Consider the following 284,160-nt stretch of genomic DNA (forward strand, 5'->3'; position numbering starts at 1 on the left):
GGTGTTGCAGTATGTTTGCAGGTCCTGATTGTACAAACCAAGAACGGTGGTCTCAGCACTTGCTCCCTTCAGCTAATCCCCTCCCGTTGACATTGTCTTTCTTGCCGTCTTATTTTAACACACTATCTGGTAAGCTCCTTGTGGCAGTAACCTTCTCTCACTACCTGCAAAGACCCACACACACCGGTTGCCCTCTCCTCACCCAGACGCAGGCTGTGTGAGTGCATGGTCCTACACTTGTTAGTTCATCTCCCTCTGCTCATTCATAGCGCTTACAGGCCAGGGCTGCCCTGCTTTTTGGGGGCCAGCTGCTTTGAGACAATTTGATCTACCGGCGTCTGCCTGCCTGATGTCGCCGAGGCAACTCGGTCCCCGGGGAAGTGGGATGTGTTGCCACAGCAACGCGATGCTCTCGGCTGCAGCCGCTGCCTCCTTCCATTGACACCAGGGAGGAAGAATCCGGGGTTGCTGCAAGCACCGAGACCTATCAGGGATGAAAAGTTGGGGTGGATGAAAGATCACGTCAAGGACAGATATGAATGTATTATTTGTAACCCTAATTATAAAGCAGTTGCATATTAAGGGCTTTGGCTGCTGCTGCAGCAGCTTTGCCAGTGCCCGCACTAATGCACTGCTCTGAATGAAATTATTTATGTCACATTCCTTTATTGCTCACGATCACATGTTTTGCTTTATAGTTAAATTATGAATAATCTAAGCAGGGTATATTTTAACGATGCTTTCACTCCTATTCTGGATGTATTGATTCAGCAGGTTCTTTCAATACAGACTCTCTGACGGTTGTGCTAATGTAACGAGTATTTTTAAATAACAGAACAGTAAAAGGAGAAAGAGGGAAAATATTTGACTGTCCATAGAAACTGATGACAGCTACTTTTCCAGAAAGTGTGGGAAAGATTGTATCACCCTCCTCTGACCTTCACAGAAAAAAAGTTAAAGGCTCTTCTAGCTCTTTTTCAGCAGAAGTTTCCTACTGCTCCAAGGCAATGATTTATTATTTGTACATTAGTAGTTTCCACTAGCTAGCAAGGACAGGACCCTGCTATGTCAGGTATCACCAAACCAAAAGAGAGCTCTTCTAGAGCTTGTGAGATGCTGAGGAAAGGCTGGAAAGGGACGGATCATAAAACACTGCCAAGAACTGATGGAATCCACAAGCCCCTTGGAGCCAGAGAGTCATGCCTGGACTGTGACCGGTGTGTATCCTTGGACCCGTCCTACTCTTCCCCTGAAGCTGTAACACACAAATATTAGGGCAACAAACATTGTTAAGCTTTCATAACATTTTATTTTTAATAACTGCCTTTGAAAACAGATTCTATGAATGGAAATGCTACAAATGTGAACCTACAGGGAGTTTTCTGAGTAGGGAGGGACTTTTCCACATCAGCCTCGGACCAAGCACGGTGGAGCTGTGCTTCTAGCATAGCTCCTGCGTGCACTACCCCAACATAAGCATTTCAGTCTGACTGAAGGCTGTGCTGTGCAGGGGGAGTTGCTTACGGAGCAAAGTGTACAGTAACGACATGATTAATTGCTCGCTGCCACCGTCCAAGATTTTGCAAAAGCAGAACAACAAATCCTTTTGTATAAACTTGGAATTTCTACAGTATAAATAAATAAACATGAAAGTAACTCTTGTCATCGTTGTAAAGATAGATAAGGACAGTTCTTTATTAAATAGCTTTTAGTGATATAATGGAGTGTAATAAAGAGGTTTCTATACTTGAAAAAGACTATTGTTTAATTATAGAAAATTAGAATAATGCCTGACCACAAAGTACAAGACTTTGTAAAATCTATATTGAATATTTATTTGTTTACAATTGCTTGGCTTGCTCTGAGGAAAGAGACAGAGATTGAAAGCATTTTGCCAGTATTTACAGGATAACTTAAAAAAGGGTAATATTTTTGAACTGCAAGGCATTGAAAGGGTTCTGGAGCCATTCAGAACATAGACATCTATGGATGTCACTGATGCCGCAAAATATTATGTGTAGGGAGATTCCTGTGTTTTCACCACCAGTCTCACCAACTGGCTGACCTGGTATTATCAATAAGAGTTCTTAATAACTACGCAAGGAAAAAATCTTTAAAGATGTAGATATAAATATTGCCGGCACGGCTGAGGAATCTGAAGATCTTTCTGTATGGACACTAGATGTCAATGGAGAGACACTTCAAACCGGCTGCAACAAAAGGCTGTGCCGCTGCATTCTCTAAAACAAGATTTTTCTTTTCCTCTTTTTCTAATATAACTCTTTTGGGCTGATAGCCTTGTAAATTAAAGTCACAAAAAACCCTCAGGAGAGGCACTGTACATGGAACACCCATCCAATTAGTTTCTGATACAGGCATGATTTAAGTGGTAGTTGAAGGCAGCAAGCATTTTTCAGCCCTTCAAACCAATCATTTTTTTGCTGAGACTGACAATGAGGGATCTAAACATGGTGATGTGGCCTTATAATCCCCTGCCTTGGATGCTGAGACCACCTGCTTCCTTGAATGAAGACATCCGAGCTGCAATCAAACATCAAATACTTTTATAAGACTTAAGAACCTAAACTGGGTTGGAAAAAATAGCCTGGAAGTAAGAAGTTTCACGGCCCCATTATCCTCCCCTGAGACATATAATCCTCTATCAACACTTTGATAATGTATGCTAAAGCACAGCATGTGAAGACTGACAGAAAAATGCAATTGGAACTGCTTACTGATTTTCTCTGAAAACCAGTCAACTGAGCTGCATGCCGTGCTATAAGTTTAATTAAAACAAGTGCTAACCACTGTAATAGAGCTCATAAAAGGGGTTTTAGAGCAAAATATAAAATGTTGGGGATTTGGTGGATAAAGCTCCTTTATTACTGTTGTAATTTACATTTAATACTGCAATTTTAGTACTTGGAATTAGTCAACACATTGTGCTGAGCTAGGAAAACAAACCCCTCATGGACTGTCCATCGTAGCACTGCCCTGTGTCCATGTACAGCAGTTCCGTCCGTGGGGTGGATCTGTGGGCATCAAAGGGCAGGAGCAGGGACATAAACACTGGGAACAGTGAAATGTGTTAATGACTTGCTTCTTGCAGTTACCATAAAACGAGGCCAAAGAGCAAAGACGCCGAGACTCCTGATGCGGCTGCAAGGAGGGGCAGAGAGACAGGCTCAGTCTGGAAGGAGGCTCAAGGTGCCCCACAGGGGGAGATAAGCAAGATGGGGCAAGGGATAGATTATGGATTTATAGTAAACCTCAGGGGTGAAGCTTTGTGAATGGCAACAGTTATTTGACAAGAAGCTAGTGAAGATATATGACAAACAGGGTTTTGAGTAATCTGGTCTAGTGGGAGGTGTCCCTGGGTTGGAACTAGATCATCTTTAAGGTCCTTTCCAACCCAAACCGTTCTATGATTCTATGAAATGGGAAATCGCCAAGGTGTGAGAAATGGTTAATAACATTCAACGGACAAAGGTGACAACGGAAGATGTAAAAACAGGAGCTGCAGCAATAGTGATAGTGCAATACATGCCTGAAGTGCTCCATGGGACGGGTAGTGGCAGGTTGGGACCACATACGGAAATGCTGATAACCCGAACTGCGTCAGGCAGAAATGTGAGAAGATAGGGAGGGAAGGGACAAGTGTGTACACACAGTAAAAGACAATTGCAGATTTGCAAGCAAAGGATCAAGGAAGAAATGAATTTCAGAGCCCTTTGTGGGACACACCCCTTAACTCCAACAATTTTGTTTGAACAGGGTCTGCTGGAAAACGTAGACAGAAATTGATACTTTGGATTCAGATTAGTCTTTGAACAATGTACAGGCAAGTTAGTTTACTGTCTTCTCTTGAAAGAAAACAATCTACAAAACTTCTATCTTTATTTTGTAGCAATGCCTGTGTGCTGTAACCCCGACAGCCATTCCAGTAGGGTCAGCGCTATCTGGTGAGTGACTGGCTGCCATGGGACATGCACAATGCTCTATTCCCACCAGCTCCCTCTGCCCAGAATTCATCCAACCTCACCAGAGAGGTTCTTCATGTAATATTTTCAGTGCTGGGAACAGAAAATAAAATACAACCAAAGCAGGTATGGTTTTCACTTTGTATTCAAAAGAATCAAATGATTATCTAAGTTAAGTTCTTATTTGAATATCCCCTGCTTACACATTGGAGTGCAGGTGCTTAGGGCTTCTCTGATGTGGAAACCATAAACTTTACATCTGCTATGTAGTGTTGCTTGGGGTAGTTCAAACAATACGGTCATCTCACATGCCTTACGTCACAAAGATTACTTCTATCTAGACTCATACACATAGCATTTTACATCATAAGTATGACACAACTGATATTCAGAGACACTTCTTTTTACATTTAGGTAATGGTTAGGAATGTTTTACAAAATCAGGTATTTTAAAACTGATGTCTTCTACTGACTGAAAAATTGTAATTGCTACCAACAAAATCAGTGCTATCTGTGTTCATAAACCAAATTATGCCACAAAAATCTGGACATCTACACAGATGTTTCTCCTAGCTTGATACTTTGAGATTTATCAACGAATGCAGCCAAGTATCTTTCCAAGAATTATCCAAAAAATGTTTCATGGACTAAGGGTAGCAGCAAAGTAATATTTTCAACTGACACAACTATTTATGTACATTTATTCAAAAGGTTGTTTTTTTCTCCTGTCTTTGTACTAGTGACAGACAGTCCTGTATCATTTATTGAAATACCCAGTATACAAGCTACTCACTCTAGAAGTTATCAAGAAAAATATATACTGAATCTTGCTTATTGCCATAAGCAAACTGGCTCATTAGAATACCAAAGCTTTGGTTTCTGAGGTTTAGTACTTTCCTAAGAAGAAAACCAAACAGAAGCAGGAGAAGCATTTTTATCCTGTGCGCTGTGTTGAAGGATCTTTGCATCCTGGTAGCTAAACCCTGGATCACTCTGTCTTTTGTTAGCATTACTTCCTCTGCTAAAATTGAAACTCAGAAGTTTTGTGTACATTATGCACAAAGTTATATGATGTACCTGCACATTTACAGCAACAGGAGAAAGCAGTAGGTAGAAAAATAAAACCCGCTAAAATCTGAACCTTAAACAGAAAATTTCAAATATGAAACTCAGCATACGTTTCTTACAATGAGGGTGATCAATCACTGGAGGAACAGACCAAGGGAAGTGGGAATTTTTCCATCTTTTTATGTCTTAAAAGGAAGACTGGATACTTTCAGTTCATTGTGATGTGGCAGCCAAAAAAACCCAAGGAAACGTGTTAGAGAACAAAACAGACAGTGTCGTTTTTCTGATGTGTAAAACTGTGGTGAGCCCGCATTTTGGGATGTGGAGACCAGACCTGCACACAGTGCTCACGAAAGGCATAGTAAAGTTGAGCAGGTACAGTGAAAAGCATTTAATGTGATCCTGAGGATGAAGCAGCTGCCTTTGGAGGAGAGACTGGTAAGACCATGAGGCCTTAATTTGGAGAAGGCCGAAGGAAAATCAAAGTTTACAAAACCAGAAAGAATCAAATAAAACACATGCAGAACCATCATTCACCAAATCCAGCAATACCAGAAGTAGGGGGCATTTCATAGATCTGGGAAAAGTGTTTCAAAACTAAGTAAAGAGAAGTGCTGCTTTATCTAACGGGTATTTGACTTTTGGAACTTGCTGCCATAAGACACCATGGAAGCACATTGCACTTGCAGGTCCAAAACCAGGTGAGAGATAAGCAGCAGTCCTTGAACTGGAAACAGAGAGAAATAGCCACGGATGTACGCTCTGACATCCCTAATGGAACAACTGGAGGTGCTAGAGGACTACATGGGGACCAGGCTGCAGACAGTAGCCAGGCTTATTTGCTCGCCCTGAGCAGAATCTCCTCCTGTCCTGCATGAGACAGGAGACAGGAACAAACCCTGGTCGCTGGCTTCAGCACACAGGGGATGTGGAAAATCTAACATCCTGAGATTTACAACATTTTGCATAAGATTATCAAACAGTTCTGTTTGTCCTCAGATCCGTGGCTCCATGATCCTGGATGGAGGGCTTTAAAAATCTGCTGTGAACTAAAGTAGTTACCAGCCAGGAAATGCAGGAAAATGTCTAGAACTGACAAATAATTCAAAACTAAAGCAACCACTGAATTTCTAAGACACTGGCAAATCTACTCCTCAACAGTTCATGCTTTTTGCACCAAAAGCATCCCCCACTGCTGAATTCCACAACTCAGCATGGCAAGGGCAGGATTCCACTTTGTTTGCAGAAGGCCCAAACCTGGCTCGTAGGGAAGGCTGCTCTGGGACATGCCCCACAGGACAGGGCTTGCTAGTGTGTCACCTGCAACAACATGCAAAAGCTATACTCGTGGTAATTAATCTAACTTCCCTTAAACAAGAGATTGTGTTTTCTAATACCAACCATCAGAATATTTAGTGTTCTCTTGCATTATCCTTGTACTGAATTACTTGGGAGCGAATTTGAAGGCAAGGGTAATTAATCCAAGATGTACGTATGTTTATACAGTGTCTGAGCTCTGGCTGGTGCTGACAGGTTTATGAGAAGTAAATTATTACTTGTTATAAAAGGATTTATTTTACTTTTTAAAGAGCCAGTCTGGATGTTTAATCTGATTATTTTTCCCCAGTGCAAGACTACACAGACTATTTTGCCTTTTTGCTTGCAACTTCACTGCTCCTGCTAGTAGGACAAACACAGAAGCTCCATCAGTTTCATCAAGGGTGCATCAAAGTCACATAGCACCAGGTAGGACAGGCAAGTGAAGGGAAGAGACCTCAACGTTTGAGAGCTCAAACACATGATAAATATGGGAACAGCTTTCAGATGCTAAGAAAGTATTAGGAGAAAATATAATTCTGAAGAATATACATATTTTGACAGGAATACTGTGGCGACCAGCTTCATCAGTTACACAAGTCTTATCTAATTCCATACAGGGTGCTGAATACGCCATGAAGCCAGCAGAAATAAACTGCATTGGTCATGCTGCATGAACTAAAAACGTTATTATAAAGAGGATCAAATTAAGGCTGCAAGTGCATTTCCTAATTTCTCTTCTACCATTCTTTTAATGTGGATGCTTATTATAGTAATAATTTAAAAAGTTATGCAAATTTAGGGTGAAAGAAAGCATATGATGAGCTATATGTATGCACAGCAGGCAGTATTACAATTAACTTGATCACAGACAAGTCTCTTCCATGTATGTGCCATCATTTCTGATGATCACAAAATAAAAAGGTATATAAAGAAACGGTGCTGTAAATTAGCTTGAAAATGTGCTTCATGTGACCTTGGATGCTTTTTATTTTGTCCGTTGACCTTCAGAAAGAGGCTAAACAGACCTCTGCTGTTTGCTTTCCTCTGAAGCTGATTAGTTATATGTAGACATATAAATATCAGAAGGCTAACACAATGTAGCTCTTCAGAGACTTAACAATATTTACTACTAACACATTTTTTCATATAAATAACCAGATTTATATCCACAGGCACAAATGAGAGAAAATTATCAACAAACGTTAAAAGCTAATACAAGAGCTGACTACTGCCAAGAGCAGGCAATTGTCAGGTGGCTGGCTGTTGTGCAAGAGAACGGGAAAGAAAAATAAGTGTATTCCCTTGGAATTAGACTTTCTCTTTCTTCCTCTGATCCTACTCGCCAATGTTTTTCATTCTTTACAGTATTTTTTCATTTTTACAGCATTTTTAAAATTTCATTTTGACCTTTTCACCACCTGTAGTATCTTCAGCACCCAACTGGGCAAAGGAAGATCTCATCAGAAATCTTAATTTTGTGGGGGACCAACCAAAGACAGTTTTCTCATTGATCAGAACCATTTCCCTGTACCAGTTCTACCAGTCGTGTAAGTATGTACACTGAACAGTGAAATGTGCTCTTGTATTGTTTCCGACCATCAGAAAGATAATATGGTAGGAGTGGCAAATGAAAAGTCAGGAGAAAAGGGATACTGCAATTGTTGTGCCTGCTGTAAAAAAGAATAAAAATTAAGAGAAACGGCTTCATATGAAATCTCCAGATAAACTGATTAGATATGGCAAATCTACCTCCTGTGCTTATTTTTAATTTGCTCATTTTGTATAGATGCAAAACATAATCTTACCCTGCATAAAAAAATACGGGAGACGTATTACAAAGAACACCTTTTACCAGAGAGGCTGGGAGCTGTAGTAAGTGCCACGAGGTTTCCAACTGGCCCTCCCTCACCAAGAATAAAGTCAGTAAAAGCACTGGATTGGGTGCTCCGGGATCTGCAGTTGTGCTCTCCGTGCAGCGGCCATGAACAGATGATCTTTGCATGGGAGTGTGGCGAGAACCATCTGGATAAGCGATGGGACATTTTGGCACACAAGGAAACCAAAACAAAACACACAACGAATTGCCTCAGCCAATCCTGGGCTTCTAAGTGAAATTTTGTGTTTTGAGGACAAGTTGATTTCTGCCCTTTTATTTTTGAAACAAAATAATTAAATAAAAACATTTACACCGACAACACGCAGCAGCGTCACTAAGCCAACATCCTCGATTTTCCTCGACTCTTGTTTGCACAGTCCTGTTTTCTTCCAAGATGTCGTGGTTTAGGCCAGCTTAATTGAAAAGATACTGAATGGAAACTCAGTTCTGTTTTACCTCAAACCAGAACATGATATGAGCTTTACAGCAATGTCAAACCTTAAGGGCCCCTGGGCGTCTGTCAGGCCTTTGTGGCACCAACACAAGGCCTTGGGCAAGGAATACAATCAAAAATCTGAATAAAATGCACTTAACATACAAAGTTATGAAGTATGAAGAGGTATCTCCAAAGCTCACACATACAAGCAGTCGATGAGGTGCTTAAGTCCTTCACCCATCATGTTTTCAGGTGCTCGACATTACACGGACCGATCCCGCTGCCACCACTCCACAGCCGCCGCTCCGGCTTCGCACGGCCGCCGCCACGAGGCGCCGAGGCCTGCAGGTTGCTTCAGCTCGCGAGGTTCAAGAATACTGACTTAATGACTTAATTGTGACACGAAACCAGCGCGGTCTGAGGGCCCCGATCTAACGCCAACCGAGACCTGCCTCTGCCCCCCCCCCCCGGCCTCGTGCCCGGCTCCCCCGCTCGCGCCGCGCCTCTCAGTGACGCACGCGCCCCCCCCGCTCGGCGCCTGCGCGGCCGTTGGCCCCGCGCCCGTTGCGGCGCCTGCGCACTCGGGGCCGCTCCCGTCCCGCCTCCTCCCCCCCCGCCCCCCCCCGGCCCCGGCGCGGCTCGTGTGACCGGAGCGGCGGGAGTCAGTCGGCGCCTGCGGAGGGAGGCCCCGAGCCCACCACCGCCACAGCCGGCCGCGGAGGGTGGGAGGCGGTGGCCTCCTCCTCGGTCCCCGGCGCCATGAGCATCGAGATCCCGCCGGGCCTCACCGAGTTGCTGCAGGGCTACACGGTGGAGGTGCTGCGGCACCGGCCGCCCGACCTGCTGGGCTTCGCCGCCGACTACTTCGCCCGCCTGCGGGATGCCCGCGACCAGGAGGCGGCCGGCGGCGGCCGCAGGGTGGTCAGCTTCGATGGGGAGCCCATGCAGACCGAGTCCAACGGCGAGGAGGAGCCCGACCGCGGCGACGAGGACTCTGACTCCGACTTCGAGCGTAAGTGCCGGCGGTGAGGGGCGGCTGTGAGGGGCTGCCCCCGGGGCCGTGAGGGGCAGCTGTGAGGGGGAGCTATGAGGGAGGCTGCCCGTGGCCCTGAGGGGCGGCGGCGTGAGGAGACTGAGGGGCAGCTGTGACGGCGGGCGGTGAGGGGTGGCTGCCCGTGGCACTGAGGGGCGCTGGTGACGGGGGCCGCCCGAGCCTGTGAGGGGAGGCTGTGAAGGACTGCCCGTGTCGGCGGCGGGGGGCGAGGACGGGCCGGGAGCGGCGGGGTCCTGCCCCCGGGGGTAGGAAGCAGCCCGGAAGGCCGGCCCGCAGCCTGCGCCGCTGCCCCGGCCGCTGGCGCTCGGGTCTGCGGGGCGGGATGGATTGGATGGGGGACAGGCTCCGGCTGCCGCCTCTTGCAGCGTCGCGGCGGGTGCTGCTGGGCGCCTTCAGCCGGCTCCTTCCCTCCGCGGCTCTGCAGGGTGTCGGCTGCGCCCCGGGCAAGCTGTACGCCTGCAGGAGAACTGCCCTCTCGGGGGCAAGCCGTGCTCGCCTTGACATTAGGCCCGTAGGCTCCAGTGGGAGACTCGTTCCCTGGGCGGGGTGTCAGAAAGCAGATGTACAGACCTGCCGTATAACGGCCAAAATTGTGCCTGGGGTCTGACTAGAGTTATCGGAGTGAATTGAGCATACAGCCAAGCATGTGATAGGAAAGATCATGTGTTATTGTGCAATCTCTTCTGTACTTATCTTTACATTTCTGCCTTTAAATCATTGCCGACGACTGTTTTTTTTTTTTTTCCTCTGAAGCTGGGGATGTTTGTTGCCACTGTTGTGCGTTTAAAGTGGTTATTATAAAGCATTGACATAACTTTTTAATATGTTACTAAGTAGCAAAAATGCGAAGCCACTTGTATACTCCTGTTTATACTGTAGGTCTCCAAGAGAAAAGATAACTTAGGTGATCTGGACAATGAAACGCCACTTGTGATACTTCAGTTTTTATTCTGTCAAAATGTGCTGTGTGCCTTGTGCAGTGTTTATAATTTGGACTGTAATTGAGCTTCAATGCAAAAAGTTATTGAAAATGTTTGTGAATGGTGGTACTTGGCACACCCAGAATTTTGGAGCTGAAATTGCTGAATACTGTCTCATTATTAGAAGTTAATTTAAGTGGAGAGGGAAAGGTAAGAAAAGGCGTGCTTTCCCTAAACTTTCAGTGCCCTCAGTTTTGCGGTCTTATGCCCTTGACCTATAACATGAACAAAGGTTCCTGACTTTTATTGACAGAGGATTTTCTCTTAGACAAATTACTATATGTCACCTTGAGGATGAAGTGTGTTCTTGCATCTGTGCTCTGGCTAACAGTTTTAAAGAAACAAGAAGAAATTAAACTGGAACAAACAATTGTTTTTGTTAAGAAAGCATTGGGAGACCAGCTATTTTTGCAGCCCTTTTAGGCTGGGAACTTTACAAAGTAAAACACAGCTTCTGCTCTTGAAAATATACAATCTAAACGGGAAATGCAAGTGTATGAGAGGGCAAGAATAAAATGTACAGTCGGAATGAATTAAAAAGCAGTTTGCAATTGCTGTCTAGATTTGAGTGTGTTTTTTTTTTTTTTCTAATGAGAGAGAGGTTCTGTTTAGGGCATGAAGAAGAAAAGATGAATGGTAAAGGATAAAGAGGTGGGCACTGGTAGTGACTGGATTGTAGTTAAGGGGATGTGCAAGTGTGAGCACAGATTTATGACAGCAATTTCAAGTGATTTTGTTTGTCCTGCAACTCAAGTCAGCAATATTTTCAAGCATCTCTAAATATAAAAGAAGCTATAGTTTCTTGTAAAATGTATTATTTTAAAATAAAGTTCTAGATTGGAAAAATTGCAGTAAACAGTTGTGTATGATTTTTTTAAAATGTGCAACATTTCTGTATATAATGTTTTCCTTTTTTAAAAAATACAGCCAACCAAACAAAAAAACATACACAAAACCCCGCACTCCACCAGAGCTTTTAATGTCATTGAAAGCATCTCTTCTATTTCTTGATCAGTTTATCTTATTTTAGGGTTTGAAAGATCTTCTCCAGGGAAGTAAGTGTAAAGTTTTCCTGTGAATGTTGGCAACTGCAGCTGAAGGGATACTCTGAAGTTGAATATTTTCAGATAAAAATCTACAAACTTGATGGTGGCAAGCAACTTTTCAAATACAGCTTTATGTGCTGAGGGTGTCCAACGCAGAAAGGTGGTTCCTTTGCTTCAAGTTTCTGCTCATCATCTTTCTGTCTTAGTCAGAGAGAAAATTCAATTAACATAGGCAAGTAGCACTGTCAGTAGTGCTGTCTTGCTGCTTTTCTGAAAATCTGTGCTATTTCCTCTTTACAGTTTCAAAGACCTGGGGGAGGAAGAGAGCTGTGTTCTATTTATCAGCAGGTGAGGATCTCTACAGGGTCAGGGAAACGATTCTTTCTTACGTTGTTTAACATTGTGGGGGGCAGTTGCCCATAGCTACCTGTTTTTTAGATTTCTGTTGTAGCTGTTGTCATAGAAGGCTTTATTAATGGGAAAATGTTAAGTCAGAGATTCTGATATCTCCATCCTCTATGAATTTTATAGGTAGGATGATACTTCTACCTTGTTGTGGAAGACCATATCCTGTGTCCTTATACACTGCTCAGTGTTTAAAGGACATTTAAAGGTAGAGAAAACCCACAAAATGAGTCTCAGATAATCTCACTGGACAGGCCCTAGTACTGTTTACTAAGATTGCATTTTTTCATCTTGGACAATTTTAGAAAGACTAAAATTAATTTCACTTTGTTTTCCTAGGTTAACATGTGTTTACCTTTGAGTTTCAAAGACAGGTCAAAAGGATGTTTTAAATATGTTTCCATGGCTGTTTTTAAATATAAAGATGAAATTGAGCAATGGTAGTTTAGTAAAGTATTAAGTTAAGAAAATTTAAAGCTAGTTTAAATAAGTGACCTGGTTGTGTATTTTGGGCGTATGAAAGATGTCTGCATAAATAATGTGGTTGTCTTCATGTTTCTACTTCTGGCACAATATTAAATTTGTGTATCTCACTAGGCTGCATCAGCATACTATGAGCTAGAGACTACTTCAGATAACTTACTCGTTGGGTTTTTTTTGTATGCTTTGAGGGCACATGGTAATAGAAGGGAGAAATAACTTAAAATCAGAATAAGTTCTTGGCCTTTGGTGTAAACTGTGTGGCAAATGTCTTCATGTAGTCATAGTGACACCAGTGGTTCCTTTTCTGCCATAACAGCACTCAATCAACATGGTAAAAGTCACTGAAACTAACTAGATGACAAAAAAGACTTCTATTCTCTTATGACACTTCAGTAATTACTTCTAGGTTTACATTTATTCTCTGAACTTCTGGGAGTTTGATCTCTGATTTTGATCATTTTTGTGTATGCTATCAAAGGATATCAGGATGTGGCTGTTAACAGACAGTGGAGTGTAAGGAATGTGTGGAAAGAAAATAGTGACAATAGGGGGGAGAACCTCCAGAAACATCTATCCAGTGGGCTGTGGCAGAGAATTTATACATAGGAAGCTTTCCTCAGAGCCTTTATTTGATTGGTGTAACTGCAAAGTTGACAAGTTGATAGAGTTGGGAAAAGATGCAAAGTGACAACTTAAAAAAATCAGGCTGAGGACATAACCAAGGATGTATATGTATTCTAAAAGTGTGTCCTTGACCATGGCACTTGTAATTTTAACAAGGAAGCTCTGAATAGTTGTGTTAAGGGTGTGAAATTAAAGCAACAGAAATGGTCTGTCCGCTGTTTAGACTGAGTCATGACTTTGGGAAACCTTCTATTGTGAGTAGCCCATCTGAAGGAAGGCAGGCGGCTTTCCTTCCCTGTCAGTTGTGGCAATTGCACAAAGGTGCAAGGTACCGCACTGTTAACTTTCCATTTTTGTGTCTCCTTGTTTGTAATAGTAATCAGTTATAGAAGGAAAAAAAAAAATATAAGAATAAAGCCACCTGTGTTTATTGTTGGAGATATTAAATATAACAAACAGTAGAACTAAAATATTTTTCGGATTATATACTAACTTGAGCAACTCAGATGTTTTACCTAATGACAAGTATTTTAGTGAAAGTAAAATTTTTCCTTCCCAGGGTTTCACCTTGATATTGAAGGAAAGATTGTGCACTTTTCAGCTGCTCCCTGACCAAAAGAAAACGCTTTTTAATATATTGCTTTCAAAATAATCCTTTTCAGCATGCTCTATTGTTATGAAGGAAAATGGTGCATATGAATCTGGATTAACAGGTGAAAAGATCCAGTTTAGTGTCTGCACTGAGCTCTCAATTAAAATTCAAGGATTTGCTAAATGTCATCTAAAACATCAATAGGATATCTCAGCAGAAGGGAGTAGGGAAATGTACTTTTACATCATTAGATCTTGGATGTGATACCAAATAAGAGTTCAGTCCATCTTTGAAATCTTTATCTTCTTAATTGTTAACAGAAGTGCTTACTATTAAATTAAAACTGTTCTTACTCTTAAGCATCATTTGCTTATGCATTCTTATTCTGTACTTATTCTGTACTACATCAATTTACAGGTCAGGCGTAACTCCTTGCTGTTTTCCTGAAATAATTCAAGGAAATATATTGAATGATAGAAGTCAGATGATTGAAGACTTTTGAAGAAGACCTTTGAAGGATGGAGTAAGGAGAATAGTGGTCCTTCTGAAGAACACAGTTCAAGTTTTCAGATGTAATTCAGATTTGTTATTGCAAGTGTTCCTGCGAGACAGTCACCTTTAAAATGAAAGTACTCTTAACTTTCTAGTAGTACGTTCACCTGCTTCCTCCATAATTGTTAATTTACTGGGAATAAAGCACAGTAGCACTCTCCTCGCTCTTTTTCTTTTTTTTTCCTGTCCTTAACATGAAAAGAGCTTCTCTCTGCAGTACAGTACTTTTTTTTACAGTACTATTGCATTGTATGATGCAAATTCAGTCCAAAGAATAGCTACTCTATTTAAAATATAGGTAGCACAGTGGGCACTTTCGTAATCTGATAATTATTAGTGCTACTTCTTTTTTTCTTTGAAATTTGTTTGACTGACTCATGTTGCTTAATAGTGATTATAACAAAGGTGTTTTGCGCTCTACTTAAGTAGTCTCTAGATTTTTCCTCTAGATGGAGGAAGAAGCTCTAGATTATGATCTAACCATAAGCCTTTGAGGTTAGTATACAAAGAAAGAAGTACACATACTTTCTAATATGTTTGAAAAGAGTGTACGTGTAAGCAAGCCTAGCAACCTGAAGGTGTAGAATAAGCTTTAGTTTTATTTATTCTTCGGTCTCTATCAATAACATGGAATCAATTACAAAGCAAAGTATTAGTGATACATGCATGTTGATAATGTTTTAAGAGGAATATATATTTCTACATTTGATTTTCTGATTTTGGTAGGTCTTGGCAGCATAATATCTTGAATGTGTTTAACATAAAAAATACCAAGTGAAAGATTACCATTGTGCAGCTGCTATACTTGCGCGTGTCTTTGCTTTTGCAGAGACAGTTCTCACTGACTTAAATCTGAAGGATTAAATAGAGTAGCTGCTGTTAGTACTAATGGAACTTCACTCCCTATATTTATCTTGTTCACACAGGGGAACTTTGAACATAAACTAAGTATAAAGGAGGACTGAATTTACTTCTCTTTAGTTACTTGGACAAAATTTCTAAAGTTTTTTTCTGGAGATCTTTTTGCTTCTGTATTTGCTTATCACAAAAGACATGCTTTTCAGCATTTGTTCTTAAGATTGTACTTACTCTGTTACAAGATTTGACTAGGACTTTTTCTAGTCAAGTGATGTAGCTCTAAGGAGGTCACCGTTTGTATCTCAATGGAGTCTGAAGGAAGGTTTCATCAGTAGTCTTCAGTACAAATGAAAATTTAATTAAAATACAGGTGTAATACATCATTCTTACCTGAGATAATAAAATAACAAAGTATGAAGTGAAGGGATAAAAGCTGCTGGATGGCTGAGAAACAGAACTGTAGATGAGTTGACTGAAATTTGCAAACATCACTGGATATTGCTAAATGTATATTGATTTACATCAGGAAGGAGAAACTTCTATGTTAATTTTGAAAGATAAGTTTCTTGCAATTTTGACGTGGTATACTTACATTGTTATTTGTAACATCCTGTCATCAGCACTGTTCTTATTCCTATAGCTTCTATTAGACAGTCCTTAAAATCTCTCGAGAAAGATATCTTCTTATTCCAGTTTGCTCTCAGTTGCTTGACGTGATCATTCTGCTTTTCTTAAATCATCTGTGTATCGCAGAATGTGAGGAAGCAAGCAGTACCTTTAAAAATTCCGGTAACTTTTCACTTAGCTGTTAAGCTTGGTATTTCCTGAAAGAGCTTTTGGCACTAGCTATAACTGCATAGATAAATTAAATTCTAGACTCAGTTTGTGCTCTTTTAGTATCCTGCTGTTAGTTTGGGCAAATAGAAACTGCGTTACTTTGTGTACTAGCCTCTAAAAAGAACGTAACTAACTATAAAGGAAGGGGATAATTAGCCTTTGGAAATTATTGCTTAATTCTTAAAAGCTTGGTTTTTCCGCATTGAAAAAGTTTATTGTAAGAAAAATTGTATGAAACTTCTAAAATGGGATTCTTCTAGCTGGTTCTAAAATTAAGCTAAAGGAAATTGTTGTAGTGAATATTATCTTTTTTTAACTATGTTATTTTTTCATTTAATAATCTAATATTAGAGTGCTGAGACAATTCTGCCAGTGTTGCCAAGTGCCATCTTCCCCTTTTGCTGATACTGAAGTTTAGTTGTACCCTCTTATCTAAAATAGAACAATGGAGATCTCGGGGAAGAGGAGGAGACAACAGAGAAGAAGCTCACTTCAAATTATTCACCAGTCAGTCATTAAAAAGCATTAATGTTTAACAAAGAGCAGTTGCTCATTATGCAAATGAAGACTCGAAGTGTAGCCAAGATGAGTTATGCATGTTTCTCACTGGCTTTACCAACATTTTCAACTTCATGAATGATCATTCATATTTTTTTTTGAAAGAAGAGGGAGATAATGACAAATACAATTGTAACAAACGTACTGGTTCCTCTTTTAGAGGGATATTATTCTTGTCTCTGTAACAGTCCTTTAGATTCCTTAGATATGCTACTGCACTTGCATCTTTGTAATCCATGTCTGGCTTTGCATCAGTACTTCTTTGGTATGTAATAATTTTTTTGATACATCAAGATTCTTTGATTCACATAGGTTTCTGTTTGTTTGTTTTTTTCCCCCTGAGGTGTCATTAATTGCATGGCGTGTACTCTTCTGCACTCTGCATTTTCAGTATCTTGATGCATCACTGTAATATGAAACAGACAAAGTAAATCAAGAATCGTAAGAACATTGGTTGGAAAAGTTACTAGTGGGTAATTTGATAAATCTGAGTGTGGGTGAAACACTGTTATATAAAAGACTCTTGAACCAAAATACTAATTCCATGAAAGGATGTATGCTTAAGAGATCCTTTAATGCAAACTTTTCTTTTGAAAGTACAGATCTGAAAAAGGGACTATCAGGAGGAGACTCCAGAAATGTTACCCAGAACAAGCAGCTGCTTTGTGGTTGTTTGTGTTTCGTCTGTGAGGTAGTGAAAATTGTGGTGATTGTGGATGGCAGTGTTCTCTGTGTGCTTTAATAGATATGATACCTAGAAGAGAGAGGAGATTTAGAGGAAAGCAAGCCTGTCATACAGTTATCGTACTGCTAGGATTTGGCCTCTGTTTCATAAATATACAATAAGTTGTGTATAATAAAGCCCAGCATTGTATTAGTAGCAGTTTTGCTACTAGCCCTTTCCATACTGAGGCATTTCTTTTCTATGTAGAAATTGCAGACGATGAATAGCGACGATTCTGCTCTGAGCATGGACTTGGAAATTCCCTTTAGGGGAGAACACATCTCTAGGAACAGCCTGCCTTCAAGGCATGTGGGAGGGACTGCAGGTATCATTTCTGTAGCACCGCTTTTATGATAATTTAAAAACAACAACAAAACCAAACAAACCTGTTTTTTATTTTTCTAAAAAAATTTAAGCCACTTTCTGTTCCCTCCTTCTATTTCCTGTTAACTTTCTGAGGGCGGCTTGACGAACAGCTTTGCTTCTTCTCAGAAACTGTATACATCCTGGAGGAACTCAGTTTCCAACTGGCATGATGTCATGTTTCGTTCTGAGGTCATCTTGCAAAAGTCTGGAACCCTGCACTCCTTTTTGGGTGTCGGTGAAGTCCAAACCAAGATGGTCCATGATCATCCAGCAAAATTGTCACAAAAATCTCTCTCTAAACTGTTGTGTGAACAAGGATTAGGGCTGCAAATTGGAGATGAAGTGGTGATTTTGGTAAAAAGTTGTTCTTCCATTGGTAACTGTTTCTGTCCTTCTCTGAATCTCAGTGGTACACAAAGGACGGAAAAGCTTAAAGTACTGCTTCTCTGGTTGTGGAGCATTCTAATAACATGTGTGAAGTTTGTGTGGGGAGTGAACTGTGTGTGTTTTAGATGAGGGTTGAGAAACTACTCTCTAGTTTTCCTATGTAAATATTGTAGTGCCAAGTTCCTTGTTCTTGGTGATTGTATATTGACAGACTGTTACAAAGCAGGATGTCACAATGGCCCTCCATTTCCATTTTGGTTCTTCCTCCCTTGGGATAGCATATTGTTTTCTGCTTCCTATTGAGAAACCTGTATTCCATAGAAGAGATTTTAAGAAAAGAAAAATACAAATATTTGTTTTCTTTTTTTCCTGTTGGGGCTCCAGTAAACACTGCCATTTCTGTGGCAACACTTGTGCTAATCTTGATCATTCAGGAAGAATTGCTTCCTCAAGGAAATGCTGTAGTGTAAGGAACTGGTCCATCTCAGGTTATCATGGATATGGGGAATACCTCTCTATGAAAGATGTCTCTTGGATAGCCCTGGAGTGAAAATTCAAAGATGGTGGAGTTCCCTTTTTTTTTTTTTTTTAAAAAAAAGTAATTGTTCTGAAATGGTTAAGTTTTTTTAACATTGATAATATTAAATGTTTCTGATTAAAATTCATAAGTATTTGTAGGACTCAAAGCCTTCTCAGGGATAAATTATGAAAGATGGCTCATTAAAGTAGATAAACATTCAGTCTTCTGTCTCTCACACCTTTGGGGAGGCTGGCGGAAGATTCCACAATATTCTTGTTCTAAAATGATAAAACTTAGTACTATTCAGAGTGGCGATGTTACTTTAAATACTCCGGTTTCTCAAGCATATTGAAATTAAACATCACTTGATGCAATTTGTATAATGATTTTTATTCTAATCTTGAGATTGTGTAACTTTATGGCTGTTTATCATAAACTAGGCTTCAATTTATCTTGTATTCTGTATGCGCACCTCTTAGATCCTTGTGAAGTAATTTTAATTTCTTGCTGCTGAAACTGTTTAGTAATTAGGTGTTGTGCCTTGTGTCTTTTTTTTCATAACGCTGTCAAACAATGTAACTTTGTGTGATGTGCGTTGGTTTTGGTAGTGTTTTTCTTTTTAACTTCTCATAGATTTTATATGCAGACACTTAACTTTTCCTAGTTAAAAGAGTTGCAATGTGTAGCACTTGTTTTGAAGTAGTATGTAACAGGGACTGTTGTGAGCTTTATACTAGAAGTTCTGCTACTAAAAGTCAGTTCATCTGGAAGCTGAACCATGTAGTACTTGCTGCACCTCACTTTGGTCAGGGAATTTCTTTTTATTGTTACTGACATATTTATGTTGGGATGAATGCTAACGTGTGCCCTCTTTCAGGGACTCTAGACATATGTGAGCATAAAAGGGGATTTTCCATGGTCTGGGGAGAATGCACTGTTTGGTTTTTTTTTTACTATTATCCCTTCTTAGGAAACAGGGCGAATCTGCCTGTCTTCACTCTTCCTCTTTCCCCTAAATCCTCTCCCTGTGAAAGTGCACAGGATGCAGTTACTGGAAGTGTGTGTTTTGTTGTCTATCAAAATACTTTTTTACATGGATATTATTCTTTTTACAGCTATATGTTTTAATTAAGCTTTCTGAATGCTGACTTAATATTGTTAGAAGTGTAAATCTGAAGGAAGAAAAGCTATAAAATACGTTATTCTGAGATGTGGTACGCCAGTTATTTTTGCTCATAATTTTGTTGTGTATCACAAACTGAAGATTGCCCAGATAAGAAACTTTAAGTTTTCTAAATTTCAAAATGTATTTGGAATCTACTCAAATTTATTTATACTTCGCTAAAAGAAACTGTTACCAAATTATATCTGAATGGAACAAGATCAGCTTATGAATTATTGATTAATATAATTGTACTGATAATGAAATAGCACTTAATGTTGTATACATGTAGAATCACAGAATTGCCAGAGATGTTGCTAATACTTCTGCAGAATCCATGGTACTTCTCATCACTTTCTGCCACCCCTCAGCTTGCTAGCTGTCATCCTCCCTCAGAGCTGAGGCTGTGCTACCTGCTACGGTGGTGTGGAAGGGCTGGGTGTGATTCACATTTTGTTATCTCTGTAGTAAAGCATCAGACAAGAAAATTAACATGAATTGTGAAGTCAGTTGTGCTCATATAGAGGATCCTGCGTCCTAGAGATGAGGGGAAGCAAGGTAGAAAACCTGGTGTCCAGCACTGATTCTGAAGCTACTGCTACAGGATTAAATCCTGTAAATCCTGTGCACCTCTTCTATTACTGCTGTAGATATCTCTATATATAGGACACAAATCGTGGGTTGGTTTGGGATTTTTTGTGTGTTTGTTTTTGTTTTGCTTTTTTTTTTTGTAACTGGAAAACCAATAACTTCAGTTGTGAGTATATCTAGAAATTCTTATAAACAACTGACCAAGGTTTTCTGGCTTTGGTTATTAAAAAATGTGATATGATGCATGATACATTTTTTTTCTCTAAATGTATTTTTTAAACATATCACATACGGGGATGCTAGTTCTTTGAATACGCTTTTTTTTATTTCACAAATCAACAACACATCTTCAGTCTTTTTTAAGCACCTAATTAAAAAAAAGTCAAAATCAGACCTCAAGAAGAATTGAGCCAGCTCTTTAAATTTTTGATCTTTTGAGAATGACAGGTTTGAGAAAGGTCATTCACGAATTGTTCAGGCAAGAGTGAGTCTTCAGCGGTGATTATGTATACAGGATGGAGTGCTAAATCCTAGGAAACAGTGAGGTGGGGAAGGATGCAGAAGTTATTGGAGATGATCAACTGATAATAGTTGCCTTTTGTGTCAGTGGCTAAGAGGGCTGATACATATGTTGAGGTTTGTCCAGGATGTGGATGCTTGTTGGCTTTTATGTGGCATTAATAGAATAAGAACTTGTTTAGCATGTTGCAGTAGGGGTCATTGCTGAAAATTTTTTAAAATGCCCGAGAAATGCTCAGTTTGCAAATATGGAGAATGTGTCCCTCATAAGAAATTGCAGAAGCCCCGGCCTCTTCTTTTCCTCCCTTTCTCCCCATCTCCCTTTACAAAAACAGCCAAACAAACTAAACCCCAACAGCCCAAAACCTGTATCATGGCTCTGTCAAAATTTATAGTTACCTACCTGGAAAAAAGATGTCTGGAACTAGAGGATCCATTAATGTATCTGTCTGCAAAGGATGTTTACTTCTATCGTCTCGTGCCATTGGAACTTAAACTGGAGGCAAAGTGTGAGTTTTAATGAGCTGTTAGAGTATCTTTAGGGAATCACAGAATGGTTGAGGTCGGAAGACAGCTCTGGAGGTTATCTTATCCAACCCCTCTGGTTAAGCAGGACTACCTAGAGTGGTTGCCCAGGACTATGTCTAGATGGCTTTTAAGTATCCTGAAGGATAGAGATTGCAGAACCTCTCCGGGCAACATGTGCTAGTGCTGGGTCACCCTCACAGTAAAAAAAGTGTTTCTTGGTGTTCAGACAGACTCTCTTGTGTCTCGGTTTGCGCCCATTGGCTCTTGTCCTGTCCCGGAACTGGACACAGTACTCCTCCAGGTGTGGCCTTACCAAGGCTGAGGTAGAAGTGAAGGACCACCTCCCTTGACCTGCTGGCAATACTGCTCATAACGCATCCCAGGATACCATTAATCTGGTGTGTCTTGCCTGCCATATACAAGTGTACTTATGCCCTGATTTAAATGTGGATGTGTGACATTAGGCTCTGAATCAGCTTGAAGTGACACTTGATGCTGATGTTTCTAATTGAAATTCCTCTTGCTCTTTTATACAGATAAATCAGATGACAGCACAACCCATTCCAGCTTTGTCTTATGTAAAAACATGCTAAGTTTCATCATCCAAATCAGTACTGGCAGTAGGAATTAGTAACTGACATTAGAAGTGACCCAGCCAAAGAACTATGGGCTCTTACATGCTTCCTGTTTTAGCTGTAGGATGCTATTCTTAAATCCTACCTATGTACAACACCTATATACGTTCCTGAGCTCAGGTTGGTCTGGCAGGTATAGCTGTGTAGCTGAGTATATAAAACACCATGCCCTGCCAGTGTCACTGGTGGTTTCTACTGAGCTTCAGATCTTCTGTATTTTTCTTCTAAGTTGCTCTCTTTTGTATAACTAGTTCAGTTACAGTTGTTTCTTACTGTCTATCACATGAGATACAGTACCTGACTGTGAGAGTGACTCCAATCTGTTTTATCCGAGACTGTAAATAGCTAAGAGGCAAAGGAAAAGCTTCTTACACTGCGTATCATCTGTAACTGCCCACATTAATTCTTCTTTTCTGTTCTAGTGCAAACTTGAGCAGGCCAGCTGTATACCACTGATGAAAAGCTAAGACCAACCCTTTTTTCCTTTGCATTGAAACAGATTGGAAGTGCTGCTGCAATCAGTGGTCATTGATAGCCTTGTTGTGTGCTCAGATTTGGGACTGAAGCCTTGCTCTGTCCTCTGAGCATTTTTGTTCTTTGCTGCCCTTCCACCATAAAGTGTTCTAAAATGGTGGTGGATGTGCAAGTACAGGCTTGAGACTGGCCATGTAAGTATGCCCTGAGCGCAAACAATTGCGTCTTCCCCTTCTGTGTAATTCACTTATTTGTGTTGGAAGCTGTACTGAAGCTAAGCAGTATCTGTTAAGCCAATTAGTCTATCGGAGAAGGGCACTAGAGTTAGAACAGTTGGATCACGATGACTTTCTGTTCTTATGTTTCCTCTACATGTGTAATTATTTTTGTGGCAACATATCTATATCTTAACGAGCTATGGTCTTGGAAGTTTCATGAGATTTTCGAAAAAATGTTTGTTATGATGCTATGGCAAAGATAGTGGAAGACAGATTCCCTAAAATGTGTATTTCATAACAAGAAAGTGTTGCTGTTCTAAGAGTTCCTGTGTCTCTATTAGTTACTGGTAAGATTTAAATAACTTGTGACATGTATAAGATCAGCTTGATGGTATAACAAGTAGTTGCTTGCATTGGACAGGTAACTGTTGCTTTTCTGTGTGTGTATGTACACACACTCACACACTCATAGGCTTTTCTCTGTATAAGTTGCTGATCAGTGCCCCATTTGTCAGAAACTTACAGAAGAGTACAAGCTGAAAATACCTAGATGATTGGGCAAATATAATTTTATGTTACCATGGTTTGGCAAGGATTTGAAGCAAATGATGATGCTCTTAATTAGGTGTTGTTTTTTTTCCTTAAAAAAAAAAAAGGGAACTATATTATTCACTCTAGAATAATTAGTCTGACATTGTAGGAAAGTGTCTTAAATCACTGAGCACACCTGTTAATTGAATTCTTTTATTCATGTGCTCTTACATGGTTAGCAGTGCTTGAGTTTTAGATTTTTATAAATGCTTCGAGCTTCACTACACAATTTCAGTTGCACTGAAGTTCAGTTTTCTTTGTCCTCTTTTGTGTACAAGTTACATCTGCTTAAATATCTGTCATAATGAAAAATATGAGTGTTCCGTTTATCAATTTGTTGTCTCTCTGAAAATTATGTCTGAATATAAACAATATTTTGCTTATAAGTAGTTTAAGGTGCTAGTAAACTATATTAGATATGGATGGCATTGTAAAACTGTTTTGTGATAGTAAATATTTGATTTTTCAAGATACCTTTTATGTCCTGATACAGCATTATTTAAAGACACTATCAGTCTCACTAGGACTTTATAATAAGCCTGCCAAGCAGCTGCCAAGTGCAGATAGCCAACATTTACATTCAGTGTTGTGGAATGGTAGCTGTGACATGATTCCAATTAAAAGCTTGGTTTGCACACTGCAGATGTCGTCTGAATATTAATGTGTACTACAGACAGAGCAGATGGATCTCTTTAAAATACAATACAGTGAATGTAAAATTAAGGTTGGGTTTCTGGTGGAAACTGAGAGGCAGTCAAAATCATTCTTTTTTTCTTTGTTTTTCATTGCTGAACCACAATAATATCTGTGCATTGTCATCATCATCTTTACATATAGGAGGAAATAAACTCTTCATTATACATCCAAATAAAAATACAGCATTATGCCTTTTTGAAGTTGTCTTAAATGCCAGATGTACCTAGGAAAGTATTGAGAACGTATATATTTGCTGTGCTTTAAAATATGCTCCTGCCTAAAGGACAGATATGAGGCAACAGATAATAGTTAAAATGTAGGATGCCTATGAGTTGTTTGAGGAGTTTTTCATTGAAAAAGGTGTGTGTATTTAAAGGGGATTTGAATATGTTATGTGAGGTGTGTAGGAAAAGTTCATCCTGAATAGGAGGGGTAGTATGAAACTGGAAATGAAGAAAGTGACAAGGACATCGGTGGTGTGCTGCCATGTAGTGTGTTGCAAACCCAAATATAGCTTTCAAAAAACAGCAGCAATCCAGCTGTGCAAGTGTGTGGATTAATTACTTAATATTTACTATGCTTCTGTGGCAGTCCTTGAGATATAGAGTAAAGCCTTGGTAGTAGGAATATATTAAAAATCTTGGAAATAGCAGGGTAACTGTGGGATTGAAACAGAGAGTAGAAGGGTTTCTATGTGAGTGGGAATTGTTACTTTCTTCTTTTCTGCTGCAGTTGTGTTATCCTCTCGGGCAGAATGCAGGTGTGTGAGAAGGCAGCGAGTGGTTGAGTACAGGGGGAAGAGGTTATAGAAAAGGCAGGGACAGGAGGCATGAAATATGTAAATCCAGTACATTGTTTAACTCTCTAGTGTTGTTGCCATAGCTGTGGTTGGTGTGCTTGTCTTCTACCCTTTTTATACTTGATTTTACAATAGCATGTACCTGAGGCTGTGTAAACACTAAAGTCAGTGCCAGCATTTTCCACTTCATCCATGTTACTTTAACGAAGGTTTCCCCCCAGATCTACGTTTGCATTATGTTTGGCTATTGTAGTTATATTTCCTTGCTAATATTTCTCTCAAAGTTCCTGGCCTAGCTGTAAAGAAGAGGTTCCTGGCTTCAGCAAGGGTACTTATTTAAGTGATATATTCATACTTTCAAAGAAATTGGTTGTGTGCTATTTCTGACAATAATGCTCATTTTCTAAGAATTTTTTTTTTTTTTTTTTTTAAATCTAGACCACATTGAGACTGAGTAGAATTGCCCATGAGGTTTGGGAGAGGACAGCAGTGACTGGGTACTGTCAGAGTGAGGAAGGGCTGTGTCTAGACCTGACTCAAGCTGGTTTTGATGGTTTTGTCCCAGACCACATTGTAGGTGCCATTTCTGTTACGGAGGAGTGTAGACATTGCCTGATGAATCTGACTTACCTGTCATGAGAGGCCTTCAGTGAGTTGTTGCTTTCATTAAAGTTTCCTTGCTACTGTTTAATGCATTCAGTTGTTCGGGATAATGGTGTGACTTTTAATTAGGCTTGTGAAAATAGAAAAACAAGTGATCTTGGCTGATAGCAGTGGCAGATCAGGAGTGATTGAGACTATGCTCTTTGGGGCAATGACTTAAGTATCTTATGTTTAGCAGTGTCTCTGTGCTGTGGTAAAATGAAAAATTTAATGATAATGAAATGTATAAAAATTTGTGTCAGGTCTATGTGGATTTTGTTTGTTTGTTTTTAGCTTTGTTTACATTGCATTCATCTGTATACAGTTTGTTAATCTGTGGAAAGAGATTTCTGAAAGAACTGCAGTGGAAAATAATCAAAATGGAGTGGCTTACTAGACATAATTTCTAAATGAGTCACAAAAGTGTCATTTAACTATCTCCACGGTTTCCAAGTGTGCTTGGTGAAACTCATCTTTCTAAGTAAGCCAAAAGATGTTTAAGTGTTGTGAATTTGTAACATAGAGCAATGACTTTGCACCTTACAACCAATCAAAGGATAAAAATCTGGTCAAAAGTCTTTTAGCGTTTGATGTTTTAAAAAATATGGAGATGTGAAGTTAAGTCTTGTAAGTGTCTTAGAAATCAAAGCCATAGTAAAAAAACCAGTTGAAATGCAAAAGTATTGCTTTAAAAGAACTGTACTTGTCGGAGTCAAATGTTGCTTTTCAGAAGTCAGCTGACTTTCAGAAGTCAGCACTTCTGAAGTTTCTACCAAAAAGATTTCAGACATAATTTGTCTTCATTACATTTCAAAGATCTTAAATACCCTGAAGTATTAATCCTCCTGCCTAATATATCTGATTTCTGGCGGGATGGGAGTCTGGTAAATAAAGAGGTGAAGTGTGAAAGCAGGACTGCTGAGATAGAAGGCAAACGTCAAGAGACTTGGAAAAGGAAGAGTCTGTACTTGCTTTGCCACTGCACCTAGACATGAGGCTGAGTTGCCCATCTTTCTTGCTGATGAGGAAATGCCTTGTGCTTCCCTACGTAAGATGCAACTATCTTTTTTTGTATGAAGCATTTGTTTTAAGGGAACTTGCAGTTATTTCTCCTTGATGTGATGTTTCTGATGCTCTGTAGTCTCATACTCATCTTTGACCCTTTCTTTTTTCATTGTCAGAGAATCCCTATGAAAGTCACTTATGAATATGTTCAGGATCTTTACTTTTTATCATCTGCTTAGTGTTCAGTTTGTAAGCCTAATGTCATTCTTGCTCTTAAAACTTTTGTGATATTACTAATGTGGCTCCTTTGCTTCCCTATCTCTGAAATGCCTTCCTCTTTAAGCTTGCTCCTAAAGCCCAAGCAAATTTCCCCTTTTCACTTATTATTTCTTGCTTTGCTGTACCCTCCAGTGTCTTGCCTATTCTGACAACACTTGGAAGATTTGTCAGTTGCTTCTTAACTCTCCTAGTTCTTTGCAGCATCCTTCCTTTTCTGTGCAGTGTATAATTTCGTCTTTCTAATCTTGAAAAAATTCCAAAGTCTTTCATTTCAGTCCCTGACAATCTCCGCTGTAGTATCAGCATACAGTTATGTCTTTAATCACTGTGAAATGTGTTTTTTCAGCTGAGATTGTACCTTAGCACTGGCAATTTGTCTAATTCCATGTCTGTAAAGCAAGTGCATGCCTTCTTGCTATCTCTTTGATCTTCGTAATATAGATTACTCTCATAAAAAGTCAACGCCAAAAAAAAAGTGCTGTGTTTGGCTAGATCTCTGAAACGTGTCAGCAAGAAATAGGAGAGGGTTATGTGGGTCGTGCCATTGCAATGTCAGATAATATGGAGTGCTGCTTGATAGGTATTCATTCTCCTGTACTTAGGCTTCACTCTGGCTGTATTAACTCCTGAATTTTCAGAGCAGAGTTCAGTGCATAACAGGGTTGTGGTCCTTTTTTGGTACTGAATTAATATCTGCTGAGAAACATAATAAAAATTGTACCATGCCTGAGTGTTCAAATTCAGCTGTGGAATGAAAATATTGAAATAGTGATTCCTTTTCATAAAGCGTCTTCAATTATTTTTTTAAAAAAACAACAACCAAACCAATGTACAAAACCCCTCCTCTTTTAACATCTTAGTGAAGAAATGCTATTCTCACTGGAGGTTCCCCCAAATTTCTTTGTGAGTCAAGTAAAGATTTATCTTTCTTGAATTTATCAGCTGTTTAAAGTTTGTCCATTCCAGAGTGCGTATTAATTTTTCTTCTGTCTTGGAAAAAAGAAGAGCCAACCCAAAATATCACAACAGCTTTAATAACTTTGTAAAACATCTTTTTTTAACTAACATAGATGCCTTGCTTGTTGACTCAACTTTTTCCTTCAGAAGTAGTTATTACATTCTTTCTATCAGAGGGGTTCTAAAATCTCTGAAAGCAAGGATCGGGCTCCTTTAAGGTGAGGCTTCCAGACAGTGTTTTTCCATTTTGTGTCAGTAATTTTTAAATCCAAATAAAAAAATCAATTAAATTGAAGACCAGGATGTGTTGCTACTTTGTTTTTATATTTTATTATCTCTTGCTACTGCTGAGAGCTATTTTTAAATACTGGGAATGAAAAGGTATCTATGCCTCTATTATTTCTCCTGTAGCAGAGGGGAAAACAGTGTTTAACATTAATGTAATTTTTCTTGTTGTTTTCCAGATTAATGGATGTAAAAAGTCTCTTATAGAAAAGTAAGGAGTGTGTGTGTATGCAGACAATCCTACACCATGGTTTCCATTTTTCTACCTTTTTTTTTTTTTTAACGTTTCATGTTCCCTCTCTTCCTCCTCTGAAAGAACTCGCTTCCTCCCTAGGGTTCCCTGACCTTTTGTCTTTCTCTGAATATCTGGCATGCTTCAACTGACACCATCAGAATCTCTCCCGCCTGTCTGTAGACAGGTTCTGAGTTTCCATCCTCTTCTGGGGGGAAGGAAATAGAAGGAAAAGAAAATTGGCACCTGTTAAACTCTTGGCCATTTTTGTCTGTTTTGCTCTTCTGAAAGAAATGTTGACGTGTGGATGGTTAGGTTCCAGAACTGCCTCTGAAAAAATTGTAGTAGTTTGTACCCCCACTCACACTCCCCCACCTTATCAAGCAGAGAAATCATGGATACATAACCGTTGTATTAGTAATAGTCACAGGGAACACCATTATTTTACTTACTAGTTGAAAAACAAGTTCAGATATGCATTTATTAAAGTATGATTGCATATCTGATGATGACAGTCTTGTTTCTGCTGTAGCATTACTTTTTAATTAATAGGAATCCTAAAAAGTTCATACTTGAATCTTTAAATGGTTCATATTCGTGTAAGTCCATTAGCATCTTGCTGTGTAGAAAAACAGTTTGACAGCTGTAGTCTAGCACTTCCTTATCGTAACTTGATATAACATTCCATAGAGACAGTCACGCCTCAGATTTATACTCCACTCTGCTTCTGGTATTTCAGCTTTAATAGTTTATAGTGTCAGCTCACATGTTGTTTGGATAATCTTAATTGACTTGTTAAATAAGAACAGTTTACATTCTGTTTCTCTTTTTTTTTTTCTCTGTTCACATAGGATGGTTTTGTACCATGATTCGATGGGAAGGGACTGTAGAAATCACTGATTTCTGCTAATTTGTTATAATAAAGCTGGTATTTTGTGCCTATGCTCCATGAACTCCGAGTACTATACTACCAAATTTATGCAACCTGTTATAAACTTCACTCTTATCTTTCATCAGGAAACCTTCAAAGAATTTTTGAGTTGATTAGAACATTAACACGAAAGATCTGTATTAAATTTTTGTGTGCACACTAGCTTAACTTAGTCTGCTGCTATAAATTGTATCCAGTATCAGAAACAATCAGCATGTTTTCCCCCCCCCGCCCCCCCCCCCCTCTTTTGTAATTAAGAAGTGTTCGCAGGTCCTAGTAAAAATCAGAGTACCTGTGGAGGAAGAGAAAGAAAGTTTTCAAGGTATCTAGTACAGAGTGGTAACATCTAGTACTCTAAGCTCATGCCTGGAATTCCAGTTCTTCGTTTGTCCCTGAATTTTTCCTGTGACCCTGAACTGATCTTTTGGGTTTTATTTATCCTTTCTGTAAGAATTTAATGTTCTCAGTATATGTAAGAAGAGGATAGCAATAGGTAGGAGAAAGATTGTTGTAATTTTTCTGTTCATTTCAAGCTTTAGTGTTTTCTGTAACCGTACAATACTTATGAGTAGTAGAGAGAAATGACTTACACTATTATGGTAGTAGTGTAACTTTTAAAAAGCCTGCTGGTGTTTTTTACTAGTCACTTTTCAGTACACTGACAAAGAAAGTGATCCCACGCACTGTAGGAAAAGCATTCTTTAGATATGATTTGTAAAGTTGGAGAATGATTTTTACTGTCTCACTTGTTTGGCTTAAATACTTTAATTGTTTGTTTGGTTTCGAAAGCAGGGGTAAAAAATGGTAATATCTATGTCCTTGTTTTTTTTTTTACTTTTTCACCTGTGGGGCTGAGTTTTAACACTGGCCTATAACCATAGCTAGAACTCTCGTAAGTTAAGCATGCTGAGCTGAAATCCAGCATCAGATATTTCAAAGAAAACCTCCATGCCAAAGCAAACTGAAGAATATTGGAGAAATTCCTGTTTTTTCACTTTTCAAAAGTATTTAAAAATAATTAAAAAAATTATAATCTATGTTTGAGGTTAGTCGTTCCCAGCATTATCACATACCAGTCTCTGTTTCTGAAATTTATATCCCTAATTTTTCAAGTGAGAAAATGAAATTGAGTGGAGCCACTAACAAGTAGTAGGATGCATGGCAGTAGGGCTGTTTGATATAAGGTACATTTGTCAATTTAACTAACATAATGTACAGTATTGATTCATTTATACAAATGATTCAAATAATTTTTATTAAATAAATGGAATGACATACCTTTACTTTGAGGAAGAAAGGTTGTGCAGTCTTTTATTAGCAAATATGTACGTGACTAATTTTTGCTGAGTTAGCTGATTGAGGGTAGTATAAAATGGTTTTGAAATTGGGAAGCTTTTGAAATTGAGCACCTTTATAACACTGTTTCTTCTTTGAGTGTTTGTGGTACATGTGTGTTGTTCATATATATATGAATGAATGACCACTATTTTGTTGTTGGGTTTTTTTTTCTTTTTCCCCAGTACACGAAAAGGGAAATGATAAGTGAGGTTAAGTGATACTGACATGAAGTTGATAACTACTTATTTAATAAGTATTTGATTTTAAACTAGAGAACTGGCTCGTTCTAGAAACTGCAATTGTAAATAAAAAATAATCCTACAGCCAGAAACCTGTAATTTTTGTAATCTGAATCAGCCCCTGTTAAGTGTTCCTATCTAGTGCTTAATTCAGGCTGTGCCTCAGGACGCTATGGAAAACATGCACATGCTCAGCAGACGTTTCTGACTTTTCTTAAAACAGTGGAGTAGGATTGCTGTCCTGAGTTAGTTCTGGCAAAACTTGCCAACGTGATCTTCCTTTCCACTGCCGGTGTCACTTGCCTTTGGCTGCCAGGGAGGAAATTGGGCTGTTTTGGTCTCTTCTGGTACAATGGTTTAATTTACCTCAGTTTCTGTTGTGTTTACCCAATTACTGGGTCTTGGCTCCCACAAGCCAAGTAAAAGCAGGGACTGTGCCAAAGGTATGAGACATTTTGAACTTGAATATTGCTGCACCTGAGGTTTTTACATAATGGAGAGTTTGCAATACAATCATCTCACAGCAAAACCTTTTAATCTCATTACATTTTCAGCAATTAACATATAACTGACCTGAGACACGGCCCATTGTTGTGCTGGAGGAAAATTCTAAATGTGGGTCCAAAAAAAAATGATTTGCTTCCTGTTTCAAAGCAGCAATTTCTTTATATAGATGAAAATACCAGCTCTTCTGAGTGATACCAGGTTGGTGTGCTGGTATCTGTGAAGTTCTTATTACAATGTAGGCAGAGATGTGCTCTGATGGCTCTGCTGGTGTAAGAGGTTGCTGTTAGTGCACCTAACGCTATTGCTTTAAATTAGACGCCCTTTAGTGTTCAGTCTAGAAAATAGTCTGGGTTAACAGTAAATGTGTTATTCCCTTCTACCCAATCTAATTTTTTGGAATCTGTCTGCAGGCTGATCTATGTGTATGTAGGACCTTCATGAGTTGTTCTCTCGGCAGTGCTTGATGCCAGGCTTTTGTCCGTGTACTTCTCATGACAAAACGCAAGGGTGCCATAGGAGTGGATATACTGTCTGTGCAATACTGAAAATGGTCATAAACAAAGAGAGCTTTTCATTGGTAAGCCAGAACAAAAGAAAATGCTAATCATCTGTAGTAGGAAATGTCAGGTTGTATCTCTTTAGCATAAAAATAGTCATCTTCTGACAACATATAAAAGTGAACCTGAAATTTTATACATGTTAAAACTGTCACTGGTGTAAGAAAAGCAAACTATCATTTTAATCTTAAAAGCTTTGTGGAGGCAGAATAATAGTGCTCTCTTAACTGTCCTTAAAAGGTTATGGTTTTTTTCCTCATTTTTAACACTGTGGAAAACTTGATGCTGTTTTGATGACACTGAACCCTGCTATGGGATAAAATAATCAAGATTCTAAAAGAAGCCATAGTCTTTGAAAAGTGGATTTTTTCCTATGGTACCCAAAGTATGTCAGAGTTTTACGTAGTACATTAGTTGTGTTCAAAGACGTTAAAATGTTATTCTTAAACATGAGTAAGAAATGGATGTGGTAGTCAAAAAGTGGAGAAGAAAGTCTGCACGGGCAAGACAGTGCCTGAAACAAAATCATGTATTTACTAATGGTGCTGATTAAAAGTATATAAGACTAGTTAATCATTTAATTGAAACTGTTATGACCTAGATGAGGTGCTTTTACTGCAAACTTATCATATTATTTATTTCTCTTATAATAAATCACTTTGTAGAGGGAATCAATTGCATTGGTTTTGGTCCCCTTATTCTTCAGTATCTTAGAACTGGTAGACATTTGTCTATGTCTCTAGATAAGTAGTATTGAGTTTTCCTGTTTCTTAAGATCCAAATTTGATTCCCAACTTTGAGTAGTTACCCAGTAAACTAGCTCAATAAGCTAAAGGTAAGAATGAATGTACTGTTGCAGGGCGATTAATGTCTAGAGCAGTATTCTGTTGCCACTGGTGGCCACAGGCAGGCCCACAAGGAAAAGTTAAGAACAAAGCAAAATGTATGAACATTTTCGTTTCAGGGAGTTGCATGGGTTTGTTGTTTGTTTAATAAACCAGAATGGATCTCTGTTCCAAATGCCTGTCTTCCCTTAAGGTGATATAAACTTCTTGCATCCATGGTGTCCTTTGACAAGTGAAATACATGCTGCCCGTATTTGCAGGAAGGGTTGCTGCTGTCAAAAATTGCTTAAGGGTTTGAAAAGGCTTAAAAAAATATCTTGCTTTTAATCCTTAGCTTCCTTTTGAGCTGAGTATTGTCTCCTTGTTGATAGATTTGGCTGAAAACTGTGGAGTTAGCCTGATTGTTTTCCCCTACAACTTCTTCTTTCTTGTTATTTCCTTTATCATCATAAAATAGTACACAATAATAATTTTTATATTTTTTTCCCTGGTATTATTCTGTTATGTGTTTTAATATAGACACAGGGTAGTTGTAAATGCTCAAAAGAAGCTGAGTTCTTGTGTATTTGCTTAAGAAAGCATTGTTCTTCATATTCTGGTGGTGCTGAGATACTTGCGAGTTTCTAACTTCTAAGAAATTATGGGATCATTAAGATTTTGGTAGCATGTGTTTAATAAATCTGGCTCTGTGATGCACATGCTTTGATGTGGTATAAAGGCTCATCTAATTAAGTTTAAAGAATGGAATAGAAAGGTCACTGGTTGTATCAGGAAAAGTGCAATTATCTGTTGAGGGGAAGAGGAATGGGAAAGCATGAAGCATTCAGAATAAAATTATTTTGGCTGTTAGTGGTGAAGGGGAGCATGGTGTTTTGGTTTTGATCTGGGTGAAGTTTTACAGGTTGATTGTTTTTTGTGTTGAGACCGAAGCAACTCACAAAGGCAGTAGCCGGAATACAGTGAAAGGAGGACAGAATACTGCTTACTAAAGGTTGGCTTAATGTCAAAATGTATATGAATAGTGAAATTTCATCCCAAATTAGAGATAAAGTTTAAATACCTTGTATACCTAACAGCATGAACAAAGAAGCAATGAAACACGGGACCCTCCATCTCAGAATTTTTCAATTTAAATCGGTGCCCTTATGGGAGATAGTCTTGGTCAAGGACAGATGAGTGGAGGGAGTTACGGGAGCACTGCCTGAACAGTTACATGGCTTGTGTTGTGTAGGAGTGTAGAATGGTTTAGTTACTAAATTCCATCAGCTTTTGATCCGTGTTACGTAGCTATACCTAACTTAAAGTGCTTGAATGTTCTGTAATAATGCTAAGTAAAGTGGGCTGGGAATTGATGGTAGGTTAAGATTGGGTAACCTCTGTAGAGGTATATTTTTTTCAGAATTGGTTACAAAAAAAACCCCAAAGCTACTTACTCTCCATCTTAGCATGTAAGCACCTTCCGAAATACCAAATTTTAACTTTGAATAAACACTTATGGGTTGGCAAGTAAGTGGATGAAACCTTTATATTGAAGCTTCTTTTTAAAAAAGAGATTTGAATGGGATTTGTGTAGTAAAAATATAATGATTATTCAAGGTGATTGATTTGAATTTGTAATAATAAATAACATTTGTAATTTTGATTTGTTTATTTTGCAGCTCCAGTTGTTAACCGATACAACAGAAGAGTATCAGGTATGATTTCCTTTTAAGAATTTAATGTTTCTGAAAAAGTTTTGAAATGTATACTTGACTAAAGGAATTACATTAAATTGCAGCCCTTACTCTTTATCACTGCCTTATTTCTCATAATTCTTGCAGGTTTGGGTTGGTTTGTTGTTTGTTTTCTTTTTTTTAATATAAAGAGAATTGTTTCTTAATTCACTGTAGAAACCAATGGGCAACTCATTGAGAATAGTTTAGGAAACAGTTCTGTGGGTGATCACAGACTGTTAAAGCAACTTCAGCAATAGTAATGATTCTGTCCAGAAAAACTTCCCAGAACTTTTATGCAACATAATAATTATGGCAAAGGCTTGCTTTACGGTGAATTGAAAAAGTGGCAGCTTCTTTCTGCTGGAACACATCTCCTAATCATCCATGTTGCTAAGAAGTGTCTCTCTAGTTAGAATACAGAAATATGGGGGTGGACGGTGTCTCCTCTTTTTGTTGTTTTTAGCCCCTTGCTTGTGCAACTGGTATTTAAAGTTGTAGGATTTGTGGCTGTTCTGGAGACACAGATCATACTTTTTGTTTGTTTGTTTTTCTATCTTAACCAATATTAAATGCTTTAATAAGTAGCTGTTATTCCCAACAAATTATTTTTAAAGTTGTTTTTGAACAGTATCACGTGCACAAAATGTTACGTGTAGATGAGAAGGTATTGTGTTATTTTTTCATTTGAGGTGCAATGTGGATTGCTTTGCATAGGTTACCTTTTTTCTTCAAATATTTAATTGTGACATTTAGCTGGTCTAGAAAGTTACTATGGTTCTGATTTGAAAAATTTCTTTGTAAAAATGCCAGCTTGTCAGTGTTTTCTCTCTAGTTTTCAGTTCAAGTCTACTCAGTTTGTAGCTTGTGTATATTATCTGATATGTTATTCGGTATAGTTATGGTGAGGCACTGTTGATAATATCTATAGTATATAAATATATATGAGATAAATACATATTTAATTTTATGTGCAAAATGTCCTTATATCCATGCAGTTCAGTTACTTGACTACTAGTTGCTTGGGTATGATTAAGGGTATTTATGCATACATATAAAAATTGTGAGTCTAATGAGAAGTTCATAACTCTTAAAAATTGGCAGTGCTGTTAGTTTTGGTATATTATTACAGGAGAAACTTAGGCAAGACAGAACTACCTTGAATGATCAAGTTTGATAGTAAACATTGGAAGTCATACGTTGTAGAGTATCTTAATGTGGAGAGTCCCAAGACATTTTCATTTCTCTGCTAATTAAACTAATCCAACCTGGAACCTGCTGACAGAGTAAAACCTTACAAATGAGAAGTGAATACATCTCAGATTTAATTTTAAATAAAGGCTAAATTTTTCCCGACATTAAAAAGTTGAGCCTTAATCAGAGAGTAGTTGTAATCTTTTTGAATCTTTAATACTGAAATATAATATTGGTGCACTCATAGTACTGAGCAACTTTTAGTTAAACAACAGGTTCCTTCATTGGAGGGGTCTAAAGGTTAATGTGAACAACTAGACGGCAAACGTAAAATTGAATTGCGAACTTATGCAATTAGATTAAGGAGGACTGTTTAGATGCTTAATAGCACTGTTGCTCCAGGAAGAGCTAGAATAATTCAGAGTTTACAGTATATGTTAGAATTCTCATGGAGACAAAAATTAATAGAATATGTATATTTTACTATTGTGTGTTAACTATTGTGGAAGGTATTTTTTCTCCACTTCATATATATACACTGTACAGGTCATGATCAGTGTGGAATTTGTAAAAATGTGAAAGAGATGCAAACAGTGTCTATGCATATACAAGGAGACTCCGTTTTCCTTCTCTTGGCAGGAAAAGTACAGGAAACCTACTGGTTTGGGGCGAGGGGATTGTTTGGTTAGGTTTTTTTCACTCTCTACCTGCTGTGTCTGTCAAGAATTTACCCAAATAGGAATGAGCCTGGCAGGGTTCTCCGAGGTTGTTGAACTCAGCTCCCTGCTATCACAGGCGACCACATTTTATAATCCTTTGCATAAAACGAATGGCTGATTTGTTGGTTTTGGTGCTCTGGATTTGATTGGGTTTCCTTGTTAGATGCGTTAGGTTTTAAAAAACCTCTTCATTCTGCAATTTTTATAGGATTTCTTTTTTCTTTATAAAACAAACCAACATTGCATTATGTATTACTCAGAACAGTACTGAAGTATATCTGTTTTTAACTTATTAAGTGAAGCAGAGCAAACCACGGAGAAGAAAAGCTGACAGACAATTTTTTTGTAATTGCATTTAGTGTATTCTTTTCGGGTTTTCTATTCAGAAGAACTTCCTGGTAGTCTGTGTTGAACACTGTCAGTCCTACCAGCTATTGTCATGTTTCCAGTGCAGTGTATGTTGTTGTAAGGGGAGTAAAGAGCAGAGCTAAATTGTTTGCTGGTATCAAGATTTACATGCACAAAATTGTAGTTTTACAGTATTCTGTAAGAACCAAATAGGAGAAGAATGTAAAAACTAACTGGACATGCTGAAGAAAAGACTTAAAATTCAAGCAAGAATTTTTCTTATAAGCATTTGGCTGTCGAAGGAATTGTGGCATTGCTCTCATTGTTCAGGAGGTCAAGAATGACAGTGAGAAAAAAATACTATTCTAATTAAGGGAAAAGATGATAATTATCTACATTATACATACAGTTTAGGACTGGCTAATAATTGTTCTGGTAAGCGATTCAACTGGGTACATGTTCTTGGAGACTAACAATTGTTTATGACTCTCTAACACATAGCAGTTACAGAATCTCTCTTATTAATGTCCTCAATATTTGGAGTGTTTACTCCTGGTCAGTTGGGCTTAGCTGCCTAAAGATAACAGGATGATCATGATTCCCTTGGTGCATTAATGCGAATTCTGAGGATACATAAACCCCTAGAAAAAACCTGTTGTAATGACTACTGAATTTTCATTTAGGTGTTTATTTTTAGTTATGAAACATCTAAACCTGGGGCTCTTGACTGTACTGGCAAATATTGCTTTAACGATTGTAAATATTTAGCTGTCATTCTTTAAGACTTACTCAAAATATGAGATTTCTGACACATGGCAAGAATTGGTCAGGAAGTTTATTTTTGTGCTTTTTGAAAACTTGGAGCGAATTAGTTTACTTCTAGCTTATCCAGTAGCTCAGTAAAATACTTCAACAAATCAGGATTTAAGAAAACTGCTTGACAAATGGTAATCTATTAGAAAGGTCAAGCTGACCTTGTACATTAAAACATATCTTGTTTATGTTCTTTTTGTCCAGAAGAACAAATTTTGTTTCTACATTTCTCAAATCATTGACTAAAAGTGATGATGCCGCTTTCATACCCTGTAAGTGATAGTAGCACATTCTCACATACTATTCCATCTTTCTTGTTACTGCGATCACGGGCATTCACTCTGCTCACTTATGCTCCCCATTTCTGCAACATTTGCTACTTATTCATCTCCGAGGCTGATGTGTTACCCGAGGGGGAAGGGACAGTGTTGGTTTGCTTGGCATTAAACTCTTCCAGGCGGTTCAACAGTCAGAAAGGCTCTGCAGGGAATCCCATTTGCTTCTTGACCAGAGAAACATGGCTTTGTGTGCTGGTCAGAGATCCAGGCAGCAAAGCAGGGGTCTGTGGGTGGGATGACGAGAAACTCCATAGACTGTGCAGGAGGGTCATCCTGGAAAAGGAGGACTTATCTAATCGTGTTCACAGAATTATTTATAGAAGTGCAGAGTGGTAAAGTAGTGTTCTCATGAAGAGAAACAGCCTTTTCCAGGAAATGCTGGGAGGGAGAAAGAGAAATGAGAGCTTAATGTTCCCCCAGAAATGTATCTAATGAATAGATTACTTGTGTATAGCATGTTTGGCCATGTAACATGTTGGGGTTCCATGGCGTGTACACAAAGCATTGTGTCAGTTCTAATTTGTATACAAACTGGTGGCTGACTTGATTAAAATAATCCTCTGTTTGCAAAATCATAACTATTGCTATGTAGAAACTAAAAAGAAAGAGAACAGCAAACAACCCACTAATTTTAAAAATCTCCTAGCCATAGGCTGTGGTGCCATGGGCAATGTCAGTGCTAATTACCCAGTAGAACAGTCGTCTTGCTGCCGCATTAAGCGAATTAGCAATGTCTGAGCCTTCTGCTAGTGTAACTCACAGTACAGGGCTTGCTGACTGACTCGCTCTGCCCAGGCTTGGTTTGTGTGGCCTGAAAACCATACAGATTCCTTCTTCCCAAGAGCTGGACTGTGCTGAAATTCATACTTGATTATGTTTCGTGATCTTCCTGCAAGGATAGGGGGTCCTGACAAGCTTTTTGTTAGTCACTTATTTTTCTGTAGTGAAAGAGACTCCGGAGAATACAGGTGAGTATCTTGGCCCTTGGTTAGTGACTACAGGGTGCAGGGAGGTGGGAGAAATCAGTGATACCTCCTTTCTTAGGTGATAATGTCAAAGCTATTTTAAAACTTAGAGGGAACAAAGCATTGATATTTGTCCCACTATAACAACTGATACGTAACATTGAAGAGAATTTTGCTCCTGGCAGTATATGAATGAAAGTTAATTGTGGTTTTGGAATGAAGAGTGTGACACCTACTACAGTCTCACTTGGGCATAGTTTCTCCTCTTTTAGTTTTAGCGTGTTTCAGAAAAGTAAAGTTTTTTGCGAGATTCTGTATTGCCATTTCTAGACACCTTTGATTCATTCTAGAGAACACCCACTCTCCAGCAGACTTGCTGACTTCTTCATGGGATAGAAAAAAATCTGACAAAATATGACACCCATACCATACACATGTGACAGAAGGTTTCCATCTTTTTTTCTCCAATTACTTCTGTTTATGTGAGTGACCTGGTATAATTTATCTCTTGCATATGCCTGTACTCCCTCCTCAGTCTTTTGGTCTCTGTGGGATAGGAATGGGATTACAGTTTTCACATTCAACAACTATATGAGCAGGATAATTGAATTATATAATCTGGGGAAGCAATACATGATAGCTACTTCCCTAATATTTTTATACCAGCCAAGTAACGTGACTGTCAGGATCTGTGACTATTTTCATGTTAATATAAAAAGTAATCAAATGAACAAGACTTGCTTCAGTTAGTCCCTTTGGTAGGGCAGCTTTCAGCAGAGACTCGGTGAAGTGAGAAGGATCAAATCTGCTGTCCCTGGAATCAGGTGCTGAGCCCTCTCCTGCTGAATAGATGTTTACATATGTAGAGGATAATTTTGTTTGAATGTTACTGAATCCTGTTTTCCTGTGTGTGGTGAACGTTAACATTGTTGGGGGCACTGGCATTTAACATTGTCAGTGTCCCCAACAAATGTTTGGTTTGGAATGAGTATATTTGAAGTTTCTCTTCTCTCTAGCAATCTGATATGACAGTATGGGTTTTTGTTTGGTTATTTTTTTCCATCTTCATGCAACATTTTAACATGCTATTCTTAGAGGATGTAGGTATAGAATTTTGTATTTCAATAACGTGTAAATCAATGTTCCCTGACAGTTTCTGGCTTTTTCTTTCCTCATAAGATAAACTTCCATAAGAGGCTTGTATGACAGTTGGTTTTTCAAACTCACTGGTGGCTCTCCATTTTGGTAATGAGGGCTTCTACCACAGATGAACAGTCATCTCATAAAGTAGATATGTTGTTTAATCTGATATCTCCCTGGGCTTTCTATTGAAAGTAGAGATACAGCATTTTCTTCACACTCTGGCAAGCTCAGATACCAGAATATGATAATATTACACATAGTAAAATCTTTCTAGTAGCTTTTCACCTTTTAAAATTACAACTTTAAAAGAAAAAAGTCATCTTCTAAAAAAGCTTTTATATTAATTGTTGCCGTGAAGCATGTTAGTATTTGGTAAAGAATACTGTTTTGGGATCCTGTTAAATTAGGACATCTAAATAGTAGCAATGAAGCAAGAGGCAACACTTCCTTTGGGAAGTTGTTCTGAGTTTTTTCTCTTGCAGGATACTATCTACTACTTTAGTGATTAAAATCTCATCACTTCAAATTATCAAGGGAGGAAGACTGAGTGACTGACTTTCTCTGTGCTATTCTCTTTGCTTTGTACTTACCAGACTATCTGATAATCAGAGGATGACTTGAAAGTCATGATCTGGTATCTTCTCTTGCAGGTATTTAATGAATTTCTACATTGATTATTCACCATCTTACAAAACTGATGGCATAATAACTTCTGATGAAAGGTTTTCAGGCAGATGATAAATTGTAAGAGACTTTTGAGTTCAAAAATTCACATTTTTACTAATGGCACAAGCAGCTTTCCTATTTCAACAACCTGATGCTTCTATCATTTTTTGCTAGCCCTAATGATTGCAAAACTGATATCATAACTAGAGTGAAAATAATTCATTTTGAAAAATGTTGATATGAGCAAAAGCCAAGTGTGTGGGATGACAGATGAAAGTGGTGATAAATTGTGTGGGTGCTCTCCTGTAAGAAAGTGCCTGAATCATTACTCGTTAAACAAAAAAAAAAAGCTTGTTTTCTCTGTTTGCAATATTGGGACTTATTTAAAAATTCTTGGCATGTAATTGGCATTCAGTGAATAATGAAAAGCTTATTTTTGGAAATTAACAGTCGTGACTTCACAATTACTTGGATTTCACACTGTTGTGAATAATTCTGCTTCTAATTGCTAGATATTTTTTATGACATAAAGAGAAATACAATACTCAATGAGCATCCTTATTTAAAAAGTCAATGCAATACCTGGTCAGATGAGATCTGATTCAATCTACTCAGTGCAAATATAAGTGAATATAAGTGCTGCAGTGGAGTGGAATTCATTGTTTTCCTCTTTATTTCTTTCTAAATATTTGTTCATGCTTATAGTGTTACATAGCGATTAAAACTTGTTAATCTGAAGTCAAATATTTTAACTCAAATTAGTCCTTCTTATTAACTGGGAGAATAAGGTATAGCTATGCACATTTCTTAAGCAATTAATGTGGTAAGGACCAGTTTTTTGAAAGTATCCAGGTGGCAAAAGCTGCAGGTGATTAACTTTCATGAATTCTTTTACATTAAAGATCTTTAAAACACGTACATATATGCTACTCCATATCTCTAGATAAATAAATACTTTTGAAAATATCAGCCTTTGTCTGATATTTTTAAATAAAGTCTTATTCTCTCACTTTTTGATGGGTTAAAACTTAAATTTTCTTTTTTTTTTGAGGTGAGATGGAAAGGAGGAGAACTGCTTTTTTTGTTTGTTTGTTCCCCCCCTTTTGTTTTGAACCCAAGCTGGTTTTTAACATGTGAATTGAAGCCCAAATGAAAATATTCCCACATGATTTGTTGTGCACAAGAAATTGACAGCAAACACAGTGGAGGAAATCTCAAAATGCATGTCACGATACAGGCTAAAATGGTAGTTTTATACTTTGGGCAAAACGTGGTGCTGTGATGTATATACGTGGAGTGACCTAAGGACTTAGATGCACTTTGCTTTTTTCTTGTGAATAAACAAGGCAGCACTTTATCCCTTTCTTAATATAAAGTTTTAGACAAAGTCACAGATGTTATGCTCTTATACTGATTGATACACTCATGGAAAGTTTAAGTTGCTGTAACTTCAAATTAAATGTGAAATGGATTGAATAGTCCATGTAGAACAGAGAAGTTTCAAAATACCTGATTTAAATATGAAAGGATATCCCATGTATTTTCAGAAACTCCACTCAGTCATTTGAAACACCAGAACATCTTGATGAGAGTGTATCTACTCTAAATAATACAAAGTTTTAGTCAGCATACGAAAAAAAACTAGCTACAGGGAATATAATGGGTTTAAAGCAGTCTCGGTTAGGAATTGCTGTGAGCACTTTTGTAGTGCTCTCATTTAAAGAGAGACTTACATCAAGGTTTGACTTTGGGAGATGGCTTGTGCATGGGTACTTTGCTGCCTGAAGCACTCACCTGATTCAGATTAGTGTGGCTGAATGTATGTTTCTCCCATGTCTCCAAAATTTGGGATAGGAAGGAGTGTAATCTCCTTAAACTCACTAATCTTCTGTGATGGAAAAACACAGAACTAAGTGTTTATAAATAAAGCACGCAACTTCTAACTGATCAAGTTCTGCCTAATATTAGTCTTTTGCCAGACTACTTCAACTGTGTATTTTCTGTAAATGGAATCCAGTTGTTCAGTGAGCCACTGAAGTCAAGAGTTGACTCATCCTGAAGGTGACTTGGATCAAGTCACATAGTTATGCCTTCCCCATTATTAGTAATCACCAGGGCGTCCGAGTTGCTCAGCAGATGCACAGAAATGGGGGTAGCTGCTGTGTTTTTCTTCAAGGGATTGGACAGTAGGTTTCCGCATTCCCTGCTTTGCCTGTGTGCCAGGACGGGAAGCAGTTGTTTCAAAGCATGTGGACCTGGGGGCTTCCACATCATTGCCCTGGACACAATCCTTTTCTGTCAAAACCATGATGGTTTTATATTGTTCTCTGCAGCTCCAGTTAAATAGGCAATACTTGTTCCATTAGGGATAATGTGATTTTTAATCTATTTGGACATTCGCTAGAAATCTTTAAAAAATGTATCTAAATTGCCTAACCATTAATTTCAGAAATGCCTTCTAACACTTTGACATCCTTCAATTCTTTGTCACAATAGATCACAGAAAGATGTGGGTAATTTTTGTTGCTAAATATCTTCTTTGCTCTAACACACAAGTGCTTCAGTGCAGTTTTCCCAAGATGCTGGTGGGTTTTTTAAAATACTGTCTGCCTTATTGCGGGTTTAGCAATTCACATATCAGAATTGCAAGTATAAAAACAAAAAATGCCTTCACCTGGAAACTGAAAGAGAATTCTTATTTCTAGATTGGAAAAACATTTCTGTTTTATTCCTCATCTAGATTATCTTTCATACCTGCTATTTACAACTAAAAGCCTGTAAAATACATGCTTTTTTTTTTTTTGAAGGCATGTATTTGAGCCATTCTTGGAACTTGTGGTATTGTGATGTAAATTGAATGTAAAATTAACATTTTCCATGCTTTTTAGCTGAAATAAAGTATCATAGCGTTTATCAGGCACATAAACATTTTTGGTGCTTAATTTCTGGTGTTATCTGCCTTGGTTACGTGACCATTTAGAAATATGGTAAGATTTCTGTGATGGGCTAAACCATAAGATCATTAAAGCAGAAGGCTTACTTCTACAATTGTGAATCTGGGTGCTCTGAAATAGTAGTAGCATCATGTTTTCCAGGAGACCTTTTTTATGGCTGACTTATCTCATCGGTAAGGCTCTCTTAGAAGGCTTGAACAAGGTCAGCAGCGTGTTTATCCATTTCAGTCTTCCGATTTCTTAACTTGCAGGAATAAAGCTTGCTTCATTTGAATTTCTCAGACTGCACCAAAAGGAATAATCATGTATTAACTCCAAAATACTCTGCTGTTTTAAGTTTGGTTGTTTTTTTTTTTGTTTAAATGTAGTAAACAGAGTTGGAAACAAGTAGCAAATTTTAAATTACTGTTTAAGATCTGAGGGGCAATATTTTGGATTTGGTTGTTACTATGTCAGAGCTGTGAACTCCTTTAATACTGCCACATGGAAAGCTTTCTTATTTTTAATTATTCCTCTACCATGATGGAAAGCTTCTTGTTGTTTTTTAGTTTTCATGCAGACTTGCCTCTTACTGCAAGGTCCAGAGCACACTAGTGTCTGATGGGATACTGGGCTCTACTGTCATGAATGGGGACATGGAAGCCAGAAGTGCAGGACCCCTGGTTGTGGCTTAGTTAGCAGATGATTTCTGTGAAATCTGGTAGTCTTGTCCCTTGGTTTCTCCAACTGTACAGGAGAGAGGCAACTTGCAGAGTGGTGTATTTTGTCTACAGAGTGCTTCTATGATAATTCTGCTGTAAATTGTAGGATTTCAAATTATCAAAAAATTAGTTTAGGAATTAAGTAGAATTATTAGAGTGTATGCACAAATGCGTATTTAGATGATCTAGAAGCATTTTATTCAGTTATCTTTGCCAGTGTTTTATTCTATGAAATGAAGTAGCCTCATGACTTTGTTGTTATTGCACCTGGCTTCTGTGAGGTGGGAGGGTATGACCTTTTAACCACTTGTGAGCGTGTAACGTGGAAGGACAAGTTAAAGCACTTTGCATAACTCATACATATAATTCAACAGGCGACTACATAAGGCAGATACAATGATACACAGCTGTTGGTTTAATTGAAAGGGGAAAAAAAAAGAAAGAAAAAGAAAAGAAAAAGGCAAATGTTATGTTCATCTGGTTATACCAAAGAGGTAGGAGAAGAGATGAAGAGAATTCTGTCCCCAGTCCTGCATTGGCACCATTTTTTTGTTTTAGTTGCTCCTGAGCAGGAGGAGGATTTAAAGTTATACTGGCTGAGGATTCCCTTTTGAAGTTTCCTTGCAGTTCAGTAGGATGCCTTCCCCTCCCAATTTGCCTCTTACTTTGACAGGAAATGTCTTTGCATGCTGGGTCCCAGGAGCAGGTTCTCCAGTGTGCTAAGGAGCCTTTGGTCTATTCTGTGTCTAGTGCTGTGTGTCCCTGCGATGTGTGGGATGGCTGTGGTAAAGCAAGGCCTGTCAGTTAACTTGGGGCAGTTCCCAGACCAAATGCTGTATGTTGCAGAAGGAGTTAAGCAAAACAAAACAAAAAACCCAAACCCTCAGCAAAGCTTACATAGAAATAATAATCAAGTAGGAATGCATTGTCTCATAAAAGTGCTTTATGTTTGTCTTTAAAATGTAGTTGAAGCAGTGTTGTCTGTGTGTAATGCTTTTATGTATGTAAAGATATAAATCTAAAAGAGGCTGTGATTATTTACTTTCTGTTTGTTCTAGGTCTTTCATCTTGAAAGGTCTCATTTACCCCTAGGGAAATGTAGTTTTAAATACTTTGCCAAATCTTTCTGTAGTGGAAAAAAAATTTTAATTTGTGGTTGCATCATTTAATGGTTGTTCTGCTGTAATGCATTGTCTAAATTGCTTTACTCTATATCTGATGATAAAGCCTTTTAGATAAACACTTAAACCCAGATTTTTATCAATCTGTATGAATTTAGTAAAAATATTTGGAAAATGCATTCAGAATATATAAAACAAATGTACATGTGGAAATAGTTGTCAACCAATTGTCGTAATTTTAAAGGGCTTTATTATATTGCCTGTACTTACGCATCTTGGGAGAAAAGATGTCTGTGCATGTAGAGTTGGAAAGAAAGCAAAGGAAAAAAACATTATCATAAAACGTGGCATTTGTAATTGATTATGTAGTCTGTTCTGAACTCATGACTGAAATGTAATATGAAGTAGGAGTGTGTGACACTGGCATTACAGTTTTATCACAAGCCATTGTCACTGGCACTGTTGCATTTCTGTCTTGATGGAAAGAAAACAGGCTGGAGAAATCTGATTTAGGTAATGCTACTGAAGAGTATGTAATCTTACTGAGGGAATGGTTATCAAAGGTTTCTAAAGGCAAGGATAGCAAGCACTGTAATACATCATCCAGTTCTCTTACATGGGCAAAAACATCTATCCAGAATTGTGCCTTGGGGTAGCTGTCAACTAGAGTGGGTCCTTTCAAGCTCTGCCTGTGACCTCAGTTTTACCACTCTATTAAAGTAGTGGGCCTTGTGAAATATCAATAATGTCCACACCAGAGATGGGCATTTTCAAGTTGAATTAGGGGTATAAGCAAAACTTTGGGTAAGCCAGGTGAATATTTTCACCTTTTTGCCCCTCAATTACCTGTTGCTGTGTATGTACAACAGTACAGAGAGGTAAGGCTGGCAGAGCTGGGTGAGCCAGAGCAGGATTTTAGTGCTTTACAGGCTTATCAGTGTCTCATAGGCTTCTTTGCCTGACAAAATGATCTGTGCAGCTTCCCAACCTGAGCAGGCTTTGGGACCATGTGCGGAGCTACGTCTGAACCTGTAATCCTTGCTGGACTGAGTGGGTTTGGCACAGCCCTGCTGAGTGACTTTGTAGCTAATCTGTAATGCAGGATAATGCTACCTGTGAAGAACCGACTTTATATTATTTTAATTTCCTTTGACCTTTAAATGAAATTTGAAGCTGTTTCCAGAACTGAAAATCCATTCTTTTCCCTTGCCACCTAAATTCATTATTTCTAAATATTTTTCAACTGAAAAATCTTCCACTTGATTTGACATATGTGGCCATGCAAGGGGTTGTGTGTTTGAATATTCTGCATTGGTATTTGACAAAGATTTGAGGGGGCGTTGTTTGCTCGAGTCCCAGTCATTGTAAGTTGTGTCTCACTTCTGCCTCTTTGAGAATTAAGAATGAAGTGACAAGGTGGTACTGATGTGGGTACTCCTGCATCTGGGAATTTTCTTGTGGCACATAAAGTAAGAGAGAAAGACCAGTCTTTTAAGACCCGAGATCTGAGTTTCGGGCTGGTGCAATGACATTCTTTTTAACTAAAAAATTTACACTTGATTTCAGTTGGTTCTAATTAGTGAATTGAAGGCTGAAGCAGCTGATTTTCCTGCATATGGCTTAACTGTTTTTCAGATTTCAGTGTTGCTTTTCATTCTAACTGTCATAAATGTGAAAATTGTTCAGGTAGTGCAAATGAGTGCAGGTTCTGTTTCCCACTTGCTGGATCGAGGTATGAATCTGTCGTCTGCTTTGAAATGGTGAGATCTTTAACTCAGGAAACAAAGTGCAATTTCTAAACTAAAAAGTTCTGAGCTATCCAGTAACAGAAGTGAGAGGAAACTTCAAGTTGTTTCCAAAGTGCAGAAAATCACATTCAGCTGTGCCAGCAAAGACCTATGTATAAGCTCTCTTTAAGCTTCCTAACTTCATCTCAATCGTTTTGGAAGTGCCTGCTTTAGCAACTCAGCTGTCAAAGAGGGAATGACAAGCCACTGAAGTGGTCACCTATCCAGCTGGCATAGTGGTCCCAGAAGAGGCTATGCATATCTCCCTTGAGAGACACTTGCAAAATGTTTGAAGCTTTGGCAAACTCAAAAGCAAAGAACATCGCCTTAAACGTAGTGCAAGGTAACTGATCTGGATAAATAACTGGAAAAGTTGTTCTGCATGTACTACTCTAGGTGAATTTTCACTAATGGGTCTCATAGGATCAATTGGAGGTAATGCATCCTCATAAGTAAAGATAATTGAATAGGATTTCACTCTGTTGTACCAAAGGTGCTATCCAAAATTGCAAAGAGACTATGGCAGAGCATGTCTTTGCTACTTCTTTCAATAACAACAGAAATATTAACAATGCATTCACCTTACCTAAACCGTAGAATTTTCATGTCCAGTATGAAAATTTTTCCTCCTCTTGTGTGTGTCCGAAGGTCTACTATTTTGAAAAAAAAGTAACAGTGATCTCTCAACTACTGGGAAGGTATGCCTATCACACAAAGGCTTTATTTGCTTATGGGAGCTAAATACTGAACTATTATGCAGATTTGCATAGAGCACAAGGTCTTTGATCTTGACAAAACACATATTTTGCAGAACAATATTATCTTGGGAGCGGTTAAAACTTGCATAAACAAAGGTAGTGTTTGTACTGGCAAACTTTTCTTGCTACTTCATTCTCTCCCCATCCCTTGCTTCCCCCTCAGCCATCCACTGCTTATGTCATTGCTGCAGCTAGAAATATCTTTGTTGCTCTGAAGATGCTGTCACCTGCATAACAAAGCAGTGATCAAGTTGTATCATTTCTGAGCCTTCAGAAGTGTTAACAGATGTGCCTGTTCTTGAAAGCCAAAGAAGGTGCTGTATGAGGAGAAAGCTAAACTAGCTGTAGAAGCTGCAGAAGCTAGGAGAGCCTGAATGTAGATGATAGGATAAAAGCCTGATTTAATATTTTTTTTATCTTAAAGCTTCTTAAAATTGAAAACTGTTTTATATGTTCCAAAGCTGTTTGAACTATGTGGGTAGATTTGGAAGGAAGCTTGGTCTACGTGACATATACTGATACAGCTGTAGTATTGGAAATACGTAATTGGGGTGTGTGTCACACTTGCATGTAACTTTCACTGATGCATTCATGCTTAGCATTTGCTCAAGGGCAGAGTTGTGCTGAAAATCTCACATAGGAAAGGTGTGAATTCAGAAGTCACTTCAAGTTATATCAACATATTTGTGAGCTTTAGGTTGCACACCAAGAAAAACTTCTTCCCCAGGAGGGCAGTGGAACAGGTTACCCAGAGATGGGCATCCCTCCCCCAGCCCCGGAAGGTTTCCAGGTCAGCCCCAATCTAGCATTGCAAACAGCTCCCTTTTTAAGCAGTAGGTTGGACTGGATGACCTTCAGAGAGAGATCCCTTCCAACTGCTCTTCCAGTGAGTCTGAAAAGATGCTACCAACACATTTTTTTCAGGATAATCTTGTGAGAATAAGCTTTGTCTTGGAGTACCTGTTTTACTGGGACACTGAAATAGTTAATATGTGAATTCAGTCATGTATAAAACAGTGGGGCAAGTATGTTTTCATTCTGTAAAGATGAAAGATCAAATGGTTTTTCATTGGGAGTGGCTGTACTGTAACCTGCAAATGACTAACCTTCAGGAGTCCTGCAATTAACTTCCACAGATTCCTGACAGGGGTTGACAGAGTTTAGGGTAGTTTCAGGGGGTTCTTTTCAGTCAGAATAATAGAGAAGCAACACTGTTTGAGCACAGATAATGTGAAACATAGTGAAGGTAAGACTGACACACAGATCTTGACAGGTAATATGTTTACCAGTGCAGACTTCCACAAGAAATTTACCAATTAAAAATAGTGGAAAGAAAAATTGGATGTATTGTAACATAAACCATGGGATGGTGTTTGACATAATGTTCTCCTTTTCTTTGCATTAGTCATGTTTTAAAATATTTGGAAAATGCTGTTGGTTGTTATAATATGAGTAGGATGAAGAGCTTTCTGTGGGCTTTCCAGCCTATCACAACATTAATTTAAGCTTGAGGTCAGAATTAATCATTTTCCCTTTTTTTAACTATCTCCCCTTTTTTTAACTATCCCACAACAGATATGTTACATTAACTGTTACAGTTCTGCCTGCAAATAAATAAAAGTCCTGTCAATCAGAGCTGTCAGTCGAAGTCCAAAATGCCTGCCCTACTGCTTCTAAATGAAAAAAGAAATCCCAGCAGGAGGCTGAAGAACGAGAAGTATAATGGGAAGGCTTTCTACATGACAGCATGGGAAGAAGTAGTATTTTTGCAACATTTTTGTTGTATTTCCGTGGTGCCATTCATAGGCACTGCAGAAGTGATTTCCATATGTAAGGGAAGGGCCCTGAGACCTGGTCTGTATCCTGAGTGGGCTTTATGAAGCTGTGTTCACCCTTACTGGGTAAGATAAAATAGGGGATACTTACATGTACAAATCCCAATCAAAGCTGCTTGATACTAAAGTTGCAGAGAACTGTGTTGTTTTGATTGCGGCGTGTTTTAAGATAAGGGTTTGCTCTAATGCTGTAATATTAGCCGTGGTAATTAAACTTGTTTTCCCAAGGAAATCTTGAAGAGAATTTCCTCAGTTCCAAAGCATATTCTTAGCAATAGCTTCCCTGCAATTGAGGTGGGAACAAAATCTAATTTGCAGCTTAATATTGGGAATGTAAATGATGAACGATATAATGAAGTACATTGATCTCTGAATTCATAGATACACAGCTTCAATGTGCTTATGTGCCAGGTACTTTTCAGAAACGCACAGAAGCGCATATGTACTATATTGCATAATAAAGACTTGAACGCTGGTTACTGGTAAGATATGCTGGTTGTAAAGAAAAAGGATACTTTTTATCTCCAGTTCCACCATACTGTTTGAACCAAGCAGCCTTTCTTTAAAGAAAATGTTCCTTATTAGAAAATCCGAAGCTTTCACAATAGACTTTGATCCTTACTGTAAAATGAAAGGAGGAGGAAAGCTTTCACACCAAAATGCTAATAATGTTCTCTTTGTTAGTGCTTTTGTATTGCATATTAAGTGGATCTTTGCCTATCAGTCCAAGTTCTGCAGCTTTAGAGGCATCTATTTTCCCATAATACAGTCATCTGTTGCACTGTGTGGTGGACTATACTCTTTTTTTTTTCAGCCAGGGAAGAATGCTGTTTATCCTTTGCAAACTATCTGCTCTAAATGTGGGTGGACCACTCTGTTAAACTAAAAGCATGTGTTTGTTGTAGGTGCACTGTTAATACAGTGTTTCTATATTGTTAAAAAGTGCAAACCAGAAGAGACAGTGTGACACTGGGTTTATTGTATGAGCAGTAACTACTCTTTAAATGCCTAATGACTACATGATTGCGTTTTTACATTGTGGTTTGATAAATGGAATGCTTGTGTTGTATTCCAGTCTCTTCAACCTCTCCAGGAAAAAAAAAGGAATTAAAATCTAATTTGCTGGGAAAGACCTGTACCTTTTAGCCGGGGGGAAAAAAAAAGCAAGTCTTTCCTAGCAAATTGTGCTGGACTTGTGCATTTTTATAGTGCTTTTGAAAGCATGATGATAAGGTCAATAGTTCTGTATGCATTTTCAAATTATTTGCAAGTTGCTGAATGCTAGGCCGTCTAGATTTTATTTTTTTTTCTTTAAATCTGCTCATTTTTATTTATACTTTCTAAGTCCATTCAGTGGTTAGATGTCATTGCAGTGAGCTTCTGGGCATTCTGCCAAGTCTTCAGTATTGTCAGGATGCTGGATAAAGTACAAAGAAAAATGCTTGTCTGTGTTTCTTTGTAAAATTTTACAAGAAGCATATAGCCTAAGAAGTAAGACCACCCTATTAAAGTAAGAGCAGACCTAGAGGAAAACAGGACTGACTCTCACTTTCTCTGACTATCTGTACAGCTAGTTGGAATGTAGAGTTCACCTTGACATGTAAGAACTGCAAATATCCACGAATTAATAAGAAAGTCTGAGCTAGAGGCGTAGGCTTTTGAGAGCCAAAGGTGTCTGTCTTTCATATTGTAAAATTGTGTAACAGCGTAACTGTTAAGATAAGTGAAGATAAGCCTTTTCTGAAGTATTAAAACCAAACAAAAATGGTTTGAAATTTTAGAAGCTTACCGTTATCATTGCCTCTCTTGATTGCCTCTCTTGATCCTATAGTTTGGCAGAGCCTTGTTCCTGTGCACTACAGTGTATGATTTCTACACACGTTCTCATGCTCTTTTAAAAAAAAACAAAACAACAAAACTTTGTGTATTTTTTAAAGTTGTTTTCCTATCACAACTTGACATTAATCTGATTCAAATGTAGTAAGATGTAGGAGCATACAGGGGAAGGGACTATCCATCATTTTTTGTCACAGAATATACTATGGTCAAGCTGCTTGTTCATTTCCCAGGTTAATTTCTGCATAAACATAATTTCTCTGTATTGAAAAAACCTCAACATGTAGATACTCGCTTGCAAATCTGATTTGAGGTGGAGTGAGTGCCACATGCTCCCCTGTACTTTTTTTTTTTTAATGTGTGTTTTACTATATACATTACATTGCAAAGAGCAAAGCAATGTAGCTGCGGTGTTTTTCCACTGCATTTTCGAGATGATGTGTGTAAATGAGCCTGAGATTGTTATGCTTTGATAAGGATTGAAAGGCAATTGGCGTGCATGCTTTTGGAGTACTTGCTAGGGAAGATTACTTTCTATTGTAAGTTACAGACCTTTTACACGAGAGTTTGAGAACAACCATGCTGTGCCTGCTCAGAGAATGAATAGGATTTGAGCCTCTGACACTATAATGACATAAAAACAAAAGTGCTTTTGTTTTTCCTGTAGGAAAATAAAATATAGAAGAAAGGAATTTAAACTTGATTTGTTTGATGTTCTTATGTAATTGCTTCTTTTTACTAATTTCCTCTCTCATTTTCTTCCAAGTATGTGCCGAAGCTTTCAATCCAGATGAAGAGGAAGAAGATACAGAACAAAGGGTAAGAATGAGTGAATTGCATCATGCATGGTTCTCTCTGCAGTTTGACAGGCAGATGTCTGTATGTCACCTTTTCCTTAGCACTTGTGCATTTCGTTCTGAGAGGCTGTGTGGCATGCTGACATTGACAAAGTGACATTGCTCTGAAATTTAGGGCTGCTTAGTCTCATGCACTTTTTTAGTCACTATAGCTTTAACATAATTTTACTTCAAAGGACCTGAGAGCTGTACTTAAGTCTACCATCTATAAAAGTTTGGGTATTTTCCTTTCTTAATTATCTTAAAGGCTTGTTGAGGCAATTCCTAGAGCATCAATGCTGTTGTGAAGAATTAGTTAAGCTTTACCACAGCTGTTTCTTCATGGGTGCTTAAAATTCCTGACATGCTTTTTACTGCCTTTCTTGTCAAAGCAGTTCTGCTTGGGTAAAAGGAATACTTTGTTGAAATATTTTGAGACTGTGGCCACCTGTTGTTCTGTTGTTTTTGAAAGCTGGGAATTTCTAGGAATTGCAAGTCCAGATACTGTAATTGTATTTCTTTAGACGTGCTTTTATGTGATAAAATCCCATAGGCTGGCTAGTGAGGGTCCGTGTTTTCTCTCTGGACTTCTGGTATTCCATTTCCAGATTCCATCTCAAGGATGCTTACACTTCTGCAATGAAAATCTAAGTCTAATTTAATTTCTCTTAAAGAAGATGCTTCATAAATAAGATTCTATAAAAAGAAAAAAAGACTATGAGCGTGTCTGATTATCCAAATGTTTGTAAACTGGATACACTTATTCCATCAAAGTCTTAGTTTTCCTGACTGCTGATTCAATATTAAATTTTCTTTTAAAACAAGGATCTGAGATCTGCTCAACTTTGGACAATGAGTTTTTAGAAAAGCCTACTAATGTTACTGGTTTTTGAAATCTTTGTTATTCCAGAAATATAATTAATGTGGTGAATGTGAGGTAATTAATATTTTTGTACATGCTTTCATAATTGGCCCCCAACAAGCACATATCCATGTTTTTATGAGTGTTGGTTCCTTTAACTTGATAAAATGCTTATAATTGGAAAGAAGTAACAAAAACATTATCTCTCAAACAGCAAAGCTTTTATTTAGGTACTTTTGTTGGGGAAAAAAAATACACTTCTTGAATAACTTCTGTTATTAGATGGGCTGAGATACATATGTATCATAAATCTACCTGTATGCCAACAGTAAGTGTATTGGGACTAATGTAGACAGAGTTTAGAAAGAAAACTGTTCACTTTTTCCTCTGTTCCAAATGCTCAAGCCTTGACTGTATGTGTGGCTGGGTTAGAAGGGAAAGGAAAGGAAAGGAAAATACATCCTCTTCTTTCTTGTTTTGCTTGACTGTTATTTTGTATGTGCTAATTGTCAACATAATATACTTCTTATGTCTCTTTCTTCCTGTCTTGCATCGTATGTTTATATATAAATACTGTTTATGCAAACAACAAAAAAGAACTGTATACTTTGACACTTTTAAATTGTGTTGTGCTTTTTTACTCGGAAGTGAAGGTTCAGTCTATAATCATATTTTTTTGTTGTCATGACAGTTTTATTTTACTTTGTTTTAAAGGTAGTTCATCCAAAAACTGATGAACAGCGATGCAGACTGCAAGAAGCATGTAAAGATATCCTGCTCTTCAAAAACCTAGATCAGGTAATAACGTTTTAAGGAAATCTCAACTGGAGTTGATGGCTTGTAGGTACAGGTAATAACTTGATCTAACAGTCCAGACACTTGTTTGCATTGTGATAGTTCATGAAGTATTAATTGTACGCAGGCTGGATTGGGACATGTGTTTGGAGATCAACAATCAATGAACAATATAAACAAACATGTCAAATTGTCAGTTACCATGATTGTGAGATCCCTCTCCCTGCAAATTCAATTTTTTTTCTGTTAGAGAAAAGTGTGTTGTTGTTTTGTTATGTTTTGGGTGGTTTTTTTTTAAATTTTTTTGCTTATCTTTCAGTATTTGTTGTGGAGTACCATTGCACCTATTTCCTTTTCCCTAGGAAACAGTTCATAATTTTATGGGCAATTTAAAAAGGAAATTACTTACACAATTGTGATATTGAACACTGCCCACATTTTGCATGATTTCGGGCTGCGGCGCCATTTTCTTAAATGCCAATGTGTCAGTAAATTTTCTGTAAATGAATGTAATCTTTTTAGGTTGTTCCTATTCTTACTCATTTTTATTGCTGAAGTTGGTTATTAATTACTCATTGCTTCAGCATTGAGTTTTAATGATGAGCACTTCGTAATCTAAATTGGTATGAATGTTTTTAATGACGATCATAGGATGGTTCAGGAACAGACCTTTGGAGATCCTCTAATCCAGCCTCTGAGGGGCCATAGAATAAATGTATCTCCCCTCTGGTCTGGTGTCTCCATGAAAACAGAATTGGCATCTCTGCTACAGGTTGTGGCAGAATGAAAGCTGTTACACCAGTGATGGTCCCTGCAGCTTCCTGGTTTGAATCATTGAGCTTTGCCTGAGATATGAAAGGATGGATGTGGTAGCTTATGGTTTCAGAAACGCTGCTCAGCTTTCCTTGAAAACCAGGAAGTTCTCCCAGTTCTTGGTTGCTGTACAAACCCCAGGAGTCATTGAAATGCATTCTCAAAATAATTGTTGAAAACTTTTGATTGCAGCAGGCTTGAGGAATTGACCTTCTGTCAAAAAGTTTCCTTGAAAGCTGTTCTTTTCAAGGCTGGCCTTTCACTGTTCTGGGATTCTTGTTGTTCTTATGCCTATTTACTTAAGCAAAAATGAATAACCAGTTTATATTCAAAGATGACTTTGAAAAACAAATTTGAGTTGAGAAGGTGGGCTTGGAAAAATACTGCTTCCTGGGAAAAGCTTTCTAAGCAGCTGAGGAGACAAGCAATGGAAATGATCTTAACTGCAACTGTTAGACAAAACAAAACAGACAAAACGACAATAGTACATGGCTGAAAAAGATGGCTGCAGTCCCTACACTGATTATAGTATGATAAAGGGCACTTAGCAGAGAGCGGAGACCTTTCCTACCAATGGGTATAAAGGGAATATGGAACTTGCATCCTTTCACCCTTCTTCCCAATAATTTCTTTTTAACGCCCTCTGTGTAATGTTGACTGGTTTGGAAGGTTGGCTGTAGAATACCCACTGAAAGGCAGAATGCATGGCTGCTGCTTTTGCTCAGTTGTCCTTTAATAATTGTGAGGAACACTTTCAAATTAAGGCTCAAAATATGTTCTTTTGGCTCTTATCCTCTAAAGAGTGTCATGTAAAACTGTTAGATACAAGCAAACAAACCCAACAACAAAATTGCATAAAATCCTTTTAGGAGGAAGTATGATTCTGTGACTCAAATGTCCTGGACAAATTCATCCCTTTTCCACTGGTTGCATTTAGGCGAACTGTGCTGAATTTAGTCGCAGTGACTCAACAGCCCTTTTAAATGTCTTCACTTGCACGAACAGTTGCTCTAATACTTGGTAACAAATACAAGGGAGCCAGTGTCCAGTGGGTCACTTCCAGCAAGGTTCACATTGGACTTTGGACTAAAGTCAATTCAGATTGTTATAGAGTTTAACCCTGAGATTTTGAGCGTCCCCTATGATAAACCTGATTTATGTTTCAGTATAAAGTTCTGTATGATGTATCATGTGTAAGGTCCACAGTGCCTTATAAGTGAGTTTGTAGAATCCTAGTTAGAATTGAATTTTGTACTGAGTGAGAGCAATGGCTGTTATCTTTACCAGCAAGTCCCCTGAGCGTGCTGAGTGCCCATATTTAAACCAAGAGGGTTTTTGTACAGTTCAGAAATCTGATGAAGCTTGTCCTTTTATTGACATAATAGCTCAGTGTTTTACTTAGTTAAAATGATAAGTCTTTGCCTGTTTATCCTCCAAATAAAGAATTGTTGAGTTACAGTATTTTTAAAAAGCTTTTAAATCTTTTTTAAATGCTGGTTTTCTGACAACTGTTACTTAAATGCATGCTGTGAAATATGTGGTTAAAATAAATGGCTTTCCTAAAACGATTGTTTGTTTAGTTTAAACATCAGGACAGTTTTTAAAGATAAGAAAATAGGATTCTAGTGAAAAGATACACAATATTTTCAATATAGTGGTGCCTACAGACACTGCAATGATTACTTCCAACTTAAGGAGTGCAGTAAATATTTCAAGTGTATCTAGCAGCATAAAGAGTAGTTTGTGTGTTCATACAGTATATTTTTAGAAACTCAGCTGTGATCTACATCTTCTAACTTTGAACATCTGGTCATTGAAAATGCAATGAAATTCTGTTATTAATGGACTTCAGAATAACAAAGATGGTAGAGCAGCTCAGCATTGAGGCAGGGCGTTTATATGGCACCATCTCTCTTGGCTTTCACAGCTTCCTTGGCTGCACTGCCTACAAAAAAAGTTTAGTCGCAGCTCATCAGAGAAACCCAGCTTGAGTCTGCTGTGCAGACCACTATTACCCCATTTTCCATATGTGCTCCCCATCCTTACCTAGCTGATCTCACCTTGTGCTGGAATTGCAGGTTCTCTAAGACCCAGCCTATCCAAGGAAATAACTCCATCTGTATAGAGTCTTGTTCAGTAAAGTCCTGATCATGACCAGGGCTCTTAGATGATGACAGTATAAATAAGTTACTAATAAATAGTGGTGCGGTTTCTAGGCACACATACATATAAAGAATTATGTGTACTGTTGACATAAATCAATAGATATCCATTGCAGCAAAGCTGTGTCAGATTATACTAAGTGAGAGCTTGCTATGCAGGTGCGCTTTGGCACTGAAATGGTATGCATAAGTTAAGGTATTTGGACATAAATTTCTATAACAGAAGTATCTATGTTTGTCTGCATTATTGAACTTATATTAATAAGCTGTAAACAAGTGAGATACAAGTGGAAATCAACATTCATACCTGTATTACCTGTATTTGCGTACAGTAAAAATAATGCAATGCGTGTTGCACTTCACTTTCCAGATTAAGTCAAATAACGCTAAAGTGTATCTTCTGAGAGTTTTTTTTATTTTTTGATTATTTTTTTTTGTTCATTTTATAGGAGCAGCTGTCTCAGGTCCTTGATGCCATGTTTGAGAGGAAGGTGAAACCTCAGGAACATGTGATTGACCAAGGTGATGATGGAGACAACTTCTATGTTGTTGAGCGGTAAGCAGCTGTGCCTTTGAAATGTAGAGTATATTTTTTTTCAGTCTGATAATTTTGTAGATCATATATATGTGCAACAGGCATATAATAGATGTGTGTACGCACCTTTTGAGTATCTTTTACCTTTTTGGAAGAAATTCTGGCTAATGTTATTTTTAATCACTTTATTTGAAGAAGAATTAAGGGCACAGATTTATTTTCTTCCTGTAAAACTGTAATATTAAACAGAATATTACTGATGAATTACAGATGTCTGTTGGAACACGATCTTCGCAAACTACTTTTTGATGCACTGTTATCTTCCTTATCACTGAAATAATGGCACCATTAATATTGTATTAAATGCTTTCAAAGCAGTTCTTCAAGAAAATGTGTTGCCTTTTGAATTGTCATGCTGCGCTTAGGGAATTTGCAAAAGAATTTCTAGGTTAGAAACTGTTCATTTTAAATAATCCTTGTTCATTATACGGACATTGTGCTTTCTGATTAGCGGAATTACAGAACATAAGGCTACCTCAAATATATTCTCACCATATGCCCATTCCTCTGTCCTCTCCCATACCATCCCATTAGCCTCAACCAGCACTCCATTTCTACACTCAGTTATCTCCCTCAGCTGCTCTGCCTCAAAGCAATCCTGTGTCTTTGGCTAGACAGGACAAGTTCCTTCTCTTTCCACGTTCAGGTCAGGTTGGATGGGGCTCCAAGCAACCTGGTCTCGTTGAAGATATCCCTGCTCATTGCAGGGGGGTTGGTTTAGAGGGTCTTTAAAGGTCCCTTCCAACCCAAACCATTCTGTGATTCTATGAAAGATGAGATGTAGGCAGAACAGTGAATCCTAATCTTGAGGAAACTTAAATTCAGTTTGGGAGTCTCTCAAAAATGTTAGATACCATCAGCCTATTTTAATTTGTTTCTGTGTATGGCTCTTAACCTGTTGGTTACCAAAAAGCTTTTCCTGCTACAAGTTTTAACCTAAAATCAAGAAGTGAAACAGAACCTTATCTTTGATATGCAGGTAAATGTTCTGTGGTCTCTGTTCTACAGATACAATGCTACTCCACAATGTTGGTTTTTTTTTCTATCAAGAGATAGTCAGGTTGGAAGATTTCAGGTTTTTAAGTTTTTTTTTGTTTTGTTTTGCTCTTAAGGTATAACACACTGGTCACATAAATACGTTGCCAAAAGTATGTGGCAGAAAGGCTAGAGAGTTATTAAATATTAATACAGTTATTAAACTCAGTGTTGTCTAGCAATAGAGCATAGCAGCCTGTGCTGTAAACACCAACTCGGCTGCAACTCCTATGTCAGCTGTTGAGTTATTAAAAAGAATTCTACAGTTATGAATTTTCTGTCCCACTCTCCCCTTTTCCAGTCCTCCTCCACCTCCCACCCCCTCATTTTTTTCATGCAGAAGAATAGCAGAATACTGGTGTTTATGCAAAGCTACAATATTTCCAGTTGCCTATAAGTGCAAATTCAGAGGACTCTGGCTCTTCCAAGGCATCAGTAGGAATGTCTTGTTACTCTAAGATAATCATTAATGCCTAAATATCCCTGAGGATTCGTTTCTTCCTGTCAGAATGAACAGTGACTTTGTGTTGCAGAGCTAACTCTTTAGCTTCTTGTCTGCATAGAAAAACAGGCTTTCTGGCACAGGCCCTTTTTTTCTTCCCCCCCACCAAAGTCTTCTGTTTGTAATACTTCCTCACCAGATCACTTTCGTCTGAGCGTCTTTTACTGTGAACAGAGGGACGGCAGGCAGGACAGATGCAACTTGAGGATGCAGTAGCTATTTAGTGCTTACTGCATGGAAGGGAGAGCTAGATCGAATGTGTCGTGTGGCTAACCATCAGTGTGCTCATCCCTGCTGAGGAGGCACCTGACGAGTCTGTGCTGATTGAGCAATCATCAGTCAGGAGGGGCAGCACTGGCCTCTGCCTCTTGGAACAGGCTGATCCACAATCTTGCTGAGTTGCCCTCTTCTGCTTTTCTGCTCTTTTTCCTTGGGGTTTTGTATTTTTTCATGTCAGTATTTTTCTTTTGAGTCCTTGAGTTCCTAACGATTACTATCTCAACAATTACACTTCGGTCTGTGTTTTTATTCTTCTTATCTTGCAGGGCTTTAGCTCACAGATTGTCTCGCAGCTCAGCAACAGTTTTCTCAATAAATCTGAGCCAAGGTCACCCAGTGGTGTCTCACCAATTTAGTGCTTGGGCCACAGGCAGCTGAATGCTTGGCTAAAGGTTATGTGGCTATAGCTATTTGGAAATAAATGGCACTAGTAAGTGACTTTCAGGCTGAGGGATGGGAAGAAGTTATTGTATTTCGCTTAAGGTGCTCACAGTTGTCTCTTCAGATCAAAAGACCTCTGAAGGCTGTTGCTTCTGGTGCCTCTCAGAGAATCATTAAGTAGGTATTGGACATTACAAGAATTAGTGAGACTTTCCATCAACACTAATCCTTATTTAGTTTACTGTTGGTATGCTGTTGGTTTCTTTCTCTGTCTTCTAGATGTGAGTAAGCAGTAGAGTGTAAAATGTCTAGTAAGGATGTTATGTAGTCCTCATGCGCCTAGTTTCCTCCTTCAGCTTTTCAGGTGACAGAGACTAAATTTCTTGGATCTTCTGACATCTCTGAATCTGGCCCATCTACTGTTGATCCAGTAGCCAAACTTTATCTCTGTGTCTGAAAGGCTTTAATGCAGTAGATCCCGAAGTCGCTGTGCAAAGCTTCCTCACTTTGATGTATTTTAATTGTTTGTTTGATGCATGTAATGTCCACTTTGTGGAATCTCCTACAAATGAAGCTGGCATAAAGCTGTCTTATAGTACCTTTTTTTTTTTAGATGCAGCAGTGTTCAAAGATAACTAAGAAACCCAGGGCTGTCCATCAGCAATCCTGAAAGACCTTCTGCTGTTAATACTAGGCAGGTCTCACTGATGAGTCTGTTCCCATACTTGTTTACCATGAGAAGTTTCACCTACTGCCATTTCTGTTGATTCTTTTTTTTTTTTTTAATGTGCCTAATGATGTTCTGGGAAATAATACCATTCCTTCTGACAAAGCTCTAAACTCCTGGTGAAAATTATGTGCATGCTGTAACCTGTGTTCTTCAGTAGCCACACCTCCATGAAAATGGTGATAAAATTGCTTGGTTCAACTGTCAGTGTGCTCGGATTTGCAGCATGGTGTGAAGTTGAACTGAGTGATAAAAGTTTTGGTCATAAGGGATCTATTAGACAAATACCAGGTGAGAAATTGTTGCCTCTGGAGATTCTGTGCTATAGCGTAAAGATGTGTCATGTATAACATTCCTGAACTAGCTTTAAATCCTCCAGCTTGAAGATCAGTATGTGCTGCTCATATTAAGACTGGTTCGTTAGCTGGGTAAGAGCTGGATGGATAGTTTGAGTCTAGCCCGGGCATATGCCGATACAAGCTACCATTGCATCTTGGGGTTATGATACAGACATGGCCTTAAGCTGGAGTTGAGGCAAAACCATAGGAGTGGGTGAGCAGTTGGATTGAGTTTACCCCAAAGGTACTGCAGCAGTGCTGTCACTGAGAAAAACGGGTAATAGAGGCTATAGGTGGATCCAAGTCACTCTAAAGAGGCCTCACTGGATAACACGCGTGCTGTGAAAAGACAAATACTGTTAAAGACGATGAAACTACCTAACACTCTGGCCAGAATACTTACAATAGCAATGTCAAAATACTATGCAGAGGAAACCAAGTAGATCCTGCCCAGATCTATCATGAGTTAAATGCTTTATTAAGAGAGAATTATTGTGAAAATAGTGTAAATAGAAGCAGCTTAGTATCAATTGGAAAGCTCAATAAAGCATGTTCCATCTCACCCAGCAATAAGAGGACTATTTGTATAACACCAAAAAGCTGTTTTCATGATCTCTACTGGAATGTTGTCTAATAAAAAGCATCTATTCCATTGTTTTCCAGGGGGTTGTATGATATTGTTGTAGCAAAAGACAACCAGTCACGCTGTGTGGGCCGCTATGATAATCACGGCAGTTTTGGGGAACTGGCATTGATGTACAACACTCCTAGAGCTGCCACCATTGTTGCCACAACAGAAGGAGCCCTTTGGGGACTGGTAAGGAAAGGAAGTTGCTCTCATCTGCATAATATTTTAAACACTAACACACCGTGTCCAGTGCTTCTCTTGGTATGACTCTTTGTTCCAATAGCTGTTTTATCATGATCTGCTATCTTACCTTCTGGCATAAGAGATCCATTGTGCAAATCTTTTTGGCTGCCTTTCTAGAACAACTTGTCTGTAAAAACTGTATCACTCATTTTATCTGTCCCTTTATTATTTTGCATTTGCTGTAATTGTGGCTTTTGTTAAAGAAAAAAAAACCCTGGTTTTGTTTTCATCCTGCAGAGGACAGGGGAGGCATTAATGCATGTATTTTCTGGGAGGGGAAAACAGTATGTAAATGATGTTCTCTATTTTCAACTCACCTTCTTGTCTTCTTTAAGGGGAATGGAAAGGTGTTAAATATCTTCTTGAGGATGTCAGTAATTTGAAGAGCTAGGAAAACTGCCCAAAGCTTTGTTACCCTTCAAAATAAATTGTCATGATGTTTCTGGTCCCTTTGTGTTACCCTGGAAGAGGTTCTCAGGTCAGCATGACCTACGAGATACCAAGCTAAATGATGGTGTTGCATTGTTTCTAGCCCAGCAATGTTGAATGTGAAGCTGTAGACATTAGTTTCCTTTTTTAGTTCTTTTCTCTGTACTATTTGGACAGGGTTATTTTCACAGTGCTCTCTTACTCATCTGTGAGGGCTCACATAATAAGTGGATTGTGCGATCAACAAAGCCTTTGAAGCCAGAAGTGTTGTATGCTTTCTGTGTGCGCTGGGCTCCTCGGCAACTATCGCTGGGGGTTGACCATGTGTTGTGACCTTGATTATAGGACTGATAAGCTGCTACACCGCGTGCTTATGCAATCGCAGCGCTTGCTGAGGGATCTGACTTCCCTTTTCTTTGTGAGCTGACAGAAAAGATTTTTGGTAAATCAACCAGGGAGTAATGTCAGAATCTAATTTCTTGAACAAGACGGAACAAAGCAGCTACCTACAAACTGAGCTCATTCATAAAAGGAAGAAAAATGAGAGGATGATTCTTTGTTTCAGTTTGCCTTTGAAAAGAAGTGCACAAATTGGGTTAATTTTTGGTTCATTTTTTCTGTGATTACATTCACTTAATTAGCAAGGTGTAGTTGAAGGGGAACCTCTCGATAGTCATCTGTCCTCTGGATATTTTATTAACTAAGGCTGCATTTGCCTGTCTGAAATGTCAGTTATTTCTTCCAGTTATTCTGTCGTTGCCATGTTATATTGTACTATTTTGTGCCTGATGTAATTTAAACATATTTTTATTAGTCTGCAGAAGTCATTGCTAAAGCTCATGGGTTATCTGCCGTTTAGGAAATGTGGATTACTCCTGCTGCATTACAGACTTAGGCCAACAAAAGCCTGGAAGACTCAGGCACAAAGCAGTTATCAAATGTGGGTCTCTTGTGGAACAGAGAAATATCCTCAGCCTTTGCTACTGAATGTGTCTGGGGAAAACCTCATGATCACATGTGCTTCCTTCACTGCGCTGCCTTTTTTGTTCAAGTACTGCTGCTTCTCCTCCCTCACTGATACTCTCAAACAAATTAATCCTGAATTTTTTATGCTTTTGTAATTCCCTTGACCATTTGAAGAGACTTCAACCACTGAAGAATTTCTTTAAAAAAAAAAAAAAAATATTCCTCATGCTTTATCATCTCTTGTTCTTCTTTGGATGACAGTAATACCATTCTTCCCTTCATCTCTCACCGCCTTCAACTCCTGTATTCTACTAGTGTCACCTGTATCAGTCATTGTTTCAAGTATTTGCAGCCTGCATCCCATAAAACTGTTCTCTTAGTTGAAAATACTTCTTCACCTCAAAATGTCTCTGCTAAGTATCAGTTGATGTTTTCAGAAAATGAGATTCAGAGGAATGTCTTTCAGGACTTCAGATGTTTCTAATTGCAGTATATGTAAACTTAAAAGATTTTTTGGTACCATTTTCCTAACCAAATTTCTGCTCCTTTCCTCTGACTTTTTGTTTTTTATTTTTACCCTTGTGGCCTCATGCTGTTTAAGGTGAACTCTGCAACTGTCACTTTGTTCGTAATTTAGTGCTAATCTTAACAGGGACAGAGGGCATTATTTCAATGCAAACACCAACAAAAATACTTGGTGGGCAAGTGCCCTTCCCCTTAGCCTGGGCGTGCTCTTCAGTTTCAGCTCTCTTGTGGCCTTTCTCATCGGTGTTTGCAGTCGTTTGCCTTTTTTTGTGTGGAAATAAAAAGCATTTTGTTAAGATCTCTGACAATAAACTCGCAAATATGTCTGCCGCTGCAGGTGCTGAGACAGGAGCTGTGGTTAACTGGGCGAGCTTGCCTTCACTCGGGCACCTAGTGCCGCCCAGTGGCCACGCAGCCTGCACATCCCTAGCTGCTGCCTGGGGAAGATGCCTGGGATGGCAGGGGTGGGTGGGAATCTTGACCAATATTTGGGCTTCAAAAGCAAACCAAACAATTTTTCCATCAGGAAGATGCTTGTGTTACATGTGGACAGCTGGCAATTAGGAAGTAGTTGTTGCAAAAAGCTGCCTCTTGGATCCTAGAAGGTGGAGGACTGAATCAAAACCAGCCTGTGGCTGTTTGATACTGTGTTCCTGATCTATTTGAGACCAGTATAAATCTCCAACTTACTTTTGAAATCTGTGACTCAAGTAGAGAAGAATCCTATTCGGACTTAATCTGCAGTTGCCTTAACAAAAAAGTGTCGGAAATGCCAATTTCCAATGGCTTCAATAAGAAGAGCATAACTCTTCATTGTATGAGGAAGCATGAAAGATATAGTAACAAACAGCCAAGCAAACCCCAAAACCTTAACTCTGAAAAACAGTACAAGATAGACTCAAAATGGATTTCTTAAATGCTTATCTGAGAAGGACTGGGTCTTACAGCTCCCTGTTTTTCAATTTGTTATTGCAACAAGTACTCTCACAAGAGTTGTTACGATCACCATTATGATGGATATGGTATCGTTTTAACAGCTGGCTTCTCTAACCCAGTGTTTATTGCAAATAGTAGTTCATATTTGTCAGTTCTTTAGACAGGGAGCATTTCAGTCAAAAGGAATAATGTATTTCTCTGTGCTGTTTCTTTGCAGGATCGAGTGACATTCAGAAGAATTATATTGAAAAATAATGCAAAGAAGAGGAAGACGTATGAATTATTTATTGAGTCTGTGCCCCTTCTTAAATCCTTGGAGGTAACGCCTCTCAGACATCTGCATCAAATTCTTGCATTAGCATTAGCTCCACAGTCAGTGTTTCTGCTATATCAAAAATCTGCGTCATTTTTGCTTAGAACAAAATTTTAAGAGCTGCTTTGGTATCACATTTACTGTACAACTTAATTTGCATTGTTGTACACTGTTTTTTTTCATATCCTTTGTTCACAGTAAGTGATTTGCTGATTTTTATCTCAGTCTGTGTAAAGATTTAAAAAAAACAAATCGCAAAACACCACAAAACAAAAAGCATCTATAAAGATGTCAGAGAACAGATATTAAAATGAAAATTGGAACTCAGGGCTGTGGTTCCCTTTGAGGGTGTGATATTGAAGTAATGATACAATCACTGGGATGGCCTTTATCAGCCATGAATGATTTTAAATTTGAGACAATGATGTGGGCCATACTAGGCCCTGCTTTAGTCTTAGCCGATATTCAGGAGGCAGACTAAGAATAGGCTAACGGGAAGCTCTGCTAGCTGGGAACAAAATGACCAGGCAGAGCAGGCAGATGTCATGTTGATGGTGCAGGGACATTTTTTGGACATATGTTGGTAGCTATAGAATGTGTAAATTGCACAACACCTTCTCCCTCAGTGCCTGGCTTAAACTAGTTCCATTAATGTGACTTTTTTTAAGCATAAAAATGACTCATATTTAAAAATATAGAAAAATAACTTGTTAGCACTGGATGGCTTTTTGCATGACGTGCTGTAGTTGAATCATGTGTGGATCAGAATTAAGTTTCTCAAACATGGGCTAGATTGAGGTGCATTTGTGGAATGAATGGATTACAACTGAATCATCTGTTGAGATATTCATTTTAACTGTAGAATTTTCTTCCTTCCTTAAAATGTTTTATATATTGCTCTGAAGCAATAAAATTGTTTCGTGGTGTTCTAGATGGGCAGCGGGTAACATTGGAGATAAATTTAAGTGTTCTTTCTCCCTTCCTGTTTCTGAAGACTCAGCCATGCTTCATTGCATGTCAGACTAGTACCTCTTGCCCTTGCTGCCGGGCGTCCTGTTGCAGTGCCTGCTTACAACTTAGAGCTGGTATCCTTTTTGTAGTCCAGTTCCTCTCTACTCTAGGAATGAGTTCTGGGACGCACAAAAAATCCCCATATTCAAGTGTATGGTGATTAAAATGTTTTGAAATTGTGTTGCTGGTGTTTCTCATTGAAGTTTGTTGTTAGGAAGTCTATGACATTTTTCTGAGTGTTTTCTTCAAATTTCAACTAAATCTTAGAGGAAGTGATTCTGTGTTGTGTTTTTGAGGTTTGGTTGTTTTTTTAGTTTTTTTTTTTCTTTGCTCTAAACCAGCCAAATCAGTTATTGTTAACTTTGTGGGTAAGAAAAGTGCATGGATGGGACACCAGACAACTTTCTTTCCCTATTGATTATGGCAGCCTTGAAAACTGTGGTGCGGTACGACAATGCCATTGTAGGGGCTCTGTTTTCAGCACCCAGATACTGTGTGTTTGTGTCTAGCAAATGCCTCTTCATTTCAGGGCTACAAAGTTTACAAGAGCTGTACTATAATAGATTATTATGTTTAATTTTCCTCTGTTCCAGGCATCAGAACGAATGAAGATAGTGGATGTTATAGGGGAGAAAGTGTATCAAGATGGGGAACGTATAATTTCTCAGGTATTTGAACTCTACATTTCTCTCTTATCCATTCTCCTTTCTCTGCTTCTTTTTTCCTCTTTGGAATTGACTTATAGAATCCTACTACTTGGACTACCTTGGCATCGCTTATTCTTTTAATGCTTTCAATTTATTTAACCACTTCTTGAAAGTTTGGGGAACAGCCATTATGTCTTTTGCTAAAAAAATTATTCTATTACTTTAGCTTCTGGGTTTTTCTTCTCTCATCTGTTTGTTTTTTATAAACGGTCTTTGCAAGGTTTCAAGAGGAATATGCCTTAAGAGGCTGAAAATAAATGTCTGTCTATTTAATTTTCCATGACAGCCCCCAGCTATGCTTCTCACAGGCATCTATGACCAGATTAAACAAGGAGTCACAAGCGTGTCGTAAAGGCATTTCTAATTCCCAGGTCTGACTAAACAACAAAAACAAACATGAAACTCAATGATGTCATTGGGAATATTATACTAATTGGACCCAACTCAGTTAACTATTCTGAGACACTATCAGGGTTAATTAAAAAGATTGTTTTTCTTGATACTCTTAAAAAGAGTATTTCAGTGGTGGAGTAGTCTAGCTTCAATCAACAGTCTTTGGTTCTTGGTATATATTTTATATGCTGTAATAGGTCAAGGCCAGAGTTGGGTGACCATGAAGCTGGACAAACTCAAGCTAAAGCTGTGGGATTTTTTTATCTGTGACACAAATAACTCCTTGGAACACTGTTACTGATGAAACACAGGAATTTTGCATCAAGTTTAGCTTGCAGTTGCTCTGTTTGTCACAAAAATGCTCTAGTTCAAGTTAATGCAAGAAAGTCCTGGGCTTACCTGAAATTGCAGGTTTTTGATCACAACCATTGTCTTGTTTTATAAACAGAATATGACTCCGTGATAACACCTTGAATAATTAATCTTAGTTACCTTGAATGCCAGATAACTCTGAATGCGGGAAACCTGAGTTTGCTGATAACCAAATACTGCCAAATTACTTCTCTCCAAAAATACCCTCAATTTTGTAAGTTGAAGATCTTGTTGCTTAAGACCCTGAGAAAACCGAACTGTCAGCAAAATCAAAGCTTATAAATCAGTCTCAAAACTGGGAACCCACGCAATCGGTGATCCAATTACGCAGTTGGTTTTAATCTTTTGTAATAACTGAATTAAGGACAAGGATATAATTACCCTTAAAAGGAGGATTAATCGTCTGGATAGGTCTGGGTGATGGTAATACACTACTAAAGACGATGAAATTTTATGCTTGGAAAAGATGTGATAGCTCTTCCATTACAGCAGTTGCATCAATACCATGAACCCCTTTTCTCTCGTGGATAATTTTACATTTTAATTACTTTTCTGGAGTTTGACCCTTCAGTTAAGGGCAGTATGCTTTAAAGCACTTGAAAATTGTTAGTGCCTGCTGGTGTTACGAGGATGTCTCCCACTCTGTTTTCATTCTTTTAAAGAAATAAGTAAGTGCTCTTTCAGTACTTACTCTCAGAAGTGTGCTGAGAATATTGGTTCATGTTGTGACAGATGGCAACAGTGAATGAAAAGCTTTGTGCTGTATGGTTTACGACTATCCCCAGGAAGCTTAGCTGACGGCCTAATTTCTTCTGTTAACTCAGTGTTTAAATCTTGCATCATCTTGTCCCAGCCCACGTTTCATACTGAAGTCGTAATCATCTCTCTCCATCCTTCCCATCACATTTGTAGTCTCCTTGCCCACTTAATGTCATCTGACATCTTGCCCATCTGACTTAATGTCAGATGTATCTCTCTCCTCACATTGTTTCACAGTTTTTTTGGGTTTTTTTGCTGAGCTGCTCCCATTCCCTTATCAGTTCCTTACCCAGCCTCTGTCTCTGTGAAGCCTTTACTCCCTTTGCTTCTGGTTCATAGCAGCAGGCATGTGCTGGCTCTCCACTCTGACCTCCAGTCCTATACCAAGCATTGGTATAGTGAGGGAAAGTTCTCTCTGTCACAGCTAAAACTTTCAAAATGTTAAGTCCTGGCAAAGCTCTACAGAGCAGATGTAAAATACAATCTGTTGAAGGTCTGCAACCTGATATGGTTTAGATAGATGTGATAAAGGTTCTAGAAACTCTTACAGAATGGCTGAGGTTGGAAGGGACCTCTGAAGGTCATTTTGTCCAACGCGCCTGTTCACGCAGGGCCACCTACAGCCTGTTGCCCAGGACCGTGTCCAGGTGGCTTTTGAATATCTTAAAGGATGGAGACTTCAGAACCTCTCCGGGTAACCTGTGCCAGTGCTTGGTCACCCTCACAGTGACTTTTTTGTAGAAACAGCTGAATTTGACTAAATGAAATTTTTTTTATTTCACCCTCAGTTATTCAACAACACCTTGTGATATCTTTCTAGAACTTGATATAAAATGGCTATTAATTTTTATTTTCTCCCACTTGCCCTATGTGACTTATTTTCCTTTAATTGCATGATGCTATTGAGTGCTTCGTTATTGCTTACCATTCTTACTACCTTTATACAGCCATTGCATCATTCCTCATGTAGGTGGCTTGCATTGTGAACTTGTTTTTCTATAAACTATCCTTCTCTTACTTTCTATGTTCATGCTCCTGAAATACAGCTATTCTGGGTTCTGGTGATCTCTCACTATTTTACCTGGGATTGGCTGAGCTCATGCTTAGTTTAATGGATCCTTCTTCCTACTGACATCTAGAAATGCAGTCACTAAATTCGTGTTTTATTAAAACTTGCTTCTGGAAATTTTAGGCCCTGCTTAGTTTCATTAACTATTGGATACTTCCATCAGGATCAGAAGATTTGCACTAAAGTGGTTTTGCTATATATCGTCAATGTCCTTTGCTTTTTCCTTTCCACCTGCCCTCTCACTGAATGACGTGTACTAATAGTTCCTTCTCTTGCAGCTTCCTCTGGTATATTACCTTACTGCTAACCTTTTAATGTTAAGAATTTGAGTATATGTGAATTGTAGCAATTTTCTGCACAAAGCCTAGTTCAGAGTGAATGCTTTAATACCATTTACACAGTAAACTAACAAATAATTTGTTTTACCTTTTCTTCCTCGCAGGGCGATAAAGCAGATTGTTTTTACATTGTAGAATCTGGTGAAGTAAAAATCTTGATTAAAAGCAAGGTGAGTTCAAATTGGGTGATTAGGCTGTAGGTCAATCCCTGATTCAATCGATTAATACAAGTGGTGGGAAAAAGTCTACCCTGACTTACTTTATTGTATTATTTTATGATATTTATTATCGTCATTCATGTGATGTAGGTTTTAAATCTCTATACCTGTTCTGAAGGGGCCAGAAGTCACTTTAGCGAAGTTAGAAACTCTTTTGCTTTTATCTGCTTCTCTGCAAACTAATGTGATATACTCTCCCTGGCCTTAAGAGTGGAGATGAAACTTTTCTTCTAGGATTATAGAAAACTGCAACTTACAAACCTGGGTTCAGTTATCTCTAGTGACATACTAGACATTGGCATTTGAACGTATTGCTGTGCAGTGGGAAGCAGCCTTAGGGAACAACATGTTGTGCATGATAAAACCTGTTAGGCTGATGTCATAGCAGTTCCGAAAGCTGTAAGGGTAAATACCTGCCAATATCAAAACTTGTGGACTGGCATACACTCTTCTTAGCAAACTTCTAACGGAAGATGCTGTTAAGGTGTTCTACCAGTACAGAGCATGACTTGGGACTTGCTAGTTTAAAAGCCCTAAACCAATGAGCTGTTGCACATCTGTAAGATATCTGGGATTAACTGCAGCCTGGTACAATGACAGAACTGTATGCAAATAATTAAAATGTAATGTTTAACAGACTATGACGAGTAAAGAAGCTAATCAAGAAGTGGAGATTGCCCGGTGTCACAGAGGGCAGTATTTTGGAGAGCTTGCACTTGTTACCAACAAACCCAGAGCAGCCTCTGCCTATGCTGTTGGGGAGGTCAAATGTTTAGGTAAGCAGATGTTCTGTGTTTCTAGCTACCCTTTTCGGGTTTTTGCTTTTTTTGTGGACCATGTCTGAGTGAGCAGCTATTCAAAACCTAGCAGCATTTTGGTAACTGGTGGTCAGACACAAGAAGCTAGGAGCATGGTGTAGAGCAGATCTCCACGTAGAAGTTTGAGAAGCACCATTGCTTCCTTCCAGCAGATTCTGTTTTTTCTGCTTGTGTGGTCTGTACTCTTTGAAGGGGTAAGTAGCATCAGCTTCTTGTCTACAGCCTGTTTGTCACACGCAGCTTTCAGGTGATCTTTTAATGCCAGTGTGGTGTGTATTTGGCTTCTGTATTTATCCGTGGGTCAGGCGTGCATTTCATTAATCATGTTTCTCCAAATCACAGTACAGAGAGAAATCAGAAGTACGATTTTTGTTTCTTTGGCTTCTATTGAAGCCTCAAACCTGAATGGGTTGGACTGGAGATCTGTGTTCTGAGTTAAAAAAATAGATTGGTATGTGGTGTCCTTTTTGACAAACAATCTTGTTTTCACTTCTGTTCCTTTGCAGTCATGGATGTGCAAGCATTTGAGAGGTTGCTTGGACCCTGCATGGACATTATGAAGAGGAATATAACACACTATGAGGAGCAGCTGGTGGCATTGTTTGGCTCTAGCATGGACCTGTTGGATCCAGGGAATTAGGCACAGGGTACCTCAATGCCTTCTTAGATCAAGACACAGAAAAGCCTCCTATCAGCAACACAACTCACAAGGAAAACGGACACTACGGAACAGTTACAGCTGCTGTCTTCTTGGGCATTTTAGAAACCATAAACAAGTCTCAGCACAGATGGATTGCTCACTCCCTGCCTCCACTTTGCTGCTGATACTTCATTATTAGACCTAGATTAAAGATGATTCTAACCCTATGTTCACTTACTTGGTTCAGAATGGCATCTGTCCAACAGTTCAAGTGCCTGATATGAAACCCAAAGTGTGCAAGATATAGAAGCCTCCTTCCTTCTCGTGTTACTGTTGGGATAAATTCTCAGATCAGATTCTGTAGTGGGAGGTTGCCTGTTCTGCAGAGGCAACCTGTGGAATATGAGCCTTTCACGGGCTTACTACCTTCATCTGATGCTTTCCTTGCAAAATGACAAATTTGGTTTTAATTGTAGCATCTGGGTTTGAAGTTAAAATATCAATGGAGCCAATTAGTAAGGTGGCACTGAAGTTTTCTTCCACCTGCTGAAAGGTGCGGGTACTATATAGCTCTTTAAACCAAGTAAACCGAGCTGGGGACATGGGAGAGTCAGCCTAGCAACAAAATGCAGAAAATCAAGCATTACTATATTTTAAGTGTTTCCTGAGCAGCAAACAAAATTGTTTTACTCTATGCTGCCCAAAAAGGTGCAGTGGTTCAGATCAAATGGCCTGAAGGTGTCATAATTGTCATCTCCCCAAATTTGATCCTTGTTCTTGACACTGAGTACATTTTATTGGGGTGAGATCACAATATATGACCTTCTCTTGCTTACATAGATCCTTTATATACTGCTAGATTTCCCAGGGCACTGTTGTTGACTGGGTCAGTTTTAAAGCTTTTTAAGGAGGTGAATGTTTTGTAATTTAAATGAAGACTACTTCTGTACTTGTTTACAGGAGCTCCCCCCCAGTCCTAACATTTCACAGTATTCTAACTTCATTAGACACTTGGATGCTTCCAAATACCATGGTGATTTGCTAAACTTTTCAAAAGTTGGCAACATTTGACTTTGTGAAGCAAATGTCTTTGCTGACTACACAGTTGGTGTGTTTGAGGAGTCTTTTTGGATTAGGTGATAACTAAGCTAATGATGTTTATCTAAAATACCTGTTAAATTTGCAGCATTTATTAGGTAGATTCTATTTCTATAGCTTTAATGACCTTAATTGGCATACTGCTGAGATTTTATCAAGAGTATTATCTAAATAAGAATCAGACCATAAGAAGGACGTTTTTATGGTGTACAAACAGAATATTTATATTAAGACATTGAATTTGTAGGTAATAAATCTAGTGACCCTTTGAATTTGCATTCTTCTGCAGCTCATGCAAAACTTACTGGTGTTTTATGGGGTTATAAAATTTTAATTGTGGATGCTAGCATAACAGAACCTGCTCTTTTTATTCATGGCCACGTGAGCAAGATTAGGAGGATGCTAATGCTGAATTCCTGCTTCTAGTTATCACAGCGGACATTTCTCTAAGGCACGAGATGCTTAGCTGCAACTCTTAGTTGATTTCTGGACATTTTTTTTCCCTAAATGAATGAGCTCCTCCCAGTTCCTGCAATATGAGTAAGATGGAAACTTGATAAGTTTGAATGGCTGTTGTCCAGTTACTGTAATTGGAGTCATATTTTTATATAATGCAAATGATTTGTAATGGACACCACTGAACTAGGTGTTTCCATATTATTAAAGTCCTGATTGTGATGTCTAGTGGCTGTTCTAACTGCATGTATTTTAGAACAGTGAATTTCCCTGGCTTTATTGGGCTGTTTTTTTGTTGTAAATTACAGCCAAAGAAGCAGCAGGTACTTCATTCATGCTTCCAACGTTTAACACCAAAGACAAAAATCATTCTTTTGATTACAGAATTTAAAAAAACCAAACCAACAAACAAACAAAAAAAAACAAGGAAAAAAAAAAAACCCCAACCAACCACCATCAGGTCCTCACATTGATAACAGATAAAACTTTAAGATACTTCGGGCTCCAAGACAAGAGTCTGAAGCCAGCTCGTGACTGTCCTGCGAACCAGACATAAACTGGTCTCCAAAACAGCCTGAGTTTCTGTGCTGCCTAAACTGTCATGGGAACTAAAAAGAAACTTGCTGTGAATAACCATCAGCTGGCCGGTGTTGCTCCCAGGCAGAATATCCTCTCCTTTATCCAGAGGAGCCTGGCAGGTTGGGCTGCCTCAGATGGATTCTGGTTCTTACGGCCTTTGGTTCTCTGCAGGACAGGATTGTATACCTCGGCAAATGCAAACATTGGCAATTGTTCTGAAGCTTAACCAAAAGAACAGGCAAGTCTGATTCTTAAGGTAATTCTGCCTGTAAGGGAGGATTTGATGGCTTTTGGAAGTCAAAGGAAAGGATGGGAACGTAAAGTCAAAAGACTGGGATCCCATGCCAGCAAGAAGCTTTGAAGTTTTACCTTTCTCTAGACTCCCCGAAGGAAGGGTGTGCTGGGCAATGCCGTACTGCATCCAGGATCCCTGTGACATCATTCTGTGCTGTAAAGAGGCAACCTGACCTTGAGCCGAAAGAGAATGAGCCTGTAAAAAGGCTCGCACGTTTAAAAGCTATAATTTGCAATGTGCCTGATTGGTTTGGTCCAGTTCAAACAGCCTGTTCTGTACAATTTTGGAGCATGAAGATAGTGAGAGAAGCTTGTAGTAAGATACTCAATGTTGCCAGGTATCTGCTTAGAGCACCAGCAGCGAGCCAAGTTGGAAAGTGTGTGAGTGGCGATATCAAGACCAGAGAGTGAAGTGAGGCGCCTGTTCGTAAAGATCTGCCGCATCACTGTATCTCAGCTCATCCCTTTCCACTATGACTGTTCGTCGCAATTGTTGTGGAGAACGAGCCCAGGTGTTTTGTTGTTACTGCTCAATGTTCAGTAGATCTGCTGTGGAGTCTCTGAAATTGGCAGTAGAGACACATCTAGTTTTTAATAAAAGAACTCAGCAGCAAAGTGGGCAAAGACGATAGTGTCTTCGAGACTTGGGGGGTGGGGGAAGTCTCTTTTTTTTTTTTTTTTTTTTTGTGTGTGTGTGATTCCCTTGTGGTTGTTGTGAAGTCAGTGAGAGGAGCTTCCAGTGGTCAAATATCCTGGCATAAGGTATTTCTGTTCAATGTCACAGCGCAGGTTTCACAATGTAAAAAGAAAAATAAGGGCAAAAGTGCTCTCTTTTTAGAAACAAAAGTGCAAAACTTAAAACTTTAAAACAAAACTGTAAAAACAAAGTGCAATTTTGCACAGAGGGCAAAAAACTGAAACCCCTTTGAATGTCATTTCCATTCTTTCTTTTCCGTTGGCTGAAAGCAGACTCTTGTTCATGACATGTATTTGTAAACTAGTCTTGCCAAAATACAAACACTTGTTGTTTTTTTTTTTTTTTTTCACTCCAGGTAATTTTTGTTGTTACAGTTATTGCTGATTACTTTCACTTTTTCCAAACCATATATTTTATTTCAAGAGGCCTTCCTTGTGGATTTCCTCCTGATGGTCTGCAGCTCTACACTGCTCTTTCAAGATGCAAGAGAAAGCCACTAACCTCATAGGAGAACGCTCAACTCCGCTTAGCTGGCTGGAGCTAATAATGCGCTACTAATTTTCCTCTGCTCTGTGGGGCAGGTGGGGAATTAAATTCTGCATAAAGTTGCTACCTCAAGGCTCCAAGTGCTTTTAAAGGTCTTTCACTTGGGAGAATTTCATAAGACAGTTTCTAAAATTGGTCTGTTCTTTTGAGTTAAATGTTTTTTCTTTAACTGATTTATTGAGGGACCCTTATTGAATTCATTTTATGTTTAGTACTTGATTCTCAAAGGATGAACAGCTGCGAAGTTTGGTTCTTGCACTATAGTGTTGAACATGAAAGAAAAATATCTGCCATATAAACATATGGTTTTAACCAGTTAAACCACTCTGGGGTTCAGCTTCACTTTTGGTTAATAAAAAACTGACATGTTGTGTCCAGCATTCCTGTACAATCCTGTGTGTGCTCTTTATTGACTCACTGCAGCTGACACAAGCCCCCCCCCCTCCGCTTTGGGCAGGAGCGGACTTCCCAGCAGCTCCCTGGATTTACTGGGAGTGCCCGAGCCACCGTTGCTTGTGTTATCAGAGCCTTGCAGAGAACAGCACTCGCCCTGTGGCAGTAACCAAAAGAGATTTATGCGTTACCTGACCACCACCTTTTTGCTGTTTGGTGATTAAAATTTTACTAATATCTTCAAAATAATACCCATTTCTGTAGATATCATTGCTCCCAATAAAACTGGCTGCTCTGACCTGTCTGCCAAATTATCGTAGAACTGATTTATTGTTCGAGCGCTGTGCTGACTGGTTCTAGGAGAAACACGATCTTCCTGAAGGTCTCTTGCTGGCCTATGCTTGCAGCAAGCTTTATGGGGCAAGCTGCCTTTTTTTCTAACCTAACTAACAATTTGAAAAGAAAATTACTTGGGTACATGTGAAATTGCCTGTTCAGATAATCAATATTTGCTTTTGCTGAAGTTCTGTTTCTAAACACTTAGTATTTTCTGTACAGCTTTAAAATGAGTCTGGGAGAGTAGTTCAGAGGGAGTGTGGTGCTCAGCATGAGGAAGCCTCTGCCAGAATACAGTACTTCAGCTTTGGGCGCTTTAACTGGAGGAACATATTGACACCTGATGGGGTCAGAGGGCAGCAGCATGATAAACAAATACCTAGAAAATGTTACATTTTACAGAAGGGTAAGGAAAAACTGGGATTTTCTTCCTATGGAAAGAAGGATTGGGGGAAAAGTGGGCAGGGAATATTCAAACAAGGAGGAATTAACCTATATTGATTAGGACAGGCCTGTTAATATGGGGCATAAACTACACCAGGGAAGCTGTTGATTAAGCCTTGAAAAGGTCTGTCTGGAAGACAGCTAGAACAGACCGCTTGGGGGAGCGTGAAGTCTTCCAGCACTACCTCCTTAATTTTTTTTTTCTTTCCCCCTGAACAGTTGTAAACTAGCTCTGCTGAATACTTAGAATATCTGTCTGAGGCAGGGGTGGATTAGATAACCTCTTGGGGCTGCTTTTGTGAGATGTGTCGCTGTTTTCTTATGAATACCTCTTTAAAATCACCAAGGGTTGTAGCTGACACAAACACGCTGTCTCCAGGCTTTGTGCCACGTCAGCAGTAGGAAGATGAAAGCGGCTGGGTGCCTGGAAAAGAGAGGGAGATGTGCCCTTTACAGCCCGGCACGTGAGCAGGCTGGTGGCGTGCTGGGGCCAAAAGCTTGCCAAGCACCTGGGAGAGGAGGCCGGGCTCCCCCCCGGCACGGAGAGAAAACCCCGAATCCAAATAAAGAAAACATCTTGAACCCCCAAATGACACAGACTGAGCTGCTTGGTGGCAAAGGCAACCGGTGTCCTGTAAGTGCGGCCCTAGCTCAGGTGCATCAGATGGGTGTTAGGCTACTGGAATGAATATTAATTCCTTTTTTTTTTAAAGAAGTAAGATTCTGTAAAGTTCTTATGCTGAGAATGATGCTTCATCGTTTTGGCAGAGTCAAGATACTTCTGTCCTTTCTGCCGTTTCTCTCTGAAGGACGTTATTTCACACCAATCTTCATCAGCTGCAAGGGTTTGTGCTGGCACTGTGTTATCTCCTCAACCGCGTGTGACCAGCGAGATGCCAAAACATGCTGCCAGCCTCCTCCTGTGTGCTCTTCCAGTCATGTGTCCTGCAAACCGGAGGCTGGGATAACATGGGGCCCACGGTGTTACCGTGCCAGACAAGACATTCCACCGGGAATCCATCGGGACGAAGACAATTTGTTTAACGGGGAAGTGAAGGAGCACCTCTGCCAGCCCCTCTCCAGCAGCATGTTTATTGCGAAAAGCTCCCGTGCGGCGCTCGGAAGCACCATCTGCTGCCGCAGCTTCCCCGGGACTCATTGCAGACCCGTGGCCTCCCTCGATCGGAAGAGGCCGCGCTCCGTTCCACGCACGGCCGGTTCCGGGCCTCGGCACGCTGCTCTGCCCGGGCACGGCGGCTCCCCCGGGGCCTCCCCTCGGCCCCGGCTGCAGCGGCGGGACCCTTCCCCACCAGCCGCCCGGTCCTTATCGGAGAGGCCTCGGTCCGGGCCTGAGGCCTCGCGTTGGCGCCGCCCGGTCGCCATGGCGAGGAGGAGGCGGGGCGCGGCGAGCTGGGCCCGCGGGGCCGCCGTAGGAGGGAGACGGTGCGCAGCCTGCAGGGAGCATGGAGACCCCGGAGGTGCCGGCCGCCACCTACGAGCGGCGGGTGGTGCGGAGCGGCGCGGAGCACCATTACCTGCGGGTCCGCCTGTGAGTGAGCGTGTGTGTGTCTGTGTGTGAGAGACACCCCCCCGCCGCCGGGGAGCCCCCCACAGCCCGCCCTCTGCTCTGCTTCCCCCGCAGGGAGCTGCCGGACGGCGGGGCCCGGCCGAGCGTCGCGCAGTTCAAGCAGCTGGTGGTGTCGGCGCTGAGGGAGCTGCACGGAGAGGTGGGCCGGGCGCTGAGGGAGCTGCATGGAGAGGGCGGCCGGGGCCGGAGCCGGGGCCGGGCCGCCTTCCCTCGGCCGGCGGCTTGGGGCTGGGTCCGGGAGAGCCGTGCGGGAGCCGGCGGCCCGCCCCTGCCTCCCGCGGTGGGTTTTGAAGCGGCGGGCGGGAGCCTGGGGCCTGCGGGGCGGGAGCAGCCTCTGCGGCTCGACTCAACGCTCCCCCGCGCTGTAACGGGGCTGGGGGGTTGTGCGTTTCGTCTTAGCGGCTGCAGCGTACCGCCCTCGGGAATTGGGGGTGCGGATGGAGGCTGTGGTGAGGCTTTAGAGGCAGAACTGTGGGAAGGGAACAGCTTCTCGGCTGGGGAAGCCCACAGGGCTGTTCTTGCTCTGTTCACGGTATGGCTGGGTGACTTCGGGCAAGCCGCATCCCCCCATGGCCCCTGTTTCCCCAGCTGTAATGTGGAACTAGAAGTGGCTTCCGTCTGCAGAGCTCCGAGGGGAAGGGTGCTGTGTGAAATCTAGTGGTGGTGTAGCCAAAACACTCGTGTGGGACTTGCGCGTAGCTATAACACCTTTAGTCATGTCACATGCTGGCAGTGAATCCCCTTGCTTATAAACTATTACAAGAGCATAAGATGGTACTTATTTAATAATGTGTTTTTTCGTAGGTTGGAGCAGCTTTGCCTGTTGATGTCTTAACATATGAGGAAAAAACTCTGTCTGCCATATTAAGAGTTATTAGCAGGTAAGGTGCGGTAGGTACGCACTTCAGACACTGCCACGAAAATACTTTTAGTAAGAAAACAGGACTCTTAACCTAAGAATAGTCTTTGAAGAACTAAGCCTAACTTGCAGATGTCCGCATAGAGTATAAAGAAAATAGAAATTCACTAAGATTTGGTAACCTACACGCATCAGTATGTTATTCCTCTTTTAAAACAGAATGGTCTGGCAGAACCATTGGAATATGTGGCTTTAAATCCCCTTCTGTAGTAAAGTTGAGAATGCTTATCAGATTTAAATGGTGAAGACAACTGCAGGTGATTTAGGGGAAGGAGGAGGTTAAAGGCACAGAAAGAACAAGGCTAGTAAAGTGAACTTGAAAAGGTTACAGTACATATCTCTGTGTATCAAGGACAAGAGACTGCAGTGACTGCAATAGCGCTCTAGGGCATGGTGTTGCTACCAGAACTCACTGGTGAAATCACCTGTGGTTAAACTCCGTTAAGGTTTCATTAATCTTTATAACATGCGTTGATTTAAGATATTTATGCTGCAGGAAAACTGAGAAAAACAAATTTTATTAATAAATTTTATTTTTCTTTTTATGTAGTGGCCTTGTCAAGCTGTGGAGTGCTCTAACGTTGCTGGGCTTCTACCAGAACAGAAGGTGTGCCTTTCGAGTGCTGCAGGTAAAGCCCTGCGGGGGCTGGATGGCTTCCCCCACACGTCAGTTCTCACTGTAAGGTGGTCTGGCTAGCTGAGCACGCTGCCTCTTCAGAGAAAGACGGCCTAGATGCATAAACGTCTTGGTTTGGGAGTGAAACGCTTTTCAGTGCAGGTGTGTAGGCCTGCATTTAAGTACTTCCCATCCTATAATGAATGTTGTAAAATGTGGCAGTAGTGGCTGTCCTATTACTTTATGGTTCCATTCCAATGAGAAGTCCTGCTCTCATTAATACACCTGCAAGAAAATAATTTCTGGAAAGTTTTGTTCTTAGCCCACACCTTAGTCCAATCTTCTATTTCCCCTACCCCATTTCTTCCCTCTCCTATAGTCACTGTCGACTGACCTCACTTAAAAATGCATGCATAAACATGCACTTCCAGAGCTCATTTTTTTCCTGAAGGTGCTGCTTAATAAAATGAGTTCCAAGAATTCTTTGTTTCCGAAGCGATGGCTAAACGAAAATCTGCTCAGGCATAGCTCTAAGTTTTTAATTTTTTCTGTAAAAGGGAAATTGAAGTATTTTCAACTTCGAGTGCGTTTGATGTGGTTTTGTTGTTTGTTTTTTTTTTTAAATGCTTTAGTTGGTTTCTTGTTTTGTTTTTGTTTCCCTCCACAAACTAGACATCTCCATTTCTTCTTGCGTTATCTGGGAACAGCAGAGAACTAGTCTTGGACTGAGTGCAGTTGTTGGTTTGGTTGTACAAAGCAGAAGTTGCTTGAGATGTTGCAGCCCTTCAGGTATGGAATTTCTGGAGGGGATTTCCGACAAAGAACCTTGACAAAGCTAACAGTTATCAACTCACTGCTCGGACGTGCTGTGCTTCAGAGTTTACACATAAAAGTTGGAGACAAAGCTGAACTTACCAAAGCTTTCACACAGAATGATATTATTACTTTCTCTGATTTAACAGGTGACACAAATCCTTTGCATTTAAATGAAGATTTTGCAAAGAAATCTAGGTTTGGGAGAACTATTGTGCACGGAGTTTTGATCAATGGACTTATTTCTGCAGTTCTGGGTACTAAAATGCCCGGTCAAGGTTGTGTATTTCTTTCTCAGGAGATCCGATTTCCAGCTCCTTTGTATACTGGAGAAGAAGTCACAGCTGCAGCGGAAGTTAAACGACTGAAGGGTTCTATTGCGCACATTTCAGTGTCGTGTAAAGTCAAAGAAAGTGGAAAGACTGTTATGGAAGGGCTGGTGAAAGTCATGGTGTCAGACAGTTAGAGCTGTTAATCCTCTGTTGCTTTGCTATAAAGGTCAGAAATGTACACTTGGTTTTGACTCTGTCCTTTTATGTGACATCACTTAATCCAGTAAACTTGCAACAAAAAACCCCTTCAAAATGCTTCAAATACAGTGCGCAAACTCAATCCGCGTAGCAGCTGTGTTGAGAAACTTAGAGCTTTTAATTTTTGCCTGCATCCTGCCAAGGTGAAGCCAATGGAACTAGGCACTTGCTGTGACAGAAGTGGCACGTTTAAGATGAGCTGCTGCTCTGCTGCAGTGGGAAGTCTGCGGTGTCGGGGCTTGTGGTGCGGCTGTTCTTTTCAGCAAAATCACAGTCCGCACTACCTATGTTCAAACTTGTTCACTCTTTACAAAGTCGTTCTGTTGCTAACAAGCACCGGTGGGAAGGGATGATGCTGTGTGTTTAACGAGAGAACAGAAGGGGAGGTATCGACACACGTGTACTGCAAGATCGGTTGTCATCTCCATGGCAGCTCTAGCTGATGTTGGTGCAGTGGGCTCTTTTGCAATATTCCTTAGCCTTCCTTAGATCTGCAGATTAGTAGTAGTCAGCCTTCACATAAACAAGATACTCTGCCTGATACAGCTGGCGATGTGGCTCTCATAATACTTTCGAATTCTTGAGATACCTTACAAAACCTGATTATAAGCAAACAAAAATTTACCTTTAATGACAAACGCCTCTGAAACTTGCTTCCCAGAAGCAGAGTGAAGGAGGCTTTTAAAAAGCCCAATTGTCACCGCTCGTACTTATTGCCTCCTTGTGCTCCTGGGGGCAAGACAAGCAGGGGCAGTTTTGTTGAGTACAACCTAAATGGCTTCTCTCTGCTTATTCGTCTGCGTGAACATGTATTCCCCTTTGCCCACTGGAAGTACCTTGGTTGCTGGTAAAGTAGGCGTTTGGTAAATTCATTAGTAAATCACCTGGGTTAAATTATTTTAGTACCAGCATAAAATTATTAGACACTAAGAAACTTTTTTTCAGGAATGATGGGGACCATCAGGAGTAAAAGTACAGGATGTCTTCAGTTGGTGGTTCCTACCATTTTCTGGCAAAACATCTGTTACCCCCCCACCACGTTCTCTGCAGCAGAAGTGCACCCGTAACTTTTCCTGGCTGCAAATCACCTGAAAAGTTGTTTGCTGTGAGAAGAGAGTTTGTCCTCAAACTGTGATGAAAGCTACTGGTAAAACAGTTAACGCTGTCCGGCTGTGACATCTGGTTCTTAAATGCAACTGCACCAAAACAACAAACCCCAGGTGTTCAGTCAGGCTGGATCAGAGGGAGGAGTAATGTTTGAGCTGTTTGGCTTCAACATGCCCTCTATTTTGAATGCACTGGGTTTGGCCTGTTCACAACAAGTACTTAGCGAGAGCTTTCCTTATCTCCAGTCTGTAGGAATTCTTCACTTCCCGTTTCATTCTGCCCGGGGTCACTTCATTGCCTGATCGCTGGCTTCTGCCGTACCAAACTCTGTTTTTCAAAGCAGGCCTGTGCCTTCCCTAGTTCCTTGTTCACCTGCCTCTCTAGATGGGAAGCTGTCACGGTAATGCCTATTAACAAAAGCAATCAGACCTGTACCTGACCTGCTGGGTGATGAGGAGGAGTAGTGTGGAGGGATTGCTGTGCCAGCCTGAGATTTAGCTGTTTAACCACAGCGCGCAGCCCGTTCTCCTCTTGGTGTGGAGCTGCGAGAGGGAGGGATGAGGCTATTTACGATAACTGACGCGTTCGACAAACTCGAGCTCTGCGGTCTTACAGCATCCTCAGTGAGGTTAATTCCTGAATACGGTGTAAAAAGACAAAAGGAAATGCAGACAAGTGTTCAGAAGGCAGTAGGTTCCCGAGTGCTAAGTAGTATTGAAAGAAAGAGTTTTCCGCGCTGCTACAATGAAAGCTACGGTGTGGAACTCAATTTAACAACTTAAAATCGGTGGTTTTTAAAAGAAAGAATCTACAAATTGAGTAGAAGATACTGGGTGCTGTTTTATTTTTTTGTGGTCGTTTAACTACAACAACAACAAAAAACCACCCCAAAAGGGAAAGAGCAGCAAGTGCACCAGCCCCTTTCAGTTTCCTCCTCTCTCTGGGAGGACCGGAGCTCTCCCGGGCTCTATCCCCCTCCCGCAACCCCCCCTGAAGCCACCGCAGCCGTTGGCGCCACCGGGGCGGCGCGGAGCAGCGGGGCGACTTACCGAGAGCGTGTCCCCGGGCGGCCGTGTGTCCCCGTCCGTTCCCCCGTTACCCTCCCTCCCCGCGCAGCTCCATCCCCCTCCCGCCGTTACCGACCCCGGGGTTCGGACCGCGCCGGGCCCGCCCCGCCCCGCGGCGCCCCCTGGCGGTCGGTGGGGCCGGGCGGGCGGCGCTAAGGCCCGGCGGCGGCGGCGTCGCGGCGCTGCCGTGTTGACAGCGGCGCCCCCCCCCCTCCCTCCCACCCCGCCGCCTCCCGCCTCCTCTCCCCGCCGCCTTCCCCACCGGGAAGCAGGTTGGCGGCGGCACCCGGGGCTGCCCCCTCCCCGCCCCGCTATGGCGTTCATGGAGAAGCCGCCGGCCGGTAAGGTGCTGCTGGACGACACGGTGCCGCTGACAGCGCAGATCGAGGCGAGCCAGAGCCTGCACTCCCACACGGTGAGCGGGGCAGGCCGGGGGGGGGGATGAGGCGAGGGAACGGGAGGGAGTCCGGGTTACGTGGGCCCGCGCCCCGGCCCGGCCCCGCGGCCTGCGTCTCATCCCGGCGGGAGCTGGGGCGGTGCGGGGCCTGGGCAGCCGGTGTGGTGCCGGGGGAGGGTGGCGTGAGGGAGCCGGGAGCGCGGGTTTCACCTCTCGGGGCTGCGACGGTTGCCGCCGTTGCCCGGTTCCCCTGCGGGCAGCCGGGAGTTGTTGGACTCCTTCGCCTTCTCCCAGCGATGGGGCTGCGGGTTCGGGGCTCGCCCCGGCGCCCCAGGGAGGCCTTGCGCCCGCTGGCTGAGGGAGCGGGTGTCGTCTCGGGGCGGGGGGGGTGGTTCTCGGGGTGTGTTACAGCCTTTTGGGGCAAAAGTGGGCTCCGGTCCCCTCGTTTGGGCTGCTGAGGTGAAGTTAGGTGTGAGGGGGCCGCCACGGCTGTACGGCTGCGGAGACAGAAGTGGGGGTACGGCCCCACGCTCTCCGCTGTGGGGAGCGGTGACACCCAGCAGGATGAGTCCTACCGCGACTTTTCATGTCACAGATTAATTCTCCTGGCATGTCTAGTACACACGCACGCTGCCTCCGTGAGAAATGTACCATTTTCGAGCATGCAGTGACACTCTGCATTTCATAACCTCCTGTTTGCAGTTATTTTCCACTTTAAAAACTAGGTTTACTTATGGTATGACAAAGCAGCGCTGTGAATCATGGAGAGAGAGAGAGATAGAACTGGCTGTCGCTTCTGACTCCTGCTTTGGCCGAGAGCAGGGATGCTGGGCTGTATTGCAGGCCAGGGGTGCTCCAGCAGCAGGTACATACAGCAGCAGGTACAGCAGCGGGCAGCGTGTCTGGCATGGTGAGAGGGAGCTCCTGCTGCCCCACACACAGCTGCCATGCCTGCCTTGATGGTCTCCCTTCCTCGTTCCTTGCGTCTGGTGACTACTGCTATTAACCCGAATTACAATAATTGTAGGTTCACCACAGGATGCACAACTAATCTGTAGCCTCTCTTATTAAATACTCTTCCTATAAGTAATCCACGCTTCAGAAGCGTTGTTTTTTTGTGTGAGGAACGTGCATTAACCGATGTTCCAGGCTTCCTCTGAACAGAAGTTATATGTGAGAAATTGCCCAGAAGATCTTGTGGATCAGCAGGCTCTGGCTCTCCATTGTTGCAACTCCTCTGGTAAATCAGAGAATGGTTCAGGTTGGAAGGGACCTTCAAGACCATCTAGTTCCAACCCCCCTGCTGTGGGCAGGGACACCTCCCACCAGACCAGGTTGCTCGAAGCCCCATCCAGCCTGGCCTTGAACAATTCCGGGTTTATAAAGCTGATGAGGTTTATTTTCTGGCAAGCCTGATACTTTTTACCTGTTTCAATAGCTGAGGGGTGTATGTGCCAAGTCCTACGTGAAGCTGTGTAATTTCTAGCACTCCCCGGTTAAAAGTCCAGATTACAGTTTCACTGTTAATTTGTTTCCATTGTGCCTTATTACACTATTTTTTTGCTAGTGCAAATGACAGTAGCTTTTTGTGTTCTTTTCTTTGGTTTGTATGATTCTGGTTAGGGGGAAAAAAAAAGTCATAAAATTCTTTTAGAATGAGCACTTGGAAGTAGTTTTTCAATCCAGACTCTGTGTGTGTGTTGTCTTGTCTGGGTGAGTGTGATAGCAAATGTTGCTCCCCCCTCTGTCTTTCATCTCTGTATTCTGTTACTAACGGATGTTCAGAAAAAATTCTCTACTGATTTGTTCTGATCTTTTGTTAATAACAGAATGCTGGAGCACTGTGCCTTTTGATTTAAAATCTGTCTCTAAGATACATCTATTAGTAATTGTTTGTTTTACTGCAGAAGCCCTGTTGATAGTTGAAAGATGGCTTGAAGTGTGCGTAGCACAGATGGTTTATATAGAGGCAGTGTGGGGTATCAAAATACAGGAAGCCATAACACAGACTCGGTTTTTTATTTGATGTAAGTCAACTATTTTGTCATTTTGGACACTTCATCTTTTGTCCCTGGTATCCGAATAATTTGTTTGTTGATGGGTGGTGCTGTCCCTGATTTGAACTTTCCTGGTTCAAATCAGCCACGCAAATAGATCCTTGTGTTTAAATGGAGGCGTGTAAATGAAGCCCCTCTGAGAAACAAGGGTTGAAGTGCTTTTGTGGGGCGTTAAGACTGTATTTTACTTTATTATATTATAGACGTAAGGAAGTAGGTTGTCATTAACTGAATGCTTTTAGGGTTTGTTCCTCATCCCACCTCAAAGCGACGCCTTCAAAAGATGTAGATCTATGCAGTTCTTCATCCCAATCTAGTGTTTGGAGAAGTAGGTCTCCACATGCTAGACTTGTTCTAAAGCTGAAATACAAAGGCATCCTGGAATAAATTTTCTATTCTTTTGTCAGCAGTATGTATTAAGATTTTATAATGCTGCTTAGTGTTGCAAGAATTGCTTTAAACTTGTATATATAATTCTTTTCCTGTAGATCATTGCTTAAAAAATTGCTGATATGAAGATGATCTAGGCCCAGGTTAGATGCAACTTTAACGTGGTGACTGAGCTAGTAATAATGTAAACCTTCTGTAGGTGCTGAAAATAGCCAGTCTTCTGAATAGCCAGTTGAGGAAAAGGTGAAGAATTTCAGGAAAAGCTTTGTGGACATGGTGAAATACCAAGCAGAAGACTAAGCTTGTGTCAATTGTTCTGAGCGGCTTCTGTTGATTTAGATTTAATACAACAGACTGGGTAAGTGTAGACTTAACAGCATTGAATCAAGGGCTGTACTTGGCAGAGGCTGAGTTTCTGTTTCCTGGGGATGAAGGTGAAACTAAAAGAAGCAAAACTGAAAACAAAACCCGAAACTGCTACTTACTTACCTGAATTCTCCAGAAACCTAAGAAGGGATAAAGCTAGTATTTAAAATGTTCTTTTGAGGGTTTGCACTTTTTGCTTAGTAAGAGCATGTAAACCATCTAGTAAATGTAGTTTGTAGATTGTTAGGAAATCAACTGCAAAATCTTCTGGTACGCTCACAAGCTTTTTATGTTTCTTTCAAGTCAGAAATGCTCAGAAGTTCTTTCTTGAGTTAGTGCATCTCAGCTGGTACACAATCTCCATGCTCTTGTGTTGCAACAAAGAAATTGCCAGCTGAGGTTTTCTTTCTGCGTATTTATTTCCAATGATAATTGAAGATGAAAATGATGCCTTTTCTTTTTTTATAAAAGTTGTTTCCCTGGTTAAGTGTGTTACAAGCAGCCTGAGATCTGTTGAAGTGTGCACTTTCACGCAAATCACGGAATCACGGAATCTTCAGAGTTGGAAGGGACCTCTAGAGATCATCTAGTCCAACTCCCCTGCTAAAGCAGGATTGCCTAAAGCACATCCCTCAGGGCTGCATCCAGGCGGGTCTTGAAAATCTCCAGAGAAGGGGACTCCACCACCTGCCTGGGCAGCCTGTTCCAGTGCTCTGTCACCCTCACTGTAAAGAAGTTTTTCCGTGTATTTGAACGGAACTTCCTATGTTCTAGCTTGTGCCCATTGCCCCTCGTCCTGTCACTGGGAACCATTGAAAAGAGCCTGGCTCTGTCCTCCTTAAACCCACCCTTTAGATACTTGTAAACATTAATTAGTTCTATAGTGCAGTGTTTATGGAGTCCTTTTCATTTGGAAAGCCAAATATACTTACATCGCAGGCCCATTCCAATAGTACCTGACTTAATAGATTTGAAATTGCACGAGGAAACTCTGTCAGCTTCGTTTTGTCTCCTGCCATGTGCTTCAGTTACTGGCACTGCACAGGAAGAGAGAGTAACTGTATAACTTCCAGGAGTGCGTTGGGCGCCTTCTCCTAGGCATGGTTTGGTGCTCGTGGCAGGTATCTGTACCAGCCGTTTTGCAGAAAATGAATCCGTTTTGTTGCCATTGCGTTCCTTGAATTCAACCGGAGTGGAATTGCATCCAGTGTATTAAGCCATTTGCACGTGTCTCATCTTAATGCCAAATGTTGTGCAACGGAGGCATTTTCTGCACTAAAGCTTTAATAAATTTTGGCTGTTGAACTTGCTTCATATTGGAACATCTCATCTGTATATTCACTATTTAAAAGTGGCTTTCTTTCTAAGCCTTAAAATAGGATGCTATTTGCTTCCGCAATAATCTAAACATATTCCTTAATAAGAACTGCACAACTGTACATACAAGTTTTAGGGCACTTCAAAGCAGTGAAACCACTATCAAGTTATATGTATACTTCTGAACATTCCTTAATTCTTTTCTGAAGTGATTTTCCTTTTTCATGCGTTTCATGTTGAAATTGAAGCAGTGAAACAGCCAATTTTGCTACAGTACATTGTTGTCTTAAAGGCATTTGGAAATGAACAGCTGAAATAAATCCCTCTTGTAACATACTTTCAGAGTTTTTCGTTTTCCTTAAGCAATGATGCATGTTGACACTCATAGCTTTTAGATTAGAAAAATCTTGAAAAAGCATTTATATTTTCCCTATATTGTTCTATGATACAAAAATGGAGCCATATGTTTCTAGAACTGTAGGATTTATTTTAAGAGCTTGTAAAGGACTTTGCACGTCTGCTTTATAAGGAATTCAGCCTCTCCAGTGAAGGTTGCCTTCACTTTGGGGGAAAAAAAAAATCATGAAGTTCCTTTTAGAGGTGGCCTTAGAGAGGGAACTATTAGGGTTCGCTTGTTTGACGTTTTGGAAATGCAGTTCCTCCACTGCACTTAGTAAGTAAGCTTGACCACCTCCCACCTCCACCCCCAGCTTGGGCTCAAAAAAGATAGCTGCTTCATCACACCTAATTTTAGCTGTCCCAGCCTTACGGTTTCCACTGGTGAACTTAACTAAATTAGTATTGTGTTTGTAGCTCCTGCAAAGATTGCAGTCAGAATACTAGTTGCCGTATCATACCTTAGAGAATCCATTGCCTTAGAGATCTTGCAGTGGACTTGGAATATTTTTATCAGCTACTGAGTATTTTCTGAAAGATACTGAGTATTCTGCTTTTCTGGTGAAGGCCACGATGATGCTGTTATTTCTCTTGTCTCTCTCTGGAGCTTTTCTTGTTCAGAACATTTCATTACACGTAAACGCGTGTCCTATTTTTTCCTCTGCAGTTGTCCTACTTCATAGCTTTCACTTGTTGAATGGCTTACTCATTACTACACCAGCAATACAGGGTGTGTGGAGCTAGAGAATGTCCCCAGACAAACACGTGCGTTGTTTAAAACGCAGGTAAACACCGCTGTTGCTGCTCGTACCTCAGATGGGTTTAATGGCAGGTTGTGCAATAGCAAATAAGTTCTGTGCCTTGTAGCGAAGAGGTCCCCGCTTCTGAGCAGCTTTCCTGGTTTTTGTTGCTACTTTTCACATGGGAGATTTTCTAAATAAACATTTAAAAGAGCTTCTTACGAGAAATTGTTCCAATCCAGCCTACTTAAGCGGGGATTGCATTCATGCTTAATTAGGCTTTCCTCTCTTTAATGCTTATAAAATAAAGCCCTTTCAAACTTTTAGTTGATGTGACCTGAAGGTGACCTGGATCTTTATAATGGTTGGCTTTTCAAGCCTGTTGGATTAAACAGATGTACAGCAGAAATCTGTGAAAAACAGACTGACTATCCTGAGCCAGAAATTTAGAGACTATTTTCTTGGGAAAACAGAATGTATTACCCAATATTGGCGAGACTCTCTACGTTTTATTATATGAATCTCTAAATTCACCGCTTGTTCTTTCCTATTTTGTCTCTGCAAAAGCCTTTCTTTCCTGTTTGCTTTCTGTTTCAAAAACCAGGAAAGATGATAAACAGAAATTGTTAAATGTTTGGACATACTTTGCTGTGTAACTTTCACCTAGGAATGGTAACAAAATTATCTGCGCAGCTCTGATGCTGATGTTTTAACAAGTGCTGGAATACCAGGGAACAATCTTGGTGCATCTGGGGCGGAAAAAAACACCTAAGTGGGTAAATTCAGGATAACGTTAATCCCAGGCAGTGATTGTGAAACTGTTATTGGCAAAGGATGCAGAAATGCAGTGTGGTTGTCCCTGATCCATGTGGATGTTTGGAAGATACTCTTTTTCAGAAACTCTATCCAGCGCTCTGTAGTGGTAGGAAGAAGATTTTTAGGAAATGACAGTGCGCATCCAGGGTCATACAGCTTTCCCTGCTCCTGACCTCCTCCTCCCAGCACTGGTTTCCGCTTCTTTGACTGATGGGAGCAGCCAGGAAATGATCCCATAGGTAAAACCGCTTTGCTTGGCGTCTTTAAAAATCTATACTGAACTGCTGCTGCTGGAATGTGAAGGTTGTGGCAGGATCTGGCTTGGCAGTAGTTGTAGGAAGCGCAGCGGACGTACAAACCTTCCCTGTGTGGAGGTCTGGAGGGGCTCAGGGAGGTGGTCTCGGGGAAGGGTTTTATGGCCTGTCTGGTTGGTGGCTCTTATGTAGTTGCTGCCAGGGAGCTCTCTGCCGGCAGCCAAAATCAGTAGCGTGAGGTTGTCCTGCAAGCTGAGGCCTTTCTTTGCCAGCTAGCAGCTGTTAGGGCTCCTTTGAAGTTGTTCGGTAAACTGAGTCATGGGGAAGATTTTTGAGCCATTTGTGTAGGAGTGAGAAATGCCATGGGAATTTCTGCATGAATGTAGCTAACCTAGACCTCGCTGAGCTTGGTTGTTGATCCCTAAAATTGTCGGCAGGAGTAAATTCTAGTAATTACTAGCTATTTCTGAAGCCATCATATTTTCCTGTGTTAGATGATGCAGCTAAACAGAAATGATTCTGAGTGTGCCGATCTGCTTTCCTTACGCTGCCATTTATTTCCTATGGGCCCAGTCTCAGTCCCACTATCAATCCCACTATCGTAATTCAGATTTTTTTTCCTAAACAAAACAGAATTTGGCAGAGTTATAATGGCTTTTGTGCATTTAGGCTTTTTCCTTGCAGAGTTGAAAGCTCTTCTTTGGTCCTATGGGAAGCATATATCAGTGGTGCTAATTATAATCCCAAGACAAGCTTGTTGCCGTGCGGAGGCAATAGGAAGTATCAGTTTCTCACTGAAACTCGGCATACTGTGGTCTGGTGGTGTATTTCTTATTGTGGCTTTTCTACTATAGCTATTCTTTGACTTTCAATCTCATTATCAACTTTGCGGGGGGGGAGCGGAACGAACCAAGAGAAGGGCATTTAGGCTTTTTCATTATTTGTATTGACAAGGTAGTGCTGAAGCAGCCAATTCTTTATTACGGTCAGCACTGATGGAGAGAGTGTGGTGGGGACTTCATTTTTCCATACAGACAGAATTACAGACCACATCTGGAATCTGGAGAGTGATGCTCTCTTGTTTCAGGTTGTGAACCTGTGGTGTAAAGAGGGGGCTCAATTAGTGCTTTTGGGTGCCAAAGCAGAACTAACTGGATAGGAAAATACTCGAGTCTGTGTGGAAAAAATAGTTGTGGCGCAAATCTAGTTTTGTAATATAATCTTACTGTGAGAATGGGCTCTGAGCCCTGGGTTGTTTGTCCTTAGGCTCTCCAGAAGAGACGACTGTTGTCCTGATCAGAGTGGTTGTATGCAATAAGATGCTTTGACGGTTGTCTAATGAATTTGTGCGTTCTGTCTGCCCGAGGGCCTTTTCTGGGGCTACAACAGAAAAGGTTAATCGCTGGATAAAGAGTAAGTGCTACAAGGGGTTGAGTAATAACTCTGCTTCTTTCAAAATCCTAGAAAAGATGAATGACCGAACACAGTGAATCATCACTGACGTGGCTTCTCAGAGAAACGGCCAACGTTCCTTTGAGACTTGCTGAATAAGCAGTTGCTGCAATCTTTTGGCTGTGTATGAAGTGGCCTCTTCCTACTTCCCAAAATGCAGCGACGATCACAAAACAGGAAAAGCCACGTTTTCATGGTGACTCTGGGTCTCCAGGTGTCCCTTTAATCGGGTTCTGTTGCACAGTTTCCAAGCATAATTATGCTGGTTGAATTGCAGTCAGCTCCGTGGAATTTTGTTACTATTTATGAGGGTTTGGGCTTCTTGTTTTGCAAGAAAATACCTTAATTATATTTTCAAATAGGTAGAAGAAGAGAATATGGAGAGAGCATGTCAGGCTGACTTTCTGAAAAGAGATACTTTAATTCCGCTGTGGTCGTTATGTGTTTTGGTTTGTGACATCTTGGATTTCTGTCATTTCCACCTAAGCTGCTAGGACATTAAGTATTTTAAATCACTTTGGTTTTCATGCTTACTAGTCTTGAATTTGTTCTTGAGTCTAGATGGTTCAAAATTGCTACAGATATTTGATAGCTGTTGATGATCAAGGATATTTTAAGTAGTGAATTTTAAAAAATGGAATAGCATTTTTGTCTGAGCAGCATTGTGCTTTGGAAGGGAACTCCAGTAAATAAATAATGGATTAGTTAAGGTTGGCCACACAAGGTAAAGCCATCTGATAAGTGTTGCCTTTGCCTCTTGTGTGGAATAGTCATAATTCTTGATCTACGCTACCTACTATTCATGGTGGTAAATGTTAAAGGAGAATTCAATTCTACAAAGGGATTCTATGATGTGCCCCACTTTGTTTGCATCCAATGGTCCATTTGTGCTTTTCAGGTACAAGCTTTTAATTTCATTTCATTTGAAAGTGCAGTATTAGTTCTGTGTGGTTCTGAAGGCAACTTCCAAAACCAGAAGACGCTTCACAGTCCCTGAAAGAAGTTACTAATAACTGCCTGTAGTGGATTTTTAACTGGGAAGCTGAATTTATAATACTTCATAGATCAAACACTTAATTAATTGAATTATCTAGTTGGTATGCAGGTACATGCCAGACAGAGTTATTGTTACAGAATGAACGAATTTGGTATATAAACTCAAGGTGCTGGAAATGCCTTTGTTGTTATTTCATTATTGTCTATTCATGATAATTTGGAATGCAGCATTAATTTTAATATCTGAAGAAAACGTGCATAATGCTCTGATCTCTCCTTTTTGTTTGTGTAATAACCCTATTGATGTAAGCAGTTCAGCAAAACTGGGTGGCATTTGAAATCGAAAAATTATTCAGCACTTTACATAAAATGCCTTTGAAAGTTTGTACCAGGGTGAATGAAGTCATCTGAGCCAAATAACAAATGATTTGCCATGTGATGCCTGCTGCACTGCAGGCGATGGCTGGGTGGGTGCTCACGCCTCGCTTGGCACAAGTGCAAAGAGCTTTTTTGCACGTTCCGGCTTAGAAAGACTGTGAGCCGTGGCTTGAATTTCTATTTGTTTTAGAATTTCTAGTTCTCGCTTTGGATTTTGCAGCTGCAGGTGTGCGGTGGTCGGTGAGGCAGCCTGGGGGATTCAGTGGTGCTTCGAGCACCGGCGGTGGGTCCTGCCACCCCTGGCCAAACACAGCAGAGAAGATGAACGTGCTTAAAAGGCGTTGGGGACATAAACTATCCTGCAGTGTCAGACTGATATGGTTGGAGGGAAAGTGTAAAAACATGGGTACCTGCACGGCTTCTTCCCCCTCTTCTGACTCTGCATAGTCTCCAGCTCTCTTCCGTGCTGAGAGTTGCATTTGCTCAGGCAGCACCTTACTTTTTGGCTCTCCATTTTCATGTTTTTCAATGTAAACTATATGGCCGTGGGATTATCTGCATAATAAGACTTGTAAAATAGCTGCATTTATAGAGCTTTGTGTATGCAAGTGATAAAGGAAGTATCTGTTACTACACTTAGCCCGGATTAATTTTATTTCCTTGCTAATTAAACAATATCTAAAATGGAGATTATAGGCTTTCTAGGAAAAGGACTTGCCTCATTTATAATCTTTGAAATGTCAAAAGTGTTTTTAGAGCTGTTTTCAAACTTAAACAGAGTAGGGGTAAACAAAATCACGGCTTCCTTGAAGAATATCTAAGTAGGTGTACAAAATACTTGGTATCTTCTATTCTTGAGATATAAGATAAATCTGAAATAATGATCTTCTTGTATTGACCAGGTAAAAGGTTCAGTGGAGCTTGAAATGAAGAGACTGAAAAGGATTGTGCTTTATTAATGTAATTGTGGTGGGAGAATTATTAATTCTTAAAGTTTAAAAGCGGTTCACTGAGATTTAGATATATCTGCATAGTTAATATATAAATGATTAACTTTAAGCATGCATTATAAATGAAGAATTATCATAATGAGAGACCGATACGTTCTAGTTACTCAAGCACACCCCAAAGCTTTTGTGGTAACCTTTCTTGTACAAAAATAATTAGAGGTTGGGCAGCTGTGGGTATTTACTGGCATTTTATTCTGTTACGATGGCAGCAGTAATTCCTGGGGGCTACTGGTTAGATATTGGAGGTGAGGTGAGGAGAGGTTTCTTCAGCTGTTGTCAGTCGAGATGTGTGGTGAGTATGCTCTTGCCATCTTTTCCCATAACTACATGAAACTGTTTGAGTGCTTTACAGGTCTGCAAGCTCTTGGACCTCTCTTTGTCTTCTACTCCATGAAGCAGAGGGAGACAGCTGCTAGTGATGGGTCTGGGCAAACCCAGCCCTGACCTTCACCTCGGCACTTAACATCTGGATCTGAATTTTCTGGTTCTGAACGTTTCCTAATTGAATGGTGGTCACAATTGGAGAAGTACCTAAAAACTTTCTTCAGCTCATTAGTTCTCATTTCTAATAACTCTTTCCTTTTATTAGGAATACATAATCCGTGTTCAGAGAGGAGTTTCAGCAGAAAACAGTTGGCAGGTAATTTCTTAAATTGTGGATTTCTTTAAACCAGGATGCCTTTTTAGGAAGAATTTGAAAATTGACTCTTCCTAGATATTAAATTTGAGCTAGAGAGGGAAATGTTGGTTTAGAATTGAGAACGTGAAGTGCTTGAATACTTTTGGTCAAAAACTAAGAGAAAAACAGTATTGCTGCCAGCTACAGAAGGCATGTTGTCTGCTGCTATTGTGGAAATTCCAGGGAAAAAGCCTGTGATGTGTTACTACTTGTGTTGGTACAACCATAAGTTAAATCTCAAATGCCAGTTTGCCTTCCTTAGTGCTAAAATCACAGCCTTGCTGATACACGGCCAACGAAACCTGGAAGTAATAATGAAGATGACTATGAAAAGTTGATATATCTAATATGGCAACAATGCTTTGTTTGCAGACAACTTTGCTTGCAAATTTTTTTTTTAGCTGTTTTAAGATAATGTTTAGAAATGCATTTTTGATCTGAAAGGATTAAAAACTTTTCTTTGCTCTCTGGCAACGCGACATAAATCTGGCAGCTACACATTTGTACAAAAATGCTTAAAAGAACAAGATTATAAATGGGAATTACTTTTCTCCGATGGGATTTTGAAGAGTAAAATGCTAATGGGAAAAGTAATATGTTTCCTGAACTTTGTCTTTATATTTTGCAGATTGTGAGGCGATACAGTGACTTTGACTTGCTTAATAATAGCTTGCAGGTAACTTTCACCCTTGATATATAAATTTAAAATGTAATTTAGAAGGATATATTTAAAATGGCTTGTGACATTTTTATATACTGCAGTGAAGAAAAACCACAAATTTGCATAGCTGTAGGAGAAACTTGTGACTTTAAATGCAACTTGAATGTATACTACTTCACTCTTATGTTTTCTCTTGTAAAATTTTAATTTTAGCATCAACAGGACCAATTTATATAGAAGTGGAGGAAATTGGCAGATACTGAATCTTTTCCTTCAGTACTGTGACTTGTTCCGGTTTTATGTATTATTTGTTCCCCCTTTGATTCGAAGAAAGCCAAGGCACATACCAACCTTATAAATCCAGCATTGAAGCACTACGTGTCTCATTATTTATATTGGTCTAAAAGCACTACCAGATGCTGCTTATCATGTGATGGTTCTCTGTATCACTGGAAAGCATTCCTTAGTTAAACACTGGACTTACTGTGCGTTTTCTTTTGCTTTTTCGGACAATTATTTCTTTTTAGTTTGTGTGGGAAAAAGCAGGGCATATGAGTGTGTTTGGGAAGGAGGGGGACACAGCAGTGGCTAGCATCTACAGGAGTGAAACCTGTTACACAGGATTTCCATGCAAGCAAGATAAAAAGGGAACGCTTTTGCAATTTGAGGAGAGATTTTTGTGATTTTGAAATTTTTTTTCCTCTGTTAAATGTTGTGTGAATTCAAGAGCTTAATACTGCTTCCTCTCCCTCCCCCCTCGCCCCAATCAAATCAGCTATCTGCTTGATGAACCGCAGTGGGCAAAAACATCTAAGGATGTTGAATTGTCCACTCTGATAGTCTGCTATAATTGATTCCTATCCTAGAAGGTGGATAAATTAGTCATAATTCAACAGAGGCAACGTGGTTGCATTGTGGAATTACTTTATTGAATGTGCAGTGGCACGTAGGAACTTGATTTTCGTGACCTAGAAACCTCTTGTGTGATGTGCTGAATAAATGCAATACAAAGATGCCTCCTGCACCAGAGAAATCCAAGATTTAAGATTAGATAAGCACCCATGGGAAAACAGGGAAATGAGATGGTACGTGTCCGTCACAGTACATAGTGGTCATTGTAGTCTTAACCACAGTCAAGTTTTGATAGAGATGGGACAGAGAATTTTGAGAAAGTTTTAAAAAGAAGAAAGATTTCACTTTTGTAGCCACCTATAACAAGCTCCTCTTAACCGTGGGGAATAGAATGTGTTAAGGCATGAAAAAGCTTTGTTGCCTTCTCATTTAACTTTCAAATGAAACAGCTTTAGTAGAATAGGCAATGGACCTTTAAGACTTAAAATTTAGAAATGGCAGGTACTGAAAGGTTAGGTCTATGTGGAAGGTCTAGAAAGTGAAGGTAAATAGGCTATGTATGATGTAGGACAGAAAGAAAAGGCCTTTGTATCTGAGGCAGAGGTGAATGATAAAAGTGGAGGGTTCAGGAATTTATTTGACAGCAACTTGCAGGGTGGGACAAGGAGGAATTTGAAACAAGAGAGAGATTTTTCAGCTGTAAGATACTAAAATCTGGGACAAAAATGTCAGCTCCTTGGGTGGATAGAAAAGATCAAACAGAATCATCAAAACATCCCTCTAACTTGGATAGGAGGGTATGCAGAGGGCGGCTAAATTAACAGGAGGAGTTCATTAGCACTTGGTCTCCTTCAGTGAAAATGACTGCTCACCCCTTGATGTTCAGAGTCCTGTTTCTGCTTTCCACAGTCTGGAAAGGCAAATATGGATCTCAGCTTGGAGACAGCCTTTTCTGGCTAGTACGGAGAGCTGCCCTAGGAGGTGAAATTCTTCATAATATGCCCAGGAGAAGGGCAGGAAGAGAGTTTTAAGCCTTTACCAGAGATGCACAACTCTGCTTTTGACAAACAGCACTGCTCCTCCATCCTAGTTCCACATGCCTGGGCTTGAGAGACAGCAGACAGTAGCTGGCGCGAAGGATGTTAAAATTGGTCTTTTCTCCTACTGTTTTGGAGTTTTTTCATAAAATACACTTTGTGATGCTGGAGTTGAAGCTTGACATGCAACACTCCTCAGTTCTTTCCATCCAGAACTCTAAGCAACAATATTTCATCACGCTATTCAGGTCCCACGACTTGTTTTTAAACTCTTTAAACTCTCATCATTTGTATATTGAAATTAGACTAAATAAACAAGTAAACAAAACTCCAAGCAAATAATACACCACCACCCCCCCCAAAAAAAACCCCTAAACCAAAACAATAGTGTAAAGCAATGAGCACTCAGAAAATAGCAAAACCCAATTTCCTTTCTTCAAAACCAAAATGTTGCTAGAAAAACTGCTGGAGCTTCTTTTGGGTGTAAAGCCCCAAGTTCTTCCAGTTCTTGTGGCGTACTTGAGCTCTCTGTAGGTTTGGGTGGTTGTGTTTCAACACACAGCTGCAGATGAGTGGGAATGCAATTTTTCTGCTGTTAATCTGGTGCTACCTACGCAATAATCGTAAGGACTGAGCATTTCCAAATGGGCTAGGCTAGGGGATGCAGTCCTACCAAACACGGTGGAAATAACGAGAGGTGTATACCTGTGAGCCTGATCTGCGTCAGAAAGTTTCAAGCCAGGTGCCCTGAACTCTCAGCTATCTCCTGGGTTGAAAAGCTCCTTCCAGGCTGTCCTGGATTTCTTCCCCTTCACTTCTTTGACAGAGATGTGTGGAGATCGTTGGCTGCTCATCTATTTTGTTAAGTGAACTACTTACTGGTACAGTATTCACAGCAAGGTATCTGGCTTTTGTGAAGCATTTTATTGCAGCTTTTGAACAGACATTCCTGAGCGGGCTGTGGTTTGAAGATAAGAACGTTAATTCCCAGGTTCTTCTCTGGCGAAGCCCATCCTGGCTCCAGCGCTGAGCTGGGGCCACCGAGAAGTACCACTGGTGTTTGAAAGCATGCAAGGTCTTTGCAAGGTCAGAACCTCAGTGAGGTGTTCTTCTGTGGCAGACAGTGCTCTTGCTGTGCTCTGTGGTTTGGCAGAGAGCTACAAAAACCTGGGGGTGAACGTTACTTTCTGCTGAAAAATAGCAGATGTGTGGTTTATTGAAGTAAATTTTAAAACAAATAATAGTGGTTTTGAAAACGTCTGAACTAGAGTCCTGTTCTCCCTGATGGTAGCTGGCTGTCGGGTCAAGAAGGTAAAGGTGATTGTGAATTGATACGCTTTTCAAGTGAGTAATACCAGAAATGGATTTAGGTTTTGTTTAGAAAATTGTTTTTTAATTGAAGTAAGAGTGGTCTGCCAAATGAAAGTTCTGTGTGCCTCTGGTGTTACAGCCAGTAATCCACCACATTAGTTTTAAGTGGTATATTGTTGCTTTTGGGTTTCTTCCTGAATATACTTTTTTCCCCCTTTGGGTATAAAAGAGCATTAAAAAAATGCTCGGTGGATTGGATGATTTTTATTAACATTGGTAATTCAGGCGTAGTTAGAGGTCTTTTTTAGCCCATAATTTGCAGTCAGAAACAGAAGTAGAAGTGCTAAGGTGGGGGGGACACACAACTCCTGTGTTCCAGAGAAGGAGGAAAAAAGGAGAGGGATTGCTACTTCTGCCCCAGTTTGTTGAACTAATCCTTTACTTTTTCCAGTAGTTAAAATGAAAGTTGTTCAAACACCAGAAGCCACTGTCTTCTCCCCGGTGGACTGTTTGCTTTAGAAATGAGGTTATTGCATCTGGTGTAATTGATTCCTGCGAGACATATTTCTTAAAGATAACTCCCATGGAGACTCAGCGTACCCAAGGCAGGCGCTTTGATCTGCAGGACAACGATGTGTTAACAACATGAAAAAATCATCCTGGCAATTCACATGACGTAATTGAATGTGCAACCTAGTTTTGTTTTCTAAAGCTGATCTCTTTGATCTGACTTACATAAGTCTTTGAATTTCTATACATTTTTTTCGTCGTCCCATTTCGAAATATATCTCTGATTTTTATCTGAAGTTTTGGATCACTGATGTCAACATAAAACAACTGCTGCACATCCGCTGGTAGACTGCAGCTATTTCTAGGTTGAAAGATGTATAGCTGTTTAAAAACTGTATAGCAATAAATTCGGAAGAGAAAATGGAAAAGTTGCACCATATTTGAAATTATAGATTTAAAATACTGACAGTAAGGGCTTTAAATTACTGATAAAGGCAGTAAAGACAAAGGAAAGTTATTAATCTGCACCTCATGAAATAAGAAGGCATAAATATTATCTGGAGAAAATGGTAAAGTGTGAATTGTTTTGTGCTGTGGTGGAGGTATGTCATAAAAAGGATTTTGCTGAAAACTGTAGCCATTTAGTATCTGAAAGTTTTGTGTAGTGATCTTAAATGCATGACTCACTAGCAAAAAATTATCTTCTCGCATTTTCAGTGTCGTTCCACTTACTAATCTCTTCACAGTGGGATGCGAGCTGTTGTCTGACGAGCTCACCCTGACAACAGTACTTAGAAAAAACATAAAAGCTTGTATATACACAGTACAAAAAGAGTTATCCAGTAGTTAGCTTGCTGCTAAGATTCTTTTACTTTTTGGGTTGCTAGTTTATGTCCCTGAGGCATTTTGAAAGCAAGGTTAGTAATTTTTCTTCTCTTTTTAAGATCTCGACTCTAAGTCTACCTCTTCCTCCAAAAAAATTGATTGGAAATATGGAGCGTGAATTCATAGCTGAAAGACAGAAGGGACTCCAGGCCTATCTCGATGTAATTACTACCCATCACATCCTGTCTAACTGTGAATTGGTAAAAAAATTCTTGGACCCAAACAGCTACTCTGTAAACTACACTGGTAAGTGAGGAATTGCAAAACTGCGTTACAGTTTCGCTTTAGCATGGCTGTATATCTGCCATTAACGCTGGCAAGGATTTACATTGAAGCACGGGGGGGCGGGTGGGGGGAGTAACCTTCAAAACTATCACTCTGTGCATGTGATTATTTATGATAATGTTTCCCCAACTCTGCATGAATCAAGCTGCGATTGTCAAGTCTAAGTATTTGAATTATTTTACAGAGGAGTGATGGGGGTCAGATCTATGTAAGCAGAACTTGGGGGAGGGGGTTTGGTGAGAGTGACATCTACTTTTTCACAGTTTGTGATAAATGGGGGGGGTTGGTGTTTGGAAATTATTTGTCTACCAGAGTGTAAGGTGGAGTTAAGTTTCAGCTCCGCGTTCTGTTAAAACAGCCGATCTTCTGAACACTGAAACTTGTATTCGTCATGGTTCTGAGGTTTTTCAAATCAACAGGAACAATTGTGGTCATCTTGTCTGGCTCCCGCTGTCAGTTTGGGTTGTGAGACTTCCTGGACCTCGTTGTTTGAGCTAGGTTGAGTACTTCTTCAAGGCTTAAATAAGTCACACACCCTCTGCCCCCAAGTACTGGAAAATCACTGCATCCCTTAAAATGATATCCCAGTGATCAGTTCTCTTCGTTATTAAATGTTTCTTCTTTGAATTTCTCTGACTTCAGCTTCAGCCACTGGAAATTGTTAAATATTTGTCTTACAGACTGAAAAAAACGTTTCCTCTTAGTGATGAAACCCACTCTGCAGATTTAGTTCATGGGCAAACTGACTCTTCGCAAAATGCAAAGCTTGTTTTTATAAAAGCAGAGCCTACTGAAGCAGGAACTTACTGCTTCCTTTTCAGTTGTCTTTTTGCTCTCCCTTTATGTAACATTCTTGTATCTCCAGCTTCAAAGTGCAAAGAACATTTCCCGGATGTTTATGATAAGCTGTGGAGGAGTTGTAAATTATTAGTAACTCTTTAAGGATGCAGTTTGTCGGGCTAATGCTGAGCAAGCAATTTAAATCCTCTAGGAGACACCGTGACTTCTGTGTTAATTCTGAGCGCTTTCATCACGATTGTTTTTCCAGCAAGTTGCAGGGAAGTTAGTAGCAGTCGTCATTGCCTATGGTCTTTGCAAACACCATCAGTTTGTCATTTTTAAAATAACGGAGCAGTGAGCTGATATTTATTGCACTGTTCTCTCTTTTTTCCTAGCTTGTTTTTGGAGAGAGAAGATCCAGTGCAGAAAGATCAGTGCATCCTTACCTTTTTGCTGTGTTTCTATGCCAAGATAAGCCACGTTAGAGAAAACTCCGTGTTGGTGTGATTCCCTTTCTCCCCCTGCCGTCACCACTTCTCACTGAGATTTCCCCTCAAATCGCTTCATGAATAAACCAGTTGTGTTCCCAGCTGCGGGAGGATTCAGTAACCAGAAGGGCGACCTCCCCCTCTCCCCTGAAATATGTGCTGGGTCATGATAGCTAGCAAAATACCTTTGCCTGCACAGAAGGACAGCTTAACACCTAGTGAAACAGAACTGATTGGTTTACATGTAGTCATGGAAATGTAGATGCACATTAAAGAGATGTAAAAGTTAGCACTCTACAGGTATAGCAGAAACATTTCATGATCTAATGTAGTGTGGGAAATCTTCGCTGGGAGCATTGGATTTGGACTTGGAAATGTAGATCTAGTACAGGTAGAATGCAAACTCAAAAAGCTAACTTTTTTGAAGGCAGCGCTTTCTCTGTTTTCTCTGTGGATTTGTGTTTACAGGTTAAAAATGCAAACGTCCTTTAACTGTGTTTTTTATCTGATTTCCTTTTAAAGTGATTTTGCTGACTTTCAGCCTGAATCCCTGCAGGCTTCCTTCTGGCATTGAACCTTACCTAGCATGTGGGTTATCATCTTAAATAGTCTCTTCAAAACTGTTTTTTTTTTTCCTTTCCAGAAATTGCCTTACAGCACGTTTCAATGTTCTTCCGATCAGAGCCAAAGTGGGAAGTGGTAGAACCATTAAAAGATATAGGTAAGAAGAGTATGTATGCATGAAAACTTGTCTGATGTTTTTTTCCAACTATGGGAGTTGTCCTAAGATTACAATACTATCTTTGCTTACAGACCTTGTCCTCCCTGTAAGCCATGTGATTTAATCGTGTTTTAATTAAAGCTGTTGATGACTCTTCTTTTGTAGGTTGGCGAATACGTAAGAAATATTTCTTGATGAAGATTAAGAATCAACCAAAGGAACGGCTAATGCTAAGCTGGGTATGTATACTTTCATCTCGTACTTAGGTCTTTCTTAATGAACCTGGCTGGTTTCATTTATCTTGACTACCATGCGTGAGTGACAGTGACATAGACTTAAGAGCTCCATCTTTTAAAAAGCCTTGAAAGCCCTTAGGTGGCTGCGTAGTGTGGGAACTTCTTATGTTTCTTTCCGCTGGTGGCAAATCCAGTTTGCAGGTTTCTGTGCCTGGTCATTTGTTCCTATTCCTGCACCTCTGTTTCTTCGGTTGTAATGATGCTGACCGTAGTATAAATTTGCTCACTGAAAGTAACAAGGTGACCCTTTTTAAACTGGTGGGTTTGCTTACTCGGATCTTTAGTTTTACTGACCAATAGGCGAGAGAAGCATGAACTGCTCCTTTAAGGTAGACATGTATTGACACCAAATAGTTTGTTGTTGCTAAACACTTGCTTGTGTTCCTGTGCTGAAATGTGCTGCCCTCTTAATTATATCAGCGTAGCTGTTTGTGAGACTTCACTGGCGAGCAGATATCACTAAAGCCTGCAGGAGGAAGGAAGGTTTTTTTGCTGGAGAGGAAGCAGGTGGGGGTTTAAGCCTTATCGGTTCACAATGTGCACAGTTGCCAAGTTTGGGGTTGGCAGGGTTCATTCGGTGGTAATAATGCACGTCAGATACTGAGGGAGGAAGGAGGCAATAATACTTATTTACTGTCAGACACTTTGCATTGTGAAACCATGGCCTTATTCAGCCTCTTCAAGTTTCATTCTGTATGTGTGATTTCCTTGCTTGTGCTTCAAAATATACCTTCAAGCAGCTGCCCTAATTTGTGAGAGCAGAATATAGATCACGCTTTCTTTATGGAATGCAACATCTATTATGATGCCATTCTTTCCCTATTTATTTCCAGGCTGATCTTGGCCCTGATAAATACTTGTCTGACAAAGACTTACAGTATGCTGTGAAACTTCTTTCTTCCTGTTCTGTGAGTATTACTTGAAGACTTCTAAATTGTGCCAGTACTAAAGTGCTTGTCAAGGACTGATCTTGCAAAAGCACATGTAGCCTAGCAGACATAGTTTATAATTTTAGAGTTGCTTTCATTTAAAGATGTGTGAACCTTTTAATTACATTTCCCACACAGTATGAGGTAACGTGTTCTCAGCACAAATAGTAATCCTGCAGGGTTATTACAGGAGATTCAGAGTTGACGTTAATTGTATTTTTTTTCCTGTTGTGCAGTAGTGTGAGATCACGAGCTTTTATTTCAGCTCCTGAACACTTTTTGGCTGTTAGGATAGTGCTGTCTAGGTGTAATTGCTAACCCGTGTGCTGGGATTATTCTCAGGCAGCGGTGGATAAGGCAGTGCAACGAGTGTCTTTATTTTTTCAGTTCTTTGAACTTAAGACAGGAATATCTTAGTAGAGGTAGAGCAGAGGCTGTACAATTTAAGCTTCTGTGCAATGCCACGTTATAAATCCAATAGGTATCTCTGTCTGAAAAACTGGTGTTTGACTCGAAAAGGAGTTTCTCTTTAAGGATGTTAAGCGTGCGAGAGACTGGCTGAAGAGGATGGTGTCTAAACCTCTGGTAACCCTCTGTGCAGTCTCAGAGCTCAGCAGATGCACACAACAGAAGAGGCTGAAAACTAGGCTTTTCAACCCTCAAACCACACTGAAACCGATGTATTAAAACAGGACGTGAACAAGGGGTCTTTTCCTAACTTGCAATTCCAATGAAAGCATGTGTTACATGTGTAATTTATTTCCAACTGTGCTGTCTCATTTGGTTTCACAGAGTTGCAGGAAGTCATTATAATAATTTCTGAAGACATAAAACTGTTATGACAGCTCGTAATGCCGAGTTCCCTTATGTGCCATAGTTGTATAAAACCATGAATGAATTTATTAGCTTAGCATGACTTAAACCTGCAGTAAAGCTGCTCATGTATAAGTATTAATGGGGCTGGATTCTTCATTTGTCTTAGCTGCCAGTATGTTTTGGTAAAAAAAGTTGATGGATTTTTTAAAAAAAATTACTTATATGGAAATTGAACAATGTTCTTGTGAAGTTTTCTTTGCATTTACTTCAGGTTAAGACTGATGAACTTGAGCAAATGTCACTGACGGAATCCAATTTATTACTTTAAATATACAATTGAGGCAGATCTTTTCTTACTTGTGAATCAAGCAAAAATGAATTACAGAATCTGTCATCTAAAACTTACTTACAGTTTCTTCTTTTGGTAGCATCCTTATATTTACAAAATCACTTTTGCCACTGCCAATGAATCTTCAGCGCTGGTTATTAGACCGTTCAGTGAAAAAGGGACACTAAAGGACCTTATTTATAAGGTAAGGTCTCCCTCCCTGCCCCCAACTCAAACGGTAGAATATTTCCTGGAATGACCACAGGATGTCTTTTATAAAACTGTTTGCCATCTATTGCAAACTAAGACAATTACTGGCTTTTCTGAGCATGATACTTGATATGTGTGTTTCTTTTAAAGGCAAAGCCAAAAGACCCATTCCTGAAGAAGTATTGCAATCCTAAAAAAATTCAAGGTCTTGAACTTCAGCAAATAAAAACATATGGAAGGCAAATATTAGAGGTATTTTTTTTTGCTTTATTTACCAGCCTTTATGATTTAGGCTTTTTTAGGCCAACTGATTTTACTAGAAAAAGTACACAAACTTTTGAGCACACAAGCTTTATTTCAGCAGCAGACTTCAAAGCTAAGTGTAAATTGAGATTAGCTGCTGGGAGTTGAATTTAGATGTGTGCATGTGAGGCCATTTCTGACCAAAAAACCAAAAAAGGCAATTGGTACGTGTGGAGCTTAAGTGGGAGAAAGGTGATAATGTAGTTTTTCCCTTGTGGAAAAAGGGAAGGAAGTAATTCTTAGCCTACAGAACATGTGCCATAAATTCATTCTCATTAACGTGGTTTGTTTTTTTTTTTTTTTTAATTTTTTATTCAAACTATAATACTTAGTAGAATTGTGAATTTTAGTTTCCAGATCTCTCTGGGAGGCCTCTGTAAGCCTGCTTTGAGGATCAGCATCAAATGTTTGTTTTGTGAGAAATGCTACCAGTGAAATGGAAATGACTAGTCAGCCAAAGATGATGTAGATAGAAGATCAAGTTGAGCAAGAATTCCAAATAGGGGTCTCATTTATTATGTATCTGCTTTAGTATCGGACCATCTAAGATTGTGAGATCATCAGAGCACCTAGTGACAGTTCTTCTGTATTGGATTTTTTTCAGGTATTAAAATTCTTGCATGAGAAAGGATTTCCTTATGGCCATCTTCACTCTGCCAATGTGATGTTGGATGGGGACACCTGCAAGTTACTGGATCTAGAAAATTCCTTGTTGGGACTTCCATCATTTTATCGATCATACTTTTCACAATTTCGGAAAATTAATGTAAGATTCAGGCAATTAATTCAGCTGACTGTTATTCATCCCTTTATCCTCAACTTCAGTTTGTGGAGAACTGACTAAAATGAAAAAAACCCCACCTCTCTCAACCCCCTTTCTTTTTTATCTGAGCTTTTCTCCATCAAATCCCTTTTCTGTTTCCTGCAAATCCCTGTCTGGCTGCCCAGTTTTGTTGCAGCACGTTGGAGTGAGGCTCAGGCCAAAGGTAAGCAGGTAGGAGGGGAGCACAGGTGAGGGTTTTCGTGACAGCAGTGCTGGCATAAATAGAGGTAAACTGCAGTTGTTTTAAGATCTCTTTCCACCCTGGTCTCGTATTTCATAGGAATGTGCATGTTGTCTACCGCACTTTTTCGCTTGTCTGTCTGTACAGTGAGCGCAGCGTATTACTTAGTCTTAGCTGGGAGTAGTCACCAGCCTTGTCTTTGGTGGATACTGTGAAACTTGATTAGATGCTTGCAGACGTCTGGCTATCAAAAGCTGTTTTTTATTTGTTTGAAGGGTGTCTCTTAACTGCAGGCTTGCAAAGCAAAATACTATCTTCTTACAAAAATATGAAAACAAACTTGCCCTGTTGCAGCAATACAGTTTTTTAGCCAGCATCTTGCCCTGCCTTTAAGTGCTCATTGTAATAAATTCCATACAGCATCACGAGACAGCTGCGTGCTGACCTTGCTAAACAGGTTCTTCTCTGCTGTCAAAGAAACGATCAAAAGTTCATGGTTAGTCCAAATCTGTTAGAGCCATCAAAGCTGTAAGCCTCTTCCAGTAAGAGGAGCCATTTCTGTTTAAACATGATTCAAAAATCTCAGAAATATGCTGTCTGGGAGCTTAGCTTGTTATGTACAGCTTGTACAAACCTAAGGAGGAGTGAAAGAGGCTCTCATAGGTTTGTTTGGTATGTATTTTTGCTGTCTTTTTATCTACCTCCCTGTAAAGTGACAGCTGGTCATATTATGAATCTCGTTCTTTACTGTTTGACTTAGCTAGGAAAATGTGCTTGGTTATGATTCGTATCAATGTATGGCTCTGAACTACTTTGTATGAAAAGAGTTTACTACTTTACGCACTTCTACAGGACATGACTATACTGCTGTCCCATTTGTATCATCACATACAGCAGTAGCTGCTTTTGCTAGAGACGTGAAGATTTCATTTGAGCTGAAGTGCGGGGAAATGGTTGTGGTTACAAACTGTCTTAATGGTTCCTCTTTTCTATCTTCAAATGAGATACCACTCTTTTTCTTTGATGGGTTATCACATGTTTTCAAACTAGTTGTGAAAAACTGATTAGTTCTAGCAAGTTGTGGTTTTATTTTTTTTTTTTTTTTTTTGTTCCTCTACAGACTTTAGAAGGTGTTGATGTACATTGCTTTGGGCACTTACTGTATGAAATGACATATGGAAGACCCCCAGATACGATTCCAGTAGACAGCTTCCCCCCTGCACCATCAGTGTTTGTTGGTTAGTATACAAACGAGAAAATGTCAGTCTCGCCTTCCTTGGGTACTCTTCCATTTACCTAAGCTGAAGTGCTGTGAAATAGCAGCCTAACAGCTTTGCAGCCTCTGACCGGAAAGAATTACTTAGTAATTGTTAAAAAACAGAAAGTGCGTTCTTCCTGAAGTATGTGTAGCATATAATTATTTTTTTAACTGAGTGATAAACCAGTGTGTAGTAAGTAATTAGATGTCTGGATTCCCTCGCCTCATGTCTAACATTCTTGAAAAGTTTGTACATGCAATAGTAACACTATAATAAAAAACACGTGCCACAGAGCTTCATCACTTTTTAGCTGATGCAGTACTTCGGGGAACATCGTGCAGCAGTGCCAGATGTTCATTCTAAATCATTTGCTATCCTGCAGTGCAAAAATGTGTTTGTGTTTATTCTTTCTTTGGTAGTGTCTGTGTTGGAATCCATTCTGACCTGTGAAGCTATGAAGAATGGCATGCCAACTGTTTCACGGCTCTTACAGATGCCGTAAGTCTTGTTTTACTTGTTTTATACTCATAGCAATGTTTTCAATTATATTAGGAGGAAGAACCTTTTTGCTCTTGTTCCTTTTTAGAAAGATTTGCTCCTCATTCTGAGGTATGTAGTGTATCCCAAATTTAAAACTGATAGGCTTTATAGAACTCATTGCTTGATAGATGCTCGTTTAACGTTTCTTTCTCTCTTGGTGTGTTGGAGCTGTCATGAATGCATTTTATTTAGCATGGTGCTATGATTTAAATTGATCCAGCTTTAATGTAGTGCAAGCGTGATTGAGATCATATACAGATTGTTTTAAAGCATTTAGAATAAGGAGTCTTTTTGCATCTACCCTTCAGACCTACTTCAGCAGATTTTGCTATCGGTTTACCTATGACTAGCAAAATAGATCTCTTGCTTTGCTCAGCAGTGACATTTAGACTGGGTCTGGATATGAAATGTTATGTAGAAGTTCTGGCCGGTTTCTTGCAGGGCTGCCGTAGGGATTCTCTGAAGCATAGACAGAATATATTTCCTTGCAGGCTGTCCGCCCCAGTGATTCGGGGAAGCAGTAAAGGCAGGTACAGAGCAAGACTGGGATGCAGAAAAGTAGCAATGTCAGTGCATGACTGAGCTGGAGCTCGTACCTGTCTGCAGTGCCGCCCTTCCTGCAATCTGGAGACAATACTACCAGGGAAATTGTCTGCTGTCACTGTGCTGTGACATGTCACCAGCATGCTGAGCGTAGAGCCACAGCTCCTGGTGGGGGGTTCTTTTGTTTTTTCTTAATACGAGGTGCCAGAGTCATGACCTTATAAATGACAGATTGCCCATACCTAAATCTGGGTCTGATCTCACACTGTACAGATTGCAGTACGTTTAGAGTGTGCTCCAAGATTCATATTTCCTGGTTGGGAAGAGTCACTTCAGGCTTATCTCAGCCTTCAATTCCTTCTACTCCTCCCTTCCTCTGCTCTTAAAGGAGGTGGGAGGTAGAGAAGAGAATGTAAGCAGGGGAGAAATACTATGAGAGAACTCTGTGACTGCAGGAATATACAGATGTTAAAAGATGTTGAACAAACAACCCGTGCCCAGCTGTATCTGATACATAGGATATTATACTACATTCCCTTCATACCAGTACTCTTCACAAGTGTTCTATGTAGATGTGCAATGCAATTAATGTAATTTAAATATTTATTAACCTTTATTATAACCGTATAGACTGAGTTTCCTTAATTGTGCAAGTACATGTAATCAGAAAGGGTCAGAAAAATGCCCTGTAAACAAGGGTGAACATTTGTAGGTTTTTAAAAAATCTTTTAAAATTTAATTTATATCTGAATTTTTCATGGAATACTATTCTTAGAAACTTGATTCTAGACTTCAATTTGGTTTCCCTAGTGTAGGCCTGTGATAATTTTCCATAATGCCAGCAACAAATAAATCTCTGGAATCTTTATCTCAGAGCCAGGCTTGAGATCTCTTTCTGGGACAGTTTTCTAGTATGTTCTCCAGAGCAAAGTATCGTGAAATGGACTAACCAGTTTCTTTTCAGACTACCATTGCCCTCTAGTGTCTTTGTTTTGGATGGAAAAGGATTAATCATTTATGCTGTTGCTGCTGATACCATAGAAGGGAGAGCAAAAGTATTAGAATATTTGCTTTAGTGGCCTTTGCCAGAGTACAGACAAAAAGGTAGATATTTTCAAATGTTAAGTTCACTCATTGATCTTTCACATGGTTCTTGTTAATGCCAAAACAACAGTTGTGCCAAGAGAGTTTTCTCAAAAAGAGCAATCATTTTGTTTAGGTGAAATTTAAAATAAAGTCCCTGGTAATCTTTTGTCATTAAAGAATCCATATACTTTTAAGGAAAAGACATTCTTGTTTTGGGGAAACCCTTCTCTGCCTTTGCTAATTGTGCCTGCTCTATCAGCTTTCAAAATACTTCACACAGTCTTGCTTCTCTGCCATCAGTAGTGGCTACATTCAGGGTGTTGGATGCTGCTAACTTCACAGCAGTGCTTGGAAAATAAAAAACAGTACATAGAAACCTGTTGAAAAAACCCAAGCGGTGGTGTAGAGATGAGGGCAGAGAAGGAAAAGGAGAAAGTGGGAGTTAAGCAAACAGTACCAGTAGTATTCTTGCTGGGATTCTGCCTATCTCTTGGGAATAATATTCCTTTTTTTTTTTTTTTTTCTTCCTTTTTTTATCCACTCACAGATTATTCAGTGACGTCCTGCTAACAAACTCCGAGAAACCACAGTTTAAGGTAGAGTTGAACCTTGATTTGCTGATGTTTGTGGAAGTGCCAGGCTGCGGGTAGCTATGCATTAATCGACAGATAGGGTAGAGGAGACCTGGCTTTATTTGGCTTTATGGTGATTGCCATCAGTATTTAGATTCCTGTGCTGAATTGTACTCAAGAATCTTATATCACCGCTTAGAAGGCAGGCACGCTGTGACCCATGAGCGTTCAAGTGCAGTTCTTGTCGTGGAGCTCATTTGCATGACTAATGATGGTGCTCTATCTGAGCAGAGGCTGCTAAGTAACATGGGTCCCTTGCAGTGAGAGGAAACAAATTGCTAAGACCTGTGGAAACTGATTTTTGTGAGGTGAGACCATCACCACATTGTTGCCAGCTCCAGCGCTGGGACCTTCAGGGAGCCACATTTGCTCCCTGTGGCAAGCTGCCCCAGAGGACGACTTCTGGAGGGCATGTGCTGTGTCTTGCGTTGTCAGCCTCATGGCAGTTTGGGGATGTGACTGGAGCATCAAAACAGTTAGCTGTCCCTGCCATCAGAGTATCCCTTCCATTATTCAGTGTTTCTTTGTCCCTGCCATTAGATTTGTAGCTAGGTTTGGAGTATAAAACACGCATCTAGATTCTTTTTTTCTCAGTCACTAAGGGATTAGTGTCAGTACTTGGGGCTTTAGATGGGCAACAGGATCAGATGAATGGTGAGTTTTGAGCAGTCAAGTTATGTTTTCCTTTATCACGTTTTGTGCTGTGATTTTTTCCCCCCATTCTCTATTAGATTCCTACTAAGCTAAAAGAGGCATTGAAAACCTCCAAGGAATGCATAGAAAAACGATTAACAGAAGAACAGAAATTGGTAACGTCTGCATTTCTTTACTGTATTTCCTACAGACATTCCATTTCCTCTTATCACTTTTACGTAGGGAAAGTGAGTTTTTACTCACTCAAAGTGATTTTGAGTAATAAAGGCTTTCATCAGCAGATTTGCTGTTGTAGAACAGCTGTTGACTGTATGGCATTTCACTGTTTTAAATGGTGCAGCTTCACAGGCAGTGGCTCCTAAGTTAAAGGATCGTTCTAACTGCAGTAGTGAGGCTCCATCCACTACTAGCAACAGTAAAGATAAAAACTAAAGGTGAAAAAAGAAAAACAAAAACTAAACATGTAGTGCGTTTTCTTGCGCCCCAAACATAAGCCTCGTCGGAGAACACTTAAGATCTTAACGTGGTCTTTTTCTGTTTTCCCTTCATTTTGAAGATTCACCAGCACAGAAGGCTGACAAGAGCTCAATCTCATCATGGCTCTGAAGAAGAAAAAAAGAAAAGGAAGATCTTGGCACGAAAAGTAAGCAATCTTTAAATAGGTTTCTCACACAGAAAAAGACGCGTATCTTTTTATGAATGTTTAGCGTGCACGAGCACAGGTACGCTGGTCTGTTCAGGCCTGTGTTTTTCTGTACTATTACCTGGTTGTTTTCGCTTCCGTAGCTGAGCAATACGCTTCCTAAGAACTTTAATTTACAATGGTAGCTGACCCGCATATTGGCTTAACCTGTTAGAGGCTGCTGCATGAAAACAGGCCTAGTTAGCAGCTCTGCACAGATGACGGCCTGTGCTGCTTCCTGCCGCCCGCTCGGGGTGTTGGAGCCTTTTTCAGTCTGCCTCTGCAGCACGCCGTCTGTGTTTCTCCTCCTTTCTGGGCGTCAGTTTTCTGCCTTTCCCTTGTGGTCAGAGGACGCTGGAATTGCACCGTTTGCGTGCCTGGAGATATCTGAGCGCACAACAGCCTTGCTGCCATTGTCAGCGTGGCAGCACGTGTTGGATGTGGGGAGAGGGATGTTGGGCATTGATAAACCTTGTGTGATACGGTGGATGGTTGTTACAAATCTGTGTGTCAGTTCAATCCTTATCACGGAAAGCGATTATTCATTCTCATCTTCTGTTTCTTCTGCTCTTTTTTTAAAGAAGTCAAAACGCTCTGCCTATGAAAGTGGGGAAGAACACTCAGCAAAGTACAGCAACTCAAATAACTCAGGTAACTACAGAAAGAGGAGCTTGCTTTTACACAGCTATGTCAATGTTTTTGTTGTTGCTGTCATTTTCTGGCTTAAAAGATCCAGGGTCACCATCAGTTTACACATTAACATTGGACTACCAGAGCCTGATAACACTGTTTTGGCTATTTAATAATAGGTAAAACTAGGTCTGAAAAATATTGTCAGTGTTAAGATTTTCAGCTGCCTAATAAAAAGCAATGTGTCCTCTTTTCTGTGCCCCATTCAAAAAAAAAAATAAAATAAAATCAGTCTCTTCGTTCTGTTTGACGTTTGAGTGGAATAATAATAACATCCGTTATTTGGGCCATTTAATAATGCAGCCTTCGGGGATAAACTCTGTGGTGATCTGTTTCCGTAGTGAGGTGTTAATATGAATGAGAAAATTATCTGTTTAATTGCTGCTTCAGTGCTAAATTCTAAAACAACAGAGCCTTTGACAGGTCTTCATTTAGTTAAAAGGAATGGTTGGTACTACGGAACAATTTAACAGAGCTGGCTTGCCTGGCTAAAATGTGTCCAAAAGCAGCCTATTGTGGAATAGTCAGATATCAGAGTAACTTGTGGAGTACAGCAACTGACTGAAAATCATCTTTTATAAGGAGAAATGGGGTGCCATCCGTGCAGTGGCACAACTCTTAAGGAGAACAGAATTTGGACGCTGAAATCCAACAGCTTAAGCACCAGAAAAGAAATGTTTCCCATTGAGGAATACTGTTGAGTGCACTTCTCATGTCTTTGGACCTCCTCTGATACTGTGTACTGTTAAGTCTCTCTGTTCTGATTGGGTCTGAGTGACGCTGTTCGTATGAATGGGAATCTTTCCCAAGATTTCAGTGGAAGCGGCATTGGATCTTCAGTCAATAAAGTTGGCCTGTTTCCAACAATCTGTCTTGTCTGACTGTGTTGAATTTTATGTCACAGCTTTAGTTACTAGACTGTTGTTTTATTTAGCAGGCTCTGGGGCGAGTTCCCCATTAACGTCTCCATCATCCCCCACTCCGCCCTCTACAGCAGGTAAGTTCAAGAGTCATTAGAGTGTTTGTCTTTTTCTTTGTTTTTTATTCGCCCCCCTCAACTGTGGGTGTTATTTCCAAGGATGGCTTAAGGGATGGTGGTTTTCAAGGATGGAACACAGAGATGACATTTATCTTGTGTCAGCCTGAGCGTTTGCTGTCTTTTAAGGGCCATAGAGAACCTTTTAATACTGTTCTTTTTCATTTAGTAACTTTTCCTGAGATATACATGGTATGATTTACCCATAGAGTGTTATGTGCCTGCTTCAAAGTCTCTATTACTCCAGTCCTACCGACATTGCTACTTTCCAGACATCTTCTGGCCCTCATGTTGCAGTATGCATTTGTTCTGATGTGAATGGTCTGTTGGCTCTGAAGTATTGTTTGTTGATCCCTTGGTTTTTTGTATTGTCTATTTACCCTGTATTACTGTGATGTAGTTTCAGGAATTTCAGGCTCCAGGGAGACCTTTTCTCAGCCTTCCAGTACCCAAAGGGGGCCTACAGGAAAGATGGGGAGGGACTCTTGATCAGGGAGTGGAGCGATGGGACGAGGGGTGACAGTTTTAGACTGAAAGAGGGGAGATTTATATTAGATATCAGGAAGAAATTCTTTACTGTGAGGGTGGTGAGGCACTGGCCCAGGTTTCCCAGAGAAGTTGTGGATGCCCCATCCCTGGAGGTGTTCAAGGCCAGGCTGGATGGGGCTTTGAGCAGCCTGGTCTGGTGTGTGGTGTCCCTGCCCAGGGCAGGGGGGTTGGAACTAGGTCATCTTTAGGGTCCCTTCTAACCTGAACCATTCTATGATTCTATGAATTTGAGGTGTGACAAATTCAGTGGCCTAGGCTGCTTAAATCTCCCCTGTTCTGCTACAGCCCATTGGTAATACCAGTAGGACTTGTAGGAACAAGTCAGAAACTGATTTGGGTTAAAAATAATATCTTTATTATTTGTGGCCAGTTCCCTCTTCCAATTTGCTAGGTAGCTGTGCAAACAGTTTTTCTAATATTTCGGAAAGGTGGTGGGAAGTGGTAAAGAATCTGCTTGAGAGGGCAATAGTGGCCGTGCTTCAGTCTGAAAGGCTAGAAGAGGAGCACCGGCAAACATTAACAGCAAAAGGTGTTAATGGAATACATTTCTAGAAGGGAAGCAGTCCGTAGCATTGCTGTTTGTTATGATGACTCACGCCATATGATTCCTTGTCCCGGGAACTTTCTGCAGAGCACAACTTGTTAATTGAAGTGGTGCAATCAAATTTGTCTTTGCTGTGGATGGCCTTTCAAAGGACACTGCAGTCTGTGTGATGTAATTCAAAGCAGTCATGCTGAAATTCAAATTGCTCATTTCTCCTTCAAGTTAAGGGTATACTGAAGTGTATATTTTATGAACTAACTTCCCCCAGTTAGTCTAAACAGGATAATTACTGTTATTGTCTTGCACAATGACAGCGCTGTTCTGTGGACGTACTGACTCTTCGCTGGAGGGTTTATTTCCAGTTCTGCCTGCTTTAGTAAGGAAGTAGCTGAAAATACAAAAGAAAACCTTAAGTCTTCAAAATGGACAGATGTTTAGAAAACACTTTTTTTTTTCTGCAATAAAACTACCTTTTACTTACATTTTTAACTTTAACGTGTTGGAACTTGGTTTAAAGCTTTTTCAACTTTTGGGCATGTGATGCACGTATATGTGTAGACATGGCTCAAGCGGCTAAAAATGGCTCAAGTTTGGGCTCAAAACGTGGCTCTGTTGTTCGAACCACATTGTCACAGTGTGTCGGTCATCCTGCAGGCAGTGTGCTCGTGGTGACTTGTGGTGATCAGCCCGGTTTGACGCTGTGCACGTTGCCCTACCTGCATTCAAATTGGGAAGCGCTTTAGCGGGCTGATGGCTTTGATGCATTTGATCGGGTGTGAAGGCAAGTGTCACCAGTTCAGGAGTGCTTTTGTGAGTAGGTTTCATAGAAGAAACTTAAGATACTAGTTCTAAGAGAAAGATAGCATTCCTGATTTTTTTTTTTCACCAGCAACAATGTGCTTTCATTTATTCTAAGCAAGTATGCTATCACCGACTCGATGAAAGACTCACCAGCCCCATGGTAGGACTCTCTTTGTGACAGCTGATGCACCCGTAGCCTGTATCTCTCTCTTCCAGTTTCCTCGCACTTACTAAGGATATTTACCTCTAAACCAAAATTGCTTGTGGGTATCAGTGTGGTGAGATGACTGTCAGGAGGGGAATGAGGCCTTCAGTCTGTCTTTCTGTTTTGGCTGTGGTTGTGTTAGAATCACGGCACGTCAAAGCATCTTGCTAATAGGACGCCGTGGCAAAATGAAGGCTGACATGGACAAGTGTACCCAACAGAAGCTCTTGCCCTTGTCCTGGCCCGTAACTAACCAAATCAATGTGGTGTGTGGGTGGGTACGTGCGCAGCCAGAGACACTGGCCAGAAGGGAACGGGCTCCAGGCTGACATGAGGGGGGGTTCTTACACATTGAGACGTGCTTTGTCTCTCAGCAAAGGCCTTGCAAGACTTGCCCTGCAGTAGAGTGCTTGGTGTGGTCAGTGCAAAACATACTAAGAAAGAAAACGATTGCTGGCTTCAGCTGTCTTTGTAAGGACAGCTGCAACCGTCGGATCAGATGCACGACCTGCTTTGAGGGGAAAGGTGTCTGCTGGAAACCCAGACTTTCATGAGCTTTTCTCATTGACTAGAGTTTTGGGCTGGTTTTGTTGCAGATACTCAGATAAATATCATCTTTGAAATATGTTGTTTAGATTGTGGCAAATGGTTCTAATGTAACTTCCCATGTTTCTGACACTCTCCCGTGAATGTTTGATTCTTTTTTCTCCGCTTGCACAATTCTTTGCTTTCTTGAAAATGTGTTATTTTTCTTTGCGGCTATGAGCTGTGGCTAGGATCAGAAGGGATGTAGAACACCGTGGTGTGGGTTATTTTAAAGCTTCACTGCATCTTCTCGAAATCCAGTAAGCCCATAAAATACCAGCGGGCTCTCTTACAATAGAGAAAAGTGTGGAAGGTGCCATTTTAGCTTCCCTGCGGGAATAAAGTGAAAGAGTTGTGCTTAACTTTAGCTATCTTTTTCTATGCCAGTTGTTCTGAATCCTTCAGTATGACATATATTTCATAGACACCCACGTGGTGCACCTTTTCTGCCCTTCACCTTTCTGTAAGACAATTTGAATGCTTTAGTCAGTGCTGTTCTTGAGTGTCTCTGACCCATGCAGCGTAAGTGTAAGTACAGGTGTTAATGCAGCAGGAATTGTTCCTTGAACGGAATGGATTTCGTCTTCTGTGGCTAATCTTCCTGGAGATTTCCTGCTAAATCTCTCTAAATGCGCTTTAATCCTGTAAAGCTCGAATTATGGCATGTGCAACTGAAAGCATGCGTGTTGTATTTGTTCATCGAGTATAATAATGCTTATAGCATGGAAAATTGTGGTTCGTTATTCAGAATCGGACAAAGTATTGTATATGTCATATGAAATAGTCTGCTATCCTCACATTTGCCAGTGAATAGGAATGTATTGATTTTTGTACTAACTTTTCAGCTAACAGTGTATCTGTTTTTCTTACTTTGACACGAGAACTGGATGATTAACTTGTGTCCTCTCTCTTTCTCTGCTGTCTTCAATAGAGCATGCATCATTTTGAACGTGAAATTTCGGAAAAGTAAGCTAATGCTGATTTATCTCTTTAAAGATGCTCTGTTTCTGTATGGGAAAGTTGAATGCAAATCTTGGACTTGCTTAGTAATGGGAGGGAATAGAAGAAAGAAATCTAAACATTCTGATGGATTATTTTAATGAAATACAGCATCTTTAAAAACTCTATCACTAAAATGATTTTCTTTGTTTGCATCCCATTCTCCGCCAAGTTTTTAATGCTGTTTGCACAATTACTGTCACTTTAAACTCATAATTAAGTTTTTGTTTCAATTCAGGCATCAAGTTTACAGCATCTGATTTACTTCCTATTCCTTTTAACACACTCTCTTAACAAAAATGTCCCTGTAAAAAAACCTTGGTAAGTTCTTGTTTGAGTGTTTTATTCTTACAACTGCATGAATGGGTAAAATGTGTGTTTGCAGGCAACTTCTTCCAACATATATGTACTGGAAAGGTCTGGTGGTAACTGAGGACTTGCCTCAAATGTGTTTTCTAGTATATACAGAAAAATATTTCACTGTTGGGCAAAAGAATTTAATCTGTAGATGTAACTGCATATGAGTACACCAGCGTGAACTAAGATTTCCTTCGCACCACTCAACGACGAGAAGAGAAGGACAGCTTGGTTTTGATTGACTAATAGAAATTAATTGAAGATTTTTCAGAACCACGCTCTTAATTGATGAGTTCAATACGTAACGCTCATAGTTAGTCAGATACCATCCTAAAAACTGTATTTATGTGTTAAAGCAGAGCTCAGGTGTAAGAGTAGTATTGCCCGTAATCAGTCTCCCAAGAGTTTAACTGTATGATGTTGTCGGCAGCTCAATTTCAATAACAGTGAGTCCTCAGCAACTTAACCATTTTCCAGGAAGGAAGGTGGCCTCTCCCCATACTTCCCTGTCTTTTCTACCCCTGTTGCAGAATAACCAGACTAAATGTGAAGATTACGCCTGGAATCTTGGCCTAATGATAGTGATCCAAACATTTGAGGCTTTTTCCCCCGCTCTCTCTCAAACATGTACCTTCTTTCACTACGTATGTTACCGTTGTATTTGTATTCCGTACAGAGCCCTGCCCCCTCTTTTCACCGTCATTCCCGGTGGCATCTCGTACAACTACTTGCATAGCTTCTTCAACCTCAGCTTGTAATTCCTGCCAAAAATCTTGGCTTTCTTCTCTGCAGTTCTTGCATCTCTTTCGAGCCATTTCATGCATGATTAGCTGGTCTTGGCTATCTTACAGCAGTTCGTCTGATGAGTCTGGTGACAGCGGTGGTACGCCAGTCCTACAGTGGTCTGCTCTGACCGCTTTAACTGCGAAAGCGGTTGCTTTAACTGTTCTCGGTCTTGTTCGTCCTTTGGCAAAGTGTCAAGATTTGCTGTGCTGCACTTTGCTGGCACTCCGTACATGCATGCGGAACAGGACTCTAACCTAGGGGATGTTTTTTCATTATTTCTAATAATAAATTGACTTACATCTTTGGCAAATGGAAAAAGTAAATTTGGGTTAGGTGGCCCCGAGGCTACAATATGCAATTTATTTCAGTTTGTGCTAACATTATGTAATGTTTTGATTACTTAAGAGACCAGTTGATCCACGTGCAACTGGCATGTTAAATTGTTTCAGTTGATCTCTGGTATTTCTACTAGGACTCGAGTATTTCCTCTGGAAAGGAGGAGAGCGAAGATGAGCCCAATATGTACTTCCATGTTTTGTTGCCACAGAAGGTTTTCGTGCTAATGAGAATTTCTCCTGAAGAGTTGGAAGTGCTACAGTCACAGCATGTATTAATGTACACTGGCAAAATTGAACGCTTTGTGTCAATACTCTGCACTTTGAGCTTGCTCCCATACGTGGAAGGGCTCTCTTCAAAGACTGGTACAAATAGAAAATGAGGGAGCTTTGAGTTATGACTTTCATCTAGTATAACTGCTTTTTTAAATTGCAGCAGTTACTTTTTTACTATTACTTACTAGCTTGAGAGCAAGTGTTAGTGAGGAATTGAGAGAGAATTGGAGCACAGAGAACTTTGCCTGCTTTTTGTTTTCGGTGGCTGAGCTTTATCCTTCATCACCTCGAATCCGTGTGCCATAATGTCCTTTAACTGCGTGGTATTTGCTTACTTCATAGTAAGCAGTTCTACTTCAATAGCCACAGCCTCTTGGTTGGCCTCATGTTGTTTTGCGCTGTATCATAGTTCTTGCCACTTACTTACCCATATATTCCTCTTTGTAGGCTAGAGCTAACAAAAGCAAGTGTTACACTATAGGTGCCATCTGTCTCTCTGGTCTTACTGTGGAATAATTTACGATCTAGATGATAGGTTAAAATTCACTGTTGAATAGTTCTAAGATACTAATCATTACGCCCCTGCTCATTGCAGAATATATGAGACAAGACAGGCCCCTCGGTCCCCATATAGCTGGTGATGTGCTGCCAATGCCACCTTCACGTGGGTGTCTTGTGGAATGGCGAGGGGCCACCTCTGAAGCCCTCCGCTCTTACTCCCGCACGGATCTTTGATTATACTTGTGTAGAAATGATGGTGCAATGCGCAGCAGCTGAGTTGCACAAGATCAGGGTGTTTGGGAGAGCTGCTTAGGGCAAGTAAAGCCACTGGCCTGGACCTCAGCTGCCAGGAGGCACCTCCACACAGGTCCTCGCTGCTGGGTACCTGCCTGCATCGCTGCGGGCTCTGGCTTCCCAGGGAGTCAGGACGTGGAGGCTGAGGCATGAGAAGCACCAGATGGATGTGACAGGGCTAGAAACCAAGAGACAGTGCAAAGGTGGGAGCACGAGAGGCAGAGGGGTGAGTGGCAGATGGTTGTGATTCATTCAGCCTGTGAAACAAGCGTTTGTTACAACATGTTTGGAGGAAGTCTTGACAGTATGTGGAAGTGGAAAACACTTCCAGAAAACTCTATCTGCAGTTAGTGCTTTAAAAATGGAATATAATATAATCTGACCAAGCAGTCATCACGAATACTACAGCAATATGGTCCTGTAATGTTAAGTTAGTCGTAAATAAGAACAGGTAGTAAGATTTGCTTCCGGTCTCTGTTACTGTTGGTGACCCAAAGAGCAAACTGCTTCACTGGGGACAAACAAGAGAAACTGAAGCTGGGAAGTCCTGTTAAGTGATCTCTGTTTCCGTCAGCGCAAGATCACATTTGAGTCATGTTTTCATCCCCGAGTACTGAGGCACTTCAGGCTTCATTTCAGAGGTGTCTCAGATGACACAACTCACCTGCAGATAGAGGGATTTGATCACTCTGGCATTTCTCATCTGTTCTGTTCTTCACCCTCCACTGGCATTCGAGGAATGACGTGACTAGTGCAGGACTGACCAAGCCCAGCTAAGAGCTGCAGTCCTTTGCAGCAGGACCTCTTTGACAAAATCAAACTACATCTTCTCTCCTCAACTCAACAGGAGCATCGTTGATACCCCCAGCACCGCCACCGCCGCCCCTGCCACCAGCAGCTCCTCCTCTGAGTACAGAGGTGCCAACGCAGCTGAGCCCGCAGCCCGACGTCAGTGCAAGCCGAGGAGCCTTACTCAGCTCCATTCAAAACTTTCAGAAAGGAACTCTGAAGAAAACACAGACCTGCGACTACAGTGCTCCCAGGATCAGCTGAGGCCACTGGTCACACCAGGATTGAATTCCCACTCCCCCTCCTGTGCTGTCCAGGAACAAGACCCTCCTGACTGCCGACGGATCCACCAGCATATAGCGGCTAATCACGCTGTAGAGCCGTTTGCTCTTATTTCAGCTTTTCTTGAGTCGCACTACCCTGTCTGCATCGCGTTGCCATGCTGTGATAAGTACTCCGTTCTTTACTTGGTTTCAAGAACTTTGTTCTCTAGCTACAGTTTCAGGGGAACAGCAACTTCTATATGGCTGAATAAAAATCTGAAATAGGAATGACCATGATCATGGTGAATCAATGCATTTTTTTCCTAGCTCTATTCCACCCCTTTTTTTCCAAATTACAGGAATGTAGTTTTAGTCTGCTCAGTTTTTCAACACTTTTCATGCAGTTGTAACTCATCTTAATTCTTACTGCACCAAATCAGCACGTTTTGTTTTAGATAATCCAACACCCTCCCAACCCTTAAAGCGTACTGCACAGGTGAGGGAACTGGAGAATTAAATCTTACTCCCACCATATTTGCTGGTGGAATAAAAATGCTGTTTCATTAAATTTGTTTAAATGGACATCCTACCTTTAACTCTGAGGGAAAGTGTTTTTAAATGAGAAACCAGTTGAAATGGGAGTTAATAGGGCACTGGGATATTATTCATGATTTAGTTAAATGCAAAGTTACTTCAAGTTAATTCTACAGCTTAAACTTTATTGAAAGATCCTTCTTGATTTAAAACCTTAAACAAATTGCACTTTAAAGGATTATAGATAATCCATTTTTTAAATTCAAGTACATCAGTGTTTGTTACTATGCAGAGAATGTCTGTACAAAATTTCATGTAACCTGTGATATCCAGTCATTTTTATTAAAATGTTTAATGGAATTCCTTCAGCAGCGTGGTGGTGGGTATATTCAGCTAGGATTTCACCTGCAAGCCAGACTTCCTAAGAACCTAACAGCACTTCTACTAAAGGAAATAAATACCCCGAATGGTATTCCTGGCCCTTGACTGAAATAGGACCCAAGCGCTTCTGCTTGCTTACAGAGGTAAGTATCTCCTCTCCAGCACTTTGTCAAAAGGCAGCCTGCCCGAGGTACAGGCTCCTCCCGGCAGCTTTTGCTCTGTCCCAGACGCTGCTGAAAAAGCCAAGCGGAGCTCTCCTGGCCTGTCCTTAGCCCCTTAGCTAAACCCTGGCAGGTGGTGATCTGCTGAAAGGCTGCTGCGGCAGTTTCCCAGCTCTTCAAACACAATCTACACAACTGCTAATTCAGAGCCAGGCTCAGTGTGTCTGAATAAAATATCTTGTTTTGCACTGTAAGAGCTATAGTTTGTGCATGCCCTTGTTAGCCCATGTGATGAGTGTAAGAAAACAACCAACCAAACATAAAGCACAGCATCTGGGCAAGTGTTGTTTTCATCACTGTATGTGGCGGCTAGTGAAGAAAAATTAGGTAGCGTTTCCCAGCCCATCACATACTGAAGAAGATCAGGATCTTTATGTAAGCTCGTGTGCAGCTTTCCTGCATGCAGTGGAATGCTCTTCAAACCAAACACACGTGCCATCTCTTCACCTGTGTCACAGGCTTCCAAAGCCACTTTGCGCGGACAGTTGCACTTAACAGCAACGCTTCACCCACTCCAGTTTGATTATTCACCTTTAATAATCCTCGTGACCACGGGCTCCTGGAGCGCTGTACAGCATCCCAGGGCTGGACTCAGGGCCCCCTCTTGCTCACCGAGTTCTTCACTCAGCCACCACTACAGCCAGTTTAACACTGCTAACGCTGGTAATTAAAAGCCAAGCAGAAATGGAGGATTTTTTCCTCGCTCTGAATTTAGAACAGGATCTCTCACCCTACAGTAGCACTAACCCACCTGTACTGTTAACAAACAAGCATTACCACATTGTTGCTTATATGAAGTGTGGCTTAGAGGGTAACCCCGTATAAATATTCTGGGAGGTCACTGTACTTTCCCCACTGTACAAAATTCCCATGTAGATATACAACAGAAGTAATGCATACAACTTGCCATAGACAACTGATACTTTGTAAAGCAGGACTTTAAAACATGTATTTACAACTTAGATATTCAAGGTCTTCTTCACTGCAAATATTATATCCTTCACTTGAGGTATGCAGTTATCTTCTAAAATTTTTGCATAAGGCATTGGAACATCTGCACCGGTAACACGCACAGCTGGAGCATCCAAGTAGTTAAAGGCAGATCCTGAAACAGAAGACAGCTGTCAGGGTGCCATGCACTATGGTTTTCTCTCAATTCAATTTCTGAATCTTAATTGATTTAAACAATTTTGTTCCTGTAGCTCTAATATTCCAGAGAGCTGTTCCTGCTCATTTATCTTCATGTACTGTGGTTTAGACAGAAAGTTTCCATCCTGCTTCTCACAGGACTGAGAAAGATTCCAGGGATAAGAGTTACTTTCAACAGAAGACCAGCTGGATCCACCCTGTGAAAATCTCTAGAGGAGACAACTAGGCTCAAGCTCATCAGATATAAACCCCTAACTCTGCCTCATCTGGCCGTATCAAGAAGTTGTCAGGATTTAGACTAGGGAATAAGATCAACATGTACACTGCAAAACTCGGTACCTTCCATAATCCTGGCACAGATTTCAGCTCCTACTCCAAATTGTGGCCAGCCTCCTTCTACAGTTACAAGATGGTTTGTCTTCACAACGCTGGCTTCCACTGTTTCAATATCCATTGGTCGAATGGTACGCAGATTTATAACCTGGGGGGGAAAAAAAAAGGGAGTGTGAGTTTTGCTATGATGTAAGTCTGTCAGTTAGCACTGTTTGGGTACAGTGCCTTTTCGCACTCTCATCTATTCTCACATTGAAGACAAGACTTAATAAAATGTCTAACTTTTTATTCTCGCAGAGACTGTGTAGAACGGTTTCTGGTGGCTCATGGAAAATCCCAGATAGGTGAGTCTTGCTATATTGAGATACAGCCATACTAATACGTACTGTCATGTTCTGCTTACTGTACAGCTGGGCGAATCTGAAAGTTGTTAGTAGTTCTGCCTTAATTTTGTGATGAAAAGGTGAAATGCAGAAACATGAAACGCACATGTTGTTAAGGCATTTACAAATGTAAGAAAATTGTAGGTAGTACACGGAAGTTTTGCACAGCCTGAACGAGAAGACCCTCTGCTTTTTTTTTCCACTTCAGGGAAAGAGAAAAGCAACAGACCCCCCCCACCCACCTCACACTCTACACCTTCTTTGGCAAGTACGGCAGCTGCTTCCAAACAGTGTCCGACAGGTCTTGAGTGTGACACTAATGTAACATGAGTTCCTACAACAGAAACAAGTGTTAAAAAATTAAAAAAAAAAAAAACAACAAACCTTAAGATTTAAAGCTTTTTTCTAGATCTCTGGCTCCTTGCAAGGTAATGTTAGGATTCTCTTGTAAATTTAAGTTCCTTACGTTTATTTGAAACGCTAAGTATTCTGCACCCATACATCGCATGAAGAGCAGTAGCAGAAGGACTATGCTAAGACACAAACTTTACCCTTTAATTCTGAAGAGATATTTAATATATTTTTTAGAATTTCTTTTTCAAACATTCATATAATTCAGCGGTAAATGATGAATAAATGAGCCAAAATATTACAGTGATCTCTTTTTGCATTTTTTGACAAAAATTACATACTAAAGTGAGGAAAAAAGTTTTTCAGCCATTAACCGCTCCACCATTATACTAGGGTACAAATCCTTTAGAAGGGTATAGTCTTAGAGGAGATACAGAGAATCAGGTGTTCCTCCTTTATATGGGCAACAGAACAGTAAAGTATACTACTGGATAAAGTAAGACTTGTACATTGAACATTTGAAATACTTTCTTGTGCACCATGACAGCGGTATTGTGAATAGCTAAGAGGTTAAAAAAAGTCCCCAAGCAGTTCAGTTAATAAGGAAACAAACTGTAGTCTCAGCTTACCTTGCCTTTCTATTTTAGCTTTTCCAATTGGAACAACGAAATCCTTTGACTGTGCCTGTTCAGACATTTCAAAGGGAACACCATAGAGCAGTTCATTTTCCAGCATCACAACTAGAAGAAAACATACTTGGATTAAGCGTACATCTGCAGGCACAGGCCTGTACTGATGATTAACAGTACTGCAGCAGATTAGCTCAAGATACTAAGACAATCTGGGCAACAAGGACTTGAGTATGATTGCAGAAGCAATTAAAAAATAAATAAAAATATCACAGTCTTTACTTCAATGCTGAATTATTGAGGACTAATTTTAGACAATTTTTTAAACTAGATCAGATAGTTAACTGATTCTACTGTCTACATGACGGCAGAATCGCGAATCTTAGAAAGGTCTTAGATTTTGCATGCATGTTTTTGAGAAATAAAGACAAGGGTTGCCCTGCTTTTAATTAATGACATTCTGAATTTATCACATGAATTTCATGATCTGTAAAAATGAGTTACATATACAACTCTATATGCATGTACTCCTCCTGACTCATCTTCATCCTTTTTAACCCCTTTACGATAGATTCATAAATACTTCAAAGCTTCCCGACTGGTACCAAACTAGCACTAAAGATATGCAGCTGGCAATAGCACAAAATTAATCTACTGCTAACAAGACAAGTGATTGTTAGAAAAAGAATAAATACTTCTGTGCCTTTGTAAGTACCCTAAAGCTGCAGTAAAGGAGCCTTAAGTGTTTTAGGGTTTAACCACCTTTTTTTTTTTTTTTTTTAAATGGTGCAGGAGGGGAAAACAAGACATTCTTTTCAGGATTGAGTGCTAGGTACTGCCACGATCTGCCTGTGCTCACCTGGATTATCGTCCCGGATTGATGCTTTCAGCAGGCCTTTGGCATCTTCCGAGCTCCACGGACTAACAACTTTCAGTCCCGGGCAGTGCCCGTACCAAGCAGCGAAGCACTGCGAGTGCTGAGCGGCGACTCCAGCTGATGCCCCATTGGGGCCCCGGAAGACAATGGGGACAGCGATTGCTCCTGCAGACATGTAACAGGTCTTGGCAGCAGAGTTTATAACCTGATCGATTGCTTGCATAGAGAAGTTGAATGTCATGAATTCACACACTGGTCTCAACCCTGCCTATTAAGCATATTAAAATAGATATTAGTATGTTTTTACACAGAAATAGTTTAAATGTTAAATTCAGAAGTAAAGGAATACAAATTTACAAACCATGGCAGCACCGACTGCAATTCCTGTGAAGCCCATCTGAAAGAGAAGGAAACCAAGGGGTGAGCACCAGGGGAGTGGCCAATGAAGGGATGGCCAAGGTAGGACACGGGCCAGCCATACCTCTGATATCGGGGTGTCGATCACCCTCTTGTCCCCGTACTTCTTCCAGAGCCCCCTGGAGATCTGCAGGGCAGGAGAGAGGAGTCAGGGCCCGCCCTCAGGCCCCTTCCCGGCCCGGTAACGGCAGCCACGCACCTTGTAGGCACCATCGTACTGGGCCACCTCCTCGCCCAGCAGGAAGACGCGTTCGTCCCGCTCCAGCTCTTCATCCAGCGCCTGGTTCAGCGCATCCCGCACCGTCACCTGCGAGACACCGGCAGATGGGCAGTGCAGGGCAGGGGAACGGCCCGCCGCCGCCGGGCGCCCCGCACGCCTCGGGCGCGGGGAGTCACCTCACATCACCTCTCCTCTCCTCACCGCCCACCCGCCCCGGGGCCGGACATTTCCCCTGAGAGGGACGAGTCCCTTTCTCCCAACCCCTCCCCGCGGCGGCGCCGCTACCTGTATGGCGGCTGGGGCGGAAAGGCGGAACCCCCTGCGCTGCTGGAGCAGCCGCCCGGCGGCGCGGCCCCGGGGCGGGAGGCGGGCGCCTATGGGCGCCAGGTGCCGCAGTGCCACCGCAGCCGCCGCCATCTTGCCCGTGTCCTCTGGCCCGACCAACGGACTAGCTCCGCCCCCGCCCCGCTCTCGCGAGAACCGGCGCGCGCGACGCCGGGCGGCGCGGCCTTTCTACGCTACTTCCGGTCCCCCGCGACGGCGGCGGTGCTGGGTCTGCGGGGGACAAGCGTGCGGCCGCCCTGCGTTGCCGGGGAGGCGCATGGCTCGGGCCCAAGCGCCCCGCCCGCCGCTGCTTCGCCTTTTGGCGACGGGGCTGCCCAGGCCGGGCCCCTCCCAACCCCCTCGGTGAGGCCGGGGCGGGCGCCGAGAGCGGCCACCCGGCTGGCGGCCCTGAGGGGAACGGGGGGCGGTGCCCGCCCCTCCCCGATCCCACCGGAGAGGGCGTGGCGTGTGGGGCGGGGCTTGGTTAGGGCACACCCTCGTCTCCGCCCCTGCCCGCGCCGGCGGCTCAACCCCGGGCTCTCGGTCAGTCGTCCCCGCCGCCGCCGGGCTCTGCCTCAGCGCTGGGAGCTGCCCCCGTGAGTGCTGGGGCTGGGCCGGCCCGCCTCGGGGTGGGGGGGAGTGAGGCTCAGCGCCCGGGGCGTGCCCTGGTTCGGGGGAGCGCTGAGGGGCCGGGGGCCTGTGTGGGGCGGGGTGCCCGCACCCTCCGTGTGGGACCGCGTTAAGGCGGCATGGCCGCGTCCCGGGGTGGGCGGTGTGGGGGGCAGGGCGCGGGGCTGGGCTCCTGGGGCTTCTTGGGTGGTGGGGGAGGGCTGCGGGGCAGGATGCCGCGACCCCGGTGTTAGGGTGGGGATGGGACAGCTGGTGCCCGGGTCCTGTTCCCAGTTGGGCTGGGGGAAGCAGCGGGGTGGGATTCGGGGTGCCCGGCGGTGATTTCTGGCTGGGAGGGTCTGGGATACGTGGGCCTTGCCCCACGATGGGAGGGAGTGGGTCCTCTTGCCCCACCCGGGAGAGGAGGCAGAGCTGGGACACAGGTTTGGGGTGGGGGAGAGGGTCTGGGTTCTTGGGTCACTTGGAGGGGGGAAGGCAAAATGTCTGGGTTCGTTTCCAGCATCTTTGCTGAATCACTGTCATCCTGGGAGAGTTCTTCCACCATGAGCTCGCTGGCTCCTCTGTGATGGAAACCGGCACTTCCCGCTTCTGCTGCAGGCCTGGGCCCCTCTCTGGCCTGAGCTCGCAAGAGGGATTTCTGCTCTTCTGTCTCGCTGTTGCTCCTTAGTCCATGCATGTGCTGAGGCCCATTGGTGTGTGCAGGGAGGCTCAGTGTTTCTGATGCCTGCCTTCCTCCAGAACTGTTTGGAGACACGTTTCCACACGCAGACAACTGCCAGTTAGTGCACAGAAGCACACAGAAGCAAAATACACGAGTAAAAAGCAACTGTTTTTACAGGTGCTGAAAGCCTGGGTGCCTTGGGTTGCTTCAGAAGCCCAGGGCCAGCAAGACCAGGCTAGATATAAGCGTCTTTCTTTGGCTCTTGTGAGAGGAGGGTCAAAGTGATATTGTGATGTGGGCTCTTCAGACAAGTAGCAATTAAAATAAAAGTTTGGAACCTGGACTTAAACCAGGATGTCGTAGAGCTCCTCAGGGGAGGGAAGGAAACTTCAGGAGCTTGGAAATTATAGTGAAGCAATTAGACATAAAGGAATGAAAATGCTGAGTGGCTGGTGTGAGCATTTTTCCCTCCTGCCTGAGGTGAAGACTAAGTATTAGTGAAAAGCAAGAACTAAGTTATTTTTTTAATAAACTGTATTAGTCATTGTAAATCTGACATGTGTAGAAGGTGATGGATGCTTTCTTTAGTGAAGCTGAGCTGCTGAATTACCAGAAGATTCAGTAGCAGTTGTTTTAAGAGCTTGCCTCCTCCTTGCTCCCTTGGTTAGGGTAGCACGATGCTGGAGCCTCGTGGGTTTGCTCTGCAGACTGTCATCTCACTGTACAGTTTGGTGGAGTGCAGCCATCACTGATGCTAGCTTAGTTTTTGTCAGTTCAGGTGAGTCGCCGATAATGACTTACAACAAAAACTTGCCTCTCAAATGTTATGGCTGTCTGGGGAACAGAGAGGTTGTCCATGTGTGGCATAACTGCGCTGAGGGCGGGAGGTTCTTTTGGTCGTCTTTGGAGATTTAAATCTGAGAGGCAGGGAGCTTGCTGTATCTGGAGTGCTAGCTTTGCTCTTTTATAATTTTTAAGTTGCCATTGGTAGAATTCCTGTCAACTCTATATTGACCTAGAAATCTAAGGTTGTGTGAAGTTTAAACAGCTTGTGTTGCAATAGTGATGCCAAACTGCCCGTTAAAGACTAGTGCCACAAGTAAGCCTGTTCGTTCTTTTGTTGGAAGAACTACATGAAAAACATTCAGAGCAAATCAAACGGTGTGTGCCTCTCGACTTTTAACTGTTAGGTGTATTTCTGCTCCTCCTTTAAGTAACTGCATATGACACAAACACTGTGATTTTCTCCAGGTGCAGCGTGTAGCCCGTGGCCTTGACCAAAAGCAGCGCACGTGGTCCCAGCAGTGCAAGCACTTGGCAGTGCTGCTGGCATCCCCCCCGGGCCTGTCCTGAGCCCACCTGTGTGTATGTGTGTGTCTTTGCAGATGTTCAGCTGACTCTCATTTGCTTTCTCTGAATTTCAGCTTGCAAAATGGTTGCACATTAGCAGCTCCGTTCTGGTAGAAGCCCTGCTGAAGCTAATGGGACTACCTGTTCCAGTAGTGCTGCTGGCAAATAGCCTTGTAATCCTCTGAGTCATAATACATGAAATAAGAGTGATCATTTTATAAATGCAGGTATCCAATTTTGTGTATTAAGTATAAAATGATAACTTGAGTGCTTTTATTCAAAGGGGCTCGCCTCTCATTGTGCCTGTCTAGTTTTGGATGTGCTTGGTGCTGGGCTACAGCAGGAGCTGTGATGACCACGTTAATGCTGTACATCTTCTCCCTGCTTGCAGAAGAAGCTTAACGAAAGCAGGACTGTGGTTTGACACAATCTGTGCACTTCTGCTCTCACCACAGAACAATGTCTTTTTTGGCTTAAATGGTGTCAGCAGTTTGTCTGGCTGAGTTTCATCTTAAATGAGTATTTCTTATGGTTATTAAAGGCATGCTGTCTTGGGGTATGGCTGCATGTCGTCTGTTTGCCGCTGTGTGGATGCGAGTAGCCACATTAGCGAGGCTGTCCCTGGGTGCAGTATGTTGTTGTGTGACACAGGGACAAGAGCCGGCTTGAGGCTGCCTATCGTGGGGTGTGCATGGAGTGAGTGTCTGCCCACCCTCACCAGTGCATCACTGTTTCATTCAAGAAGGATTTAAAGCATCGTTGAAAGGGTGTATGTCATGAAGGGTGTACATCCCCACCCTTGTTGTGATGGGGTTTACTAGTCCTTATCTCAGGTGGTACCTGAGCAGAGCTATTTTCCCCTGTGAAGTTGTCTAGAAATTCAGAGCTCCCAGGCTGATGAGGGAAGCAGCGGGTAGTTGCGATCACACTCGGGCATTTTAGGATGGCTTCCCAGTATCATCCCTTCGTGTTGTGCATCTCGGTCTGGCACTGGCTTTGCCAGGGAGGTTTGTGCATATCTAGTGATTCTGGGTCCTTACACAAAGGTCAGTGAGACTTCCTGATGCCACTTACATGTTGAGGGCTGGGTTTATTTCAGCTAATTGCTCTTGTAAATTATTCACTCCAGTGTTACATAGCAGTACTGTGATCAAAGATTAGTTCATGCCCTCGTACAGACATGTCGCATCATCTGTTTCTTTCCCTGATAAAGAAAGTCTTGATTCATCTGTAGTGTGGACTTAGATGCTGACTAAAATAACACAGTATCTGTCCACCAGTTTAAATAACTCTGGACATCTGTCCTCCTTTGAAATATTCTGAATGTATAATTTCAGTTAATTTTATTAAGACTGCAGATCTCTTCTATCCTGATTACCAGTGAAGTTTCTGGCTGGCTGCATCACTTCACTTTCAAGTGAATGTTTTCCTTGAATATCAGAAACCTGTACCAGTCTTTCCTATGGTTTTAATGCACCTGCATTTTATCCTGGTGTTGTACTTGACTGGAATAACACCTATAAGTACAGTTTGCTTAAGAAAAAAAGTGCTGGAATTTAAAAGGTCTGGGCTATTGATAAAAGTTGATGAGCTGTGCTTAAATGACAATTCCAAATAAAGAAAACCGGAATTAATTAACCTCTTGATTTGTGAGCAGAGGTTGGCAAAAGAGCTGGCATTCCAGGTTTATCTGCCGTCGGGGAGGTGGTGGGGGGTGCTTTAATGTACTTTCTTGAGGCATGCTCCGTCTCTAATTTGTAAAAGTAGGATCCTGGTATGACTTGTTCTGTATCTTAGTATTCCTTAGTCTTCTGTTGTCTGACCTCACGATTTTCATATACTGATTTTGTTTTTTTTTTCTACTCTTTAATACATCTGAGCTGCAGCTGAGGCCGTGTTCATGCTGCTGGCCCCCGAAAGCCTGACCTGCTGGACGCTGCTGTGCCCAGGCTGTGGGTTTGGGCAGGGTAGCAGAGCGCAGGGAGGTGGGATGTGCTGCCTTGTTCGGTGGTGAATGAGACTGACCTCGTTTACTAGGAATGAGAAGGGCGAGTAATCTTTTTGGTTGGGAATTAACTGTGAACCTTCAGTTGTTTTGGAATGTAGGGCTCTGGCTTGGCTAAACTTCCGTGCTGCTTTTAGCTGGGTGATGGTGTGTTGAAGTTTGCTAGTAAAGATGATGGGAGCAGAAGTCTTGGTAACTGTGTGGTCTTTAAGATGTAAAAATAAACAAAGCTGAGAAGCTGTACCCTACTTAAAACAGACTGACCTAAATTTTCAGCAATTCCAGTGGAGAGGCAGGCTCTGGGATAAAGGCTTACTGACGACTGGCTTCCCTGTCCACGCATCGCTTGACATGGTTGACAGGCCACATTTGGAAAGTCTCCACTGGTGTCTGGGGTCATTCACTTCCCCCACCTCGAGTTGCACAACCCGGGCTGTGGATTTCCCTTGGTGTGCTCGGGTGGAGAGGGTCCCCTTGTTATGCAAGTCAGCAGTTCAGCATCTTCTGGGAAGCTACGGCATGAACCACTTCTCCAATAGCTTTTGTTGGAACGTTGTTGAAAACATGTTTGATGTCCTCTGGCTTGTCCCTAAAGAGATTTCTTCCAAGAGGGTGTATGTGCCTGTGAAGTCCATTTGTACTCTTTGTCTGTAGATTAATGTTTTTGCTGTCAATTGCAGTTCTCCACTGCTGAATTATTAATTCTGCAGTGAGTTTTTTTTTTTTCTTCTTACTGTTCATTGACTTTCATGCGTGATTTATCCTTGTGTGCAGTTTGAAACCGGAGCATGGGAATTTTGACTAATATTAACGGGTCACATGTATGACCTCAGTGGTGGCTAAATAAACTTTTTTTAATTGGGAAAGGGACATGTGTCTTTCAAAGTACTCGCAGTTTCCCAGGTGAAAGGTAGTCCGTTTGTGAACGTATGCCATCCTCAGAGGCACATTGCTTGTTACTTAACAAAACCGGGATGGTCAAGCAGCTGGTGGAGTGATTACCTGTGTGCTCCGGAGGCAGTCCTGGGGGTAGTGTGAAGGGAGAGGGAGGGAAAAGCTCGTTTGTAGATTCTCCTGCTAATGTGGCTTTGTAGCTGAATGCTCTCCTGGCAGAGAGCCTGCCTTTGATTAGAAAGCATTCCCCTCGGTTGTTCTTGTAGGTACTGATGGTCTGCCATGTTTTGTTCTTTGTTTTGTGTTTTCGTGTGTGCTTTTTCCTGCAGGGAGATAATAAGAGGTGAATTACGTATCCTTTCAGCAGCCTTCTGTTAAACTTGGAATACCACAGTTCAAGTAATTGAACAGATGGATAATGGAGACTGGGGATATATGGTAAGTGAGCCTCTGTAAGTGTGCGCTGTGCGTTACAACTGGGCTTTCAGGATCCTGCAGTAAGAATCCTTCCAGGTATGTCTTGTGTAGGTCCAGAGCTTCAGTCATGTAAGAAAAACTGCGCGTGTTACGACAGCTTGCTTACATTCTCTGGAGTGCTCCACCTCGCATGCAGTTCGTGGGGAGAGCGAGCTCAGATTTGTATTTCCTGGGTACAGTCAGTGAGGACTTAACTCGCACCTTAAGCTCACTGTTACCGTTTTCCTAACACAAAAAGGCTGAAAGTAGTTCGTGTTTCCTGCGTGTAATTTTAAGGACTTTGTAATTTTATTTATAAAGAGAAGTATTTTTCCTTGTAAACCCTGTTTCAAACTAGACAAATGCATCTTATTTTTCCCCTCTTCTCTTTCTCTAAACATTCTGCTGCCATGCATATGTCTTTTTTCTCTGGCTGGCCTCAGTCCTGGTTGTTAGGGTTGGTGGCCAGATGGGATTTATGTTCCTTTCTCTCTTGCTTCCTCATGTGCTATCTGGAAGCTGATGTAGACTGGTTTGCGCTCTACCCACTTCTATGCAGCATGCTAATTTGCTAATAAATATTTCTTTTTAGAGTTAAAAGCTGAAAGTTCACTCTTTTTTTTCTTGTTTTAATGATGCTTTTTAGTAGCACATGGATTATTTTGATTGTGAGCTCTTGGTCCTGTGTCTAAACTTGCACTGTCATCCTCTTTTGAGGGAGAGGCTTACGACTTGTTTGGTTGATTTTTATTTTTTTTCCCCTTCCCTTTTCTCTTTTTTTTTTTTTTTTTTGTGCTAGAATGAGAAACAGATTGTGAAAGTAAGGAGCACTGACGGGCCTCATTCAGACTAACTTGTTCTTCAGGAAATCTCTGTTCTCATTTCCCCATCTGTAGAATAGGGAAAAAAACCCTTGTTGCCCAAATGCAAAACTTCTGTGACAGTAGCTGAGTTGTTAAGATTTCTAAAGCATTCTGGAAATGTGCGTTCTGAATGTTAAGTATCATCCTGTCTAGTTGCCAGTTGTGCCTTGTTGCTAGGTGGCTTGTATTTGTTCGGGTTTAAACAGCGCTTAAAGGCGTCGAATGGGAGAAATGTGATTCTCTCCAGAGCCTGCAGTTGTCAAACAGTATTTGCCATGTGTGTTGGTGAGATGATTGAATCTTCTTGGGGTGGCTTGATAAACTCTGCAATTTCTCTCTTTTTAGATGACTGATCCAGTCACGCTAAATGTGGGTGGACACATGTATACGACATCCCTCACAACTCTAACGAGATATCCTGACTCAATGCTTGGGGCCATGTTCAGGGGAGACTTCCCCACTGCCAGGGACTCTCAGGGCAATTACTTTATTGACAGAGATGGACCACTTTTCCGTTATGTTCTTAACTTTTTAAGGACCTCAGAGCTCACTTTGCCACTGGACTTCAAAGAGTTCGACCTACTTCGGAAAGAAGCGGACTTCTATCAGATTGAACCGCTAATTCAGTGTCTTAATGACCCCAAGCCGCTGTATCCCGTGGATACCTTTGAGGAGGTGGTGGAGCTGTCCAGCACCCGGAAGCTGTCCAAGTACTCCAACCCGGTGGCCGTGATCATCACGCAGCTCACCATCACCACGAAAGTCCATTCGTTGCTGGAAGGCATTTCGAACCACTTCACGAAGTGGAACAAGCATATGATGGACACCAGGGACTGCCAGGTTTCCTTCACTTTTGGGCCGTGCGATTACCACCAGGAAGTGTCGCTCAGAGTCCATCTGATGGAGTACATCACAAAGCAAGGCTTCACGATCAGGAATACCAGAGTTCATCATATGAGCGAGCGTGCCAATGAAAACACAGTGGAGCATAACTGGACTTTCTGTAGACTGGCACGGAAAACAGATGACTGATTCTGACTCCACAGGAGCCACTTCAGTGATTAGCAACTTAATTGGACAGTAAACCCGAGAGAGTCTGGATTTTGACTAAAGCAACAATGTGGGCTTTTTTTTTTATACGACTATTTATTGTTTATCAATAAGGACTGGAGGAGTTTCGTTCTCTAGCAGCTCTGTCCGTTTGTCCTGTTCAGAAAAAAAAATATGCATGTGCCTGTTCAGTCAAGACACCTTTTTGTTTGAAAGAGGGAGTCTGAAGAATTAGTACAATAGAGTATTTTGTGTCATTAACACAATTCTCTGATGCAACTTAAAGTGCTAAAATTACCTCCGTTTAAACGGTTTCTAATCCATCTAATGCTACAACACTGGGAGCGAGAAACAAACAGAATTTAGGATGCAGTTGGGGAAAAGCTGCTATCATGTAGACTAATTCAGTTTCTAAATCAATAAACAGTATTGTAATATTCTAGGAAAACAAATCCCACCCTTTAAAAGTACTTGATAAGTACAGTTTCTTACAGTTATGACAACTGTTTCTTTCTATGCATATAAATCAAGCAACCAAATATTATCTGTAGCCATGGAAATAAGATTAGAAATATTTATATTGGATTCTAAATGCAAAATGTCCCTGTGGTAGAATTCATATTTTTAATGCCTGGTGCAATATTATTCCCAATTGTAATGCCTGCCAGCAAGAAGCTAATAAAAATGTGAAATACAGAATACTATTTGGTATTTTTTTTGTCTTCTAGAACTCTAATACTTAAAAAAAAAAAAAACCAACTCAAAACCAACCAACCAAAACCCCCCACCCCAAACCTGTTTTTCCGTTCTGCAGAGTAGTTCAGATGCTTTGCTAGGGCTCCATTCTCCTCCATTAACAATGTACTTTGTTCCTTTTTATCTTAATCAGTTGATTCAACTGTCCTCATTATAGAATAAGCTTGTGTTTTGAAAACTGCATTATGACTAACAGAAGGATGTCAAGTATTTGTACCGGCTAAAGGGATAGAGATGGAGGGAACACAGCCTAAATGCTTGTTTGTAGCCGCTGTGTAGCGTTATCTGGTTTGTCGGTGGTTTATCTAGTGATTTTACATAGATAATTTTAACTGTGGAGCGCTGTTTCTGATGATGTTCAAGTCAAGGCACTCAAGCTCTGTGGTTTTATTAAATTTTGATTAGCCATTTCTGCCATTTCAGCACTTTTGACAAAGTTAATAGAATTTCTGGTTACGCTCTAACTTGAATGCTGGTGGGAGTAGGAGAGTTGATAGCCGGTTTGATGAATGAGTCGCGTTCTCCCGTGAAGTTCTTGTCGCAAGTGTTCCTCACCACATCTGCTTTGCTCTCTGGGCTGTGTGGACCACAGTTCCCTGGGCATGGAGCACGGCATCTGGATTTCTATAGTAGCTGCTGGTCTGGAAGGTGGGAGCTTTCCATCCCGTCTCTCACTCAGAAGGTCTCCCTCAGGGGTGTATTTGTTGTGTTTTGTCTCCCCCTTTTCATACACTGTAGGGGTTTTGACTTTTGTAATAAGAGGCAACAAGAGCTTTTTTCTCCCTTTAAGAGGGGAAAGAAAAGCTGAACTGATGTAGCTCAGGAAAAGTGGTTGTTTCCTTCCTGCAACACGTGGTAAGAAATACCTGTGTTAACTGGCATTGAATTACAATTACAAGATGTTCTTTGCAACACTTCATTTACTAGCAAATTAATGACTGGCCTGGATCAGCCTGCCCTTCCCATAATTATGAAGTATAATAATTAGAGAAGCAATATTCCAAATAATACATTTTACTGGAGCCCAAGATTTATAGAAAGACAGTACGAGCAGCTCTGTTGATGGGGAAGTAAATTCTGCAGGCTGGAGTTGGCATCACTTTGTCTGAATCTTCATTAGCCAGGAATACTCCACCGCTGAGCGATTTAAGACCTATTTTAACTGTCCAAACAGATGTACTTTCTAATATACTTCTTGATGTAAAAGAGCAAGCTGTTCCTAGAAATAAGGAGCGTAATTTCCCCTTCCTTGTGTTTTTCATTAAAGTGTTGGTTTTCTGTTTTTGATTTTTGGGGTGTGTTTGTGTTGTTTGGTTTTTTGTTTTTAATTTTTTTTTTTTTTTTGAAGGTACCATACAGTTATAGCATGCTGAGGGGGAGCTCATAGTGTGGGGTTTTTGTGTGTTGTGGTTTTTTTTTTTTTCCTTAATTGTCATATAGTGGATTTAGAAAAAGAATAGGAAAGCCAAATGGCATAGTTTGGATGGTATCAGGACACTCCAGGTTAGAAGACAGCAAACCCTAGGCTATTTCTGACTAGATTGCCTCGTAGCAGCGGGTACCCCTCAGCGCGGTTTGGCTTCTGTCTGATTAAAAGCAAATGGCTGGCTAAGAATCTTGTTTCATACTTGTTGCAACGGCAAGTAAGCAACTGATTATTAATTCTAATTAGTCATTACTGATGCTTAATAAATGTACTGCTGCACAAAGAACAGGAGATGTGTGGCCTTCACTTAGATCACGGTCTTCATAATTTCGATAGCGTGTTGTGAAGAAGTGGCTTCAAATACTTCTCATAGGCTGGGCTTATCTGTTCAAAAAGAATGTGGAAGGGAATGAATGGTAATTAAGAAGGAGGAAAAGGCAATAATTTTTTTTATTAAGAATGATCTCTGAAACATAGCAAGCTACACTATTTTAAAAAAAACCAAACAAACCCAAACAGCCAGCTATTTCAGCTATGCAAGAGTCTCTTTCCCTAAAGTATGTGCTGTCCTTCATAACCAGTGCACAATACTTATCCCAAATGGAACAGCATACTGTTTAACTTCAAAAAAATATGCTTGAACTTGAATGTTTGCTGAAGGCAAATTTTGTGTTCAGCTGTAGAATTTCAAAGGGTTGCTGATTACCACGGTAAAAATCTCACTTAAGGCAAAATGAGTTTTCAAACAGAGCAATAGCTATTTGCATCGTGCAGAATTTCACATTACTCCACAATACGTATGAATTCAGAAGTGAAAGTAAAGTGCTAAAGACCATGAAGGATGAAATTGCCTTGTTTAACATTTATACTCTTTCTGGTTAAACATACTATTAAAAAAAATTAAGTATCGCACTAGTAAAAGTACCAGTGTATGGAAAATACCTTGCAATTAGTGGCTCTTGCAGCCATCTAGTGTTGTTCTATAATATGTAAACAGACTTTTGCTTTAGCTTATTTTATACAATGTTACCCCAGTGATATAAGTTTAAAAACCAAAAATACATGGGTGGCACATGACAGTCCAGCTCCTAGGTTGCTACGCTGGGGGCTGTAATTTGTTGTTAGGTTAAATGTCTGAGCTAAGACTGCAGGTGGCATAATTGGAGTATCACAGGTCATTGTTCAGAGCGAGATACTGATAATTAAATGCTCTTACTCCCCTTGCTTTTATCTGTATTGCTTTTATTGACAGAAAAGCAAGCAATTTCTGCTCTGGCCAGAGCAGAAGCTGCCTGACTGTAATGCGGCATCCATACCTGCTTGTTGGTCGGTGACTTCCGCGCCCACTCGTAAAGCCGTTGGTAAACTTGTCCGTCGTAACAGCCAAGCGCAGAATTCAGGCTCTTATCTGTGAAGTCAAAAGCATCCACTAGCGGAACAGCATCCTTCCTACGGAGCAGATGAATGACATTCGTGTTACCGAAGCAGGTATTGCTTTGTAAGGGAGTAAAATAAGTCAAAAGTAAACTTGAAAGTCAGTTGTCCGAGTTCCTCAGTCTAAAATGCTTGTGCCAGTTTTTCCCCTTGCCTACACTGAGGGGAAAATCCTGCTTGTTTTGATTCCTCAGAGGCGTGTTCTACTAATGCCCTGAGTGATCTGTATTGTTGAATGGGTATTTGTAGGGTCTTGTAATCACCTGGGCTCTGTCCCTAATTCCCTAATTTAGAACTCAATCTCCTGTCAGGTTTTTTCTCAGCAGTCTGTGCCGGTTCTTGCTTTTGGCTTTCAGGATTTTTTTGTTTTGTTTTTTTTTTTTTTCTTCTGGTGTATGTATTTGTCTCACAAAATGTAATTGGATTGACGTGAAGTGCTTTGCTGATCTCCAGCTGCCATCTACTCTGAAGTATTTCTGTTACCTCATCATGGAGTGTCAAGGTCTTCTACTCTCCTTGTGTCTGTGAGAACAAAGCAGCCCTGAACCCCACCAAGGGCCCATCAGCCCAGGGGCCAATCTGACAGCAGTCACCTACAGATAGCAGAGGAGAGCGTAAGGGCAAGTACGCAACGATGGCACCTTCTAAGCGGGAGATGGTTTCTTTTTCCTTGTCCTCCCATCGTCCCGGGTGTAGGAAGTGGCGCTGTCTACGCCGCACCTCAGATACAGGGATGCAAAGTGGTTTGCTCAGATGTTGGCATTTGCATCTGCCGGTTCCTTTTTGGGGGAGGGCTGTTTGGAGTTTTAAAGGGAAAGGCTGTTTGTTTTTTTTTTTTTTTTCTTTTACAGACTGGGAAGTGTTGATATCCTTTCTCCTAATTGTAAATAACTGACTTTAATTACCTAGGTAAATATCCACTCCATTCTTGAATCCTGTTAACGAGGCATGGGCTAACCTGGAGACGTCACAGTGAATTCCAGAGACGACAACATGTTAGGCTTTCGAAAATGTTGTGTTAAGCTTAGCGCTTAACTTGAATTCTGAGTTATCAGTTATCAGTCATCAGTTCTGAAAACGCTCACTGTTTGGCTCAGTCCTGTTCAGCTCTTGGTTATGGCACGTACTTGTTTCTCTCCAGGTGGCTTCAGTAGAATTTTACATACAGTAGTAGCTCACTTCTCTGCACTGTGAGTTAATCCGTTCTTAACAAACGGCACTGAGTAGTGGAAGATGAACCCCTTGTGGAAAAGCCTTTGTGAGCGTTGTGGTAAGTTAAAAAACCTTATCATATCTCAGAAGTCACGTAGTAAGTAATAAATGGTGCCGAGCAGATGCATCTGAACTAGCTGTAGGCAGGATTGTTTGGGTTCTGGTTGCAGCTCAGCCATGGCAACAGAGTGGGCTGTATTAGCTGCGGGTTAAGCAGATTTTGCAGCGTATGATCGGTTGCTGTGGCTGCCTCCTGCCAGTGCTGCTCTGACTACATGTTTTCTTGCTTCTGCTCTACCGCAAATCGTAACTCCTGATCTATAATTTAAGATTTCATGTTACAGAACTTTAATTTCGAGATTGCAGAGGAGCTGGACACTTAGGTCTGTTTTGCTGTGAAAACGAGCTCTGTGTAGATGTTTCAATCAATTTCTAGTGCTGCCAGGCAATGAAAATAAAACCCGAGTGAGGTGAATTGACTTTGGAGATGTTGCCATAGGTACAGCAGCACCATTTTATATCTATCGCAAGGACAAACTGAATAGCTGTGTATCTGCGCTCACGCTAGGGCAGCTCACCGAACGATAGCCAGGAGGTCCAGGTATGATGCTGTGACCATGTCCATTTGTGCTCCAGATATGTATCCGTCATGCATGAAGACTCCTGCGTTCGAGAAGATCCCGTGTAATGCAAAGAGGTCGCAAAGATGTTTCATAATCTTCTGGATGCCAGCCTTGCTCTCGAGTTTTTCCACAGTTTCTGCAAAGTTTTTCACAGTGATGTAGTGGCAGTGAGCCTGGAAAACAAACGCAATCAACAGTGAATGCACCTCAAAACACTTTTAGTAGGCCAAGTGACTCAAACATTCTCACAAAGAATACAAAACCTTTTCATTTCCCTGGCACTTTCCCAGTCTGTATTCTTTGTTTGCTGGTTGACCAGACCTTTTTGCATTCGTGTCGTACAGTGACAGCAGAGGAGAGAACTGGGGGTCAGTCAACACTGTGGTATTTGTAAACTCTAGAAATTATGGTAGTACTTACTCTAAATATTTTTGATGCACACCCCAAAGAGTTTGTGTGATGGAAACACACCAGAATGTGCTTGTGTTGACCCCTAGCAAGGGAGTCTTGTTTATACATCAACAGGAGAAAACTTTTGTTGAAGACCTTGGGCTCATGGTAGGCTGGGCTCAGTGTCTATAGGACTTCAGCTCTGAAAAGATCCGTTGTCACAGAACAACAAAACCTACCTCTCGCTTTTGTGGTTTTGAGTAAAGTGATAATTTCTGGGTCAGACACCAGTAGAGTGTCTAACTGCCAAGTTGCAAAAACTCTGGCCGAGCTCCAGAGCAAATGAAGCAGGCTGACTCCACCTGTTTGTGGGGGTGACTCTTGTTATGCTGACATCACTGTGGTGGGTGGTGGTGGTGGTATCTGCCCGGGTTCACTCCCCCACAGTACAGTTCTCCTCCCGGCTGCGTAAGCTCGGCACACCTGCAATGCAGCTCTTCTTGCCAGCATGGCCAAGCAGCGTGGAGGCCAGCGTGGACTGCAGAACCTGCCTGAGAAGCTGGGTGTCTACTCAAGCAATTAACCTGTGTGGAGTCTGCAGCAAAGCCGTACCCAGTGTCTGAGCTCCTCAGCTGAGAGCAGGCGTCAGTTCATGTAGCTGCTGTGCCAGTCGTGTGGGTGAGCCTTCAGGGAAGGTGTGGAACAAGAAGTAAATACAGCAGTGGCCCAAGAAGGCAGCAGGCTATCAAGGTTTAAAAGCTATGGGGGAAACTCCAGCGTTTTGGGTAACTCTTCCTCTTCCTGAAGTATCTAAGGAACTTTGGGCACCCATATCCCATTTTCTGAAGTGTCTGGCTGCACAATCACCACTGACAGTACCACAGTCAGCCCTCTGCATATGTTAGGCTCTTCAGAAAGAGTTTATTTCTGACTGGTCCTGTGTCTAGGTTCTCCTCCTCCCTTCTCTGAAAGAGCCGGATTCCGGCTCCTCCTGTGACACCTGGTCTCCCCAGTTCTTCAGTCCAGAGTGGTGGGTGCAGGAGGGAACGGCTTGTTCAGGTTTGTGTGTGGGGAGTGTCAGTCAGAGCCTTTTCTTGAGATAACCTCAAATGGGAACGTTGTGCTTCAGTTTCATTCCACTAAAAATATATTTACGTTTAAGCAATTATAGGGAAAGTAATTTTTAAAAGTCACTTTGTTTATAGGAGCTCTCCTTTGTTTCTGAGGCAATTACAGAGTTTTTCCTGCTCATTTTCAAGCTTACAGCATTGAATACTTGCTGCTTCCACTGAGTCTATGTAATTGAAAATGGGAGGTGAGACAGCAGATGGGTGACCACAAAAAACGATACTGCTGAGATCAAGTCTCTGCTCCCTTGCTCGGTGAGTTCATGTTTTGAAGGATTATAACTGTGCTTACCAGTATGAGCGGACCAACGCTTCCGATGGTTTTGAAAGGATCTCAGCTGTTGCCGAGCAAGACTTTGACTCATCAGGGACTTCCTCTAATTGACTAACTGCAAGGGGGCTGGTCCCTACTATGAAATCCCCAAGATGGTATCAGCACAGTTGGCATGTGTAGGCTTCCTTTTTCCCTGTCAGGAGCTTCTTGCTAAGTCCATTTCAGTTTGGATTGGCTCTGGCTGAACGGTAGATTGCAGCAAGATGTTTTTCATTAAAAATTGAGTGAAGTTAAAATAAGCTGCGGATCTGTTTCAAAATCTTCCTTTCCTCAGTGAAGGAAGGAAGGAAGACCTTCACCATAATTGTAGAGGAATCACAGTTAATTGCATATTAAAAAAAGAATTTCGTTTTTTTGACCTACTGAAATATCAGTGGTTTTGATTTTCATTTAAGTTTAGGGCTTTCCACCCCTCTTGCTTTCTTTTCTGCTTAGTTCTGTACCAACTGACCCCTGTTGTGGAGAGCAAATGCTGCTGTCCCGATCCTACTTGAGCTGAGGGAGTGCTGCTTGCCTGCCTAATCCGTGTGAACTGGGAGTTGGTGGTTTTGAATCTCTTATAAATTTGACTTTGATTTGACTTTTCTTTCAGTAGTAATTAACATTGCACTTATCGCTGCTTTTCATTGTTTTCCCTGCAGTTATCTTTCCTCGCGAGAGCGGCAGATGTAAGAAATACCAGGCACGTTTCGCCCTTGCTGTGACTCCGCCAGCTTTCAGTAGGGCGGCTGTGGGGAGACTTTCCTCTGGGAGACAGAAACGCTGGATTCTTATAAAAAGATGGGTGTTAGCTGGAGGGTTCTTTTTGCAGGATACGGGAGGTCTGATTCTGCTAGTAGTGGAGAATACTAGCTCAGCATAACCGAGAATGTTGGTTTTTTCCCCCCTCCCCTCCCTTTCATTTCTACTCCCTGTAATCTTTTTCTACGTGGCCTATTCAGATGACAAATTCTTCAGATCAGGAATTGCTTCTTACTACAATTTTTCCACCGTGCAGACCACAGTGGTGCCCTGGTCTTTGTGGTGTCCCTCAGATGCTAACGCAAAACACTGAACAGCGCTGAGCTTTTAAGCTATTCGTGTCGCTTCTGTTGCATGTGGTATCTTAAAGAGAAATGTCAAATAAGCGGCTAAATTTTGCTAACCTTCGCAGCCTGCGCCAGCTGCACTGTGCACCGGTTCCACGCATCGTGCTTTTTGACTCCAGACTGAATCAAGTCCTGCAGTTTCGCTGCTGTGCTGCTTATGAGTCTGGAAAATTGAAAAAGCATATTGTGTATGAGTATAGCAGCCCACGTGCCCTCATCCCATCCTCAGACTCGTGTGCGATCGTATGGAAAAATGGCATTTCTGACATTTGAAGTTATCTACGCTCAGTATGAGCGAAGGTAGATTATGCAAAATCTAAGTACAAATTGGGAGAAGCACCCGGACTGCCCCGGTACTGAAGGATTTCTGCCTTCTCAGCTTCCAGGGTAGTTTACCAGGGGATCTGCTAAGTTTCCTTGGGTTGTGCGTGTGTAAGGAGAGTTTGCAAAACAAAATAAAGCAGTGATAATATTGGACAGATGTTACATTTATGTTTCTACTTTTCTACACAGGGATCCAAATCCTGCTCCCGTTGACACCGAAGCTTTCGGAAGAATGGGTTCGTCTCTACACTGATTTGAATGACAGCAGGGTCGTCTCTGTACCTGTTTTTCAGAGATGACACCCATATGACCTGTAAAAGCGCACGTAATACTAATGAGACTGCTCATGACCTCATTTTTATTTGTGTTGAGTGGTTGAATGTGTAGTTAGAAGGCTACAGGCAGAACGAGAGGCTCTGTGTTTGCTGTGGTGTTAGTTCAAAACAAACATCAGTTTCGCAGGTATGTGAAATTTTAACTTTCTCTAGAGAATTGCACGGGGTCCAGTTGCCTAAAGCTTTTACCGGATGGCAACTCAGTGACGTGGTCTGGGATTTACTTAAATGGTACCATCCGCTTGGTATGGAATCAACCCTATGGAATATAGTAGGTAGCACGTGGCTTAAAAACTTCTGATGATTTGAATGTGAAAGCTTCTTATTGACCATTTGATATGGTTGTTAATCCCATGTGAGTCTTCCTTTTCTCTTTCAGGAGCAGATGGTCTCAATTCTTGTGTAACTTATGTTATTTTGCCTCCCTTTAAAGCAAGGAAGAAGCTGAGCTCTTAACACATTTCTGATGCCAAAGAGAGAAAGCCCGTCTCCCGTCCTCCGTACTGACCTGACTGCCATGTGTTGATAGGCCTCAGTGTAAATATCTGGACTGAGAAAATCCAACTTGTTCTTGGCTGGACACTTCCTGGGTTTCACTGCAGCCAGATAAGTGACAGATGGTGGAACGGACTGGCCAGTGCTGGCTGCCATGAAGGACTTAACCAGGAACCTGGGGAGAGGGTAACAGTAAGAGCAGGGTATGGTTGTGATCCCCACACAGCAAACGGCCGTGTAAAAAGTAAAGCAGGCTCGGGTGAGGAGCAGCAATGTGTGACCTGTCCCATCAGTGGTCCAGAATGGACTTGAACAAGTAATGACCTTTTCGGTTTGCATGTTATTCGCTGTAACCTGATCTGTGATGGGTCTCAGGGGTAGCCTGTCTGCTGTATTTAATGCTACAGCAATCTGTAGTGATGAATTTTTCGGAAGAAACTTGCTGTGGCTGTTAGCAGTCTCAGCAGCATGGTGATGAGAGACATTATCAACTTTGCAGCCCGAGTCGTAATGCTCTGGGAGCCTTGCTGGTGGTTTGGTCTTGCCCTCTGGTTCCCAGCACGCAGTCACATTATGGTAACAAATGTGAGACCCTTTCTTAGAGCTGAACGTGTGTCCAAGGAGCATTCCCCACTCCCTCTTTTTTTTGGCACTCCTGCTGTGACCTAGGCTGACCGGGTCTGGAAGCAAAAAGTTACAGCATTTCTCTTGACCTTGCTATCGGCCTTGCAGAAGGAGTCGGTAATGAGCGCAGAAGTGTCTGCGTGCGAGCACACAGCTACGTGGCAGCACCTCCGTCCCTGAGAAGTGTACTGGTTTTCTCCTTCTAGTAAAAACGCGCGTTATTAAAAGTTCAAACAGCTGTGGTTTCCTTCCCCCGTATTTCATCTACTCTGGGTAATCATCGGTCTGTGTGTTCGGAGGAAAGTGGTGTTCTTGGAGCATGACTCATCCGCTTTCAGCATCCAACAACTTTGCCTTCTCTGAATCAACCTCACTACTGATATTGTGTTACATCGGGCGCTTAAAATATAATCCGTAAAACTTGCATAGCAATGCTTTTGCTGCGCTACGAGACAAAGAGGAAAATGAGGTTATGCAGAACAGCACCTGCATACGTCCCCAAACCAAAAATAGAAGAGATAATCCGATTCCCACACACCTCCATGCCTGTTAGACGGAAGACATGAATAGTTTATGTCCTGAGCTGTATTTTTAGAAGGTGCTGTGAGAAAGGAGTAGCTGGTTTTACTGGTTTTGGAGAAGAAGTGGTAGAGGTTGAATAAATGAGGGGACAGGCTTTTAGATGAGCAGATTTGCATTGTTACCTGGCAGTCTGCAGGAGCAAAATGGTGTTTTCCCCTTCATAAATACAAGAGGCGATTATTTTAGTGTACAAGGAAGGGAGTCCGCTCAGCAAGGAATAACCGTGTCCCCCGCATGCCCGGAGGCAGATCTCCACTCCTGAAGTGCAATACTGAGTAACCGTGGCTTTAAAGCCTGAAGAAAGTGCATGGAGCTGTTTAAAAATAAATACATAAAAAAAAAAAAAAAACAAAACGGTAAAGGCTTAATGGTGAAAGTGTTCTAAAGCAATCCTCAGAATAAGTTCCCTTTTTGAATTTTGTGCAATTCCTGCGTGTGAAATCCCTGCCAGATCCTCCCTTCCGTCCTGGAGTAGCCCCCAGCTCCCTCAACCCGGCCTTCGTTTTGTGCCTGGGACGCTGCACCCCCGGGCGCTGGGCACATTGTGGTCAGTTTATGCATTTTTGGGTTTCTCTCAACCAGCCGTGGCTTTGGCCGCCCTCGTTCAGAGTGTGCTTTCATTTCAGGCTTCCAATTGCAAAATCTTTGTTCTATCTAAAAAGTCACATTTTTGGTTTTGGCTCAGAAGTGAATATTTGCATGTGCATTTGTAGGTGAAGTTGTGAAATAATGTTCTGTGCCACCAGCTACTCGGAACGAGGTTTTTATCAAATGGACATGCTTTTCAAGGACTTTTCACTCTGCAATAGTTCCCAAAATGAAAAATTGGGGGCGGTGAAGGGAAAGGCTGTTGTTGACTGGTTGTGGACCTGGGACGCGCCGTTTGGTCTCTTAGCGCTTCCTCTTTTCCCAGTTATCCAATGGTGAGGGGAACGCTGGGCCAGTTGGCTAAAATACTTTGATATTTAGGGATGAGAAGTGCTGTATGAGCTCATCCCGCGGCAGCTCACCTCTGGCAGCGTGTCAAAGTTCTTCCTCTGGATCTCTCTGTACCCCCTGTCGAACATCTCCTGCAGGTAGTCGTCGATGAAATGAAAGGCGTAGGCTGCTGCCAGCTGGGGCAGCAGTTTCTCTTGCTGGGTCTGGTAGTCAAGGATTTTTGCTTCTTGTTCCCTGTTGGAAGACAGGTAATGAAGTAGGGCAAGTGCGGACACAGGCATAGCTGCTGTTAAATTTACCTATCGCATGATGAAAAATGGCATTTTTCATTACCAAGAGGCGGTACGTGAACGGGACCGAGCTGATGTCGTGGCAGCAAATCTGCCCAGCGTGCTAAGCTGATAGAGAAACAAGCCCAACTAGGAAAAAAAGTAATTTTTCTGCTGCTTTGGTGAACCAGCCTAACAGAGTAGAAAAGGCTCAGTACAGAGGCGGAACAGGGACCGCGGGGGAGGACGAGGACGAAGCCTTCAAGGATAGCAAGCCGTTAGGCGTTAGAGGGGAGGCGGTGGCACTGCACCCTGAAAAACTTTGGCTTTTCAAAGTGCATCTTTGTGGCCCTGGGTGCAGATAAGTTTGTCTGAAAATATTTGAGTCTAAATTATTTTAAGCTTTCTGAGCTTTTTCTTTTTTTTTTTTTTTTGGATGTTCTTTACCGCTTTTGCTGTGGTTAGTACACTGAGGACTTCAAATGATGGAATTGGTTATTTCCATAGTCCGGCGTGCTGTGCTCTTGTGTTTGGTTTGTGTTTGAACCAAACCACCTTCTCATGAGGATCTTCTTGCTGTTGAAAGGCGATTTTAAGTGGAAATTTTTGAAATCCATTCAAATGAAAATATCTATTTAAAAATTACAGGGATTCTTACCAGACTAATAAAATTCAGCGTTGTAAAGTGTGGATATTGGAATTGTGGATGTTGGAAGGTATTTTAATGTCGCGCCCACTAGCAGGATGCTGTGGAATAAGAATTCAGCGACTTGTCCTCTTTGTCTGGGTTCTGCTCAGTTATGGGGTTACACAGGAAGGCCCGTTATAAGAAAAATAAATTGCCTGTGTGAACTGCTGAGCTATTCAAACTATGAAGCTTATCTCAGAAAGAACTGTAAACATTCTCTTGTACTTTGGCTGGAGCTCGTTAATGAAAATAATGGGGAAGCATGTTTGTAATATGTTTGTAACCTGGGCGCAGGAAATAAGCCAGTGATGCGCTGAAAGATAAGATGAAAAGTTAGAAATACGACCGGTGAGGGGCAACATGGTGTATGGTCCCCTTCCCACCACTGCGGACTTGCGTGGCATTACCCAGGCTTTAACTTGGACTGCCGGCGAACCGCCGAGTATCGGATGGCGATGGTGCAAGCTTTCATTAAAGGTGTTACAGCTTCGCCTGAAATGAGGGAAATGCGCACTGAAGTCATTGTGAAATAATTGATCTTCTGTGACCCCCGTCTTACATAGGTGCCATCTGGTTGAACCTAGAGAAGAGAGAGGATGTTAGATGCCACCTTTGTCAATACTTCAGTACTAGAATGGTTGTGCAATCTCTACGCGTAGAATAAAACAGACGTCAAAATCCTTCACTGAATGCAAAACTAAGTATTTTTATGTTTGATGGATAAAACACATCCATTTGAAGAGACGAACTCTTACTGCTTCTGGCTCAGGTGGGTTCTGCCTGCCCCATGATCCCCAACCTCTGAACGTGGAATTCCTGTCACCGAGTTTCATTTAGGGTTCAGGTAACTTCTGCCCTTGATAAAATCACGGAGACTTGCAGACGCCTCAAAGGAAGATTTTTGTCCTAAATTTAGGCAGGTCCCTGTTGTCTCTCTGTCTGTGCGATGACAGTCTGACGGGTGAGTCTGTGATGTGACTCCGTACGTACCTCGCAAAACTTGTTCAGCATGTTCTCCCTGGGGACACGCACGTTCTGCAGCATGAGGTACCCGTTGTCGATGTGCTCAAAATTCATTTTGGGGCCGATGTCTCCTGCAATTATGCCTGCAGCGGGAGAAAACGTAGCCTGCTTACTTCCACTTGAACCTTTTTCTCCCCATTTTTTGTCAGGCTGGGGATGTCAAAGGAAGGGCACGTTCAGCTCTGCTTCTTCCCCAGCGTGGGTGATCTTGCCTGAGGGGACGAAACAGGCATTCAAATGCCTTGTGGTAGTTTGTTTCAGTGATCCATCTGTTACCCGCGTTTGCCTGGGTCGGAACTGAGTTGTCAATGCAGAGGGGGTCAGAGCAGCCCAGGCTTCTGGGTAAGAAGGCGGCTTGGTCTGGATATGCCTCAGGATATGTTAAATCTTCCTTTAGATAAAAAGGTTGGGGTTAATGATAACTATGCCTTGTGTATCTGTCTTGGTTTGGTTTTGGCAATTACAACTCTCTCCCTGGGCCCAATGTTTTAGAATACATTTAAGTGTAAAATAGGCAGAGCACCTGCATGAGTGCTGGGATGTCCGGGGTTGCTTACCTGGGCAGAGTGAATGGTCCTGAAGGCTGCGTATCTGCACGATGAAGGGATGTATGCCGTAGCACTTCCCGTGGACGTACAGCTGGGCAAAGACCACTGTGTGGGTTGCTGACCTTCCCACTGCAAGAAGAAAAACAGCCCCCTTCCCTTAAGACAAGGTACATCACAAACACTTCCACTGTTAACAGCAGGCAGTGGTAATTGTGTGTTTGGTCTGTGGGTCAGCGTAGGTGTGATCCACAGATGCTGGATGCTGGATATTGCCTAAATCTGTGCTCTGAGCCTGCTCTTGGCTCTTAGAGCTTCTACCTCTGTCGCTGCCCGTGAGGCTTGGATAAACAGTTTGCATCAGCAGATGGGAAAAAGTAAGTAGTTAAAGTTCATGGAGTGCTGAGAGAGTGGTCAGTTCCGTGGCTGGCAGAGTAACTCCAGTGATTTTCTGTGAAATACCTTCCTGAAGGGAACCATGAATTTCACGCTTGAATCTTTTATGCGGATCCTTTATGCTGATGACCTCCCTGCAGGTTTTGGTCATCTGAGTATTATTTACAAAGAAGAGAAGATTGATTCCTGCAGAGGCAGGAGTTTCCCTGAGTGAAGTTCTCCAGCCCTGCCACCCAAGGGCTTTTGACAGATGATGGTGGCTCCCTTCTGGCCTTTGAACTTGTACAAAACCCTTTGGTCTCTTATTTGCCTCTTGATGTGTGCATCTCTTACTGAAGTCCTCTGCTAGCTCCTGGGCCCTCAAACACAGAGCTTGAGCAGGGCAGACTGAGTAACTGAAGGAGCCAAATTAGGAAAACCAAAATATTTTTTGTGGTACTTACTGTCTCCAGGCCACCACTTCATGGCAGAGATCTTTGGTGTGTTCAGTATAAACTCCTGTGTAGTGACATCAAAGACTGCTGTTGTTTCCAAACCCTGAAGATAAGTTCCTTTAAAAAAAAAAAATAAAAAAAATCTATCTATCCTGGTGTATCACAAAGATGGAGAGAATGGAGGATCCCTGGAGGCTGGTGTGGGTATTACCAGGGTTTTGTGGTTGACTCTCCAGATGAGAACCACAGGACCATGCTCCCAGTGACCCCACACTCCTGCAAAGATCTCTTGAGCCACATGGTACTCGGGCAAGCTGCCTTGTTCATGGTGACAGCCGCCAACTCAGGCAAGCTGCCTGGCTCATCCCCTCCACCGATGGTGGCTGCCTGCTGTCTAACCACGAGCTTTCACCCTCGCTTGTTATTTTTTTTCCACATGAGCAAAACCAAAGCCAGCACATCTCCAGCTTGCAGAGGAATGCTGAGGACATCAACCTCTAACGCACAGGTGGCATTTTTCCTCCCAGCCACCCCTGTCCCAGTGAAGCGCGGACAGCTTGAACTCCAATGCCCCTGAGAATCTGGACCAGAGTCTCTCGTCCTACGGAAACACTGCGTTTTCTTTGCAGCCTTACCGTGCCCCAGTTCGGTCTGGGCATAGCTTCCAATGAGCTGATACTGGGAGGCGGGGGGAATCCACTTGGCAATCTGTTCGTCGGAGCCCAGCACCGAAATACTTCTCATGAAGATGCGGTGAAGGAGAAACGCGATGTCTCCTGCCACTGCCCTGCGGAGAAGGCACAAGGGGTATTTTTACATGGATGAAGTTCCAGGGATGTGATGAATGAGCCAGTGACACTGTGGCGGTCACCAGACAGTACCACCTGCTGCCTTTCGATTTCTGCGTTGTCATACCCTACCCAACGCCCAGCATCGACACAGTATGGGCTCTTCCAAGCTGCTTTTATTCCTTCTTTCATAACATAGTTTGCTTAAGTGTTGCTAGCTCATTATTTCACTTGCTTGTGGAGGAATTATCTGTTCTGAGTAGCAGATGCTGAGCTCCTAAAAACATAGCCCAGCTCCAAAGCTCCTGGAGCTCTGATAGCTTGTGAGCCCTTCGTATCTTTATTTCCCTTCATACTTGTTTTATTTTTTTCCTGATTATTTAAGTCACATTTTAAGGCTGAGCTAAAAAAAAACCAAAACCCCACCACCCTACCCTAAACCCCCCAAACTCTGGCAATTCAGTGTGGGGCACATTAGACTTAATTATGTATGTAGGCATCTGAGACCTGGATTTCCTGGGCCTTCGCATTCTGGGGAAATACCTGGGTACGTTGGGTTTGTTGCTGTACTATTCCCTGGCTGTTTGCTGTCAGTCACTGCCAGCGAACAATACCGGGGTGCATGGAGGTTTGGCATCACTCGAGAGGTTTTTTCCTTAGGGAAAAATTCAAATACATCCTTGTAACCTGGTTTATTGTCTGGTCAGGTTCTTTGCCATCACCAGTTGACAGGGCTGCGTACATCCCCAAAAGCGCTATTCCAGAAGCTGTGTGTAGGAACTTGGGTACGCTGCTTTCCGTGGTGCAAATCAGAAACTCATTTGTTTTAAGTTGGGTGGGGTTTTTTTTTGTGTGTGTTTGTGCGAGAAATCGTAAGAAAATACGAGGAATATGGTCCCTCTTCCTGAGATTCCTCAGACTATGGTTGAATCCCCTCACAGATACAAGTACATGTTCTCTCTCACTTAAAAATAAGTGGCCGTGCTGTTCCCGGTAGCTAGGCCTGGCTGTTAGCACGTTGCTCTGCTGCAGTGCTCTAGAGAACATCTCATTCCAGATAGTTACCTTTCATTTCTAACAAACGACTGCTCCCTTTCTTTTATACGTGCCCTGAGAGACAATCGGTCGTGCTGAAACAGTGTGTGTGTGTGAATATGAACAGAAAAGCTAACGGGAAATTGCTTTGATTAACAGAGAAAGATGTAACGAACCCTTGGCAGCCCATACAGAAGTAACGTTACTTTATCTGTGATTTTAAAAAGCTGGCTTTTAAATGCGTGCAAGTGATTCTGCAGCGGGAGGCACCAGGACTTGGTCAGTGAGCGCCTGGTGCTCCCCTGGGGTTTCCGCAGGCAGAGCTGCCCTGCCAGGCGCTGCGCGGGCTGGCCCCCACGGAGCCCGTGGCGACGGGGGCCGGATAAACGCAACCCCAGGTGGGAGAGGCGTTGAGTTTTGCCAGGTTTTTAAAATCTGCTAGGATCTTTTTTTTTTTTTTTTTTTTTTTTTTTACTTCCGAGGGAGGAGTGCAGAGCTGCTTTTGATTGGGAATATAATGATCGGGTCCAAGAGCTCTCGATGGGAGGTTCCCCCCTTTAGCCGGCCCACCCACTGTAGGTGGCGAAGAGCTTGGTGTAAAAAAAAAAACTATAATCTTTCATATGATGAAATATTGGAAAGTGACTTTGAGCGTCAGCGGTGATTTGTAAGGTGCAGCCGTTGCCTTTTTGAATGATGCTTTTGAACTTGCACCTTCTTGCTGGGCACGCAGCCCTCAAAACGGACAGTGTGCACTGGGCACTTTTATTTAGCAAAGGGGGGAAAGAAGGAGGCGCAAGCAATTAAAATGTGGAGCTCAACCCCATGCGAAGTGTTAAGTTTTTTTTTAAGGAAAGGATTGTGAAAAATATTTTATTCCAGTCCTACAAATGAAGTTGTTTTTTTTTTCTTTCTCTTTTTTTTTTTTTTTTTAAATACAATATGGGTTTTCTAGATAGAGAAAACTTATCTGGAAGTCAGTAACATAACTGAAACAGCACCATCCCATTATACGTTTAAAAATGCATAGGAGCAGCGTGCGAGCTGTAGCACAGGTAAGGCGTTTGCTGAAGTGGAAATACCACGTTGGGGACGCGAAGTGCTGTGATCTATCACGCTGTACCCCTGTGCTGCTCTTTGAGAAGTTCCCTGCCGTGTATCATCATTTTGCCTTTTCCCGAGCATGCTGCTAAAGTAAAAACTTGCAGCGTGTTTGTATCAAAACCTTAGCTGTCAACTGTTGGCCTCTCCCAGCCTTTGCTAAAGCCATTTCTTGTTGGCGTACAAATCTTTTAACAAAAAAAATTAGTCTTACAGTTAAAAAATAAAATAAAAATCACCTGTAAATGTACTTAGATTCAGGTCCGTCCTGACTCCATCCCATCTCGTGCATCTTTTTCTGGAGGTGAACAGCCTTTCTGACTGCTGCTTCGTACCTCTCATTCTGGCTCTGGAAATACTGATTTTCTCTGCTGAACACAGGGTCGCGTTCGATAGCTTCGACTGCAAAGCAACACGGAAGAGTCGGTTCTCCTGGGGCTGGGCAGGAGCGGGCAGGGCTGGGGTCGTGGGTACCGATGCTGTGACTTTTTAGGGTGACTGTGGGCAGGTCTTATCTTGCCAGGGCTGGCTCTGGGGGCTGTCGTGCCCAACGCTGAGAAGCGGTGGAAGGAGGAGAGGAGGGGAAGCGAGTGGGCTCTGTTGAGTGGAAGCAGTGACCCTGCAGGGTAAGGCACCGTCCCTGGTCGGGGCGTTGGAGGTGACTTTGTGCCTCAGACAGAAAGTGCCATGGGCCCCTCTGTCTCTAATTGCTGTTCCCGTGCCGTGTTGCTGCTGTGATGGCAGCGAGAGCCGCGGTTAGCCGGGTTTTGCCTGGAGGGTGGCTAATGGCCGGAGATGCCGGGTGTCCCACTCGGCAGCCATGCTTCAATTTGGGATTTTATCAGCCCATTGCAGTGTTGCAAAGCGACTCTTGGCCGTGCTCTTTCTGTGTCAGCCTGAACACTCCCGCTGCTCCCTTTTTGCCTTGAAACCCTTGAGTCCCTTCACGTTTCAGGGTGTACCGAGCTCCAGTTGCACATGAAGCGTGCAATCCCAGTGGCCTGTGCCGTTTTCGTTTGGTAGGTGTATCGCATGGGGGTTCTTACAGGGACAAAAAGCTTTTCTATTTTTGTTTCCCTCTGTTCCTTCTGAGCTCACAGTCATTTTTCGGCACGCCCATCACAAGTGAGGGCAGCTCAGCCTGGCGGAGACAACCCACAGGAGGAATTCCCCACCTGGATGAGCCTGATGTGCTGGGGAGGTGCGGGGGGGTTTGGCCGGGGTTCCTGCATCCCTGCGCAGCGGCGCTAGCCCCCGCCCGCATCCCCCTTGCACAGAGATGCCCTCCCGTGTCACCCTCAGCCCTTGTATTCCAGTTTAACCAGTCTCGCCAGAGGTGCTGGGGGTGGGAGCAGGGAGGGGGAAAAGCTTCAGACCGCGGGAGTGGCTGTGGAGGAGTCGTGTTGATTTACACTTAGCAGGGGCTCCACGGTCACGCTTTTTTTTTAAGAGAGGGGGTGATCAGGCAATACCTGGGAGCACAAACCCCACCATCCCAAGGAGGAGCGGAAGCAGCGGGCACGAAGCCATGCCCTGTACCGGCCCGCGGCCCTCGCGGGGCTCACTCACCCACCGCCCTCCGCAGCCGAGTCTGCTCTGCGCCGCCGTCCAGCCAGGCCGTGAGTTTTTCCACGCTGAAGGAGGCCGTTTGCCTCTCGTTGGCCAGGTCGGGATTCACGCCGCCGGGCGCTGAGCCCTGCGAGTACTTGCCGGTCTCCAGCAGAGCCATCCTGGAGGTTGAGCTGCTCCGGGGAGGGACGGGGCTCGTCAGGCGCTGGCACCCCTGCAGCGGGCGGCGGACGAAGGCGCGGGGAGCAGCGAGGAGTGGTTTCGGTGGGTTGGCCAAGGTGTTATACCCGCGCAGGCAGCCCGGGGCACGGCTCCTTGCACTGCCAGCACGGCTATTGCAGGGCACCGCGCTCAGCGAAGTAGGCGTAGGAGTGAACTTTGTACACAAATAGGCACGTTTCCATGTTAGTTTAACAAAAAAAAAAAAAAAAAAAACAAAAAACAAACCCAAAACCAAACAAACGGGGGTTGCGTGAATATTGAGGCACTGTCTTGTCCTCCTTGCAATGATATGGGCAATGAAAATTTAGGGCACTTTTAAAAGCTCAGCATGCAGGCTTTATGATTTTATTTTTATTTTTAAACATAAAATCTTTTTCTTTCACCAGGCTGTCCCCAGTGTTTTACGAGACGTTGCTGCCGGACTATCTCACAACTCTGTGTTAACGTTTAAGGGAGTTTCTGGCCCTGGCCCGTTCCCCCTCCCCACGCTGAGTGCTGCCACTGCTGACTAGCCCAGGGGCTAGGAGCCTCCCGGACCTGTGGTTGCAGGCGCTGGCAGCTCTGCCCACGCTGCCTCCGTCCTGCTTCCCACCGGGCTCGGCTTTACACTAACTCCTAACCTTGTAATTCCCCTGTTAGCAGGAATGCTGATAAAAAAGTGTGATGGCAGGGGTGGGGTGTGCGGGGGTGGGGGTGTAGATTTTTCCCCTCGCCTTCCTAAACTATTTTTAATGTTATAAAAATTTAAAGCTCTGGAAGACTTGCAAAGATGTTTTTAATTCCCACTTTTCTGCTATTCAGCCCTTTAATTCAAGGCGTCTCGGGGGGAGAAAAGGCTCAAAGCAGCCTGCTGAGTACACAAAACTGGACAAATAACCCAGAGCTGCCCTTGAGCCGTCCCGGGAAGCGCTGGCCTGGCCGCTGGAGCTCCGGCACGGCTCAGCTGCCGGCTCCCTCTCCCGTGAGGCCGCGTAAGAAAAATCCATGTCTGCCTCCGCTACGTTCAAACCAAACCCCCACGTACCTCGTCCCTCGCGTCCTTTGGGGAGCCGTCTGCCTGCTGCCCACCTGCCCGGGCCACGCTCCCAGCGTCCCCGCGGCCGGGACCTTGTCCCCGTGGCTGAGGGAGCTCGAGGCGGCCGTGGGCGCTTCTGCGTGTGCGCGGCGGCGAGACGGAGCTGACCTCTGCCGGCAGCGGCCCAGGCAACTGTGAGGCCTAAAAATCCCGCAGCTCCCGCTGCCGAAAGGGCTGGAGCCTCTGCAGTTTTTTTTTTTTTTTTAAAAAAAAAAAAAAAAAAAGACCAAAAAAAAGAAGACATTTTTCTGATCTCACTTTGGGCTGTTTGTGCGTTGGAGGCTGCACTTCCAGCTCTGTCACCAAAGTGACACCCTGCCCTTCTCCCAGTATTTTTAAATTTTTTTTTTTTTTTTTTTTTTTTTGTAGTCTGTTTAGGACAGAGCGGAGCACCCTGTGGGCTCTCATCGCCCCTTGCCCATGGATGTGACTCGCTCGAGGTTTTCCCAGCTCGATTACTGCGCGCTTGGCTCCGGTAGGGCACTGCCCTCGGCTCTTCCCGCAGTCTGCGGGGCCAGCCGGGAGACCGGGGATGTTCCCTCAGCTCTTCCCGCAGTTTGGGGTGCCAGCCGGGAGACCGGGTATGTGCCTCGCAGGCTGGGTCGTGCTGGGGGTCAGAGGGACGTTGCCGCGGGTTATGTGGTGCCTTTGTCTCTGTCAGTTGTGAATCTGTCCCCATTGCAGTCTGTCCTGGTGTCTACTGGGCAGGAGCTGGCAACTTTCCGCCACCCCCCCGGCTACATCAGCGCCGGCGGGGTGCCCAGGGAGCTCACAGAATATCCTGGGAACCAACAAAATCCCCAAGAGCATTTGGTCATGGCGAGTTGGAACACACCGTGATTATTGTGTTGCTGATAATTTTGCTCATTATTGTGTTGCTGATAATTTTGCATTTTTCCCCTCTTCCACAAGCCTGCCTATCTCTGATACCATGTCTGACTCCCAGGTTTCACACGATGCTTTAATCCACACAAAACTGGTCAGTCTGTGACAGTTCTAGGTAATTTTGGGAAATGATACCTAGGACAGGCAGGGGAGAGTTCCTGAGAAGGGGCGTTCAGCCAGGGCCCCTCTGAGGATACCACTAGCTTGGGGAAGAAAAATAGAATTTGCCATTTCTGAGGCAGTAACGAGAAGTGAATCAGGCAGTAAAATATAAGGGTTCTCTGATAGGAAATTCCACTGCAGCAAAGTATCTAGGGGCACTTCAGGAGTGAGTGCATGGGAGAGATCTCAGCGTGAGCTGGATAAATGGCAAAGCTGGTATTGAAAACCCTGGCGGTAAGAAAAATCCAGGCAACGGAGCAGTTTGTGCATAGCTAAAAGGTAGCGTATCTTTAAAGAACAGAAGTGATTGTTTCTTGCTGTCTTCCATAGGAGAGAACTGTCATGCTATGAAAGACTTGCCTTTGGCATCCGTGCGTGAAAGGGGGTGTGCGATTAGTGTAAGCAGTCTTGGGGCATAGCGCATCGAAACCTCGCCGGTTGGGGCTGGGAGAGGTTGATAAAGCATTTTACAAAGTCCTGCCTGGGTCCCCTGGTCTCGTGTCTCACCAAAGGCCACAGTCTCCAGGGAAGAATTTTCCCTTTGTGTGGTTTGTGCCAGGACATGAAGTACGCAACCCGCCGTGGTAGGCGAACATGTCAGCTATTATTATAAGTGGCAACGAGGTGGGAAAGATGTTTTGGAAACCTGACCCGAAGAACAGATTTAGTCGATGAGCCCTCGTCCCTGATGATGAGCTGACTGCCCACACCAGTGCCGGAGGGTCGGGAACGCCGTGTGCCTCCCAGTGTGGCAACCCCAGCAGATACCTGGTGTCAGAGAAACGCATCCAAGCACCATCTCTGCCGCCTTCTGAGCGGGAAGTTGGTGTCTCTGCCATTAAGGCTATCGCTAATGAGACGGAGAAGTCCTTTTTGTTTGCTTTGCTGAGTTCAGTTTTAGTCCTGGCTTGTGGGGAGCGTGGTGTGTGTGACCCGCGCGTGTGAAGCACCCTCTCTTTTTCTTATCTATGTAATCTGTCATCTTTGGTTGCTGCTAAAACACTTTAAAAATGTTTAAAAAATAACGAAGTGAGCTCACTAGTGTGAGGATTACCTTTCAGCTCAGAACTGAGTTTTTAAATTAAATCCAAGGGCAACGTGTTTCCTTGGCCTTGTGGGTCTTACCCTGCCGGGCAGGTGGGCATCCGTGGCCAGTTAGAAATCAAACATAGGGGAAGTTTCAGTGTGCAATGCCCGATTCCACAATTTTTGTGGCCTTAAACTTTCGGCAAATGGTGATGAAGTCTGGGGGTAAGCAACGGATGCAGCATTGGGTGCGGATGATGAAAACAGCTCGTTGATGAGTAAGTTAGCACAGGACTAACAAAGGAGCTGCTGTCAGACTTCACCGATTTTTATGTTCATTCTGTTTATTTGGCTCTCGTCTGCTTGCATCCTCAGAGCTTTTTCAGTTCCTTGTGGAAAAGAGCAAAATATACAATCATCTTTTAGTTTATTTCTTCAGAAGTGTCCACATTAAACAGAGTGAGTTAATTAAGTAGAGTTGCATGACATATATTTTTATATAAATGTACAAACACCAAGACAGTATATAGACTATATACCACATCGGCAATATACACAGTGCAAAAAATTGTCTTCCTTCGATACTCTGATAATCTGTATCTTCTGGATCCACCACGTTTATTCAGGAATGTGTTTTAGGGACATAGGGAGGAATTCACTTAAAAGAAAAAGAGACACAAAGATACCCCAAAATCTTCCTGGTGATGTCTACACTGCTGTTTTTTCAGGTGCCACCTCCACGCTGCCGCACCACAAGAGCATCCGTGAAGGTTGTGGAGGCTCTGAGCCCAGCCAGGGATGCGGTTATCGGTTCGCAGGGGTGAGAAGAGCTGCGTTGGAAAACGCCGTGAGTTTTTAAGCCAAGGCTTGCACAGCAAAAGCATCGTTTCCCACGTGCCGTCGCGGAGGGCTGGAGCCTGCAGCTCTTGCCAGGGGTGAAGCGCCATGCGTCCCGCTGTGTGCCGTGGGGCTGCTGCCGCCCGGTCTGGCCCCGCGGGAGCTCCTGGTGCCAGCGGCTGGTGGCCGGTTGGGTGGGTCGATGTGTGGACATGCGGCTGGGTCCTGGCTCACAGCCCGTGGGCAGTCGGGTCAGGGCTTTCTGCTGTCTCTCCACCGCTGGAAGGGTTTCTCGTGGCCCTGATAGCTCAGCCTGAGTCAGGGCAGCGTGACCCAGCCCTCCCTTTCCCTTCTGGACACCCGCTGAAAATGACCCAGACACCCCTGAGCGATCCCGGACTGCGTTGGTTTGCAGCCCCACTCTGTGCTTGGTGGCCACCGCATCAGAGGGAGACACCTTGATTTATTATTTTTTTTTTTTTCCCCCAGATGGTATTTGCATACTCCAAAGAAGACTGCAGTAAAATATTTTCAACCTTTTCATTGCTGATTTGAGCGCTTGGCTTTCCCAGACCTTACCGCATGGCTCCCACCCAAGGACTTGCATAAATGCCCCCGTCCCAGCCCGGGTGAGCTGATAACACTGATTTCACTGGTGCATATGGAGCGACAGATTGCCTCTCCTGGAGCGCGTTTCCATCTGTGGCAAAATTACAAATTAATTTGATGATTTTTTTTGAGCTCTTTGATCAAGGTTACTTAATCTGTGCCATAACCCCTCACAAAACCCCCAGCACAGTACTTCTGGCTTGTTATTGAAGCTGATGTTATCTATGGAGTATCATACAGCATTCTTTACAGCTGTGCACAAGCATCCTTAGCAACAATTCGTTTTTCTTGGAGAAATTTGGCTTTCTTTCCACCCTGAAAAAATGGTCGATGCTGCTTCTGCCTCATGGTTTTAATCATAACCTATATGAAAAGCGTCACAGTTGGAAAGGACATAATAGATCCTTTCAGATCTTGTTTGACCCATAGTGACCGTATGCACTGGATTTCTGAATTAGAAACTTGTTTAGAATGAGCGTGATGAGCAGGGGGCTTAGAAACTACCGCAGAGTAGTGCCATGAGATGGGGCTTTCAAGGGCTGGAACTGAGTTAAGGGGTTTTATAGTCCAATGTCTCGCGGAAGCCCCGTACCTGTATCACTGCTCACCACAGGTGATGTGGCTCAGACGTTTTACTCAAGCTGCCAGGTTGAGCAACAGCCCTCTGAAATGAAACACCCCACTGGGCCAGGGAGATTAGGGAATGGATTAGTAACTTTTTAATAAATGCGTGTGTGATAAATGCCCTGTTTCCCTTAATTTATGTATGGATCAACTGAAGATGTGGACAGTAAATATTGCTTAACCAGGTATTACCTTCCCAGCTGACTAGGTCCATTGAGGCTTGCCATTCAAGAGCCAGTGTTCAAAGGCAGTCGGTGAGTTATGCTGTTTAGGCTTTGTGTCAGGGCTGATGTGAGAAGCAAGAAGCTGAGATCTTCCCGAAGGTGCCATTTTAGCTCTAGATGTGGACACCTGTGGGTGCCCCGTTAATGTGGTACTCTCCGTCCATACCTGGTGCAAGTGCACGTGGTGCTGCTTTGCTACACCGGCAGCAAGAAGATTTTTAGCTTTGCAAGGTGGCAGCTGAAATGAGGCAGCTCCGACCTCTGGAAAAGGGCATGAGAAGCACCGACAACTAGTTTTGCATCGGTACCTATGTGCTCCATAGCCCCTGGTGCCTACAGGTGTCAGCTGCGTGCGGGGCGAACAGGACAGCAGCCTCACGCCGGTAGGACATTACCACATCGCCACCTCTCAACAACAGGATGTTTTTGTGGGTCTCTGTGGTAGCACATGTCCAGCTGCTGGGTGAGGGGCTGGCGTTCAGTGGTCCAAGGGCAAGAAGCAGTTTGTCTGTCTGCTGCATCCACAGGGATCTGCTGCCTGGTCACTGCAGGCTTCCATGAACACCCAGCTGGAAACACCCAGCCTTTGCTTTCTGCAGGGAGCATTTGCCTCCTGCTTGGGGCATTGATGGTATAGTCCAACGTGTCTTCTGCCTGAGCACGAAACTGCCTAAATAGCTATTTTTAAACAGGTTTTGAATGCAGTTTAAATGTCCTTGTGAAGAACAGTTTTGCACCTGCCTGTGCTGCATTGGTGTGGGCACACAGAGGTTGGTTTTTTAATAGTATGGGTGTGCTGCTGGGACACACAGCCTCAGCTGGGCTTCACTCTCACACTGGTGCAATAGCAGGGACCCTCGGGAAAGCCGTTACGGTCACCTGGGCTGTTCTCAGTAATATGCACATTGTCCCTTTTAGTTACCACACCAGGTTTCCAGGAGGTTCTCCGGAGCTGCAGCCGCCCTCCTGCCACCCCGTGCTGGGCAAGCCTGCCTCCAGGAAGAAGCCGAGGTCCCCCAAATCATCCCTCCACGGACTCCCCTGGCTTAAATGGTGCTGTGTCTCAAGGGTTAACCAAGAGTTAGCTGGAGGTTAGCGTGTACCCACAATCTGGGGGAAAAATAACATCATTTCTCTCTGCATCTCCTCGTGTGAGTACTTCGGTGAATACTGCACCTTTTCCACCGTGATACCTTCCTGGGCTGGGAAAACCTTTTTTGAGCCTTCTACTGGAGCAAGTGTTAATAACTGTAAGTAGCCCCAATGATGCGGCTGTGAATGTCCACCATGTACAGAGATGTCAGCGTGTATGTGTTAGCGCCGGCCTTGGTAGGATCCCTGGTGAGTTTTGGCAGAAGCTACGCTGCTTTCTCGTCCCCGGTCACCGTCGATGTTCTTCTCAGGTTTTCCTTGACTTTAATGAATTCTGGTGCATGGTCTTCCTGCTTCTCCTGCTCTTTCTCCAGCTGTAAGAAAGAAGAGCCGCAGTTATCCGTGCATGCTGAAGGACAGAAGTGCATTGGCTACATTAAAACGGTGGGCTTCACTATTGCTGGGTGTCCAGTTATTGTTGCCCAAAGCTGAATGAGTGTGTCATGCATGTGTCAGTGCTCTCTTTTTCCAAAGCGTTACACTAGAGCCGTGTTCACTCCAAGTCTCTTTTTCTGGCCAACTGAAACATTAATTTATTTATTTATTTTTTCCTCCAGGGAGGGCCATCTCCAGCAGAAAAGCAGGGGAGTGCTTCACTTCAGACCTGGCGTGGAGGAGGGAGGAGGAGGTTTGAATCCTTCCCAGTAAAGGAGGCCCCTGAGGCTGGGAAAAGCTCTCAGCATTAGGTTATTGTCTATGGGGGGGGGGGGGGGGAGGGGGTAAGTCACTGTGCTGCCTCACTTTTATATGCAAAATCTTTATGGATCTGTCCCTAAACCACCTTGTTTCACATCCTGTTTCTTCTCTGAGGGTGCTGGGCTTTGATTTTTCAAGTGATATTGGCTTGGCTGATATTGTTGCAAGGGAGCTGTTGTGTCACTAATTAAATAAACCCGTTTCATCCATTTGCAGTGCAAATACCGGCAAGTAGGACAGTGAAAGACTTTATTTTTGGTGGCAACAAGCCTGCTTGCTGCTAGCACTGGTTTGTGCAAGAGGTGCAGAGCACCCAGGGCATGGCTATGTGCTGCTGACAAGTGCCCACACAGAATATTGCTCTCCCCAGGTGTGTTTTTGTCCAGAATATGTGCCAGGAACTGCTCCCAGAAGCAACTTGGGTGTCATTGCAGCGGGGTTTGCACCTTCCAGCACTTCTGCAGTCTCTCACCCTGCACCCCAGGGTCCCGAGCACCCCTGTGGTGGGTGCTGCAACAGCCCCCATGCTATTTGGGGTGCTCTGAACTGGAAAGCACACCCCAAGGCCACCATGCGGGACCCGGAGGAGACCCGGGGCCGGTGGTGCATGGGGGAGTCGTGGGTGAGGTGGTACAAACAAGGTGAATCCCACTGTGAGGATGAGGGTGCTGCAGCTGCCTGGGGCAGCAGCGAAGGATGTGCTGTGGCTCCTGTTTTATAGAGGGGTAGCAACGCTATACTTTGGGCTGAACCTCAGCCTACCCGTCTTCCCTGTGCTCTGTGCCTCATGCAGGTTGGTTTGGATAACCCAGGGATGACCGAAAACTCAGTTCTACCTGATCCAGCCTCTGGTGCCTCTTTAGTAGCTCTTTTTCGAAAGGAGACTGCAGTTTCTTTGCCTCTTCCTCTTCCTTCTTCTGTCTGATGAGCTGGTTTCGCCGTCGGTGCTCGAGCACCCGCTGCAGCTCTGGCTTGCTCTCCACGCCCAAGCCCCTGTGGACAAAAAAACGGATGAGGTGTAACCACTGCCAGTCCGGCAACCCCAAAACTCTTCTCAGTCCTAAATGGAAACATGGGAGACCTGGTCCACAAACCAGTCCTGGTCCACACATTATTTCACGAGGCTTTAAGGGTGTTACCAGGAGCACCTTACTGTGGTGCTTACCTTAGGCCGCCTGCCTGGGGTGGGCACGGCGCTTGCTGTCCGTGTCTGGGGCTGCAGCACTGAAAGTTTTGCTAATCCCATTATACTGAGGTGCTACAGTTTTCTGGGTCGGGTATGGAAACGGGACCTTGCGTTGGCTCCTGCTGTTACTAGTTTTAATCATAAGTCAGTGGCGACTTCAGCAGCATTGAGGGCATTTTAAATAAAGACGATTTTTTTTCCACCAGCAGGGGTAGTCATTGATCTGCAATAATTGTCTTGGCAGTTCCTTTCCTCCCTGTTGCATCCCAGCTTAGCTGGGGGCTAGCGATCCCCCTGTTGACATGGAGAGCTTGGGTCAGGAGGCCAAAATGAAATGTCCTTTTCTCCTGGAAGCCAGAGCGTTTGCCGGTGGCGCAGGCGTCTGGCTCCCCTTCAGCCACCTGAAGCATCTCGGATGAATCAGGGCTGCTCCCAGCCCTGTTCTATGACGGGTGGGATCACAGGAAAGGAGACATAGCAAGGACATGCAGGCAAAGTATAAATATGTGGTAAAGACATGAAAAGTCCTCCAAACAGATTTCAGATATCTAACACGCTGGATTTTGCCATGTCTGAATTCAGACACTAAGATTCACCTCCTGCAGCTAACCCTGGCCACGTTCCTACCAGCTTCTGTCCCCCTAGAAGCACAGGAGTATTTATGGACATGTAGGGCTATGGGTGAATGCGCAACAAGTCCAGGTGTGGTCGTGGGATGGTTCCTGCCCTTCCAGGATAGTGGTTTGACCAACTCACCTCCTCCATGCCAAGAGGAATCTGCCTTCATAATATCCATCAACTTCTTGGCTTAAATCACTAAAAGCAGCGACTCTGCCCCGCTGAGGCCTTGTCAGAGAGGCAGAAAGCTGCAGCTGCTGGGAAGTTGAACATTTGCTGAATTTTGGGAGACTTTATTGCAACTACACAGAGTTTCGTTTCGCTGAAGAACAGAATATTAAGAAGTGGTTGAGGCTGTGTTTACGCAGGCTATCTTCTGCAATAGCAGCTGGGATGTAAGTGGTCTTGCAAGGTAATACAGAACTGGAAGTTGTTGACTGAAGTTGTATTTTTGAGGAGAAGGAGTTGAAGACCTTTTAGCTGTCACACACGGGGAGGGAGTGGGGCCTGACCACTTTCGTAGTGGTCTACAACTCTATGGGCTGAGAGTATTTACAAGTCCCATTGTAAAATGTGGGGTGTTTGGTGTTCCTGTGGGCGAAGGTCTGTTTTGAGGTGAGGAGGGGACCTCCCCACCTCTGTGCTAAGGGCTGGCCCATGGCGTGGCAGGTTGGCACGCGCTGTTAATGCAAACCTCATCCTCAGCAGGTTGGTTTCTGCTAAGGTTGTTTGAAAGCAGAGACATCAAACCCTGTGCACCACCGAGTTTCTTTGGCAGAGTGGCGGACACTGAGGTGGTATCTCACATCGTGAGAAACTAAACTGGCAGCAGGAGAGGGAAACGCTTTCCAGATGCAGCAGACCTCTGTGGATCCCAACATGGCTGGGGACCAGTGCTTGCATCCTTCCAGCGCCACATTTAACAATGCTTCCTGTTGCCATTTCGTTATTTTTGCTTTATGGTGGGACAAAGCTCATGGCAGCATCAGCGAAGGTAGCCGTAGCATTGGCCCCAGAGCTTTCATGATGGTTTTTCAAGTCAGGAAGAACTCAGATGTCACAGAGATGCTTTTCCTAAGGCTTGAGAGAGGGAAAACCTGCCTTGGCTCACTGGGGACACAGCTTGCAATGTTGCCTGTGGATTTGTTACTGTGCTTTGATTTAATCAGCCTGTGTTGTTAGTACCCAGAGGTGTTGACTAAGATAAGGGGTTTGTTGCACAAGCTGCTGATTTGAGTTGCTTCTCCCTGTGCTTAAGGGGAAAAACTAACAGCAAAGCAGAGACAGGAGCAGGTCGTAGGTCCCTCTCTCTTCCCCTCTCCCCTCTCTCACCCTATAGTAACATGGAGCAGGAAGCAAAGCTGGTGGATTCGAGAGTGACAAGAAATCAGCAACGATGGATTATTGTTTGCAGTAGAGTTTGTTTCACATATTTGCTAAAAAATATTTGGGAGGCCAGAGCCAAAGCGGGTTTAAATGGATGCCTGAGATGTACAGAACTAAAATGAGAGGGGTCAGGAGATGCAGGGTGGCTGCGATGGGGCTGCCTTCTGCCAGCATCTGCTGGCACATGTGGATATATGGTGGTGGCAGGCACAGGACTCGAGTACAAAGTGATGATGCACTTGGTATTTGCCAGTTTGAAGTTCAGCTCAGCCTGGTGCCGTGGGGTCTGTACCCTGCCTGCCACCGTTCCTCTCCGCTACCTCCATTGCAGGAATTTCTCGATGCTTTGGTCCATCACGGCTAGGCTGGAATAACATTCTGTGAGATCAAAGCCAATGCTGGCGGGTGAGCCTTTAAACTAACCAGTATCACTAGGCAGGATACGGTCACTCTCAAACCAGAGAGTTTTAAAAATACCTGGCATAGTTACCTCTGCCTCGCTGCTGGAGAATGGCCCGGGCATGGTCCCTGTAATTTTTATGATTCTGTGAAATCGAGTCAAACCCAAGCCCAGCCAGTGCCAGCACTGATTAATGCACCCTGCTGGCAGGCTTGATTGTTTGCCGAATTAATGTGTGTCTGGTTCTCATAATGACTGCAGTCCTTTTGAACAGAGGCTGTGCTCCTTTTAATTAGATGGTCAAAGTGATATCGTGTCAGAATATTTCAGGGTATTCAGAAAATGTCAATATAAAGGCAGTGGATTTCTTGCTGTGCTAAAAAGGCTCGGAACTGAATATGCTTTTATTGCACTGATGCTCAGACAGTTGCCGCAAAGGAATGATGTGGTCATGGGTTCTCAGTCCCTGGTGTCATTATCCTGATGTTGTACCTGTATCCCTAAACAGTTAAATTGGGGTGATGGGGTAGGAAATCAGGAATGTGAATTCTAGCCTATCTTTACTCGTTTGATTTTTAGGGAGACAGGGATTAGCCTTTTCCTTGTGTAGAAGATCTCACACTGATGCTACCCCAACTTTGAAAGGCTCCATCCAGCCTGCCGCTCTTACTGCCTCTGGATTGACCTTAAAGCGCACGGGAAGGCTGAACATTGCTGGGGATTTGGCAAGCCAGTGATGGAGATAGAAAAACCAGGACTAGAGAGAAAACACGCGTGGGACACTGAGAAGGGGGCTGTAGGGATGCTCTGCATCGTCCAGCGCTCGTGGCTTGAGATGGGTGGAAATTGTGAGCAGCTCCAAAAAGTGCTAGCTGATGCTTCAGGCCAGCAGAGCAGGGGGCTTTTCATTCTGCTTTTGTTTTAAAAGAAACCATCACATCACAGAAAGAGGAAGGGATTACAGCAAGTTTTGCATGGTGTTCGCTTGCAAGGGCAGGCTGTGACCTCCTCTTACCTTTTGTGGTTCATCAACAGCTCCCTGTGCAGCTCTTGGTGGCTCTTCGAGGCTTTTACAGGATTTAGGAGCTTTTTAGGTTTGATGAGGTCTGGGTTTCCATCTATGTAGTCTGGGTGGGTCAGGATATTCCCACTGTCTGGTCGCTCCCGCTGTATTTCAGTGTACATCGATGCTGGAAGAAAAGAGAGGCGTTTGCGTGAGAAGTCTCACTCCACTGTGGTGTGGAATTCCTGCTGGGATCTCCCCTGGGCAAGGCAGAGGAGAAGCGATGGTTCCTGCCCTGGCTGCTCGGTGCCCATCTGCGTGCACGTGCCTCCATGTGCCGGTGCGGGTTTTTTAGAGGTTTTAAAAACTATTCCCTTTGCGTTGTTGATGAGACACATATTAATTAGATCACTTAAATTACTTGCCAGCCACTCGCTTCAGTGGCTGCAGCATTTAGTGCCAAGGATTAATTAATGCAAGATGGGTCTAACTAAAAGTGGGAACGGCCATGGATGGGGACCGTGCTGAGCCGCTGCTTTGGTCATCCTGGCCGAGGCTGTCAGTCCCTTGGCACAGGGGGATGCTATGGGATTTGAGGGGCTTCTGAAACACGGGCCTGAGGAGGTGCTGCTGTATCTGAAACCTCTTGTCAAGGAAAGATTTTGCCGATATCCTGCGGGCCTAATAATCAGGATCGAGCCCAATGCCAAGAAAAGCATAGTTCGCCCATGCAGTGTGTGGTTGTGCTGTAATAATTCTCTATGTTCTAGGTGTAAGAACAAGAGCCCACTGTTTTGGAAATGATGGCAGCTTGGATTTCAGGCGAAGCACGGGGCATGTTCACTGTTGGTATTTTCCAAGCGCTCTACGTTTCTCCTTTACAAAACCCCTGTACAAAGCGAGCGCAAAGCACAAGTTATAAGACAACCTGCGTGCGGTGGGCTGGGTCTTTAAATGCGGAGCACAGGGGGGCTGCCTACAATTATTCAGTGTACGGTCTAATTGGGAGCTCAGAAAGAGCAATTTATTCCTGACTATTCACTTGAACAATTTGGAAGTTTACCAGTAAGAACAAAAAGTCCCAGGAAAAGGGTGTAGGCAGCTCCGTGTCTGCAAGTGTCTCGTTATTATAGTATTTTTGGGGGCCTAGTGTGAAGTTATATGAGTTGGTGGAGCAGCAAGGAAAACAGTTTTTCAGTAATGTTGCCTCTCTCTGTTGTTGCAATCTCATGTATAAAAGGAATAAAACCCTTTTAAAAGAGAAATCAATAAAAAAAAAGGCAAGAGAAAGCAAGCTAGGTCATTCTTTCATAGTCAGTAAGTACTTATCAAATGTAAAGTGGATTGCAATCAAACAGAATTGTGTAAGGAATAATACTGCTGAAGAAATGATTCAGTATCAAACAACTTCTCATTGAATGTTAATGTGGCCATGGTCCGACTGCTTTGGGAACAAAGGAAAACAAATCAGAGCCCATTACATGAGTGTAATTGGGGTGAATAGTTCGGTACATATTTAAAAGGTGCTTGGAAGCTGGAACCAGTTGTTGCTTGTATCAAATTATTTTCTGCTAGGATCATACATCACTGCTGGCAGAAGGGGGAAGGTGGCGTGGTTTGATGTTTGATGGCAAGTGCTGGGCTGACTCAAACCCCTGCAGGGACGGACTCCACAGGCTGGAACTGGGGGCTCGGCGCTGCCTTCCAGAGGGATGCAGGGACTGAAGAACAGCCAAGGGTTAGGGCAGCACAATTTCACGGCTAATTCTTGTTAGATGAAAGCCAGGCTTTGAACAATGAGAAAACATGTCAGATTTTCATTGGGGTAAAATTGCTTTAGTTTTTTTCTTCTTTCTTCTTCTACTTCTTCCTTTTTTTTTTTTTTTTTTTTTTTTTTACAGGAAGAGAGGCAGGTAAAAGACAAGGAAGGAGGACACAAAAGCAAAGGCTTGTTTTGGCGTGAATTAAATGGATGGGCTCCTATTTCAAGTGACAAAGCAATGTCTTCGTTCGTCAAACAAAAAAATGTCTCTCCGTGGAGTAACTTGAATAAAATGCCAGGTGTTTTTCACAAAAACACCATTTTTGGACAGCGGCACTGCCAGACTAGCCTCAGTGTCACTGTGTCATCCTGTCGCCCTTTTCCCACTGTTCCTGTGCCGTCGCTTGGACCTGAGCTGCCCCATCCTGCGACAGCGAGATTCCTGCAACTGCTTGTGTGCTGGGTACCAAATCCTGCTGCACAGCGGGAGAAGGGCTGGGGCATATTGGTCTTGGATTTGTCCACCTTAAATCCGCCTGTTGTGCTCTGCTGGGGGATAACGCAGCGAGCAGCAAGTGTGGAAGGATTACGCAGCCAGCCAAGCTTGAAGGACCAACCTGGATGCTGTAAATGGCTGCAACTCCAGTGACTTTGGCGCTTTTTTTTCCTGTACCAAGTAGCTCTCAGGCCCTGCCGCTAAGCTGTACTAGCTCTTGGGGCTCTGGGGCAGCACTGTGACTTATAATTACTGTTTTCCCCCTGCCTCCGTGATGTATGGGTTTCCTTTTGCATCTCAGGAACGGGAGTCCCTTCCCTACCTCCGATACCCAGACCCCAGGAGCGGAGGTTTTGAACTGGCTAATGTGGTTATTTCCTGACTGCAGCAATCTGATGTTGCATGGCTGAGGCTTGCAAAGAAACAGCAATTTATCAACCTATTTACTGGAGGCAGATGGGGAACTTTTCCTTGAAACTAGTAGAAATGGAGAAAATACCGGAAAGGAAGGAGTGGGAGGAACTGAAACCGACTGGAAGCATTTCTGGCCAGGCGGCTGTTAAATCCCCATGCAAAAGTCCTCACAATGAGTGTAATCTGCCTGAACAATGCTGGGGGAGCAGGACGCAGCAGGTAGCTCTGAGCTGGGTTTTCACTGCGCTAGATGTGCCGAGGGGTGTGCAGACACTGACCTCCAGGGTTTGGCTTCCAGTGGGTGTCCCTACTGCTGCCCTGGGGACAAAGTCAAAACCCTGACCTTGTCCCTAACCGCGACTGAAGGAGCCTTGAACCTCACTACCAGAACAGCGCTTTAAATTCAAGGAGTGTCTTTATTTGCATTGAGCAGAAAAATAGCAATGAGAATATAAAAGTATTGGTGAGCCCGAAACACAGCTTGGAGTTAGGCTGGGAGTAAGGACAGAGCATCCTTTCTCCTGCAGGTTGGCAGATAGGGACCCAGTGCAAAATGTTTCTCATGGAGTAGATCTATCATCTTCAAGACCTGATGTAATTCATGTCCGTGTAAGGGGAGACAGACTGCTATCAGGCTGCTTTTTGTCATTATTTATAGTGCTGGAGGTGTAAATCAAGCCAGGTCTCTGCAGTGGATTTACAGCAGGGTGTCTGTTTTTGCATGATTCAGCCGTAGATCAATGAGCAAGGCTCTGCTCTGGCACCTCCTTGGCCACCATCATAAATCAGCAAAAGGTGTTAGACATTTTTATATTGTTCTTGGCAAGATATAAACAAAAAAATACACGTGCATTTTAATACCCTCCGCTGTACGCAGAAAGACAGCCTGACCTTTTTAAATGGATCGGCTTTGGAGCGTTGCTTATAAAAAGTAGCTGTGTTTGCTTCAACACACTCAGGCTTTTGCTTGCTTTTAAATATTTTCCCTTTCCTCATTTCTAGAAGCCTGAGGCTTTCTAGGAAAAGCGTGTTTCTGAGCAACTTTTCTGTAAGTAAAAAGCAAGACTGCCTGAATGAGGAGGCCGGGGACGCTGGCAGATACTTGGACTTCACGCGTGGCCTATCTCCTCTCCCAGTCGTAGCTGTGAAACGAGCTCCTGGTCTTGACGAGTTCTCTAGGAGACCCCACTGGGAAAATTCAGCATCTTTGAGATCGCCCAGAGACTGACCACCCCCCGTGCAGTGTGGGACCGGCTAGGGGAGAAAAATGACATTTTAATATCTTGGTCTGTTCTGACCTGAAGCAAAGCCCAAATTCCTGCTCAAACTGCCTGGAAATGCTTATAAATCCCCCAATTCCTTGGAGACTTCTGGTAAAATTGTGAGTCTGCACCAATTTGTTGTGAGTGGCCCAAATTGTTGCCACTTCTGATTATGCTCAGCCCTGGTCTTTTAGGGAACAGGGTACTGGGCAGTTTTGTTGCAACATTAAATGCCTTAGGAAACCTGAATGTTGCCAAGAATACTTTAAATATACCCTACTAGGAGTGTAAAACAGTGTGCTGCTTGGGGTTTGAGTAGCTTTTGTGCAGCGCAGGGCAAGGAGAAAGGTTTTAGCTTGTTCCTGGAGAGGAAGAGGAGGAGGAGGAGGAGGACTGGTTTATTCCCAGGGACAGGCATCAGGCATGAGGGCTCGGCAGCGTCGGGAGCTGAGCTACACTTCCCTTTGCTGCTGCTGCTTTTTGGTTTTCCCTCACTCAGAGGAGATGCCTTTCACACAGCATTTATTTAGGATTAAGCAACTCGTCTCTCTGCGTGGGGACTGCGCGCTGCTCCCTGCGCTGCGGCTGGCAGCCCACCTCACCGTCCCGTCGGGATGGAAGTAATCCCCAGGAATGTTAAGGGGATTAACGGCCCTGGAAAGGGCAGGTAACCCGAGGGGTGCAGCTCTGCTTACAGCTGCCTGCCTGGCTCCAGCCGATCTGCACAAGGGGAAAAATAAGAGATTGAAAAGAAAACTAATCCATAGCGGGTGGGTTTAGAAAGCTGCAGGGTGGAGGTCTGGGCTCCTGCCCAGCACCTCTCGACTTGCGACTGTGTAGGAGAATGCAGGGTGCAGCAGGACATCAGCATTTGGCTGCTTTTTTTGCAGGTTTTCATGTGAGATAGAATCATAATGTAGGTTGGAGAAGACCCTTGGGATCATCGAGTCCAACCATCAGCTCCACTCTACAAAGTTCTCCCCTGCACCATATCCCCTAACACCACATCTAAACGAGTCTTAAACACATTCGGGGATGGTGACTCCACCACCTCCCTGGGCAGCCTATTCCAGTGTCTGACCACTCTTTCTGGGAAGAATTTTTTCCTAATGTCCAGCCCAAACCTACCCTGCTGCAGCTTGAAGCCATTCCCTCTTGTTCTATCGCTAATTACCTGTGAGAAGAGACCAGAACCAACCTCTCTACAATGTCCTTTCAGGTAGTTGTAGAGAGTGATGAGGTCTCCCCTCAGCCTCCTCTTCCTCAAACTGAACAGTCCCAGCTCCTTCAATCGCTCCTCATAAGATTTATTCTCCAGGCCCTTCACCAGCTTCGTTGCCCTCCTCTGCACTCGCTCCAGCACCTCGATATCTCTCTCACATTGAGGTGCCCAAAACTGGACACGGTACTCAAGGTGTGGCCTCACCAGATGCCTCCTCCCCCTTGACTTTTGTTTGGCCAAGCTCTCCTCGGCCTCCTGCCCCTCTGCGACCTGCTCTCCCTTCTCCTGCGCGTCCCTTGACCCTCTTCCACGCCGGCTGCAAGCTGAGTTTTCTCTCCCTTCAGCACCGCGTGTGCCCTGCCCTGTGCAACGATGCCCGGTTGGTTCTCAGCATCCTTGACCCGCAAAGCTGTTGATGCTGTCTCCTGCAGCACACGTCAGTGTTTAGTTTTAGCTGAAATCTACAAAGCGAACAGAGTTTGCAGTCTTTTTATTTCTGCTGTCTGTGTCATTTGAGAAGTGATTTTCCCACCAAAGCACCTCTGGAGAGGTTTGTCAATAGGGGCAGAAGGTGACCAAACTGCTCTTGTTAAAAATATTGTATGGGAATTGCTTTCTGAGCAGAAAATGGGCCCCTGTGAAGTGCTACCCGTGTGAAAACAGGCAAAAGGCGTTATTCTGGGAATGGGTTCCAGGCTCAGAGGATATTACTGTTCGTAATTCTGTGAAACCCTGCTACCTGGTAGAAGGGATGAGACCAGGCAAAAACCTCGGGATGGCCAGGGTCAGAGCCAACATCTGGGTTTTGTAAAACCACTGACCCAAGGGACTGTTTCCTGGGCAGAAGCGATCACTTCAAAACTGTGGCTACAGAGAAGAACCTCTGGTTTTCTGGATGCCTGGGGTTTATTCATGAATGTGTCTTTTTTTTTTTTTTAAAAGAACCAACAGAGTAACTAAGGGCTGCTGAAAGAAGCTGGTCATACGCGTCCTGTGAGTAAGGAGACTGCAAACCCAACACACTCGGTCCGAGGCAGCAGAGCTGGTTTAAAGCTCTTTAGACCAGTAACCTCAGCCTGGGAAATAATGTGAGTTTCTGACACGTTTAGCTGCAATCATGGGAGGAACCTTCCCTTTTCTGGGCTAGGTTCCTGACGGCATCTCCTCCACAGGGAGCCCTCCTTTCCCCAGGGTGAGGGGAGCATCCCGCACCCCCCTGCTCCTCGGGAAGGCTGAGAGCAGCGAGCCTGGAGGTGCATGGGGTCTTTAAACTAGCCTCACACACACTTCTGCCTGTTAACCAAAAGTTAATTTTTTTTTAACATTTTAGAGCATGAACTTTCAGTCAGTGCATTTCCACTGTCTGAAGTGGAGCTGGAGTTTGGCCCTGCAGCTTTTCCTATGAGAGTGTAATGGCAGAAAAGTTCATGCTGTATGTTAAGTCCTGCAAAGAACGAAGCTGAATATTTGTCTTTCGTTTTGGACTCTTGAATTGATGGTATTTGCTAATTTGCCTGATTTCCCTGAGGTTAATTAATTGTATGGCCTACCAGTATCTTAAGGGGGCCTACAAGAAAGGTGGTGAGGGACTTTTTAGGATGTCGGGTAATGGTAGGACTAGAGGGAATGGATTAAAACTAGAGATGGGACGATTCAGACTGGACGTTAGGAAGAAGTTCTTCACCATGAGGGTGCTGAGACACTGTAACAGGTTGCCCAGAGAGGTGGTGGAAGCCCCATCCCTGGAAGTTTTTAAGGCCAGGCTGGCTGGGGCTCTGAGCAACCTGATCTAGTGGGAGATGTCCCTGCCCATGGCAGGGGGGTTGGAACTAGATGATCTTTGAGGTCCCTTCCAACCCTAACAATTCTATGATTCTATGATTCTATTTTAGAAACCCAGAATAGCTGGGGTTGGCATCATCGGGCAGGGAAAAAAATTGCATGTCAGTCTTTGTGACCCCCAAAGTTTTGTGCGGTGAGAGAGACTTTGGGAGAGCAGCTTTCGGGTGTGCAACTGCGTTGTGGAGGATCTGCCGCTGGGAGGACAAAGTGGTTTGTCCTCAAAGCCGGGCACTTGCTTTTGGAAGGCACTTTCTGCATGGTCGGTAGGTTCAGGGCAGAACGAGGCGCCCAGGGGAGGCTGGCAGTGCCTGGAAACCCTTTGGTGGGGGAGTCCCTGCAGCCGAGCCCACAAAATGTGCCTTAACACCCCAACTGATCTGTGTGGTGTTGTTACGCAGCCGAGCCCGGAACAAAATACCTTCACATTAACTTAATGTCTGCTGTGGCTTGCTGCCCTGGTGACGGATGATGATGATGTTAATAATGATGATGGTGTTAATAATAATAATGATGAGGATGATGATAATGATAATAATATGGTGAGCCCAAAGACTGGCAGATGCTAATTGTTACCCTCCCTTGGTGAGATGGTACCAGCTCCCATCCTCACCCTGATTTTCCTCTCCTCTGGTTCCTGTCGTGCCGGCAGCTTGGGAGCATCTCATACCAATGGACCTGGCATGCTCCCCCTTCCTTGTCACCAGGCGACCGTATCACCGATAAATGATACGCGTGCTCCGGAAAGGAGGCAAAGAGCCTTTGTCTGCTTTTAATCTATAGTTTTAAATAATTAAGCAAGGCTAATTCTGGTATTTATAATGTAATAGGGTGAATGTAACTCGATGTGGCAGTTCCCAGCTATCGGGTGGCTGCCTTGGGGCAGCAGGCGCGCACGGCCTGGGTCCCCTCGCCTTCCCTCAGCCCTGACCCTCAGGAATAGAGCCCACGAGGTCATGGGGTTGGAAAGGGAAAGGCAACTCTAATGGAAAAGTGAAACGGGGCAGGGGGACACGGCCCTGCAGCTCCTGGCACCGCTGCCACATGTCACCACCATTCCTGCCTCCGCCTCCCTGTTGAGCACATGCTGGGCATGGAGCTCCCCACCAGTACAGCCAGTGTTCGCCCACCAGTGCAGCCAGTGCTCCCCATGCTCCCCACCAGTACAGCCAGTGCTCGCCCACCAGTACACCCAGTGTTCGCCCACCAGTGCAGCCAGAGTGCTCCCCACCAGTACAGCCAGTGTTCTCCCACCAGTATAGCCAGTCCCCCCTGTCCAGCCAGTGCCCCCAGTCCTGCCCATTCCTGCGGAGCGCCGTGCCAGCACTGCAGCCCGGGGTCGCCCATTTACACCAGCGCTGCACCTGCGTAAGGAGGGCACAGAGTGGGACTGGCTCATCCCAGGCTGCTCACACGCCACCAGCTGCGATCACCCCAGGTGTAAAGGACCCCAGATGCCACCACGGTCACCCACTGAGCTTTGCACTCACATGCATGTATTTGGAAGAGAGAAATGCCGCCAGGTTTGGGGCTGAGCTGTCTGGTGTGTAGAAGTTACCGGTACCCTGATTTGTGTTGGCTGACGCTGGAAATGCTTGTACAGTCGGGCAGCAGCAAGCTCTGCTCTGCCTGCAGGCAGGATTGGGTGTGCTGGTTAATCATTTCATTTAATTACCTTGGACTGTGATAAGCAAAGATAACAGGGCTGGGATCCCACTCTGTTAGCAATCACCAAGGGACGTCAGCCCTGTGCCTTTTGCAAGCGGCACATGAGCGGCTTGTTTAGTTTTGTTAAGCAGTGACAGATGCTTAGCAGTCTCGCTCGATAATTGCAAACTTACTTTTAATATCTCATCAAATATTTGCTCTGTGCATTTGCCTGCCTATCATAGGGACGCACATCAATCATTAATGAATGTTTTAAGGTAGCTCAAAGGTATTTTTGTCGAATACAGAGAAAATCCTCCCACGCTGATTTGCAGGGATTGTATTAGCAAGTGCCCCCTGTCCAGCCCAATGCCTCTCCCAGAAGAAGGTTTGAATCGTGGCAGGGGTTTACTTGGGGAATTACTTGCAGGATATGGGTCCGTTTTGAAAGGCAGAAGCAGAAGTATTAAAGTAACATGGTATCTCAAGCAAAATTTAAAACAGGGTCCAAAGTCACCTGTGGGTAAACAGGTATGCAGCACAGACTACTCCCATGGGGGCTCAGCAGCCCGTCCCCGTGGCAGGGAGCCGGCAGAGATGCGGGGACCCCCCAGAGCAGCTCGGGGGGCCCTGGGCTTACCTGATTTCTGCAGTGTGGCCCTTGGGAGCCCGGGGGGCAGGTGTTGCCCCGCGCCCCACGACATGGAGCTGCGGGGGATGAGGCTGCTACTTCTGCCTGGCTGCGCTGGCTCCTGTGTGACTTTTTGGCCGGGTCCGACGAAGCTGCCTGGCTCCTGCCAGGTCTCTCCAGCGGGAGCAGGGACCGAGGGTCACGTGGAGGCGGCCGCTGCACCGGCACTCCCTCCCCGCCGCTCTCGTCACCCCACGGGGACCCCACTGAGGGCTGGAGCTCTGCTGGCAGTGGCCGGTGGCCTTGCCTGCTCCTCAGTGCTCGTCCCAAAGGTCCCTCCGCCGCCTCGAAAACTTGCTGCCTTTGCTCTTCGGAGGAACAAACTAATCGCTTTTTCCCCCCAAAGCAAACAGCTCTGTGCGTGCCCGGGCGCTCGAGCAGTACGGCTGCTGCTGCCGGTGGAGAGGTCGCGTCCTTGCTCCACGGAGGACGGTTTCTCCTAAGCGTGCCTTAACCACGCTCCCGAAGAAATCAGATCGCCCCAGAGGAAGCCGCACGCCCACTCTCTTTAGCAACCACTGCAACAGCCAAGCGCGGCACCAGGGCAACCGCTCGAGTTATCGTGATTATTCCCCAGCGTGTTGCAACACCCCGTCATCTACCAACTGCTGCACCCCGTGGGTAAGGGCTGCGGGAGGGAGAGGCAGCCTCTGCACGGGGGCCACGCGCATCCCGGTGACACCAGGGCTGTGTGACACCGCTGCGTCGCTGCCCCGGGTCTCACCCTGCTGAGATGCAGCCCCTGCCTGGATCGGGTCCCTTGTCCCCATCCTCGCTGTGGCTGGAGGTACAATGTCAGCTGTCCCTGAGTTGCCAGGGCCTGGGAAACCAGAGGCTGTAAAGCTGAGGGAGGAGGAGTAGTTAAACCACCCCAGCAGCTCCTTTGGCTCTTAGGCGGATGCTGTGGTCTGGCTCTGCCTGGGTCGCCCTGTGCCAGCGTGCAGACGCCCAGTGTTTTGGTCCCAGGAAGTGGGCAGGGATGGGGTGAAACCATTTCCACCAGATGAAGGGGACAAGGGGAGCTGGGGGGTATCACCGGGGTGCAGGTACCAGCCACATTCCCATGCCCCTGCACCCATGGGTGCGCGCACCGGCACGGCCACGTGTGGCCCGATGCTCCTGTCCCCATGAAGGGCTGGAGAAAGGGGCCAGGCTGCCGCAGGCACGGGGGTGCTTGTTCGCTTATTTTCACCTCTCCACATTTTGCTCCTCTCCACATCCCAGCGTTGTATCCCCCATTCCAGCCGTGTTTTCCAGCCAAGGGTCTCAGCAGCACCGGGTGAGAACAGAAGCCCCAGCGTCTCCCAGCTCGCCTCGCAGAGCCCTGTGTGGGGCAGCCCGGGCTGCCGGCACTCACCTGAGCCACCGCTCCCGGGCTTCCCGCTTCCACTCGGACACTTGGGCTGAAGGGAATATTCTTTCTGGAAGAAAAGAGAGAGAAATGGGAAAGGACTGCGCAGGTATTGCTCTGTTACAGGAAATGAAACATCATTTAATACCGTCATTAAAAAGTTATTAATTGTGTGTGGGTTTTTTTGCCTCCTGTCCAGGAGCTGTTAAATTTAATTGACGTGGAGCCTGAAGTGCAGGAGATGAGAGGCCAGCTGGTCCGCATTCCCCTGTGCGGGGTACGTGTGTACCTGCGCTTGCGTGTGCGTGGTCAGCCCAGCCCAACCAGCCGTGGGTTAGACACGGGCAGGGGTTTGACGGTCTCATACCGCTTTTGCCCCCAGGCGAGGCCTGTGGCGGAGGAGAGGGCTTTAAGTGGGCAGGCTGTGCAGTTTGTCCGCTCAAACTGCACCCTGCCTTGCAGCCCACGCGTGCCCCATGAGCTTTTCGTGGCTGTGCAGGTTCCTCTCGCATCACCCATTGCCCCATAGCCTGGCTGCTCATTGCACACTCCAAAAAACCATTTGTCTCAGTTTGGAACTGAAAAGGAGATGGATGCGCGTCTGTACTGCTCCCCTTGGGGCACCTGTGAACAGGCTAAAGCTCAACACCCAGTGCTGGGTCTGTGAGTTCACTGGAGATGTGTCAGAGGGGCAGAAGAGCATCAATTTAAAGCCGCTTTGAGCTCCCGAGTAAGCGTGGTTATGGCTGGTAGATGCGGGAGTGGAAAAGGGCTGTGATCCATCGGCACCTGCTTTTGACTGACTAAGACAAATTGGAAAAAGGCAAGATAAATTTTCTGGATGTATTTCTGTCTCATATGCCCTAGTGCCTGACCAGCTGCACATCTGGGCTCCTCTCTGCAGGGAGGGAGGTTTGTGGGGTGCTTAGGACCTCCCATCTGGAACTGAAGGACTTTTCATGGCAAAGCTGTTTTTCTAGGAGCTCCTTATACAACCGTTCTCTTTGCTATCTAAATTAGTAAGCAATCTCACCCTGTGCTCCTGAGTCTTTGGGAATAACAAAAAGCCTTTGTATCCCCCCCACCCCCCAGCTCCCTGAAGGTTACTGCATGCAGGCGGTTGATTGCTGGGTGATATTTGTCTGGAGTGGCTCCTGCAGATGAGGAGTTGCGTCATTCACTAACTGCCCCCGTGTTTCTTATGAAGTGCCTTCGTGTCCCAGGAGAGGGTGACATGGGGAGCTCGGCCCAGCATCACTCATTGCGTCGCCTCTGCCCCTGCGTGGTCCCATGTTGCTGTGAATGCTGGGAGGGGGTTTGCAGGTGGGGGGTCTTGTTTGGAGGTCTCACTCCCCCTTCCCCCCCAGAGGAGTGAGCCCAGGGGAGCCCCAGTGCCAGGAGCTCTGGCACGGCTCTGGCATGGCTCTCTGGCACATGTGGCCACAGAGGGCTCGTTTGCAGGGCCTTTGACTCTGCCCTGCTGAGGCAGTGACATGGTCTCTTCATTCAATGTGCACGTAAAGAGAAAATAACACTGTGCTGAATGCGCACCCGGGGCCCCACCGGTGGGTGGCTGTACAGTTAATGAATGAATGCTGGGAAGAGGAAGATGGCTCTGGGGGGGCCCCACAGCCGGGTCCTCGTTGCTGGGGCTGTGCATCAGATTGACTTGTAGCTGCCTAGTTACTTCGCTAGCGATGTTGGCTGCTGGCTGTCATTTCTCTAGCCAATTGCTGCGGCACCAGGAGCTTTCTTGTGTGGACACGTCTCCTGTGTATTAAAAAAACCCCAGACGTGTCAAGTGAGTACCCAGCACAAATACTGGCTTTCCCGTGGTTGTGTAATGCAGCCAGCCCCACGTGGATGCAATGACAGTGAGATAACGCTGCAGCCGAGACAGGCTTGCTGTCGGCCCGGCCGCAGCGCCGAGGAGCCTCAGTGCAAGCTGTGAGTTACAGAGCAGACAGCTCTGCCCGGGCCTGCCCGTGTCTTTATTAAAAATCCGCTCTCAGCTCGGGGTTGGGAGTGCAGCATCACTGCCGGTCCTGTTGGGGCTCCCCATCGGCAGACAAAATTCTGGCCCCGCTGAAGTCACCCAGGGCTGGGACTTGAAGGCAGACAACATTTCACTTCGTGCTGCAGGGAGGTCTTGGAGGCTGGTTAAACATTTCCTCCGCTGGGTTAATGCTAGACGTTGGCCAAGGCGTTGCCTGCGATGGCGGGGTCCAGCCGGGCAGCCCAGCCCAGCCCAGCCCTCCCTCCCGCTCCACGTCCCCCAGCACAAACTTTGTGCAATCCCACTACAGCCGAGGTTGTGCTGGTTGCAGCGTGGCGGTGACCTCGGCAGGGGCAAAGCCAAGGGCAGGGGACGTCTAGGCACTGCCTGGTCCCTGATACCCCATCACCTCCGTGGCATGGAGTGGCTGGAAACACACTCCTGCTAATCTCCACTCGAGCCGTTAGTGTGTTTGCGGAGCAGGACGGCTTCTCGCACCTCGCAGGCTCACGGGGGGAGTTAATCGTTGCCCAGATGATAGAGACTTTTGACTGCTCCCCATGGGACAAAGCGGAGGATACAAAGTCTTTTCGTTAATCCCAAAGTCGGGGACCCTGTCCCTGACCCAGCTGGGGTGGGGACGGGTATTCCAGTAGTCAGAGAGCTCAGTTTGTCACAGTGTGGGCTCGGACAGGGAGAGTGTACTGCAGTAAATGGGTGGAAGATGCCCGCTATTTCCCAAAACCGCCTATTTCCATATGACAAATCACTTCTGTGGGCAGTGCAACCGCCAGGAGTGACACGTAGTAATAAAATCTAGCATCAGACGGTAACGCTATGCCCCTCTGCAGGTGAGCAGGACGGATGCACACGGGGCAGGCGGATGAAGGAGGACCTGCCCCAAGCCCACCTGGTGCTTCCATCGGTGTCAGCAACAACCTGCCCGCAGCGGCCCCGGCCAGGGAATTTTTCTGGCAAGAGAGGGAAGATCCTGGAAACACTGCTGATGGGAGCAGGTACCACTTCCAACCTGCGGGCCATCTCCTGCCTGGGATCCCCAGCCTGCTTCGACCGTACCAGTGAGGACACCTACCACTTGAGTTGGAATTAGCCCGGCTATTAAGTGGGGTTAAACGCAGCAAAACAACATAAAGTATAAATAGTAAGTAGTCTCATGTTGTACTTTTACTGTTCTATGTTACTCCCAAACATCCCGGGCATCATTATATCCCAGCAGGACCGTTTCTGGCCCCGACTCCGATGCACAGAAAAGAGCTCCTGCAGCAAACGTCTGGAGGCAGTTTCACAGGTGTAGGCTGCTTTGAACCACCGGATCCGAGCAGGAATCCTCCTCCACGGCTCCCTGCTCGGGAGCGCAGTGCTCCTGCTGCAGCTTAAGGCCAGCCTCCCTGTATAAACCATTCATCAGTGTTACTCGTCCTGCACGTGGGTACCCTAATATTTACTTGCAGCAAAATTGATAGCTGGTAATTTTGGACCGTGTTTGTGCTTTGATGAAAGCGGTTCGGGAAATGAGCCATCAGCGTGGTCAGAGCGTGAGCCACGGAGAAGGCGAGGAGGATGCCTTCAGGCAGGTTCAGATCAATACAGGTGCCATTAAGTTGAAGTATCGTAGCCTCTGTAGTGCACTACAGCCAAAGCCTGAGCTAATAAATTAGGCAAGAAATTGCTGCAATCAGATCATGGTGATAAAGAGGTACTAAAGTGGGCAAAATGCCACCCAGGCTGAGAACTGATGTGAATCTCCCACAGACCCGGTTTTGGGAGGGAGGCACCATTGACAGGGTTGGAAGTTGCCCAACCTATTTGGGAGTAGATGGGCTCAGAGAAAGGCACTTTGTCCATAAGTTGCTGTAGCGGCTGCCGACATCGGTGTTCACTGAATGAACACAGCCATTGATTAAAATCATCTTATTGCTTAACCCAGAGGCTTTAAAAGAAGTTGGCATGGCCTGGAAGAAGGCATTGATGGTTGGCAGATTGAAACCAGCATTTCTATGTGTGATGAAGCCACGAAACATGTGATTTAGAGGTTAGCCAAATTGGACTCTACCACTGCTTTCAATTAGCCCTAAATACCCTCTCGCTGCTCGCTATGTTCTGTATGAAAACGTCTCTTACATGCTCCTGGATGCTGAGATAGATAGTGTCTAAGCTGTTACCCAAATCTCCTGGGTTATTGCTGAATTCTGGTCTGTCTGTGCTCATTTGCAGCAGCTGGGACTGATCCAGAGACCTCAGTGAAATCATCCACTGGAAGGAACTTTTGAGGATTAGTAAGACTTTTTCCCGTCTGTGATGTCAATGCACAAAAATCTGTCAGCTGGATTGTTTTGCGGGAGAGCCTTGCCATGTGAGGTGTTGAGGCTCATTCGATTCAGCAAGCTGGTGCCCGTGTTTGCTGGGATGACACCATTTCCTTGTTAAGGAGAAACATGGAGAAAATCGGAAGCAACCTGAAATCAGCACCTGATATCGCTGCTGACTGCCTGCTGGCCTCGGCCAGAGGAAGTGCTGCAGTTTGGATGAATTTCCAAAATTTCTTGAGGACTAGGAAAGGCAGTGTACCAACACCCTCCCTCCGGAGCTGGCAGACTGGGCTCTGCCTTCCCGGTGGTAGTCACGACATAGCTGCTATCCGGGCTGTTGTGAGAAACTGCAGGTTCCTCTCTCTTGCAGAGGCAGAGCGATGCTGGGTTCCGGAGGGTTACTCCCCCGGCGGGGAGCTTGACTGTGCACATTCCTCTGCTCCCAGCTCATTGTGGGACACTGTTATTTCGGCAGGTTTTGTAATCGGGACTGGCAGGCACCCAGAAGTCGAAGTCCAGGCACATCCCGGTTCTCCTGAGCGAGCAGCTATGAAATCTGCTGCCGTGGCGTTGCCCTTGCCATGGGAAGGGGTCTCCGCAGGGTATCTGAACCGCCACGGCACCCAGTGCTCGCTCCAGCCCAGCATCCAGCCCCATGGCTCCCTGTCCCGGGCTCCCCATGGCTCCCTGTCCCAGGCTGCCCATGGCCCTTGCCCAGCCCTCCATCCACACCTGCCCGGCGGTAAGCAGGTTTTCCAAGCGAAGCTGCCAGCTTGTATTACTCCTTGTCCCTGGCCACAACCATAGCTGACTTCACTATCGTATTGCAAAGGACTCTGAGAAATATCAAGTTATTGGTGTAACATTTCATTACCGGTCTTTTGACCTCTACAAGTCTGCGGCGTTTCTTGGGCTGCAGTGGAGCTGGGGGCGGACGCTTGTGGCCACTCTCACGAGGGCAACCGGCAGCCTCGGGGATTTTTTTTTTTTTTTTTTTTTTTTTTTTTTTTGACAACAGCAATTTGTAACTTTAGGCTTGCAGGAGGAGGCTGGGCTCCTGGTCTGGATATGGAGCCAGGCTCACGTTGCCGCAGCTCCCAGGCCGCTCCCGGGGAGCACCAGCCAGGTGGCCACTTTGCTGCCCAGTCGAGTGGAAAATTGCAAATGCTTCAAATAGCGCTTGGTGTTATTTTATTCATAAAGAAAACACAATTTGACACAGATGAGTGCTGCGCTGACCTCCGCCTGTCTTTATCGCCAAAACCGCTCCCCTCCCAAATCCTGGTGGTGGGGCTGGCCCTCCCGCGGCCATGAAAGCTGGCAAATGGAGTCCGATTTCACAGACTGCCCAGAAAAAAGGTGCAAAAAAAGCTAAAGCAGGGAAGCAGCAGCATGGGAAGGGGAGCTCACTGGAGCCGCCAGCCCCGGGGGAGAGACCCCCGCTGAAGCTGAGCAAAAGCTGCTCCCCGGCTGCGCGGGGCCCCGTGGCTGGGGAGGTGGAGTGCCACGCACCAGAGCTCAGCCGAAAATTTCCTGCAGATTAATGAGAGCAATCAGTGACAGGGCTCAGCCCCGCGGCAGCCGGTGCACGGGGCTCATTTGTCAGCGTTCAAACTGACTGTGAAGCCCGACATCCCGCTGCGAAGGGCACGGGGAGGCTCTCGGCAGCTCCCCGGCACAAACCGGAGCAGCGCATCCATCCATCAGCGTGGTGCCGATGGACGTGCTGTTCTTTCTCTCTGTCCTAAGGAAATCCTTGCCTGCAGTTCAGTGCTTCTTAATCTGGTCCCTTGCAACGTGCAGAGCACCTAACGCCGCTGCATGCCAGGACAAAGCCGAATTCTCGCCCTGCTGTCTGTTGGCAATACCTGCATCGCCCACCTCAATGTTGTTAGCAGCAGTTAAGCTGTTGCTATGGATAAACCATTTTTTACTGGTCTCAGGAGCTCATTTTTGCCCTGTGCTGGAGGTGTGGTACCACTGATCATGTGAAAGACCGCTCCGCTGTTTCTGGGGATGCTGCTGACTGCACGGGAAGAGCATCAGTCACTGGCACAAAAGGGCTCCAGCAGTTTTGGAACAAATCGCTGTCATGCTGCAGAGGGACCATTAAGACACTCTGAAATGCCTTGAAGAATTACATTTTTCAAAAACGGAGGCTTGTGCCACATGAATAATAGGGACAATATTTATTTCTGGCACGGTGCCATGCTGTCCTAGAGCCACCAGGCTGCAGTGGCATCATTGCTCCGTCTCACAACTAGGGACTATATGTTAGGGGACACGGATAGTGCTGCCATCAGAAAGCTGCTCTTCTGGCACCACCTTGTTGAGCTCTTTGCCTGGCCAGGGTCACTAGAATTGGGTCACTAGAATTCACTAAGCTTGGAAAAATGGGTTTTGGGAAAAAAAAAAAAGGGCAGAAATGCCCAGACGGTGCTGGTAGCAGGCTGGGAAGGCAGAGAGGGGTCATCTCTTCCCCGAGGGCAGCTGGGTCCTATGTGGGGGGACTCCAAAGGGAAGGGGCCAAAAGAGAGGAGGTTTGGCTGTTATCTGGGATGAGATGCCACCCGCCAGGCTGCTCACGACCACGGGCTGCAAATGGAGGAGGCAGGGGAGGAAGGGGCGAAGCATTCCTGTTATTGCAGGGCTCATGAGGAGGCAGCAGGTGCCACCCAAACAAGCTCCCCAGGAGCAGAGCGAAGCAGCGAAGCCTTTAATTGCTTTAATCCGTTTTCATTTGAGGACCGCTGAGCCATCCCAGACCTGGCAGCTGCTGCATTTCCCATGCAGTGATCTTCCCGGTCTCCCCACGAGCGCACCGTGAACCTCCCTTCAGTCTGACCCCTCTTCCATGGCTCCCTTGCAGCCAGGGATGCTGCAGGCAGCATTGGCCGGTGCTGGCCTCTGCCCTTCCCTGGAGGGGCTGGTGGCACTGGTGGCTCCTCTGCATCCTGCCCAGCACCTTCAACCATGGATCAAACCCCCGTATCTCAGTTTCTCACGTGCAGACCGGTGAGACGTGCTCATTGCCTTACTGGCAGGGGGGGCTGCATGTCCTGCACTTGTGTGCACACCCCCGCGCCACGTCAGGGCAAAGGCAGCAGTCTCAAGAGCGGGTATGGGTATCGGGGCGGCTGGTCTTGCACCGTGATGAAGGCTGCGGCACACGGGCTGCTGATCCCACACAGCTGCAGAAGCAGCAGTGCAGGTTGGGGATGGCAGAACCTTAAACTGGAGCAGCTGCGCCCAAATTAGTTCCCTGCCTGCACTGAACCCTTATAAGCCCTCACAGGACCAAAATGTCAGCCTCTCTGGAGGCAGGGGCTGGGTTATGTTGGTTTACCTGTGCTGTCTGGGTACTTGGGATGAAGAGGTAAGAAATAAAGCTGTGATCCCTTTCCAGGAGCTAGAGCAACCCACTGTAATGAATGAGTTTGGCTTCTGAGGGCTGGGATGCTACAGCGTTTTATCTTACTTTCTTTGAAAGCTACAAAAGCCTGGAGCAGTGTCTCTGCTTAATCGGAGTCCCCATATGTCACCACCTGTGGGAATTTAAAGGGTTGAAGAAGAGAAAGGCAAGAAGAGGAGAAGGTGAGAAGAGAAAGGCGAGAAGAGGTAGGATAAACCCACCTTAGAGGGCTTCTGTGGAGGTTTTGGGACCTGCCCTGGCCCAGCTCTCCCGCTCTGGGCTGTGCTGTGTCGGACAGATGGCACAGCTTACAGGTGTTTGCCGTCTCATGAGCCTGAACAATTATTTGCTGGCTGTATGCTATTTTTGCCCAGAAATGGGCTTTTCATCAATGATCTCTCTACCCTCATGAGGCACTTGGGACTTTTCTGGTATGCAAAGTCGTCAGCTCTCGTTCCTGTCGCTCTGAACCAAGGCTTGTTGCAGGCAACAACTCTCCCTGAGCGGTGCCATGCTCCAGGACACTGAAACGCTGTGATTCCCAGTTGCCATCTGATTTTTGGATTTGATCCCGGGGCCGGTGCCACCAGACAACTGGTGACTGTCGGTGGGGCTTGTTCTGCTCGTGAGCCTTGGCACCCGCAGTCCCTCTTTGCTGAAAGCGAAGTGGCAGCCTGGGCCCTTGAGGGGGATGGCCGCTGGTCCAGCGTCAGAGCAGGCAGGTCCCTCGGGGGGCTCTTGTGCTGCCCGGGCACAGGGATGCTTTGAAAGAGCCGTCAGGGACACCGGCTACCGGCTTTCTGAAATAGCTGTCAGGGAGAGCCAGGAAAATCCCGCTGTGCCTGCCGGTCTGTGGACACGATGGGACAGCAGTGTCCCAGCCCACTGCCGCCCCTGTAATGTCCCCTCTCGTGTGAGAGAGGCTGCTGGGCCACGGAGCCCCTCCTGCGTGTCCCAAGCTGCTGTGTTTCATGCTTCTTTGTCTTTCTGTGGTCGGTCTCTTCCATCCCTTCTGGGAGCAATTTAGGCCTTATTCCTCATCTCGTTTTTGAAGCGGTTTCAATTCCAGCTGCTGCCCATGCCGGTAGCCGAAGGGAAGATGCTGGTGATGACAGGTCCTGGGGCTGCCTCCTTTGGCCTCGTGTGATCGGTGCTGGTCCCTTCGTGGCAGTTTCTTCCCTGTGCTCCCCTGCACTGGCAGGAAACAGCCCTTTTCTTTCTCGTTATAAACCTTTCCGCTGCCAGCCACAGACACAGCTCCTCTTGTTTGCCTTGCTCCTGTGCTTTCCAAAACAAGGGCCCAGGGTTTTTGTAGTCGGGATAAGAGTTTCTAAGTTCTTGAATGGCAACAACCAGCTTTTTGGTCAATCTGGATCTTTCATTTAATAATATACACTTTTAAAACTTTCCCTTTAAATGTTGCCTTGGCTTCTTGGAGTTCTGCTCCCTGTTGGACCGCAATTTTTGCAGCCGGTCAAGAAAAGTGACGGTGCTGAGCGGGGCGGATGCTGCTGTAGCTGGAGTTACCCTGCACGTGTGCACCCGGCGCTGGGGTGATGCCAAGCGGGATAGGTGTGTGCAGAGCTGAACTGTTCGGGTTAGTCCCACGGGAGGGATGTCTGCTTTCGGGTGTTCTCCTGTTGGGGGGGGTGGTCTGGGGAAGGGAGTCCCTTGCTCGGCATTAAGCGGCGCTGTGAAAATGTGACTGCTGCTTGCTCCACCCTTCAGGATGGGTGGAAAACCCTGAAAATCACAACTTTTATCTCTTATTCTCTCCCTGCCGTGTGACAGCAGCAGACAGATGCCTTTTGAAGACATGGACCGTTCTCCTGGCAGACAATAAGACTGACAGATGCTTAGTAGGAACATGACCCCACTATTACGCACAGCTGAGCTCCTGGAAGGGCAGCAGCACTTATTTACCTGTTTGAGAGCCTGCTCCTGCTAATGAGGGGCAGAGCGAGAGAATTATTTCCCCCCTCCCACCCTTTTGCAGAGGAACTTTTTTAGGGCTTGCTTTTTATTCTGGAACTGAAGTGTTGATTTTTGTAGCCTTCACCTCCCTGATCGTGTGAATAACGTGTGATCGCTGGTGAGGAAACTTCATGAAGTGCGGTTAAATGTGTTGGTGGCAGCTTGGCAGGAGCCACAGTTGGTCTGAAATGGGGCTCTGCTCTGGGTCAGGCATGCTGGGGCGGCCGAGGGACACAGCCGTGCCCTGGGCCACCTTCTTTGTGCCCTGAAGAGAAGGGTGGGTGAAAGACCAGCGAGGGTGTCCCGTGTGAGCTGGGACACAGGCGAAAGCACTTCTCTGGCCTGGCTGTGGGGAATCCCTCACCAGTGGGATGAGTCGTGTTCGTGGGGAAATCCCACCAGTAGCTCCCAGAAATGCTGGTCCCGTCCCTCTGCAACGCTCAGACGGAGGAGTTTTAAAGGATGCTCTCAAAGCCCCTGTTTTCAGCATCGGAGGCCGGGTACTGTGTGTTGCCTGAACAAGCGGAGCGTCTCTCCCCGGCCCTGGCGTGCTGCCTCTTGTTGTTTTAAACCAGCGGCAGAGCAAAGCTCCCCGCTCGGGGGCAAGTCTAATCCCGGCTCATCTGACATTAGTGTAAACTGACACTCTTGGGAATTTGGGGACAGAAAACTTTCCCTGGGGAAACGGCTGCTATGCAAACCCTGCCTTGAGAAACTGGGGAAAAAAGCAGCGGAGAGGGGCAGGTGCCTGGAAACAACCCCCTCTCTGCTGCCCGGGGGTCCCGGACCGTCTTCCCGGGCATCCTGGGGAGCTGCTGCTGGGGAGGCTGCGCTTGCGGGATTATTTGAGGGTGGTTTTCCGTGGTGAGAGGGATGTTAGTGGCATTCCTGTGCCCAGTGGAGCTGGTGCTCTACAGAGCAGAGGAATCGGCAGGGAATCGGCCCCGGCTCCGCAGCATCCCTGAACCGGCCCCTGTGGAGTCGCTGCCTTGCAGCCAAGGGTACCCCAGCAGGGGACTATGTCCTGCTGGAGCCCCGTTGTTGGCTTGGACTCACGGGACAGTGGTGATACCAGAACAGGTTTTTTGGGAGCAGATGCAGCCTTTGAAAGTAGAAATGTCCTTGGAGCTACGCTGGCAGCTTTTCCGGTCCCTTTTGTTGTGGAGCTGGGGATTGCCTTGCACTCCACAATCCACTACTGTAATCCCCTTGGAGTGCTGCTCTGGTCTGAGCTTAAAAGGGGTGCAGCTGAGACTGCTAATGCAGGCAGCGCTGGCGAGGGGTGCTGAGCCTTCCTCCTGCTCCGCGCTTCCGAGCGGGTCCCCTCAGGGATGTAGCTGGTGGGTGGTGTCATGCCTGGCAGAGCCCCTGACCTGCCCTGTGCGGGGCTGTTCTACAAGGGCGGGGGGAAGGAGAAGTTTCCTGCCCATCACCGGGACCCAGCCTGGTCCTCTGGGAGGGCTGGGACCCACCGTTTGTGCCCGCCCTGGAAATACAGATATCTTTTTTCCATCCCCCACCAGCTTCGGCCTAAGGGTAATGCACCGACCCAGGAGCTGCCAGTCAGACGTCCCTGCTCGGTGCCAGCTGGGTGGTGGCACAGGCTTTTTTCAACCCGGGCAACGTTTGGGAGGCTGAAACAGGAGTGAAATCGCTGACCTTTTGGTGCCCATGAAAGTAAAACTGTCTCGGAGCTTTTTGGGGCTGCCAACGAGCGGAGGGTGAGCTGGCGTGACAGGAGACCCCGAGCTCCCGGGAGCCTTTCAAAGCCAGGCCATTCAGTGCCGGGCTGCGGCGGGATCGTGGTGTTTCGGGAAGAGGAAGCAATGGGGAAAGCTGTCTAAAAGCTGCCCAGTCTGGGGGTTGGGAGGCCGGTGGAGATCGCTTTGAATGCAGCGGGGCTGGACGGGGTGGCGCTGAGCCAAGCCTGACCTAACCAGCTTATTCCCCTGCTTTCGGTAATGCCCGTACAAATGCGCTGAGGCCTGAAGGTCGCAGCCGCGTGAGCAAAGGTCTGGGGATTAGCTGTGGGCAGAGCGCGGCTCCTCCCAGGTCTGCTGCCGTAGCCCTGAGCCCCGGGAACCACCGTGTGCTGGAGCCAGCGCGGCATTGGCACCTCGGACGGGTGAGGAGAAACAGGGGGCTGGCTGGGAGCATCACCTCCTGTACCTGCTGCTTCTCTGAGGTCCAGGAAAATAGTGGAATGTTTGCTTGTCCCACATCAGCACTGATTTTCGTCCCGGGTGTTGGTAACACTGGCCAGTGGGTTGCTTTTATGCCTGTCTCCCCTGCAGCTCTGTCTGGCTCCGGTTTTGGTGGAAAGCCCAGCAGGTTTGCAAACTTCTGCAAGGCACCTGCTATGGATGTGTGCACACCTCTGAAGGTCACAGACCCTGCCCGGCTGAGCATGCAGGGTCCCACCTGGGGCAAAGGGTCACTGCTGTCCCTGTTGCAATAGAAGTCACTGACCTAGTGTGGTACGCGAGTGCGTTTCTCTTAGCGGTGGGGGACAAGCTACGTAAGTCTAATACCAGATCAGGGCATCACAACTGAATGTCGATGATGCGCGTCTAGGCGCCGACATCGTCAGGCATCACCGCAAAATGACATCTAACAGCATCCTCAGCACAACCTCTCTAGCCGCCTCCGCTCGGCTCTGACTCCGTAAAGCCCCATTTCCTTTCGGAGCTGTCTGACCGCTGTCCCCGGGGAATTTGTGGGAGAGGGAGATGCGCGTGGGTGCTGTGGGACCTGCCCCGGCTCCTCCCCATCGTGGCAGGGAACTGGCAGCAATTCACAGGCTGAGAAATACTTGGGGCTCGGTCTGCACCGCATCTGTGGGAGACAGTCCCCAGGCTGCCGGATGCGCTTGGGGCAAGCCTGATGTTTCTCCCCAGAAAGCCAGACTTTGCCTGTCCTAACGCAATGCTCTGATCCCCTCGTCCCTGTCCTGAAATCCCCCGCAGGCCCCGATGCTGAGCCCATCAGGTGGAATTACTTAATCCAGCCCTGACAACGGGCGCCCGCACCCAGGAGCGGCTCCCTCCCCGCTAATCCCTGGCTGCCATCAGCCGCCTCAGAACGCGCGGGGCAAAACAAGCCACACATGAGCGGACGGTGCCTTCTCCATCATCCTGCCACCGCTTCAGCAGCCCCCAATAAAACTGCCCCGTTACCTTTTTCCCGTGAGCCGCCCCCATGGTCCGACGTGCCGGCTGTGCCCTGCTCACCCGGGGCGTGGGACCGGCCGGTTCCCCGTGGTCACCAGCCCCGTTACTCCCGGGGGGATGAGCGGCCGTGCAGCTCCCAGCCCCTTGGCGGCCGCTGCGGGGAGACGTGGGTGAAATCCAGCCTGTCTGCAGCGGGGTCGGGCGGGAAAGCTTGCTTTTCCTCCCTTCTCCTAGCACGTGGAGAACTCATTTTCTTCGTGCACCTAACGGCTGGCTCGCGCCCAGGCTCTGCCCGGGCACAAAGGCAGCTTTCATACTGCGGATGCCCAGTTTCTAAGCCAGGATCCGTATTTTGAGAGGCTGTGGGAGATTACAATAATTGCACTTGACAGGGCAAGATGTCACAGGACACGGATTCGCCCGGCTGCGGGGCCCTGGCACCCGTCGGTCTTTGCCTGTGGCATCCTTCCTTGCTGCTGCTTTGCCGAAATAAACCCCTACCCCCCAAATAAGTCAGGATTATCCCTCTGCTACCCGCCTGCAGCCTGGCTCTTGGCTCCTGTGGCAGCACTGGGTTTTGCAAACTTTGCTCCCACAAATGCCCCGGGCTGCCCGTTTGCTGCCGGAGCCCACCATGGCCCCTGGGGAGCCCAGGTTACCCGGAGCTGTGTCCTGGGGGGGCCGGGCAGCTCAGGGCTTGTGTTCACTGAAGTCTCTGGGGGACGCGGCACTGTGAAAGCCAGCCAGGTAGGTGCCTGTCTCTGCAGTGATGCAGCTTTTAAAATGCCAAGGTACTAAAGAAAAAATTAATTTGGGGATCGCTGTCCCCGCACCCACCGCTCTTTTCAGATCTTTTAAAAAAAAAACGAGCAAGTTAAATTTGACTCCTGAAGTCATATTTATGCCCCCGCCTCCCAGATTCTGGACTTTTGAAAAGCTCCGATTTATTTATTGGGACACAGCGACTTCGGCAGGAATGGCTCTTCAAAACACTGGCTGTTGATTAAGGTCCCTGCACAGGAGTTGCACTTTCAGCTCTCCCTATTTCTTTGAAATAGCGATGTACCTTAGTAACTGCTCCGTGATGGATTCAGAGCTCGTTTCAACCGTCTGTAGCATGCTGAAACGTAAGTTTCCTTTGTTTTGGCTTTAAACCAGCTTTCTGATGTGCATTGCAAAGGGCGAGGAAGAGTTTCCTGCAGCTGAAAGGGGCTGGTTGTTTTCTGGGCTGCAGCCGATGCCGGGTGCTGGTTCACCCCATGCAGCCGCCTTTACAGCTCTTAGGCTGTTTTCGGTTTGGCTTGCGAGCGAATCTAGATCCTTTGAGGGGGCTTAAAATAGTTGGCATATTTATGCTGGCAGCGCGGCGGGGCTGTGTGATGTGAGGGCTGTTGTGTCTGTTGCGTTGTGTTATTTCTCGCTGCTGCCGCGGGTAGGGATGATTCAGCGCCGGGGATTAACCGCTGCTGTTGCAGCAGATTTAGGGTTTAATTTATGGCAGAGGCTTCCTTCGGTGCGGTCAGGTGCACGTTAAGAGCGCAGGAGGATAAGCTGGGATAAAATACTACAGCTATCGGGGAATTCCTCTCTGATGGCTCTTTTGGAGTTTTGTTTCAGTTTTGCCTTTGGAAGTTCTTATAGGTGTTACACAATTTATTTTTTGATTATTTTTTTTTTCCTTGTTTATGTTGCCTCGCTGGTTTTGGATGGTGGTGTGCTGGGTTTTGGATCCAGGGTTTTGGATCCAGCGTTTCATCCTAAGGCGGCTGGCGCGGGACAGGCTGTGTCTCTTCCTGGCCTTATTCTGCCAGTGCTCCTCACTTCTGCTCCCCTGGGGTGACCCGAGGGCTCAGATAACCCGCGTGAGCCGCCTGTTAGAAGCTGTGCTGGGGCAAACCCTGCAGAGGCAGAAAAGGCTGTGCCAGGATTGTCTCGTTACCCTGCACGACTCCAAGCGCTCCAGCAGAAATGCTCCACCCTCACGTTCTGCAAAACTCTTTAAAGAACGGGGAAAACCCAGATACAATCAGAGGAAATCAAAGTCTGTGTATGATGCAAATTTATCCGTGACCATGACAACAGATAAACCCGGGCCATTGCAGCTTATGAGACCTCAGCGGTGCTGGCACTCGGGGAGGCTTTGGGCACAGATGGTGCTTGGCTGAAGGCACCCAGACACGAACGGGGGGCAGATGCTCCCCCAGGACCTCCTCGGCGTTGGGCAGCAGCATGGGAACCACGCTGGAAGGGAGGGCTGCAGGGCTTTGCCGGCTTGCATTTGGGCAGGGATCTCTCCTCTCCCGGCGGTGTTGGCCGGCCCTGGGTCGGGGTGCAGCTCCCGGAGCAAAGCGGGCGTGTGGGTGCCCACAGTGAGGTGCCAGCCCGGGTGTGTTGTATCCCTCCAGACCGATGCTGGCTCCGGCTCTCCTGGTAAAAGGCTCCCACCTATTGGTTATGCTGCACAACTTCAGCTGCCTGAGGAACTTGCACATCCCTCCCTCCCTCTTTGAGGGCAACGTCAGGTTGGCACATCCCTGGCATTACCCTGACCTTTGATGCGGATGTGCCGTGTAGGACTTAGCTTGGATTTAATCCAGGATTGATGCAACCAGTTGGGGAAATGCTTAGGTCTGCAAATATTAACCTACTTTGCTGCAAGCCATCCCTGTGGCCTTCTGGCCTATTGCAGCTGTAGGAGACAGCGCGGTAGGAATTTGGTAGGAGCTCCAGGGGGAAACCACCGAAGTCTGAGCATCCCCAGGGATGAGTTTGCCCTGTGCCATGTGGGGAGGGGGAGCACCCGTGTGCAGCGCCGTGGGATGGGTGATGGTGATGCCTGGCTGGGGGCAGAAGATGTGGCATGCTGTGCCTGCAGGGAAAAGCATGGTTTATGCTTGAAAATGGAAGTGAGAAGGCAGTGTTTTATAATTAGATATCTTATTTAAGAAATCTGAAAAACCTTCCTACAAAGTTTTTTGTTTAAGGACAGAAACATTGAATAACCTAAATTGACACATAAATGAGGACAGCTCGTCTGAAATGCGTCTGGGCATTTGTTCAGGCTCTGCAGGCTCTTGTACAGCTCTTCTCCAAGTCCTGTGCAGCCCCTGCTCGGAAACAGCGGGTCCCTGGGAGCAGGCAGCCACCGTTGGGCCGTGTGACCGGGCGGTGGCGGGGCCTGGGGTCGGTGCGGTGGGGCTGGTGTCCCTGTGAGACTGGTGGCAACTGCCCTCCGTGGCAGGCTGGGGCTGGATGCTAATGCATCTTCTTGGGGGTACAGCCCTCCATCTCCAGCATCTCAGGCCAGCCCTCATATTTATTTGTTTTCTGATCATTTTTGATGTGCTGCAGGAAAAAAAGAGAGAGAGAGAGAGGGGAAAAAAATGAATGAGGAGGTTGGTGGCGCAGCACAAGTTTGCATCGTGGCAAAACTTGCAGCTTGGCTTGACGTGGGGGATAACACCGCTGGCCCACATCTTCTGCAGAGAGGTAGGTGAGACGTGGCTCAGGAGGTGCTATGAAGAGGATGGGAGCCTGCAGAGCTGGTGGCAGGGGAGGGCCATGTACCTCTTCAAAGGGGCTCTTGTTCTTCATCCCCTTGGCTCCCAAGAAGATCCAGTTGTCCCGGAAGCCCAGCTTCTTCACATGGTTGCTGCCCAGCTCCACAAAACGTGCCCGTACTTTGTTATTCATCCTGAAAGAGGGTGAGAGGGTGTTAGTGTGGTGCCAGGTGAGTGTCCTCTCCCGTCCCCTCTCTGCTGCTGGCAGCAGCACCTCCAGCTCCCCACAGCTGCAGGTTTTTGGGGAGCCAGGTGTTGCTCCCACGGCCAAACTCACTTGGTGGCAGGGTCATCGTAGCTGGCTGTCAGCACGATGGTGCCGGTCTTGATCTCTTGGAGGAAGGCATCCAGTTTGTTAACGTCTGGGAGAGAAGAGCATTAGGGAAAGAAAAAGGGATTTAGCAGGGGCTGCTGCATGGCAGCTGGGGGAACCTCCCCTGGGTGGGTGGGAAGTATCTTGGCTGTGCCAGTGCTAGCTGGGATTTGGCGTCGTGAGTCTGGGGAAGGATGGTCTCCCAGATGTGGCATTCCCCATCTTGTGCTCCCACATGGGTTCTCCTGCAGCGCCCGGGGCTGCCGCTTTCCTCCTGCCGGTACAACTGCAGGGGGGAATTTGCTCACTAAAGTTTGCTCGCTCCCTGTGAGATCTCGTTGCCTGAATTCGATCCCAACACAAGAAATGAACCCCCTCGGCCGCAGAGCTGCCTGCCCTGCTGTCATGCCTTCGACTGTGTAGTGGGAATTATTCCTCATCCCACATCCCTGGGATGCTCGAGTCGAACGCCCCATCTAGTGGCACAGGAGCCGACTGCTGTCTCCTTCCCAGTGCCTCTCCCACCCGTGCGTCTCGCTCACAAACTCAGCCTGAAACCTCCTGATATTGGTGTTCCTCCTTAAAACTCTGGCGTTACTAAGCATAGGTTGCAAAACCAAAAAGCAGAAAGTGGATGGATCCCTGGGGAAGGCTCAAACAGCAAAGGGTAAATCAAAAGCACCGCAGTGGTGTCTTTAGCATGTGGTTTTGAGGAGTCCTGCCATAACTCTGGGGAGTTTGGTAACAGCTTTGCAACAGTGGTGGGATTACAGCATCCTGCAGGTCAGTGCCAGCCGGGCTGTGAGCGGGTGCTGCCCCGGCTCAGGGCATCTTGCTGTTAGGAAGATTTGTTTTTTTGAAGCTGGCAGCACAGGGATGTGGTCTTTGCTGTCACCAGGCTCTGCTCCCTGTGCCCAGCCTGGCTGGGGCTGGGGGCCACATCTCCCCTGCCGTGCCCTGAGCTCATCATTTATCCTCCTGTGAAAGCCAGGGAAACAAGCTGCTGCTCGGATAACACCAGCATTCAAAAACCCAGTTGAAAGTTGCAAAATCTCAGGATTAGTGTAACTACCTGATCTCAGAAAGTAACCTCTCTCAGGTCTCAAGTGCCCTGGTTTATTCAGTTTAGTGGAATTATGTTTTGCAGGCTATTCCGTGCACGTAAAAGGAGCGAGAAGCCAACCTTGGATGTGGATGCGTTAGGAGGACTCCAGGTTCAACAGCCTCAGGGAAAGCCGAGCTTTTACCACCTGAGCTGGCAATCCTGATCAAAGTCCACTAGACTTTATCTTAAATACACGCCAGAGGAATAGCCTAAGTGGCCGTCAGCCTGCAGTGCCGGTGTGAGCCCTGGCTGGGAGCCCCTGAGCAGCAAAGCGACCGCACTTACCTCCGGAGTACATGTCGAATGCGCCCGTTTTCAGGAGCTTCCCGTCTGTTCCTGAAAGGTTAAAATTCAAGACAGAGCACAGTGAGTTTGCACTGGGGTGGCTCTAGGCTTTGCCTGGCCACCGGCTTGGGGTTCCTGCTGCAAAAGGCTTTGCTCTTCCCTCAGTCTGTCATATTTGCTGCGATGGCAAACGCGTTGCTTGGTGGAGTTCACGGAGCCATCGCGCACGACGCAGGTGGGTTTGTTCCCATCTCCCTGGCAGTGCTTGCAACCATCATTGTGGCTGTGCACCCCGTGGGACACCTGACTGATGTGTTTTTGGCTTAGCCACGGTGCCTGGGACAGGGTCCCCAGTGGCCTGTTCCCTCCCTGGGGAACCAGGGAGCAGGGAGGGGGACCCCGGGCATGGGGAGAGGGGGGTTAGTGCCCCCTGACTCACCGTTCACCAGCGCGATGTTCAGGCCTCTGCCAATGTTGTTTTTCACGCTGCTCATGAGGCTGGAAAGGAAAGCAGAGAGCACCAGTAAGTGCAGGGATGCCCTGGAGGTGCTGGCGCCAGTGAAACTGTGATGGGGCAAAGCAGTCGCAGACAGCAAAATATCCCCGTAAGCGGCAGCAAAGAAAACTATTTCCAAATTTTTTTTTTTTAACCACAAACGCGCTGTGATGGCCATCAATGTGCTTGGCGGGGGCCAAACGTGCCCTGTTCAAGCCCAGGCCATCCCTGCCCTGTGCTGCTCACATCCTGTCGTCGAAGCAGATGGAGGGTCCCACCACGTTTGCAGCGCCGCTGATGATCTTGAAGGCAAAATAGTTCGGTGGGCAGCTCTTCTGGTTCCCGCACTTGTGCCGAGGTGGCTGCTGGCCTGCAAGGGAGGAGTGGAGCTGGAAGCCATGGCGTTGGCCCCAGGGGGGGACACCAGCTGTGTCCTCAAGGGGCTGAGCAGGGCTGTCACTGGGGCACATTGGGCCACTAAGGGGGCAACACCTGGACCAGCTTCTCGCATGAAGGAGACTTGTCCTGGGGCTGGGACAAGCTTCTTGTTTGAGGTTTATGGTGCCAAGACGTGGGGTGGGATGGGCTGGCCGGCGTGCCAGGTGCCACCCCGGGTGTGAGCAGCAGGACGGCACAGCTGATGCCATGGGGATTGCAGAGGGCTGTGTGCCAGGGAGCGTTCGGAGCTCATTCAAGGCCAGCTTCTTGCGACTTTTTCTGCCCAGAGCTTCCCTGTTCTTGGCCAGGGCAGGGACCTGTGTCACGCTGCCCAGACCAGGGCCTCTGACCCGTGCCCTGCTGTAGTCTGTGGCCCAGGGGTGCTTCTGCTGGGGCAGGGGGATCGTGTGAGTGTTTGTGTGCTTGCAGAGCCCACCAAAGGCACTGCTGCTGTGTGCAATAATGGAGTTTTCCTGCGTTTGGGAAGGTGGGGTTTTGCCTTGGGAAAGGGGCTCTCAAGGACAGCTATTGCTCTTCCGCCATTGCCCTCAGCCCCGGAGAGGTGTTGCATGATGGAGATGAAGACGAGAGCAGTACTCACTTCTGACCTTGTTGGTGACACCTGTGGGTACGAAGCAGGAGGGTTAGACACCCCGGAGAGCTGCTGGCTCTTCCCCAATCCGTCCATCTGAAACCTCTCGCCATGGCTGTGAGCATCCCCAGAGCTACCTGCCCCAGTGCAGCTTCCCACTGCGCTGGTCCCTCCCTGCCCTGATGGTCACAGCTGCAGGCTACAGCCTTGGCCAGTGCCAATGTTCGTGGCAACTATATGCATCTGTGGGGTCTGGCTTGCAATGGGGCCACCCACACCCTCCCTCCGGACCCATCCGCACCCCCACCATCACCTCACCCAGCCAGCTCCGCAGGCTCATGAATTTCCCGCTGTGATCGAAGTATGCCTGCATGATGAACCATGTGCCCAGCAGCGTGATGAGCAGTACCAGGATCCGAATGACGCCTGTGAGGGGTGGGAGAGGAGCCAGGTGAGAGCAGCAGCAGCAGCGTGGGCCGGGGACTGGACCATCCCTCTGGCTTCTTGGGGACTTGGTCCGTGTGTCCCCAGGTTACCCAAGCACAGGGTGGCAGCCAGTGCTTGTGTGGCATGCTAACCCTCCTTCCTTCATCCTCTGCTAACCCTCCTTCCTTCATCCTCTGAAAGGACTCTGGATCTTTTAATCAATATCTGTAGGCGTGTGGAGATGTTCAGATAGGCATTGCCCTTCTACTGGGAGGCACTATTCGTATTTCTCTCTGCATTAAAGTAAATCTGATAATTAGTTACAAAGCTATGTAAATCCAAATATTTCTTACATTCCCAGCGCTGGGAAGGCTGCTATCCCCCAATTAGTCACTAGCTACAGCTGAGCAGCTGCTAATACAAATGTGATTGGCATTTGGCTTTAAAGCAGCGCTCATCGGAGCAAAACGTTCCAGTCCTGCACGGAAAGAGAGTAGAAAAATATACTTCTATTGCAGCTGAATGGCTCTTATGGAACCAGGAATGTCTCAATAGCCATCTCTTCCCAGCCGCAGAGGGTTTCACTGGGAAAAATACAATAGGTTGAAATCTACACAAATCTTTTAAAAACCTTATAGAAAGGCCCTTGCCCATGGCGCTGGCAGGGGAAGCTCAGGGTACCCTGGAAGAGAGCGGCAGAAAGAACTGTAGAAAAATGGACAAAGTAAATGTCTCCCTTCTTACCTGTCACCCGCATGGTGGTGGGGAGAGAGAGCCCAACCGAGGGGGTGGGACACAGTCACAAGTCACCCTGAGGACAAAGAAGGAAATACCATAAAGCCTACCTGCAACCCACCTAAGCCAGGCAGGTATTAGATGAAACAATAATTGCTATGTTTAGGCATATTCGCAATCACTAAGAGGTCACCAAACACGTATAAAGTCCTAACAGGCACATGTGCTTGGTGCCACCCTGGCATTGAAGTCCTGGCTCCCGTATGGTGGAGCAGGCTGCCCCGATGAAGATTACTTCATTTTTAAGCCTCTGAACTCTTCGCTGTGGCTGTCTGCTGCCCTGTGCCTTCCCGTTCCACATCCTTCTCTCAGTAACGCTTTTCTATTGCTGTGAGCTCAAGGAGCACATTTTCAATCATGGCTTTGCTGCATCTTATTCTGATTTCCTTCTGTGATTATGCAAAGCAGGTTTCAGATATTAGGAGCTGCAAAATGCCGTCTGAGGACAAGCTGCGACTTGGCCTGGCCCAGTCAGAGGAATCTGCGGGAACAAGGTTGTCCTCCTTAAAACCAGACAGGGAAGGGTGTCCCTGCCCAGGGCTGGGGGGCTGGAACTAGATGATCTTTTAATGTTCCAGCCCAACCCAAACCAGTCTATGATTCTACGATGATTTCCTACCCAAGCGAGTCTGTCTGCCCCCCTCCCTCCCACTGCCAGCCCTGATGGATGGAACAGGCACCTCCCACCCCACGCACCGGGCTCCTGGGGGCTGGGGACCCACTCCTACCTGTGAAGTTTGGGGATGCAGCCTGGTGAACGTCCGTCCTGGAAACCACCCTGGAGTCCTAAGGCGAATTGTCACCTGTGAGACGTGTGCTCAGAGTTGAAGAGCCAAGTATTAACTAAAGCAGCCCTTTCGTGAGGCTCGGCATAGAAAAATCTGTAAAAAAGCTGTGCTGAGAGTTGCTTTTCCTCTTTGAAGGGTAAATAAGGAGCAATGGATTGTCGCAGGGCTGGGCTGAAAGTTGATTTCAGGCTGCTGCGTCACGAGGAAGAAGAGAACTTTGCCTCCTGCCCAGCCCTGCTGCAGGTCCCTCCCAGGGCTTGACTTCAGGGAAAGTGCCCGTGGCCACGTGGTTGACCGTGGCCATGGAATGTCCTCCCTCGGGTGCCCTGGCATCTCCCGTGGTGGGGTGTTCCCCTTTTTGCTTCCCCTGCACCCTGGGGTAAGTTGCAGCATCGCTGTATGAGGCTTTTAGGCAGCCTTAAAAACAAAGAGGAAACCAATCCGCGCTGCAGGAGGAAAGTTGCCGCTTTCCTGCTTGGCCTCAGACCCTGGAGGGAGTTTGCAGCGGGCCAGGGTGGCCGGTGCCTGGCGGAGCGGCTGTCGGAAGCTGGAGCCCAGCACTGCTCCCCACGAGGCCCCTCCACAGCGGCAAGGAGGAGCTGCCGAAGCCGCTCCGGCGGGAGCTAACGGCTTCCCATGGGAGCGTGGCCTCATGGCTTATCTGCATTTTAAAGGAAACCTTGGAAGGTATTTGTGTACCCTCCTGGATAACGGCAGTGTGGTTTTGATAGCGTATCAGCCCAGTGCACTTGCTTCCCAGCAGCATCTCAGTTCTCTCTGCAGCTGCTCCTCCCCGGGCTGAGTGGCCGTGAGCAGGGATCTGTCTCCGCAGGAGGCGGCACAGGGGTCCGCAGCCCACGCAGCCCTCCCCTGTGCCACCTTGTCCTGGCCCATCCCAGCCCCCCGGCACGGTATCCCTGAAATGGGTTTTAACCTCATGTCAGAGCTGACGTGAAAAAGCCCATTTCACTGAGGCAGTGGAAGAGCCAGAGACCTGAAAATGGGCAGTTTAAAGGTTTTGGAGCACGGATACTGCCCGCGGCTGGATCTGGCAGGACGGCACCAGGCTCCTGTCTTTTGTTCCTTCCAGCATGAAGTTTTGCTTTTTAAATGCAAGGAGCCTGTCCCGCGGCTGGCTCCCCAGCCCAGTGCCTCACCTGGCGGTGGGTGTGATGGGAGCAGCAGGGCAGTCCTTAAAATCCCCCTTGGCACGTCGCAAAGTCTTCGAAACTGGTATCAGTTTGCTTTCGGAGCTTGTCGAGTTCCCCTTCAATTCCCCCGAGCAGAGCCTGGAGCTGGGCAGGGTTCAGACCAGGGCCGTGGCTTGGACACAGTGAGCGGAGCAGAACTCCCCTGGGTTTGCAAATCCGTCCCTGTTTGTCCCTGCCGCTGCGGGGGACACCGGCCTCACCAGGGCCCGTCACACAGTGCTCTCCTTTGCCAAATGTTTTTTTTTTTTTTTTTTCCTATGCACATATTGATTTCATTGCAGAGGAAGAGAAATGGAAAAATAAAATGATAAACTTTACTGCTTTAGAGAGTAATTTAATTATTGGGCTATTTATCTTCACCTTAATCCCGGGTAAAATTTATTGGGCAAAGTCCCTGGATTGCGAAATTCCTGGAACCTAACTGTCTTACAAGAGGGTAGCTCTCTCCTGGGATTTTCATGATATTCTCTTTTAATCGTTCAGAATGATTTTTTTTTTGTTGGCCAAGACTGTGATGGAAAAAAAAGGCTGTATTCTGGCATCTGCCAGAGAGCGACAGGAGAGGCAGAAAGGAAGGAACTGTGGTGGGTGATAAACAGAGTTATTTGTCTAATAAACCTGAAACCTATTTGCTTAAAAAACGTTCCAGGAACAAAAAGGTTCTCAGACAAATACTGCTAAAGAGCTTCATGGCGTTGTAAGGCGAAACTCCACCCCGAGCCCGCTCAGGACTGAAGTGCCGCTCGGCAGCGCTGAATTATGGCTGCCAAGAGGAAGCCCAGGCAGATTGCTGCCCTCCCAGGGAGGGTCTCTGGGATGCGGTGGGCAAATGTGCCTGTTTCCTTCCAGCACCAGAGGAAAACTTCACCTCTCTTCCCCAGAAACTTCTGGCATTGTTGGTTTTGGTTTGTTTTGGCTTTTTTCCTGCTTTCGAGCCCCACACATCTGTCTCTCTCCCAGCAGCAGGTCCCTGACCACGCTCGAGCCTTCATTTTGGTGCAGGGGTGGGGATGCGGCTCCAAAGAGGGCGGCTGCCAGATGTCACCCGTGCCCCCACCCAGCGAGTCACTGCTCCAAAAATCCGGGGTTTTCTCTGAAACCGAATGCAGGGGTGCAGAATACGGGCCAGTGCAGGATGAGTTCACATCCCCTCTGTGTCCAGGGCTGGTCCCACCACAGGGGAATGGAGGATGCAATGATGCCATTTTTAGTCTTGAAAGGCGTCAATCCGACTGAGCTTTGCGGAGTTACTCAAGCAGAGAATGCTGTTTGCCAGAGGGCTTATAAATTCCTCAGCTGATAAAAATGCTTGGCCAGCTGCTGCACCCGCCAAAGGGCTGGAGAGGGCATCTTACGGTGAGCCCCCCCCCAGCACAAGTCAATCATTAACTAGGGTGAGGCCTGATCCTGAAACGGAAGCCAACCAGGATGCAGGTGGTGGCGGGCAGGGGCGCGGGGCTGGGGCCAGCTGCGGTGGCAGGACCGCAGCCAAGGTGGGACGGGACACCTGGAAGTGCCGCTGGGGAAGCTGGGCCGTGGGGCCGGTGCAAAGGGCACGGGCTGGTTCCAAGGTGGGACGGGACACCTGGAAGCGCCACCGGGGAAGCCGGGCCATGGGGCCGGTGCAGAGGGCACAGGCTGTTTTCAGTGGCTGCTGCGGGTGCATCCCTGCCCGCTGCCTGCCACTGGGCTGGCACGGCCCATGCGACACTTGGCTGCCAGAGGAGCGTCACCCATCCATGGCTGCCACCGATTCGGTCCCTTGTTCTTTTATTTGTTGTTGGCAGCCGCTTGTCCAGCATTCTGTACACGTCACTGAGCCCAAAGGTAAATCACTGCCAGCTCCCCTCTCCCGTGAGGTTTCCCCCAAGCAGTGAATCGAGAGCTGTGGCAGCGGTGAGAGATGGAGGGGAGCGATCTCATCCCCGCTGGCGTGGGAATGGTGGCCAGCAGCTCGGTGGCCATCCCCCGTGCCATGAATTGCAGGCTGTATCAAAGCCACCCGTGCCAAAAGCCCAGGGCAAAAGGAGGGACAGTCGGGCTGGCAGCAAGCTGGCTGCTGGGAAGAGGCTGAGGGCCCAGGGGCAAGCGTGGGCTGCGCAGTCGTCATTCCACTGGGCAGCCGCGGCAAAAGGCTCTGGTTTTTAGTGATTGCACAGACGGGAGGACCTGAAATGCAATTTTTTGGCAGCTAGCAAAGCCCTGGGTGCCAGCACCCTGAGGGCTCCCGGTCGGTGCCTGGGAGGTGTCCCGGCAGTCGGGGCTGTGCGCTGGAGCGCTGCATAGGGAACACCCTGCAAATCCATCCAAAGCCATGCTAGATACAGGGGGTCTGACCTGGACCACGCATCACGCAGCTGATTCTACCACATATCGCACAACAGGTGGAAACATGGACTTAAACCTTGCTGTTAATACGGGTAATTCATTAATCCTATGAAACCTGCACAGCTGCACCCCGCAGAAAGGATGCCAGCGCATGGGGTCTCTCCTTCACCTGCACACTATGAGAGGGAGGAACAACTAAAACCCTCCCTGTGTTACCCTCTAAACTGCCAGCAAGTCAAAAGAAAAGCGCTGCAGAAGGGCATTATTCCTGCCGTGCTCTAGAAACCCCATTTCCGTGAGGCGGTGGGGACAGGACAAGCCTACCTACCTCTCAGCGTCCCGGGCACGCCGTCCCTCTTGGCAGGCTGCGTGGGTGTCGGGGCATCCCGGCGAACTGGTGCTTGGCGGTGTGGCTGCCCAGCCTGGCACAGCATTTCATGACTCACGGCACCTCCCCAAAACTTATCTCGCTTCCCAGCACGGGGCTGGGCATCCCCGCGTGCCGCCCAAACGGCACAGTGACCGGCAGCGGCTGGGAGCAGCTGTCCCACGGGAGGGGGGGGAAAAAGGCATTGCTGTGGCTGTGAGCTCAGGCGTTTCCTTTGGAGGTTTTCCCTGCTGTGGCACTCGCTTTTTTTTGCCGTATCAGAAGAGGAAAAGCTTTCCCGAGGTCCGGAGGCCCGAGCCCTCTCCACTCGCACGAAGCCAGCACACGGGCAGCGTGGCTGGCGGAGGGTGCTGCAACCCGAGCGGTTGGGCACGAAGCCAGGACTAGTGTCCCCCGGCATGGGGCAAATGCAGAATAACCCGATCGGGTGGGTTTTTCCCCCCCCGGGCTGTGCTGTACGTGTGCGGGCTGGCCCCGCGCGCCACTTGACTGCATCTCGTTTGCAGGAGGCTGGAGGTTCCCGTCTCAAATAAGCATTTCTTTATCCAGCAACAGTCCTGAACTCCAAAGGAGTCCTCAGTTAACTGTAGAGATATAGATTTAGGCCTTTTTCTTTTTAATCATTTATTGTTATTATTATGTTTCTGAAGGAAGAAATCGCTCCTTGGAGACTCCCGCTCTGCAGTTAGCGCCAGAGGTTCCATACATTTTCCAAAGCTGAACCTCCTTTACCTGGCAGCCGAGAACAAAAGCATTCCCACTCGTTTTTCCTTTTTCTTTTCCGCTCCCATCACTTGGGTGAACCAAATGGCTTCTCTTGGAGCTTTTAAAGCAATTTTCGGCCAAAAGCCATCAGAGGAGACTTGGGGCCATGTGGCGGAGGGCTGGAGCAGAGCCCCTGTGGGACCGACACTGCTCCATGGGAATTAGTTTAATACCTGAGGGTGCTCTCTGTAGAAAACGCCGCACTGAGCTTTTCTTTGCCTCCCCCCGGTGCTGTTCCCGGGGTGCAGGACGCAGCCGGAGTGCTGGGAAATCGCAGCCTCCGAACCGAAACCTTCCAGACGGGGAGCAGGAAAGCAAACACAGGCCTAGACTTTGCGTTGGGATAATCATTGCCCTCGGAAGGAAATTTTAGTTGCGGTGAGAGTCAGGGCTTAAACAGCGCAGTCTAAATCAGAAACCTCCTCGCTCTCCGGGGAAATATCCTTCCTATTAGTTTGTTTAGCTGCCGGCAATAACTGGCTCGGCTCACTAACGAAGCGCCCCAAGCCCCGGCGTGCTGCAGCGCGTGTCTCTGCTCCGTCTCCCCGCTTCCCCACAGCAAGGGGCTTGTAGCACCCTGGGGGAGGCCTGTTTTGTGATGAGTTTGTCCTCCTGCTTCAAGGGACCTGAGGTCCCCTGGGCCATCTCTGGAGATGGAGACGTTGCTGCTGCTTTCAGAGGAAACAAGCAAAAAACCATCAGCGGGGCTGGGGAGCCGCATCATCCCAGTCAAGAAACCGTGCGTGAACAGCTTCTGCTCTCTGCAACTGCGCATTTCCCCGGCTGTTTTCCCTGGAAACACAGAGGAGGATGAGGAGCTGTGTGCTTTTCTTGCGGGACGTGGCTGCAGCAGAGCCCACGGGCTGGTGCTGGTGTGGGGAGCCCTCGTGTCCTGTCCCCGTGCCCTGGGGTAGCCCAGGTTTTTCCCATCCACTGTGGCACATGGCAGAAAGGTGCTTTTAAATCCCACACAACATTAGTGAATACATCAAATGCTGCGAACAGGGCGTCAGCTTGGGCTCCACTTGGCAAATAATTAACTTGTGCAGTGTAACGGAATTACATCAGTCTCATCTGCAGGCTCCCCCCGGGAGGCTTCTGCAGGATACTGAGAAAGAGAAATTAAGAAAAAAATAATAGATGTGATATCAAAAAGCTGCCAGGCTGGGGAATGAATAATCTGTGGTGCAAAGTCACTGCACGGCGACGAGCACCATGGTAGGAGCAGCGGGAGCGAGCTGGCGGGTGAGGAGCTGCTCTCCCTCCTGCTCCTCCTCCTCCTCCTCCTCTTCCTCCTCCTGCCTTGTGCCGGCGCTGGGTGCAGGGGCCCCTGCGGGACCTCAGCGGATGGTGGGAGCGTTGGGGCACTGGTGGCTCCTGCCAAAAGCCCCAGTGGCTGCAGGACTGTCCCTCCCAGGAGCTCTTTCCTAAGGGAGCTCAGCACCGGGAGGAGGGTCCCCCCCAATGATCCCTTGTCCGTGGGGCTCCACATTGCCCGCAGGGACACGCTGCTTTGCAGGGAGGTGATCACCGGGGCAAATTCATGGCAAATTCTCTTAGGAAAGGTTTGGCCGCTGCCACTTCGCAAACTTTGTCCTGAGAAGTGCTGTGGCTGTGTGGTTTCAGGTTGTTCGTGCCGGGCTAAGCCACGTACGGCAGACGTTAAATGTAGCACCTTTAAAAGGAAACAGTCCTTTGCTTCTCTGTTTATCTAGCGTTAAACCCTACCTGCGTTTCCTGCACGCCATCTGCCACCTGGGAGAGGGCGAGGGCTCCCCCCGCATTCCACCTCCCCGCCTGCATCGCCGTGGGGGATTATTCACCCACCGCAGCCTGCTCCCCGTCTCACCTCTCCTTCCACTTTTGCACAGGTTAACAAACAGCAGCATTTCATTGACCAGGGAGTGAATCACGCCGCCACACTGATAACCCATCCCGCGGGTCTCACCTGCATCCCGGTGACCGAGCACAGCCCGAGCATCGGGGTGAAACGCCAGCGGGGTTCCCTTGTGCCGGATGGGCTGGAAGAAGAAATGCGTGAGGACAAAGTTTGATAGGAGGGATGATAGCGCAATATTGGACAAAAAGGAGGTGAAAAGGCAGTTTGACAAGAGGGGAAGGGTGGTGCTTTGTTGGCAAGGGGGTTTGGTGTGCCAGGTCTCCCCCGGCAGCACGGCGGTGCCGGCTTTTGGGGGTGCTGTTGTGTAGCGCATCCACTGCACCCGCTGCAGCCCTGGCAGCGCAGCTCACTGACGCCGGCTTTGCCGCTAGGAGAGAAAAATAAATAAGGGAAATCATAACCGCTTTCACCATTAGAAATGAAATCAGCTCGTGCAGCGCTAAGCCCCCAGTCTGTGGGCCCAGCACAGCCAATCTGTTTTTATTGTTTTGCAGGACTCCTCTGCAACCGAACGATGACAAATACCAGGAATTAGCGGAGTGTAATTACTCCGTATTAGCTGAATTCACAGTATAGACACAGATCATAAACAGCCATTGATTATTCCTAATTTCCCATTTTTAGCATTCTGAATTGAGGCAATTATGCCTGTCCGAGGCAATTATCTTCTCTTTCAGCCCATCGGGTTCCCAGTCACTGCCCTTCCTTTAAGATACATTTTTACTGCTGAAAAAAAGGACATTTAACACAAATCCCTCCCTGCTTCTGCAACAAAATGTTGCCCCCCTCCCCCCGGCCCCAGGTCCTCAAATCCCTCTGGCTCTGCAGCCCAAAGGTTGCTCCTTTTGCTGCCTGCTGCTTCAAAACACAGAGAGGTGCCCAGTGTGATCTGTGACCCTTGGGCTAATTTCACCCAGGTTCGTTACAGAGGCAATTAGCAGCTCTCAGGGAAGGGGCCTGGGCAGCACCAAAGTGCAATGTCCGTCTCCTGTTGCCGGTTGGTGTCACGCAAGCAGCGCTCGTGTTTTAAGCATCACCTCTTTTTCAAAGCAGGGTTGCAGGCCAGGACATGATTCCCAAATGCTGATTTGCGCCTCCGGTGAAATCGTGCTGGGGCCTCTGTCTCCAGCCCAGTAACGACTGCGCCCTCCCCGGATACGATCTTTGAGAGGGGCTGGTAGAACTCAGTATTTGCTTGTTAGAGACTACAAGAACTATTAAAAAAATGAATGTAGATATAAATTATTAATATTTGCATGGGAAATTTCTAGCCCTATTAGTATCATATCATTAAATTTGTTTCTTACGCACAGGCAGTGATTTCATTACAAAGCGTAGCGGAGCATAATGCCAGCTCTGCAACACTGATTCGGTCAATTAATGATGAGAAGGGGAACGATCCTGTCATTTACCGATGGAAGAGCCTTTGGGACTTCTCCTTTTGCTTTGCACCTAGTAAAAACTGAGGGATGGTGGGCAGCCCCCACCGGCCACATGCTGTGCTCAGAGATGTGCTGGGATGTTTGGCTGTGCCCCCACCACAGGCCACGGGCCCCCGAGATATTGAAGACACTTTGGTCTGACCCACACAGCAATTCTGGCATTTTTCTCTATTTTGACATGATTTGCCCACCCTGGGCTGTGACAGTGCAAAAGGGACAAGGGTCCGAGAAGCCTCTGGGTCTGAAGCACTTCCCGCTGCTGCATCGGGCAGGGAGTTATTTATTCCAGGCAGCGGCTGCAGCCACTGAGCACCAGCAGCAGTTTTTTTATTGCACCCATTCCTAGGACACTGAAGAAGGACTATGCATGCTTCCACCACGCCAGCTTTTTATTAGATATTGCAGGCAGCGGTTAAACTGATTCTTGTCAGCACAAATATAATGCCCAGGGTGATGGGAGCAGCATAAATTGAGGACAAGAGGTGGCGGCTTTTACCGTTGTTCTCAAGAATGCTCTGCTGTTTTACTGCATCGTTTGCTTTTTAATTGGGACGTTTCCCTCTGGCCAGGGGATGTCTTTCCTTTTTTTGCCAATGAGGTGCAATAAATAAATGGGCTAAGACACAGACTCCGAGGGGAGGTGAAGTGCAGAGGGCAGAGCAGTGGCTGCACCAAAGCCCTTTGGATCTCCCCGGTTTGCCACGATGGCACTGATTTTGGTACAGCTGCCCCAAGCTGGGGACACAGGGGCTGTCTCGTGGTGGCGAGGGGTCCGCAGTAAGACAAATCACATAGGTGCTTCATCTATTTGTCACCTCCATTTTTCCCAGAGTACTCGCGTGTTAGCAGGAGGCGACGGTCCTTGGTGCTGGGACACTGGGGTGAGATTATTTCTGGCCAGTTCTGATATGTCTGTGTCATTTAAAAGCAATATTCAAAGCAGCGCACAGTAATCCTGCGCGCCGGGCTGGCCAGATTTGCTTATCAGTTACGGCAGAGCAGGACTATGGGGATGCATCATCTGAATGCTCCAAAACTGCTGCTATTTGCTGTAATTAGGCACAGTGAGCCATTATGGGCTGCCTCATGTGGGGAACAGCAGTGGGACACATGGGGACATCCAGCATGCAAGCCTGCAGGTGGGGACATGGCTCGGGGGGGGTCAGACACTGTCTGGGCCCTTGGCTGCTCTCCCAACCCCTGGGGGAGCTGCTGGCACCTGGTGCTGACAACAGAGGCAGCAAATTGCAGTAAAATATATTGTAGTTATTGACAGATGTATCTTTTCTGATTTGGTGGATGATGTAGAGTGAAGCCCTTGGAGCCGACCCACCATCCTCGCAGGGACTCCTCTTTGGGGGAGAGCACTGCATCCTTGTGAATTTTGTGTAAGCAGCCCATGCTGGTGTGAACACCGTCCCTTGCCACAAAGGTTAGGTGGGGGATATGGTTTCCAGTTGCAACACTATTAAAAAGACAACATGCACACACATCTTGCAGAAAACCAGGAAAGCCACCTAGTTGCAGCTTCCAGGTACAGGTATAGCTCTTTGGGACCGTGGTGAGTTGCCACCCTGCTCAGATGAGTAAAGAAGTGTGGGTAAGCAGGTAAACCCACCGGCATAGGTGGTAGGTACCTTGGAGCAATATAACAGCCCTCTTGCCTTCGGGAGCTGTTGCACAGGGTTGGGATTTGGAGCCGAAGGCAAAGTACGTTGACTCTGGTCTCGCTGAACCTGGTTGATGCTAAAGCGCAGCCTCAAAGCCCGTGGCTGCCAGTCCGGGTCATGTGCAGCTCCAAACCCTGCGTGCTGCGGGCATCTGGCACACGGCCACCCCGACAAGGCAGCTGGGGGGTAAGTAAGGTACTCATTCATCTGTTCTGTTATTTTTATTTGTCTACAGCAGTAGCTGATTAATTAGACATCTTCTACCCCCACTCCCCCAACCTCCCTGTGCTCGCAGCAGAGGAAATCCTGCCGTTGTGCTGCTAATGGACCTCACCAATCCAGTAAACCATTACAGTGCAGACAAAATGTCTCTTTAAAAAGTGCGATAGAAATTAAACCTCTCCTCTGAGAACAAAGCCAGTGGAGCTTTTTGCATCTACTGTTTTTATTGTATTCTGTAACATTTGTAAAGTAGATCACTTTTATCGAGAGAGCCTATCTTTTCTCCCAAGCTGTAATTCCTAGACTTCTTAAAGAAGATTTCTGCTCACAAAGGAAATAAAAGATAGAAATAGGATGCGCTCTGACATTTGAACACACTACCGAGAATCTGAATTAAAAGGAACAAACTCAGAAAGTATCATTTCTACAGCAATCAACTTTAAAAAGTCACCATCTGCTAAGAGTTACCGCCCGGTGTAACTGTGTCTTTATTGCGAGACAGGAAATAACTCGGGGAACTCTTTGCACCTGCTGGGTTTTTCTTGGTGCCGTACACACACTGAACTGCGGTGGCCGGCGTGCCGCGGGGTGCCTATTGCAACTCTCCTTTTACTCCAGCTCACTGCAGAACATAAATCTGAATACAGGTGCCATTAGGAGGAATGATTTGGGCTTGTTAAAGTTATAGCATAGTGTCAGCTTTTTGAAAAGTCTAAAGGGCAAAAGAAATGACCAGACCTCGAACGAGGGACCTGGCTTGGGTTTATATATAGAAACCTGGTTTTTTTCTTGCTTGCCGCTCACCTCCTTGCTGTCCCCCACCCCAATGACACTTCCTGGCCTCTCAGAGCCCCTTCTAGTTTTTTCTTCCTATTTCATCATAATTGATCATGATATTATAAAATTCTTTGCCCTGTGCAACTTGACTACTACTCACCTTGCAGTTTTGGGCCTCATTTTGGTCTTCCACTGCTCATAGTCTCCTAGAAAGGTTGTGAACTTTTTGTTAAAAAAGTTTTCCATCAAATTTTATGTCTTCCACCAAGCCCACTCTGTGTTCAGGTGATGCTTGGCATAATTTAATCCTCTCTGCTGCTACTGCCCAGTGCCGCTCTCTCTGTCTCAGCAATCGTGATGGTTTCTGTCTTACCTCTCCATGTACAAGACTCAACTCTGGCAACACAACTGTGCACACCATTTCAAGTCTTTGGGTTCTCGGAGTGAACTGGGAACTGAGCTACATTCCCAAGGCATATCAGGTGAAAAAGCACAGAAACGCTTGTGCGAGTTATTTCTGCATTGTCTGCCTTGAATTTTATACAACAGCACCAGATGCTAGGATGCTGCAATGGCTTTTCCCCACCATGTTTCCCATCACTGTGCACCATTTATCATAGTTTGCTTGGGTCAGAAGCATGGAAGCAAGGCTGGGCCCGAGATGCGAATAATAAACACGATGGGAGAAGCAAACTGATGTCCAGCGGTTTGAAATGAATGAAGGAAAAAAAAAACGTGTACTTGCAAGTTTCCCTTGTGTCTGTCCTGTCACCAAGCCCCATCGCTCGGTGCTGCTGAGGGGTGTGATCGCGTTTTGAGCTGATGCAGCAATACAGACCATGGCAAGTAATCATATCCCTCTCCCCTTTCAGGACTTTTTAGCCTCTCATCCCCATCCCTCTGTGTCCCGTCTCCTTTCCAAGCTCTTGTCCTGTTGCAGAGGCTGAGTCAGCGATGGTAGAAAGTCTTTGGTGCCGTGTTGTGTTGTGCCTGGTGGGGAAAAACATCTTTTGCCATCATTCTCAGTTACCCATTCCTGTGTGTTTGTAGCGTTGTGCTGGGCTTTGGAAATGAGAGTGCCTGCAGTCCTTGCTGACTTGCTTTAAGGGTTTTAATTGCATTTAATCACAATGCTCTAATTAAAGTGTGGAAGCTTTATTTGAGGGCAGTTAATAGATATATTAGTTAAATTAATTGTGGTTTGTCGTGTACAGACGTACCCTTGGTTTGGCAGAAGGGCAGCCAACGCAAGCTCTGATGACAAATATTTCCATCCTGATCCGTGGGTTTGGAGTGCCTGAACTCCTGGGGCTTGATGGACGGTGTTGGAAAATGTGGACCTGGGAGTGTCTTCTGCTGGCTTTCTATCATCATCACCACTCATATAACCTCATTTATTGTGAAAAGCTGAATGGGAATCTGGTGTGAAGCACATAACCAACTCGCACAGGGGCAACCGCCAAGTGCCAAAATGGTCTGTTCAAGTTAAGCTTTAAATTTTTAAGCTTCTTTTAAGTAGGGGATAAACCTCAGGAAGTTTCAGAAAGCGGGGTGACACTGCCTTGAAGGACACCAAATAACATCTCTATTTTTCTCTGTAAACCCACATTACCATTTCACTGGTGACCTGCTTTGGATTTATCACCAGGAAAAATCGACATGCACTGAATTGTTTATAATCCTTCCTCAGACAGAGGGGGCTGAGTGAGCTGGGATTTTGTTTCTTTGTTGAGATGAAATATAATTATTTTATGGGGTTTGCACGGTGTGTTAAACTCTGCCAGTATTAAAGCGTGATACAAGTTATAGAACTGTGCTAGTTGCTGGAGATCTATGGAATAAAAGGTATAATTTCACACTTCACTGCACTTTATTTTGAAGTTGGATGTTGACGTGCTTTTCAGTTGTTTAGATGTGTTTACTTAGCCTTTACTCTTGGTTAAGACAAGTCCACTGAGGGATTTGATGAGCGAGAGCCTGGAGTTGCCTTCCTCACTTTCCGAAGGAGATGCCCAAGAGAGTGGGAAGCCCCGTGCTGGAGCCCCGACCCCAGCATCCCTCGCAGTGAAAACACACCAACAGTTGAAGCATTACGGTCTGAGAGGGTGAAAAGTCTTTCTTCTGCCTACCATATTTCAATAGTTCATGTTTTCCCAACAGGTTTGCTGTACGCAGGAGGACGTTCATCAGCGATGCAGTTCAAAGCCATCACAGCAGCAGTTTGGTCCTGGAGGGAATGGCTGATGCTACTAAAGGGAATAGTAAAATCTGCAAAGGTGCAAATAACTCCAGAGGTTTTGAGGCCAGACTGGCCGAACACGAGGGGCACTTGTGTAACATACATTACGGAAATTCCCTCATGACTGAGGCAGTGCAAGATGCTGTTCTCCCATCAATAAATGCCAGTTCTGGAGCATCCAAAAGCTCACTGCTGGGCTCTCCTTACAGCCGGTCTCCCGTGGTTGACTCTGCAGAACCGGTGCCAAAGCTAATGACTCTCCTTAATGAGCGCGCGTGTGCAGACACACACACACACACTGTATAGCTGCGCCATGCAGGTTGCAAACTGCCCGCACTTCTGTCGGCATCTCTTTGAGAACTGCGTGGCTTTAATATCCATTAACTTCTATGTAGGGCAGCACCACGACCAGTTCATTTTTAGGAACAATTCCATGTGCCATCTGGTACCGCTGGCTAATTGCCTGAAAAACTCCATAAAGAAATTTTTTCATGCAGCTCCACAAGAAAAATCTGGCGCTTTTTTTTTTTTTCCCTTTTCTTCCCAACATCAACAGTCACTGAGTATCCATCCGGGAGCTGCGTGGAGAAGTGGTGCGCAGCTCCTGAGGCAAACTGTCCCCACCAGGTGAGAGTCAAGGCCTTTGGGCTGCCAGGGTCACTCACCACAGCTCTGTCATCCTCGGGAGGGGAAAGTGCTAATCCGGACTAAAGACACTCATATTTATTCAGTTTATGAAATCCAAACACCTTCTGCTGCACGCACTGTGGCGAGCTGCTGTTTTTAACACCTCAACAAGTCTTTCCCAAATAACGTAACTTTTAAGACACTGTCAAACTGCTGATGAATCACTGATGTCCCAGCACATCAAATATGTGTGTTGGGGAGCAGCGCTGTTTGCACCGATGCTGCCGGCTGTGGATGCACGGGTGCGTCAACACGCAGCACAGCAGGTTCACACCAAACTATCTCCCCCAGGCTCAGCAGCATCTTTGTCCTTTGAGTGATTTTTCCCAGATATGCCTTTAAACAACTCTTCCAGGAGGAACGCCTGCTATTTCAGGAAATACTCTGCTTTTAGACAGGGTTGACTAAAAAAAGCCCATATCCAAGCAATCGTTGGTGAGCTTCCAGCATGTCTCAGCCGTAAAGCTCGAACACAAGGAGATCCTTCCTGGAAGAGCCATCTCATAATGCAGTGCTGGAGGAGAGTTACAGGAAAGGGCCACCAACACTGCCCTGTTCCCGGCTCTGCATCCGCAGGAGGACAGCAGGGTAGGTGACAGCGAGCAGCTCCCTGGCCCTGCGAGAGCCTTGAATACGCCTTCGTACAGCATTGTGGGGTTTTCTGCCCAAAGGGTAGGGACAGAGGGGGCCGTCAGCGCTGCCACCTGGCCACCAGCACCTCCTCTCCAGTGCTGCATGTGTAGCTGAGCAGCTCCTCCAGAGCAACCCGGGGCTCTCCCGACTGGCTCACCGGCACTCACACGCACCTAGCTGTGTAAGTATCTCTATCGACACAGATCTGTAGATACTCTCACCTGGCAGTAACTGCTGGGTCTGTCTCGGAAGAAAGGTCCCTGAGCAAATCCAGCACTGAGTTAAGCTGAACTGAAGCTGCATTAAAATAAGGGGAAGAGCTCTGTGGAAGAGGCACCGCAGCCATGGGTGTGCACTGTGCCTCCGGACTTGCTCGTTAGGGTGTTTGGTGCCTCATTACAGGTAATAAACAACCATTATTAATATAATTTTCATTTTTACCCCACTAATTCCCTGAACTCATCAGCCTTTTCTGGTAATAGGATTCCTCCCTTGTGTCCTGTTTCACCTGATTTAATATGACTTCATGGGGTTTATTATATCCTATAAGACCTTAAACTTGGAAGGCATTACAATGCACCAGAAAAATGTGGGGGAGAGCTCTACGGGGTACGAACACACACAGCCCACTGGCGTGCTTCTGGCACAGGGATCCCCCCAAGCCAACCCACGCATGATGTGCTGATGTCTTTCACAGGATCATCTTGATTTTATCTATTTAACGAGGGCTCACAACTGCTTTTTTTTAGAGAGTCTGCATCTATAATTATTTTCTTCATGAAGTAATTTTGGTTTCACAGGTAAACACCAATCTCAGCAATTTTAATATACAATTTGATTTATGACGAAACATCCTCTGCCTGATAAATAGGTATTTATTACAACCAAGCCTGCCTGACACCCTTCCTCACCACGCATTTTTTCCACCCTATATAATAATCATCGTTCAGGGGGGAAAAAAATTGCACCACATGCCTGAAGGGGGCCTGAGCACTTTAACAAGGTTTAATTACAACATTAGCAATGTGGGTCAGGCATCTAAGTAAACAAGCCATAAATCAGCCCATAAAATGAGCAAAATAAACCCCTTCCACCCACACTGACTGAAGATTGCACTGAACAAGTGGCGTCCCGGGTGTTGCAATACACTGATTTGGGACATCCAGGAGGGTTCGCAGACACGGGTGCCATTGGGCTGGTTACGGCCACAGATGTCCCTGAGTGCTGGGTGTCCTCTCCTGTCTCCCCAGGACCTGACGCTCCTGCTCTTGGGAATGGGGTGTTCCCACTCCCTTGCACCACCTGAGACCAAGGCTTTTCCCACGAGCTTGTGGGGTGCCAGTAGGACTAAGGGTCTTCTGTCTGCTTGGCTGCGGGCGTTCATCAGCCATTCGTCAACCCACTGCAAACGGCGTGACCTCCCCAGCTTGGTTTTCCTATGGAAGAGGTGACAGTTTGCAACACACAGATTGGTTTTTCAAAAGGAACTTTGGGAATTTCCACGGAGACGTGGTAGCAGGTGGCACGCTGCCCACAGGAGGGAGATTGGCACCAGATGCTCATCCAGAACCACTGTGGTCAGTAAACCGTGAATTAAGAAGGATTTACATGATAGCCCGTGAGAGCTGCTTAAGAGTTGTTAGAATATGCTCAGTAACCCAGTTACAAAAATATGCCAATACATGTGCTTGATAAAAGACTGTAACTGCTTTAAAATATAGTTATAGGCTATTGCACAGAGGAGAAACAGCAACTTAACTATTCAGAGGCACTGAATGTGCTTGACTTTATCATGTGTTACAGTGATTTATACAAGACATAAAACCCAATTGTCAAAAACGTGGAAGAAAAATTTAAAGCCAAACGTACAGCCATTCGTTCTGAATGGTAACATGTTAATGCAGGGGAAGAGAAACATCAGCGCCGCAAATGGAAAGGGACCATTCAGCAAACTAGAATCTTCACTGGGAAAAAAATTCCACAGAATAATAATTATCCATTAGCTTTAAAATAACCTCCAAATTAATAGCTGTTTTTCTAGCATCACAATGTTGCACATTTTTCCAGAGAAAACAAATCTATCACTAAGTGCATTTGTATCTCTTATGCTTTTTATGTTCATGATTGGGTCAAAATAAAACCTTGTTGCAGATAGAAAAAAAGATGCCTTAGAAGAGTAAGAGGTTATAATTCAGTCAAGGTTTCCTAATGGCACTGCGTACCCACTGCAATGGAAAGAGAGCCCCGAGACTGAATTAGTGCCTGAAGATTTCGTGCAAAATCCTTCATTATTAAGGGGCCTTGCCAGTTCACATTTATGTGGTTTATAAGGTGTCACATAGTTGTACATTTTAATCTCACGGTACGGAGTTTACAGCTGAGAGGACTGCAGAGCTGAAGGTATCGGAGGACCGGGAAGGGGAAGCAAATTCATGAATTACGCCGTTATCCTTATTTGACTGGGCTGCTCCAGATGCACTGGAGCTGTCTGTGCAGGAACCTGCAAACACCCGTGGCTGAGGCTTTCTGGGCTGTGGGTGCCCCGGGGTGCACACGGACAGGGTCTGGGCCGGCAGAGCCCGAGGAGGGGGACAGCGTGTCCCAGGGAGCGAGGCCAGGGCAGCAGCTCCCCTGGGCCGCTCGCCTTGCTGCGGCTGAGCGCGGCTTCCCTGCCACTTGCCATGGCAACACTGCCATGGCTCAGCACCGTCAGGACTGTGCCTGGGGTTCAGTGTTACAACTCCAGCTATAAATTTGACTATAAAAAAAAGTCTCCTTCCCTTTTAAACAATGCATCAATAACTTCTAACAGTGGCAAAGTGTTCCCATGATTACATTCAACATGATCAGTGCACAAGGTAATATCAAGCCCCACCTTTCACGTGGAGGAAGGTATAAATACCTTCTGTCTGTGTGCGCGTGGCTTGAAGGTGGCTCTGGAGGGGAAGTCACAGCAGGAGACGGAGTGATGGATCAATGCGAGCTGACAGGCTCCTCTTGGGTGTCTAAGCACCTGGCGTGTGTTGGCTTTGCTCACGAGCTGGAAGTTAACAGAAGACATCAGTAAAAGATGTGTCCTTTGAGCACCTTACAGAGCGATCAGAGATTTCCGTCTATTGGCACACAAGGATTTACAGATCATATTAAATAAGGTGTAATGCACTGCAAGAAATCAGGGCACTGCGGAGTAATGTATCAACAGCACAATAGCTGCCAGGCACTCACCTCCAGCTCTGCTGCGGATACCCACGGGCAGGACGAAGCTGTTTCAGTACAAACCATGGAGGAGTCTCAATGTTTTGCATGGGGTCGAGTGTAAAGAGTCCCAGCCTTGCTGTAAGGCTGCACAGAGCAGGGGAAGGGTCTGTCGCTGTAAGCGCCTCCCTTATGAAACACAGGGACGTGTGCGCACGCAGACGGCATGCCTGTATTTTACCACAGTAACACTTCAGACCACAAACCTGCCCTCTCGGTTCACCCTCCATCATTCACCACTGAGTATTGCAAATCAATTGCAAAAGTGTAAGCAGCAGTAGCGGTTTGGCCCCGGTGGCATTAAGCACCATTGGTGTGGGCCAGGCACAGGGCAGCTCTCCCTGCTCCCAGGGATTTACAGTTCCAAATAGGAGAACAGGGCTGAAAACTCTGATCTGGGACAGGGCAAATGGCTGGATGATACCTGGAAAAGTAGTGCTGTATTTCTGGTGAGAGGTGCCAAGCCCCTGTCGCTGCTATGCCATGAGCCGCATGTCTCTGAACAAAAGGCGCTTACTTCAGCACTGAGGGAGATTTTTATCATAGCCACTGATTTCATCCTGGCTCGGTCCCAAAAGACACGGCGATATGTTTTGGGTAGAGACGCCTGGGCCACAAAGGGGCTGCGGTGGTGCCCAGGCTGTGGGCTGCACTGGGACTGTGGATGTACATGCGCTGTGGAGGTTCTCCGGCTACTAGAAAGAACGACAATGAAACCCAAAAGCTGGATCATCTTCTGGTATTCTTGTGAACACCACACAGCTTGCCCAGGCACTGGCTCTTCCTGTAAAGCTACTTGCTGCCCCCTTTTTTTTTTTCTTTTTTTTTTTGTCTTTGGGAAAAGAGCAGCTATTTTAATTTGGACTTCACATGGATACATGGGAAATGCCATACAGGTATCTGCCAGGCCTTCCAGCCAGAATCTGTCTTACTGGGGTTGGAAATGCAAACCGAAGTGCCACCCACCCGCATAACAAATCTATTGACATGATGGGATTCCTCCTCAGAGGCTCCTCTCAAACCCCAGTGAGAAAACCGCAGCCTAATGGAAACTCCTGCATGGGACGTCTCCCAGGCTTTATGAATTCATTAGAAAATTACTCAGCACACTAATAAATGCATCCAGAGCTTTGATATTTTACACATCAGGTGGTAAAACAGTAGCTGTGAATAGATTGCCTGTACGAGGATTTTTGCCTTGAGTGCTGCAGTAGCAGATGGCCTAATAAATATGCAGTGCTCTAAAAGGACGTTTGTAATTTGTGTGACTTAAGATTTTTTTGATCTCCCACGCAGATAAAATGCACAATCATCCAATAATAAACTTTTTAATAGATAAAAACCCTAAGTAGTGTAATGTAAACATCTTTAGAAGTACACTAGCACTACCGGTGTAGTAATAGTTGTACCAGGAGCCTAGCTGGTTGTCTTTATGAAAAGTATTTTATTGTGGCTGTACCTGGTCAGTGCAGAGGACCAGCTGCTGGCATAGCCCATAGCTCTTCTCTGGCAGTGGCCAAGGAAGGACATCTGTGAGGAGTGGGACAAGGACACACTGTCAGTCCCCAGGAGCACTCCAGCCACACTGCAAAAGTAAAATTGCCTTTTAGTAAATGGCTCTTGATAGCATTTTTCCTCTGTTGTTTTGCAACCACATACCTTTCAAATCTGTCTGCTCTTCAAAACTCCTGGCAAAAGAATGAGATATCAAAGAAAAAAGCCTGGGATCTGCGGAAGAGGCCACAGCTGCAGGGATGGATCATCAAATGCTCTGGCTTTGGCAAAATGTTCAGTCCCTCTGCAGCCATGCCGGAGCGTTGTGCCGGATGCCAGGAGCTAACACCAGCTGTTCAGGTGTCGACATCTCCTTTTCTCTTGCAGTGATGAGGGCACTTCTGTGCAGAGAGGTTTAAGGGCACCAGTACAGGGGCTGCATGAGCAGAGGGATGTATCTGGGCCACATTTTGACAAAACTAGAACACCAACCTTTATCACAAGCACCATTTTGGTGCCCCTAGACCAAAAAAAGAGGTGGAACTGCTGGAGAGCTGTGCTCAGCTGGGGCATTGGCCTTGAACTCACCTCCAAAATTGTCCCTCAGCTCTCCAGCATCACCTGCCCAGATCCACTCTCATCTGCCATGCACACCGGATGGCACAAACTTGGAAAGGGATGAAAAGCATCACAAGGTTGTTGATTCACTACTGATTTACCACAGGAACCTTCATAATAATTCTCACCACGTAGTTTAGTGTCCACAGATTATTTTTTCTCTTGAAAACTGTCAAGCTTGGAAACAGAACTGCTTTTAGAGTGGCATGAGAAGAAGAAAATACTGCTCAGGTCTTTGCATCGTGGGCTGCTGCGTGTGACCCCTTGGGAGCTCTTTCGGAGATTCATTCGGGGCATTTGCGCTGGTTACAACGCCTGCAGCCGGATGCCAAAACATCACAGTCAGAATTGCCTGTACAGCTGCTAACAAGCAAGTTAAACACCAAATAAGAAAAAACTACAAGTTATTGTTGTTACACTTACATACTCCCATGGGTACCGTGAAGGCAAGCTTTCAGTTTATCAGGGAACTGAATTTAAATAGTTTTTTTCAAGGTGCCAAAAAAGGTGGCAGATAAGGATGCCAAGTTACTATAGTAACCATGAGAAAAGCAGTGATTATCAGCAATACCACATAGAAAAGACAGGCTGGATTGTCTTTTCATGTTACATGTAGCCCATTGCTTAAAAGACTAAGCCCTTTTCTAAAATAAAAGAAATACCACGGAAAACAACTTGAGTGTGAAATGCATTATGCAAAATTATTTTCAAGGATTTTTCAGCCTTTGCAAGCTTGCCACTTGACCGAAAGTTTAGAAGATGTGCCCCTAAACAGAATGCTTTACGGCTGAAGGACAGGTGAATAATAAAGCATGACTTTTCGTGTTTTCTTACCTAGTAACCACTGCAGCAGAGGGGAAAAATCAATATTGATGTCCTACTGTAAGCTCCTTAGGACAGAGTATGTTCTTTGTCTGGCATAATGAGACTCGCATGTACACACAGCACTTGGGTACAAGCCACAGTACCACAAGATCAAAGATTACAAAGTCCTAGCAGCTGCTTGGAGGAACCCGTGCTGGTGCTCACATGTACTGGGCTGTCTGTGAGCTGCAACTCAATGCTGCTGCAGCCCCCAGAGATCTAACGGCTGAAACCTGGTTATTTGGTTGGGCTTTGGAGAAACCTCTGTAGATGGACCTAAGGCAGAAAGAATGAGAGAAATGAGAAGAATCATTCCAGTGACACAGAAACACACTGCTCTGGGCTGTGGCTAAAAAGAGTTTTAAAGATTTCTTTTTTCTCATGAACTATCTGAAAGCTGGTTAACAGTGTTTTTTAGCAACTGGAAACAAAGCAGAGTTGTCTGGCACACCTCATGTGTGTAAGGAACATAGAAAGGCCCGAGAGAGACCAATTGATTGATTTGTGATCTGCTGACTCCAGCAGCTCTACCAAGCTATCTTCAATTCCTCTGTTTTTAATGCACATCTAAGAAACATTAATAAAGCCTTACTAAAATTTACTGCATTTCAAAATTTCTCTTGTCAAAAATCGTAGCTGATTCTGGGTCTGTAGAAATAAATCCCTGCAGTATTTATTTCTGCAAAGAAGCAAAAAGTTTCACTAACCTGAAACTTTATTCCCAGACACAGCTCTATTTACCTGTTGGAAAGCACGCTCTAGTGAGAACTATGTGATTCTCACGGACTAAAACATTGCACATGACTGCTACGAGCAAATCTCCGTGTTCTTCATCACCTGCCATAAATGCTGGCTTTGACAAATTGGCTAAACAAAAAGCGTGCTGCGTGCCAGCAGTGCTTTAGTTCTAGGTTCACAGGATGGTGATTAAGAAAAACATTGTGAGCAAAACTCACAGTCCTTGTAGCTAAGCCTTTTGTGCTGCTCAACTCACAGGTGTTGTTCACAGCATTATGGCAATCAATCCCCACGGATGTTGAAGACATAAAGCTGCTAACCACAACACAAAGGGCAAGGATCCCAAACTGCTGATTTTGAAAAGCAGGACTTACCTATAAAATACTACTGTGCTAATGACAGGAAAACAGTGGGTATCTGGACTTGCCTGTGAACCTGTCTGGAACAACACTCACCCTGAACCTAGTGTCACAACCCGCCTGCCTCTTATCACATTAAAGGTGGGGATAAGAGCGTGGAGTCTCCAAGGACTCCCTTTTGTCCAAGCTTTGGACGTCCATTGGTACACTTTTATATGTGACACATTAATGATTGCCTGCTGCGAAGCCAGGACAAGCATATCTACCCAGACAGGCATTGGCAGACAACCCGTTGGACCTTTGCAGACTTCTGACTCGTAAATAGCACACGCCAGTTTGCCGCCAGTTTTTTGTTGGTTGTTTTTTTTCTGAAGTGAGTGGTTATCTCAGTAGCGTCAGTGACCCAGTCTGGATTCACAGTGGTGCCTTAGGACATCCAGCCGCTCCTGTGAGACATGGGGCTATGAAAGGAAAACTAATAACGCATTTTAAATAGCACTTGGCACAGATACAGGGAGCACAGTCCTGATCACTAAATGATGCTAAGAAGAAAGTGGTTAGATATGCACAAGCATGTACAAGCTACCATCTGATTTTTGAAGGTCAAAATTATGATCTCATTGAACTTTTAACTGATTATGGCATTAGCAAGAACAAGTACAAATCTTTCTGGGAGAAACAGGCTAAGGCAGGGTAAGTAAATTATCTCAACACAGTATCTGTCTTCCTGTGGATTTCAGTGCTACTCGTACTTGAATCAATTTGTGATGATATGTTTGTACCTGCCACAGAAGCCAAATACACAATCTGAGCTTATGCCAAGTCACTATTAACAACTGCATTTTCAATTGATTCTAGGATATTCATTAACTGGGATCCATAATTACATATAATTTACAGACATATCATTTTAAATCACTTGCCAGTGAGCTTACTAAACTCACTTTATGACATTCAAATACATTATTCTTAAAAATTCACTGAGTAATCAGCTTGCAAATAATTACAGTGAAAAAGCACTGGATATAATCAAGTAGACCCTTAGAACAAGAATCACCAGACATGCCTATAGATCATTTTGTCATGTGATTTTGACATTCCCTTCAACTGTCTCCAGAAAACTGTTATGTACCGAACTGGCAGACTCCAAAGCTGTTCCACTAACCCAACCCCATTACAACGGAACTCCTTAGACTTCTTGTTTCGTGGGCAACCTCTCCCTGACACCTCTTCTTCAATCAGGTAGCCGATTTTTAAGTTATTAGTTTACCCTTTAAGTAAGCGTCCTGTTGGCGGGGGGGGACACTAGAGGCAAGCAGCACTACACGGTGTTGTACACTACACAGTGCAATACACTACACTACACTACACCTCCCTTGCTCTGGGGCTGGAAATGTCGGGCACTGCTTGGAGCCAAGTAGCCCCCGTGGCAATGCAGAAACATCAGGATCAGGTCAACTGGCTTTTAGCGCAGACAAAGCTCAACACGTCTCCATGCACAGTATTTTATTCATTTCATATGCTGATTTTATTTTCGAAGGCTATGTACGATCTGGTTTATACCTATAGTCTTTCTCCATGGTCAATAGGGATATTTTATGTACCATAGAAAAAAAAATTGCACAGCGATGCAGGCAATTTAAATCTCTAAGTTGGAACCTTAGGACCCTCACTGAAAACTGCACTGAAACCCAATATAGATGGGTTAAATAAATTACATTCTTTTATTGCAAGGTGTAAGGGAAAAACTAATCTAAACATGTAAGAGTTGGACTCTGAGCACAGCTTCCCATATGAATCATATACACACCTTGCCTTCCATGAAACAAGGCTCCAGTTGTTAAGTGTCGAAGCGATCACTCTTACTGCTCTTCCGTCCCATGTTAAATAAAGTAGACAGTAGCTGGTACTCTCAGAGCCTGCCATATTTACTCTGTTGTGGTCTAGATTTATAAACTGCCCGTGCACACACCTTAAAGTCCACTGCACTGTACACACTCTACCACCCCACAGCTCTGACATCGTCCCGTTACTGTAGTAGGCAACAGTAGAGAACTTCTTGAAGATGAGGAAAATACTGCTTTACCTGATGACTAAAGGGAGAGAACGAGCTTATGAAACGGAGGCCTTTGAACAACACACTGTATATCTTACAGTACAAAGAACAAAATAGCTCAGAACCAATTAAAAATACACAGTAAGTAATGAAAATTTTTTTTCTTATTTGAGTAAAACCATAATTTACAGATAAACACCACACACCTCCTTGATTCAACTTTGTTTGTTTCCATATAGAACCTTTGAATATTGGAAATAAATTAGACTAACAAATGTCTTAGTCACAAGGAACTTTTATGTTATATGATTTTCCACTGCAATACAACTTAATACAAAACTATATAAATAAGACACTATTTACAAAATATATTAATTCATTTGCAAAACTATTGGTTAATTCAAGTTTTAAGTTACATGATAAATTATACAGCTCAGTCACACTTTACAAACAGTTAAAAGATAAACCTACTCTGAATACAAAACGATATCCTCTCATGATGTGACTATGCCAATTCATAGTACTTCCCAGAATTTGGATCAAAGTAACAGTTCAGACACGGATCATACAAAAGAGTCAAAACTTCCTCATCTTCTTCAGCATTGAGGTCATCTTCACCTGCATCAAGTGGGAAAAATAAGAACAAATCACTCTTATTCGCTTAGACAACAACATGGAAATACCTGTCTGTCAAATGTGACAGAACGTCTCTTTAAAGTGTATAATCTTTTGACTTCTGAATTGTTACCTTAAAGATAACAGCAATCCACCTTTTCATTGTATTTCTGAAGACTTGTATTTAGTTGAGGTGAAATGATGTTAGTCAGAGTTTGCTTAACAACTGGACTTTACAAGTCCAACGCAGCAGTTCACCAGAAGTACCTTTACTGATAGTGGATCAAAGTATCCCTAAGTGATATTTTTCTCAATGACCTTCTTAAACAATAAAGTTTTAGTACGAACAAAGACAGCCACTGTGTACTTAAGGCCTGTGAGAATGAAAGGATCTGAATGTCTGGTATCCAGTATGTTACCAGTATAGGTAAATCTGTACAAAAGAGCTTTCAGTATCAGAGAGGAAATAAGATTCTTTCAGAAAATAAAAAAATTAAATCTAGGTTGTCTAAAGTTATTTAAAATGCAAGAACGTTTTCAGGTACCAGAAATGAATCCTTAGCCTAAAATACACTGATAAAGCCATACAGACCATTACAGATGCTTTATATATTGTAGCTCCTTTTCTAAACCTGTCTGTCTTCCGTATAAGCTAAATCTAAGTTATAGACCTATAGCTTTTTGATAGGAAATAATTCACAGCTGAATACAATCTGTATCTTGAATTTCATCATAAATGTTCATCTCATTCTCAGACTGCTAATACAAACCAAATGCTTTGTATGCCCTAACACTTCATAATAAGTAATGGCCTGTTATGCTAACAGCAGCAGTTTCACAACGCTCTGAATCTATTTACAGCCTGGATCACAGAACGATATATAGGTTACATTATCTAGAGACCAGAAAGTAGGTTGGTGCATTTAATGCATACAGAAGAAGTGTGCACTTTATCGTTTGGGAAGAGATTTCATTTTTGTTTCCTCAGTAGCATTAACAAATACCGTCAGAAAGAAACTGTCTCTTACTGTAACCACAGGTAAAAAGAAAAAGCTAAATTGCTGCCCTCCTTGCTGTGAGTACTTCATCAGGCCCGGTAAGCTAAACGAGGTTAACTGAGATATCCTGTTTGGACAGCTCTGGGAAAAATGATGCTGTGCAGAAAGAAGGCATAGAACTGAACGTCTTTTTCTACACTTCACAGTAAACAAGCAAATGGTATTTGTGCCTCATTCCCTCACATAGCCTTACATCTTCACCTGAAATCATGTTGTTATTTCCACTGAATTCTTCCTCTTATTATTTTGCTTCTCTCTGCCTATGCTTCTCTTCAAAATGATTCTCTTTTCTTCTCTAAGCTTAAATCTCATTCCCTTTCTGCCTAGGAACTGGCCTCTCAATATACTCCCCGGTTTGATTTAGGAATAAGAAATTCTTCAGACTCTTCAGGGGTGTACCTCTTTCCCTGTATGCCTCGCATTCGTGCCAAATCACAATTAGATTGCATCCAGGACTAGCTGGATTTATACCTTTATAGCAATAATTCCTCACATGTATTTTCATGTGAACAAGAAGAGAACTCAGTTTTCTAGATGTATCTTGTTTTTAAAGTTAGGCTTCTTTCTTTTAGCATCTCACAATATCCCCAAATGCATTTTAAGGCATTTCTAGATGTCGCAACAGATTTCCAATGGCAGCATGGAGTTTCAGTTTTGAACAGATTAAAAAAACATATGAAAACCTCACTTCTGTTCTTCTACTTCCTAGAAAGAAGTACTAACTAAATTAAGTGACATTCTTCTACAAGACTCAACTAATGTGTAATGGTTGTGGTAGAAGGCAGCTTTCTACTTTCAACTGGTACATTGGGTGCAACCTGACCATATGTAGGAATGAAGTGTCCATGGCCAAATACAAACAAGTCCCTTTCAAAGAAAATTTCCGTAGCTGTTTATGCTGCCACCATTCACACTTTTGGGTTGAGGCTGCTCAGGATTGCATGAAAAAACCTCTTGGCAGTTTAATTTGAATATCACGGTGAAAGCAAAATCAAAGCTTTTGTTCTTAAATCACTATAAAATTAAATAGTATTTTAGGCTAGAAAAGAACTTGATTTTAAATGAAAGCTGAAGTCTGTGACATACATTATAGAGGGATGAGTATTTTTCAGTTCTGAGCTAAAAGAAGACTGAAGATAGTACCTCTGGATACCTGTCACATCAAATGAAATGCTGCCCCACTGAAATCAGGGGAGCTATTGCTTTTATGGAGACAGGTTTTCACTCAACATGTCTAAACCCGGATAACAGAGAATGCAGGAGGCATGTAGCAGCTTCTTCTGAACTCTGAAACAAATGTACAAATAACTGTGGTGTTACTTGGTTTATGTTAACACCGCTCACATAGTCACCACAGTCTGGAGAACTAAAATAGCTCTCCCTTTTCACAGAAATATATTTTCGCTGTATTCTAGGTTTTAATATTAGAAATTGGCTTGTAGCAAATCTCACTTTAAGATACATGGATCATGTTCCAATCCTGATGTAAGGCAACTGCACTGGATCAGCTGTCAGCAGAAGGGATGCTGAAAAGAACACTGCTAATATTTTATCTGATATTATCCTTGAACATGGAACTACTGTGCTCAAACCTATACTTTAATTCCATACTGCAGGGTTACCAGATGACTATTGTCAACAGCTTAGTCCAAGAAAGAAGACTGTTCCTTGCTATGGTTCCTAGAGCACTATTTTAAGACAAGCAACAGATACAATAAAGTAAGTTGCAGAGAATTTATGACTCTGCCTTTGTCACTTACTGTGAAAACTTTCTTGTATGACTTGTTATGTCAAGATAAATGAAATTGTCTATAAATCAGAAATATCAGTGCCCAATAAGGGAAAAATCTATGGAAATTTATCATATTTCTGAGTCTAAATTTTCCTCTTGATTTTCTTGTGAAACCTGTTGAATAGAAGACTACTTCTCATTACATCTCCCTATTTAATATGTACTAGGGATAGTGCAAACATTAAGAACTGAACTATAGAGTAAAATGCTTTCTTAGAAATGAATCCACTTTCTTCCCCAAAGTTATGCCCCAACTTAAAGATTTTTTTCTAAATATAAGAAATAAAGAATTTTTATAAATATTCTAATACTATCTATTTTTCTTTAAGGATACTTTTAGATAAAATTACTATCTCGAATACATTATGACTCACTGCAGATTTTCAGTACAGATAATATGCTTTTGTTAACCTGTGATACCTGGAATACTGGTAAACTGCACGCACACAAAAAATAATCTTGGGATACTTAAGTCTCTTCCCAACATGAGAAATAACTTGTTTTCTAATGTGATATTTTTAAAAAAAAAAAAAAAGGAAGTAGGGCAGCAGAATTTTCTGGAATGAATTTGAGCATTCAGTTTGTTGATTGGATCCGGTACTTAATTGCCAATAAGATGACAGTTATTTCACCACACAAATAACTAACCTCAAGTAAAGCAATAAAGAAGAAAATAAAGTTTTTTCCAAAGTGCAAGAGATGTGTCACGGGACAAGACCTGTTTAGCACATTTCAAAAATGATACTCTAAGCCATAAGCCATCTAGTTACCGCCATCCATCAAGACTTTTTTAAACCAAGATATCTAGGAAAACACACAGAGTCTAATGTTGAATGGGTACAATCTGATTTGATAGGCATGTATTACATGGCACTGCATTTTCACACATCACCATATTCTATGCAAAGGTCTGTGTTTCACTTAAGTGTATCTTTTATGTTACCAAAACCATGACAGTTTTCTCCCAATATAGTGCAGGGACATTATTTGCCAAGGGCTGTAAACAATCAGAAAGGGAGGTTTGGAGTTCCTTGAAGATGCTGTATGTACAGGTACCTCCTTTGCCAAACAGGCCTCCCCGACCCACAGCTGCTGCAATTACTCTGCTGTTTCTCGGCTACTTTAGTAGGGAAGTGTGTCTAGTAGTTCAGAAAAAATCCGAACTGTCCTGGTTGGGGAGGGAAGGTCACGGAACAGCTTTGTTGTTCTCTCTGATTTCTTCCAACCTCTTGGGGAAATGAAGCTTGATCACTTCAACACTATTGCAGGTTTTTTGGAGTATTTGGTGATAGAAAAGTTTCTGTGTAAAGTTATCAAAATCACAAATATCATTCGTATACATGAGTCAGAATTTAAATTGACTGAATAAAGGCACAAAAATAAAAAGCCAAAATAAAAAGTATGGCTATATAGAGATTGTCTGTTCTCCAACCGTGCAACCACGGACACATGATGTAAAATATTTCAGCAGGAAAGAAAATGAGTTTAGGAACAATTCACAAAACAGTTTGGAAATTCTAGTGTGATTAAGAGAAGAAATCCAACAAATTCCAAAGCATACTTCTTAAAAGCTTTTAAAAGATAATAATCCAATTTTTAAAATTTACAGAAATTCCAGCTTTACTGCAGCAAGCCTTGGATTTCATACTAACGTAAAAAAATTCGCAGAGACCTATCACAAATTCATATCCAATATGCCTTTAACTCAAGGATTATTGTCCAATTCTCTTTGGCTTACTTAGGACCCTTAACAAAACCTATTACTTGATTCTTCAAAGCAAGGTCCCTTCCTGACAGCAAAATTCTAGTTTGCTGTCATAAACAATTACAAATATACATCTATGAAAACATTCCCAATTTGAGGGGCACAATCTATTTCAGACAGTAAATCACTGAGACATCTTCATCCCTCAGGCAGCCAAAATACACAGGTCAGATTTATGGTATTTCACATTGAATTGCCCAGACTTGAAGAAAAATGTAGATATCCTCTCTGTTTCCTAAGACAACCGATATGAAAAAAGTGCATTTGAAGAAAAGAAGGTATTTCTTTTATTCTATTGTTGTTGACTTTCCAGTTTCAGCTAAGTTCTTTGCCATTCTCTAAGCAAATGCAATTAATAAACAAAAACCTTCAGCACTTTAGGTGGTGACAACAGTCTTTACTCAGAATATCATGCTGAGATTTCATTTAAGGCTAAAACTGAAATTTTTCTTCATAAGAGAGGTATCACTTACATAAGTGTTATTTTGCTTCTAAATAAGAATGTTTAGTTTTTGCGTTCGTTCTTTCATACGTTTGCCATCCCCACTAGCATAAATTCCTTATTTTAAACAAATAAGATTCATTTTCCATGAGTTAATCCATATTGAGCCAGAATGTTACGAAACCTGCATAAATTATTCTTCTATCAGAGGCAAATAAGACTGCATGGAAAACCCTGCTAGCTTGAACTGAGATTAATAAATAAGAGAACTTGGAACCAAAACGTAGCAGTATAGAAAACTACTACAGAAAAGGCAGCACCGGCCCTACAGAAACAGCATTTAGAAATATATTTTTCTACCCAGGTCCTTTTCATTGTCTTCATAAATTCCTACCTGGAACACTCTGATTTGCTGAAGGTTTGGTGTGCTCTTCCAGTTGTTGGTTTCCAGGAATGATGGGGGGACTGAACGCGTTCAACCAGTCCCTGAAAAATACAAATAAAAATATCGTTCATAAAAGCACAGTTTATGTCCTTGTTTGTTCTAATTCTTTTGATCATTAAAAAAAAAATCACAGGAAATTGCAGGTTGTCGAGTGTGATGAAACAAAACCAAGCTGGATTTTATTATTATAAAAATAAACTTTACAGTTAATACAATTAATTAAATGTTAAGGCTTCCTTCCTCCCTTAGACTTTTCACCTGTTCTGTTCAGACTAAAAATCTGTGATTTCAGTTAGGTTTGCTTTGCAGAATTCAGCTGGTATTGCTCTCTCAGCAAAAGGTGTACATGAGGTGCGTTCTGTAATCACAGAGCTATGCTCTGAAAGCCTCTGGGACTCACGAGAGTCTTTGCCTGAGGAATAAAGACTTGGGATGAACAACCTGTCTTTGACAAGAGACTGTAGGGGTCAATTTGACTAAAAATCCTTACCCTCTCTAAGGAAAAAGGCTTAAAGACAACCACAAAAGATGTGCTTGCTTGCCACTGGAGCCCCTTGTAATAGCGCGACACAGCGAGTGGTATGTCCTTCACAGTTTGGGTGGCTGGTGAGTTACAGCTGAGCTTAAACATGAGATGGATGCCACCAACAGCGAGATACCAGCTCAGTGCTCATTAACTGTGGGACAGCTGGTTTGTATTAAATAATTTAATCTTCCCAGTTTAATTTACTTTTACAATTTTTCAATAAAGGGATAGAATTAGTGATCAGAACTAAGAGTAAAAAACTAATGGTTTTCTTGTGTTTTTAAGAAGGAAACATGGGATTGAGTCAGGATGTTATTGTTGATAATATTGTTGATATTGGAAAAAGCTTTGTTAGGTAAATACATTACGAACAATTGTTTATAACAATTTTTTATTGTTATAAAATGTTACATACTCTAAATAAAAAATTGTTATTGAGCATAACTTGATTTCAGTTAGTGGCAAGACTATACAGTAGACTTCTCATCACAGCTGTCAAATATCTATTTTGCTTCTGCAAAAAAAAAATTTTGACGGGCTCTTTATCATAGAGGAGGGAGCACGGACCTTCTTCACCTATTCAATTTAATAGGCAATTTATGTCTCTCCTGAACACTACTTTGTGATAGCTTTTAAAAATGATTTTCACATTATCACTCATTCATGCAAAGTTCAATGTTCATTTCACATCCACCACTTCATGATACACTGTCTTTGATTGTTACAGCTCAAAGAAAGGAAAACAGAACAGTTGTTTTTATTGTTATTGTTACTGCTTTTTATTGCAAACTGAACTGCAGACTTTTTCACTGAAAAAGTCAATCATATTATACTAACAATCAGAGAAAGACAGCCCTGGAAGGACACATCTAAGTCACAAAGTTAAGAAATTCCTTGTGCAGGTGACCACGTCTTAATCCTTTTCATATATGAAACTAATCTCTGTATACTGTGCATAGCTGATGGTTCCTGAAGTTCCCATCTCTCCTCTTCAACAGTAAAGAGCTATAACACATTAAAGCTTCCGTATAACCATTAACTAGACTAAGTAATTGCAAGTTAACGCTTGAACTCAGAATTCGAGGGACCTCAGTAAATCATCTCATTTTGATTGACAGAACTACAGCTGTCCTTTTTGACGTCCCTATTTCACTGCAAGGCAAGGGGAATGGAAAGAAAAAGGGGTCTTTAAATTCCCTTATGTTTGCTTCATGCTGTTGGGAAAAGTGCAGCTCTACAGAGTAAATTAAACTTGGTTTGGGGTTGATTCAATTTATGTCTGGCCATGGCTGTTCCAACAGCTGGCACAAAAGCATTATGCATGCAAACTTGTGCTGGAGGCCAGGGAGATTAGCCAGAGCTGCAGAGGTAACTTCAACATCCATGGCTTCCTCTAGAAGGGATGAATATTTCCAAAGCTTGACAGATTTCTTTACATTGCCAAACTGTAATTGTCTCAACTCAATTGTCCAACACCAAGTAAACAGGTAATGTACTTCTACTTTCTGAAAAGCCTTGATGATCTCACGTAAGATTTGCTTCTGACAGAAATCTGGCAAGGTTCAGTCATGTGTTATAATTGCTAAAATATGCCAATTGCTTTTTTTTTGTTTGTTAGTTTTTCTGCTACTTCTGGACTCGTTATTGATTCCACATCATCTCCTGTTGGCATGTACGCATAATCTGGGGTGAATCAGGGGACAACCACCTATCTGTTTGCAGTCAAAAAGGAAAAAACTAATTTTCTGCCTCAGGAAACAGAACTGCTGGTGTAGAAATCCAGCAAGTAGTATAGTAGATTTAAAGGAAGAGATATTGAATTTTCCATCATTTCAACATGTAAAAAACATACTTCAAAATTTTTTTACACCATCGTATTATTTTCACATATATGGCCAACTTCAAAACCAATTCTTCTCCTCTTCTGCTGTTCAGCTAACGCCAGTCAGAATTGGTACAACTAACCCACACAGCCATATGCTTGCCTAGCCATCTCATTATTAGCACTCTCTGCCGTTGCTCACCATATTTGCACTCCGTGAATATAGCCAAAGACGTTTTGTTTACACCAAAACTTCAAAAGCTTTTAGGAATAACAGTTAAATGCATGCTATGATATCTAGTGGTATGGTAGAATATATTTTCCATTTGTGCCACTTGCGTGTGTGGTTTGGGCTGCCTCAGAATCAGCCGATGTAAGCCTGAGAGTAGAATCTGACCACGCTCACAGGATGTGGTCAGAGAGCACGAAGCATTTATCACTGACCTGATTCTCGACAATTGCACTGACACACAGTGTCAGCGAAGGCAATCTCTTGGAGAAACTGTGGCAATTTTAGAGAAGGTAAGGAAGAACTATTAGTGCTAATCTCCATCTCTGCTTCCCAAGCTACCCTTTCTTCCAACTTCACTACAGCTTTTTTAAAAGATTGTGATGTTTGAGATCGAGAACAACAAGAATATTTCTCCCAGGAAGAAGCTTGTGCAAGGACAGAGGAAAGACAGTGCTTACTTCTAGAGAGAATTATCTCAGCTAGACGAATAAATGTAGTTAGAAAAGTAAAGAAGCTTTAGAGCATATATGCAGTGCTACAGGTCTGGCACAAAACAGACGAATTTAGAGATACGTGTTTTTCACACAAAATATGCATCAGAGAATTTCTAAAGAAAATAATTACTACCTGGAAAGCAGAGAGGGTGTTGTAAGAAGGAAAGAAAGATAATAAGGCAATTACCTCCAACGGAAAAGAAAGAGACAATTTATTTAGAGAATACCAAGGGAGCAAGGTAATCATGTGTTATGAAACCAGTATTTCTGTTAAATTAATAGTTCTTATTACTCAGGAAATTTATGAATTTTAGTTTGAAGTTTCATCTCTGGAAGGTCTTCCTGAGAGATGAAGCCTGAGACAAGTAATCAAAACACTACAGTATGAGGGATTCATTGTTGACAATATTATTTTTAAGGTTGAAACATTTTACACAATATATATTAAAAACTAGTTTATTACTTCCACAAGTTAGTTAGCAATGTCTAAATCAACTTTTCCTAAAACCTTGGGGGAAAAAAAAAAATCTCATGTGTGCTGAAATATTCTTGGCCAAATTGCAGTAGAGAGTAAATCCTGGCAGTTGATTGATAAACTTTTTGATTGATATTGATAAATGGAATTGATAAAGAAGTGGGTTTGCAGTGGTAATTCTGATAGATGCCGTGGTCTAGCAGTCAAGACAGACTTTTCCACAATGAAATCTACAGTTGCTTATAGGAAACAAGTAAAGCGCGTGTGTGTGTGTGAGACAGTGTGAGTTAATTTAAAAAAACCCAAACAAACAAGCAACAAAAATCCTGAAAAATTTGTAGACCCTGCCTAAAAGTAGAGCCTAGCGTGGAGACAACTAGCAATATTCTGAGAAATGCAGACTGTGGCCTGTGTTCCCATTTATTGTTTTTATTCTGACTGAATAAGGAATATTTTTTTGGTGAACTTCTTTAAGAAGCTAGTTTATCTCCTTAAAACAGAAAAGCTAATCACACATTCCGACCAATTAAAGACACTCTGTTTATGCTATCAATGCCTCCAGCTGTAATCAATACAATCAACATGCAATAAACTATCTAAGCTTTCCCGATAACAATGCGGAATGCCAAGTATTGGCTTTTGACATTGTGAGTTGCAGCGTACGAAGGCTCAGAATAGCTTCCACACGTATGCAAAGTACCATGCACCTTTAATGCTCATTATTCTGAAAGCTATTCTCCATGCCAAAATATAATAAAAAATGTTATATAATCCTGTTATATTACGGTCTTTTCTTAAAAAATACTTTCAGAAAATAATTTACATATATTGAAGCGTCACATGATAGCTGAACTGTGACAGAAAGTGAAAGAATGTTTTGGACTTATAAACACCGTTTTCAGTGCTATGACAGTATGTTAAATTTTGCAGAAAATGGCATCCATCAATAAAATCTGTTGAGAAAATTAGCGATGCTTTATTAAGTAGCACTTATCAATGACAATGTATCAAAATTATTACCATCAACAGAAATCCGAAGAATCAGAGTGTTTTGATGGAATGATTTAAATCTGAATGAACACCTTTGATACTTTGGTTTTGTACAGGTATTTTTGCTTTTTAGTCTATCCTACTGGCTGGACTGAATCAATCTCTTAGTAAAAATCTTAGTAAAAGTTTTTAACATTGCTGTGAATTGAGATAGCATACTTCATCGCATTTCTTTTGGATCAGATTTAATTTGTATTACTTAAATCAATGGCATCATTTAATCCATGGTATTAACAAAATTCAAATACTTCAAAGTTTTAGTATGGTTTTGTCCAACTATACAGGAATTAAAAGGAACACTCAAATTATTCAGTCAGCCTTAAGTATACTTAAAAAATGCAAGGCAAGGGCTACACTATATTAAATCAGGGAGTGAAAAAACAACATCAGTTTTGTATTATTAAGAACACGTCAAACTGACAGACTATTAAGCATCTGAAGAGTACAACCAATAAAGAACACAAAAGATGATATTTAACTGCATGAACTACTTAGTAAATCTTTACGAATACAAGAGGAGAACTGGCTCGTGCCTGAGTGATAATAAGAGGAGCACATTTGCTGAATTACTTTTTACAATGGATAATTTGACTAACTCTGTGAAGGGCCAGAGAATGCCAACGTATGAATCAAGAGTATAAACATATTTTTAAGGAAAAAAGGACCAATTCTTGACATCTTATGCGACTATCAACTAAAATTGCAGCACATACTTCTGTTGTATTAGTAATACCTAATACCACATGTATTAGATGTGGTATTAGAAGCAAATTCTGAAGCAAATCTCAGAAGCAAATTAGAAGCAAATCTCAGAAGCAAATTCTGCTGCAAATGCTCAAAGTGAATAAGTAACACCTTACCACGATCCACCGAATGCAAAGTACCAGCTCACATCAAAAGTATGGTTCAGTACGGCCTAAATATTCAATTCAGCTAAGACAAAGACCTATTTTTCTCACTTGTTTGGATTTTTAATTATATCTATTTAAGAAAGGCTGTTAGAGACTAACTCAGTTCCCAGATAAAGCAATAAAAAGTCACCTGGCTTTGTAACACCCCTCAAATATTCCCTGCTACATCTTTCTTGGCGCATGCATTACTTGCCAGGCTCCTCTAGATTAGCAGATCTGAATTTTCAATTATTTACATATCTGCTGAACTTCATGCATATGTGTAACTTCATTAAATTAAATCAGATTACCTATACACATCTGTTTGGGTTCTGCTTTGTAGTATATTAATGACGTATGCGTAATGGGAGGGCTTTTTTAATAGAGGTATTTCCACAGAAATAAACCCTTTAATAACAGTTTCAGTAGTGAAGCAAGGGCTTATGAAGGCTATTAACAATAAGATGTGTTTGTGTTATGTACAAAATGCAATCATATTTGAAAAAACGTTGAAATAAAATTTCAGGTCCTTCCACTATGTATGTCTGTAATAATTGTGAAGGCATCTTAGCCTTAAATTGTCCATTATTGTACCTAAAATGTTTCAAATAATTTCAATTTTTGAATGTTCTTAAAGTTCTTACAGAAATACGCCATAAACCAAGAAACATAAAATATTAATTTATACATCAATAATTGTTCAGTGCTACTCAGCTCCAGGTGGGAAAAACAGTATCTTTATAATGGAAAACTGAGTGAGTCTAGAGAAGAAGAAGAAGATATACTACCAAAAGAATATAGAGTATACTTATACATACAAATCAAGGATTTTCGAATGCACGCTTTAATAAAAATCTTGAAAAATAACATAAATATACATGTCCATATGACTTTGCATGTATTGAAAGCTCTATTTTAAAAAGAAATATCCTAAGTATTTAAGGGCAATCTAGCAATATGTTGATGATTAAAAAAATGCAAGCCATGAGCTACATTGTATTATTCTCCTGGAGTGCTATTGTAGTTTCAAAATATCATTAAATCAGCACAAACCAACACTTATCATTTCCTGCACATTTTTCACAGTGAGCTGCATTCTGACTATGAGTAATCTGTTAATCTGTTCTTTGCCTCACAATCCGTCAAAATGACAGATTCATTCCATCCCTAATACATAATATCTTCATTTACTGTATGCCTTACTGGAACTTTCTTTTTTTTTGCTAGCACTAAGATTTACAAAATCACGAGCATATTTACAGAATGCCTTTTTCCTTCCTCCAAACCACTTCAGCAAGTCCTACCTGCCAAGTACCATTCTTCTAACAGAGGCAGAGACACATCCTAAAAAACCCTAGGTTATTTAATTTTCAATGAATTAGCAACTAAAAAAAGAGATCATAAAAGTACAAGTGCTCCTCTTAAAGTGGAAATGTGAATTCTTCTTATAAAACAAGATATTTAGACAGTGTAAGGTGCTATTACAAGTGCATATAGTATAATCATGCTGACTGGTGTTAGCTGAAAGTTCGATCTGTTAATGCTATCCCATTTTTCTTTCATTATAAAGTTCAAATAATAAATTTGTGCAGGTTATTAAAAGCACACAGAGTCATCTGCATCAGTCTGAAAATATGAATGACCTGAATTTGGAGGTTTAGCAGCTTAGTAATTAATATATTGTGCTATTTAGTCAATCTTTTTCAGTTAAATACACGAAACTTCTATCATAGCTTCCGTTAAATAACACTAACGTTGGAATTTACTTAAAGACTAAAGCTGTAGTTTATCACCATGTTGGCTTGCTGGATAGATTATAGTCTTGATATTCACTAGCAATATAAATGATGCTAGGAGAGAAACCCAGTGTTTTATCATCTAATTTAAGTAAAATACTAGCCCTTTCTTTTTTGCTGGTTTTGATTTGTTTATCAGAAGATCAGCTGTAGACACCGGAAGAAATAAATTTGCAAAGATGTGTTAAAATTCCTTCATATTAATCTAATCTTATTAGATTGTAAATGTAGATGTAAATTCTAACAACTACATCAGATAGTCATTGATCAGTGAATCAAATGGATTTCCACATTTAATGAAGTGTCCATTAAGTAGAATGTGCCTCCATTTTTACATATTTTTAACAATGAATTAAACCATTTATTTAAAAAAAAATAAATTAATATTCGACCAGTTCAGGAAACACCTGAATCTAGTACCTATCGAGTCTTGTTGCAATTAAAGTAACTCCTTTTCTCCACTGCCAGCATCTTACTGTTCTGTGCATGCTGGATGTAGACCGCATCGGATTTAACTTTTAAAATGGATGACACGGAGCCAGAGTGCTTTTAAAAATCAATGGAGAGACATGACTCAACAGAGCACTAACTTTACTATTATCAAACGTATTGAATGCGATGCTGTTGAAGGTTCCTAGTCTGTGAAAACTACCTTTCTTTTTCAGAAAAGTAAAAGAAACCACCTGTATGCAAGAAAACTCTGACCTTTTAGTATATCAATGCAATGAATGGTGCAGCATGAAGCTGGAAACTCAATCATCGCCACAAAGTGAGAAGTATGCTACCTCAGATTAATTCTTCAAAAACATCAGGTTTTATCACCAACAATTGTGAAATAACATAATGGAATCAAACCCAACACTCCTGCACAAATGATACTGGAACATCAGGGAAGGGAGGTGTGGACGCTTGTGCCCTTGGAAACCCAGACAGTTTTGCTCTGTAAGAAAACATTGTATGCACATGGGATGTCAGTCAAGGGGCCTGATTTGTCTGTATTTAAATAAGCTTCCACTTCAGAAGGAGGATGGAGGAATAAATATATATTTCCATAGATGGGTGGTCGGTTAGTGGTAGTAAGCTTTTTCTCCCCAGAAAAGAGAACAACACAATCCCGGTGCAATCCTGTTTGGAAGTTTGCCTGCCCTGGGAACTCCCCTAAAATCCCAAGGCTCTAAGAGTTGTCAGAAGTTGGACTCAGACCTGAGATGCTGCCTTGTGGCTGAACCAAAGTGTCTTGTCATCCGTAAACACTGGATATCCCCTGGAAGAAGACACGCTGGCAAAGGGCCATAGCAAGAGTTCAGCTGAGTACTGGAGGAGAGATTGCGACGCTCTGTGAAGAGGGAATCCCCGACTTGTTACCGCATAACACCTATCTCTTCCTTTCAATCTAAGAGATCTTAGAGGCACGGAAAATCCTTTACTGCTGATTCTCCATCTCTACATACAAGTACGGTGGAACAACTCTGTTTGAATGGCCCAGGAATATTCAGAAAAGGGTGGAATCAATATAAAAATATCTCAGTAAGTCCTGAAACTACAAAAAAAGAGATAAACTACTTTATGTTAATATAGATGCAACAGCATGTTTTATATTCAAACCCTTAGTGTATATGCTGACACTTTTTCATGTTCTCAGATTCCCATACAAGGGAAAGCCATTTTTGGATTATTTTAACAAGCTTTTACACGCTAGCCAATTGGTTCTCAACAACCTTTCTGCAGCTAAGCTTTTTACCATCATGATTAAAATTCTTAACCTTTTCCATTAGATGTTTCCTGTGCCATTTGCTTCTTTTGTCATGTTCTTTTTCATGCGTATTATAGCCTGACAAATGCAGCAGAACTTTGCTAATTCAGATTAACGACTGGGAGACCTATTGCAAATTACTCTATTTTGTGGATGAGTAAAGTAACTGAACAAGTACAACGAAAAACCAAAGTACATTTTGTGATACATTGTTCTTGTTCACTTGTTTTGACAACTGTTGTACAATTTTATAATACTTCATAATGTAATATTGTCTGTTTTGCACAAGTAATGGAGTTGTATGACTTTGATCTTGTTATGAATCATAAAAATAAATATGCTTCTTTGTTTGCAAAACTGAATCATTAAAATTGCTTCTTTAAGTTATTCTGCTACTTAAGCAGAAATACATGAGACAAAGACCTTTTGTGTCTGAATTTCACAGAGAACTTGTGTTGGAGAAGTTCTGCTGTAGTGCAAATAAATGTTATAACTACAATCCTTTTACTGCACCATTTTGTAGGTGAGTTTAATCTTACTGAATCTCTCGGTGGTATAATAACACGTGCATCAGCTATTGGAATGTTTAGTTTTCACCTGGGATGGGTGAGAGTACTGGAATGGTAGTCTCAAAGCTGAACGTACTTTTAATACTTGAAAGTTTGCAGTGGATGTGTTTTTGTGCTGGAATCATAGATATATTATGCAAATTTCGGGTGTTGTGATAATGGCAAAATTTATGGCAACAGCAGGTTCTAAAAAAAGACTTCTGTAGCAAAAACTTTTAAAGAAAGTAAAAGACGTGATTTATTTCCTAAAATCAACAGAGTGGTCAGAGTTATGCATAGAAAGAGGTGTTCATTATATTTAACTAATTCACCAAAATTTTACCAGTAATCAAGTTTAAAAGGAAGTGATAATGCATTTAGCTAAAGAAACATGTTTATCAATTTAATGATTAGTTGTCTGAACTACTATGCACGCATATCATTACAAAAATAGGAAAATCACGTTGACGGATAAAGCAGTAATTAAGGATATGAGTTCTGCTTTTTTTAATCTTAAGGTAAAACCTGCAACTTATTCTGAAAAGTTTATAGTTACTGTCCTCCTCAAACATGTTAATCTGCAAGTCATCTTTGTGACGATAAATTTGAATCTGTCACATTTATCATAATTGGAGAGATACCTTTACCAAAAAAGGGGAAGAAAACTTTGTTATTTTTGGTTGGGTTTTTGGATTGTAGAGGAGAGAAGAATGACATCCTGATCAGTCTAATGTAACACATGTAGGTGACAATGACAAGACAGCTTGCTTCAGTCAGCCTGTACCAAGCCCATGTAAAGTGAGGTCAGTGACTAGTAATCGTTTGTCAAAGACTGCAGGCCCTTATCAGCCTATTATAGATACAAGGAACTTTATGTCACACCCACAAGTGGCAAAGCTACAAAGGATTTAAACCGCAGCACAGTGGTGACACTTTTTATAGATAAATCTAGACAAAATGCTGGCCTGAATTGCATCATATGTCCATTTACCAATTTCAGCAAACACTTCATAATATCATTGGTTTTCCTTAAAATTTTAGGGACCTCGCATGCTTCTTAGTTTTAAGAGGTTTCTTTTTATTCACAACAAATCCACTCATTTAAACACAAAAAGTCCCACTGAAGGAGCAACTGACTTGAATGTACAGAGCAGATACATCTAGCTTATTTTACAAGTTAGCGATTGGGCTGGTCTTGAGGATGGGCCTGAATCCTACCACTTGAGAGCAACCGCAACATACCAGCCTGGCAAGTGTGAACTTCAGCAGCGCAGAGACAGAGGTGGAACTCACAAGGGAGTACGGTTCTATTTACTCCTGCTAATTCTGTGCAGGTAACCCTGACCAAGCCCACAGCAGAGGCACAGAACATCTTCATTGACTGATATATCAATTAACTTCTGCAGGTTCCAACCACCCTCGGAAAAGCTGTCAGCCCCACATCTATGGAGTAGTCTAGGGAGGCTTTTGATTTTAGAGCTGCTAACGTATGAAACCCAATAGCCACTAATAGGGACAACAAATTAAACTTCAGTTTAACAATTATTTTCATTTGTGAATGAAACACAGCTTGATCACTCATTCTTTGGTTTGAGACCACTGATCAATAGACTTTCTCATAAAATGATGTCTGTGTTTTACGTGCTGATCTTATATTCTTGGCTACAGTCCCTATCAGGCAGATATTTACTATCATCAAATGTCTGTGCCCAAAATTCACTATGGGAATACATTTTTTTAACACGTAGAGTCAAATGTCTGGGTAAAACCTAACTGAAAATTTGTCTGTGTACTTTTTGTATGAAATTACTTCAGTAAAATATACTTCTTGTGAAAGAATACCCAATGAAATGCTGAAATATTTGTGTCCTACTTCAGTGTGGTTTCTGGGGAACAGCTGTTTGAACTTCAGAGGAACAAATTTTATTTGGTAGCTTGGGAAGAGTTGAGTAGGATGCCAACAGAAGATCTGGTGAGGCAATGCTTATAAAGATAAGTTTCAACTTACTAAAAACCCTTTCTCAAAGATAGAAAAATCAGCTTTTATAAGAAATAAGTGTTCTGGAAAGCATCTGTAGAAGTTCAGAAAAAGTTCATGAAATCAGGCTCAAGTGACCTTTTTCAGAGAGCAGCTCTACATTTTGCAGTTCAGTACGCCTGAAATTTCTCTAGAATATTTACTTTCTTTCAGCATTTCCTTTAATCAGACTTCCAAACCTTCTATGACACACACATATTTTGGAAGACAAACGCTTACTAAGCAGATGTAGGGTACATAGCAATTTCCAGTCCCCGCGCTGGAGGAAGAAGTAACAGAGAAGGTTACAGCTCCCTGTTTGGAGAGAAGAGAGCAGTTCGAAGTTCAGCTGGGACCATACGGCACAGCAGGCAGTGGGAAGTGCACAGCTAAGGCTTGAAAGACTGCACAGAATCTTGCTCACCTGGCTCTGTAGCCTCTGCAGTCAGCCTGTCTCTCATGACAAAGCTTGCAAAGCAGCATGATGTGGAGGTGATTTGTATTGCAGTAGCAATGTTGTTGGCAGACTTATGACCTTTACCCAGTGGAACCAATGGAAAACGAATCTAGCTGGGTCTTTTTATTGACTGTATTTCCATTATCTTCACAGATGCTTTCTTTCCTGGCTTGTTCTTTTATCTTATTATGGACAGAAGCTACATTTACTGGACAATAGCTGCCACATTGCTCTCTTCTCATTTCCCAGAAAACATCACTACTACACTTTTTAAAGTTACTTGAGACCTGTCAGATTTTTTATCATTCTTTACAACAAACTATTTCTTGCTTCAGCAAGAGCATCGCATAACTGTCTTCATGCCATGGCATTTATACCCACTCATCTACATATGATACATCAATTTTTCAAATATTCTGTATGTTCCCTTACATAGCTACAGGAGGCCTACAAAGATTTAGACATTTTCCAGTTGCTCATACATTTCCTGTTAAAATTGGCTTTAAAAACAGTTTAGGAAATAAGTTATAGAATTACCATTAATTTTATCTGCCTCTCATTTAGGTACACACCCTCGGTGAAAAACATTACAGAGTTTTCCATTGTATATGAAAGGTAATGATGTGAATAATGGTATTCAAGTCACATCATCTCCAGTTTTTATATCATGATGCAAACTGACCTCATAATTTTGTCATCTTCTGTATTTACAGCCCAATAATGCTTTTCTGGCAGTTCACAAGGGCTACTGAATTTATGAGGCACTTGCAAGTCAGGTATTTTACGAATACTTTGCCTGCATTTCTCGAAAATGATTTCTAGAGAAATTTAAGTCTACTGTGTGTACTGGATTGAAATAGCATAAGAACTAAGTCATAATTTATATTATTTTGTTTACAATTTTATTATATGGAATACAAGTTTTCATTGTTGATCATATTAACTTGATATGATGAAATGCTTTATTTTTACAGATAATGGCGTTTATTCCGTTTTCCAGTATATAAAATGTACTGAGTACCAAATTGCTTTAGCACATGCATAAAAATAACTTAGTAAAACCTCACTCAACAAATGCATGGGCAAAAAGAAGGGGAACAATGTAGCTTGCACTAAAATATAGGCAATTCTAATGCCATCAGAATTATGAAATTGATTCTGGAATAAAGAGTTCTCGACAAAGTGTCAACAAGGTCACAAGGCAGGTACTTACCTTACCCTCGGGACTACAGTCAAGTGTTTCTGTCCACCTCAGCCATTGTAACAATTCATAAGGATAGAGATAGTTCCTTTGATAACCAGCACCCAAGGCACAGAGGTTTTCTAGACCAACATGGGCACTTTGATTTACACGTGAAAGGGAACAGGAATCCGTGATTATACTTGTAATTCCAGTGATATATTGTGTGCACTAGGAAACATATGGCTGCACGTTGCAATAACTGGTGCATCTGGGTGAACTCGCACAGCAAGTTTCATAGTGTTCAATTCACAAAATCTAACAAGAACATAATAAAAATGTGGATGGCAAGTGAGACAAGTGACTGAAAACATCTGTGTGATGAGAAATGCATATTATCCTCACAACTTACTGGCAGTACGCTATCATAAAACATTTCATACTGTTGATAAAAGATAAAGAAGTATCTGAAATGTCCTCTCCTCCTATCCCACCCAAGTGAAAATCACACCAAGTGAAAGTGAAACAGGAGGAGTACTTTTTGAAATAAGTACACCTCTTGTTCAGGCTGTTAAAAAATTGCCAAAGTGATGTGGGGGGTTTCATAGGTACAAGGCAGCTCTGAAACTGGGCAATTAATTTTGATTCTCTCAATTTGATTACTTCTCGCTAGCCACCCTCTCCCCTTGTTTTCAAATCCCCATCTCTTATATAAAAGTCACAGGGATTTTGTTGCTGATTCTAAACAAAACAGATCAAGTAAAAACTTGAAAGCCGAAGTATACTGTAGACAGGATCCCCTTGAACTATCCCACGGCATTGTAACACTGACTGGGCATCTATTAAAAAAACCCTGTCTAAATAAGTAACATTAAAGTCTTTTGTAACAAATGGATTCCCTGACACCGACAGTCATGTACAGAATTGTAGTTCTAACCCTTCAAAGCAGAGAGGAAAAAAGAAAGAAATGAGAGTGCGTATACGTCAGATGAGGGAGATTTGCTGAATCACGCATCAAAGCAGGTGTAGGAGCAAGGCCTATGTCAGTTACGTTAAATACACGGTGGTACACCCAAACCAGGCAGAATTCAGTTCTGCATTCCAGGACAACGCTGACATACTGCAGGCAATGACTAAAATGAGCAATAGGAAAGCCCTCTGAGAGGAGGTTGCAATTGAAAAGAGATTTAAGATTAAATCAAAAAATGTCACATTTAATATTCAGAACACTCTTAACTGAATCCTTACTGCCTGGGCTATAAGTGGAATCTTACCGTGGGTTGGAATGAGAAAGCGGGCTCATTTCTTTCTGATAGTGATGCTCCTGACTGACAGGCTATGGAAAACAAAAAATAATGGTGAGAAAATAACTTTGCAAATACTCTTTCAGAATGTTTAAAAATATGTAAGAGATCCTTTATGAGAATACACACTTGCAGCTTCTGATATTAGAATTTTATAGTCTTCTTCCTTATCTGTCAAATTTAAAAGGAATATTCAGATCCTAACTGTGCAAAAGTACAACTTAACAGATGATTCTTGTCTGGGTGGAAATACATACGAATTAAGGAGTTGACTACACGGTCATTTCTCTACTGCCTGTGAGTGTTGGGACAGAGTCAGGAAACAGAGAGGGAAGGGTGGCAAAGTCCTGTCTGATAGAAAATTCTGGACTGTAGGTGTATAGGAAGCATGGGGCAGGAACTCGTAGTTGGATTTGTGCAGAACCGACCATTCTTAAAAACTACATTTGGTTTATGGCATTAAAAACAGTTATTTGCAAGAAAGATCTGTACTCATGAACAGGTACAAAAATTCAGTAGTTCTAAAATTCAGAAATACATTTTCTCTCAGTATAAATGTAGTGCTTCCAGAAGAGACCTCCCTGCCATTATCACACACATCAAAAGCAGTTCTAAACAAACCACTGAAGAAAATGTAAAAGAAGTGAAAATATAAGCATATGTTAACAATACTTGTACAATACAGTACACGAAATGCTAAAAATAAATTCTAAGCATTATGAAAGCTATTGATTTCATACAGAAATTAATATAAAAATGAGTATATTCTCATGGTTTCAGGAAGTGGGGAGGGATGTTGTAAAATATATGTTCAGGATGAATGACATCCTAATTACAGCCAAATATGACTCTGCCTGGTGGCGGATAGTGCAATTCCCAAATGATGGCTAGCGGAAGACTGAGGATGAGACAGAAAGTGAATTAGTCAGTCGATGAACCAGAATATCTGTCTAAATAATTTTTGGTCTCATTTCATAGTAAAGAATAGTCTGCCTCAGTTTTGCAATTTGACTTGATGTGAACACATCCCTGCAGGGGTTGTCAAACTGAGCTCTCTGTTGGAATAATTCTGGGTTTAAATATCACTCCTCTTGTCTGTCAGACTTCAGTTCTGCCAGACCATTTTTGTGTTAAGCGGCTTTCTTTTCTGAATCATCACAAAGGAGGCCAGAAGACCTTCCACAAATTAGGTATGAACCTGAGGTACCCTTTCACATATTTTGCAGATCAAGGCCTATGTGACTGAATTTATATTTAGGAAGTTGCTTGGGAACAAGTAATCTTTCTTTTCTGTGAGTACTCCTTACTTGAAAGGCAGGTCTTAGTGGTGAACACATTTTGGAGTCTGCTAATGGAGCATTATACCACTACAAGGTTGCAGGATATATCAGTGAGCAATCTAGGAGAATCTTCCTTCTCCTTTGCGTTTCTGACTGAGAATCAGGGACCACATGGAAGAAGATATCCTGAATTCTCTTCTATATGATCTTGCTCCAGAATGGTTGTGTTCTATCTGAAGTGGTGTCTGCAGTGTGGGAACAACTATCCAAGAAGCTGAATGGGCCAATTCCCTGACAGGGCAAGAAGGTCTTATTGTATCTCTAGAACAAAGCAAGGCATTTAAGCAGAAATCCTTTGTAAGCTTTGCAAATTTTCTTGGATAACCTGTACATGTGTGGGTCTAAACTTCACATTATACTCTGCAAGATATAGAACTGTGTCTTTCACGTTGTTGCAAAGCTAACATGGAATTTCATAGACTGAAGGTTTAAGAAAACATTCAGGTAAGACACAGTCAAATAAAGCCTTTAAAAATATTTAGTTCTACGTACACGTATTATTGATTTGGATCTATGCCCCACACATTTTATAAGGGTTTACAATTCTCCTTCAAAGTAAATCTATTTTAAAATAGAAGTTTTTCATATTTATAACTGATAGCTATGCTGGGTACTGTATAATATTCAAAGCTATTTCATTCCTTTTTGGTTGTCATAGTTTACAGCAGCTGCTAAACAACCTACATTTCAACGATTTCTCCTGACAGCATATATTCAGTTCTTGGTAAACTATCATAGGTTATAAAATACAGTTTTAGTATGTCTGTTTTATAGTTGTTTAAGGACATCTGTTCTAACTGCAACTTAGCAATATGATTGATCTCTGTGCCTTTACATTCAGAAGGGTTTCTGAGATTCATTAGTCAGTAACATGAGAATTTTCAATGAATCTGGAAATCAGACTAACAATGGCAAGTGATGGAAAAAATAAGCTCACTAAAAATGTGTTTTATATATAAAATATTACGTTGATACATATGTTCACTATCTAACATGATTATATCGTGCCCTGCCTTGCAAAACATCATAGGTATTTCAAAATGAAAGATACACAAAAAGCTGCCTTCTGGTGGTGCTGTTGCCATAGATAGCACTAAAGGACAAAAATGCTGTACAAAAGCAAAGAAAATTTGGAATAAAAATACTCCTTACTTATCTTTGAAGAACATAAGAGAAAGCACTAGATACTACTGATTTAAATAATCAGAAAGATACAACCTGGAAACACATGTAAGCATGAAAGTTTAATCATGACAAGAATTTCAAGTTGTCCTTAATTTCTCAAACTACAACAAGAGGATTATTTCTATTTCTTTTCTATACACTGCACTGCTAAAGTCAACTCGAAGATGGCTACAGATATATACAAACTTTTCTGCAGTTTGGAACACCTGATTTTGGAAGGACTTTTGCAAATTCTTTTCACAAGTCAGATGATGGTGGTACTAAAGATCAGTGACCTAAAAAAAAATTGCTTTTATTCTACACATTTTTTTTACATAATATATGTACGGAGTAAATATACATATAAGGAACACTTCCTGGTAAAAACTGGAAGCTGAAGAAGCAATAACTTTACTCATTTTAGGTCTTAAAGCAAGGCCATGTGTGGCAGAAGACAGAAATCCAGGAGGAGCAACCTTTGAATGTGTTCTAATCATTGCAACTAGGCTGCATTTTGATCTCTCAGTTCTGTAGACTGCGCACGCAATACAGTGACACATTTACTGCACACGCGGATGCTACATGTGGGGATTCACTGAAAACAGCTATATGAAGTTATCTGACAGATTTATAGACTTGAAAGCCAGAGGGAAGAATTAGATCTACTCATAATCGGATGTACATCACAGGCTACTAAACTGTGGATCACCAACAAAAAACATTGAACAACAACAGATCTAGAACTGAATGAAACACGAAGTGGGTCCCTCTGAATATACTCTACTCATAGATAATTCCCTGCTGACTGCTTTTGGTATTTGTCAGTTAACCAGTTCTAAATTGATTCGATGTGTGTTTTATCAATATTGTATGCTGGCTCATTTTTAAACAAGTATTTACAATATTATCTCTTGGCATGTTACATCTAAGCAGTTCCCTTATCATTTGTAACTTTATCAATACAATTAAATTTTTTTTGAACAGGACATATTTTCTGTAAAATAATCTTGACTATCATTAACCATATTACCTCCCTTTAAATCTCTCTTAACTGAACCCCACACCAGATTTTTCACTGTTTTGATGATGATATCAAGACTAACTGGCCTACATTAACCTTTTAATTTCAGCTGCCCATTTGAATACTGGCACAGCATCACTACTCTCAAGTCTTCTGAAATGTTGCAAGCATTTAGAAATATGCTGAAATTTAACACCAGTATACCAAAAATGCCCCCAACTACTCTTTTAAAAGCTTCTGTGTTAAACAACTTGGGATGATTGAATAATCACCTTCCCTAATAAATGCTGTTTAAAACCTTCTGAGATACTAAAGGTCTAGAAAATGAATTAGTACCCTCACATGACTACTCAGCATTTTTCCAAATATTGGAATGGAATTGTATTACCAGTGTTAAACACACAAGTCCGTATGCATTAATTTGTAGCACGTCTATGAACAGCTGGTGCTGTGGAAGCTATCTCAGAAAAGAAAATATGAAATGAATCAATAGATACTGTGGACTAACTGACATTGTACTGGTACAGAAAGTCCCTTTGTGTAAAGGCCGAGAGAAGACTGTGGAAGCTTCTCTCTGTTGTAGTGAGGGACTAAGCGGTTAGTCCTTATCTGAGAAAGATTATGTTTGCTTTCTAAATTATCTCCTGTTGAAATGGGGTTCTTGCTATTAAATCTTAAAACCTCAATAACCATCGTGCAAAATGCAGAGGAGAAACCTGACAAGGGTGTGTATATAAAACACACCAACACTTCAGTCAACTGAATGAAATTTGAAAAACTTCTCTCTCAAAGACAAATATGTTGCCTTTTACACTTGATTTATGTAGAGAAAGATTGCCACAAAGGACTATTTTTAAAAACTACAGCTATATTAAATTACATTTTAAATGACTAACCTATTATATCTAAACACTTTTTTAGAGTGATGCTATTAGTCTGAAGCTACAGAAGCTGATCAAGGCAGTGAGATCAAAGAACTGTCTTTGCAATTACATTGTGCTTCACTGAATACTGGAGCAGTACATTTTACTTTAAAAGTTCACTTTGTTTTAGTCATGTAATTTGTATTAACCAAACCTGACATGTCTCAATATTCTTATCAATTTCCTTATAATTAAACTACTCAAAAATTAATGAGACTGCAATTCTCCTTTACTTAATTGAGTTCCATTTATCCAGTCTTGCAGACTTACACCATGTTTGCGTCTATTTAGTGAGTACTGAGAAAATGCAATGGAAATATGATGAAATCAACTAAATGTATCTCAAATAGTTAAAACGAACTTATGCTTCTCTGGTAACATGCAAAATATTACTCCGTAAACCAAATTCTTATTTGTACAATTACCCATTTATCGATATATCTCTTCCCATTTGAAACCTTCATTTACCAGCGTACCACAAACTTCCAACAGTGTGTTGATCATTCACTATGGAAGATTGCTACTATGGGCCTCTATTTGGGTCCTATGGATCCCTGGAGTTAATTTGCACCTAATGTTTTATAGCATTTACCCTATGATAGTTTGTATCGGCGCAACACAGCAGTGTTTGCTCTTCTAACATTGGATCTGCCTCTTAGAGTAGCATTGGCTCTACTTAAGAGACATTCACTGTTTAATATTGTTTCACCTATAACAAAATAAGAACTATGTTGCTGAGATATAAATGGAGTATGAGGTTATCTAGTTTTACAGCAGCTCCTGCAAGTACCTTTATCTAGTCACTGAAAAGTTATTCTGTGATTTCATACATTCAGTACTCTTCGGTGGACTCTAACAAATACTCCTCTGCATCTTATAATAGTACTCCATCACATAGGCAGCTGTGTGTGATTTTGCACCACTTTGTACCAGGACAAATAATGATATAAGGTGTAAAATATAGAAGGATCACATACTAAGTGCTCAGAATTTTTGCTGCTCTTCTCCTGCTTCAGTCCTTTAAACAGTTAGCTTTTCAGTAATGAGACTTTATCACTGTAAGTAGCAATTATTTTCCATTACTCACATTGTAATGCAGTTGCTGACTGGTATATCTGGGTTTCATTCATTTTGGAACTATTTTTAAGTACTGTATCACACACCTGCAGGTTGTCAGCCACTACTGTGACAAGCTGTACAGCCTACATGATTATTCGGGCTTCTAGGAGGGAATATATATATGTATATATATATATATTAGATTAGCTCTTGGTTCATTGTGGTACCACAGAACCTGCTGGAAGTGCATGTGTTTTGGTTGCGTGTTTTACTTGGTAAGTTCTAAAAAAATGTTTGGAAATGATACCTTAAATTTCAAAGTTACTCAAAGAAACTTTAATATTCAAGACTCCTGCGTCTCAAAATTGACCGAAACTATATAGAGCAAATACTGTGGTTTTAGACTTACTGGTGGGAAACAAGAGTTCCAGGTTGCTGTATCATCACTGCTTGTACTTATGCTAATGTTGCAGTTGTCTATCTGTGACGCGCTCAGCCCATGTGAAACCCCAGTATCCCTTAACTCTTCATTTTGTTGTCTCTTCATGCTAGCCAGCATCTGTAGTTCAGATGAACTCAGTCTATTTGACTGGTAGTTTTTCCAGTCATACTCCTGTGAAATAAAATGGAAAAGTCAACAACATAGACAGGATCATGGAACAAAATATATGAATGAAACAGATATGTTGGAGAATCTCTTCGGGAATTTTCAAGAAGCTCAAATACTAAAAGAGAAACAAAACGTTTACCAGAAAAGACTATTAACAGATTTCTGTTCAGCTATGAAGATCAAGCATATTTACACATAATTACAAGAGGGAAGAAGAACACAAACACTGCTATGGACTGTAGTTTTTATCCAGGGTGTTTGGTAAAGTTGCTGTTCCACTGCAATTAAAAACACAAGATAAAAGCAGGCTTTCAGAAGTTCAAAAATCCAGCAGCTAAAATTGCTTAAGCATTAAATGCAAATCTTGAAATAAACCCAATCACACAGTTATCATAGTATCATAAACACCATCAACATAACATTTAGTTATTTGTCAAGCACAGCATAAAATCTCTCTGGAAAGATACACGTCAGCACTAAATTTTAAAAGTTGTTTTGGTAACTTGCTAGCATATACCTTTTAAAATAAACATCACCATATTTTCATTTTTCTTTATATTCATTGGTTGAATTGTCAATGTAACTGTAATTGTTATATCAAACTTGATCCATAGGCCAAGAGCTAAAACCATGTATTAACTATTTTGCAGTTTGTATTTATGCCTCACAAAACCTCATGATATGATTTATTCAGTTCACCCAACCTGCTGTGGCATCACCTTTGTTTAAAGAACTCCCCCTCAAAGAAAAACTTTCCTTTTTTCTTAAAGAGTCCACACGGATTGCTCTTTCACTAAGGAACAGGTGTGATACTTGAGACCTCTAGTTTTGGTTCTGAATGGAATTAAAAAGCATTTCATTATATGCAAAGCATATTACAAAGCATTTCATTCACATAATATGAATTGGTCACACCTGAGACACAGGAAAACTTGAACTGCAGCTTTATCTTAGTGTGAGAAACAGCAAAGTTCAATACCTTCAGACTACCACACAAATATGACACTTGATTTTAAAAACACTCAGGTATATATTCAAGTGATTGATAAAATATTATATAGGTTCAATTATTCAGCTCAGAGGTATGACGTATACAGCCCACAAAAGATGTTATACATTGGAAATTGATTTCCTTATTTTCATGACATCATGCAAAAAGATATGTATATATCCTAGATTTTCATGTGTATTGCTTAGTATTTCAGATGCAAAGTGTGTGCTTTCACTAGAAAGATTCTATGATGTCATTGCTGAAAAAGGAGTTTATTTTCAGTGACAAACAGTACTTTTTTCTGGTTTAGGGAATTCCATATACCGTGATACAACTTTGTTTTCTGGGAATCTCTCCGATCCCCTTTCCTGCCAGCTTTTTTTGTCCTTGGGATCAGAGCAAAGCCAGATAATGAAGGATACTACGTTACTTATTTCCCCTGCGGAATTTTAACTGGGGATATGCTCACGGATTCGTTCAGTGCTGAACTCCAAGTATAGGATGTGCAGTACAACACACAGGGGAAGGCAATTTTGGATCAAGGACAGATGGAGAAACCCTTCCTTTTTCTTTTTAATAATACATCTAATGGCATCATGCAATGAATAGAACCTTGATTTCAGCTCAAGCTCTAGAATATTTTACCATGTATTCGCAAAAATAGTTTTAGAATAAAAACCTGTAGCATATTTTTATTTCCTCATGGCTGCCATAAAGGAAATCAACAGTTGTTATCTCAATAGTATGTAAAATAATACTTCTTATTTTAATTCTAGTTAAGAAATTAAGTACAACTCATTAAAGACTGCTGCCCAACATTACGTTTTGGGAGTAGCAACTCTATCATGTATTTTTGACGTTTCATTCTGATTACCGTGATATTAGATTCACTTAAAGTCATGGCAGTGGAGTTGGAACTAGATGATCTTTAAGGTCCCTTCCAACCTAAACCATTCTATGATTGCAAATAACCAGTCAAAAAGACAATTAGCACTGTAATAAGTAAGTAAACCACCTTTGACAGGGAGTGCGCCTGCAAGCTCACCGTCAGTGGTAAAGATATCTCATAAAACAGGATTTATGACTGAAGGGTGCTCACACGGAAACAGCTGCACGTGCAAGTATGCAAACCTTTGTGAAAAAGACAATTAATTCTGAAGACTATTGCAAACATTTTTTATTTTTTACTACGTATCTCAAATTCTTAAGTCAAATATCTTTGCAAAATTTTTTCTATGGAACTACCTGAAGCACTGAGAGGCTACTTTGTGGCAAAGATAAATGTAGTCTCCCATTTTGTACGAGGTATAGGATGAGACAAGCTGTTGGCACAGCTGCCATCCCTTTTTATCTCTGGCTTTTGAGGTCCAGGCTTCATTCCTGAATAGTGTGGTTATTACTACTATTTTTAATCCTAAAATAAAACATGACGCTTTCTCTAGACCCTTACTGAATGTGAGATACTAGCTCAGTTACTGTTAGTTATTTGTTCACTTCATGCGAAGCTTGCTACGTTACATCTGGAAAGTCTGCTTTGCTCTGATGTATTAACATTCTACCAGACCTACAGCTGCTATAACTTCTATTGATCTTACTGAAGATGCTGATTTCCTGTTAATTTTCCTATATAGAAGCCTTCTGCATTTATTTGATCATTATAAGAGAAGCTTCAGCTTATCTTTCTTACCTCATATACGACGCAATTGGCATGCAGTCATTAAAATGACAGCATGAACTAGCACTATGCAGAATAAAAGCACTAAGCATTGATAGAACATTTTTCTCATTCTCTTTTTAATAAAGGCAAAACGTTGCCCAACCCTGCTTGTGTTTTCCTTTACATCTATGAAGAAAGATGCATAGATTCTTGGAATTTTTACGAAACAATTTGAAACATCTGTTGTTTTTTTTTCCCCCTTACTTTGTCATTCTGTTTTCTTTTCTTGTAATGGTCTCAGTCTAGAAATACCATAATCAGAAAGGAGAACAGATGTCACGACAATTTTCTGTATTAAACATCCTGTACAATAAACTCCTTGCAAGAAAGGAGAAATAGTTTGGACTATTTATTCTGTAGCTTCAGAAGACTACTACAAAAAAAGCCTCTTCACAAATTTTATATTGTCTTAGTCAATTTTCAGAGAGAATTTGAAAACTGAATTTGAGATTAAGTTCACTTTGTAATTTAGGAGAAACTTTTGATGTAAGAAGTAATTTTGCAATACTTGTACATTTGTCTAAAACTAATATTTCATTTAGTAATTAAAAGCTTAGCTTGTCTTTTTGCATATCCTCCCTCATGATGAAGTATTTTTATTAAGCACTTAAAACTTCTGCTAGATTGACAAAACCTGTTGTTTAAAGGATTTTTTTCATATATAATGACATTTGCATTCTTGTACGATCAAATGATTAATTCAGAATTGTTTGAATGTAGTTATACGTGTGGAAAACTTTAATTACCAGCTATCTACATGCTTGCAATATTACCCAGAGGGCTCTACTTCTTTCTTAATTAAAAATATTTGAAGTTAATAATAGAGAACTCTATTAAAACATGAATAAAACACTGCAAGCAACCAGGTCCTTAAAGTATATTAAGTAGTTAGCAAATCAATTGCAGGAAGAGTTGGTTAAGCATTTTTTTTCTTTACCAGTCCTCCATACAAGCAGATTAGAAGAGACTATTCTGTAAACTCTCAAGCTAGTAACTTTTCATGTAAAACTATCCTTTCATATATAATTCTTAAAACAATGAACAGTGTTTCAAATTGCAAATAAAATAATTACGTGCTCACAGATAACAAAAAAAACTCCAGTGTTGTCTCACTGTAGTTAATATGCCAACACTTCTTTTCTTGAATCTTATGGGGACTGAAAATACTAGTTTCTTCCTGCAAAACTGCTCCAGCAGATAAAAAAAACCCTTTACATACGTATGTACATACACACAAATAGCTTACTGTATTAATTTTAAAATTATTGACAATATTCTTAATTAAAATTAATTAAAAATACGTATTTGTTTCTATTCTATAAGTGCTAGGTGAACATACTCTCTAATATGAACAACCACTGTTTTAAAAGGCAGTCAGTGGCACACAAATTTGGCTTCAAATTTTGACCATGGCCTGGTACAAAATGAAGGAAAGGCCTCTGGACGGGAAAATTTTATTACTGTATGAAATCAAATATGAAAGCTAGATCTGCCATATACTTTCATGTTATATTTTGTAGCAATAAAACAAAGTCTGTACCTCCTGAGTTTCTATACATTGATAATAGGCTTTGTCATTGCAAAAAATACTTACAAGCAAGAAATTACACGTGCCATACATTTACAGCTACAAGTGGTAGTAATGGTATGGTAATAACCCTGACGTCTAATTTAGTAATCCACTATGTATTGAGCAGAATCAAAGTGATAGCTCTTTTCCTTCAGCTTTTAAAACAACATATCACAAAAGAGTTGTAAAATACATCTAACACTTTAAAAACTGAATTGAAATCCACCTAGGTAGTCTATATTTAGTTACGTTCTACAGGACAAAGCTGATCACTGCATTAAGACACCGAGAACACCTTTTAGGAAAGTAATCAACATATTTCATTTGTTATGGACAAACAGATCACAGTTATGATTAGTAATAAACTTAGTTGAATTTTAAGTGGAAAAATTTTCCAAAACTGAAAAGAATCAACAAGTAAGGGAGCAATACATTTAATTACAAAAATGTGAATAGTTACCAGAAACTAGAAAAAAGTAAATCCCTATAGATAGAACTAGGAAGGGAAAGGCATGTAAAATGCAAACAAATTTTATTCTACACTTACAGACAGATACATGGATATTAACACATCTAAGAAACAGAGAATCAGATTATCAGTATCAACTGGGGTTTTCCTATCGCTAAAAATCACAGAAACATTATCTTCCCAAATACAAAAGAACACATGCATTTAATTTTTCCACATTTTCTACATTACTAGGTGGCAATTCTAATGTCTTTTCCAGATAAATACATAGAAGATATGCTGCTATTGGTAGGATTTTCTCTGCTTTTTAAAATATTTTTTTCTTTTTATTGTCTTTAAGATCACCAGACCAGTGATGTTTTTCATCACCATAAGGTCTCAGCACTGCTTCTGATTTTCACCTGCATTATTGTATTTCATTCCTCTTGCTTCCCCCTGGTCTGCTTCCTTCCCAAAGGAAACCGGTCTCCACACCCTTCATGGAAAAGGATGTTTTGTTTTTATCAGGAAAAGTGCTAAGCCTTTACACAATCCAATAAGCTATTTGCAGAATACAGGAAGGGATTTCCAGAGCCCTCAGTCAGAGAGACTATCTCACAGGATTGTGAGATACATAAAACCCAACCCCTACACCGGTACTAAAAGAGACTCATTTCACAAAAAAGCACTGAAGCATCAGTGGCACGGCAGTATGTGCACTTCCCTACGAAAGATACACAGAAAAGCTGAATATATGCTTTCCTAGATACTACTCTTTAATCTGATGCCCAGCTTGGATTGTTCTTCCTAGGTCAATGCCCGGATTTCTATATCCACAATTAGCTGCAGTGTAGTTCATCCTCAGCAGCCAAAAGCAAGTAGGTAGAACTGTTTTGGCACGATGACCCTGCACCAGCAGTAACAGCTTTGTCCCATGGACGTAGTCACTCCTGCTTCCCCTTTCACAGGTCCTGTCAAATCAGATAACTAAAATTACCTGTATCAACAAGTAACAGAATTGCTACAGACTAAAATTCCCATAGCAGAATGGCAGCACACCTCCCAGACTGGAATGGTGACCACGGTATCCTATAGCAGATGAGACAAGCTACAAGGACAGAAAACACAATAACAATGGAAGACGTTCATTTCCTTTGTGCAAACGAGATATATATCATGTTGTAGGCATTACTGTAGGTAAAGTTTTCCAAAGAAGACATAATTGCTTCACAGAGCCACAAAAAAAGAGAAGTGTGTATTCTTTTGGTCCCCAGCAGTGTGCAATACCTGGTTCAAGATACTACTATCCAAACCCCACTCTTACATTAATGATCATGCAGTAGCTAGATTCAACATCCTTGGGTAAAAATGACAAAAATAATTCACAAAACGGTAATCCTGGGACTAAATACCATAAAACTCCTTGACCTGTAGAAGAGAGAATTACAGGGAATACAATATACAGCCATCAAATAGTAAGTGGCACAGATAAGAATAATAATTAAAAAGAAAAGTTTATTCATTTTTTCTTATTAAAAACACAAGAAAGAGAAAACACCAGGAATGAGATAGTGCATTCAAAAGAAATAAAAAGAGATGTGTTATTTTTTCCCCATAAATAGCAGTTAAATTCTGAAATTCACCGTCACAAGCCAAAGGCCATATAGACGCGAAAAGCAACTACACAAATCTGTGGAAAAAAAATTCTACCACCAGTTATTTATGGCAAAGACAACACCTCTCACTGAAGAAATTGCTAAACTATGGACTACTGGAAGGAACTTTGCGGGGCATGCTGGTGAGGTATCGCTGGATGCCTGCTCTGTCCTTGCATGTTTTTTTTTCCCTAGCCACCTATGACTGATCACTGATGGACAGAAGATGCTGACTACGTGAGCCTTTGGACTCATAGGGTATTAGCTGACATCTGAAAAAAAGATCTCTGAAGCCTAAGGAACAAGTTTGGCCTGTTCCATTCTGAGATGTCCAGGAATAAATATAATCGGCACGTAATACATTTAGAGAAGAGGTCACATGTTAAAAGATGTGGATCTGCAATAATTCTAAGCCCAAAAGAATTCTATGCATAAGCATGGAACAGTAACATATGGCCTTGTTTGTGATTTACAGAATACACTTGATTCTTTAGCTCCAGTTGCTGATTCAAAGCATGATTCAAAGCACATCATTACGAGCTTAAAAGACAAGAATTACCTATTTGGAAATATTTAAGAATACAATTAGCTCACGACAAACTTGTTCTTCAAATTACTGCGTGTTTCCATAAGAAGAATCCAGGAGCAAAAAACTAGGAATAAAACAACACTTCAGTGAATGTAACAATTCCTTTACTGGCCTGGCAATTTAGCCTATGACACAGCTTTACTGCTGGCCCTCAATCGCATCATTTATTATTTTTCAGGGCTGTCGCAGAGAGTCTATGAAGTACCTAGATTAACATACTTTCTATTGTCACTCATTAATATATCAATTCAAAGTCTGCCAATTTTTCTTTGTAATCTTTCAGCCCAAAACTACTTTCTAACTCATGTATTTCCAAAACGTAAGTTGCTCAATGACACCTCTTTTTATCTATAAACCTCTGATTTCTGTTTTATTTAGTGTACTATTTTATGTGCCACAAAAACCTCTGAAATCAACTTTCAACAGACTGAGCTCAGTAAATACTGTTATGATGAAACCAGAATATATTTGGATGAAAGACTTATTATTTCTCAATTAATGCAAATGGGTACAATCTAATATAGCTTCTCTACACAATCTAATAATTGAATTTCAAAGTAAAAATCACTTACACAAGTCTGTGTTGTCAGACGTGGATTTTCTCTTGAGATTTTCTTAAGAGACTTTTTACTGATGGATCGTTTTAATTTATCAGAAACTCCTTCATGTCTTTCATTTTTTTCAGATTCATTTGGAATTACTTTAAAGAATTCAGATTTACTTCCAGTTGGAGAAAGAGAAAGGGTAGGCTTTAAGCTTCTCTGAGAGCTAACAGAATCTGGTTTTCTCTCAGTGGAACTCTGTGGTTTTGATAAGACGGTCTCTTCGTGGTTATGCTTGCTGTGTTCCTTTTTCTTCCAATATTCATTTTTCCATGACATCCTGTTTAATGGGATCTCTTTAAAAACTGCTGAATCAGATGTTCCTTGCTGGCTACGGCTGATCTCAGGGTTGTCAGTACCCTGGACAAATTCATTGTTGTCATCCTAAATTTAGGAAAAAAGGCAACAGTGATTTCCCCTCATCATCACAAAATACAGTTTTACATAACCTTAACATTTCAAAATGGCTGTTTAATCTCTGCTGCCTAATTCTAAATTTGCAAGGATTCTGAAAAGCAGCTGCTCTTCCTGGCAACTATACTGAGTATACCATAAACATATTCTTACACCTTAAGTAGTGAAAAATAGAAGGTCAAAAAAGGAGTAGAGGGAGACAAGATTACACTTTTCAAAATGTCGGCCCAAATGTAGAATGCTGGTAACTTCCCAAACCTGTGCGTTACATGATAATCATAATTTCAATAAAATTTATTAAAACTGTAAACCAAAAGTAAGCAAAAAGTCCACCACGATGATGTTTTGCATTGAATTAATTAATATTCCATATTTTCACATCGCATCTTCAACTTAAACATGGAAGTAATAACTTCTGCTGAGACCACTTTGCTCACCTCTGGTAATATTGAATATCATATTCAGTACCATTTCAATATCACCTAAAAATTTTGGAGTTTAGTTTGTTAATCTTATATTCATGCTTCTAACAATGTCTCTGCAAAATACCCCATGAATCAAGTGTATGATGTTCACTCATACTCCACCTCAAAACCAAACAGCAAGTCCAAACACATGGAAAGAAAACCAGTGCAGAAGCACATCTGGTGTTCGCCTCAATGTTCTTACTCTCAAGGAAGAAAGGATGAGAGGGGCCTCATCTTCCTCTCCTCATGGTGGTCCTTGCCATGTGCTACCACACTGGATGTAAGGCAGTATATATTGCAAGGTTCAATAAGACACTGAAATACCACCTTCAGCACGCCTCTCATAGCCAAGGTTCAGTCCTACTGCAAATGAAAGTGATCTACGTCTGTTACTGACTTCAGCGAGTCCAGGACTGGATTACACAGAATTAAATGCACATTCAAGAAAATAATCCCTCATTTTATTAATGATACATGTTTTGGAAGTTTATAGTTTTATTCCCTCACTTAGCAATTTCCTTGAAATACAAATCTGTATTTCCCTCTTTTCATGGATTTTTATTTACCATAAATTATCTTAAAAATCTGTGCTGGAAACCCATATTAAGTTAGGGTAACTTAAGATGGAAGATTACTAAAGAAAACACTGAATTTTTTCCCAATCATTAGAGATAAATGATTTGATTTATCTGAAGCTTAAATCCCTTCCACCTTTCCACGTCTCTTCAGCCATATGTATTTAGGTTCCAGAAAAATTTGTTAAATACTAGATCATGAAATGGTGCCAGAAACATCAATAATGTTTGCTTGATTAACTACAGTGCAGCATATGTAAACTGAAGATGAGAATGATTTTCCTGAGGAACGAGCACTTCCACTGATGTATTGTGTTCCTTCAAAGAACATGCAGATGGGCAGTTCTGGATACATAAAACTGATTGCTCTTGCTGGGCTGTAATTTTAGGAAGATCATTCTAATGACTAGAGAGGACTACCTACTAGGAGCAGATGGGATATACTCCCTTTGTACGCTGAGCTTTAATACCGAGGTATCAGAGTGAAATTATCTATCGGCCTTTGTAAGGATACATTATCTTATTTAAACTGATTCCTTTACTCTTTGAATCACAAAAGAACAGAAAAATTCTCAATTTCTTCATTTAAGGCTTCACCGATTAACTTGCCTGTTACGCTATGTGACCCGTGGTCACACCTGCCACAGTCACACACCTCTTGGCAATCGGTAAGAGTTCTTGGTTTTGCTCTGGGTTTGACAGAATCCATAAATGCTGCCATGACAAGTTTAATTATACAAATTCTCTGACAGAAATCTGAGCTGGAACCATGGACACTCATATGATTACAAAATAAATCATTTGATGGTGAATGGTTCCAAGAGAAATAATTTTTACCCTTTACTGATTATTTGACTCTGATAATTGAATAACAGCATTGAACTATTTCAGGGACTAATTAGTAACCGCTAAAGGGAATTTATAAATACTTGCTGTTCTCAGTCTGCAGGCTGAAACATTTCCTCCCCAAAAGTCAAAGGTATGTATTCAACATAAAGAGAGTCAATGTTCACTTATTTGAAACTTATCCTGATGCATAACCTGCCTCTTATATTTTACAATTAAGTAAATAATTTTTGTAGATAATACTGATTTTCCACAGATTTAATAAAAAAGTACATAATTCTCCTTTGCAGCTCCACTAACTTCAAATGTAGACTAGGGTGAAATTGGGATATAGCCCTTTAACTGCAATTTTTGAGTTCATGATGCAGTGACATAAAAAACCCAAGGAAAACTTTTGGACTTTTTACCAGTCTGAGATATTTAAACTACAAAGATATGCAATTTTTTTTTTTGTTAACTAAAAATAAGCTTTACTTATATTTTCCAGTGATGATGAGAAACAGTAATAGTGTGAAAACCTGCAACAATGTAGCTTATTTCAGCATGTAAAATTAACATATATTTTTTAAGAAGCACTGCAAGATTCAGCATAACTTTGTCAAACATTTTGTCATATAAGTGAAGTAAACTGGGAAACATGTTATAGTTGTACTAAAGAATTTTGGTAATTTTGCAAAGATAACTTAAACTGCACTAAAATAGATACCGCTAAGTTAGCAGTCTTATGTTCAGCTTGAAAGAAAGGCTTAACTATGAATTACTAATGTAGTAGTTAGACTGAGGAAAAAACCCTCTTGATAATTTGTTAACATGCTGTAGGTTTGTTTAATGTAATTATCTTCTACCTTTGTCAGTCCAGTGCATCTCCAGCTGCAGTGCTGGTACTATTTAGTGCAGTTTGCATCCAAAGATAATGAATGAAACAAAGGCTGTTCCCTAGCACACCTCTCGCATATAGCCGAAGAAAAGTTTTTAGTTTATATAAAAGAAGACAGGGATCTTCTATCAGTCTCTCTTACATCAAGCCTCTAGAATGGACATTAACGTTGTGCCCCAACGTTTTTCTTGTGCTGTAAAAGCAGGAGTACTTGGCTACTGCCTTCTCTTTGTGTGCTTGGCACTGGATCTCGGGGGCAGGACAACGACGGGGAAGGTTTGCTACCTTCTTCAATAAAGGCTTAAGCACCAGCAAAGTTTAATGATTAATTTAGCTTTTGATTAATTTATATACATTTATAAATTCAGCAGTTAACTATGCCATATGCTCTGCGCTTTGAAAGACACTTTATTTTCACTCACTTATAGCATGGGGATCTCTTAAGAAATTTTTGTTTGCCATTTTTACACTGCTTTGGAGACGTATCTTTACAAGTGACTTTAATACTTTAACGCTGCCCCGCCCCCCCCCCCCCCCCCAAAAAAAAAAAAACCAACCCAAAAAAACCCCAAACAAACAAAAAAAACCAACACCCTGAAAAAAAACAACTATCAAATTGGAAACCGAAGCTGAGTAAGTGACAGTGGCGGAAAGCTTCCATAATTCTTATGTTATGGGAATATTTTCTTAACCTAGCTTCTACAGTAACCTCTCTGGCTTTTCATGAGCATAACAGAAAAGAAATTCTTTGAAATTCACACAGTTCTATATCTTCAGATTGGTATCCCATATAGCACTGCCCATGAACTATTATGTTCACTAAAACTGATTTAATTCTGAAATTCTGGAACTCTGTTTGAAATCAAAAAGAGTTATGGGTTTAAGTTAGTAAATAGTACACTGCTGCAGATAACGGGGAAACCCCCACAACTACAGAAAAAAACCTGAGAAAAATTTTATTTCTTGTAATTAGCATCACCAATTTGGTTTCTCAGAAATACAGAATATAGAGCAGTATAGAGCAGTATTTCTGTTAAGTTTAGTCCATCTTGCTATTAGGTAACTTGGTTGCATTTTATTTCTCAGCTGTGAGCAACAGATTAGAATGCTAAGAAACAGAGTTTATAATTAAAAATAAAATACAGTAGAATGTTCATAAAGGTAGAAACTTTTAGCAGTTACTGTAATGACACAATGCAACTATTCAGTGCATTGACAATTTGGTGAATTTCTATATAGTACCAGCTGATACATTTGTTAAAAAAATATTTCTTTTCTTTCACTGGAAAATTAAAGGTGCTGGAGCCCCTCTCCTACGGGGACAGGCTGAGAGTGTTGGGGTTGTTCAGCCTGGAGAAGAGAAGGCTCCAGGGAGACCTCAGAGCCCCTTCCAGTACCTAAAGGGACTATAGGAAAGGTGGGGAGGGACTCTGGATCAGGAAGTGGAGAGACAGGACGAGGGGTAATGGTTTTATACTGAAAGAAGGGAGATTTAGATTAAATATTAGGAAGAAATTCTTTACTGTGAGGGTGGTGAGCCCCTGGCCCAGGTCACCCAGAGAAGCTGTGGCTGCCCCATCCCTGGAGGTGTTCAAGGTCAGGCTGGACGGGGCTTTGAGCAGCCTGGTCTGGTGGGAGGTGTCCCTGCCCAGGGCAAGGGGTTTGGAACTAGATGATCTTTTTAAGGTTCCTTCCAACCCAAACCATTCTATGATTAATTTTATTGCTGAAAGCTTTCCACACTGCAAAAAAATTAAAGTTGGTGATGCTGACACAGCTCAGACAGGTTATAAAGCAGAAATACAAATCATCAAGTGACATAAAAAAGCTGAAATTTCTTAATTCACTTTCGACAATATTGGTGAGCAAAACAGTCCCTGCTTATGGTTTTAAAAGGCACCATGAAGCCTTATTTACTGCTCTCTTGCTCAACCTTAACGGACTTACACCTCACTTGAATCTATAATGCAGGCTTTCATAAAATCTTTTTTGTTGTAACCATGCACGATACTCACGTCTCTCTGTTAGCATAGGGGCTGACAGAGAGCTAGGTTTCTTTTGTCCACGTGTTACAGAGTGTATACCTGCAGTTTCCCTCCTGTATCCTGTTAGACACAGCAACCTGACAAAGACAAATCTACCTATAGGTATATGGGGAAAAGATGATTTATCCTCTCGGACTAGCCTGAAGACAGAATCTCATCCTAGGAGTTTTAGGATGATGACTACTTTATCAAGAATTACATGTACAAAGTGGCCTACCTCTTCACTGCTGTCAGTTCCTTGAAAGTTATCTTCAATTTGGGTTTTCCCATGTACTCTGTTACTGTCTTGCTTCAAATCCAAAGGGAAAATGCAACATTCTGGTGACATATTTGAAGACTTCCCATGAGGCGCTGATCGAGGTGTTGATGAAAATGTGAAAATCTCTTTATTATTCACTTGGTGATCGTCTCTTTCATTGCTGTGATGTTCAACAGAGGCATTCTGTGGCGAGGTTAATTTATGGCAGGCTGAAGCTTCAGTAGCTACGAACTGCTCACTCCTATCCAACTGAATACTCTCAGTGAAACTGTCTGGAAACACCCATTCATCTGAAACATACAACGTTTATTTTACCGCCAAATATCTAAATTGTACCTTACCCTGATCACTCTAGTTTTCTCTGGAAGCTGTACAGCAAAATAAGTTTTTCTAATACAGAAACATTCTGCTTATCAGTTGGAAGAGTGACGAGGATGCAACGAAAAAGATCAGGCTGCTTTCTAAGTGAGGCAAGGTTAATCAAAACATTCCCAGATCATAGCTCAAAAAACCACAGGCTATGATACATGACGTGCAAACCCAGCAGTTTGCAAATCTGAAACTATTTAGCTGTTAAGATTTAAAACTGTTCAACTGAATTTTATTCTAGGAAAACAAAATTTTATTAAATTTGGCAATTGATCTTTTTCTCTGGGCATTTTTTGTTGCTGACATTAAAAAAAAATAATCACACAGAGTTGGTGGAAAGTTCATAACATTACAATCTGCTGCTTCTTTATTGCTGAAATTCTACACTTTCTTTTATGTTCAGAACCTATGGTTTAAATCTCAATTTGAAACTACAGGTCTGATGAAAAATAGCGAGACATGAAAAATGTATGAAGATATCTATTTCACCGCGTTTCCCTGAATACAGGCAGTACTAATCTGCCAATTTTAAAACAAACAATAAACTACAGAAATGGATTTAAAGATTGAGTGCACCAGATAAACATGAAAAGGCCATTTTTATTCTCTTATTGTTAACTTATATTTTACTGTTTGGAATGATGATATAGAAAAAAATGTCAATTTGATTGATTAAAACCAATCTCAAATAGCATCTGAGCAAAGGAGAATTGCTCAAGTATACGATACTCCCTTATCTTCATTAAAGGTAGCGTGGTGTGTATTATTCACTAGATCTTGAAACTTTCTGGCTCCATAAAACAAAGTTACCACCAACGGTATTAAAAAAGCCTCAATAAAAAAATACTAAAGACGTAATAATAAAGTAGCACTGCAATAATAAAATGCTTGCCATCACAGAAGACAGTAAATTTACTGTGGTATTCTACTCCTTCTAGTTTTGTTAGAGATAATTATCACTTCAGGCAGATTCAGCAGCTTTGAGGGGGGAAAAAAGAAGCCTGAACCACAATATATGAAGGCAAAAGAAAGACGAAATGAGAATGCCAGGAGAAACAGCTGTCTTACTGGGTTGCTGTGATTTTTCCAGTTTACTGAAGATAGCTAGTAAAGCTACCATACTCTAGTTAATATCCTAAACAACAGTCTGTACTAGGAACCCGTGAAAAGTAGGGACTTAACACATCTTGGCCATTCATGGCTTGCACGTACTTGTTCTGCAAAGCACTATTTTTCAGTCTCTACAAAATGACCATCTACAATCAGAAGGCCCAAGGCTTTTCAAGTGAACTCTTTTTATATTAGATAATCATGCTGGTTTAAAGCAATCTAGTAGGTCATTTTCTGTTGTATATAAACAAGTCTATTTTGTAAACAGATAGAAATCTCACCTTGCTTTTAATTAATGAAAGACTTTAAAGATGAACATGTATGTAATGCCATTTATTTTACAAATATTTTGGAATAACTTTTTCAAGAGCCTCAAGAAATGAGTGAGACAATTCAAAACTTTTAAGAACCACCCTTCATCTGCGTAACCACAAGGACCTTTCATTCTGATCACTAAATACAAGTTTTTAGAGGAGGATACTAGAGCAGAATTCTCAATCAAGATTGTGTCACACCCCTCTGATAACATATTTTTCTTAGTCAGGCAATTGGAATTACATGTGAAAGGTTGTACGTGAATAAAACAACTGAAATTGTATGAGAAAACACAGTATTAAACATGAACTCACATTTCACAGTTTGTATGCTTTCACTATATTTTAATATTTATATAAGCTGCATTTTTAAAGTAATCATTTCCCCTATAAAAATGAAATGAAATGACAGGGGGACATTCTCATTAACTTTTCACATGAATCTGATCACAGGATGCTCGAGAACAAATATTCAGGAATTATTTTTTCCAACTGATTTTGTGACGTAACATGATTAAAAAGCTCTCTCACACTAAATCAGTATTTTAAAATAATCAATCATTTGTCCAAAAGGAATCTGGCCCACCAAGCCTGAAATTGTTTTGAATGTCTCTGGCCCTGGAGATGCTGCCACATCTGCAACTCCAGAAAGTACTATGCAGAAATGCCACAAAAAAGTTACTTATTCCCAAACTTCAATTGGCTGGACAAGTCTCTTGTACACAAAGAGATCTTTTCCCCAGCTATTCTGGATGCTAAATCTAAAGTGCTCAGAACTCTTTTTTTCCTAAGGCAACGATATCAAAGTTTTCAACTTGCTGCATTTTTTTCAAAACAAAAAATATCTTCAAAACTTACCTAGCTAAGAAAATTTTGGGATTTTTTGCAGTTTTTCCTACCTCAGCACTCCGCAGTCTTCTGACCAGTCTGGCACCCACCCTTCCACAGTTTCATCTAGACACATTTTACTAAGTTCCAATGTCAGTGGCTTGACTGAGACCAAAATGCATAACGTATACTTCTTTAGTATTCAGAAGGCCCTTCCCCCATCATGAAATTAGATTTGACAAGTATCACGCCGTCTTTGCAGTTTTCAAATATGCACTGATAGCTCAGAGCACTGTAACTATGGTATGGTTACACATTTAGTGTACAACCCACTTCACGAGAATCTGCTAATATTTATGCACAAAGGACTGTGAATGAGCAGAGAGGAGTGGCTTAATTTTTATTATGGCCTACATACAGACTTAATAACAATCGACTTCCCTAACTGCAGTCTCATCTGTTCTATTCTCATTCTAGAATGACTTCTAATGCAGTTGTTGCTGTTTAATTTCCAGAGATCATTACAGATAAAATTTTATAATGAATTCTGAGGTAACAAAAGGTGTTAACCCACTTGGTTTTTGTGATTTTAAGTCAATTTTGAATTAAGTATCAAAATACAAAAAAGAAATCTTACGTAACAGTTTTTGTCAGGTGCTTAGAGAAGTGGAGACAGTCAGAAGCTTAAACTTCTGAGTCCTACTCCTGGCTCTGACACAGACATCCAAAAACTTCTAGCACATCACTTTACTTTTTACTCACCGTTGTGAGTAAAATAATGTCTTTACTCAGATCAAATATACTTCAGAAATATAAAGTGCCTGTATAGCATTTAAGATGAATATTCCACTTTTTAAGGCTAACCTTCTCTGTAAAGAACAACATTTGTTTCCAGAGATGTTGAAGAAATATACTTGGGTTAGTAATAGGTTAAATGCAAATATTAGTTTCTATACCACAGCATTATTCGTAATGAAATATGCAGGGGGAAGACAGAAAAGTCTGTAAGATGACATTTTACGCTGGCTACGGAGTTCAGCAACTGCCGTAACCTGTAGTCAGTGTAGAATTTTGTTAATAGCCTACAAGTGAAAGATACGGGGTGTTTTGGACCAAGCCAAATCCCATTATCTCTCCACCACAAACTATACTGGAATTTCTTTTTAACTCAGCATTTCCATGTCAATTGTAATGAACAATTTGGAGTATCTTCTTTGCAAAATATGCAAATTACTATGTAATCACAACATTGCAGCAAACAAGATAAATGCAAGAATGATCACCTAAACATCTAATTAGCTCTTCTACACTGTCAGACTTATGCTAAAGCTTCTAATTGAAGCCTAACATTTTAATGAAGGTTTCAGCATTGCATAAATAAGATTGGCAAACTATAAACAATGCTCACTAATCTTATTTTTTCCCTTGCTTAAAACCAACTTACCTATGTAAAGGTACTGCACACCTGCTACAGGAGACATGCTGATTTGAGCTCTATTAAAAATCTAAATGATATTATGATAAATAGCAGTGAATAACCTCTAAGGTAATAGGATCTTACAGTAGGCATCTGCTACTGACCTCCAAACCAAGACGAAAAGGCCAACGAACCATTATTGGGGTCACTTAAGCAAGCTCTGGGGCATGAGAACCCAGTTCTTATGGGTGACTTCAACTACCCAGACATCTGTCGGAAGAACAATACAGCAGCTCAGACGTCATCCATCAAGTTCCTGGAATGCATAGAGGACTGGTTCCTTATACAAATGTTAGATGTGCCAACCAGGAATGAGGCATTGCTGCACTTGCTACTCACAAACCAAGAAAACTTGCTTTGTAATATCTTGGTTAGTGATGGCCTTGGCTGCAGTGATTACAATATTGTGGAGTTTAGGATCCTGCTGAGCACGCTGAAGGTTAGTACAAAGAGAAAGGCTTTAGATTTTAGAAAGGCAAACTTCAGCTTTCTCAGAGCTCAGCTGGGAGGGATTCTGTGGGCAGCTTCCATGGAGGATAAAGGAGCTAGCGACTGCTAGGAGTTTTTCAAGAATGCTCTCCTGGCAGTACGAACACGGTTCATCCCCTTTAAAGGTAAGGGAAGTAGGTGGAGCAAGAGACCCCCTTGGCTTAACTGTGAGCTCCTGAGTCTGAGAAGCTCAGGAGAAGAAAGAGAAGCGTACCAGAGATGGAAAAGCTGATGAATACCTGTTGCCAGGGCATGCAGAGATGCAGTTAGAAAAGCAAAAGCTCAGCTCAAATTGAAACTGGCCAGAGATGCCAAAAGCTACAAGAAAGGGTTCTTCAGGTGTGTAAACAACAAGTAGAAACAGAAGGAAAATACTGGCCCGCTGTTTAACAAGAGACGTCAATTAGTCACTGACAACGCTGAAAAGGCAGAGTTTCTCAACAATTTCTTCACCGCTGTCTTTACCAGCACTGTTGGGCCCCAGGCCTTGGGAAGAAAAATCCAAGTTGATGCAAACAGAGACCCACTGCCAGTGAAGGAAGAGTCTGCATGCGAACTATTACAGGAGCTTGACCCCTACAAATCAATAGGCCCTGACAATGTCCACCCGAGGTCTGGCTGATGTCGTTGAGAGGCTGCTCTCCATAATCTTTAAGACATCATGGAGATCAAGAGATGTCCCAGAAGACTGGAAGATGGCTAACGTCACCCTCATCTACAAGAAGGGCTTAAAGGAGGATCCAAGACATTATAAGCCCATCAGTCTTACTTCAGTCCCTGGGAAAGTTATGGAATGAATCCTCCTGGGGCCTATCAAGTCAAATGAATGTTTGGGAAAAGCCAGGTGGTGGTAAATAGCTCCTTTCAAACCAGCAACCTGTCACAAGTGGGGTCCCCCAGGGATCGATACTGGGCCCAACACTGTTTAATATCTTCATAAGTGATAGAGATGATGGGATCAAGTGTACCCTGATGAAGTTTTCTGATGACACCAAACTGAGTGGGGAAGTGGACACTTCGGAATGGAGAGCCACCCTGCAGTGTTTATACATAGGTTTCTTCCTCAGTTCTCCGCTTCTGAATTTACAATAGGACATTTAGACATCTTTTCGTATCACTTACATAAAATAACAAGTGTTGATTCCTTTTTCTGAAATTCTAACATTAGATGGAGGCCGGAGGCCCTGGTGTTCTAGATGAACAAGTAAGACAGTGATTCCTGCCTCAGAATCCTCAAAATTCAGGTAAATAGGAAGTAATTTAAAAATTCTCCAGAAGGCTCTACTTGCCTTAGCATCTTCCATCTGTTTCAGCGAAATTGTGAAACCCATAAGAGCAATTATGGGTTACTAACATTGTCATGGTATATAACTGCTTCTAAACATCCCAAAGATTAAACAAAATGGAAATAACTCATAAACGCAAAGGAAAATTTCTTCGGTCAATTTTGAGCAAATTCGAGTAGTCTGCCCACTTTACAAATGGGTGTCTATTCCTTTTAATAGAAAATAACACTACTTTTTCATAGAGACAAGGGCTGGTTTTGCCACAATAATGTACTTTCCAGACACATGCAAGGCAAATTGATTGATACTGTATGACAAAAAGTATCCACGCCTTTTGGCAGATAGGTGTGAAAGGGAAAAAACCATAAGCTGAGGTGTCTTTCTGTGACTAACAAAAAAAAAAAAAAGTTCACCACTGAATTTTAAAAACAACACCAAAAAAATCCTGATATTACATGGTACCATAATTAATATCCTAAATTCTTATCTGGGACAAGTAAAATTTCTTGTATGTTTGATGTTTGGAGTTTTTTGCGTTAAATTTAATAGGGATTTAAAGAATAAATTATTTTTAGTTCTTTTCCTTTAATCATGAGAGCATGGAATTTTTCTTTTTGTATTCATTCACTGCTCTGGTACTCTGCTTAATCCTGCAAATCTTTATCAATGCTCAAAAGCAATTCTGTTGCAGGGTGTTCGATTTCCATAATCCCCCACAACACAGACATTTATGTTTTATGTGAACTGCTTCTGGGTCCTTTGAAATTTATAACACGTAGTCCCACACACCACACATAACTGAGATGTAAAAATAACATAAAATGAGCACCATACCACTGGTTATCTCCCACGTGCTTTTGGCTGCCTTCTTTCGAGATAGTGTTCTATGACTGTTCTTGTCTGCTGATGGCCGTTGTGGTGAGGCGAGCTGAAAATCTGCTCTTCCACTCTCAGAGGTTTTCTGAGTCTGAATTGCAGGGTCTGAAACACAATCCAGAAGCTTATGAAATGCCTGTGAACACTCATATTGTGTGCTTTTCTTACCTGAGGCATGGAAAACCAGCATTGTCCTGGGACATAAACACTTTCCAAACAGCACGGGAATCTTGTATGGCAGCAGATATAAGAATGTAACAAGAAAGTAAAAATTTAATGCTAGGTATGGAAAAAGGGCAAACCATAGAAGTTATAAAAAACAGGCTTGCAAAAGTCTGCAAAATAATCAAGAACCACTGCGGTAGCCCAGTTATATACACAGCATGAGGGAAAGCGGAATATATGTATAACCTGTAGCTACTGCCAGCAGGTGGTGATCCCTAGCTCAAACACTTACAATAGGAATACCTGCAGAAAGAATGGGCATTTATTCAAGCTCACATAGGAGAATAAGCCATGATTTAATATAAATGTCTTCAGTAATTAACAAGGTAGATAAAGGATTAGAAAAACAGAGAATTAGGTCTTACATTCTGAAGTCAAAATCACGCAAAAAATTTTGGCAGTTTGTAAACTCTTTAGTTATTCTTTGCTTTATGCTCTTACCATTTTGACATAGATCTTTAGTTGTTTGGCAAGTATTTCTTTTGCCTCCTTGATCTATAGAATAATTGCATGGCGAGAACGATAGCTCCAATCTCTCAATGTCTTGTACAGATTCAGTTCTCTTCCCCGAACTTTGAAGTCGGTATGATCTATTACTTTTGCTACTGCAGGTCTTTGTTACCTTGAAAGACATTATTTTCTTAATGAAAAATAAAAACGTAACAGCTTTCAAAATACTCAAAGGTAAACACACATTTTGAATAAAGCTTATTTTTCAAGTAAATGTTTCCAAATATTTTTTTTTTTAATATTATCTTTTGAGGAAACTTCATAGTAGGTACAGTTCTGTGTGGTATCTTCAACCTTTACTAACAGGCAGGGTTTTTTTCACTGAGTGAAAGGAAAACGATGCAAAGAAAAAAAAAGTTAAAATTCACTATCTGGATAAAAAGACAGAGAAACTTGTGGCTTTTCTAGACTTCAGAAGGAGTCCTTTCTTCTTCGGAGAAAGGAATCTCATTTTATGTCTTAGCTTTCAATTGACTTTGTCCATAAGAGTCTACTTCCTTTCGCCAGATCCTTTATTCACAGCGTTAAACCGGGAATTGTAGTCCCCACCAGATTCCTAAAACCTGCATATTGTTTGCTGACAGGGTGAGACCAGATGCTTCCCCTGGCATTGTAACTGACAGCATCACATGAACTACTGTATGGCTCACTGTCATCCACTGAGAGCTTATTGAAATGCAGAATTTCTGCTCTGCACCACAGCTCTCATCATAAGGAAAAATATTTACACACACACAAAAATTTTAGCAGTCTAGAACAAAAAATTCAGAAAATAACGATAAGAAATCACATGGTAATTTCAGCAGGAAGACATCTCTGTAGGCCTAATGCTGAAATTAGATCAGCCTGTTCCAGTCAAGTTTTGTTACCTTTGAAAGTTTTGAAATTCCACAAGCTCCCTATGACCCCGTTCCAGTACTGAACCTCTCTGTCATTATGGCCAGTCAGAGCTCCCCGATACAATTTGGTCCTGCTGCCTCTTGTCTTAAAGGACCTGTCTTCTCTACAACTCTGTATTAGTTGAAAATAGCAACTAGATTCTCCCTTAGCCTTCTCTTCTGCTGGCTGGACCAACCATGTCAGGTGCTGTAGCCACTCAAGCACTTTACTTGCCCTCCTCTCCGCGTTACAGTATCTCTCACACCAGCAGTCCAGGACCGAGACACAGCCTCACATAACAGCAGTTCGGAAAAAAACCCTTTAGTGTGACTCCTCTGCTTATCAATCTCTTCCTTTGTAGAAGTGGCAGCACTTTTGTTGCAATTTAAGCCTTCTTACCTCTCCAGATACCCTTGCACTGACTCTTCTGTTTGAAGATGGAGGTGGCCCAAGGATCTTTGATCCAAATGCAATATGTGACGCATCCTGAGTTTTACCGCTGCGTATATTACCTTGTCCTTTATTAACGAAGCTACCTAAAAAAAATAATGGTATAAAAAGATGTTACAGTACGTACAAAGAATAAATATTAATCTTTTTTCAAATCAACTGAAATAAAATGTACATAAAAATTATGTTCCTTTATAGCACAATCCCTAGAAATATGTAGGAATAGCAAATCCACATTTTATAAAACTGTGTCAACATACAAGCAAGAAACTTTTGGTCTATTATACAGACATACCTAATCTTGCTTTAAAGAAGGGGCTATTTATAAACAAAAAAAATTGATTTGCATGATTTCTTTAGAACTTCAATGAAAACCTAACTTCTGACAGGAAGAAAAAACAACTCTAATTAATAAATAGAATAAAAAAAAAACCACAATAAAACTGAGGCAAGAATGTCAAGGTATCACTCACAGCTCAGAGAACTATTTACATGTAGCTTGCTTTTTGAAATTACTGAATCTACTGTTTTAGCAGGGCTGAGCACTAATAAGCACAAAAGAAGCCACTGTCTGCCATTATCTTCTTCCCTTTTTCCTGATGTGACATTTGGTTGCTGCTAACGGCTGCCATTTCACAAGATGAGATGACCTGTCTTGATTTAACATCAATTTAATTTGCTGACTACCTTGGGACGTTGTTAGCTCCAATTATAAAAGCTGATTTGCATGAAAATCTCTCTTTATGAACACATTAATTGACTGCAATTAATTACTTACATCTACACATAACAGTGTGTTGATGGCATAATTAAATAATATGTGTAATTAAAAGTGGATGATACTAAAAATAATTTTGGCTTTTGATTATCAAATAAACAAAAAGTTTAGCGGATAAAAAGAACATTGTCCAATTAAAATGTACTTAAACCTACCAAAGCTTCCACTTTCAAGGCAGCCAACTTCTGAAATTTGAAAAGCATGTCTGGAAGAACTCATGCTATGTTCATAAGAGGGGACTGAAAACAAAGATTAAACCTTAAATTGAAGGCGTTTCATTTTCATGCAGGTCAGGGATGTTATCCTTAATTATTTTACCATATATACCTAAGGGTTATATATCTTTGTAGTCCAGATGGTAAAACTGGAGTCTTGTTTTAAATGAACATTCATTTTTCTGTTTAGTTATATCATTCACACTATTGTACTCATTTAAGTTTTACAGTCCCTTGTATTTTGACAACCCAGCCAAGAATAATTGATTTTTGAATACAGTCACTGAGAAACTGAATTCCAGAGTTTCTTCTGCTATTTCAAAAGCAAACTTATAATCAAACTTCACAACACAACTTTGGATTGACTATTTGTAGGGCAATAATACTCTAAAAATATTATTTGCCCTTTAATATTACACAAATGGTACTTGCATGTAATAAAAAGCTGAATGTAATTTAAACAAGTAAGTGTATGAAGGGTCTTATTCTAAGCAAAAATTTTAAACCCCTTCTATTCTTTTCAGCTGCTGTAGGACAAAGACTGCCATTACTAATGAGGTATATCAAGAAAGAGCAGAAGTTAACAATTGAAAAAGCATCAGCACGGGAGCTTAGTGCAGATGATAAAAATCTTTTAAGTTGTTTTTTTTATATTACAGTAAAAGCTAAGGAAAAGTTTAAAAAGTATTTTCTTAAACTTTTCATATTACCAAGGTTGTTATCAAAGAAATACTTCTTTCAAAGTTTATTTTCCTTTAGGGTTTCATGAGACGCTACACCTTAAATACTAGTATTGGCTGTAATAGTCTTGTTTTTTACATGATTAATCTTCACCAGTGGTTACCATTCCCTGTAATTTATCTTACTTCTTTGGTCAATACTTTGCACATGTATTTCCAGAGCATTTTAACAGAAATGGTGGAAATGATTATTCACTGAATTCAAACACTAAAGATGAGAATCCTCAAGACCGAGAAAGTACTAAAACCAGTGGAATAAAAACGTATCTTCCTTACCAATAGCACCACTTCTAACATTGCCTACGCTGATGAAGATGTATCGGAAAAGGATTCTTTATCCAATTTTCCTGTTCAGACCCACTTCTAAGCTACTTCAGACCTACTTCCTTCTCAAAAGATGTTCTGTTACCCCATTTTAGTATGATGAATCAATGACTCACAAAAGGTAATACAAAAGCAAGGTGAAAATGAAAAACATTAGTAAGACACTGCAATTTTGTTATATGGGCCCAATTAAAGGCTTAATCTTGTGTCTCATTCAGAAACCAATAACAACATAGCAAAAGAGTAGAGGAAAGAAGGTGCCTATTGAGACAGATTCCACCTGTATATTTTTATAAGCTCTAGCAGTAACAAGTTTATGTAATTCTCAAGTTTAAGCTGAAAATAGCAATCAATTCAACATTTTAAAAGGGACAAAATTATCAGTTCTCCATGAAGGACACGAATCAGAGCATACAAAATATTCTCATTTTAAAATCCATAGTAACCCTCTTTTTTAAGAAGTGTTTGCACGTATTCCAGGATATTTACTGTTGCAAATGGATCTACAGAATAACTTAAAAAAAAAAAAAAAAAGGACAGATTAGCTATGTGCAATTGGATTTACAAAACCAGTACTATCCTGGCAGTGAGGAAATTATATTTTTGACATGTTTAGAATTCTAATCAATGAAATGATTACTAGTGAATTACTAGTAATACTAGTGAAAAATATGGGGTTTTTTTCTACATTGATTTATTTCCTTATTGGAAATGTAGCTGATGTCTTCAAAACTCAACTGATTTAAAAAAAAAAAATCCTGATTTTGTTCAGTGACAAACCCCCCGTAAATAGCTGAAAACTTTATTTCACTCTTAGGTAGTTACCTTAATTTGTATTTTAAATACCACTGTTTATGAATAATTTTACAACTACAGAGTTCCATTAATGAACACAAACAATCCATGTCACTTATTCTATTCCTGTTATTTAATGATGATCTATCTCATTATAAAATTGTTTTAAAGGGATATTCATTATTTTGAATCAAAACATTAAGGACTGTAAAGACATTTGCCTTAGTGAAATTTTGCTATTGACTTTATTGCAGGTAAGAAGCAATACACAGTTCTAAAAGGAAATAGCAGCTTTAGTAAAAAGCAGTCAATTGTCTTCCGCAAGTCTATTTAAGCAACTTCACGTTCCTGGCATTTACTTCTACAGTTCAGTTTCTACTGATTCTTGGCTTACAAATCATGCAGACACATACACCAATTTAAATACAAAAACACAGGAAGTGCTAGAACAGGCGAATGATCTGTTTAACATCAAGTTTCAAACAATGTCCAAACCTAAATGTTTCAGAAATGGCACAAGATAATTTCAGTAGGGATTTATGAAATAATCTGCCTTCGATACTGTTCTTAAAGTAAAGTTGGAAAAACCCAGAAGTACAAGATTGAATTTACCCTTCACATTTCTACTGGTGCTAAATACGATGACATGGACATTAACTCTTACCCATATAAGTGGCCAACTGGTTTTGGAATCATACAAATTTCTTTATTTCACAAGCTTATTGCAGCAGTGGAGTCCATATTTTAATCATACTCTGTGTAACATGGTATTTTCTTGTATTAGTTTTTAATTTTCAATTGCATCATCACATCAAATGATGCCTTGGTTTTGTGCTGTGAGATAGGAAAAGCAGCTTTTATTGAATTTTCTTAGTATTAGTAGTTACTTTATAAACTCCCTTAAGCCAATTTTTAATGTTTTCAGCATATCTTCACATAAGAGTTTTTCACTCGTGTTGTTTTCACTCTGAATCACTTGTCTGTCTGTAAAATCTTTTCTGAGATGCTTTAGCTGATAATGTATAAAGCATTTCAGATAATAATGCAAAAATGGTTTATTTAAGGTTTGATACCTTTTCCATTTCATATGAATTTGAACTTGCTGTTGATTTTTTAAAAATATAGCTACATAGAATCACAGAATAGTTTGGGTTGGAAGAGACCTCTGAAGATCATCTAAGTCCAACCCCCCTGCAGTGAGCAGGGACATCTTTGACTAGATCAGGTTATTTCAGAGCCCCGCCCAACCTGACCTTGAATGTTTCCAGGGATGGGGCATCTACCACCTCTCTGGGCAACCTGGGCCAGTGTTTTACCACCCTCATAGTGAAAAATTTCTTCCTTACATCTAGTCTAAATTTACCTTCTTTTAGTTTAAAAACATTGCCCCTTGTCCTGTTGCAACAGGCCCTGCTAAAAAGACTGTGCGTACCTTTTCTTGTAAGCCCCCTTTAAGTACTGAAAGGCTGCAATAAGGTCTCCCCTGAGCCTCCTCTTCTCCAGGCTGAACAACCCCAACTCTCTCAGCTTGTCCCCATAGGCAACATGTTCCATCCCTCTGATCATTTTTGTGGCCCTCCTCTGGACCCGGTCCAACAGGTCCGTGTCCTTCTTATGTTGGAGGCTCCAGAACTGGATGCAGTATTTCACGGGGGGTCTCATCAGAGCAGAGTAGAGGAGAAGAATCACCTCCCTGGACGCTTCTTTTGATACAGCCCAGGATACAGTCGCACATCTCCGGCTCACGTTCATCTTTTAATCTGCATATTAATCTGAGAATTCCACTGGGATATATCTATGGTGATGATAACCTTCCTTGAGTCATTTAATTTTGACGCTTTAAAGGTTAACTGTAGTTAACATTTCTCACCAATGTACAATCCTTCGCATTTATCAAAGCCAGATTTTACATGGTATCATGTTACACATTTACCTAGTACAGTAGTCCCCAGCTCATAATTGTTGAACAGGGGCCACATGAAAAAAAAAAAAAAGTAAATTGAAACCTTGTTTAGCAAAATATGATGTTTCCTGCATGTTACCTGCTCTGTAGTGTTTTTCATGAAAAAGCGCATAAGGGATTGCCCATCTTACAAGCTTAAAACTCCCTGAAGTCCCACTCTCTACTAACCTAGTGTCCTGGTTCCGGTGGGGATAGGGTTAACTTTTCCTGGTATTCCATGCCATGTGAGCCACGCCCACCCTGAGCTGCCGGGGGAGGGGGCAGGAAGTTGCTGCTTAAAAGCGGGCTGGGGCGGCCCCGGTCCGGCCGGCGAGCGGCGAGCGGCGGGGGGAGCGGCGGTTCCGTAATCGCGTTTGTATATTCCCCTATCCGTGGTGTTGTTGTTGTTGTTGTTGTTGTTGTTTGCCTGTTCCCTTTGCTGTTCTGTTAAACTGCCTTTGTCTCAACCCAAGAGTCTTGCCTTTTCTTACGATTCTTCCTGTGTTTGGAAGGCACGAGCGAGCGACACGTGGTTCTTTGTTGCCATCTGAGGCTAAACCACGGCAGTCCTTTTGGCGCCCAACGTGGGGCTCGAAGGGTTGAGATAACGACAGAATCCAACTAGAACGTGGAAAAAACGGTTTTGGGTTTTTTTTGTATGCATTTATTTTATTAGGTAAGTAGTCACTGGTCATCATGTTGCTTGGTTTGTTCTCATGGCTGTGTTACATAAATTCCTATATGGCTTATGTACTCCCTGCGATGCTGTTTACCATGTCTGGAACAGGGATGAGGATTATCATTCTGCTGTCCTGTGCGATATCTGTTTATGATATGATAACATCACTGTTCAGACGGCTATTTTGGGGTGTTTATGCGGTTTTGCTGTCCTGTCCGTACATTGGACACCGTCTCTCAGAATTTGTTAATAATTTCCCCAGCCCTTTTGCCTCCCTTTTCTCCTTCGGGTCAGGTATGACAGCTTTTGAGAATTTTGAATATCCTTGGGATACTCAAACTAGCGTGTTCGTAGTGCTATGTCTCCTGAATACGTTCCAGGTCTTGTTTTGGGTTAAGCGACTATTTAAGACTACCACCCGGAGATCTGCTCCGAGGCTGGATAGTCAGGGGTGGCATGGCATGTGGGAGAGCATGGGCAGGTACCTAGAGAACTACTCACCTCCAATGGTCTGGGACTTCACCCCTGAACAATTACAGGACCCTGATAAAGTGGTAGAATATTTGAAGGGAAAATGCTGTGGCTATTCTAGAGAGGCACAACTCACCGCGCTGTGCTGGGCCCTGGCCAGTATCTACCAGGCACTGCTCAGAATTATGCAGCACCCTCAAGGGGAAGAGATGGAAACCAGACCTGCGGCGGCCCCTGCGGCTGCTGCAGCCCCTGCTGCAGCCCCTGCGGCGGCCCCTGCGGCTGCTGCAGCCCCTGCTGCAGCCCCTGCGGCGGCCCCTGCGGCTGCTGCAGCCCCTGCGGTAGCCCCTGCGGCGGCCCCTGTGGCTGCGGCGGCCCCTGCGGCGGCCCCTGCTGCAGCCCCTGCGGCGGCCCCTGCGGCTGCTGCAGCCCCTGCGGCGGCCCCTGCGGCTACTGCAATCCTTGCGACAGACACTGCGGCTACTGCAATCCTTGCGACAGACACTGCGGCTACTGCAACCCCCGTGGTAGCCACTGCCACTGAACTAGGGAACCAACCCATGCCAGTATCAGTTGCCCCCATACAGAAGAAGAAGTACACAAAGAAATCAGTTCGCTTAGTAAGAGATGATGATGAACCAGGGCCATCACGAGAGCAGGAGGAAGAGGCAGAACCAGAGATAATTACTCGATCCCTATCCTTGAGTGAGCTGCGGGATATGCGAAAAGATTTTAGCCGACTTTCAGGCGAGCACATTGTCACCTGGCTGCTCCGGTGCTGGGATAATGGGGCCAGTAGCCTGGAATTAGAGGGTAGGGAGGCCAGGCAGCTGGGATCCCTGTCTAGGGAAGGCGGCATTGACAAGGCGATCGGGAAAAAGACCCAAGCCCTCAGCCTCTGGAAACGACTCCTGTTAGGCGTGAGGGAGAGGTACCCCTTCAGCGAGGATGTTGTATGTCAGCCAAGCAAGTGGACTACCATGGAAAGAGGTATCCAGTACCTGAGAGAATTAGCCGTGCGGGAGATGATTTATTATGACTTGGACAATGCAGACTTACCCACAGACCCTGATGAGGTGCGATGCACAAGGCCCATGTGGCGGAAGTTTGTACGGAGCGCACCATCATCATATGCCAACTCCCTGGCAGTAATGGAATGGAAAGGTGAAGAGGGACCAACGGTGGATGAGGTAGCTGGCCGGCTCCGGCGATATGAAGAAAGTCTCTCTTCCCCCCTTGTCTCAGCTGTGGAGAAACTGTCGCGGAAGGTCCAGCAACTTGAAGAGAATATGTCCTACTCCCCACCTGCACGGGCCAGCATCTCAGCTATTAGAAGCAGGCATTTCCCCACTCAAGAGAGAGAGTACAGAGGGTACACACCACGAGGCACCCTGTGGTTCTACCTGCGGGACCACGGAGAGGATATGAGGAAGTGGGACGGACAACCTACTTCGATCCTGCGGACACGGGTACAGGAGTTGCAAGGAAGGACAACCACAAAAGGGGATCCCTCCAGGAAAAGTGCCGCCCCAGTTTCCAGTGGGCCGTTCCCCAGACAGAGCAGAAGGCTTGATCTTGCTTCTGATCCTCTTGAAGGAACTTCCAAGTCATTTATGCAAGAAGTGAGTAATGGATACTATGACCAGTATTAGGGGGGCCCTGCCTCCGGCCAGGTGGAGGAAAGGGATAACCGGGTTTATTGGACGGTGTGGATTCGATGGCCTGGCACATCAGACCCACAGGAGTATAAGGCTCTAGTGGACACGGGTGCGCAGTGTACTTTAATACCATCAAGCTATAGAGGGGCAGAACCCATTTGTATTTCTGGGGTGACAGGGGGATCCCAAGAGTTGACTGTACTGGAGGCAGAAGTGAGCCTAACTGGGAATGAGTGGCAAAAGCATCCCATTGTGACTGGCCCAGAGGCTCCATGCATCCTTGGTATAGATTACCTCAGGAGAGGGTATTTTAAGGACCCAAAAGGGTACCGCTGGGCCTTTGGCATAGCTGCTTTGGAGACAGAGGAAGTTAAACAGTTGTCTGCCTTGCCTGGTCTCTCAGAGGATTCTTCTGTTGTGGGGTTGTTGAGGGTCAAAGAACAACAGGTGCCGATTGCTACCACAACGGTGCATCGGCGGCAGTATCGCACTAACCGAGACTCTCTGATTCCCATCCATGAGCTGATTCGTCAACTAGAGGTTCAAGGAGTGATCAGCAAGACTCGCTCACCCTTTAACAGTCCCATATGGCCGGTGCGAAAATCTAATGGAGAGTGGAGGCTAACTGTAGACTATCGTGGTCTGAATGAAGTCACGCCACCGCTGAGTGCTGCTGTGCCGGACATGCTAGAACTCCAGTACGAACTGGAGTCCAAGGCAGCCAAGTGGTATGCCACGATTGATATAGCGAATGCATTTTTCTCAATCCCTTTGGCAGCAGAGTGCAGGCCACAGTTTGCTTTCACTTGGAGGGGCATCCAATACACCTGGAATCGACTGCCCCAGGGGTGGAAACACAGCCCCACCATTTGCCATGGACTGATCCAGACTGCACTGGAACAGGGTGAAGCTCCAGAACATCTGCAGTACATTGATGACATCATTGTATGGGGAAACACAGCAGAAGAAGTTTTTGAGAAAGGGAGTAAAATAGTCCAAATCCTTCTGAACGCTGGTTTTGCTATAAAGCGAAGTAAGGTCAAGGGACCTGCGCAGGAGATCCAGTTTTTAGGAATAAAATGGCAAGATGGACGCCGTCAGATTCCAATGGATGTGATCAACAAAATAGCAGCTATGTCTCCACCAACTAGTAAAAAGGAAACACAGGCTTTCTTAGGTATTGTGGGTTTTTGGAGAATGCATATCCCAGATTACAGTCAAATTGTAAGCCCTCTGTATCAAGTAACCCGGAAGAAGAATGATTTTAAATGGGGTCCTGAGCAACGACAAGCTTTTGAACAAATCAAACAGGAAATAGTCCATGCAGTGGCCCTGGGGCCAGTCCGGGCAGGACAAGATGTTAAAAATGTGCTCTACACCGCAGCCGGGGAGAACGGCCCTACCTGGAGCCTCTGGCAGAAAGCACCAGGGGAGACTCGAGGTCGACCCCTAGGGTTTTGGAGTCGTGGATACAGAGGATCCGAAGCCCGCTACACTCCAACAGAAAAAGAGATATTGGCAGCATATGAAGGGGTTCGAGCTGCTTCGGAAGTGGTTGGTACAGAAGCACAGCTCCTCTTAGCACCTCGACTGCCGGTGCTGGGTTGGATGTTCAAAGAAAGGGTCCCCACCACACATCATGCAACCGATGCTACATGGAGTAAGTGGATTGCACTGATCACGCAGCGAACTCGAATGGGAAACCCCAGTCGCCCGGGAATTCTGGAAGTGATCATGGACTGGCCAGAAGGCAAGGATTTCGGAATGTCACCAGAGGAGGAGGTGACGCGTGCAGAAGAGGCCCCACCATATAATAAACTGCCAGAAAATGAGAAGAAATATGCCCTGTTCACTGATGGGTCCTGCCGTATTGTGGGAAAGCATCGAAAGTGGAAGGCTGCTGTGTGGAGTCCTACACGACGGGTTGCAGAAGCCAGTGAGGGACAGGGTGAATCGAGCCAGTTTGCAGAGGTGAAGGCTATTCAGCTGGCTTTGGACATTGCTGAGCGAGAAAAATGGCCAGTACTTTATCTCTACACTGACTCATGGATGGTGGCAAATGCTCTGTGGGGATGGTTACAGCAGTGGAAGCAGGGCAACTGGCAGCGCAGAGGCAAACCCATCTGGGCTGCTGACCTATGGCAAGATATTGCTGCCCGGATAGAGAATCTGGTTGTGAAAGTACGCCATGTAGATGCCCACGTACCAAAGAATCGGGCCACGGAGGAACATCAGAACAACCAGCAGGTGGATCGGGCCGCTAGGATTGAAGTGGCTCAGGTGGATCTGGACTGGCAACATAAGGGTGAACTATTCATAGCTCGGTGGGCCCATGACTCCTCAGGCCATCAAGGGAGAGATGCGACATATAGATGGGCTCGTGACCGAGGGGTGGACTTGACCATGGACACTATTGCACAGGTCATCCATGAATGTGAGACATGCGCTGCGATCAAACAAGCCAAGCGTTTGAAGCCTCTTTGGTATGGAGGGCGATGGCTGAAATACAAATATGGGGAGGCCTGGCAGATTGATTATATCACGCTGCCACAAACCCGTCAAGGCAAGCGCTATGTGCTCACAATGGTGGAAGCAACCACTGGACGGCTGGAAACATACCCTGTGCCCCATGCCACTGCCCGGAACACTATCCTGGGCCTTGAAAAGCAAGTCCTGTGGCGACATGGTACCCCAGAGAGAATTGAGTCGGACAATGGGACTCATTTCCGAAACAGCCTCATAGACACCTGGGCCAAAGAGCATGGTATCGAGTGGGTGTATCACATCCCCTATCACGCCCCAGCCTCTGGGAAGATAGAACGATACAATGGACTGTTAAAAACTACACTGAGAGCAATGGGTGGTGGGACTTTCAAACACTGGGATACGCATTTAGCAAAAGCTACCTGGCTAGTTAACACCAGGGGATCTAACAATCGGGCTGGCCCTGCCCAATCAAAACTTCCACGTACTGTAGAAGGGGATAAAGTCCCCGTAGTGCACATGAAGAATATGCTAGGGAAGACAGTCTGGGTTAGTCCTGCCTCAGGCAAAGGCAAACCCATCCGTGGGATTGCTTTTGCCCAAGGACCTGGGTGCACTTGGTGGGTGATGCGGAAGGATGGGGAAGTTCGATGTGTACCTCATGGAGATCTGATTTTGGGCGAGAATAGCCAATGAATCAGATTGTGTGCTGTTATAGCAGTTTCCTCAAGATCTACATCTTCAGCCTACAGACTGCGTGCATGAGCCACACCAGGTGCACCAGTCACAAGCTCCGAAAAATACAGCATGCAACAGACCAGCACCACCCAGCATCTCACCTGCCCTGAGAGACTGTTCTAACAGATGGAGCCCAAAGCCGTGGATTAAAAGAACTCAACGGACACTTTGGAGGGATGACCCATAAACTAAGGGTATTATATGTGTGTATATATATATATATATAACAGGGGAAAGTGGTGGCAATTCATTGGAACCTGCTGGGCATGGCATAGATGGTATGGAATAAGGGGTGGATAATGTCCTGGTTCCGGTGGGGATAGGGTTAACTTTTCCTGGTATTCCATGCCATGTGAGCCACGCCCACCCTGAGCTGCCGGGGGAGGGGGCAGGAAGTTGCTGCTTAAAAGCGGGCTGGGGCGGCCCCGGTCCGGCCGGCGAGCGGCGAGCGGCGGGGGGAGCGGCGGTTCCGTAATCGCGTTTGTATATTCCCCTATCCGTGGTGTTGTTGTTGTTGTTGTTGTTGTTGTTTGCCTGTTCCCTTTGCTGTTCTGTTAAACTGCCTTTGTCTCAACCCAAGAGTCTTGCCTTTTCTTACGATTCTTCCTGTGTTTGGAAGGCACGAGCGAGCGACACGTGGTTCTTTGTTGCCATCTGAGGCTAAACCACGGCACCTAGTAACTGTATCATATGAAAATTTTGCTCCTACATTATTCACTTCTCTTTTGAGATTATTCATAACTATAAGAAACAACAAAGAGCCTAGAACAAAAAAACTTTTGAGGCCTCCTGCTGTCAGCCTTCAGCTATAAAAATTTAAAATTTGATCCTCTGTTTGCTTTCTGTCTCTTAGTTTTTATCCAAGTCAATAGTTTGTATCTTGGCACATAAGTGCCTAGCTTCTTTAATAAATCTTTTCTATGCAGTGCCATCAAGGTCTGAATTATATATTTTATTATCTTCTAGCTTACAGAAATATTCAATTAACTCGAAGACACCAATAAAACAAAGATTTCCTTTTTCAGATAATAATCTGAGGAGACTATGCATGGTCATATTGTTAGAAGAGTTTCATTAATGTAAACATAATTGAAGTGTAACAACTGAACAGACACACTTCAATGTACATTCAGAAGATGTACCTCAAATATTGTTACTATCAATCCTACGCTCGAATTAGAATTGTTCAGGCTGCACATAGATCTCAAACTACAGAACAAATATGTGCCTATGTGCTCATGACATTACAGCTATGCAAGAGCTGTCATGTTTTATTTTAAGACACTGGAACTCTTAACATGCACTTTTACAAAAAACCCCATTATTTGTATGCATACTGTATAGATTGTATTCACAGTATTTTAATACAATGGAATACCTGTTTCTTGCACTGTTACTGGATATCTGCTGCATTTTATTTCTTGCTCACGAATTTTAGTCAGGTTCAGCAATTGTGTAACTTGTGGCACATCTGTATTTAGCTGGCAGGTTCGAGGAATAACATCTGTGGGCTCACATCGCATAGACGGAACAACACACATACCTAGAATCAAAAAATATGGCCTTCACTCAGATGACACAATGGAATTAAAGTCGACTTACATTATCTGTTAGATTACATACATTTTAGTTCATATGGTTATAATAGTTTAATAGATTATAGTAATTTGAAAAATTTGCTGCAATTGTTCACTTTTAAGACAATAAGCATGTAAATTTTAAAATGATATTGTGTATTTTTTTAGGCCAAAAAATTTGAATGTTTAAACTAAGAAACGTGCACAAATGGCTGGAATAGTCATTGTAAATCAACTTTGATTTGGCAAGCAAAACAGAAACACAAAATACATTTTGTTAATTTTTATTGCAACTCAGATTCAATTCTAATACTGATATACTGATTTTCAGACAAAATGAACATCTGAAAATAGTACTGATATCAGTGGGACTGATGTAGCAAATAAAGATGTTCCACATATGCAAATAAAGAATCTGACAAGCTTTAATTCCAAACTTTGGACACCATTACACTTTTATGATTAACTAAAAAGCTGTCAACTATGTATTCCTGTGACATCAGGTACTAGTAGAACGTGATCTGATTGTCTCTGCTTTCCCTTTGATAATCAATATAGACTGAGTTTATGAAATTTATTGTCTACAAAGAAAGGTATCCAGAGTCAGAACCATTCCTGATGTTGTGATCCAAATTCATCCCAAATTTTGTAATGCTCGAATATAGTAAGCTAATGAAATTAGCCTCCTTTCCAAGGATACGAAGAGGAAAACATAACCCCAAACCCAAATAATGCATCAAGTATTGAGATCCTAATAGAAAAATTCAAGTGTGCCATGTTGTATTTCAGTAGTGGACATATTTAAGTAAGATAAATGCTAACAACCATTTTTTCACCAAGCTGGTATTTTATTTACTGCTGCAAGACAATACTTAGTGATAAAAAACCCATACATAACTTCAGGATTACTATGGAAACCAGAAACTAGGTATATATCAAGCTTGTATGCCTCAATATCATGGGGCAGAGAAGATGAATTCTTTCCTCTTCTATCTCAATGATCTCATACTAAGAAACTATTTCTGTATATGTGGTTTCTCCCTTCCGCTTGTCACCATTTTAAGAATGCAAAACATACTGTGTACGAACTACTAAGATAGAATAATGCACACGTTGCACCTTGAAATCACTACTTCCACTACTAAGGAAGTTTAAGCAAAGAACTCGACCCACATTACAAGTTGCAATGTCATTGCATTCAGTGGAGATTAACTAACTGGTCCAATCATCTGAGAGGAAAAAAACTTTATCAAATCATGATTGTTAACTGAAAGTTAATTAATAATAACAAAAAACTACTGTTGTTTTTCTGTAATTAGGTATGAAGTATAGAGTTATTTTAATATGGCCAAACTTTGAGTTGTAACATAACTTTAAGACTTGTCTAGATAAGGAAATTCATAAGCACACAGAAAATTCTAATGCCCACCGGCTGTTTAATAATCATAGAATTGATAATCCAGTAATTAAAAGTGTAAGATTTTACCATGCATACAGTTTATTAAAGCTGTCTGCTCATTATGTTAACTATATTTTGGAACTAATTTAGAACATTCACACACATTTCAAAAACTGTTTAGAATGGAAGAAGATAAAACAATGCACTGGCGGGATTAAATTAAATTAAAGACAGTGAGGCCTCTAGATGCAGTTTCTGCAGAGATTTTACCAGACTCTCTCTGTAGTCATTTTTTTTTTAAGTAATTGTTTTTTCCAACCTCACCACCACGAACAAAAAAGAGAGTAATCACAATGATCACATACTCTCCCTTATTGGTTTAGATTTTCCAAATGGAAGATACATTTTGTTACATTTACAATACTGCTTACTATCCTTCCTTCAGAAACCAGAACCCTTTTTTCAGGTGTGTTCTCTAAAAGCCACAAAATGAAAATTTGAACGA

The 284,160-nt window shown here is 43.0% G+C and overlaps 10 protein-coding genes and 1 long non-coding RNA gene across 34 annotated transcripts in view; 6 read left to right on the forward strand and 5 right to left on the reverse strand.

The window, feature by feature from the left end:
- Positions 1–9,305: 9,305 nt before the first annotated feature.
- Positions 9,306–75,337, forward strand: PRKAR2A (protein kinase cAMP-dependent type II regulatory subunit alpha). Its single transcript, XM_054215993.1, has 11 exons — positions 9,306–9,692; positions 34,355–34,390; positions 52,353–52,405; positions 53,999–54,082; positions 57,504–57,610; positions 61,575–61,728; positions 64,856–64,957; positions 66,556–66,630; positions 69,705–69,770; positions 70,456–70,594; positions 71,143–75,337. Exons 1-11 carry the CDS (start codon positions 9,440–9,442, stop codon positions 71,274–71,276), a joined length of 1,203 nt encoding a protein of 400 aa, XP_054071968.1. The 5' UTR covers positions 9,306–9,439; the 3' UTR covers positions 71,277–75,337.
- On the forward strand, positions 9,703–14,574 carry LOC128915539 (uncharacterized). The gene is made up of 2 exons (XR_008468672.1): positions 9,703–12,108; positions 14,282–14,574. It is a non-coding gene; the product is annotated as an uncharacterized LOC128915539 (long non-coding RNA).
- Positions 75,338–77,437: 2,100 nt separating the features above from the next.
- On the forward strand, positions 77,438–80,565 carry RPP14 (ribonuclease P/MRP subunit p14). Its single transcript, XM_054216004.1, has 6 exons — positions 77,438–77,668; positions 77,762–77,846; positions 78,512–78,588; positions 79,177–79,255; positions 79,915–80,031; positions 80,354–80,565. Exons 1-5 carry the CDS (start codon positions 77,583–77,585, stop codon positions 79,969–79,971), a joined length of 384 nt encoding a protein of 127 aa, XP_054071979.1. The 5' UTR covers positions 77,438–77,582; the 3' UTR covers positions 79,972–80,031; positions 80,354–80,565.
- Positions 80,015–80,565, forward strand: HTD2 (hydroxyacyl-thioester dehydratase type 2). The gene has a single exon (XM_054216003.1). It carries the CDS (start codon positions 80,015–80,017, stop codon positions 80,519–80,521), a length of 507 nt encoding a protein of 168 aa, XP_054071978.1. The 3' UTR covers positions 80,522–80,565.
- Positions 80,566–82,986: 2,421 nt separating this feature from the next.
- PXK (PX domain containing serine/threonine kinase like) lies at positions 82,987–120,126 on the forward strand. Of its 12 annotated transcripts, none has more exons than XM_054215984.1 (19): positions 82,987–83,174; positions 93,918–93,968; positions 94,636–94,683; positions 99,323–99,509; positions 101,460–101,537; positions 101,703–101,776; positions 102,667–102,741; positions 104,007–104,111; positions 104,267–104,368; positions 105,024–105,185; positions 106,544–106,661; positions 107,102–107,180; positions 109,399–109,447; positions 110,215–110,292; positions 110,694–110,780; positions 111,401–111,470; positions 112,444–112,506; positions 116,467–116,549; positions 119,625–119,762. In XM_054215984.1, exons 1-18 carry the CDS (start codon positions 83,073–83,075, stop codon positions 116,520–116,522), a joined length of 1,584 nt encoding a protein of 527 aa, XP_054071959.1. In that variant the 5' UTR covers positions 82,987–83,072; the 3' UTR covers positions 116,523–116,549; positions 119,625–119,762. The 12 variants fall into 12 exon arrangements, with proteins under 12 accessions (XP_054071959.1, XP_054071962.1, XP_054071963.1 ...); XM_054215987.1 differs by having other exon boundaries at positions 112,447–112,506; XM_054215988.1 differs by lacking the exon at positions 116,467–116,549 and adding an exon at positions 114,528–114,599 and having other exon boundaries at positions 119,625–119,753.
- A 401-nt stretch (positions 120,127–120,527) lies between these two features.
- Positions 120,528–125,894, reverse strand: PDHB (pyruvate dehydrogenase E1 subunit beta). The gene is made up of 9 exons (XM_054215994.1): positions 125,610–125,894; positions 125,304–125,411; positions 125,169–125,231; positions 125,049–125,084; positions 124,670–124,955; positions 123,811–123,921; positions 123,073–123,164; positions 122,454–122,595; positions 120,528–122,070 (listed from the first exon to the last, which is right to left on the reverse strand). Exons 1-9 carry the CDS (start codon positions 125,739–125,741, stop codon positions 121,925–121,927), a joined length of 1,116 nt encoding a protein of 371 aa, XP_054071969.1. The 5' UTR covers positions 125,742–125,894; the 3' UTR covers positions 120,528–121,924.
- Positions 125,895–126,074: 180 nt separating this feature from the next.
- On the forward strand, positions 126,075–134,566 carry KCTD6 (potassium channel tetramerization domain containing 6). 6 transcript variants are annotated; one of them, XM_054215996.1, is made up of 4 exons: positions 126,075–126,244; positions 126,778–128,516; positions 131,518–131,626; positions 132,853–134,566. In XM_054215996.1, the coding sequence occupies exons 3-4, from the start codon at positions 131,600–131,602 to the stop codon at positions 133,537–133,539; spliced, it is 714 nt and encodes a 237-aa protein (XP_054071971.1). In that variant the 5' UTR covers positions 126,075–126,244; positions 126,778–128,516; positions 131,518–131,599; the 3' UTR covers positions 133,540–134,566. The 6 variants fall into 6 exon arrangements, with proteins under 6 accessions (XP_054071971.1, XP_054071973.1, XP_054071974.1 ...); XM_054215998.1 differs by having other exon boundaries at positions 128,364–128,516; XM_054215999.1 differs by lacking the exon at positions 126,778–128,516 and adding an exon at positions 130,571–130,908.
- Positions 134,567–135,311: 745 nt separating this feature from the next.
- Positions 135,312–154,499, reverse strand: ACOX2 (acyl-CoA oxidase 2). Of its 3 annotated transcripts, none has more exons than XM_054215977.1 (15): positions 154,341–154,499; positions 153,095–153,470; positions 151,765–151,927; positions 149,237–149,388; positions 148,611–148,718; positions 147,784–147,903; positions 147,194–147,309; positions 146,611–146,783; positions 145,318–145,480; positions 144,430–144,620; positions 143,115–143,276; positions 142,005–142,110; positions 138,964–139,181; positions 137,056–137,188; positions 135,312–136,123 (listed from the first exon to the last, which is right to left on the reverse strand). In XM_054215977.1, the coding sequence occupies exons 2-15, from the start codon at positions 153,252–153,254 to the stop codon at positions 136,061–136,063; spliced, it is 2,028 nt and encodes a 675-aa protein (XP_054071952.1). In that variant the 5' UTR covers positions 153,255–153,470; positions 154,341–154,499; the 3' UTR covers positions 135,312–136,060. The 3 variants fall into 3 exon arrangements, with proteins under 3 accessions (XP_054071952.1, XP_054071954.1, XP_054071953.1); XM_054215979.1 differs by having other exon boundaries at positions 153,095–153,267; positions 154,341–154,492; XM_054215978.1 differs by having other exon boundaries at positions 153,095–153,308; positions 154,341–154,485.
- A 927-nt stretch (positions 154,500–155,426) lies between these two features.
- Positions 155,427–175,021, reverse strand: FAM107A (family with sequence similarity 107 member A). 2 transcript variants are annotated; one of them, XM_054216623.1, is made up of 4 exons: positions 173,685–174,467; positions 165,212–165,386; positions 161,443–161,599; positions 155,427–160,224 (listed from the first exon to the last, which is right to left on the reverse strand). In XM_054216623.1, the coding sequence occupies exons 2-4, from the start codon at positions 165,379–165,381 to the stop codon at positions 160,117–160,119; spliced, it is 435 nt and encodes a 144-aa protein (XP_054072598.1). In that variant the 5' UTR covers positions 165,382–165,386; positions 173,685–174,467; the 3' UTR covers positions 155,427–160,116. The 2 variants fall into 2 exon arrangements, with proteins under 2 accessions (XP_054072598.1, XP_054072596.1); XM_054216621.1 differs by lacking the exon at positions 173,685–174,467 and adding an exon at positions 174,482–175,021 and having other exon boundaries at positions 155,428–160,224.
- Positions 175,022–191,784: 16,763 nt separating this feature from the next.
- FAM3D (FAM3 metabolism regulating signaling molecule D) lies at positions 191,785–197,734 on the reverse strand. Its single transcript, XM_054216206.1, has 10 exons — positions 197,504–197,734; positions 196,725–196,791; positions 195,873–195,980; positions 195,564–195,584; positions 194,771–194,894; positions 194,468–194,526; positions 194,029–194,079; positions 192,603–192,687; positions 192,333–192,459; positions 191,785–192,110 (listed from the first exon to the last, which is right to left on the reverse strand). Exons 2-10 carry the CDS (start codon positions 196,735–196,737, stop codon positions 192,021–192,023), a joined length of 678 nt encoding a protein of 225 aa, XP_054072181.1. The 5' UTR covers positions 196,738–196,791; positions 197,504–197,734; the 3' UTR covers positions 191,785–192,020.
- Positions 197,735–217,650: 19,916 nt separating this feature from the next.
- Positions 217,651–284,160, reverse strand: part of CFAP20DC (CFAP20 domain containing) — a 94,074-nt gene continuing 27,564 nt past the window's right edge. For 3 of the 5 annotated variants that reach the window (XM_054216640.1, XM_054216642.1, XM_054216644.1), the window contains 10 exons: positions 282,058–282,222; positions 269,805–269,941; positions 268,458–268,638; positions 267,750–267,896; positions 261,001–261,332; positions 255,530–255,943; positions 247,787–247,990; positions 241,841–241,902; positions 227,276–227,367; positions 221,048–221,827 (listed from right to left, as the gene is read on the reverse strand). In XM_054216640.1, coding sequence (XP_054072615.1) covers positions 221,715–221,827; positions 227,276–227,367; positions 241,841–241,902; positions 247,787–247,990; positions 255,530–255,943; positions 261,001–261,332; positions 267,750–267,896; positions 268,458–268,638; positions 269,805–269,941; positions 282,058–282,222 — 1,847 coding nt within the window. In that variant the 3' untranslated portion in view covers positions 221,048–221,714. Of the gene's footprint in view, positions 218,333–221,047; positions 221,828–227,275; positions 227,368–241,840; positions 241,903–247,786; positions 247,991–255,529; positions 255,944–261,000; positions 261,333–267,749; positions 267,897–268,457; positions 268,639–269,804; positions 269,942–282,057; positions 282,223–284,160 lie in introns of those variants that run through there. The other 2 variants (XM_054216641.1, XM_054216643.1) reach the window with 2 other exon arrangements.

The sequence above is a fragment of the Rissa tridactyla genome, chromosome 10, assembly GCF_028500815.1.
Source record: "Rissa tridactyla isolate bRisTri1 chromosome 10, bRisTri1.patW.cur.20221130, whole genome shotgun sequence".
In the NCBI taxonomy this organism is placed as follows: domain Eukaryota; kingdom Metazoa; phylum Chordata; class Aves; order Charadriiformes; family Laridae; genus Rissa; species Rissa tridactyla.

What these genes read in the sequence shown, in the direction of transcription:
- PRKAR2A (XM_054215993.1), top strand. Translation starts at nt 9,440, where the DNA reads ATGAGCATCGAGATCCCGCCGGGCCTCACCGAGTTGCTGCAGGGCTAC. An exon ending in AAGAAGATACAGAACAAAGG is followed by an intron (nt 52,406 to 53,998) that starts GTAAGAATGAGT and finishes TTTGTTTTAAAG; the next exon opens with GTAGTTCATCCAAAAACTGA. An exon ending in AACTTCTATGTTGTTGAGCG is followed by an intron (nt 57,611 to 61,574) that starts GTAAGCAGCTGT and finishes ATTGTTTTCCAG; the next exon opens with GGGGTTGTATGATATTGTTG.
- RPP14 (XM_054216004.1), top strand. Translation starts at nt 77,583, where the DNA reads ATGGAGACCCCGGAGGTGCCGGCCGCCACCTACGAGCGGCGGGTGGTG. An exon ending in TGAGGGAGCTGCACGGAGAG is followed by an intron (nt 77,847 to 78,511) that starts GTGGGCCGGGCG and finishes GTTTTTTCGTAG; the next exon opens with GTTGGAGCAGCTTTGCCTGT. An exon ending in GTGCCTTTCGAGTGCTGCAG is followed by an intron (nt 79,256 to 79,914) that starts GTAAAGCCCTGC and finishes TCCACAAACTAG; the next exon opens with ACATCTCCATTTCTTCTTGC.
- HTD2 (XM_054216003.1), top strand. Translation starts at nt 80,015, where the DNA reads ATGTTGCAGCCCTTCAGGTATGGAATTTCTGGAGGGGATTTCCGACAA.
- PXK (XM_054215980.1), top strand. Translation starts at nt 83,073, where the DNA reads ATGGCGTTCATGGAGAAGCCGCCGGCCGGTAAGGTGCTGCTGGACGAC. An exon ending in TCACGGCTCTTACAGATGCC is followed by an intron (nt 107,181 to 109,398) that starts GTAAGTCTTGTT and finishes ATCCACTCACAG; the next exon opens with ATTATTCAGTGACGTCCTGC. An exon ending in CAGCAACTCAAATAACTCAG is followed by an intron (nt 111,471 to 112,443) that starts GTAACTACAGAA and finishes TGTTTTATTTAG; the next exon opens with CAGGCTCTGGGGCGAGTTCC.
- PDHB (XM_054215994.1), bottom strand. Translation starts at nt 125,741, where the DNA reads ATGGCGGCGGCTGCGGTGGCACTGCGGCACCTGGCGCCCATAGGCGCC. An exon ending in TCGACACCCCGATATCAGAG is followed by an intron (nt 125,085 to 125,168) that starts GTATGGCTGGCC and finishes CTTCTCTTTCAG; the next exon opens with ATGGGCTTCACAGGAATTGC. An exon ending in TTGCAGTCGGTGCTGCCATG is followed by an intron (nt 124,956 to 125,048) that starts GTTTGTAAATTT and finishes TATGCTTAATAG; the next exon opens with GCAGGGTTGAGACCAGTGTG.
- KCTD6 (XM_054215996.1), top strand. Translation starts at nt 131,600, where the DNA reads ATGGATAATGGAGACTGGGGATATATG. An exon ending in ATGGAGACTGGGGATATATG is followed by an intron (nt 131,627 to 132,852) that starts GTAAGTGAGCCT and finishes CTCTCTTTTTAG; the next exon opens with ATGACTGATCCAGTCACGCT.
- ACOX2 (XM_054215977.1), bottom strand. Translation starts at nt 153,254, where the DNA reads ATGGCTCTGCTGGAGACCGGCAAGTACTCGCAGGGCTCAGCGCCCGGC. An exon ending in ACTTTGACACGCTGCCAGAG is followed by an intron (nt 144,621 to 145,317) that starts GTGAGCTGCCGC and finishes ATTTTTAAACAG; the next exon opens with CTCCATGCACTTTCTTCAGG. An exon ending in TATCAACACATGGCAGTCAG is followed by an intron (nt 142,111 to 143,114) that starts GTCAGTACGGAG and finishes TCAATTTTCCAG; the next exon opens with ACTCATAAGCAGCACAGCAG.
- FAM107A (XM_054216621.1), bottom strand. Translation starts at nt 174,545, where the DNA reads ATGTCGTGGGGCGCGGGGCAACACCTGCCCCCCGGGCTCCCAAGGGCC. An exon ending in GGCCACACTGCAGAAATCAG is followed by an intron (nt 165,387 to 174,481) that starts GTAAGCCCAGGG and finishes CTTTTCTTCCAG; the next exon opens with CATCGATGTACACTGAAATA. An exon ending in CTGTTGATGAACCACAAAAG is followed by an intron (nt 161,600 to 165,211) that starts GTAAGAGGAGGT and finishes TTTTGTCCACAG; the next exon opens with GGGCTTGGGCGTGGAGAGCA.
- FAM3D (XM_054216206.1), bottom strand. An exon ending in GAACATCGCGCTGGTGAACG is followed by an intron (nt 194,080 to 194,467) that starts GTGAGTCAGGGG and finishes TTAACCTTTCAG; the next exon opens with GAACAGACGGGAAGCTCCTG. An exon ending in ACAAGAGCCCCTTTGAAGAG is followed by an intron (nt 192,111 to 192,332) that starts GTACATGGCCCT and finishes TTTTTCCTGCAG; the next exon opens with CACATCAAAAATGATCAGAA.